General features: G+C 42.1%; 4 protein-coding genes across 5 annotated transcripts; 1 reads left to right on the forward strand and 3 right to left on the reverse strand.

The window, feature by feature from the left end:
• Nucleotides 1-33,691: 33,691 nt before the first annotated feature.
• FOCAD (focadhesin) lies at nt 33,692-139,298 on the forward strand (the record flags this gene model as incomplete). Its single annotated transcript, XM_082012793.1, has 43 exons — nt 33,692-33,748; nt 35,545-35,619; nt 37,170-37,324; nt 43,586-43,690; nt 51,239-51,340; nt 53,295-53,499; nt 54,110-54,316; nt 54,773-54,860; nt 55,551-55,753; nt 57,555-57,812; nt 68,744-68,848; nt 69,255-69,356; nt 69,889-70,019; nt 71,608-71,734; nt 84,715-84,849; nt 85,246-85,296; nt 85,981-86,064; nt 87,536-87,671; nt 91,521-91,709; nt 91,960-92,081; nt 102,572-102,664; nt 104,876-104,964; nt 107,649-107,690; nt 110,139-110,247; nt 110,756-110,872; nt 112,602-112,840; nt 114,250-114,339; nt 119,872-120,019; nt 121,910-122,029; nt 122,963-123,085; nt 123,867-123,944; nt 124,334-124,405; nt 124,576-124,678; nt 125,833-125,913; nt 126,997-127,125; nt 129,909-130,024; nt 131,291-131,551; nt 132,178-132,267; nt 133,280-133,457; nt 134,921-135,018; nt 135,821-136,072; nt 137,106-137,181; nt 138,705-139,298. 43 exons carry the CDS (start codon nt 33,692-33,694, stop codon nt 138,776-138,778), a joined length of 5,415 nt encoding a protein of 1,804 aa, XP_081868919.1. The 3' UTR covers nt 138,779-139,298.
• Nucleotides 139,299-146,919: 7,621 nt separating this feature from the next.
• On the reverse strand, nt 146,920-161,313 carry HACD4 (3-hydroxyacyl-CoA dehydratase 4; the record flags this gene model as incomplete). The annotated part of the gene is made up of 6 exons (XM_082013643.1): nt 146,920-147,002; nt 147,722-147,853; nt 148,559-148,665; nt 153,967-154,079; nt 160,212-160,339; nt 161,217-161,313. 6 exons carry the CDS (start codon nt 161,311-161,313, stop codon nt 146,920-146,922), a joined length of 660 nt encoding a protein of 219 aa, XP_081869769.1.
• A 15,841-nt stretch (nt 161,314-177,154) lies between these two features.
• On the reverse strand, nt 177,155-178,282 carry LOC309415327 (interferon epsilon-like; the record flags this gene model as incomplete). Its single annotated transcript, XM_082012819.1, has 1 exon — nt 177,155-178,282. Exon 1 carries the CDS (start codon nt 177,707-177,709, stop codon nt 177,155-177,157), a length of 555 nt encoding a protein of 184 aa, XP_081868945.1. The 5' UTR covers nt 177,710-178,282.
• Nucleotides 178,283-215,547: 37,265 nt separating this feature from the next.
• On the reverse strand, nt 215,548-242,701 carry TJP2 (tight junction protein 2; the record flags this gene model as incomplete). Of its 2 annotated transcripts, none has more annotated exons than XM_082013545.1 (23): nt 215,548-215,716; nt 217,733-217,818; nt 218,243-218,581; nt 219,041-219,151; nt 219,508-219,720; nt 220,005-220,105; nt 220,544-220,754; nt 221,799-221,878; nt 221,986-222,081; nt 223,148-223,335; nt 224,582-224,792; nt 225,498-225,606; nt 226,376-226,526; nt 228,167-228,233; nt 228,749-228,888; nt 229,003-229,111; nt 230,154-230,307; nt 230,475-230,578; nt 232,041-232,620; nt 233,327-233,429; nt 236,334-236,458; nt 238,111-238,164; nt 242,126-242,701. In XM_082013545.1, the coding sequence occupies 23 exons, from the start codon at nt 242,246-242,248 to the stop codon at nt 215,548-215,550; spliced, it is 3,624 nt and encodes a 1,207-aa protein (XP_081869671.1). The 2 variants fall into 2 exon arrangements, with proteins under 2 accessions (XP_081869671.1, XP_081869672.1); XM_082013546.1 differs by lacking the exon at nt 242,126-242,701 and adding an exon at nt 238,848-238,862.
• Nucleotides 242,702-288,358: the final 45,657 nt, after the last annotated feature.

A 288,358-nucleotide genomic window follows, 5' to 3' on the forward strand; every position in this document is an offset into this window, starting at 1 on the left:
CGATTTCCATATCCCTTCCGTGCTTACGAGGCGACACGCTGATTCATGCCAGAGGAACATGCCAGCGAGGGGCTGGAAGAAACTTACCGCGAATGCCGAAATCGCGGTACTGGCGCTCCCGAGGTGAGCAATTTCCGACAGCCATAAAATTGTCCAAAACTGTCCAGCAGTAACTTTTGCCAGACTGAAAGCTATTCGTGTCTGTTCGACAATTATATTTTTGATAATTTTTTTTCCGGTAACAGTTACAACTCGGAGATTGGACAGTCAACACGGCGGCCCTTTCCCCCACGCCCCCATGGCGGGGGAGGCGTTCGCACACACCCATCCGACACCCTCCCTGGGCGCTCCGAGTTTCGCCAAGAGGTGGCGCCGGGCGTCCTCGCGTTAATGTCCTCGCTTGACCCCTCTAGCAGCCCCCAACTTCCCATGACTCCGATTTTCTCACTTCGGAATGAGAAATGCACCGTCTGTCGGGATTCTAGCACAATTTAACCACTCCTTCTAAACTACAGAGCCTTATCTTACTTTTCTTACAGGTGTTGTAAGCCTTAGTTCATAAAATCAGCACTAACAACGCAAAAGGATGCATACAATTTGTAACAATTCCCCAAGTTACAATATGACTTGAAATTTGTTAACGTTAACCCCTCAAGAATGATGAACATCCACGTTCATAAAATTGCAGTTCATGTATCTTCTACTAACCTTGCACTGGGCTAGCCAGCAAGCCAGCATGCATAAGAACTCCTGCCGAGTCCATAAACCCATCAAAGCTGATTCTGGTAACTTTAAAACTTCATACATGCAAGATGAATAAAAAAAGGTATTGACAGTATTTACTAGAGGAAGGATTATGCATATAAGCAAGGACAACAAGGTTGGACCACTACTGCACTTAATGCAATGGCCTTCCAGGTGTCAGGGCCCATACGAACAGAGCATCTGCAGGCTGAGGACCCCCAGCATTTTTCCTAGAAAGGTTCCATTTTTGCTGTGGCTGAGCTGTGCTTCCCATGTGTTCAGTCATTTAAGGGACTGAGAATAGATATCAAGAGCATTTAGCTGTTTAGATCCCTTTGGTTTCATTGGAAGTCAGCATTTCAAGCATTTTTGAGTCAGTAAGCGGTTTTTCCATCCAGAAGACACTCATTTTTTGGTGCTTAATCACCACATACTCTTCCACATTAGTGCAGAGTTGAGTGTGTAACACATTCCCAATAATAACAATAATATATACGTGAAAAGTATTTTGCCTTTCAATATTGGCACATATTTAATTTCAAACCCCATGTGACCATTCATTATCAAGTAATGTAACTCCTGGAAATACTGTTTGATTCTTGCTCCAACAATAAATTTGAAGTACTGACGATATCACAGTACTAGCTGGGCATGATTATTTAAATCACTACCAAACCACCCCAGTTTCTTTTCTTCCGCACCATCACCTACGTTCCAACTTCACGTTACACAGCTGTCATGGTTTAACCCCAGACAGCAACTAAGCACCACACAGCCACTCGCTCACTGCCCCCACAGCGGGATGGGGGAGAGAATCAGAAGAGTAAAAGTGAGAAAACTTGTGGGTTGAGAGAAAGACAGTTTAAGCCGTGCATGCAAGCAAAGCAAAACAAGGGATTCATTCACGACCTCCCATGGGCGGGCAGGCGTTCAGCCATCTCCAGGAAATCAGGGCTCCATCATGCGTAACAGTTACTTGGGAAGACAAACACCATCACTCCGAACCTTTCCGCCCCCCCTTCCTTCTTCTCCCAGCTTTATATGCTGCGCATGATGTCATATGGTACGGAATACCCCTTTGGTCAGTTGAGGTCAGCTGTCCCAGCTGTGTCGCCTCCCACCTTCCTGTGCACCCCCAGTCTACTTGCTGGTGGGGTGGGGTGAGAAGCAGAAAGGCCTTGACTCTGTGTAAGCACTGCTCAGCAACAGCGAAAACATCCGTGTGACCAAAACGCTGTTTTGGTCACAAATCCAAAACATAATTCCATACCAGCTACTATGAAGAAAACTAACCCTATCCCAGCCAAAACCAGCACAACTGCCAATTTGAGCATAAAAATCACAGTAAAGATAGGGAAGAAGTGCTTCTCTGCTATGAAAATTGTGCTACCACTCCCTTGTGAGAGTGGCAGATATGTACGTTTTATGACAATTACAATGCATATTTCTGCTTTATTATTGCCTTTAAAAAAGTAGACAAATGTACTTAGATTAGTAATAGGCAAACCTTAATTTAATCCATAACGATTGTAACATTTTTAAACATAGGCAGCTAAAATTATCTATCTCACTGGGTATTTGAGCTGGTATATATGTAGTTTCATAGATATTTTGAATGCGTTGAAGATATTATCTTACAGACAGCAATTATACAGAAAGCAGAAAAATGGTCTGTGATACATATTCGCTACTGAAACAGGTCTAGGCAATTACCTCCATACTCAGTGACTGCACTATCAACCCTAAGAGTCTTTTTTTACTCTGTGTACCCACAACTTTAAGACTTGAGGACTACAGAATGCTGCCCTGAAATATTCAGGTACAGACATTATGTTATTAAGGAAATGTATACTGGAGTCACTGCAGTTCAAAATCAGTGACTTCTGTCTTCAATACATCGTGCTAGCTGGAAAGTAAATCTGTTTATAGTACCTCTCTATATTTCTAGACAGCTCTTCAAAGATCTTGACTGCCTGTGTTTTCCTTTCTTATTTACATAATAGTTTGACATCGTGAAGAATATATTTGCTTCCTATTCTGGGGCAGAAGTTGAGGACACCATCTTTCTCTGTAATAAATTATGTTCTGTTACGGGGATACCATATAAGGATACAACATTTTTTTCAACCCAATTTGAATGGAAAGAAAAAAGTATGGACAATTTCTGTGAATGAGTCACCTCATAGTTTTGATTGGCTCAGTAGGAACAAGGCAGACAATCAAAGCAATCAAATGCAAAAATAAAAGCATCACTCTAATTTCAAATATTCCTACTTCCTGTCCACCTCCTTCCAGCTTTTCTTCTTCTGCAAAGATCTGAGTTAGTCTTCCCAAGTTTGTTCTGGAAATCATTATTACTCATAACTTTTCTGCCTGTTTACTTTATTTCTCCCTTTGTATAACAACACAAACGATCCATAACTATAACTAGATGGAAGGGAGTCACAGTGGGCCTGTTCCTGACTGCATGTTTACTTGCCAGGATCCGTGGTAGGCATGGAAGCCTGTGCTTCCATCTTAATGGTTTGCAAAGATGATTACTATCTTGCAAGCTAAGAGCCATGATGACCTATTTTCATACAAGATATACTTGTACACAGATTTATTTATTTGCCCTGCTTTTCTCAGAAGGCTGTAAAGATGGTGTTTGATTCCTTTCTGAGAAAAGAAGGGTTCTTTTACACCTGGCAGCATCAAATGTACATACTGCAAAAGAGAACAAATCAGATGAGTGAAAGAAGAACTGTATGTTGTCTCCATAAAGTCTGTGTCTCTGTGTTCCTGCTAGCTTTTATGCTGAAGTCAAGAAACTAATGTCCATCCTGAATCTCTGGGGATTTTTCCTGAAAGCCATAGAACTATCATCACTTTAATGGTTGTCCTGTCACTTTATGGTATCTTGGGTGTTTTTGTTTTACCAGAATTAGAGTGTAGATAAGCAGAACAGCTTTTATATTCAGGTTACTTCAAAAGAGAAATTTTGGTAACAGCATAGGCAAACAGAGAAGCTACTGGGCTTTTAATAGTAGCTGTACTACAGCTGGTGATATCCAAGCCTGTTTAGCAAGTGAGAAGGTGTCCAAGAAGTAAAGAGTCTCCAGTAGACTGTATGATTAGGGGTGATGGATTTTTAGTTTTAATCCATAGAAGAAACAGGAAAGAAGAGAGGAAAAAAGTGTCTTCCACAGAAGGCAGATGTTTTTTCTTTGATAGCTCTAGCTTGTGTCACAGTTGAGAATAAGATGAAATAAGGTTGTCAGTAACCGGAAGTTCTGTTTTCTAGAATCCCTTAAAGAGGTGAGTTTTCTGGAACAGACTCACACTTCATCTCCCTAACTCAGGATTCTACAGGAAGGAATGGAGCTGGATAGTCCTCTGGAGTCCTTCTATGCTGATTGTTATTTCTTATGTATTTGGACAAAAAATATTTTCCTCTTGACTTAGAACAAAACTGAATCAATACAAGCTGTTTTCCTGTATTGCACATCAGTGTGACAGTAGAAATACTTCTATTTTCTAACTCTATTCACTCTAATAGGTTTTTTTAACTACTTAACTGAGACCACTCAGTTGAATAATGATTACTTAGAAACATTTGCATATTCAGGCTCAAACTTGGAAAAGAGAAAGGAATTGTTTAAGATATGTCAGTTGTGAAGCAATGTTGATTTTTAAACAAAAAAAAAATAGCATTTGCATTAAGCCTGAAGTAAGGCAATTACAGCTCTTTAAAAAACTATCAATTTCACAAACTCCAAATACAGGTGACAAGAGCAGAATCAAAGAACGATCTTGAGCTGGTTAAGTAGCAAACGGGTGCAACTATTTTCTTCATTTAAAATAAACAGTTAAAATAAACATTCTTTGATCTCATTACAGCAGATGGATGCAATTACATGCATATGAAAGCACAAAGACCCTGGCTCAAAGAACTACAGAGTTATCAAGGTGAAGGCAATTTTCTAGTAGTACTATCCAGCACTGCTAGCACAGGGTTTACCACAGAATAAATATATAGCTGCTGAAAAATGAGATATTTGGGCCATGTTCTTAAAGGTATTTAACTACTTAAAGGTTCATGTAATCAGCTACTGCAATGATAAAAATGCTTGCACATTTTATGTCTGCTGCAATAACTGATGTAGCTGTAAGCTTCCCAGTAGGCACCCGTCCCTATGTTCAGACACCTTCAGACATACCTACATCATGCTGTGAAGTATGATGCACAGGTCCGAGATCCCTGACTGAGATGTAACATGAGTCAACATTTCTGCTCAAAATACAGCTAACTCTGGAAGCAGCATAGCTGTGTTAGTGCAGCATTGCATCTGACCTAACAAGGGCCATATTTCAAGCTATACTGTTGGTGATTCCACACAGGGCTGAAAGGAATTGCTGCCTTTCTGTATTACTTTCTTACACAAGGCAGACATGTCTTGTGTCACAAAAAAGGAGACTGTTTCTCAGCTCACTTGGACACAGTGAATTGTCTTCAGTGTTTCAAACACAGCTGTTTTAAATTTCCATTTGAAGTTCAAATTTTGTGACCCAAATATATGGACTGACTTTTACATGACCCTTGTTCTTAAATGTTTCAAAAAAGCAACTAGCTGAAATAGCTAATATTACTGGCTATAAAGGAAACCACAGCACCTTTAAAATATATTATGAGTCTGAATTTCTCTGTATTTAAGATCTTTTAATTTCCTTATGCAGACAATATATAAAATCATAGCCCATTCCTGATCCAAGCCAGATACTTTGATTACAATGTTAAGATGCTGCCTGAACCAGACCCAAAACTTAAAATGTGCCTACAGCTGATCTTACACATGCAAAAAGGAATATGTATAAAATGCTTTGTAATGCCACTCTGGCTGCCAGGAACTAATGGCAAACTGCTCACTCTGGACTGTGTCTTTTTTTTGAGTTAGCTACATGGCTGAACAAATGCTAAGCAGCCTGGGCCAAGTGCGTGCCTGTTTTGAGGTTTTACTGGCTTGTCCATTTCTAATCACAAATCAAACGGAAAATAAGCACTTTAGCTGGTAGCATATTAAACCCCTAGTCAGTAGAAAAGATCTTTAAAAGTGAGGGCTGCATGTGTTAGAAAACAATATAAAATAGTTCATAGCTTACCACCTGCCACCTCAGAGGGGCGTGGTAATGACAAAAAATAAATGCAAAAAGGAGTCTTGGCTATGCATAATATTACAGTATAGAAGGTTTAAAAACCCCACTTGTTTATTGGCTTCTAGGGATATGTAAGGAAATCTGTTCAGAGTGGAAAGTCTTGTTGAGAGACCTACAAGGAAATATTTAGGTTTTTATTTCCTCACAATGGTGTAGCCCCCAGAGGAAATACTCACGTTAGACAAAGAAACAGCCAAACTCTGTACTCAGTTTAGGCCTGTGTAATGGCCAAGTTTCAAAAGAACCTGTTCTGGATTTCCGCAACCATAGCCAGGACAGAGTCTGATCACACGTGCAAGAGAGTTGCTAAGGAGTAACTTCACTGAAATCATTGTTCTTGGTTCTTGGCCTGACAGGAGGAAAGGCCAAGAACCGTCTCCTTCTCCCCGCTGGAAATCAGCCAAAGAGTGTAAAGGAATTATGTGATTGTCTTCACTCTGCACAAGGTTCTTGTGCTGCCACTGTATTAGTTACGTAAGTTGACCATTATCCAGGATATGAGTTTATGCATAAGATGATGACCAGTATGTCTTGGTCATAGACTACTTGTCTTATAGCATAGCTTGGTTACAGAAGTATCAGAAAGGCTGAGCACATTACTTTCACACCTTCTGCTGTGAGAACCGTGAACCAGCCAAACCTTCTTTATTCCCAGTATCACTAGAAAGTGAGTGAGAAGGTGGAATGGCTTAGCACTACCTTGGTGAGAAACTCATGGGGAAAAGTAGAATTCTTTATCAGTGACAAGTACTCTGTCCTGGTTTCAGCCAGGATAGAGCTGGTTTTCTTCACAGAAGCTAGTGTGAAACTGTGTTTTGGATTTGGGATGAGAAACTGTTGATAATGTGCTGATGTATTGGGTTGTTGCTGAGCAGTCAAGGACAGTCCAGCTTCTCGTGCTGGCCTGCCAGCGAGCAGGCTGGGGATGCACGGGGAGCTGGGAGGGGACACAGCCAGGACAGCTGACCCAGACTGGCCGAAGAGACATTCCCTACCATACGATGTCATGCCCAGTACATAAACTGGAGTTGGCCGGGGGGCGGAAATCGCTGCTCGGGGACGGGCTGTCAATTGCCAGGTGGTGAGCAATCGCTGTATTGGGCATCACTTGTTCTTGTACATTCCTTTGTTGGTATTATCATTGTTGTTTCCTTCTTTCTTTCTGTCCTATTAAACCGTGTTTATCTCAACCCACGAGGTTTTTTTTCCTAAGTTCCTAATTCTCTCCCCCGCCTCACTGTGGGAAGGGGAGTGAGTGAGCGGCTGCGTGGTGCTTAGTTGCCGGCTGGGGCTAAACCACAGCAATTCATATAGACATAGCATCTTAGTTGCCTTCATCTTTACTGAACTCACTGTGACTCAGAAAGTAGTTTTAGCCGAACTTTATGGATGGGGAACTGAAACAAAAAGAGTTTAAATGACTTGACCAAGGACAACAAAATAAGACATGAAATGGGGCAAGCAGTTAAACCCGATGAGGACAAAGCTTGGCTCTGGGAAAAAAAAAAGGAAAAAATGAAGAAATAGAAAATAATGAAGAAGTAGAAAAAAAATGCATAAACAAAGGTAGTATGGGAGAACAGAAAGACTGAGATTCACACCCAGCTCAACAATTAATAAGAAATACTTTGACAAATATGGAATTTGAAAAAACATTGCAAAGTTTGAGGAATATATTACGTATGTATTTGGAGAAGTCTGGCCTTAGGGGCTAGATAGGCATATTTCAGGAACGTAAACAGAAATCATATGAATGAGAAATAGCTAGTTTTACACATGCGAAAGTTGTAAAGCAAGACTGCTCAACATATGGATGTTTGGGAGCCAGCTAGTAATCACAGCATTGCAAGGAAGCTGGAGGTAATTTTTATGAAGGCACAGCAGGGAGAAAAGCAGAAGATGGGTGGAAATGCTTTGCCAGCTCCTGGAGGGGGACCAGTGGAGCTGCAGCCTGTATATTCTGACTTGCCATGCACATTTCAGAAGTCCTTCCATATAAGCTCTGTGTGGTCCACTGAATTAAATAGATTTTAGTAGTTGAGCAGCTGCACTCTGTTTACACTCTTCCTAATGGTAGGCACCCCTCAATGAACAATGAATTTCCTATCAGAATACTTTCCATCACCATATAACATTAATTCCAGATACTTTTTCATATATTTACAATTTCAAATAAAACTCCCCAGCTCTCCAAAAGATACAAATGCAAAAAGTATGGTATCCTGATCTAGTGCAATTTCCACCTTTCAATGCTTGACTGCCTTTTTTTACCCATTCCCGATTTATCTGTTCCCCATACAGTACATTTTAAATTGACGAAAACTATCAATTTTATCTGCTTCAAACTGCAAATACATAAAAATATAGCTCTGTACGACATATATATTACATATGTACACACAAATTTAGAGAGAGAGCAACCATTTCCCAGTGCATCATTCTTCAGTGTTCTGCACTTGCATCCCCACCTCAAGGAAATCTTTGAGAGACTAGAGTAAAAAGGGGTACCACTTCCTGCAAGAATAGATGCCAGGAGGCCTACAAGTCTTTTGGAGAGTACCTGGATAATAAATAATTTGCTTTCAGAGTCCAGGCCTTGAGGCAGAGGGTTCAAAATCTGTTTGTTCTAAAAGCTTTTCTTCAGTGAGAGTAAGTTTCACAGATACTTTGTAGGGACAACCGAAGATGGAAAGTTTGGTCTGAAGAAGTGTTTAAACTACTATAATTGATCTTGGTGCTAATACTGGAACTCATTTCAATATAAGTGATTGTGTTAATAATGAGATTAAAAACTTGAGGGTTCCAGAATGCAGTCTCAAACAGAACTGAAGGAAAATTACCTCCAGTGAGCACCGTAAACATAAGCCATTGGAAGAACAGCTCTGAAAGATCCCTGGAGAACGCAACTGGCAGTAAAACAATATAAGATGGAAAGACAGCAAAAAGAAAAAATAAATTACCAGGCAAAAGACAGAAATGCAAAAGCACCTTAAGCAGTAAGAAAAAAACAGTATGTTTCACTGAACATTTTTTCAACAGTGAGTTCACTTATGTTTTTAGTCTTCCCTCATACTGCTGGTCCCTTTCATACCACTAGCATTGCCTATGTGAAAAGAAGTATAAGTACTTGCAAACTTGACAAAAAAGGCTCACAACAGCTCTTAGTTTTAATTTTTTGCATTGATGGTTCAGGTGAAATCCAATGGGCTTCAATGTCAACATTAAAATTAAACCCTTGTCTTGCAAACACACACTGACTAAATCTAATCAAATGAGTAGTCTTATTAACCTCAATGGCAATGATTGGAATAGTCATCTATTTTAAATTACTCCTGAGCAGTTTTCTCACAGGTTTATGACATTAACTAATGTCCATTTAAGTAAAGGTAGAGTCTCATAGGCTTCTGTTTGTTAAAAAAAAAAAAAAAAAAAAAGAGTCCTAAATAGAAAGCTAGTGTGTCAGCAAGGATGAATTAACTGGAAGGACTAAGGAGATCTTAATCCCTGCCATTGATCAATGCTTCTCTATGCCCCACAAGCATCACCCACATTCTAATCTTCTCTATGGTTTCCTAACTCTGACTGGACGAAAGAAGGAAAGTGGTCACACAGCATCCAGGAAGTCTGCATGTGAAGATCTATGTCACTTTTCTGTCTTTGGTATAAAACCTGACCTAGGGGCTTGTCCTCATCATAGGAATTCTGAATATTGTCCTTTACACTAACATGGAAGCTACCTGCAAAACTAATCCAGCTAACAGAGCTTTTCAAGCACACAGGAAAAATGGCTCTTCACATATTTTGTAAAATAAGCTTTTCCCCCTAAATACTCAAATACTGCTTCACCCTTGGCCACAGAAACTTATTAGATCCTGCTGCTCTTGGAGAAGAATCACAGAGCATGATTCTGATAATTGAAATGCCTACGCTCACAGACACAGTAACTGTTCTCCTCTCTGACATATCTGTACAGTTGCAATTGGCAAAATTGTACAGGCGTATTGCTCTGAGATGAGCCATCCAAGAGCTAGAGGTTACCAGGTGACTACCAGACACTAAGCAAGTGGGTCATGAAGACAGTAACTTTAATCTCATACAGGCTGATACGTGCCAAAGTAGAAAAGCATTTTTTTAAAAAAATAAGCACTTTCAGGTTTTGAAAGTGAAGTTGAGGCACAAAACAATCTAAATCAGATCCTTCATTGGACTCCTTAAGTTCTCCTCCAGTTTTGCTGTGCTGCATTGTGTAAGTGAAATTAGAATGCAATTTGTTGTTTTGAAGTCACTTGTATCCCAGTCTCATGGCTTGCTTTGCTGCAGCTAGCCATCTTTTATCTTGAATGCAGAATCTAGAAGATCATTACTGAATTAAAGTGTTGCCATAATACGAAATATAATTTCAAAATAACAGCTTTAGGGGACTTCATAAACTGATGCGAATATAAAAGTAGACAGTGAAGTGGCCTCAAGTATTTGCAGAAATATATTCAAAACACTTGACAGTTTAAAGGTGTAATAAGTTTTTGGTAGTCACTTACCGAGTTTGAACTTCCCACTTGGATTCTGATGCTCAAATAAAGATTTTTCATAATTATTAATCACCACAGAGAACAAATGAGTAGCTGGAAGACATGTTATTTTATTACATTGATCCTCCTGTGTTATGGAAACACCAATGAGATTCTAACTTTATGTTCGAGTAAATATGTGTATGAAATATCTCTTCTTACTTGGAAGTAGAATTCTTGCTCTCTAGAAAGATATTAAATGTTGTTTCTAAAAATCTGATCCAAGAAATCCTCTTTGAGACTGTAAGGAAGGTTTTCTGAATCACTCTTGAAGATGTTAGGCAGTGCCCCTGGTGTACATCACTAGCAACTGGTCTCCAGGTAGGCATCATGCTGCAGATCACAAACCTTTAAGCCTGGCAGTGCAATGCAGTAGATATCAGTTTCTGACACAGTATATACACGGTATATTATGACACATATACACAGTAAATACACATTCATACCTATCAGTTACAACTATGCTAATGGAATACAGTCTAGACAATACTAAGCAGAGGTGGAAACTATTTCTATGTTTGGGAAAAATAAGGAAGAATATCCATTCAACTTTAAAAATTCTTGTTGTCATTGGCAACCACTCAGTCAGTGCTCTCCTGTTCTGAAAATGTACCAGGAACTCTTAGTATAGTTACCAGTCTGCTACTCCATCTTTGCCAGACAGTAAGTGCAAGATTACTCATTAGAGCAGAGCCCATTTTTTGGTTTTGAATGGGAATTTCAGAGAAAATTATGTTGAGTATACATATGTCCTGGTAAAAAATACACACATTTCTGCACCCTCCCCACACCCAAATACCCTAAAAGGAAAATGCTGTTAATCATAGAATCACAGAAACAAAGGGCTAGAAAGAGCCTCAGGAGATCAACTAGTACAACCCTCTGCACATAGGCAGCATCAAACATATGTGGAACTAACCCAAACCTCTGACCTTCACTTTATGTTGCTGTAGTTTCATCATGAAGCTATGGGCACATCTTTTTCTCTCCTTTCTGCAAGTTTCCTACCTATGAAATGGGACAAAAATATTGGAATTATTATCTGAACAGTGCTCTGAAATTTAGCATTAAATATTACTTCCCCATCTCAGTTAAGAATCATGACGGTGCTTCTGATCCTGCATGTTAGAGGGACCCAATATAAACAGAATATAATATATGGGAAGAGTCTCAGCTCTTTTCTGTCAGATTGTAGATCACATTTCTTATGACACAATACACAAATGCATTTCTAAGATTACAGAGAAAGATAAAGAGAACCTTTATTTGCAGCAACTGAAGATTAGTTTGACAGCTTTATTAATCAGCAAGTTTGAGTAACTAAAGACATTTATTAAAATTAACAGCAGAACGACCTGTGCAAGTTTGGTTCAAAAAGCAATTCAGTACTAGCTTATTTAAAATGTGGCCTACAAAATAAGTACATTGCTTTGGGACCAAACATCACAGATGCCACCATGGGCTTCCAAAGCCAATGTGACCTTTACAGATAGGAAAGCTGGAAGCAAATGAGAATTTTTCAAGAATAATGGACTTCAAAATGCAGAGAGGAAATATTTACAATGAACTAGCACACTATTAGAGGCTTCCCCTGACCTCTTTATTTTAACTATTGTCAGGCCTTGACAATCAAATTCTGCTTGCAAATTTCATTTTTATGTGCTCAAAACCAAAATCAGGTTAACAAATTAGCAAATCTATAAACAGCAGGAGGTTGTTCAGACAGATCAATGACTTAACAATGCCCAGGTGCACTCAAATCTAAGGGCAAATCACAGGAATAAAGGAGCAGACATCCCCACAAAACAAGCTGGGTCCTTTCTCCCTTCCCTGGGGTTAGCTTGTCTGTACTCAAGCTCTGCTAAGGGGTCTGGCCCTTGGGAACAGGCTTTGTGAGAAAGGGTGTTGGTGGGAGCCTCAACGCTTTGCTCAGGAGCTGCACTTAAGCACAGCCCTCACCCAGGGCCTTCCTGAGCTACAAAGCAGCCAAGCCTGCGCCTGGTCCAGAACCTGACTCACAGACTCACCTTCCCGGCTGGATCCCAGACACTCCCCATCACTAGGACTGCTGCCAGAGGATCACTGGGCAGTGGCTGACCCTGGCCACCTCACTCGTCTCTTCAGCTCTTCTTGTCCAGGTGCTGTCAGACTGTGCTCTGGCTGCTCCCTGGTCGTACATAAAGCTTTCTTTCATGTGATTTAGCTGTTCCCTCTGAACCACAAAATATCCTCAGCTCCATCCAGGTAACAGTGCTTAGGGTCTCAGGGTCAGACTGTAGGGGATTTGATTTTTTTTTTTTCTTACTGTAAACCTAGTCACAGATACACTGTGACACCATTTAACACTGGATATCTGAATATTCTTTTCAGTTTACATATATTAGTTCCAAAAGGGTCTGGACTTTTACCTTCTCCTATTCAAATCAGTCTATGCAAACCAGAAGCTTCTTTCTCCTGTTGTTAACTAAAGGAGCTGCAGGTGTGGGAGACCCTAAACTGCACAAGAAAGGTGAGGGTCTGCAATAAGTGAAGCAGAACTGTGTTGTACAGAACATCTCAACATCTAGTAAACGGAGATGGGATGTTGTGGCAGGACAGAATGAGTGAGCGCATGACCCAGCCACTAGACACTCTAGAACTGGAGAGGGCTGGACAATGGAAGGTAAACAACCTGCTGCCTCCCACCACCTCCCATCTGGGCACTTGTGTGCGCGAGCCAAGGTGTCAAATACAGCAATGCTTACAAATCCAAAGCCATTTTGCCCCCATGCAAAGTGTTTTTATTTGAAGGTCAGTTTCCCTGTCTTGTCATTCAATCTGGATGTACAACCCAGGAACCCTCAGCCAAATATTTAGCACTATTTCCTCAGTGTAAAATAATAATTATGTTAACATAAGACACAACTACTCAATTGCTTTTACTGAAATCTATGAAGAAATGTACTCAGTCTGAATTTTGCCCCAGATTTCCTTCATTAATGGTCTGAAGTCCACCAACAAGAAGTATTCTACTGGCCCTAGCTGTACTTGATCAGTCAAGCCCTTCGTCAATGCAGCAGCTCCTTACAGCCACCCTTAACAAAACTAGAAAGAAATCAGTACCTCATCCAGGAATGTAGGAGACATCAGGTGTCTGGAAATGCAGCAAGCTCAACATAAAATGTACTAATGGTCCTAAGTAGCTTTCACTTGTATAACCAGTTATTTTGTTTCAGTTATAAAAAATGGATCTTTAATATAGTAAATCCTGGAAAAACTCTGCATTAGTAGTTCGGTGGTAGATGGTCATTTTCAGTCAGCTCCCAAGATCAAATAATGACTCGATGGATGAAGAAAAAACCTTGGTGATCGTGAAAGGGGAATTGGAAACTAAGAAATACCACTTCCTTGCCCACAAGACCATGAAATATGCTCCACTACATAACTATAACTACCTTGGGGGTTTATTAGATTTTGTTGGAGCACCTAGCCAAAAGAAAGGGATGAAATAACATCATTTGGCATTCACTTTATAGGTTTGTCTGAACTAAAAATAAAAATCATAAATGAGCATATTTTAATTCATATGGGTTAAGCCAAGAGAGCTAAATCAGGTGAAATAACAGACAAGAAAAGGCAATTTCAGTTTTATGTCTTGTTTTAGAGAAAAATCGGGCATATTTATGGTTTAACGCCTCAGTGTCTGGGTGTTCTCTGCCACTCACTACAATCAATGGGAAACTGAAATGCTCCAACAGTGAGACCAATTAGTCTTTGCCAGGGATATGGCTCAAACTTTCAACATTACCCTTCAGCAGAGCAAGTAACGTACAGTTACGGGCAGCCTAGCTGTGGGCCTTGCTTGCACTATCACAAAGGGAGTTTTTATATATGAACAGCTGCAGGACAAGGTTCAGTAAGGAATTTCAAGCCTAGTCTTGTGAGTTGCAGAGCACTCCCTGTCAAGTTGTTAAGCAATTTCAACTTCCATTAATCTCAACAGGCTTTGAGGATACAAATCAGGGACTTTTTGCTCAATTCTACTCTCATGCTGAACTTCTGTTGAAGTCCATGGAAGCTCTGCATGTGTGGAGTGATGGCCCTTCACAGCTGACTATTGTTTGCAGTAAAAGCAGCTGCATCTAAAAGCAGTTTTAAACAAGCCTTAATCTTAGTAATAAAGGCTAAAGACATAGCTGACTAGGCCCATTTGCTAAAAGTATATTTTATTATGAGGCTTAAGAGATTCAAAATAAAAATAATTAATAGTTGCAGGCTTTGCTGCTGTTAGTTTCTGCAATGTACTCTAAACTGTGACTTTCCTTATTCCAGTCCTTCATTTTTAAAGCTAGAATTGCTTTCTGGGTTGGATAAAAATCCATATAAGAAACAAGGTATGCAGATCAGGCCATTATCAGTGCTGTTACTGCATGATTTTCATTTGGATAATAACCTTCACTGGGAAACCTCAGATGTGGCACATTACAAAAGCTGCCAAGGTAACCTTCTGGCATTTCTTGGAGAGCATTACCAGTGCATGACCCCTCACAGGATGACTGTCCCCTGATGAAACAACTCAGACTGTCCTAGAAAAAGTGTACCTGGAGCCAAGGACTCCACTCTGGTTTCTTTCCTGGAAGAGAATTCACAGGCCAGTGAACAAGGCAGTTTTCATGGATTTACTGACCTCTCCAAAAACTCTTGCCACAAAAACTGGAGAGTGGTAAGCCTATTTGGCAGCCCAATCCAAGCTAACTGAATTCTACTTCTATTATTTTCTGTATAACAGATAGGCCACATTAAGACCAGCAGGAAATGATGTTGGAGACACTTCCCAGAGGTGTGAAATTTCTTTCAAATTTGACTAGTGAAAGCAGATTTTGCAGCATAATCTGCAGGTGGTATGAACTGCTTTGAATCAAACCAAATTATGACTTTGGCACTGATACTGCCTTCCTAAGTCCCACGTATTTCTTTTACTTTAATGGAAGACCTTGGAAGCTGGGGGCACCACTTCAGGGAACTACAGAAAATATATCTGTTTCACAGCCAGGCTCTAGATGACCTGCAAGTTGAAAGGCAATCAAAAGCAATATCTGTGAGTTTAAGCATGTCCATTAAGAGATATCGTCTGCTTTTTCCCTGCTTCTCAGATCTGGGCATAGAAAAAAATGGTACTAAACCAGATAGAGATGATAGGACAGTAAGTGGTTTCATACAGATGAGATGTATTCCTTTTGTCTCGAGCCAGGACTGAGTCTCTGGAGCTACCAAAAGGCCCTTATGAGAGTGTGTGGGTTATGTACACTCAATGTCCCCATGCATCAATGTCCTTAGACAACCTGCATGAACCTCAGGGTTTTTAAACTGTGCTGGGAATCAGGCACCGGAGTCAATTAATCCAGAGAAAGGATGTGATACCCTGATATCCTGGTGCCAAGCATGAAGCCGCTCTGGTGAGGTGCTTCTCAAAGCAAGATGCTCCACAGTATAAACAGGATCAGAACTGTCAGCATCAAAATATTTCAAAAGGCTACATGCACCTTTCCCTCGACAGATCGATCTTATTACCATTTTCATCTAATTAAAAGCTATTTTGGCTAATGCTTATTTGGGCAATAGCAGACTTGGCACTGTACTCAGAGACCAGGAGTCTCCTCTCTCAGGTGTAACATGGAGCTGACACATGGATAGGGAAGTTTGCTTGGTTAACGTGCTACTGAGACACACTTCATCTGTCTAGGTAAGCTCTGCAACATGGTAGCTTCAAAAAGAAGCTGGTTGGCTAAAAGGCTATGTGGCAACAAACACAAATAGTCCTGTTGTGGTTTAGCCCCAGCCGGCAACTAAGCACCACACAGCCGCTCGCTCACTCTCCCTCCCACAGTGGGACGGGGGAGAGAATTAGGAAAAACCTCGTGGGTTGAGATAAACACGGTTTAATAGGACAGAAAGAAAGAAGGGAACAATAATGATAATACCAACAAAGGAATGTACAAGAACAAGTGAGGCCCAATACAGAAATTGCTCACCACCCCGTGATCGACAGCCCGTCCCCGAGCAGCGATTTCCGCCCCCCGGCCAACTCCAGTTTATGTACTGGGCATGACGTCGGATGGTAGGGAATATTTCTTTGGCCAGTCTGGGTCAGCTGTCCCGGCTGTGTCCCCTCCCAGCTCCCCGTGCACCCCTAGCCTGCTTGCTGGCAGGCCAGCACAAGAAGCTGGACTGTCCTTGACGGCTCAGCAACAACCCAAAACATCAGCACATTATCAACAGTTCCTCATCCCAAATCCAAAACACAGTCTCACACTAGCTTCTGTGAAGAAAACCAGCTCTATCCTGGCTGAAATCAGGACAGTATCCACCTCTTATTCCATACCATTTACGTCATGCCCAGGTCCTATACTTTTCAATACATTCCAATTATTCATTATTACTCTTCCTGTCTTTTAATATATACACACAGATATCACTTTCTTAGTCCATGGGCCATCACTTAAAATGTCTATGGAGTTCAGTCAGTCCATGACTCTGGGCTTCATCCATCATAGCAGTCTCTCAGGGCAGGGGAGATGGTATGTGGTGTTGGATTGTCATCTGGCACGGTCCATGTCCATGATCTGCAGGTCGAAGATGTCGATCTCGAGGGATTTGTTGAGCGCAAGCTGCTGAAGCCAGTTCTGGTTTCATCACTGCTGCATGTTGCTTGGTTTCAGTGAAGCTCATTCTTCATCAGTCTGGGTGATTCTTACTATAATACCATTGATATGGTAGATAGCAACCATAGTAGTAATGTCATACTGAACAATTAACATAATACAATTCAAATCATTGACTGTTTTCACCCAAAATCAAGTCTCCTTGAGGTACACATCGGACTTCCCCATCCTTCCGCATTACTCACCAAGTGCACCCAGGTCCCTGGGCAAAGGCAATCCCACGAACGGGTTTGCCTTTTCCTAATGCAGGAGTAACCCAGACTGTCTTCCCCAGCATGTTTCTCACATGCACCACAGGGACTTTATCCCCTTCTACAGTACGTAGAAGTTTTGATTGGGCAGGGCCGGCTCTATTAGTAGATCCCCTAGTGTTGACCAACCAGGTGGCTTTGGCTAAATGTTTATCCCAGTGTTTGAATGTCCCGTCACCCATTGCTCTCAGTGTAGTCTTTAACAGTCCGTTGTATCGTTCAATTTTTCCGGAAGCTGGTACATGATAGGGGATATGATACACCCACTCAATGCCGTGCTCTTTGGCCCAGGCGTCTATGAGGTTGTTTCGGAAATGAGTCCCATTGTCTGACTCAATTCTTTCGGGGGTGCCATGTCGCCATAAGACTTGCTTTTCAAGGCCCAGGATAGTGTTTCGGGCGGTGGCATGGGGCACAGGGTATGTTTCCAGCCATCCAGTGGTTGCTTCCACCATGGTAAGCACATAGCGCTTGCCTTGGCGAGTTTGTGGAAGTGTGATATAGTCAATCTGCCAGGCCTCCCCATATTTATATTTCAACCATCGTCCTTCATACCAGAGGGGCTTTAACCGCTTGGCTTGTTTGATCGCAGCACACGTCTCACATTCATGGATAACCTGTGCAATAGCATCCATGGTCAGGTCCACCCCTCGATCCCGAGCCCATCTATATGTTGCATCTCTTCCCTGATGGCCTGAGGTGTCATGGGCCCACCGAGCTATAAATAATTCACCCTTATGTTGCCAGTCCAGATCCACCTGAGCCACTTCAATCTTAGCAGCCTGATCCACCTGATGGTTGTTTTGATGTTCTTCGGTGGCCCGACTCTTGGGTACGTGAGCATCTACGTGACGTACTTTTATGACGAGATTCTCTAGTCAGGCAGCAATATCTTGCCACAATTCAGCAGCCCAGATGGGCTTGCCTCTGCGTTGCCAGTTGCTCTGCTTCCATTGCTGCAGCCACCCCCATAGAGCATTTGCCACCATCCATGAGTCAGTATAAAGATAGAGTACTGGCCATTTTTCTCGTTCAGCAATATCTAAAGCCAGCTGGATGGCTTTCACCTCCGCAAACTGACTTGATTCACCTTGTCCTTCAGCCACTTCTGCAACTCGTCGTATAGGGCTCCATACAGCAGCTTTCCACCTTCGATGTTGGCCTACAATACGACAGGACCCATCAGTAAACAGGGCATATTGCCTTTCGTTCTCTGGCAGTTCATTATATGGTGGAGCCTCTTCAGCACGCGCCACCTCCTCTTCTGGTGATATTCCAAAATCTTTGCCTTCTGGCCAGTCCATGATCACTTCCAAGATTCCCGGGCGATTAAGATTTCCTATTCGAGCCCACTGTGTAATAAGCGCGACCCACTTACTCCACGTAGCATCAGTCGCATGATGCGTAGAGGGGACCCTCCCTTTGAACATCCAGCCCAGCACCGGCAGTCGGGGTGCCAGGAGGAGCTGTGCTTCAGTACCAACCACTTCTGAGGCAGCTCGAACTCCTTCATATGCCGCCAATATCTCCTTTTCAGTTGGAGTATAGCGGGACTCAGATCCCCTATATCCTCGACTCCAAAACCCTCGAGGTCGACCTTGAGTCTCTCCTGGTGCCTTCTGCCAGAGACTCCAGGTAGGGCCATTCTCCCCGGCTGCCGTGTAGAACACATTTTTAACATCTTGTCCTGCCCGGACTGGCCCGAGGGCTACGGCATGAACTATCTCCTGTTTGATTTGTTCGAAGGCTTGTCGTTGCTCAGGGCCCCATTTAAAATCGTTCTTCTTCCGGGTCACTTGATAAAGAGGGCTTATAATCAGACTGTAATTTGGAATATGCATTCTCCAGAAACCCACAACACCCAGAAATGCTTGTGTTTCTTTTTTGCTAGTTGGTGGAGACATAGCTGTTATTTTGTTGATCACATCCGTTGGGATCTGTCGACGTCCATCTTGCCATTTTATTCCTAAAAACTGGATCTCTTGTGCAGGTCCCTTGACTTTACTTTGTTTTATAGCAAAACCAGCTTTCAGAAGGACTTGAATTATTTTCTTCCCTTTCTCGAAAACTTCTTCTGCTGTGTTGCCCCATACGATGATGTCATCAATGTATTGCAGATGCTCTGGAGCTTCACCCTGTTCCAGTGCAGTTTGTATCAGCCCATGGCAAATGGTAAGGCTGTGTTTCCACCCCTGGGGAAGTCGATTCCAGGTGTATTGGACACCCCTCCAAGTGAAAGCAAACTGTGGCCTGCACTCTGCCGCCAAAGGGATCGAGAAAAACGCATTAGCAATATCAATGGTGGCGTACCACTTGGCTGCCTTTGACTCCAGTTCATATTGAAGTTCTAGCATGTCCGGTACGGCAGCGCTCAATGGCGGCGTGACTTCATTCAGGCCACGATAGTCTACTGTCAGTCTCCACTCTCCGTTAGACTTTCGCACTGGCCATATGGGGCTGTTAAAGGGTGAGCGAGTCTTGCTGATCACTCCTTGGCTCTCCAGCCGACGAATCAGCTCATGAATGGGGATCAGGGAGTCTCTGTTGGTGCGATATTGCCGCCGGTGCACTGTTGTGGTAGCGATCGGCACCTGTTGTTCTTTGACCCTGAGCAACCCCACCACAGAAGGGTCCTCTGAGAGACCAGGCAAGGTGGACAGCTGTTTAATTTCTTCCGTCTCCAAGGCAGCTATACCAAAAGCCCACCGGTACCCTTTTGGGTCCTTGAAATACCCTCTGCTGAGGTAGTCTATGCCCAGGATGCATGGAGCCTCCGGGCCAGTCACAATGGGGTGCTTCTGCCACTCATTCCCAGTTAGGCTCACTTCGGCCTCCAGCACAGTCAGCTGTTGGGATCCCCCTGTCACTCCGGAAATACAGATGGGTTCTGCCCCTATATGGCTTGATGGCATCAGGGTACATTGTGCACCGGTGTCCACTAAAGCCTTATATTCCTGTGGGTCTGATATGCCAGGCCATCTAATCCACACAGTCCAATAAACTCGGTTGTCCCTCTCCTCCACCTGGCTGGAGGCAGGGCCCCTCTAATCCTGCTCATAGTACTCGTTACCCACTTCTTGTAAATAGGAATCAGAAGTCCCTTCAAGAAGATCAGAGGTGAGATCAGCTCTTCTATTCTTTCTGGGAAGCTGCCCACTGGAAAGTGGAGCGACGATTTTCCTCGAGGAACCTGAACCCCCTTTTGTAATTGTTTTTCCTTGCAGCTCGCGTACTCATGCCTCTAGGGTCGAGGTAAGTTTTCCATCCCACCTCCTCATGTCCTCTCCGTAGTCACGCAATTGAAACCACAGGGTGGCTCGTGGTGTGTATCCTCTGTATCTTCTCTCTTGAACAGAAGAGCGCTTACTCCTAATGGCTGAGACACTGGTCCGTATGGGTGGAGGGTAGGGCATATCCTCTTTGAATTGCCGGAACTCCCGGGACAGTTTCTCTATAGCAGAGACGCAGGCCCGTAGGGACAAAGAGAGACTTTCTTCGTATTGCCGGAGTTGGCCAGCCAATTCATCCACCGTTGGTCTCTCTTCGTCCTTCCAGGCCATTACTGCTAATGAGTTGGCATATGATGATGGTGCACTCCGTACAAACTTCCGCCACATAGGTTGCGTGCAATTGACTTCATCTGGATCTTTGGATGATTGTCCATTGTCCAAGTCACCATAAATCACTTCCAGCACCGCTAGCTCCCTCAGGTACTGGATACCTTTCTCCATGGTGGTCCACTTGCCTGGGTGACATAGAACATCTTCCTTGAAGGGATACCTTTCCTTCACACACGACAGGAGTCGTCTCCAGAGGCTGAGGACTTGTGCACCTTTTCCAATTGCTTTGTCAATGCCCCCTTCCCTAGAAAGGGATCCCAGCTGCTTGGCTTCCCTACCCTCTAATTCCAGGCTACTGGCCCCATTATCCCAGCATCGGAGCAGCCAGGTGACAATGTGCTCACCTGGACGACGGCTGAAATCCTTTCGCATATCTCGCAATTCACTCAGGGATAGAGATCGGGTAGTTACCGTCTCTTTTATAAGTTCTTCCTCTTCCTCCTCTTCAAGTGATGACTCGCTCTCTTCCCTCTTCCGTGCTTGTGATGGCCCTGCTTCAGAGCACTCTGCCTCCTCACTCTCTTCCTCTGGCTCCTTCTTAGAAATATCTTCCTCCTCCCTTACTAAACGAGCTGACTTCCGCTTCCAAGATTTCTTCTTTTGTACAGGGGCAACTGATACCGGGATGGGCTGGTTCTCTGGTTCAGCTGCAACAGTCTGAGTAGCTACAGTGCCCGCCGTGGGGGTTGGAGCAGTCACAGTGCCTGCCACAGGGGTTGGAGTAGTCACAGTGCCTGCCACATTGCCATCAGACCCAGAGAGCCTCTCTCCCCTTTGCATAGTGTTAAATAGGGTTCTGTAGGCATGGGCCAGGCCCCAGCACATGGCAATGATTTGTGTCTCCTTGGAGCTGCCAGGCTGACAGCATACTTCTTCCAAATATTCTGCTAGTTTATCAGGATTCTGCACTTGTTCGGGAGTGAAGCTCCAAAACACCGGAGGTGCCCACCGCCCCAGGCATTTGCCCATGCTGTTCCACACACCCTGCCATTCATAACTATCCAGCCTTGGGGCAGATCTCTGGGTGATATTCTTAAATTGCTTGCCAACCTTAGACAAAACCGAAACAATGTTCCCCAGAAGTAGCAATAGAGGTATTTTAACTACCCAAGGGTGTTCAAAATACTGAAAAATTATTGTGATGAAGGAGGAAATGTTATGATAGAGGGTAGCAAAGGTACCACTCTGCATTTCCTCCATAAAAAACCTTTCAGAGGCAGAAGTATAATTGCTAATCATCTCCACAAGACTGTAGCCAAAATACAGTAACGGCTTTAGTACAGAGCTCAGATGATACCACATTAAGCTCAAGGTCAGTGCTCTAAAAACAAAATTCACAGGCGAGACATTACTAATCATTGCAGAGTGCAGCAGCCCGCAGAAACCAACACCGATCCTTAACATGTACAACAAAGACGAGAGCATGATGCAAATCAAATAAACTGATATTGTGACCTGCAACCGTTATTATCTCAAGCCTCGGGCCCCACGTTGGGCGCCAAAAAGGACTGTCGTGGTTTAGCCCCAGCCGGCAACTAAGCACCACACAGCCGCTCGCTCACTCTCCCTCCCACAGTGGGACGGGGGAGAGAATTAGGAAAAACCTCGTGGGTTGAGATAAACACGGTTTAATAGGACAGAAAGAAAGAAGGGAACAATAATGATAATACCAACAAAGGAATGTACAAGAACAAGTGAGGCCCAATACAGAAATTGCTCACCACCCCGTGATCGACAGCCCGTCCCCGAGCAGCGATTTCCGCCCCCCGGCCAACTCCAGTTTATGTACTGGGCATGACGTCGGATGGTAGGGAATATCTCTTTGGCCAGTCTGGGTCAGCTGTCCCGGCTGTGTCCCCTCCCAGCTCCCCGTGCACCCCCAGCCTGCTTGCTGGCAGGCCAGCACAAGAAGCTGGACTGTCCTTGACGGCTCAGCAACAACCCAAAACATCAGCACATTATCAACAGTTCCTCATCCCAAATCCAAAACACAGTCTCACACTAGCTTCTGTGAAGAAAACCAGCTCTATCCTGGCTGAAATCAGGACAAGTCCCTATCAAGGTGAGGGAAAAAAGCACGACAGAACAAAGCAGCATAGCAAATGCAATCACACTCACCATGTCTACTTCCTGCAGGAGTGGATGTGGCAGCAGCTGGGACTGACTCGACCTCTGCTCCAGCAGCATGCGAGGCAGGGACCTGACAAGCTGTTTTGGGAGTCTTGTAGAAGGCATTGTATCCCAGGAGTCAGTGATCTTGAATGTGCCATGTCTGCTCTATTGGGCCTTGTACTTTGGGCCAGAGGAACCTGTATGGCATTACTGTCGTCTGTAATTTATAGTGTCTTTGGAAAAGGTAATGTGTACGTGGATCAAGTGGTGGAACATACTGATCCTGACCAGGAGACCATTGTAAATTGAGGAGTCGATACCCACATCACAGCTGACCTGAGCAGGTGCAGGACTGTGCTGCGCTGTGCTGCATGTCCAGCGTGGCCTTCAGCTCTGTGTTATGCTACACAGGTCCCTTGGCACAGGACAAAGTCAGCCAGCGCATTGTAACTGAGGAGGCTGCAGGCAGCTCCTACTTGCCACTGGTGATTACATAACCAGCATGGCCTTGCCCTTACCTAAAGTGCTGCATGAAGTTCTCATGCAAACATCTTTATGAATACAGCTGTCTCTTGTAAGACAGTTGTATAGTAGCTCAAGCAACCAAAAAGGAGGAACATCTTATCTCTCCACTTATGGGATCTGGATAGTGTGCCATGGGAAGATCCGTCCGGAGACAGTCCAATGCTACATGAATGGAGGATTCCCACTGTCTGAAAGGACAAGGGATTTATTTGCTATCTACATTCTTCTTCCTGTTCTATCAGCTATTTTATTAAGCCATTCACTGCTGGGCATTGCTTACGGAGATCCAGAAAGAGTCCCATACCACATCTCTCTGCTGCCTTATCCACCACTCCCTGGTACAGAAGGTGGGCACCCCACTCACACCCTCCATTACCGGGAAAATGCTCCGCTGTGCAACTCTTCCACCAAGTCAAACTTGCTCCAACGGGGGAAACCCACTCTAAAACACCCTGTCTTCCCTTAATCTGGTCAGCATGTGAAGACCTCAAAACTCTAATGACAGTGGAGTCCACTAAAAGTCTTTTTTTGTCTGTTTCAAAGTAAAATTAGCAATGGCCAAAATTATTACCTGTATCTATTCTCCCCTCTCCATTCAGCTGTTACTTCTCTAGCCTGACTGAATAATAAATTATAAAGACTTCCTGACTATTCAAATATAAAACATCATCAAAGATTTTTAAACATATTTAAGATTCAGTGATTTCACAGACCAATTCAACACGTTTTGGGTATACCTGTCACTTAAGTTACTGACAGAAAAAAAGAGTACCAAGCAGCATAAATCAGGCCCAAGCCACTTCAGACAGCAGTGTATGTCCTACTGTGTCTCAAGAACTAAATGGACGATATGACGCCTGAAGTATCACACAGCATATCAATAATAAACCAACCTGTCAATAGCAAGATGCTCTTAGATGACGCAGATGGGATGAAATAGGAAGAAGAGACTGAGTGTTGCATTTTGATTCATGCCATTGCCTACAGTCACCTAGAGACAGACTGAAATACATCACTGTGAAAAGTCTTCCAGGTCCTTTTAGCTGATCTTGGGCAGCTCCAGCAGCAAGCAGACTTGTGAGCCCATCTTGGGCTCAATGTACCGAACCGAAAGCCACATCATGAATATTTGTACGTGCCATTTTCAAAATGTCACCGTGGAGAAGTTATATGGAGAAAAAGGGCCATCTACATGATCTGTGGGATCTGACTGATCTTCCCTGCGCATACACATGTAGGCAGCTCAAGAGAATATAGTTTTTGTGACTTTTTCTGAACATACTTTTAGTGAGAGCCACTCTGCTGTAACACATGTCTTATAGAAGTTGCCTGTTGCTTCGATGTTCAGGAACAGAAGTGCTGTTTTGTATTAAAATAACAATCTTAATTTAGAAAACAACCTCTTTAATCCAGGCTGTGTAGAGCTTTCAACCTGTTGATGATACAGCAGTCATCAAAATACATCAGAACTGAGCTTAAAGAAGAGAAGACTCTGGGGACACCTTACTGCAGCCTTCCAGTACTTAAAGGGGGCTTCTAAGAAAGACAGGGACAGACTTTTTAGCAGGGCCTATTGTGGTAAGACAAGGGATAAGAGTTTTAAACAGAAAAAAGGTAGATTTTGACTAGATAGAAGGAAGAACCTTTTGACAATGAGGGTGTTGAACCACTGGCACAGGTTGCCCAGAGAGGTGGTAGATGCCCCATCCCTGGAAACATTCCAAGTCAGGTTGGACGGGGCTCTGAGCAACCTGATCTGGTTGAAGATGTCCCTGCTCATTGCAGGGGCGTTGGACTAGATGACCCTTAAAAGGTCCCTTTCAACCAGAAGATCCTACGATTCTATGATTTGGGTCAAAGGCCTGTCGTCCTGACAGACGACATCGGACGTTCTTCCCTGGGTTTGTAATGAATTACCTTATCCTTTTCAACACAGGTTACATCCCTTCTCTTTAAGTCTTTGGATTGAAGCCTGCATTTCAGTTTGGATGTAGAGAAGCATCCAAACCTGGCCCAGCACTAGAAGATTAATTCATGCCCCGCATCCGGCACAAAAGCCTGGGCCCACCCAGCGGGCCTGGGCAGCGGGGAGCCGTGCTGCCCTCACGGTGCGCTCACAGCAGCCACACCGCGAAGCAGCATCCTAGTGCTTCAGACCCGCCTTTCCCTGATGGCACCGTTTAAAAAACCCGCAAGCCTCACGCGTCCGAGAACAGGGCCGGGCGGTCACCGCCCGCGGCTCCGTTGGCTCCGCCCAGCGCCGTCCGGCCGCCCCAGGCCCGCCGCAGCCGCCCGGCAGCCGGTGCGCGTGCGCCATGCGCCGCGCAGGCGCATGGGCTGGCGGGGGTGGTTGAGTCTCGCGCCGGAGGCCGCGTTAGTGCTCTGGCGAGTCGCGGCCGGGAGGTGCCGTTGGAGCCGGCCGGGTCGCTTTGTGGGGCCAGGTGAGGGGCGCGGAGCGGCGGCTCTGCCGGCCGCGCGGCTGGGCCTGGCGCCCGGGCGGAGGGCGCAGGGCCACGGGACGGCTGGGGTCGAGGCCACTTCTGCCCGGGGGCCGTTCTTCGGCGGCTGCCGGCATCTGGCCGCGCTGGGCCGCGACGCGCCGTGCGCGCGGCAGCGGCACGGCGTCAGGCCAGCAGCCAGATAGCAACGACTGCCTCAGTCGTGTGGGGTTTTTTGGGTTTTTTTTTTGTTTCTTTTTTTTTGTTTTTTTGTTTGTTTGTGGGTTTTTTGTTGTTTTTTTTTTTATTTAAACGTGGTTATTTTGAGGAGTTGTGCTGCAGATGTGACACACAAGCAGTGGGAATGTTTGCAGGTATTCTCACTCGGCTGGTTTGGTAGGAGCGCCGGTTGGAATTTCAGAGTCCTTATACAGTGAGCAAAGCACAATAAATATAGGAAACGTTATCTCGGCGGTCCCAGCGATTATTTTCTGTTATTTAGCTTAGCTTACTCTACTTTTGGTAGAGTGGTATGGACCAAATCTGAAGGTGTAATGCTGCCATGACCACCCCGCTGAGCTTTGGTTGCATTAGCAGTGCTTGTCCTCCTTTGCATTAGGACACTGTATCAAGTTTACGTGGAAAGGTTTTGGTAGTGGGGAAGCTACAAGGGTGGATTCTGTGAGAAGATGTCAGAAGCTTCCCCCATGTTGGATGGAGCCAATGCTAGCTAGCTCCAAGACAAACACATCCCAGGCCAGAGCCAAGCCGGTTGGTGGTGGTGGTAGCACCTCTAGGATAACGGATTTAAGGGGTAGGGGGAACTGCGCAACAGCAATTGCAGCTGGAGAGAGGAGTGAGAATATGTGGGAGAAACAGCCCTGGAGACACCCAGGTCAGAGCAGAAGGAGGGGCAGGAGGTGCTCCAGGTGCCAGAGCAGAGATTGCCCTGCAGCCTGTGGTGAGGACCATGGTGAGGCCAGCTGTCCCTGTGCAGACCATGGAGCTCCATGCTGGAGCAGATATCCACCTGCAGCCTGTGGAGGACCCCAGGCTGGGGCAGGTGGATGCCCAAAGAAGGCTGTCCCCTCATGGGAATCCGGTGCTTGAACAGGCTGCTGGCAGACTTGTGGCCAGGTGGAGAGAGGAACCCATGCTGGAGCAGGCTCATCCCACCACAGATGCTTAACCCACCACAAATGCTTATCATTCACATTGAATATGTTGGAAAAACAAGCAAGTGTCCCTGTCCTATACCTTGGGTTTTTTTGGTTTTTTTTTTTGCTTTTCACGTGTGTGTGTGTGTTTGGGATTTGTTTGGGGTGGGTTCTTTAATCTTTGTGATTGATGGTGTAGAGTGCGTCTTCAGTGATAAGAATAGGAAAAATACAGCTTAGGCCAAAAACCCAAAAAAAGGTGTCAGGAGAAGTGTGATGTAATTAGCTACAACTTAACAAGGTAGGCTGCTGATGTATATGGAATAAGTTTGGGGATGTTTAGTAGCCAGTGTATGCCTGCAGAGACCAGCTATTTTGTCATGGTACTTTGCAGTATGTTAGGACTACTGGAAGAATCTGCAAGATCATTACTCCCTTTCATAGTATTCCTGTTTTATTTTTTATTTCTGGAGGCAGGGAAATAAGAAAGAACTGCTTGCATGGAGCTTGTTTTGGATATGGATGGATTTGTTTCAGGGTGATGCTGCTTCCTTTGCAAGGGTTATATTTTCTATAACACTAATATCTCTGTCAGCTGCAACAAGGGAAGTAATTGTACAATGCTCTAAATTGTTAAAGAAGATTCTGCTAAGTGTTGTTTTGAGACAGAATGCTGTCCCAAATGTTGTAATGGGGTAAAGCTTGTCAGTAGTTTTCAGGGCTGTTGTTGATAGGCTGCAGAGACTCTCACCAGCTCTCATGAGCCTGACCCTCCTTGTTTTTGTGGTAAAAGACAATTGAAAATAGGAAACACTATTCTGCTGTTGCTTTTCCAGTTCTTGGGGTTACTGTGTGGAAATTGTGCCATTCCTAGGTGTCCTGGTTTTGTCTGGGATAGACTTAATTTTCTTCCTGATAGCCTATAGTGCTGTGTTTTGGATTTGGGACGAAGATAATGTGGATGTTCTCAGTTGTTGCTGAGCAGCCAAGGGCTGTCCAGCTTCCCGTGCTCTGCCCTGGCAGCGAGAAGGCTGGGGGTGCACTGGGAGCTGGGAGGGGGCACAGCCAGCACAGCTGACCCCGGCTGGCCAAAGGGATGTTCCCTACCATACGGCGTCACGGTCAGTGTATAAACTGGGGGAGTTGGTCGGGGAGGGGCTGTGGCTTGGGAAGTGGCTGGGCATTGGTCAGTGAGTGGTGAGCAATTGTGCTGTGCATTGCTTGTTTTGTATATCCTTTTGTAATTTTTGTTATTATAATATTTTTCCCTGTCCTGTTAAACAGTGTTTATCTCAATCTACATGTTCTACCTTTTTTCTTTCCCCATTCTCTCCCCCAGCCTGCTGGGGAGGGGCAGTGAAGTGTGCGCAAACGGCTGTGTGGCTGATTTAGCTACCTGCCAGGTTAAACCACAGCACTGGGAAGGGAGAAAGGGGCTGAAGGTAATGCAGATGCTTATATGTATTTATAGAAAGGGCTTGGCATGCTGACAAGTGGGCAGTAATGATGGTTCCTAACGGTGACAAAGCAGTTCAAAAATATTTTTGTTAATTAATAAAAAGTGGTCTCCAAATTAAAGTAGCTACCTAAACTGAAGAAGGGGAAAAAAACCTCGCTTTTTTGTTTTATTTCTTTCTTTTCTCGGCATCTGAGTCTGGACCTAATCTTGATAGATTTCATGTCTTCAGTGCCAAAAGGCAAGACACTGGGTTAAGAAAAGGGTTTGTTTGAGGTTTTTTTACTAACTCCAGATTTAGGTAGTGCTGAGGTTCCATTTTATAAGTCATACTTGGAATTTTCTGCAGTGATTTTGACTATCTTTTGGCTCTGCAGTAACCACCAACAGCAGCAGTATTTCTCCTAAACACATTCTTCTTACTGTCGTGTCATTGTATCAACGTTCTTAGGGTGCGCAAATGATTGTGTGATGTTTCCACGGGGGGTTATTTGCAATTGAGAAGACTGGAAATGGTGCTTTGAGAAGCGAGATATAAATGAATAAATAGTGTCATGGTGACATGTGCCCAGCTCAGGAATGCATGTAGCAATTCCTGACCTTTTTCTGATTGAAGTGTTGGACTGTTAAGTTCAGTTGACCTCCAGATGCCAATGTGAATGTTATGTGAAACCTTGTCTCTTCAAAGTTTTCAAAGAACGGTAGTTACTACCCCTTGGCTGGGTACTACTTCCTTAAAGTTTTCCTTTTGGTGATTTTTAAGTTTGTGAAATGTTGTCTGTGAACTTCTTACCTGTTCTGAGAAGGATGAAATGTTAATGGTACTCTGACAACACTGCCAGTAATCATCTTCCATAATCTGTTTCTTTGAGGGTGCAAAGTCAGGAGAGGTAAAGTAAGTGTTCCAAATAATGTATAGTGAGGAGAAAGACTGATTTTTGCATAGGGGAATAACTATGAAATCATATGCATAGATTAGGAGAACTACAAAATACCATTTAATGTTTGTATTTTACTAGTATGAAGTAGTTGCATTCAACAGCCTAGCTACAATGAAGTATTCTATTAAGTATGTATTTGAGATAAAAAAAAAAACTTTCTGCTCTTTGTACCTGTGCAAAATCTGTATAGGAAATAGCTTACTTTTAATACATTGTTTTGTTGTCTTTATTCTCTTTGTTCTCTTCACAATACTTGAGCATGAAATGTTTTAGCCTACCTGTATTGTATAGCTTCTAATCCTTTTACGTAATTTCTAAAGAATGAGAACTCTTTTTGCTTAGTATTAAGCGTAGGCAAATCTATGCCCACTCAGCAGACTTCTTTAGTATGGCTAAAAGTGCTGCTTTGAATGATGATGTCATTGTGATGCTTGAAGTTCTTCTTCTAGTTAAGGTGATAGCATTGCATTTCTAGCTTGTCAGGTTTCAGATACTATGTGTTTTTAATGTGGTCTTCAAAAAATGCCATTACAGTTGGATGCAGTAGATTCCTGCAAAATGTTTTGCAATTGAATTGCCATCTAAGTTTTGCAGCAATGTGCAGGATGCGATCTTTATTCCTGATTCATCTGGTTTCCTATTCTAAAGTTCAGATTAGGAACTGTGCAAGTATTTGTTCAACTGAGGATGCAGCTTTGTGCGGTAAGATTTTATCTCCTTGTGGTACCTTTGGTTGTAAATGGCAAGAGTTCCTAAGGAGTGGGATGAGGAAGGCCAGTAGCAGAGTACAGACCCTGAACTTCAGATCAGATTTTGACATATTCAGGGCACACTGGTAGGACTCTATGAGAGGTAGCTTTGAAGGGTGAAGGATCTCAGGAAAACTGGCAGAGTTTTAAGCACGGCATAAGGTGCAAGAAAAGACCATTCAAATACTCAGAAAACCGACTGGATGTACTGGGAGATGGAACAGTGTATCCAGTGCAAAATTGGCGGTATACGGGAGGCAGAAGCAGGAGCAGTTTACAGACATGCAGTTTAGAAACGTTGCTTAGGCATACAGAGGTGGTGTTGGAAAAGCTAAAGCTCAGTGCAAATAGAAACTTCACAAGGGTTGTCAAGGGCAACAAGAGGAACTTCTACTGTTACATTAATAGTAAAATGTTCCACAAAGAAAAGCAGGACATTTTCATTGTGCTGGGAGACCTGGCCAGTGCCCTTGTGAGGTTGCTCTCTGTTAATCTTCAAAAGGTTGTGGAGATCAGCAATGGCTGCAGAAAGGCAAACATTGCCTCATTTCCGAAAAAGGCAAAAAAGTCAGTGTGGAGTACAAGAAGCATGTCAACCTCGCTTCAGTCTGTAGGAAGATCATGGAGTGCATCCTCTTGGAGCGCATTTCTGGGTGTGAGAAGGAGGAGGATCCAGATGACTACAAGCCAGTCAGTATCACTTCAGTCCCTGTGCAGGCTGGGGAACATATCCTTATAAAAGCCGTTTTTTAAACACAAGAAGAACGGGGTGTGAGTAGGAGCAGTCAGCATGGATTTACCAAGGGCAAATCATGCCTGTCTGACCAACTTCATTGCTTTCTATGGTGAGGTTACTTATACTGTGAACAAGAGGAGGGGCAGTGGATGTTGTATACTTTAGCAAGACCTTTGATACAGTCTTCCACTGTCTCCCTATCACCAAATCAGTGAAATATGGCTTGGGTAAGTGGACACTATAGTCAGTAGAAAACTGGCTGGATTATTGGGCTCAAAGAGTGGTGATCAGTGGTGCAAAGTCTATCAGATTGGCAAGTAATAGTGTCCCCCAGGCATTGGTAGTGGGCCCAACACTGCACAGAGACTTCATTAATGACTTGGATGATGAGATGGAGTGGACTCAGAAAATTTGTAGCTGATGCCAAATTGCAGAGAGCATTCAAAGCACTTGTAAGTAGAGTCTTCTTCAGGTGGACCTTGACAGTGGAGAAACAGACTGGTGGGAACCTCTTGCAATTCAGCATGGAGTAATGCAGGGTCTTACATCGGAGTGAAATAATCCCATGCACCAATACAGACAGGGGCTGACTATCTAGGAAGCAGGTCTACAGAAAGGCCTTAATGGGTTGTCCTAGTAGACACTGAGATGAACATGACTCAGCAGTGCAGTGTGGCAGCAAGGAAGGCAAGCTGTGTCTTGGGCTGTATTAATAAGAATGTTATCTGTGACCATGATTATTTCCCTTTGTGTGGCTACACACAGAATTTGCGCTCCCCAGTACAAGGACGACACTGGAGCAAGTCCAGTAGGGGCCACCAACAGGGGTCAGGGGTCTGGAGCACAAAATGTACAAGGGAAGGCTAAGAGAGCTGTGCCCGTTCAGCTTAAAGAAAGCAAGACAGAGGATGGATGTTACTGCCATTTGTAACTACCTGGTGAGAGCATGCAGATGGAACCAGACTATTCTCAGCAATAGAGAAGTTTCCACACAGGCTCCAGTGTGTTTATGTCAAAACTACCCAGGAAGGAACCTTCCATCATTTTGCTGCTTGCTAGGTAGAACTGGAGGGGGCTAGTTTTTGTGACTCACTATGTACAAACAGAATCATAGAATAGTTTACGTTGAAAGGGACTTTTTAAAGGCCATCTAGTCGAACCCCTGTGCAACAAGCAGGGACATCTTACAACTAGATCAGGTTGCTCAGAGCCCTGTCCAGCCTGACCTTGAATGTTTCCAGGGATAGGCTGAATGCATCTACATCCACTAGAGTTATTAGACATGCTGGACAGATCTAGGTATGTCTGGACTTATTTTGCTGTAGCAATCATGTGTCTTTAAAGAAAGGAAAAAGCAAGATGTCAACTCTAGTTTAATGTGTGTTCTCTTATTATATGGACACGTATTGTCTCAAAATGCAATTAAATCTATCCTAAAACAGTACAAACCCATATTGACATCATTCTGAGTACAGTTAACCGTTTTTTTTCTTCTAAACTTTCAGAAATGTAATTCACAAGTATGTGGGAATATTTTGCTGTTTCAATGCTAGCAATTTATATTCATTGAGGTGGTAACTATTAATTTTGAGTTTTCTTGCTGTGAATGGTATTTGTTGTGGCACATGCTGCATTAGCGTATTTCCAGAGCTTAATTACATCTTTTTGAAAATAAGTGTCAAGATTCTGAATGCATCACACCAATAGCATGTCTTGAAATTGGGAGTGCATGTATATGTTTTCTCAGTGTGTATTGCAAAGGATTACACTCTAGGTTTTTAGCAAGTGATAGGTTTTTTATTTTTTTGAGGAAGCCATCACAAATGACTGGAGGCGTGTTTACAGTAAGCTGAAATATTTAAATATTTGCTGTTGGCTATCAGTTTCACTGGTATGCAACAATGTAAGCTGAGTTCAGATTTCTCTCCAGTTTAGGTTCCTGTGTGCTTGTGGGTGCCTTCATATTCCAACTTAGAAGTTTTTTTGTCAAGTGTTCCAGCCTCTAACTACAATTACCATTTGCAGTCTCACAGGTGGGTCTTTTGTTGGTTTTACTTCTGTTTTTGCATGAAAAAATTGTGGAGAATTTTGCATTTCAAATCATGTTTTAGAAACTGTGAACACTTGTCTTGAGCTGTCCCATTTTCAAGTCAATGAGACATACCTAAAATGCTCTCAAGGATAAATGCTCTCACAATACACATAGGCTATGCCATATGGAACTGTATATATCTGCTCTATCTTTAAGAAATATTGATCACCCATTCTTTGTCCAAGACCAATGAATATTCAGCATTTCTTGGGTATAAGCCTATAAAGCAAGGTGATGTGGTGGACTTAAGAGGGGGAAGAAAACAATTTAATGTTTACATACGCAACAGTACAACATAAATCTTGTGTATTTTTTTCTGACAAATAGCATGCTTGCTTTCTTAGTCCTAAGTACATTTTTTTGATTTCTCTTGCAGAATGAGAGTTAGTGTCATATAACAGAGTCAAAATGTTGGATGACATCAAGAAGCGGTTTGAATTTCCTAATGCAGTTATTCAGTCTCAGGTAACTTTTTTAAAAAACATTAAAGAAATTGAATTGTCTGTGGAAACCTTTGTTTTAAGGCCTGCTGCCTGACTGTAAAAAGATAAGGAAGACTTTTTTGGGTGTGGGTGTTTTGCTCCAAAGGCAAAAAAATGTAGAAATAGGGTATTCTTAAGTTGCGAACAAGTGCTAATTGCCCTCTCTGTGTGATCCAAGCATTGGGTATAATTGCTCATCTTTGTCAAGTCTTTGCAGGAAAATGAGAAACTTTCCATTAACAGCACTGTTAATTACTAAATCCTTTAGTACATAGGGCGGCAGATGCAAGAGAAGAGGAACACAGCAAATCTAAGAAACTTGCCCAAATTTGTACGTCACAAGTTTTGCTAAACACTGATGGCAAACATACTATCATACCTTAAGCACTTTATACATCCCTTAGCATACGTACTGCCAGAAACATTTAATTTACATTTACAACAAGGCATTTGAAGTTAACAGCACTCCTCATAAAGCTATTCTGTGGCAGAGGTCATAAACAAGATGGAAATTTTCAAGGTCCTTCAAAAAAAATGCTTCAGTTCTAAAGAATGAGAGTTTCAGTTCTGAAGAACAGCATACGTTTGTTCATTTGACGTTTAGGAATAAGCACCTCATTCTATTTTAATAGAAGGAATGTCTGATTTAATCAAACTGCCTTTAAAAATCTAAATGTGGGCTGAAATACCCTCAAAGGCTTCAGGGTGTTTGAATCCAGGCTTTTGTTTTCTGACTCATTTCTAATGCCGTACTCTGTCTTGTTGCATAATCATTGATACTGCTACTGATTTCTGTGAGAGACAGAAAGACATCTCTTCATAGTAAGAGCACAAAAATGTTTCATATTATCAATGTACCTACCTAGAACAGCAGCTGCATCTACTTTTCTGTAATAAGGACAGATCCTTACATTTGGAAAAAGTAAACTAGGAAGCCATCAAGAAAAAAAAATAGTAACATTAATGTTTTTATTAGTGTATAAAGACAGGGACAGATTATTTTAAATGTTTTCAGGTTCATTCTGCTTTCAGGATTTACCCACACTTCATTTAGATAGCGTCTGCTACCCTGACATGGCAAACAGTAGCACGCTGAGGTAACAGTTCACATTTCCAGGAAAGGTGACACTTTAAACCTTCCTAGACTACAAGGATTATGCCTTTCAAAGGTTTGGATATATACTCCAACACATTTGAGACAAAAAGACAGTTTATTATTTGGAAGTCTTATTCCTGTGAAAATGAGAAAATGGGACAAAGTCTGATATTTATCTCTGTTTCTCTACAGCTATCGCACTGCAAGAACAACATGCTCCTCAAGCAATTAGATCTTTAGTGCACTTACCAAGTGAATCTTCTATTTGATTTTTTTTTTTCCCTGCTTAAAGGGAACTTCAGACGCTCATTCACACCCACATCCTTAAAACACTTTGAGACCTGTACAGCAGTGGAGCTCTAAATGTCTTATTACAGTTGATGCATTAGAATATCTGCAATTCCTCAGTATGTACCTGATTATGTACAAAGAGACCCTTGGCTATATGTGGAGCCCGATGGAAGTTCATTTCTCTTGTGCCTCAGGATAACAGTAAAAGGTAGTATGCCAGCATTATGGAGATATTTGGCCCTAAAACATATTTCAGCTTCCATACCAGTAAGTTTGGTATTTCAAATCATGGTAAAATGATGGTATGCAACAGCAGGGTAAATTCTTCCTAATGGAGAATTGAAAAATAATGCTTGATCTGCATGTGTTTTTTATTTCTTTTTCTCTTTTAGGCAGTGGGTCATCTGATTGCTGCAGTACTGAAAGAAAAGTCTTCTTCAGAGAAGATAAGACAAGCGTCTGACCAGGTCTGTGGCATTCTTTCACTTCTGTCTCCTTTCCTGTCCATGTGTGCTTATGTTTTTCTACGGTTTCCCATTCTGTAATTCTAATAAATTGGAGAAGTTAAGTAAGGTAGTTAGCAATATGGATCTGGGTGTACAGGTAGAAACCGTTAAATCACTGGGATCAGAAGAGCCGTTTTAACTTCCATCAGAAGTCTTAATGGCAGAAATCTTAATTCTGCAGAATACCAACATCTAGCTATGCTCAGTTAAAGTGTTTTATTTGAGTTTGTTTATGTTACTGCAAGTAAAGTGCCATATGGTGAGACATTGTCATTTGAGTAGAGAGGTCTTTTACATAATTATAAAAATTTCAAAAAGTATGGCATTTCACATACCTGTATTGGTATAATATTTCATATTAGCTAAGCAGAGTTTAAACTTCTTTAAGAGAAAAGGCATGGTGCAATGGTGTTACTTTGCCTTTTATTTGAGTCAAGCTTGCTTAAGTGCAGGTGTGTCTTGTTAACTGAGAGGCATATGAAATGCTGGTGTTTGCAAGTGTCACAACAATGTAGGAGAGGTGTTAGTTAGGATTTGCTCTTCCATTTTGCGTCCCCAAAAGCTGACTTGTACAGAAATGAGCAGAAAATGATTTGTGGATTTTGTCCTCCTAATCTGAAGTCTTAAAAAATACCCAACAAACAACCCCACACTAGCAAACCTAAACCTGAAAAGTGCTGAGTTCTGATGTGAGGGAATGTTGGAAGTGTGTAGTTTCTCTAACAGGAGCTCCTCCAGCACTCCTGATCATAATCATATTCCCAAATGAGATTGTTTTGAGCTACAAGCTGACACTTCCTATTTGCTGCCCCATGAAGGTATTAAGCTGAAATACAACACTGCCTTTTAAAATGCTAAGCAGCAGAAGATTGTGCCACTTAAACATTACAGGCTCTCTTTTTTTATGCAAAAGCATTTTGCGATACACAGTTGTTTAAAAATACTCCTTGTTTCTCCATTTGGAAGCTACAAAGTCAGCAAACTAACCTGTGAATGCAAATTTAGCATGAAAACAAGCAGCAGTGTTGATGCTTACTGCCAAAGCTTTATGCTTACTAGTAAATGGAGAGAACTGAGGACTTCATATGGTGAGTAAAGACGCCTTACCTCTGGATAGCCCTTTGTATGCCTGCCTTTAGATGTCTGCACTACACCTTCCTGTAGACATAGCAGTTCCTGAGTTGTCTCCAGTTACATCTTCATCTTTTTAAGGAAATTGAAATTGACTATAGCCTACCTGCATAGGCACAGCTGAAAAATTTGTCTGCCTTACCCTTTTCTCAGAGATTCCTGTCTCTGATGAAAGCATAGGCAGTAGGGGGCAGGAAAGTGGGAGTTGTCCTGGGAAGGACCTTTCTTAGGTGTAGAATCTCTACTGCAGCTTCGTGTCTTGTGCTCTCTTAAGACTTCAGGAGAGGCTGTTGGTCTTTATTTAAATGTGTGTTTGAGATGAATGAAGAGAAATCAGTGTCAGCGTTCTCATTGCTTGTGTCTTATGCTTTTGACTTCAGACTCCTGCACTGAACTTGCTTTGGGAGAAGTGCTGCAGTGAGAATGTTGCCTTGCGAACAGCCTGCTCTGAGGGGTTGGTGGCACTTGTTGCAGAGAAACATGCTGAACTCGAGTATGTTCTTCATGGAGCTCTCAACCTAATTCCCTCAGCAAGGTAGTGTTTAATTGCCTGATTTTGTGTCTTTTGTCAGATGGTTATCAGTCATTGCTTTTCCGTTGTAAATACAGGAGAAGAGCAGAGGTTCTGTAAATGACAGTATCTTCAAATAAGCTGTGGCATTAAGGACTGGTGGTGGCCTACCACTCTGCTGAAGGCTGTTGCTTTTGTCTTGCCAGTGTGACAGTGTGGATCTGACTGAAGAACTCATAGAGTTTCCTATGCATGTAAGCTGAAATTGTTAGCATTCAGGCTAATGCTCTGAATTTTGAACTGTGGAACCTCAGAAATCAATGCACTGCCTAGTTTTGTTGCCTCTGTCATGGGGAAGGGGGAAGAAAATGGTAGCAACTTCCGTTATGGGGGAGGGAAATAACTTCCTAATCAGTTTGTCCAAATAACTGGTAGCTCAAATAGCATTCCAGTTAAGACCGTGGGTGGGGATTAGGAATGCTGTTTTGTTTCCTTGTCTGCTGAGGAAGAAATCACTTTACCTAACTCTGCAGCTACTTCCCCTTACAAAATTATGGAGCTGTTGGTCTTGAGAGTGCTCACAGGGCATCTGCAGGACAACCAAGGGATCAGGCCCAGCCAGCATGGGTTCATGAAGGGCAGGTCCTGCTTGACCAACCTGATCTCCTTCTATGACCAGGTGACCTGCCTAGTGGATGAGGGAAAGGCTGTGGATGTTGTCTACCTGGACTTTAGTAAAGCCTTTGACAGCGTCTCCCACAGCATTCTCCTGGAGAAACTGGCAGCTCGTGGCTTAGACAGGTTTACTCTTCACTGAGTAAAGAACTGGCTGGATGGCCGAGCCCAGAGAGTTGCAGTGAATGGCGTTAAATCCAGCGGTGTTCCCCAGGGCTTGGTTCTGGGGCCGGTCTTGTTCAATATCTTTATTGATGATCTAGATGAGGGAATCGAGTGCTCCCTCAGTAAGTTTGCAGATGACACCAAGTTGGGTGGGAGTGTTGATCTGCTGGAGGATAGGAGGGCTCTGCAGAGGGATGGGGACAGGCTGGATCGATGGGCAGAGGTCAACTATATGAGGTTTAATAAGGCCAAGTACAGGGTCCTGCAGTTCGGCCACAACAACCCCATGCAACGCTACAGCCTTGGGGAGGAGTGGCTGGAGAGCTGCCTGGCGGAAAGGGACCTGGGGGTGCTGGTTGACAGCCGGCTGAATATGAGCCGGCAGTGTGCCCAGGTGGCCAAGAAGGCCAACAGTGTCCTTGCCTGTATCAGAAATAGTGTGGCCAGCAGGAGTAGGGAAGTGATTGTGCCCCTGTACTTGGCCCTGGTGAGGCCACACCTTGAATACTGTGTTCAGTTTTGGGCCCCTCACTACAAGAAGGATGCTGAGGTGCTGGAGCGTGTCCAGAGAAGGGCAATGAAGCTGGTGAGGGGTCTGGAGCACAAGTCTTATGAGGAGCAGCTGAGGGAATTGGGGTTGTTTAGTCTGGAGAAGAGGAGGCTGAGGGGAGACCATATCACTCTCTACAACTGCCTGAAAGGGGGTTGTGGCGACGAGGGTGTTGGCCTCTTCTCCCAAGTAACTGGTGATAGGACAAGAGGAAATGGCCTCAAGTTGCACCAGGCGAGGTTTGGATTGGATATTAGGAAAAGTTTCTTCACTGAGAGGGTGGTCAGGCATTGGAACAGGCTGCCCAGGGAGGTTGGTGGAGTCGCCATCCCTGGAAGTGTTCAAAAAACATGTGGATGTGGCACTTCAGGACATGGTTTAGGGGACATGGTGGTGCTGGATTAATGGTTGGACTTGATGATCTTGAAGGTCCTTCCAACCTAGTGATTCTGTGAAAATTCTGCAAATATAATGCCTACATCCCACAATGGTGTTTTGACCTAGACTGCCTGTGCAACATACTGAGAAGACGCAGTTGTGGGGGGAAGAAGACAATGTGCATAAAAACTATGAATGGGAAGGCAAGTGATGATTGGGAAGATGTTTCCATTCAAATTTACCATACCAACCTTATAAAGTTCTTTGGGTTATCTTTTTCTCTTCTGTTTTTTGGCACCTAACTGGATTTCTGCAGTAAGCTGCCTTGTTCTCTTCCTGAAGAATGCTAGAGTTGTTTGTAGCCAAGCCAGCTGACTGGTGCTGTACCTGTGATGTATTATGCTGGTGGGCTCAGCATAAAGGTTGCGAGAACCACGCCATTCAAGATGTGTTTTTCACCCCTTCTAACCTGCACATAATCAGTTCTAGGCTGATTTTTTTTCATGCTCAGTCTGAGGTAAAGGTGAATTTAAGTTTGAGTATACTAGTGAAATGCTTAAGAAGAATCAGATATTTTTAAAAAGACTGTTTCTCTTCTTGTGAATTGTTTGTTTACAGCTAGGTTCTTGCTCTGATGATGCTGATTCTATGCTAAATTTACATTAGGTGGTTATGGATCTCTAGGAAACATTTTGTAAATATATTTTTGTAATATGAATAATTTCTGCAAACCACCGTCCTCCAAATGACAAAATTTTGCTAGTTCAGTTTGGAGAAGGGAAGAATCTGCATTGTTAACAAAGAAGTTGTTTGCACCTGTGCTTAGGCTATGAGAATCTGAGTCCTGTGGGCTAAGGTAGAGGGAAAGTTTCATTAGCTCTGGCTTGCAGACTGAGAAATGTGGCATTCTTGTTCATCTAAGGGTTTGTTACAGTGTCAGTGGTTTATAAGGAAATTAAATGTTAATACAGTTTTGTACTTCAGAAAATACAAAGTGTAAAATGGGATATTTAGGAATGAGTTAACCTTAAAATCAGAGTTATGTATTGAAAGGGCTTGGATCTGCTCCATTTCTACACTGTTCTTAGATTTTTCCATGTGTGAAACAAACACATGTGACTGATTGCTATAGTAAGTGTTGGCAAATTCCCCAGGAACCTTATATGTATTTTTGGCTTCTTTTCCCCCTGCCTCCCCCCACCCCCCCCAGCTGCCACGATTCAAACCACATCCACTGTGGATTGCAAAGCAGGGTTTATATAGCCTAATCACAGTCTGTCTGTAACCTTTAATCAGGAGCTAATTAAACTGGCAATTTCAGATTGGTTCATTTCAGTGCTGATACTTTTTTTTTCCTTTACTCCTTTGGAATTACAGCCTGGTGTTTGTCATCCTGTTCCCTGCCAAATTTTCATCCAGGTTTGCTCTGTGGCTTTGCACTGCTGTGTGCACAGTGTCTCTAAAATAAAGTAAATATGAAATGAGCAGCTGGTGGCAGCCAGCAGAAAGGCACTTGAAACTGCTAAGCACCTTTCAGTGCTGAATGGAGTTAGGTGAATGTTTTATTGGCAAAAACTACTCATGTTGTTCTTGCTTCTCTTCCTTCAGTCACTGAATTTAGCAGTGGCTTAGTACACCTGGTGGTTTTTATTTTATCAGGTGTATCAAATTCTTTTTGCTTTGTCAGAGATGAATATGCAGTGCTTATGAGTTGACTTGTTATGTGGTTCACACTATTTGCTCACTATACAAATGGGAATCTATTCTTATCTCTCCAGTGCATCATTGTACCATAGCTGTCTCTTAGACCCAGTGTTCAGTTTCCTCTGATGCCCCAAGTGTTTAAACATCATATTTATGTGTTTTGTGTGTTTGCGTATGTACAAAATATGTATACATGTATAGATACGCGCATGCACGTTTTTACACATTTTTAACATTGGTCTCCAGCTTTCTGTGTAGAAGATGGTGGGAAAACTGTGGCCTGTATTCAGTAATGAATGAGCATAAAAAATCAAGTCAATCTATTAAAAACCTGTGAAACAGTAGATTATTGTATCTTTAAGAAGTTGTCAGAAGGGTTTTTGTGTATGTATGTTTTCAGAATGTTTTTATCATTTGAGCCTCCATGCCTGTAGGAGGTGGGGAAATCCCTGCTATACCTCACGCCACTGTGCTGCTTGTGTTCAGGAGCTGAGTGCAAAGCCTAAAACAGCCATTCTCCACCCCCTGCCCAGCTCCCCCACCCCTTCATCTCCTGGGAATTAGGACTAGCAATATAGGAGTTTCAGAACAGGGAAGTTCTCAGTTTTCTTTTTGAGTGGTTTATGGACTGTTTTTCCCCTCACTGCAGAGTTACCCAATTGAAGCTGGGGAATATGCTAGCAAATTCCCATTTAACTGACTCTTTCGAGCTATGCAGTGTTTAAAAGGTTATTGTTCTTTCTCCCCTATACACATCCAAAAAGCTCTCCTTCCTCCTCTGTGTGTTACATTGACTGTACTGGGATTTGGAAGCCTGCTACACACTGTCCTGTCGGTTGCTTTGCAGCAGAGCTCTGTTGAAACTGATCTTTTCTTGTATAGCCAGATTTCAATGTTCTGAGAGCCAGGTGTCAGGGCAGCCAGTCATTTGAAAGGTTACAGGCACATCTTACATAATTGGTCCGTTTTTGGAAGAAAGAAAGCAGAGGCATATTCTGTCAGTTTTGATCTGGGTCAGTGTTTTCCAGCACTGCTTGCGAAAGTATGAAAGCCACAGAAGAGAGAATATACTACTTCTCCTGTATCTGGAATATGAAACTAAGCATTTATTGGTCCACTGTGGGCATCTCTAGACATTCCCTGGTGTTCCATACCAGCTTATGGAAGAGAATCTGTTTGCAGGTGGTGATTAAGTATAGTAAAAGTCTGGCAGTGATATTTGCCTGTATGTTCCCATTTTCTTTTATGAACAGTGTGAGGGGTTTTTTGGTTATGATTCTATAATCATATGATCCTTTGCCTTTGCAATTTTTGCATATTCAATGAAGTATATATATCAAGTCATGATATTTCTTTGTGATAACATGTTGTTACCAGAAGTTGTTGTGCTAATGTTGGTCCAGGCTGTGTGTGTAAACACCTGTCTTTTTAATAGTGTTCACTTAAATTGTCCCTGTTCTTTGGTAGAAATTTGTTCAAACTTTTTAGTATAGCTTAAAAGTTTAAAGTTTAAATGTATGTATATCCATTCATAATTTAGCATTACTGTACTCTGTGCCAAACACTTAATATTACTGTATCTCAGTTTGCTCATGTGTTAAATGAGAATGATGGTTTGTTTGTCCTATGAGAGGCTTACATAAATTCTGCATAATTTTCTGTTTCCAGTGTGCCATCTGAGGAGTTCGTGCAGTTTTCCATTCACTGAAGGAGAAGTGGAATAAAATAAGTTTCTCAGATTTTTTTTTTCCTGCTAGGAAGGAAGGAAAGGGGAACAGTTATAAAGAGAAATAAAAAAAAATCAGCACCCAGTTCTCTTTTTCTTCCCTTTTCTTGCCCTGTGTGATCCAAGTAACTTTTTGTCAGGTGATGATCTCTTATAATTGTATTGTGTTAGCTCTTCCTGTTCATTATGTGCATAAAGCGAGGAGTAATCATGGTTTATTAATGTGAGTAGTAAACTAACTAATAGATTTTTAGGGGGTAGCATGTTCTAGATGAAAACTTGGAGAATCAACAATGACTTTTTTTTTCCTCTGTTTCTACATTTTCACCTTGTGAAAGAGAGTTTCATTATAGAATCCTATTGTAGAAGCCTATTTTCTTGTGAAGGGATTGGGTTGGATTTGTCATGGTCTGGTTGGAAAGGTATGGAAAGCATTTAAGTATGAAGAGAGCAGAATTTTGGAAGTTGTCCTTGTAAGCTCAGCCAAGCAGTAGACTTGTTGAGCTCTTTACTCCATGGTCACAGAGCCTTTTTTCACTGCCTTATGGTAGACTTCACTTATTTCATCAGTGTCTCTCCAGAAGATGGGAAATCCTATAAAAATTCCAGAAATACTGTTTCCTGAATTTTCCTGAATGGTAAATTAAACAACATAGGAGGGGGGAGATAAAATAGCTGTATGTGTCTTGTTGTACAGTGGCATAGTTGAAATCTGTGTACCATGATGGATGTTTGCCTATGTATTTGCATTCAGAGAAGAGCTAATTTTCCATTTTTAACATTAAAGGTACCGGTTTCAGTTAAGCTGGGGACAGCAAATGTAAGATATGGTAGAAGCAAACCATCAAAAGTTTTAATTGATGCATTAATTATTCTCTCTGCTGTTTTGCTCATTATGTGACAAGAGAAACAAAGACATGTGGATGCATCACTTGCCCAGAATTGTGTAGGCAGATGTGAGGAGGTCCTTAAGAAGAACTCAAGCCTTCTTGAGCATCAGTTTTGTTCCTGGGTTTCTCCTCTTATGGAAGAAAATCAACTAATGTAACTACATACATGACAGTAATGTATTGATTTTTCTCAACAGGAATGTGCATGGTTTAGTAAAAACTATTTGGAAATTACTACAAATTCAAGCTATTCAACTGGGAAAAGATGGAGATGAGGCTGTTCAGAATCTGTATGGAATCAGGTTAGTTTCATGTTGGTTTATTTAGATACTGTAATAACTTTTTGTTTGATTTCCAGAGAAAACTTAATTTAAGTAGTGTTGATAGTGGCTTTTAGTCTGTCTTTTTTTTTTTTAAATTTAATTTACTGTGCAGGTAGTCAAGCACTGGCACAGGTTTCCCACAGAGGTTGTGGAGTCTCCATCCCTGAGAGATACCAAAATCTGACTCTATGCGATCCTGGGCAGCCTTCACTAGCTGACTGTGCTTGAGCATGTGGGTTGGGCGAGATGATCTGAGAGGTCTTTTCCAACCTAAATGATTGCCTGATTCTGTAATTTTTTTTTTTTTTTGGTTGAAAATTTTAAGGAGTTCTGTAGTACAGGGATAAGATTGCCACCATAAGCCCAAAAGGGGCAATGGCAACATGAAGGCTGTGTGTGAGAGAGAACAAATAAATACTGGGACTTGTTCAAACACAGTAGCTGGATGATTGTGATTGCTAGTCCTTTTAATAGGTCTTTTATTTTAATACTGTGGAGCACTTCCCCTCACTTGTTTTTCCTGCTTTATTCCTGTTATCAAAGTATGAATACTTCTACTGTTGAAGTGGTTGCCATGTAAAAATAAAATTATTTAAAGATCATTTAAGTAGCATCCAGAGCTATTCATATAGCTTGTTATGCAATAGCAACCTTCCTAAGGGTACATCATAGTGACTTCAGCCAGGTCTTGAGAAACCATGAGGCAGTGCTGACATTGACAGCCACTATTGTGTTTTTTTCTGGATAAGGTCCTGGCTTGGTAAATGTCATGAACATTTTCCAACTTGCTTTTTATGAGGTTAGGAGGTTTCATTGTAGCAGGCTGTAACTAATATGCTTTAACTATATAAAAGGCACTATTTGGGAGTCAAGGAGTCATGTCTTCACTTAAGCAAAATGAAATAGGGAAGAAAAGTGAAATGGACTTTGGACTGCTGGATGCACTTATGTTCCTGAAATCCCGTGTGCCTTTGTTTTTCTAGCTGTATCTGTTCTTTCTACAAAGTCCACACTCTTATAGAACAGTTTTAATTGAAAAGGCAGGCAATGAAGGGTAGTAGGATGGAACTCTTCTGGAAACTTTCTCTTTAGTAGTAAGTAAACTTATTTAAAGTCTCCTGCTAGTAGAGGCTAAGTTAGAGCAACTTAATCGAGGCTCCCTGTGAAAGAGAGCGTAGTAGGATGTGGCTGGAATGAAGACACAGGAGAAAGAAGGTAGGATGAAGAAAGATTATTACTTCCCTCCCGCCCCCAAAGAAAAACATGTTATCAACGTCTTTTCATCCCACATCCAAAACATAGCACTATACCAGCTATCAGGAAGAAAAGTAACTGTATCCCTGCTGAAACTAGCACACCTAGACCCTTATTATTTACAGGTGGATAGCTGCTGTCTGATTGTGTGCATTTAGCTTTATTCTGAACCTATCGGCAGTAATTTAGGGTAGTAGCACTGTAATGTCATTTAAAGATGTGCATTTTACAGTGCTGTGCTAGCAATTTTTAAGTTAGTGTTGACAATAAATTGCATCTACAGACATCATTTTTCTTATAGCTAATAGCATTATCAAATGGAGGTTTCTCAGGCTGCACATTTTAGTGTTTCATTATTAATCACTGGTCACTATGGAGCTTAGCAGATTTCTTTCATCATCCAGTTCAGTGCAGTTATATTAGTTTCAAAATCTGTCATAAAAGGCTTGTTTTTTTTCTGGCTAGTAAGCCATTTTAATTTTAGACTTGTGTTACATGTGCTGACTTTATGAAGGTTCCACTGACTTCAGTGTCATAGCAGCACTTAGATGACCGGAGACATTCTTCTCATTAGGAAAGGTAATTAATTCTTATAATATGACAAAGGTACTGAAATAAGCAGCTACTATAACTCTGTATGTCTATACAGGGCAGTGCACTTCCAAGGTCCTAGCATGGTACATGAACAGTATTTCTAGCTTGCTCCCTGATAAATGAACTTCTCTATGATCTTGCTGGATTCAAGTGCTAAACAGCCAATGAATTTTTTGCCTCTCGCATGCTGTTTTCTTGGAAAGTTGTACTAAGGCTTTATAAGACCTTACCCTTTATAGTATTTGTACACAGGTTGTAAAAGACTCTTAACTTCAGTAAAATGTTTGCTACAGCAAGGAAGGTGGACATATGAAGACCATGCATGTAAATTAACCAGTTTTAGAGAAATGAATGTAGGAAGTGGCAAGCTTCTAGCCCCAGATATGAAGGCCAGACCTGTATTTATAGGTAGATCTTGTGATCTTAGTATCTGTTTTCTAAACATGCCAGGTAGTCCATCAAATCAGCCAGCTTTCTGAAAGTCCCTGTGTCTTCAATTTATTTGCCTGAACAGAAACCCACCTCTTTGGAAGATAAATTGTTTGAAGAACAGGAGGAGGACCCAGTGTAAAAAACAAAGAAACAAAACCCTCCAAGAAACCCGCAAAACCCAAACTACAACAAAAAACAAACAAATAACCCAAACCTGTCTTCTGAGCTCAGAAAATTATTCCAGTGACTGATTCTTCCTCAGTGAAAACAGATTCTCTCTTTAGTCTGAATTTGCCTGTTTCAGTTGCCAACCTCTGATTTTTGTATGCTAGCTTGACATTTCTTGCTGTATAAAATTTCTGTTCTCAGAGAGGTACTTCGGCTGCAGTGACACTATCCCTTAATCTAATCCTTGTTAGCTTGTGCTTACACTGTGAGATGTGTTTTTCCAGGCCTTCATGAGACATCCATGAGAATAATTAAACTTCTCCAGATTTTTAATAACTGACTTGAAAGATGGGCACTGGAATAGGAGCACAGCCTGTAGATTAAGGGAAATTATTATGCTTTTTCCTTGGCACTTACCGAACTGTATCTGAAGTACTGTGTCCAGTTTTGGGGCCCCCAGTACAAGAAAGAAGTGATAAACTGGAGCAAGTTCAGTGGAGGGCATCTAGGATGGTCATAGGGCTGGAGCAGATGCTGTTTGCTGAAGGAATTAGGCATATTCAAGCTGCAGAAGAGAGCGCTTGGAGGGCACCTAACAGCAGTCTTCCCAAGGACTGAAGAATGTATAGAATAGACTATTTCAGTTGCAAGATACCTACAACTATCATCTAGTTCAGCTACCTCACCACTCCAGAGCTGACCAGAAATTAAAGCATATTATTAATGGCATTGTCTAAATGCCTCTTAAACACTGACAGCCATGGGGCATTGACCACCTCTCTAGGTAGCCTGTAGCAGTGTTTGACCACTCTCTGGGTCAAGAAATGCTTCCTAACTTCCAGTGTAAACCTCCTCTGGTGCAACTTTGAAATATTCCCACATGTGCAATCACTGGATCCCAGGGAGAAGAGATCAGCACTTCCCTCTCCACTTCCCCTCCTCAGGAAGCTGTAGAGAGCAATGAGGTTGCCCCTCAGTCTCCTTTTTTCCAAACTCGACAAACCCAAAGTCCTTAGCCAGTCCTCACAGGACATGCCTTCCAGCCCTTCCACCAGCTTTGTTGCTCTCCGCTGGATGCATTCAGGTACCTTCACATCCTTCTTAAACGGAGGGGCCTAGAGCTGCACACAGTACTCAAGGTGAGGCCACACAACACTGAATACAGTGGGATAATCGCCTCTGTTGACCGGCTGGTTATGCTGTGTTTGATGCACCCCAGGATGCTGGTTGCCCTTGTGGCTGCCAGGGCACACCGCTGACTTGTATTGACCTTCATGTCAACCAGCACCCTGAGATCCCTTTCTGCTGGGCTGCTCTCCAGCCACTCCTCTGCCAGCTTCTACTTGTACCCAGCATTACTCCACCTGAGGTGCAGAATCTGACATTTATTCTTGTTAAATTTCATCCCATTAGTGATTGCCCGGTGCCCCAGTCTATCTAGTTTCCTTTGCAAGGCCTCTTGTCTCTCAAGAGGGTCAGCAGCACCTCCCAGTTAGTATCATGAGCAAACTTACTAATGGTGCATTCAACTCCTGAATCTAGATCATTGGTAAGTATATTGAACAGAACTGGCCCTTGAACTGAGCCCTGAGGGACACCGCTGGTGCCTGCCCACCAGCCAGATGTAGCCCCATTCACTACAACTCTTGCAGGAAGATTTTTCAGATCCTCAACCTTCAGTTCAACAGTTCTTCACCCAGAGCACTGTGAACCTGCTCATCCCACAGCTGGACAGCTTGTCCAGAAAGATGCTGTGAGGGACAGTGTCAAAAACCTTACTGAAACTACATCTACTATGTTCCTTTCATCTGCTTGGTGGGTGATCTTGTCATAGCAGGGAATCAGATTAGTTAGGATTTTCCCTTTGTGAACCCATGTTAATGGTGCCTGATGATTGCATTATTCTTTAAATGCCTTTCAGTAGCACCCAGTATGATCTTCTCCATAATTTTTCCCAGGTAGCGAGGTTAGACTAACAGATCTGTAGTTCCCTGGGTCCTCCCTCATGACCTTTTTGTAGATTGGAATAATGTTGTCTAGCTTCCAGTCAGCAGGGACCTCCTCAGACTCCCAAGACCTTTGGTAGATGAAGAAGAAGAAAGGCTACCAGGAATGCAGAGCCTGGTTCTTGGCTGAAGATCAATGGGCGGTGAGCATAAGTTTAAACCAGGAGTTTCTGGCTGATTATAAGGAAAAATGTTTCACTGTGAGCACTGGAGCATGTTGTGCAGAGAGCTGAGGTAAATTTTTTTTGCTCTGAATACAACAGTAAAGTAAGACGGCACCTGCAACTCTTGGAATTATCCTAGTCATAGGCTGCAAAAGACTTCAGGGCTGAAAGTGAAATCTACTGTGACCTGCTTACTGCACCCTGCCCCTGTTAATGGTTTTTTTCCCCTATACCCATTAGGCAATGGTACTTCCAGACTGATTTTTGGCAATTCCAAATAGAATCTCATTTAATGTTCTATTTCTTAGAACATGGATCAGTAAGTGTGCAAAACTATATTCTTTCATGCTGCTGTATGGTTTGGAGGCAGTTTGTTTTATTTTTGCTTTTCTCTTCCCTTTTTTGTTCATGTGATTTTTCTAAATGCTAATACAGCAGTAGCTTAAAAGCTGTTCAGCTAAACCAGACAGAAACCTAAATATCTGCTCCTGAAGAGCTTGTCCAGCTATTTTATTTTTAATTCTTTTTCGTGGGTGTGTATATGGTCTCATTATCTTAGCATGAGATCACCTCCAAATTTAACTTGCCTTTTTTAACAGAGTAAGCTAAAAGCTACTAATTGTTTTTTATAAAGATTTAAATACAACATGTTAAATTTCCTTCTCTTTTCAGCTTCATTATAGAGGTGCTAGATATAACATGTTAGGTTCCATTGCTAAATTTCCTTCTGTCTTTAGGTACAATAGCCTTGTAATTGCTCTCAGTTCCATTAGCCCACACGTGTGATCATTTTCCTTGATTTTATTGTTCAAGCAGTATTTTTAGTTGTTCATCTACGTTATTGATTTTGTAATTATTTCCACTATTTAGGTCACCTTACTAAGAATGTTTACTTTCTCATGTTTATGTATTATGACAGTAAATTAGTAGTATTTGCAATGTTGATGGCAAGTAGATTTTGGACATAGATTTGTGGTCATACTTGGAAGTCTTGGTAGCGTACAGGCTCCTGTGTGTCTGTGTATGGAGATGACTTACCAACAGTTTTCTTTATCTGACTTTATTACATTACTCTGGGTTTCTGCTGTTTTCTTAAAGGCACAGTTGTCTTCATATCTGAGTAGAAATTACCTAAATCTGGTTTAACCTTCTTGCTGACAAGTTATACTATAAATATTCTCTTGATTTAGACCAGCTGCTTCTAGGCTTATATCCTTAGCACTGCAATTAAGTATCTCAATAAATAAAAGCCTTTTTGTTGATGCCTAAAAGCATATTAACACCTCTTGTTTTTTGAATATCCTTCCATGGCAAGAAGTGCTTTGTTAGTCTGATCAAATTTCCTACTTACTTCCACCTTAAGATCCAATGTAGTTTGAAGTTTTTGAAGACAAGCGGTTGACCAAAACTTATCTTCTCTTCAAGTATCTCAGATTTCTTTATAGAATTGTTTTGTAGCATGTAAGGACACCACAGTTATGTACTGTTACTGGAGCTACACAGCTGCAGAGTTCAGTGGGTCATATTGTTGTATTTGACTGTTGTCTTCTATTGAAGTAGACATTTGCAGTTCCCTTGGTTGCTAGCTGTATTCTGACCACATTATGAAGAAAACAAGGAAGTATTAGGTATGCAAAATAATCTGTAACCAGCTTTTATAACCTTGTGGGCCTTTCAGCTAATGGCAATGTTTATTACTCTCTGATTATCCTCAAAAGTAGTCAGTTACCCAGAATTCAAACACAGTTAGCATTGAGAATGTAAAAATAACATAGTAAGGAGCACCTCTTCTAGTTTAAGGATATGTCTGCTAGATGATGTTTTTTCGGAAATAGTATCTTAGTAGGCATAGCATGAACCTAAACATTCCTGTTTATAGCAGGTAAGTATTACCTCTAGATTACTTAAGGGATGCCTTAGTGCACCATCACATTATGCAATTCAAATTTGCTATGTAACGGGAAAAAATTAGATACATATTTTTAATTCTTTTATGGGATTCTTGCCATGTCATTCACTTCACCGGGAGCTGGGTTTGTTTGGCACTGCTCAAGGTGAAGCCTGTGTCATAGCACAATGCTGTTGAATGCGAGTGTGTCTCAGTGTATGTTGTCTTCTGTAAGAAAAAGACTGCTTCAGATCTTGGAATTTCTGCTCTTCACAGGTTTTTAAACAATAACAAACACCATTATAAATACTTTCTAAAAGGCTTATTTGGCTATATCACTCACTGTAGTAAAATCAACAGTATAACAAGAAAACTTACAGTTTCTTCACTGCAGTGTTCCATATCTGCTATACTTTAAGTGAGAGGGCTCACATGCATGAGAGTGAATTAGCCTGTAAACACACACAAGGAACCTTGATGTTCTGTTAGAAGTGTGTTTGTGTTGTGAGTAGGTGCTGTCCTTCTCACTCTTTTTTTTTTTAAATTCATTTTTACTGTTCTATTTAAAAGTAATGGTAAGGGTCTGAAACTGAGGCAGCCTCTCTTGAGATCTCAGGTGCTGAAGATTTGTACTTACACTTGAAAGACTGGAGTGGTGTGTGATGTGTGGTTCAAATTTTCCTGTGAGTATTACTTGGAGCCCACTGCTAGAGTCTGGTGCTGCTACCAGTGCCTCAAATCAGGCCACACATTTGAGCAGTGATCCATAGATGTTTATTTAAAGAAAAAAAATCAGACTAAGACTTTTCAAATAGAGATTTTGTTTTAATCTTGTTTCCTGAAGTTCCTGTAAAATGTGCTCTTTTGGCAGTGTAGCAGTCTTGGCAAACCTGGTAAAGGGAGTCGGTAATAACCGGGGGTTAAATTGTCTATTTCTATAGCTGCTTTTATTTTGAAGATAATTATTTTGCACACTTGTTTTCTGCATTATAGTTCCAAATGCGATTTCTTTGTGTTTCAGGAGCACTCCTCATCCATTAATCAGTGTCCTTGAAAACAGACCTGATTGCTGGCCACTTCTATTGCAGCAGGTGACAGTATTTTTCCATCAGTGTCCAGAGAGGTAAATGAATGAATAATTTAAAAATAGCAAATGTAGATAACTGAATTGTATCAGTGTAACTTTTTTCTTGAAGGCAGCTGCAATGAGCAGTAAGAATTCTGTCTTATGAAAAACATAATTATAAAATTTAATGATACCATTTAAAGGTTGAAAATAGAGTATTAACGAAATACTGGGATAATCCAACAGAAATGGATTTTTATAGTTTTTCCTTTTTTATGTTCATAAAATTTTTATGGATGTGGAAAAATTGGTGCAAAATTGATAGCACCTTTGGAATTTTTTTTAAATAGCTTTGATTATTTGCTTTGTCAAGGTTTTGACTGCTTAGTCAGTAAAGATGACTAGCATGCAGGTATAACTGATCTATACAAAACGGTGGGATGATAAAGGGAAAGCACAGATGATTATATTTCACAGTAACGGATGAGATCTTTGAAAATGATGTATGCGTCTTGATTTAAAAAAAAAAACACACCAGAAAAAATGAGTGGCACAGCTGTAATATAAAATACCTTTAACAATGAACAAATATGCAAACTACCAACAATTTCAAGATTTCTTCATGCTTACCTCCAAGGAACTTGTCCAATAAAGCTTCAGTGTAGGATACCAAATGCTGTAGCAGCCTTAAAGACAAATGTTGTCAGTGATTTTACACCTATATGTATGCTTTTCAGATAAAAAGTACCTCTCTTGTCCTGTGTTCTGGAAGACTTAAATCTAACAGAGTATTAATACAGTAAAATTGACTTACGTGTTTTATTGCTCCGAGTAAACAAATAAATTTATTAATCTCTTCAATTTCTAGTAGGCCTAGACTACATAATCAACAGTAAGACTTTCAAGCAAAAGTGTGTTTTCATCAATGTAATTGATCGGAGTATTTTAAAAAATACTGTTTGCAGACTTGTGCTTCGCTTCAGCTGCTAAATCTGGGACCTGTGAAGAGTCCTGTCAGATGTTTGAACAATGGAATGGATAGTGGATTTTTTGCTAGTGGCTTCTTTTGAATTAAAACAGGAGTTGTTCTTGCTGAAATGGAAAATATTTCAAACTTCCTTTGCTGCTTTTTGTGCAAAGGTTTCTGTGGAATAACATTCTAGACTGAGAATACAGAATCATAGAATCATTTTGGTTTGAAAAGACCCTTAAGATCCAGTCCAGTCATTAACTTCATACTACCAAGTTCACCAATAAACCATGCCACTAAGTGTGACATGAACAAGTGCCACGTAAGTTGATGTAGATGTATTGCTGACTTCTTTGCAAAGCTGTGCATCAGGGCTGAGTCTTGTTTAAAACTGACTTTTTATTTTGATTCCCTGTATATTTGTTAATGTATTGATCATTAGCTTTATTTGAATGTTTTAATAATGTCAAGAACAGCTGGTATTCCTAACATGGTTAAGCCAAAATAATTGTTCTACAATAAATTTCTTAGTGGGAAGCCATCTTGGTTAAAGCAAGACCTACTTCATGTAATTGTTTAAGACCATTGGGCAAAAACTGTCAAGGAATGGATAGCTCTTTTTAATTGAAATCAGGTTTTATGTATTTTAAGAAGGTATTTCTGAATGGCCTTGTCCAAATGCTACTTCAGAATGGCACACTAGTCTCATGACATTCAGAATGTCACTTTCTTGAATTGATGAGAAAAAAAAGAATAAAATTGAGTGTCAGAATCTGCACGTGTATATTGAGTAGTATTCATGCTTAAATATTGAGTCTTTTCTCAATTGTACTTCATTGTATCATTGCTATGTGTTGTCTCATGACAGTACTTCATACTAACAAGTAAAAGGTTTTTTGTGGGATTTGGTAATGCCTTTCATAATACCTTTCTGTTAATTGCATCCTGTAAATTGCAGGCAATGTCACATTCTTTGAGGTTTCCTTGTTGTTAAGTTTTCAGTAGAAAGCAGTCTTGGCAAACTTATTTCTTGAACTGCAGGGCACAGCGTTCATGTGTTGGCATCATGGCTCCATTTCTAAGATACCTGTATTGCGAACCATCTCAGTTACGGGAGTACGCTGAACTGCGAATGGGTTTGCTTAAGATCTTACTTCAGCCTCACGGTTCAAAGCACGAAGAAGCACCTTCCGTGCTGGAATGCCAGATTCTGCAGTTTCTGTGTGATTTAATTCCACACCTTCAGGTACAGTTGTTGCCTGACCCCACCTTTTACAAATAATTGCTATCAAAGCACTGATAGTAGTAGTAGTAGTATTACTGTGTTTCAAGTGTGCAAATACAGCGTTCTTTTCCATTTCCTGTAGACCTGATTTGTTGTTACTACAGAAATCTAGCAAACTGGCAAACCAACCAATTTTAAAATTACATTACAGAGGAAATATCCTAAGGTAGGATGTTTCCATTACAAGAATATTTACCTGCTATATGAAATCCCCACACAATTTGTTTTATGTTGCTGAGAGAACTTCAAGGGCTGAATTTGGTATTGCTTTTGAGGAAAAAAGGATTTTTCTCATCAGCTACCAAGAAACCTTTTTTTTTATTCTTTCACATGTTTCTAATTTTACTTCAAAACATCAAAAAACAGTTCATCTATTGGGTTTTTTTTTCCCAGGGAAGTTGGATAAAAGTTTATAAATGTGTATCTTCAAAGTCTTAATAATATTTGCTATGGAAACATTGCAGAGCTAATAGAACTAATTCTAAACTTGGAATTCTGCATAGAGAGGGAAAGGGAACTAAACCAGAATGTGGTGGTGTTCTTGTTTTTGTTTTTAACTATATCTCTACAGCTTAAAGACTTACTGCAAGTTACAGAAGCCTTGTTTTTTCTGCAAGAGCTATTCCTCAGCCTACTGCGCTACCGTGTGTTTTGGAAAGTTCAGTTATCCCAGTTTTGTCTGCAACTGTTATGCTTCTGTGAAGTGTGTTTAAATGTAACGGGAGAATGCTCCTCTTTGATCTCCTTAATAGAGGACAACTTTGAGCTCTTAAAAGAGGTAGGAGTTCATGGGGGGAGGAAAGTAAAATAGTTGTATTAAACTTAAAGAATGTCATGTCTAGACAATATTTAGAGACATTTATACATGGCATTCATCTGCAAGTGACCAGTGTTGTTTCAAAAACTTCTGGGTTTTTTTCTTGGTTGAAGACTTTCAGAAGGCAAAAACTTAACTGGTTCTCTATATATACCAGTTAACCTTTTAGTTGGGAGTTGGTTTAAACTGAACTAAAATGGTTTGAACAAAGTAACAATTTAAAATGTTGTAGTTATTCAGTTAAAATGCTATTTTTACACTATTCATATTCTTCATTGCATGTGCTTTGTCACTGTGTGTGCACTTAGTATGATTCATGAAGAAACTCCTTAGAGATTTTTGTTTGTTGCCAATTTGTACTGTATAATGCCGCTGAAAAACAAAGAAGACTTGAACCTCTTTATTTTTCCCTTGTAGGTATTTCCAGTGGAACAGTATATAATTGGGCTAGCACTTCTACTGCTGCAAACACCAGAAAGTCAGCAAAAGTCTGTCTTGAGTCTAGGTAAAGCTCTTCTTATGGAAGGGGAAGCCACACTCTTAAGACTGTGTCTTTGTTTCTTCATGTTTATGAAAATAAGCACTGCATTCCCCTGAAATTGGATTGGGTGGTAAAATTTTATTTTATAAGCAGGATCCTTCATGAATTTAAAAAGTAACATTTGATCTAATGGCAATAAATTTTCCTGCTACGCTGACTTTTTCCATGGATGTTATTGTGTTCTAAGATCCCTACTGTCTTGGAGCTTATCTGTCTCGTTTTTGAGTTAACAACAGGATATTCTCAGCTGAGATTCATGCATCCTGAATGGTTTCTTTTGAGTGATCTTAAGGGAGCAGGCCTGACAGTCATGGCAATGTTTGGCTAAGCTTTCAACTTAGCAGTTTTTGATAAGTGGAGTGGTTCCAGTAAAACTGATGGACTGTGCTACATTCCATTATGGTGTTTCTTGCTGCCATTGGGTACTTTGCTATAAACAACAGAAATTTATGGGCCTGTAAACAGAATCAGAGTTTTACCAATAAGTCTTCTGCACTTTAACTCTAGTATGCACATACTGTAGTTCTGGGGACTGTTACTTTGCTTGACGAGAGTGTTTCCTAGAAGTGTTTTTGTCGTGCCTAAAAGTATAAATTGTGTTAGGTCTTTTTTCCCTACATGATCTTTGTTTTTTTTCCACCTTGTCTTAAACAGCCTACAAGATCCTTTCCTGTTCAGAAACTCAGAGCATCTCAACCACAGCTCTTACTTTGGTGATGCCTGTGCTACAGATCTTATCTTCTACAACAGTTGGGGACTGTTTATCAGAGGATGATTCTGGAACTACCAGACAGCAGCTAGCAGTAAATCTTTTGGGAATATTACAAGAGGAAGGTGTGAAGGATAAAAAGAAACTGGTAAACTTACAAGATGTTTTTTCATTTGTATAGTCCTCAATGGGTATGTGGCTGCGTTTCCGTAGCTGATATGCTGCTTTTTTGCTTTTAACCACACCCAAAAACTTTATTTTCTCCAGTGGCTTTTTTTTGACAGTGATGGTAATGGGTAGTTGTTCTACTTGTAGTCCCAAGATTTTGAAAAATGGTAGAATGTGGCTAACCTTCCCTTCTACTTTGCCACTGAGGGATTTATATATATTGGCAGACTGAAATTTCTGCTTAAACTGCTTGAATGGGGTGCTGCATAAAGTAAAAATGTGTTGGTAGCTTGTTTTCATGCAGCTGTAATAACAGGAGAAGGGAGTGAGTACAATTGTGTAGCAAACCCTTTTGGGAGGTAATGTGGAATGGGAAATATCAATGTATTACAAGCTCTGCCAATTTTAGCATTTTTTTCCAGGCATTAAAAAAAAAAACCAAAAACCAAAACCCAAAAAACAAAACACAACAAAAAAACTCTTGTAGTCTGACCTTGATTTCAAGTTCTACCATCTTCCAGGGGCAGGGAATGAAACAGTACAGCTCACAGATCCTGAAGCTTTTCTTAGCCTGCTGTATGTCCTTGGATAAACTTTACTTGCATGAATAAATGGCAGTTTCAGAACTGTATCCGGAAGAGATTTTTGGCTCCAAGTGATCTTGCCAGCCAGAGGGATTGCATTATAGATTGCTGAATTTTTCACATACAGTAACTGTAATGCATAAGTAATGGAATAAGCTAATTTTAATGTTATTTTTCAAAGGCCTTCTAAAGTACAGGGCCATTCTACTTTTCACTAGCAAAAATAAAATTTGCATGGCATTCAACAGTGTGATTAAAATGAAATTCTGCAGTTTTATGGAGAACATATTTGCTACTCAAAAACTCTTTTTCCCTGGTAATTTACAGGTGAGTGGGCCCTGTCCTGTTGGAGTCTGAATTCCATTTCTAATATTCATTTGGAGACCTCTTTTCAAATACTTTGACCTGATTTTTTTATAAATGTTCTTCTAATTACTGCCTGATAACTACTGTCTTGATAATGGAAAGACATTTCTGAAAACATTGCATTTTCTAAGGAAACAAAGAATTTGTAGGAAAGAGATGTTTGTCTTGGATTAAGCTTTTTTGTTTTAATTAAAAACTTTGAACTTCGGCATTAATTTGCAGGAGCTTTAAAATATATTTACTTTTACGTATATAAAAACCTGAGTTAGGAAGGTTCCTCATTTGTATTTTACTACTTTCCTGCTTCTAAATGTTATCTTCCGTGACTGCATCTGTAGAACATCTTGTTCTAAGAAGTGAAACAGTTAAACAAAAAACGTAATGTCAAATAACTTAAACTGTGGTGTTTTATTAAGTACTATCAAAAGTTAAGACAATTTCCTTAAAATACTGTAGATGATACTCACACTTCTGTGATGCACTTGTCATTGTCAGGAACGGAAGCTTTTAATGTACTCCAGTTTTGTGGAGTGTCCATTTTAGTGAGGAAGTAGCACTGCAGTTACCCACAGGAATAGGAATGATGGATGCCAAATAAAGGGGGACCTCGTGACTAGAGAATTAGCAACCCATTCAAACATCCTTTGTGCAAGAACTCATATAAAGGATTGTGAAGAAATGTATTGCAATTTATTCTTTATATTTATTGCATTGGGACTCTAAAAAAAAATATTTGTTTTGGATGACAGAATTGGATTAGTTATGTTTCTTCTTTGTTCTTTAATGGTACCTTATTTGTTTGAGGATTTTGTTTATTTTGCTTGTTCTCAGGTGTCCTGCAAACTCCTTTTCCCCATAACCAGCTCTTACACCTCATTATATACAACCTGGAAGATCATAGATCTCCTGAAAGAGAAGTCTGCAGTTATTAACTGGTTATCTTCAGTGAAATCACTGCTACCTGTTACAACTCAAGTCCCTGCCCACGTTTTTCTTCTGCTGGCTTATCTGCTGATCCAAGAAAATGGAGAGAGTCTTTGTAATGTACTCCAGGCTACTGCAGAAATAGCCAAGGCTGATTGTTCTCAGGTAAAAACTTACTGTTAGTGGATTTTGTTACAGGAAGTGAGCTGAATTCTTCAACCCAAGAGAAGAAAGGCTGCCACAACTTTGTGACCCCAGCTCCGACAAGTGGCAAGACTCTGCCTGAGTTCCCTGTAGATACATGCACGTGTATACCACATAGTTGTGCTTAAATGTATATAATGCAGACACACAGAGCACTCAAGAACACAGAACAGCACCAGAGGCCTCATCCTGCTCTGCTTTTTGGCTGAGCAGGGTGGAGGTCTGCTAGTGGGAATATGTGTAAAATGTATGGATATGTACAGTATGGATCCCTCTAGCAATGGGGTGCAGACAGTCAGTGTGCACAGTAGGTGGCTGCTGGATCCCAGTCTTACCAGTTACTGGCAGCTGGGCATACCAGCTCCTGAGGCTGCAGCTCCACTGCAGTTGCTGGTGCAGACTGTCCCCCATCCTGCAGAGGGGTACACGCACATGCACCCCTACACACATGCACATTCCCCCCCCATCTTGGGACTCCCCTGGCTGCCAAGTAGGCAGCCCATCTGTGTTCTCACCCTTAGACACACATATATGCATGCGCACACATATACCCAAAGCTGGCTAGAACTCACCTTTTGCGTGTCACGTAGAGCAAAATATGTATTATGTCTCTGTTTTGGAGTATTTTTTAGTTGTTTAGGCTTAGGGAAAGAAACTGGCTTATTTGTTGATATTATCAAATAAGTATGAAGATACAACATGAGGAAGTTGAAAAAAGTGTACTAAACCATTCCTATTTTTTGGTGACTTCATAAATTAATCTCTGTGTTCTTTTGTGGTTACTGCCAAGTCCCTTGTGACATCTGTATTCTTGCTTCTTAAAAATACGTGCATAGTCTTTGTGTGCTTCAGTACTGAATTCAAGCCAGAATTATGCAGTATGCTTATACTTCCCTACATAACCTGGAAAGATAAATGGGGATATCTAGAAATAGTAATAGGTAATGGAGGAGGCGTTGTGCAGAAACAATCATATCTTAGTTGTAAAATGAAAGAAAAATGTAGGGAAGGTAGAAGCGTTGCTTCAAATTTCAGATGTGCCATAAAGACAAGCTTTATTTGCTTCAGTTTTTTTTTAATTGCTTTATGTCTGAAAGAGTTATCATACTCTGCAGCACAAGAGTTGGAAAAAGCTACAGCTTACAGAATATGCACTTGATGACTTACGGTGCTGAGCACTGTAGTTCTAATCCAGGGAAGCAGTCCAAGGATGTGCTTGCTGTTGAACACATACTGAAATGCTGTGCTAAGCCAGCCCATTATACAGTGCTTTTGGAGATAACTGTATTTCTTAAGCGGGAGAAATTTTTAAACCAGGTGACAGCTTAATCTGTTGCAGGTTTCTTGCTCTTAACCTTTTATGTCTCTTCTCAAATCTCCTTCAGGCTGTCCTTTTGTTCTGTTGTTTTATTGTATCACTGTGTTTCATAATACACTCAGATTGCATTAATTTTTTTTCTCAATTTGACTGATTTTGTTGCAATTTAACTTTATTGTTTTTCTAGCATTGTATTCAGTCATACTTTTGCATTGCAACTAGGTGTTAAGAGGATTAGTTAATTTTTATTTCTAGGCTTAAATTATGCTACTTCCAGGTTTTTTGTTTTCTGTCTTCAGACACTTAAAATTTGTTAACCTCTCTATTGAAGAGAAGGATTTGTTTTTTTTATGGTATATGAAAAAAGTAATTCTGACTCTTGTTCAGACACACAGTTAACAGACCTACAAGTCCAATTTTCAGTCTGGAGAAAATTGCAGGGTTTTGCTGTAGAATTACTGATGAGGACTGTGGGTGTTATGTGGGCATGGAAGAACATGTAGAATCTGTTAATTTACGTGAGCTGTGAGATCACTGTTCTGAAAAAAGTGCAAAAATTATATTCACATCTTAGTCAAACTAACTGTAGCTGGGTTTCCAAAAAGTGTGTAACCTCCAAACACATTTTACTCATTGTGTTTCTCACTAGAGCTTGAGGAAATATACACATACAATGCTTTGGAGGGAGGAATACAAAAGGGAAGGTTTCATTGGTCCTATAAGGATTTTTCATTGTGGCATCTGTAGCACAGCACTGACTTTTATTTTTTGTTTGTTTTTGACTGGAAGAATCACAGAATCGTTTGAGTTGGAAGGAACCTTTAAGACCATCTAGCCCAACCCCTTTGCACTGAGCAGGTACGTCTTCAACCAGATCAGGTTGCTTAGAGCCCCATCTGACCTGACCTTGACCTTCCAGGGATGAGGCATCTACCACCTCTTCAGGCAACCTGTGCCAGTGTTTCACCAGCCATATTGTCAAAAATTTCTTCCTTCTATCTAGTCTAAATCTACCCTCTTTAAGATTAAAAACATTACCCCTTGTCCTATTGCTACAGACCTTACTAAAAAGCTTGTCCCCATCTTTCTTAGAAGCCCCCTTTAAGTACTGGAAGGCTGCAGTAACATCTCCCTGGAACCTTCTCTTCTCCAGGCTGAACAACCCCAGCTCTCTCAGCCTTTCTTCACAGGAGAGGTGTTCCATCCCTCTGATCAGTTTTTGTGGCCCTCCTCTGGACCCACTCCAACAGGTCCATGTGTTTCCTGTGCTGGGGGCTCCAGAGTACCCTTGACAAATAAACTATTTGATATAGTTGTTCAAAGTGCAGTTTGATAGTAATTCAAAAAGCAGTAACTTGCTGAAAAAATTTTACTGAAGTAATTGCAGGGTGATTGGACTAGATGAGCTTTAAAGGTCCCTTCCAACCCAAACTATTCTGTGATTCCATGATGATATAGCACCTGAGCAGGATGGCCTGAACTCTGACTGTCAGGAATGATTCTCTTCTGAATTTCATTGGAGTAATCAGGAATAGCTACTGACTTTAAATGAACAGTTTTAGAGGCAAATTTAAATGCAGATCAGCAGAGTTACAGAAACTTTAGACAGATACAGGGAGAGGAATTTAACCTGAAGTTGATGTTTGGCGTGACATGGATGGGTTTACTTAGTTCTACTTTTTATAAGCCAAAGGTTTTGGTCACCAATACGGTAAGTAAGATTGATGGACACAGCCACTTGAGCTAACTATGGTGATCTGACCATTTCAGAATAAAGAAGCCCTTCAGGCTGGTGAAAAAGGCCCTCCTGGCATTGGGAAAAATAGCTTGTGCCCAAATGCAGTAGGACAATAAAGTTCAAACTGCATCGTATTTTTGGTTTCCCTAATGATCAGCTGAAGTCCATGTGAGTTGGAAACTGTTGTTTAAAATGTGGAACTCAGACCATGATTTGTCAGTATGGTCTAACTGGCTCACATTTCATTCACTAGCAGGAACTGCAAATGGTGAGCTTTTCGTCTTTTACATGTGGACTTTAAAATACTTTTTTCCAAAATATGTAAAGTATTTGGGTGTCTTTTTAGTAGTATCACATGAAGCGGTCAGTATAACTAGTAATACAGCTATTACACATTCTGCTGTGTAATGTTTGGAAATTTGGTGTGAGAAGAATACTGTGCGTAACTGGGGAAATATTTCCCTTCTCAGTCCTTAGTTAAGTGCAACCAAAGACACTCAAGTACTCTCCAGTTAGCAATATGTAATGCATTGCTGTCTTTTAAATTACACTTTTTATTCCAGAAGATCTTAATACTTCAGAACTGGGACTTACTGTTTTTTCTCAGTTGAACTTGGGATCACCTAGCATTTGTCCTGACTATGACAAGTTATTTTAGTTTTAAGTCTGCTTAATGGTTCCACAGAGAATATTACAGTGTGGCACAGCACTGCGCTGGAAGATTATCTCATTGTTTCTTGTAGATGCAGTGCTCTTTACAAGGCGGGAAGAATTACTAGGATGTATCTGGTCTTTCTCTTGCAGTTAAAGTGTGGAAGAAAGCATTGAAGCTCATGGATGGGCGAAATAACCAATTACTTCAGTAAACTCAGTGATCAGTGTGATGGCAACAACCACTAACATATTGGTAGCAAAGTTATACTTCAGGAATTGCTTTATTTGGTTCTGTGGTTTATTCTGTTCACATAAATAAAAGGTGTTTAATAAAAGATGGAGAAAGTGGTAAAACAGTGATTGGAATGTCCTTTAAGTTGAAAGTGGAAAACTCATCACAACAAACTTGTTAAATATTTTGATTCTTCAGTTCCGTAGAGCACTTTCTGAAGGAAGGTGGTGTGCAGCATAGTAATAGAAAGCTGTTCTGAAGAAGAGAAGAAGAAAGTCAGAGATTGGGTGTTGAAGGAAGAGGAAAAAAAAGACTGTTAATGCCAAGCTTATTTTTAAACAGTCACCTATATTAACTTGAGTCTGTTCTTTTGGTGTTAGCAGCACTTGAACACTCAGTTTAAACACAGGTGTTTGTAATGGAAGGAACATCTAACCAAGTAAATACAGGTACATTCTGAATTCTTTGGTTTTGATTCATGTTCAAATCTAAGTAAACTTGGGGCTAGCAGACCTCAGAGCTTAGCCTTGCAAAAGGTAAATAAAATGTCCACAGGACAAAATAAAAAAAGTGTCAATGTTGCAGCCAGACAGTGGACTACCTGTACTATAGCAGAATATATAGAAAAGCTGAGATATGGTGAGGGTCATAGCATGAAAAGAATTGTGTGGTACTTCTCTCTTTTTTTGTGTGTGTTAAGCGATCAAGGCAATCAGTTCTGCTGCTAGTGAAATTCTGTTACTTTGTGGTTCAGATGTGGTTGTAGCTGTGGATATTGAATTGAAAACCCATATTTGATTGCCATGCAAAATCTGAGTTGAAGAATTAGGTTTCAAAATAAAACAGGGTCAGAAAGAGGGAACGTGCACTGTGAATGCTGTCCTTATTGATTTCATGTTTATTACAACTCTGCAAGGGGGCAGGTCACAAACCCAAAGGATCTCTCCCATTTCCACACTGAATATTGTTTTTATAGGGAGGCTATTGTCCGTGTAGTAAATTAATGGAGCATTTAAAAAACCTTGCTATGTTAAAAAATAATTACCATAATTGACTTTGCATGCTTTGCTCTGATGGTGGTTTGTTTTTGTGTTTTCTTACCCTTTCCATGAAGAGACCCTACAGAGCACTTCTGTAGATGGGGAAGGATGACTTCGTTCCCACTGAGTAAAAGCCTTTTTATGATGTAAGATTAGTGATTATATTAGATCTGTTTTAACTGAGGCATTTTGGAGTAGTGGTCTGAAACACTATAGAAGAAAATCCAGGAATCTTTCTGAAAGGCTGACGAATGAAGATTAGTACATGGGCTTTTAGGCTGTCTTAAATCAAATCACTATAGAGGTTGCACTGACACATGCTGTTCATTAAAGACTTCATCTGATTAGAAGCACCGTATTAATTTTCTTGTTGTGCAAAAACTGTTATTACAATATGTGTGAAACCATCTGTGCTGTAAGAGGAAGGAATTAAATCGTGTGGGTGGTCACGGGTGAATAGTAGCACAAGATCTATTACCATTATTAGAGGATTATGGGCTCTAGAGGACACCCGTTGTTTTATGGTCTTTCAACTGCTGGAATGAAATATTTTAGTAGCAAACGACACCCTTCTGGGAAAACTATTTGAAGATGCATTATTTTGTGTTCTTTGAGGGCTGGGAGTGCATTTAAAAAAAAGGTAAAATACATTTTTATTTGGGTAGAAAACATGTTTAAGGATACGTTGAACTGGATTTGGCTTGCTCAGGTGGTGCCTGGTATTGTTCTGTGTCTGATTACATGAACTTCGGAGAGTAGCTGTAGGGAAACAATTGTATTGTAGTCAGATCTTGTAGACAGATTCTTTATGGTTGAAACTGATTGGGTAGGAGCCTGCTGGAGTACATGAAACTTTTGAAAAACCTAGCTTATGTTCTCTAAAAAGTGCTTCTCATACCTTGAGAGCAGTTTATTTTATAGCTTTTATAAACAGAAACCTATCTTCATTTGTACACTTACCTAAAAAACTTGCTTCTTTGTTTGTGTGAATTGTCCAGTATTTCTGTCTTGCTCACTGGAGCAAGAAATGCCAGAGCCCTGAATGCTTTTGCAAACCTGCTCATTTAACTGCCTCATCTACTGGAGAAGTAGATTGATGCTGCCTTTCTTCCAAAATTCAGCCCAACATTTCCAGAAATAAAACCTGGAACTTTGCAGTGACATTTTTCCTGCCTTTTGGCTGGCTATTGGGAAGAGGTGGGGGGGGTGGGGTGGAATGATCTCTTAGTGTTAAAACTGACCCAAAAGAATCCTCCAGGATAGGCATGCAAGCAAATAAATTGTGGTAGGAATAATGTGAAGTGATAGCCTACATTTAGAGTTTAAAATGGGAACAGCATATCTTAATATGTATTTGGATTATATTTTTTTGAAATGGGTTTTTCCTTTTGAACATTACTTTAGTTGGCTTACTGTTTTCTGGCTGTCTCTTACACTTTGTTCTGACAGCAACGGCTGCACAAGGACAATGTCTCTTCAGTAAAACATAAGGATATGTGAAGTAACAGAAGAGTGGGATTGTCTTTCTCCTCTGCTATCCTCCCTTAGGTTGTGCTTTTGAAGAACTGTCCTGTGAGACTCATTTTTCTGTTTTTCAATGTTAATGCAGACATCTTGTTACTGAATTTTGACTGGGACCAGAATTGATGTTAACCAAACTCTGCCATGTACTGGTGAGTTTGGAATGACTTGCTTCCCCCACCTGCTTTTGTACTTTAAAGAATATTACGATAACAAGGAATACTCCTTATGATGCAGTATTTATGAAGTATTGTGGTGATGGTCTTTAAAGTGTGACCAAACATTTTAAAGGTATTTAAGTTAGGAGGAATGTGCTCATGAAGGCACATGATGGGATACATTCAGGGAAGCCCCCAGAGAGTGGAGTGGGGGAGAAGGATCCCAGTTGCTATGTGTCTGAAATAGCAGCTGAGCTGTGATGAGAATAAAGCCAGGTGGGGAGGAGGAAAAAAGAAAAGGGAAAAAAAAAAAAAGACTGACTTTGAGTGGAGAGGAAAAGGTAGTTCAGAGAATTACTGAGTTCCCTTCCCCAAGTTAAATTAAAGCGCTGTTCCAAGGTGATGCTGTGAGGTGGGTTGTATGTGGATTCACACCTTTGACTTCCATGATTTAGACACAAGTGATAGGTCTGAAAGGAGTTCGGGGTTTAAAAGATTCTTGTCATAGGTGAGAAAATCTGAGGGAATCTAAGAACTGTGAGCTATACTGCCTCTTGGGGACTATGTTACTCTCTGAAGTATTTTACTTCTCACTATATTTTAGTCTTTCTTCTATAGGACTGTTTATTCTGGATGAGTTAAGTTTTTGATGAGGTAAAAGCAGACTGATAATTTCAGAGCAACTTGCAAAGAACCACCATTGTTCTAGTGAAAGTCATATTTATGGCCATGTAAACAGGAGCGGTATCCATCTCAACTTACCTTGAATTGTTGCGAAGTTGGTGTGACTTCATACAGTTAATGGTGATTTAGGAATACATAAAAATTATCTCTGCCTACAACTGTCTGGGCTACTTTGCTCTGCTGAGACAAGGTTGTTAGGTTGGCCTGGGAGCGTGTTGGTTAAGAATGCTGGTTGGGAATGTTCACACTGGGGCAAGGCACTGGAGAATATGTTATAAAACCAAATCTTGGTGGGTGACTCTTTCACCTGTTTTACCCTTAGCTTTAAGGTAATAGTAGCGTTATTATTGATTCATCTTTTGTCAGTGAAGAAGCAAAACCAAAAAAACCTGCAAAAAAAACAAAGCCAGGGAAATGCTTGAAATGGAAAGCTAAATTTGTCACAGCTTCACATACTCATATGAGCTATTCTCACCACCACCTTGTATGCTGATCTATGCTATAAGATATGCAGTTAGATAAACAAATAATTAATAACTTAATTATCTCTGAAATCCTGATGATCAATATCTTGTATTACACATTGGCTTTTGAAACCTACAGTTGCAACCTAGATTCCTATAAAAGCACAGGTTTATACAGGTTTGCAGTCTTATGTTTGCATAAATCTAAGTCTTGTGGTAAGTGTGAGGCAGAATGTTTAATTAACTCATTTCTAATTCACATTTTCTGTGTACAAAAATTTTTAATTCATATAATATAGTGGAAGAGGTCTTGCTTCTACAGCTTTTATTTAGAAGACTGGTCATTATGGGTGTATAGTTGGAGGATTGAATGTTCTCTTTGAAATATTTGTACTTCACATGAAGTTTCAGTTTGACAGATCTTGCCTTATCTGTATCTCCGATACCTTATTTCTACTTTGCTCATCTGCCATTCAATTTTTATGTTAAAGGTAACTTAGTTTAATTTGTATATGTTGTGCTTTCACCCTGCTGAGCAGCTGAGCCTCATGCAGCCACTTGCTCACTCCCTTCCCCAGTGGGATTGGGGAGAGAATCGGAAGGGTAAAAGAGAGAAAACCTGGGGGTTGAGGTAAAGATAACTTAATAGGTAAAGCAAAAGCCATGCACACAAGCAAAGCCAAACAATGAATTCATTTACCACTTCCCGTGGGCAGGCAGGTGTTCAGCCATCTCCAGAACAGCAGGGGTCCATCACGTGTAACAGTTACTTGGGAAAACAAATTCCATCACAACTAACGTCCCCCCTTCTTCCTTCTTCCCTCAGTTCTATTGCTGAGCACGACATCATATGGTATGGAATATCCCTTTGGTCAGTTGATGTCAGCTGTCCCAGCTGTTGTTCTCTCTCAGCCTCATGTGTGCCCCCAGCCAACTTGCTGGGCAGTGTGAGAAACGGAGGCCTTGATGCTGTGTGCATGCTGTTTAGCCATAGCTAAAACATCCTTGTGTTACCAACACTGTTCTGGTCACAAAACCAAAATGTAGCCCTGTACAAAGTACTGTGAAGAAGCTTAACTCTATCCTAGCCAAAACCAGCACACAACAAAAGCTGGAAAACAGCCCAACTTCCCTTCAATCCAAAAGTCTGTAAGAAAGAAGGGGGAGGGAGAGTGCTAGCTAAGAAGATGCTTTCAGTTTGGAATAAACAGCTAGGAAAGCAAGGCACTGTTAAACTTGCACTGAAGTGCTCCAGGGTGTGAAAGTCTGATCAAATGAATAGTACTTTAAATTCCCAGTCATTTTACTGATTTTGCTTTGAAAGATTTAAAGTAAAGCCAGTCACCCGTCTAAGCAGGTGATGGGGTAATGAGTGCCTCTACAGATGATAGACAACAACCTGTGCAAATAGAGAGGGGAAGGGACACTAGTCAATTAGTCAAAAATGTGGGGACCCTTTCGTTTATAAAGGGATTTATTCTGTTTAAGAATGTCAAGTAATATTTGGAAAACCAGAAAAAAATGTGTTATAGTCAATCCCTAAGTTATTAAATATAGATTCCAGAAGAAAGTTTTTAAGTTTATGGAAACACGTATTTGGATTATTCAGCTGTACAGATAGTGATGTCATGTCAAAGAAACAGTATTTTTTTTTGGTCTGTAATTTGGAACTAGTGATTAGAGGGAAGTATGCAAAGTCCCAGAGTTCTTGGATTTTTATTCATTATTTTTGCTCTATAGTTTCTGTGGACTGAGTCAGATGTTTGTACAGTAAAAAATTCTACCATCTGAAGACATCTGCTCATGTAAAAATGCATACTGAGAGAATGTTGTAGCAGAATTTCCCATAGGAGTTTTTTGAACCGCTGTATGTATAAACCACCCATATATATATAAAAAGGATCAGCATTACCAGGGTAAATTTTCAGAGGGGTAACATTGCTGAATTATAGATTAAGATTGGATCCAATCTTGTAAACATTGCGTTTCAGAGTTGCTTGGTCTTTGTGTCAGCCCAATATGTGTGGGATTTATGCACACTTGTTCTCCTGCTTTAAGCTTCCAAACTGAATGGGTTTTCTAAAGTTAACAGTAATTTGAGGTTGAAGAGGAAAGAAAGTCTTCCAGGGATTACTCACTCCAGAGGTAAACACTAAAAGCGACATGGAGAACTCTATACTCTGTTTACCATGTTAGGAAGATAATTTTCTGAAAGCCAGAAGACTCAAAAATGGCTGTGTCCATTTACTACTGCCAAATACCAAACTTCCTAATTAGCTTTTCTGTTCTTGGGAGTGACATTATCTTTTGACGCAAGTTTTACCTGTGGAAGACTAACCCATGTGGCTAGTTGAAAATCATTACTACTGCGTAAAGGCAGAATGTAAAGCAGTGCTGTTCATTTAGTTTTTAAGTATCTGTAAAAAGAAGTTGGGGAAAAAAGCAAGGCCATCATGAGTAGGTTTAATTTTACAACATAGTGATATGAATGTGTACAAGGAAAAACTGAAGGACTTGTGGGTATGAAAATACTGAAAATCTGATGTAAGTAAAAGGGGAGTGGAGGTAAATAGTCTCCTTCCCTTCGTTGTCACTTCAGGGGCAGCTCTCTGGAAGTTTTGGACCATATATTAAATAGTGCAGTAAATTGTATTAAGTGACAGGTTTGTAGTATATGATAGTAGCATCATCAGAATTCCTCTGTAATGACAGAACTGAATTGTAATAGTTTCTTCATGGATTTAGTATGTATTTTAATGTACTATTTTCAATTACATGTTCCTTTCAGTGTGCCTGTAATGGAATTTCAAGTAAAAATTACTTTATTGTGGAAATTAGATTATTGCAGTGGTTACAGCTGAATATGTATAACAAGATGCTTTTAAGATAACAACTTAAAAAAAGATAAACTGTAAGTCCTATGAAATTACAGACTTCAGAATTTTCCTTTCTCTTTCCTTTTAGCAGAAAAAATGCAGAAAAAGAGGAGTTCCTAATATGTTCTGATAAGTTCACTGTCTTATGTTAGATACTGTATTGGCAACCTAGTTCCAAGATTATTTCCTGGTTTTGTTTTATTTTAGGTCCCAAATCTGATCCCAGTTCTGATATTTAAATTGGGAAGACCTTTGGAGCCTGCACTTTACAGGGATATATTGTATACATTGCCTACACTGGGCGTACACAAGGTCAGAATGAAAAATTTTTAGTAAAACAAAAACTATATCAATAAGAAATCATTTATTTATACAAAATTGTTTAGACTGAGCAATTCATAGCTTGCCTAAAATAACTAATTTGTAAGCTTCCGCATAACTTTCTAATATTTTGGATGGGATATGACGTTTGTTTTAAAGAGTGACAGGTACATTGTGCTTCATTGTCTGCCCTGTATCATCATTATATTTAAATATATCATAAGAAGATGCTCTCGGACTTGTTATGCACTACAGTTTTTTCAGAAAATTACTTCTAGTTTCTTTCTGATGTTGCGGTTGGGCAGTTACCTCCCCATTGTACTTGATTGTAAAATAATGATTTGTAGATTGGTCTTGGATGTAAAAAATAACAGTTTGGTTAAAAATTTTCTTCCAGGTTTGTGTAACTCAGATTCTACGTGCCATACACATGCTGGGGAGCACGCCAAAGCTTAGAGCAGTTACTTTGCGGCTGTTAACATCCTTATGGGAAAGACAGGTTAGAAAATTCTTGTAGTGTCACTAAGATGACTGTAGTTGAAAAACTTCACTATCTCTAACGAAGGAAGTAAGTTAATTTTGGAACATTGTGTATACTAGTATCTATATACTGTGTATATTAATATAAAGTAAATGGTGGAAGTGGTATCTATTTTGGTTCTGTTCTAGTGAAAATTTTCAATGGTATGTCTTTCATGAAACCTACTTTTCGTTTCATTAGGCCTCAGACTGGAATTAGGAAAAAAAAATGTTTGAAGGACAGCTTTCTGCTTTTCATAATGTACAGTAAGAACAAGACCTTAGTTACATGGCAATAATTTGCTTCTTTGTTTATAACGTAGCAATAGAGATTTGGTCTGCAAAAGCCAGTTAGATCTCAATGCAACATTAGATTCCAGTAATGAAGAAAAGAGAAGTATCGTATGCAGTAAAACTGGTATTTAGAAGCAGTGCAAAGGCACTAGCAATTGAAAATCCTGTCACCAACTTTTGAAGGTATGATGATGATTTTTAAATTAAATCTATTCTAGGATCGAATTTACCCAGAATTGCAGAAGTTCTTAGTGATGTCTGATAAGCCCTCTTTGACTGTTGACAAAGATGCTCAATGGGAAAAGCTGATTGCTAAAGCTGCTTGTATAAGAGATATATGTAGGCAGAGGTAAGTGTGTTACCCACCTTATGTCTTTGTAAGGGAACACAATTTTTTTTTTTCAGAAAAGCTACATAATTATTTTTACCTACTCTTTTATATTAATTGTGGGTAATATTTTTCTAGCTGTATGAGATACAAGCATTGCTAATCTCAGCAGCTAGTAAGTTTGGGGTTTTATATCGTAATTAATAGAAAGCACATATAAATAATGTTAAAATTAAAACATCTTCATCCTGAAACAAAACATGCATCCTGTACTGATCCAGAGTAGAAACTTAAAGCATACCACTTCCAAATTATAAAAAGAGAGTGATGAAACATTAGAAGAAACAACTGATGATCTGTCTGTATTTTGATCTATTCAAAGAAATTTTTGGTGCTTTTCTGAAAAGTATATTTTGTCACACACACATTACTGGTCTTTAGTCAGATGTAATACTGAGCACAGAACAAAGTTGTGTAAGTCTTAACTGGATGCTACAGTGATCCTTTCCAACTCTTAACAATGCATTAATATCAGTACTTGACAGTAATCTACAGTTACTGTAAAGATTATTTTTAAACACGTTATTAACTACTTCCTGGGTTTATGTGCACAATACCACCTTTTCTCTTTCTAACCTATCTTGGGTTCCACTTTTCACTTTCCTTCTTGAAGGTCAGTTCCGAACAACTGAGAACATTCATGTATCTTCCAGTCATCAACTAGAAAAAAATTCTTAAAGAAAATACCCTTTCCTTTACTTCTTCAACCTTCTTTAATTTTGCCAAACAGCATTTTTCAAAAAATATTAAAAAAAACAAAGGAAAAGCAGGAGAGAAATCTCAATGCAGCTGTAATATTCTTTTTGCCTGGTAAGCGGTGTAGTTAGAGCTCAGGTGTATGCACATTCTTAGTGCATTCAGAAATTATTTGGAAGAAAGTAAGAGCAAGTAGAGGAAGCCTGAATGTTCCATGCGTATAAATAACCTAGCCAGGTGCTGTTTACCCCACGTACTTACAGTATGAGCAACTGCTGAATCGGCAGTTGATACCTCCCCCACCATGGCCCAGTAAAACTGAACAGATACTAAAAGACTGGAACGCAAACAAGCAGCCCATGCAGTCATTGAAGGAGAGACAAATGATATTGCAGCAGCAAAAAATTTGGAAAAATGCTCCTATCTGATGTCGCAGGGCCCCATGTCTTTTGCTTCCAGAATCTCCACCAATACACAGTAGTGAGTGTTTATGGAAGACCACAACAAAGACGCAAAGAATAGTGTCTTTAATAGCACACCTGGATTTTCCTTCTCAGTCATTTCTTGAATGACAGAATTTTCTAGTATACACAACATCCTTGGACAAAAACTTCCACAGCTTAACCACTTAGTGATCTTTTATTTGGAACTTGATACCTTCTGAATTAATTTTCCATGTCACTCAGCCTTTAGATCTCTCTATATTATATTGCTCCTTGTATTTTTTTTTTTTCCCAGTTTTAGTCTGTTTTGGTTGTTACTTAAAACCAATACATAATGAATTTTTGTGTATAGAATGGAACTTGTGTGTATGCATGAATATTGCCTTGTGCCTTCATGTGTTTTCCTTTAGGCCATACCAGCATGGAGCAGACATGTTAGCTGCAATTTCCCAGGTATTAAATGAATGCACAAAACCTGATCAAGCTTCACCCGCTGCCATAGTGTTACAGGGTCTTCAGGCACTTTGTGAGGCTGAGGTAAGATTAAATTCGCTTGTCCCTGTGTTTCAAGTTTTGCTTGTGGATCATGGATGTTTTACCTACTTGGCTTTTTATTTTTTAAGAGTACATTGGATCATTGCGGAATTTGGTTTTTTCGGTCTGACAAATTTAATTCCTCTCTGCCAACATCAATTATTTGTTCCTGGGGAGTTGCCTTGTGAACTCATACTACAGCAGGTCAGCCCTTCAGTACATGGGCTGGAATTCTAGGTCAGCTTCTCAGTTTTTCAAAGGCATCCTTTCATGCATTTTTCCTTGAGAGTTGAAAAGAGTGGCTCTTGTGAACATAATTCTTATTAGCTGAGAAGTATGTAAATAATTTAATTTTTGATACCTTCTTATTGCTCTGCTGGTTCTTATTCACATAGTGTACCTGATAGGGAGTGAAATAACTTGTGAAACAATTATTACTTACAGGAGGAGGCTTCTGTTTTCCTCTGAACATATTCATTACTTACTGATGAAGAGGACAGGTAAGGCTTGGAACATGCCATCCAGAGAGGTTGTGCTGTCTCTATCCTTGGAGGTTTTCATGCTCCTCTTGGATACAATCCTGAGCAACTGGGTCTGATCTTATAGTGACCCTGCTTTGTGCAGTAGGTTGGATTAGAAATATCCTGAGGCCTCTTCCAACCCAAATTGGCCTGGGATCCTATGATACCCTGAGTTAGGAGACAAGGCTCTTTGTTTCCACAGTGACATCCCAGACCTGGTCATGCAGGCACAGACATGCTGTGAATCACACTATAGATAAACTTGTGGACTATGCAGGCCATAGATACTAGTATTCAATGTAGTTAAAAAGCTACTAAGAACGAGCTTATTCATGGTAGTTACTGTGTTTGCTTTTGGTATGGAGTTTGGCCCTTCTTAAGGACACATAACTCCATTGAATTCACTCCATTGAATGTTAGTATTTAAGCACCATTTCCCCAGGCTGAATTGTATTTAGACTTTGTTTGCTGTAAAGATGTGACAAATGTCACATCCTACTAAAAAAGCCTCTTTTGAGAACAGACATACTCTACCACTGTTGAGGAGTGGAAGGCTGAGACAACTCCAGGTACTCAGGATGGAAGGAAGAAAAGAATCCCTTTGTAGACATGTACCAATTTTTCCTGTCCCCATTCTTACAAGATCTCCTCAACTTGCTTTCTTTCCTGAGTTTCATGCAAGTGTAATGTTTTGGGAGACCAGATCTGCCACCCAGGCAGGTATACTGAAACTTTATTGAGAATTCTCTTATTTAGTAAACTGAGTAACCATTTGGGTTAAGTAATGCAGTCTGTCCCTTACTTAGTATTTAGACTCCAGTTTGTAGTGCAAAAACCTTAAAGGTTATGATCATAGGGGTTGCTCAGGGGGGTTTGTTCTGGTGCTTTCTCTGTCTTCCACTGTTTCAATAGATAACCACGGGAAAGGCAATTAATCTCTTTGAGCTTTTCCATATGCACCTGCTTAGGTGCAGGATTTTAGTGAGCACTAATTTTCAGTCAACTTCTGCGCCACTATAACAAATGATGTTTTCATATGTAAAATGTTGTCATAGTTGATGATGGAACCCTATATACCATGTGGCTATGTCAAAGCTGAGAGCCTCAGAAAGGCTCCTTTGTAAAAGTAATGCTGTAATAAAACATGCTGTAACATTATTTTTTTTTGGTTGATGGCTGTGGAAGAACAGTTCTACATTTTGTTGACTGCAGTAATTGTTTTGTGTAAATGTAATGGCTTTACCCAAACGATGTACTACATGAATAGCATTAAGAGTATTAGCTTAAGGCTTTTGTGGACTTAGAAGAAGGATTAGCATGCCCCACCCCTTCCTTTTTTTTGATAGGTATAACGTGAAAAATGTAAAATACAGTTCTTGCCAGGCCACCCTTCCTATTTCTGGGCAAATATTTTTTGGGGTTTTTTTCAGTGATTTCACAGTGTACTTCCTATAAGGTCATCTATCTTGGCATTCCTGATTGACTTCATGTATCAAGTACTGTATGCAAGCCAACAGACATTCAAGAATGAAAATGCTAAGCATAGTATATAAAACTCCTTTCCAAGCTTTTTGTGGAAGTGGTTTCTTGCTGTTTATTCCCTCTTTCCACATTAATTTGTTTTCTTGATCAGAAAGAAACCAGCATAGCAGAGTAATACAAATGAACTGAAAAGTTGTGTGAGAACAAATCACGTTGGCTGAGTTTAACATTTAGTAGGAGTTACAAAGCTGGCTGTTGTTTAAACAGCTTACACTTAAAAACTGTACTCTTAAAATGGTGGGTATTGAGATGTTATCAGAGGATCATTATCTTCATCTTGGAATCAAGTTTCTGCCAGTTTCACTTTCTCAGGTCTGATTTACTCCTCATACTCTTTTTGACTGACTTAATATCCTTGGCCTTGTATGTAGTTAACATAATTTCTATCTGAACTCTTTAGCCAGTAGCGTAGATGCAATTCTTTGCCTGTGCAGGTCCAGGTCTGCTGTTGAAGGGAGCTGCCAGGCCCCCAGGATGAACTTTACATAGGTAAGGGGTTTTCCACATATTAAATGAGTGAATAAAAGAAGTTGACTGGGAACCCTATTGGCCTGTGTTCAGTCTGACTAGTCTGGTGAACACCCACTGTCAGAATATTTGCCAGTTTATTTGATTTCTCAATTACCTGCTACTGCTCCTGAAAATGCTGCTGCTTTTTTTTTTTTCATCTGAGCTGTGTGATTTATGCCCTCACTGAATAAAAGTCATGTTACTAGCTCCACTTTCAAGTCAGTTACCAAAATCCATTTCAGTGCATCTTGATCATCAGTGCAATTTCTGATTTTTGAAAGCTGGAAATGTCAAAGATATTGTGGCAATGTAAACTTAATTTTTACTCTTATGGATGCATTATGTTATATCACAGAATCATAAAATAGTTTGTGTTGGAAGGGACCTTTTAAAGGACATCTAGTCACAAATAGTTGTTCCTTCTGCATCTGCCTCTGCACCCAACCTGTTTTCATCTTGGAAACATTCACTACAGTGACAACTTCATTTTCTGTCACTTGATTAGGATGTGTGCATACTACTGTAGTCTAGCTGGTGCTACCATGTTATTTTCATACAATCATAGAATCTTTGGGTTGGAAGGAACCTTTAAAGGTCATCTAGTCCAACCCGTCTGCACTGAGCAGGGACGTCTTCAACTAGAGCAGGTTGCTCAGAGCCCTGTCCAACCTGATCTGGAATGTTGCCAGGGATGGGGCACATAGCACCTCTCTGGGAAACCTGTGCCGGTGTTTCACCACCCTCATTGTCAAAAATTTCTTCCTTCTATCTAGTCTGAATCTTCACTCTTTTAGATTAAAACTGTTACCCCTTGTCCTGTTGCTACAGGCCCTGCTAAAAAGCCCATCCCTATCTTTCTTGTAAGCCCCCTTTAAGTACTGGAAGGCTGCAGTATGGTCTTCCCAGAGCCTTCTCTTCTCCAGGCTGAACAATCCCAACTCTTTCAGCCTCTCTTCACTCTCTTCAGGAGAGGTATTCCATCTTTCTGATCAGTTTGGTGGCCCTCCTCTGGACCCACTCACAACAGGTCCATGTCTTTGCTGTGCTGAGGGCTTCAGAGCTGGATGGAGGACTCCAGGTGATATATTGGTTGTATTATGTTCTATTCTCCCACAAAATAAGGCACATTACTTTGCATGCTTCCTAACGAAAAATAACACATTGCCTTTGCATACTCAGGTAATAGCACAGGAGCTTGCAGGAAGTCACTTTTCTTTCATTTTAAACACTGCTGGGAAGAAAATTTAGGGGGTTTTTTTGTTTGGTCGTTTTTTTATAAGAGGACAACAGAGCCAATATGAGTTCATTCAGATTATTAAACTCTACTTCAATTTTGAATTAGGATGGAAAGAAATTGATTAAAAGCAGACAAGGCCAGGTTTGGAAAGAGAGGGAGAGATTTAAGAAGAGCATGTGTATGTTTTCTTGTCTTAGCTAAAGTAGTAGTGTAGTTTGGAAGATACCACAACTTAAAAACTTTTGCTGTGTTTTGAGAAAAAGGGGAATTTACAGTATTTCTCACCTGTCCAAACACTGATGACAACTAAGTGGATCTCATACGACTTCAGACTGGGTAATAACCCAAATGAACTTGGTGAATTGATTTGAAGAAGGAATATGATCTAACCTGGCTAAACATCATCTGGTACACAATAAACAGAGAAGCTAGAGGATACTAAGACCATCAGTGAGTGTAGCTGTGTATTCTGGCCTGTCATTAGTGGGCTTCAATCCTCAGAAAATTCCTTCTCAAAGGAGCCAAAAGAATTCTACAGTCTTAACCTTTTAAGAGTTAAAAAATATTTTTTTTTAAAGGAAATTTAGTATTACAGCAATTATTGGTTGAAGCTGTCCCTGCTCATTGCAGCGGGCTTGGACTAGATGACCTTTAAAGGTCCCTTGCAACCCAAAGATTCTATGATTGGGTTTTTTTGAGGCATCCAATGAGAAGTGAAACATACACCTGCAGTATTTTGAAGTTACTTTTGATATTTAGAGAACTTTCCCTTTTGCATTCTTGAAGAGCTACAGTTTCCAAAATGCTAGTATTTTATGATTTCTGTATGCAGAAGTGCAATTTTTCAAACATTTCCATGTTAACTGCAAAGGCTGCAAATTAAATGTTCCCTTTAAGAGATCAGAACCATCATACAATAGGAGAGTTTTAATTTTGTCAGAAATTCCAAAGGAACCTTGCTTAGTGGCTCTAAATTGTGATTATCCAATTGAACACCACTGAACTGAAAACATTGTTACTCATACTATGATAATGTCTTTGCAGTTTTGTGGTTTCATTGAATAAAGAGTTTGATACAGGCTGATGCTTATTTTTGTCACTGTGTTGAGTTCAGTGGGAAGTGGGGTTTGAATTCAGAACACTGTGTTGCCAATGTGGTCATGGATCCTGGAAGTGTGAGCAGTTCCTCAATACTGAGCTTTTAAACTAGCTGCCATACTAATATGTGCCTTTCTAATCTGAGGAAACACTGGCTTTGGAGAATTCTACTGATTCTTATCTGTGTTGTTTAGCTTCATGCATAGCTGTTTAATAGGACTGTGGTGAAGATGATCCTGTGTTCAGTAGAGGTCCATGTAAGACCAGATCTGCACACCTTTGGACTTTGGACAACTAACATAATGCATCAAACATTTTGTCTCGGTGCCAGCCAGTACTTCAAAACCTCATCCTTACTGAAGATACTTTCTAATTTTTTTTTTCCCCCCTCCTTTAAGGCTTCAGATAGTGGGAGTGTTACGATGAAGAGTCAAGTCTGAAAGCATTGGCAAAATTTTTTGATGGCTAAAGCACATTCTTTTGTTTGAATCTCCTTTTATTTAAAAACAACCCCCCTAAATACAAATACCAGGAATGCTAATATAATGGTGTTCTTTACCTTTTGCCCCCCCCCCACCAATAAAAGAGAAGGGGTGAGTGGGGAAATGCAAACATTTGATTGTGAAAGGATGAAAAGACCCACAAAAAAGTGTGAATGTAATCTTGGCATTTTTTGTTTAGTATGATCCAGCTTTTTTTCCCCTAAAGAGTTCATCTCTCAAGTAATATAACTTGTCAAACTTGGTGTAATTTGGGACTGTGTGTTATGTTTGGTATGCTGTGATCCTCATTGAGACAGCACGCTGGCAGTTGCAGTCTGGTAAGACATTTCAGTGCATCTTAGGCGTGCTAGAGACTGGCACATCATTGATTACAAAACCAGAATGGTCAAAAGTTGCATACGCTGGCATATGTATATAGCTGTACTGAAGAATCCATTTTTCTGCAAGTAAATGATGCCTATATTCTTCAGCAAAATGTTTAGCATATGGAAACTCATTTGGAAACACCAGCTGTTTCTTTTAGTCAACAGAAAAATTTCATTTCTGCTAGACTTCCACTTCTCAAGGTAGACATATAGATTTCAATCAGTAGTGTTTAATATAATCTTTGCCAGTAGTATGAAAGTTTTGTACATACAGTAAAGAAAATAAATCTTTTCTATTTGTCAAGGGAAAAAAAAAAGAAAATTTATTTTGTAGTGAAAGTATTTTGGTGTTCACAAAACTACTGAAATACTATTCTGAGCAACCTGATCAACCTGATCTAGTTGAATCTGATTCTGAGCAACCTGCTTTAGTTGAAGATGTCCCTGCTTATTGCAGAGGGGTTGGACTAGATAGCTTTTAAAGGTCCTTCCAACCCAAAGATTCTATGAATACTTATTCACTACAGCCTGCTAAGTAATAGATCCTGTATGGCAGTAATAGTACATTTTGTGTGTATTAGACACTTACATGTACGTGAATGCGTGCAAAACAATTCTCAGTGGAATACTGTATAAGGTACCATATGCTTGTTGTAATACTATTGTTGTTTATGTGTGACTTAATGGAATGCTGATATTTTTGACATACCAAATATAAATGGTTCAAAACCACTATGTTGTTTCAGCGTAGCTGATAAAAGGCATGCATTTGATATACGTTGTTCCTGCAGATTTCACTTAGCTCCATCTGCTGTGGGGTTTCACACTGAAAATGCTAATATGGCTAGCTGTTCCAAAAAACTGCCAGAGTCCAATATTATCACACAGTCCAACATTATCACAGAGTCCAATATGCCATTGCTTAGGTGTGGTATGGATATCTGCTAAATCTGAAGCTTCTGTTAGATTGCTGCCTAATTTTTATGGCATTTTTTCACCTGTTAGCTGAAATTGGAGAATGTGTGTGACACTGTAGGAACGAATGAAGTGAAACATTCTTGGCTAGCTATTAATTTTGTAGTCTTCCTAAATGACAATATCAATTCAGATGCTGTGAATACACAACTTTGTTTCTCTGCATATTAATACAAGACACATTTTCTGTTTCCAGATAACTAGTTTATTACAAAGTGTCAGGGTTTTGGCTGGGATAGAGTTAATTTTCTTCCTGATAGCCTGTCTAGTGCTGTGTTTTGGATTTGGGACGAAGATAATGTTGGTAACACACGGATGTTCTCAGTTGTTGCTGAGCAGCCAAGGGCTGTCCAGCTTCCCGTGCTCTGCCCTGGCAGCGAGCAGGCTGGGGGTGCACAGGGAGCTGGGAGGGGGCACAGCCAGCACATCTGACCCCGGCTGGCCAGAGGGATGTTCCCTACCATAAGGTGTCATGCTCAGTGTATAAACTGGGGGAGTTGGCTGGGGAGGGGCTGCAGCTCAGGAACTAACTGGGCATCAGTCAGCAGGTGGTGAGCAATTGTCCTGTGCATTGCTTGTTTTGTATATTATTATTATTATTATCATTATTATTAGCCCTCTTTTTTTTCCCCCCTCTGTCCTATTAAACTGTCTTTATCTCAACCCAAGAGGTCTCCTTTGTTGTTTTTTCAATTCTCTCCTCCATCCTGCTAGGGATGGAGGAGTGTGAGGGAATGGCTGTGTGGTGGTTTAAACTGGGAGGTAGCTAAAACATCAACACAAAGTTAAAATTCCTAGATAGTTTAATTTAGTAAGAACTTAAAAGTGCTAATGGATATCTCTGTCTTTCTGTATACTGGAAGAGATATTTTCCTGTTCTTGCAAATGGTGTGTTTTGAAAGATGGGAAAGAGCAGCATCATTTTCACTTGGAATGTTATCAGATTAGGTATTTCTAGTCATTACCATAGAAACATACTTGTGGATTTGCTACTCCTGAAACAGATTCAACTCAAAAGACATATTCAGTTTTTTAAACTGCACTCTAAAGTATGTTTTACACTCATTGAAGTAGCTGCTTAATTCATCAATTACCTGAATTCAGTGATACCAAGCCTGCTGGGTTTTTTTGGTACAGAATAACATTGTTAACTGTCTTAATGCCTTTGTGGAATATGTTCATAAACATGCCTTCAATTTGATTTCATTACTGTCATGTGTTAACCACAACCAGCAACTAAGGCCCACACAGCCACTCGCTTACTCCCCCCAGTTAAGATGGGGGAGAGAATCAGAAAAAAGTGAGTAAACTCATGGGTTGAGAGAAAGACAGCTTAAAAGGTAAAGCAAAAGCCATGCACACAAGCAAAGCAAAACAAAGAATTCATTCACCGCTCCCCATGGGCAGGCAGGGGTTCAGCCATCTCCAGGGAAGCAGGGCTCCATCACGTGTAACAGTTACTTGGGAAAACAAATGCCATAATGCCTAATGTCCCTCTCTTCCTTCTTGCCCCCTGCTTTGTATGTTCTACATATATGAATATATTTTCCCTCCTTCGGGAATTCCTCCTTCACTGAAGCTGACCCCAAACGCAGCCTACTGTGCCCCCACTCATGCCACAGATTACAGTGAGTCTTGTGCTATTTGCAGAGCTGCACAGCAATATATAATAAAGAAGAAAATTAACTCTATCCCATCCAAAAGCAGCACAATTACATAGATGGATTTGTATTTCTCTTTGACTGAGTCTTCTGTTGCTTTGCTTTAATTTTATAGACTGGAAGCAATTTTCATGACATTTGCTCAGGTTGTTTGAAGAGTTTTGATTTGCTAAAAGGCTGAGTATATATATTTATATCTTACTCTGCCATAGCTATTTCTATTTTTTCATCTAGACTTAGGTTCTAAGCCTGCATTGTTATGGGTTAGTAATTTTTCTTTGTTTGTTTTGTTGTTGTAGTTCTGGCAGAGGGGGAATTGTTGGTTGTTGCGGTGGGGTTGTTTTTGCTGTGTGGCTCTTCTGTTTTGCACTGATTTTGTTGCAGTAGAGCCTGAAATCTGAAAGACAAATGGTAACAACAGATAAATGCCAGGCAATTACGTTAAGTGTTGTGGCAAGATCTGAAAAGTGAAATTTGCCACAGGAAGCAATGTGAGGTTTGACCAAATGCTGCAAGGGAATTACTTAAGTTTTCACTAGAGTACAAAGCTTCTTGTAGAGAGAGAGCATGGGCAACTGGAAGAATCTCACAAAGGGCAATGAGAAAGTTTTAGTACCAATGATACTGTGTATTTAAGCTTCCTGTGGAACTCAATTGCTTTTTGTGACTTCTGTATAAATCTTCAGCTAGAACTGTACCACTGGTTAAGCATCTTACACATGTTTTTCAGTGCCCAGAAATGCAAGATGTTGTACTGACTGCTCATTGAGCTGTCATGTAGATCTTTAAATGTGAAAATAAGCCAGGTGAGGCTTGTTCTTATACAGGAAGGGCTAAGTAGGACCAATTAAGGTCTTTTCCAAACCTAATCATTCCGTGAATTATGTCTCACTGCTGTACTGCTGTCAGAGTTAATAGTGTAAATGTGTAGTCATGATTTGCTGCACTATACTAAGTTGATTAAGTTGTGATGAACAGCTAGATAGTAGTTAGTGCCAGCTAGTCTTTCAACTTCGTGGAAGATAGGATGTATACAGAAGACATAACTGATGGCAGCAGCATCATTTCTAAGCCTTAGAAACATTCTAAATGCCTAACCCCAAATGTTCTGAATGTGACCTGATACAGCGATGTCTTCCTGAGCATGTGGACAATCTGGAACACAGCTTCACTGATATATAGACAACTACTTTTTCATCTCAGTTGTGCATTAGTCCTATAGGTAAATGTTTACATTATTTTGATACACCTAATAAAGATCATAGGTGAATGATTTAAAAAAAAAAAATTTATAAGCCTTGCACTGGAAGGAGTGGATATGGGGCAGGTGCATGCAGTATCCCTGTTTTGCTCAGCAAAGAATCACTACAGCAGCTGGCGAAAAGCTGATCTTTCTACCGGAGATTTTAGGTGATCTAGATGTAGAAGTTGAACGTGAGCATACAGAAAACCTGACTTGCATGATGAACAGATCTGGTGTATCATCAGTGTAGTATATGCCCATTTAGGTCTTATGGCGAAGAGGAATCAGTAAGCAAATAGTGAAATAACTGTGAATTTTTAAGATAAACTCTCATCTAAGAGTACATGGAGGAAAGTCAAGGTGTTTGATTGTCAAACAGGTAGATGAGTTAAACTAGCAGCTTGAGCTGATTTTGCAATGTAAATTGTTCCTACTGAAGGGAGGTGAGAATAATGGGAATAGGGATATTAGCTGTGAATGTATTTAAAGTTGAAGATGAGTATTCCCTTCCCTTTCCAAAAGGAACAGAGTGATGCTTAATGCTTGGACACTTTTCATGAGGTTGGAAGGTGAGAAAGGCCATTTGCTTTGACTGTGTAAGTCATCATAGATTTGTAAAAGCTTCTAGATTGGTGTGAGGAACAGTGCGAAGAACTCTAGTGTGTATAAAATTATTCAGATCACTTTCAGACTTGAAGAAGAACCTACAGAGTAGACCGCAGCTCAGCTTGAAATCTTCCTGTACGGTGCTGCCATTCTTCATAAAATACAGTGGTGAACATAAGCAGTAGACAGAGGGGACTTTTTTAGCATTGCGAAGTGGAAGTGAGGAGATTTTTGTGTGAGCGCTCTGAATAAAGCGGGTTTTGTTGTTGTCTGAAGCTTGAATTGTGTTTTCTTGGAAATAAAACTGAGCATCAGGAACTTCTGGGTCAAGTGGAACAGAGCCAGTTTTTTCATTTGGATGTCATTGCTTGCAGCTTTCAAAAAATCCCTCTATTTATCATATTCATGCTGTGCTGACTTGCAACACCAGGTAAAAGAGAAAAATAAAAGCTTGCATTTCAGCTCTCATACTGCTGCACAGCAGTAATCCCTTTACTTCAGGAGGACCTTCTGTCTGAAGAAATCAAAATACTTTTGTAACAATTAGCCTGTACAACTCTCCTGTGAGTATTCCTTTTTCAGCTAGGAGAAATCAAAGCCTTCACTTTCTACTAAAGGTTCAACAAAATAAAACTCCAGTGTCTGCTTCCTTGTCCTTTCATACGACCCAAAATATTACTCTCTTCTCTCTATACTGTAAAATTTTGTACTAATTATGTGTGACACTGGGTTTCCAGGCAGAATATCTCGACTGCCTTGATGAAAAGTTGCTTAACAATTTCAGAGATTCACAACTTTGAATTAAGGATAGTCATGAACTTAAGCACAAAAAATGATCTTGTATTCAGTGGGACTGTTCATGTATTTAAAGATAGACTAAAAGTGGAGTGCCTTTTTGAACTTAGGTCTAGAGCGAAGAATATCTCCCATCTCCAGAATGTTCTTCCAGACAGCTTGCCGTGGAGTGAACTACCTACCGACTTGATAAATAGTGCCAATATTTTCATGTTCTTTGTGAAACAACACTGTAATACAGAGGTTGCTGTAAATATGTTTCATAATGCACTTGGTTCTTGTTTCTATTCAGTGTAATGTCTTTGAGGCCCAGAAGTCATAGCTGGCTAGGGAAAAGAAACCAAGAGATTTGCTATTGCTTACTGAGCACTGAAAGCCTGTGGCGAGAGGGTTTGTTGTTTGATGCTAATGAAACCAGTTGTGAGAAACAAACTGTGGAACTCACCCCCTCCCCCCCCCTTTTTTTTTCTTAGCCATCTCAACAGATCTGAATAATTAATGCTTTTTACCATACTGTAATGCTTCCCAGTGGATGTTGGATCTGCATGAGAATTCTCTTCTGATAGTCTTTCTGCCACCCAACCATTGGGGTACTCTTATCTAGTACTCCTACATTTTGGAACTTAATTATTCAACTTTCCCTATTATCTATAGGTATTAAGAGCAGTTTAGACTTCTTTCTATACAGAGTGTTACCTTTATGTTGGAGGATTTCAATTTTTCGTTGTTGTTTTTTCCCCAGTGATTTCTAATCTGTGAAAAAACAGCCAACCTTAGAACCATACCTTGCAAGATACTCTGGGTGTTTAATTTTATTATCTGTAATGACAAGTTACTTTGATTTTCAGGGTGTGTTTGTCCTATAACCAAATATTGGCTTCCTGAGCTTAAAAAAAAAAAAAAGGACAGGAAAAAGCATGACTTCTACAGTTTATACTGGATTTTTTTGTAGCATGGAAATCTTTGGATACTCCTGTTTTTACCTGCCATTGTCAATATTTTGTTGTGGTTTCTTCCCCCCGCCCCCCTTCTCTCTTGAGGACATAATAACTGGGATTGCAGAAGTGTATCTAAAGTGATCTCAGCTTCTATTTAATGCACAGTAACTTTATGGTTTCTAGTATAACTGCAAAGGCAGATTTAAAACAGTGAAGTTACTATGTTCTAGGGACTTGGAAAGCAAATGACAAGACTCCAAATTCATTGTTAACAGAATAAAAATAAATTCTATGATTTTCAAACCAGTTTCATAGTTTTTGTAAGTTAACAATTGGAAGCATGATGTTAATATCATCTGTGGTTTCCTGACAGAATTTTTTTAATGTTTTTGGTTCGTAGAAGTGATTTCTCTCACTGTAAATTGTAAGAACTGACCTGCTTAGTATAGGGCTAATGAAGCCATGGTAGTAGTGTTTATTTTAGTTTGACATTTATCCAACTATTTCTGGATTCCTGCAGTTTTACATTCTTTTGTTCCGCAAATTTGGTTGGATTTGGTTGTGTTTAAAGATTAAAGGCATTTTGTTTTGGAGGGCTCCCAGGGAACATAGCTTCCTCTGCTTTCATCCTGTTTAAAGACAGCTTGCTTCTAAGCTAATTGGAACCAGTGAAGTAGAGCACTAGTGTTATATGAAGGTACATCTACACCTTTGTGTGTATTGCTAACAGTGTCCTATCTATTCCTACTGGTAGGTGCTTTGTCTGGTGAAGTGTTGTGCGGTATTATTGCATGATGTCAACTGAGATACTATGAGACTGTTACTACAAGTGAATTTTTAATGTGCTTGCTTTTTTTTTCTTTTTCTTTTCGTGAGCCCTGTACTAATTCCTGTTCCAAAGTATAAAGAAGGAAGGCAAGTGCTGGAAAGCAATGTTTAAATCAAGTTGGGATTGCTGTTAGTAACGGTGCCTTCAACTTTCCCTTCAGGTTGTTTGCATCCGTTCTGTGTGGAAAGCTCTGTCACCAAAGCTGAGTTGTGATACAAGACCCCTCATTTTAAAAGCGCTGAATGAATTGTTTGCCCTGGTTCCCTCATTAACAGTGAATACAAACGAATATGAGGTACGTACTCACAGACTAAGGTGAGACCCTTGTTTTAGTGTGTCTTTGTATATGAATTTTAAATGCGTGTGCTTGTTTTTAGTATCTCTGAATTGCACACACTGCCTAATTCAGGTTAATCATAGTAAACATTTCCATACAGTTTCACAGTTTTAGCTTGCCTTAGTGAATCCTGGGGGATAGGCAAGAAATTCCAGTGCAAGGCTGACCAGAGGTTTCCCTCTCCCAGAATGTGGGGAACATGTGATTGCATCTACAGATCAAACCTGCATCCCATCCACTTTCCTAGCTCACTGCATGTTGATGTGGCAGCAGTTTGTTTCAGGTAACTGCCTCTATTTCAGCTGCTTATTTGGTTAAAGAAAACCTGAATGCCTATTTTGTTTGCCTTTATAGAAATTCAAAGCTCAAGTTATCAGCTTCCTTTGGAATAACACACAAAACAAGGTAGGTGATACAACTGAAAATGTTAATTCATGGTGTCAGCAACTGGATATTTATACCTTTCTGTCAAGACAAGGTTATCTGTGTCAGCAATCTCATTTTCTAATAGGATTTTTTTCTTGTCATTGATGATTTAACACTGTTTTTAAACCAATGTAATGCATGTGAAAGGTAGTAACTAATGGTCCTAACAACTGCCACTCCCAAGAAGAATTGTAACACAACTAGTTTAACTCCTGGTAGACTTCAGCCTTGACATGGTGAAGCATTGTTGGCAAAGCTGCAGCTGTGACAACTAACTCAATTCTTTGGTGGGGTATTGTAACACCATGGGAATGTGAGACAGTCATCACCGTGGGGCTGATGGAACCAAAGTATTTTAGTTTAAATTTTAGTTAGCTTGGATATTTTTACATAAACTGCCCTCCCAGCTGCAATGGAGTGTAGCAATCAGAATGTTTGCTAACAAACCTAGATAACTGGTGTTGCTAGTTTGCCTTGTATATATAAAGTAAGCAATTGAGAGTGCGCCTCAGGAAAACATTGCTATTTTAAAGTCTTTTTCAGCACTCGGTCATTAGTGGATAGGCTTTTTCTATGTGGAGTTTCCAGTAGGTAGCAACACCATATGCTGTGCTTGTAATTTTCTTTTTCTGTGCTTGTAATTTTCTACTGTTAATTTTCTAGGATGCTGTTGTAGCCGTTTCGGCCTATAAGTCACTCTCATCATTTGGCTCTGAAGAGCATACGATTCTTCATCTTCCTGAACAGGTAGCAAAGTTGTATGTTTAACAGTAAAGACATCTGATATTTCCATCTGGCATAGATTGTGGCCCCTTGGAAGTGAAACAAGGCCTTGTGCCATCTGTACCAGACAACCATCAGAGCCTTATAGAAGGAATATAAGCTCCTGCTGGTGAGATGGGATGATATTGTGTATGATTAGCATAAATAACGCTTACAAGATGGGAAAGGCACAAGTGGAGGCTGATTGAAGGCTAAGCAGTCAGAAGGTAGTTTTGCTTCTTTCATTAGTTAAATCAGCAGGTTATTTTTTGGGCACCTGATTCACATTTTATGTTCTTCTGTTAATGCTTGCAGCTGAGTTTTGACATTAAGCAGCTCTTGTGATTTCTGCTTCATCCATTGCAGTCACGCTCATGCTTAGTGCTTTTGTTCCTGAAATGGGAAAGTCAGTTTGAAAAGTAGGTGCTTGTTTTGAAATGAAGATGAAAACTTTTCCTGTGTTTCTGTTCTGAACCCTTATGGCATAATGTTTTGCGCTTTTGTTGATAAAGGCAGACAGAAAGGAATTGACATACTTACTGGAAAGCTTGTTAAACTCTGAAAATTCAGTCTGATCAGTTGACTTAATAACAAAACAAAAGAGCACAAGGAAATGAACATATAAGGTCATCTATGTGGCTTTTTTTTAAGGTAACATTGTAAGAGAGACTAGGCAATAATCAGTAGTCAACTGGTACTTTATGGTGTACTAAATACTTCTGTAAGTTTTTCTTTATTGTTACAACATTGGCTCCATTTGCATGTTTTAAGTGTCTATTATGAAAAGGTCAGAATGAGCAACTTCAAAACTAAAAAACATACTTGCTTTATATAAATTGATGAGAATTGTTCAGCATAAACCTTACAAATGAAAAATGTGTTTTGCATAGAAGAGCCAAGATAGAATGAAGGAAATCTCAAAACACTGCTGCAGTACTAAATCTTTCACAGTAGTACATAACTCTGTATTACTGGTGCTCTTACTTTAGACTCATTAGAAAATAAGCAAATACGTTTTCATTAACTACCTTGGAAATATGTTACAGTTTTTCAAATTCTGAAAACTAGTATGGAGGAATAACATATAGCAGAAATCCTGTGTGTTTATTAAAGTGCCAATATAAGACATGGTTTTACTGTAATTGAAGAAGAATCAGAGTGAAAAGTTTTAGTAATATTAGTTCAGTCTATAAATGTCAAGACTAATTTTACTATTGCAGATCTTGATTTACATACCCGTGTGACTTTTTTATCAACCCATTTTGCCTTTCATTCAGGTAGAAGAAAGGCTATTATTCTTTCAGCTTCAAATTAACGAAATAGAGTAAAATTAATGAGATGGGGAACTTTTTGTATTTAGTTGGTATTTTTGACACTTGGGTGACACTTGGAATCATGAACGGTAATGAGGATTCAGAATTTTTGTGCTAACATTTTCCTTTTTTTAATCTTTCAGGCACGACCAGAAGTTGACTCACTGGAGGAGGCAGACATGAATGAAGATGAGGAAGAGGAGAAGGCGGCAGATCTTTTTGTTCCAGGTTCTTCTTATATCAAGCTGTTGTCTCTAACACCAGCTTCTGTTTTAGGAGGTATAATATACTGCATATTAGAGGTTACTTTGCAAATTTATAATCACACTGACTGTACAAGCATGTGGCTTACTTACAACGCAGTGTCATGTTAAAGTGTAGCCCCCCGCCCCGGGAAGATATCTTACCAAATTACAGGAAAAATTGTAAAGTAGAAGTTCAGAGGAAAACAAAACTCCCTCAGATTTTGAGGGAGACAGTGGGTCAGAGGTCCTGATGGTGGAAAAAATGCTTGTAACTTAAAAATCCTTATCTATCCTATAGGAAAAGCCCGTTGCTTATTACTAACTTCAAGTGCCCATTCATTCATCACAGTGCAACTTCAGTAGGGAGGACTGAGCAGACATTTTTAAAGGCAGCTCTGTATTTTAGCCCAGTACGGACTGAAGGAAAAAAAAAATGCACCCAAAATCATAGTGTCATATAAACAGAGTATTAAAACGATGCTGCATACAAAAATCAACTTAATCAATAATAATATTAGTGCTATGCTTAATGCTTAATTTTAGTGATGCATATTGATGCTGAAGTATGCTTCAATAGGCGGTCTCTGGTTGATACACTTGTTTGGACATCTATGCAGTTGCATCGCCTTTAGAATTTGAGTTTTTTTATGTTCACTTGTTTATTCTCATGAATGCTATCTTTCACTTCCAGTTACAAGATTGTTAGTGCCTGGACACAGGCATTGTTATTTCACTGTTTGTAGAATGACTGGGATCTTGAGGTGTGATTGCAATGTGTAAACGTTGCCATGAGATAGTAGTAGTATTTTGTAGTATTATTCCGCAGTGGGAGTCTCCTAGAAAGATCCATTTATTAAATGCAGTCTGAAGTGTGTGCAACCTCACCTACGGAGTCTATATGTACTAAGGTCTGGAAGCTGTGTGAGGAAGACTGACATAACTCAAGCTGTGTAATGGATGCCGAGATAGGCAATTTACCAGGAAGATGAGAAGTTGACTCTAAATGGACTTTAGAGAGAACAGACTGAGTAAAAAGGTGCAGGTACCACAGACTGGTATAAAAACATATATGCAAATAGCTTTTTTCAACCCAAACATCCACTGAATAGATTCTCCCTCAGAGGAGTCTTCATCTTCTAACACTATTAGTTAACACAGAATACAGAACAGTTGAGCTAAAGCTTTAGTGACTGCTAGGGGTGGTTGATATGAGTTAATTGCTCCACTGGAAGGGTATGAAACTGGATTCATGAGACAGTGTCCAAGATTGGCCAAGAGCCACAAAGTCTTTGTTTCATTGGAGCTGAATCTGTGCCATCTCATCGGCTGGAATCCTGCCTTTACACGTTATTGAGCTTAAGTTACTTCTTCCTTACTGCTTTTTAAGAAGAGAGTCTCTGTTTCTCAGTTTCCCCCAAAGTCCTTGTTAGTGCACACCAAATCAACTGAAACTTCTAAAGGAAATTTAGCTTGCTTCTTGTGACATCTGCATTCTTCTTGCTTTTCCTTGTTGATTCCTTAAACTCTGAATTGCTACTTCTTTTCCTTCCCTCCCTCTTTAATCCTTGCAGGAGGTGGAAAATCTTTATTTTTTTTCAGCCTCCGCATGCTTCTTCCTGAAGAGTTGAACACTCTAATGCTATGGCAGCTGCAGTTAAAAGGTTCCAAACAGAAGGTGGGCTTGCTGCTGGCACTACTATTGAATTCTGGGGTTTTTTTCCAAAAGCCTTCTCCAGCTCTGTGGGAGGAAAATGTCTAAGCTTGCAAACAAATCTATAGGGCCTATTTCTGCAACAGAGCTGAGGAAAAATTAGGAAACAAAGTAAAAGCAGACTTTCTATGGCAGTTGGTTGGAACATGCTGCAATTCCAATTTACCATAGCTGTCTGCTTCTGTGAAGTATTGGAAAGGGAAGTTTTAGGTAGTGTTTTGTCTCAAACTGCTTGAAAACTGACTTGTCATTTCAGTTTCCATATTATTTCAAAGCACTAGAGTCCACAGTGTATCAGAAGAGATATGACAGCCTTAGTATTATTTATTTTAATAGTTTTTCATTCTGGTTGTCTGAGTCTTGTCTGAAACCTGGTAGTCAGAGAATTAAAAATAATCCCATATAACAAACTATAAACTTCAGACAACAGCTATTTATATGTTATTATTGAGAGATATATCTCTGCAGGAAGGATGCTAAGAATTTTGTTCCTGTGATGTTACTTACATCTTCTTTTCCTTCAGACTCATTCCAAGCATTAAAATATGATACTCTAGCATCAGCTGCACATCTAGATATTTCATTAAATTTATCCAAACTTTCCAGTTTTTGTTCTGTCTGGCAGCATAAATTCTTGGGTTTTATCTCTTGCCTGAAGAACTGCTTTTGAATGGCTTATAAGTCCTGTAGCATAACTAGCAAGTGCAGTAATACGATAGCTGTGATACTACCTGTGCTAGGGTGTTTCTGTCATTGTGGGTAGTTACCAGCAGGGAAAGAGCTGTCCTCTTTGAGAGAATTTCATCTCTATTGCTGTAGCTGCCCTAAACAAAAGAGCTTTCATAAAAGTCTAGAGCAGGTAGGTGGATAGTGTTTTCATATCAACAAATTTAGTTTGGTTGGTAAAGTATATAGTGTTGAGGATTGCGGACAAAGATTTATAGTTTCTACCTCAATCACCGTAGTGAAAATAGCTAACTGCATTCTGAGGTTTTTGAAGAATATTGGCATTACAGGTGGAGGAAGGAAAAATCCCCAGATGTAGGTGCCCTTCCTGCCATGCTACAAAAACCTATCAGATTTAGACTGCTACTCCACTATGAAGTTGAATGGGGAAAGAGAAATTGCTGAAAATCACAGGAACTTGCTGAAAATAGGAAATGTGAGGAAGTTCCAGTATAAAACCGTCTTTAGTCCAAGCTGCCATAGGTATTTCTTGGCCCCATAATAAAGGAAGAGTGAATGCCCTTTTGTCTCCTTTGTCCTCTAGTTTCTAATCAAAGCAGGACTGCATGTGATTTGGGAACTTATATGCCAAAGTTTCAAGCCTAGTGTGAAACAGTTGTTATAAATTCCCTTAAAACTAACAGACTTTTAAACATATTAGCTTTGCAGGGTGCTGGTATAATGTTGGCTATCAGCTGTGATGTGGTAACAAACACTATGCAGTCATATATGTACATACATGGTATGTACAGAAACACAATCTTTTCTCTAATGTGTGTCTGTAAAAGCTGCTTCAGATTGACTTCACAAATAAACAATAAATTTATATTAGTTCTGTATAATTTTAAACCTGATGAGACTATAAAAAGCATAGCTTGAGAGCACAGAACGTAATAAACAATTTGTACTGCTGTGGTAACAGAAATCAAGCTAATACTTCTCTCTATCTCTCTCTCTCTCTCCACTGTTTGCATATACATGCTCTCTCTCCATTTACCCTCTTTGCATTGTGCTTCTTCAAAATCTCTTTAACAACAGCCTGTTTTTAGAGACAGTATTTTTTATTGTGTTGGTAGACCAGTTTTATTTCTCATTGTGCTTTTGTCAACGTGTGCCAGTGTTACTGGTGTAGCAGTCAAAGAATGCAGTCAACCGCTCATGGAATAGTTAAGGCTTTTTTTCTTCTCAGCCTTAGTATCTGACATGACTTTCTCGGAGCCTCTTGAAGTTGCCATGGCAGCAAGTATGGTGTCAGAGAGACTTGCTAAGAGTTCTCAATTCTTTGAGTTCGAGATTTCATCTGAATGTGTCATTACTAGTTTATCTAGGCATATCTCCCCTGAAGCACAAGTGTCATTTTGGGTTTTCCAGGCTTTGTTTGGTCTCCCAGTCATCAGGCTCTGACATTCCCTTTCCTCTCTCCTCATTTTCCTGCACTTCATCCAGCATTTGAAGAGTTTGCAGCATCACTTGTGAAACAGGAGATGACCAACATGCCCCGTGGTGTGTATCATTCAGCCTTGAGAGGAGGGACCACTCGCTCTGACCAGGGGAAGACCATGGCAGGTGTTCCCAACTTCTTGCTGAAAATGTATGAGAGGAACAAACAACCAGGCATGACGCCAGGCCTTGCAGGTAACCTCTCCTTGAAGTTAGATAAGTGTACATGCTTTGACCCAAAGACTTCTATGAGTCTGAGTGTGAATCAGTTTAAGAAACAATGTGTTACACCGATTGGATGTGCTTACACATGCTTTTAAATTGTTGGCTTCATTAAGCTAACTTTACTATGCTTCGGGTTCTCCACTGACTTATGCGTGACTTCTGAACTATTAGCATGAGTATTGGTATTGACCTATCTTTTCCCCTTCCCTCCTTCTTTAAGCTGGCATGTTGCTGTGTTATGACCTTCCAGTCCATGTGGGCAAAGATGGCAAGCCTATTAATCGATTTGTGGCCAGCAGGGGACGCAATTTCCAGCAAATGTTGGTAGCCCTCATTCATGAGGTAAGTTGCTGGCATTTCCTCCCTTCTCAGAAGTATTACGCCTCCTTTGCTGCCTTACTACCTCATTTGTTTATGCTAATTAGGAATCGGTATCATAATTAACTAAAGTTGCTGTGGGGGACAACTAACTTAAATTGAACATGTAAATACTTTAAGTGTTCGCTGCTGGAGTACTGCTTCTGAAAATCAGTAGAACAACAGAAGCTGACCTTTGCCTTTCCCTTGCAGACTACAATACCTGCCTTATACCTGTCGTGTGTAACCAGTTGTAGGTGAATAGCAGGTCTAAACAATGATGGGACTCTGGGGAAACAACATCTACACCTTGCTAAGACTTGCTGTTTTATTCTCTCATAAATGTTTCAGCTTCCTAACCTATTAGGCTTACGCCGTCGGAAACATGCAGCTACCTTTGGTGTGGTTTTGAATAAAGGGCATAAAATAATCCCCCGCTTAATCATTACAGAAGATGAAGTACTCGTAGCAAAATCTTTCAGAGAGTTTAGAATAGCAGTACTTTCATTGTTGATATGACAGTTGATCTTTGAAAATTTTGGAGAGCAGTAAAGCAAAATAAGTAGTTAAGCTGGATGTAGGGAAATAAGTGTTCCTTTCCCAATTTTATGCCAATGAGAGCAGTTAATAACACAAGTGGAAGTGTATTAATCTCTTTGGAAGTTCATAAAATAATTATGTTAATATAATCATTTTGTATTGCTGCAGAGGTTAATTGCATGTATCTGAGGGTAAAGTTTCTGCTCACAGGACATACATAAGAAGCTATGAATTATATCAGTGTGATATGAACAAGAGAGCATAGATGATTAAAAAAAAAAATCTATAAAATTTAGGTTGAGTCTTAGGCAGTATATCCAGAAATTAATATATATATTTATATATATGGGCATTTTATATTTATCCCCCCCCAGCAATACCAATTCCTGTTCTACTTTGTAAAGGATAGAAAAGCTAAAACGGTCCCATTACTCTTCCTTTCTCTCTCCCATGTACAGGCGGTTTGGTGCTGTTAAAGATAATTTGATTGTATGCTGTTTTGTACAGAGGAGCCTTTTCAGAGTACAGGATGGATCCTGTGTTGACAGTGAACCAGAGCTGTGTAACAGAAGGAAGTGTTTTATCTCATACTCATATACAGTACTTATTGCAGATGTTGGAAGAGGCAGAATGAATAAGATATGGGTTGCAGGTGGGAGCGTGTCTGGGTCTTGATTTTGCTTTGTGACTGACACCCAACAGACCTGGAGCCTACCTGCTGCAAAACTCCCAATAAAATCACTGACACCAAACACTTTCTGTTACGAAATAAGTATAGTACAGCATTTGAGTGGGAAGGTTGCATGCACAGGGTTTGGAGAGTTTTCTGTTAACAAACTGAAAGCCTGACACAGAACACAGGTGTCCGCAGTGGAGAATGCATGGGGGCTACATTCTGATCCTGTGATGCGTCCGCATGGCTTCCTCCTGGCTTTGCTCTCAGGTCTTGCTCCTTGCTTGTCCACATTGCGTTTGTACTGGTTCGCTCTCTTGGTCTCTTTGGAGCAAATGACCTGTTTCCCTCTCTAGCAAACCTGTCTGCAGCATAGTTTGCCTGAAGTTTCCAGTCCAGAGATGTGAATGTGTACCATACTGAAATGGGCTGCTTCTACCTAGTGCAGTCTTCCAGCTCTGTACCATCTCTCAAACACTTCCATGTCTAGCATACCCATTAAAATCTTTACCTGTCGTACAACATCTTATCATGTCAGTCCTTCTGAATTCAGAAGCCACAGACAGTAATAATCATGTCTTGTAGCCACAGAGACACCACGTGCATCCCAGTAGAAGTTAGGCCAAGTGGTACAAGTACGAAAGCCAGTCTGCACCAGTTGGACTGGGGTATAGCAAACCCTCCCTGGTGCTGTGTTATGAAGGCAGTGTCAACAGTGTTATGAAGTACTTCAGATGGCAAGTTCTTCTCTCAAACTAGTAAAAAAAAAAAAACCAACACCCTTAAACACATATCTCAGGGTACCTAATCATGTATGCAAATTTAATAGATATTTTCCATCTTGACATACTTACTGCTAAAGAATGAAAGCAGAAACTGGAGGTAATACCCCTCATCATCTCAGGAGTGTGCACGTAAATTAATGAATGTTTTGTAAGTATTTGTGTGCTCCAGTGGAGAGCACCAGGGGAAGTCCACAAGTATATTGCAAAATATGTTAGAAGAACATATATAGGGTAACGAGTTATGAATGAAGCATGGGCTTGCATAGCATCCAGAAAGAAAAGCTCTGCCTTCTATCTAGTTACTTCATTCAGTGGGACCTGGGTTCAATGCCAGAGATAAAATGTGCTTAATTATACTATAATAAAAGGCATGTATTGGCGTTATATAGGCTGAATTACAGTGGCATGAAAATCAGTTCTAAACTACTGTGTTGTAAACACTCACCTGTTGCCCTACTAAAGCACCAAATACAATCTCTGGTAGAAAAATTGAATTATTTATTTGTGTGAACCAGCAGTGATTAAAACATCCAATAGCATCTTAAAATTTGACTTTTGTGCTAACAAGCTACCTTCATAGAAACACAACCTTAAAATGGTTTGCTTGACCAAGTGTGGTGTTTTTATTGAATATGGTGAACTAGATGGAGTTAGTGAATACATAACAATGACTGGAGACAGAAATATTTTATTAAGTATCTCAGTATTTTACGAAGTCTATTGGTTCAAGGTGTAGTAAAACTAAAAAATCCGTTAAATGCTTGAAATACAAACCTAAACACAAAATATCTTCAGACAATCCTAAATGCACCCTTTTAGTGAAAATTCACGATAACTAAAATTTTGTTGAAAACATATCAGTATTTCTGTTCTCAGCTTACACTGCTTTCAAAGACAATGTTTTTTCTTGGTTTTTTTCCTTTGTACGTAGAGACAGTTGGAGTTAGGGTTGTCAGGAAAAAGGTGTTGGGGCCTTTGGCTAGAAGACATACGAGTCTCTGGGCTCATCTGACTGAATTTCATTGCTTAGTGTTTTGTTTAGTCCTCAATGTTCTTCTGGGGAGCAGAGTTTAACAGTAAAAACATGGAGCTTAAGCTATAAAACTATCAAATAGCAGTATTGGTCTATGAAATTTGAGTTAGAAGCACCTAGGCTCATCTTTTTCCCACAGTGGCTATAGGAATTAATGTGTTTTTGTGAAGTCATTGCTTCAGAATCCAACACAGCACATTAAGCAGTTTTTTTTAGGGGTTTTAAATTACCAGAATGTCATTTCTTTGCTACTGCTTTGACTCCTTTTTATTTTGGGGTTTTTTTAACCTTTATAATGACTTTTTAAGTAAAGTAAGAAGGGCTTCATTAAAAAGAAGGCTTAAAGTTGCCTTTGAAGCAACTTTTGAGCTCTGAGAAAACTGTGAGGTAGATATAAACACAAAGAAATTACAACTAATTGTGAGAAAGCAAGCATTCATTTATTATATTGGTAAAAATCCCCAGCAGCTGGCATTTCCTAAGTTAGGGATTAGCAGTCATCAATACAATTGCCATACTGGGATAATAATGTTTTTATCTCTTCAGTGATTTGACATATACTCACATTTGTAGAATATGAACCTATAGGTTGCATATCTGTCTGTATCTGTGTAGTTGCCATTATTACATTTAGTTTTTTGAAAACTGGGGCATGGGGAGGGGCTTGAGGCAACCAGTTTCATTTTTGTGAGATTCTTTATGTGTAAGAAGTGTGATGCCTGAGATTCTGCTACCAAAAAAACAAGTTACAGGAGGTTTGTATGCAGAGGAAAGAATTTCTTCCTGTATGTTTAAAAGTCTATAAAGCATACAAATAATAAATACCTGAGTTTGCCTGGCATTCAAATATAACAGTAACAACAATAGTAAAAAGGTAATTTACTGTTAAATCTTAAAGGACCAGATTTACTCTATCTTCTAGGTGGTGTTCTAGCTGAGGGATTGGATGCAACTGTAATACCTTGTCAGCAGGATCAGATTAAGATGCAGAAGGGTTTTTTGATGTTATTTCAACTGTTATCTCATGGGAGGCAGAACGCATATTCAGTAAACAGTGGTGTGTTTGAAACGCTGAATTGCTCTTTACTAGTCACTGGTGGCTTGAAAGGGGAAGATCATCTCTCCCGCAGAAATGGGGATGTGCTGTTTGATTATTAAACAGACCTTGTTAACTTGTCTTTGGGAGGACATGTAAGTTACTCTACTCACAGTGGTCAGGAGTCCCATAGACCATGGGTTTTCTTTTTCTCTATTGCCTGGATCATACTGTCCCTGAGGTTTATCACAGTCACCTGGGCTAGATTAGCTAATAATTCCATGTGACTATTTCAGTTTGGAATGATTTTTCCTAGGAGTTACAGGGAAAACCTCTTACCAGCTTCATTTATCTCTGTTGTGAAAATGAATGAGGATGAGTAGTCACATATGTTCACCTCATGAACCATGTATTTCAGTGGTTCTGTAAATGTGTGTTTTGGGTTAAAGTTACAGGCTTTCAGCTAGCTACCAATCTTTTCTTTCTTTAGTGAATGTGACGGGAACTATTCATGCTACATGCAAAAAGCACAGAGGCAGCCTGCTTTTTGCACAAATCTGGTAAATGATGGCTTTGAGAGTCTAAACCAGTACAATGTTTTTAAAATAAAGGAGGATGGTCTTACCTTTGCATGTTTCTCAATATTCAAGTGCTTTCTTTGTGTTGGAAATAGCACACTTATTTTACTCTAATAATTACTAATATTTTACAGGCACAGTTGCAAAGTTGGGTGCTAGTGGTGAGTTGTGCAATATTAAATACTGCTCTACAAGTAATAATCATGTTAGACATTCTGTATATTCACAGAATGAGCATTCCCTGCTTCTATATTAAATGTATTCATTAGGTGTGCTGTGATGACATGAACCTTTGAACACTAAAGTGGAAAGCTCCTCCTATAGATTTCCTTCCTGGTTTAATTTTGATGTAATGAAGAGATTCAAGGGCGTATTCAAACCTTGGACGTGAAGTACCTGAAGATGGTAATTGGATTTTCTGGAACAGAATTCACTGTAGTGTATTCTTCTGTGCCTAAGTGTGTCAATGGATGTAGTTCAGGTTATGAACTACTTTGTGCTTGTTTCCACTACTGAATTTACTGAATGTGTTTCCTCCAGTGATGAAACAATATTCAGGAAGTAAGTTTGTTGACAGATTTTTGCTTTTCTCCTCCTCCGTTTAATGTGCCTTGGAGAAAGACAGACATGCCTCCCAGATGACTGGAGGCTTGTCAGTGTGACACCCATCTACAAGAAGGGCCGGAAGGAGGATCCCAGGAATTACCGGGCTGTCAGCCTGACCTTGGTATGGGGGAAGATTTCGGAGAGGTTCATCTTGAGGGCACGCACAGGGCACATGCAGGATAACCAAGGGATCAGGCCCAGCCAGCACGGGGTCATGAAAGGCAGGTCCTGCTTGAACAGCCTAATCTCCTTCTATGACCAGGTGACCCGCCTAGTGGATGAGGGAAAGGCTGTGGATGTTGTTTACCTGACTTCAGTAAAGCCTTTGACAGCGTGTCCCACAGCATTCTCCTAGAGAAACTGGTGGCTCGTGGCTTAGGTGTACTCTTTGCTGGGTAAAGAACTGGCTGGACGGCCAAGCCCAGAGAGTCATGGTGAATGGAGTTAAATCCAGTTGGTGGCCGGTTACAAGTGGCGTTCCCCAGGGCTCAGTTCTGGGGCTGGCCTTGTTTAATATCTTTATTGACGATCTGGATGAGGGAATCGAGTGCTCCCTCAGTAAGTTTGCAGATGACACCAAGTTGGGTGGGAGTGTTTATCTGCTGGAGGGCAGGGAGGCTCTGCAGAGGGATCTGGACAGGCTGGGTTGATGGGCTGAAGTCAATTGCATGAGGTTTAACAAGGCCAAGTGCTGGCTCCTGCACTTTGGTGACAATGACCACAAGCAACGCTACAGGCTTGGGGAAAGGGTGGCTGGAGAGCTGCATGTGAGCCGGCAGTGTTCCCAGGTGGCCAAGGCGGCCAACGGCATCCTGGCCTGTATCAGAAATAGTGTGGCCAGCAGGAGTAGGGGAGTCATCGTGCCCCTGCACTCAGCACTGGTGAGGCTGCACCTTGAATACTGTGTTCGGTTTTGGGCCCCTCACTCCAAGAAGGACATCGAGTTGCTGGAGCATGTCCAGAGAAGGGCAATGAAGCTGGTGAAGGGTCTGGAGAACAAGCCTTATGAGGAACGCCTGAGGGAACTGGGGTTATTTAGTCTGGAGATGAAAAGGCTGAGGGGAGATCCTATCGCTCTCTACAACTACCTGAAAGGGGGTTGTGGTGAGGTGGGTGTTGGTCTCTTACCCCAAGTAACTAGCGATAGAACGAGAGGAAATAGCCTCAAGTTACACCAGGGGAGGTTTGGATTGGATATTAGGAAAAGTTTCTGTATGGAGAGAGTGGTCAGACATTGGAAGGCTGCCCAGGGAGATGGTGGAGTCACCATCACTGGAAGTATTCAAAAAATGTGTGGATGTGGCACTTGGGGACATGGTTTAGTGGGCATGGTGGTGTTGGGTTGGTGATTGGACTTGATGATCTTAAAGTTCTTTTCCAACCTTAATGATTCTGTGATTCTGCAATTTTTTTCTCACTAAGGAATGCTGGAAGGAGAATTTGCAAGTGCATACATGCAAGTATGTTAAAAAGAGCCTCTAAGCAAAAAAGAGACTACTTCACTACTTCATTGATACTGTTGTGTAATGATAGCCTCAGTGATTTCATAAATAAAGCTGTAGTTTATATGCCCAATATGTGAGAAGGGTGTTTAAATACATGCCTAAACATTTCACTGACATACTGTTATTGTCTAAAAAAATGTTTTCACAGCCACACATTTGTTAGAGATGAGCTGAATTTAAGGACTGTGTGAGTTGGCAGGGCTATCGAGGTGGAAACCTGTTGTACTTAGTATGGGATTCCCAATTTCCCTGCTTTACAGCATATTTTAAGATGGGCCATAAATATTAATGGTATCATAGTTTCTTTAAACAGTATTATGTCAGTTATCTTCTATCACTTCCCACACCTAGGGAAATGGTAGAAGCATGCCTAATTTCACTCTTCCCTAAATTGGTTTTGTGTGCCCTCTGCTGCCTATGTATCAGTGCAGAACGAGTGAGCAATATACAAAGATCTGTGGCAGCATAAAGGCACCAGTGCTGAAAGAAAGCTCATCCAGATCTTGCCATGGTGTTTTGATTTTTATTGGGAGTGCACTCGAGAGGGGAAATGACCTTCTGATTTCATTTGAAATTACTTTCCAGTCTTGCAGAAGCATGCAAAACTTGTGCCATGTGTAGTCAGAAGCGTTGAGGTAGTATCTCCTGTGGTTTGCCAGCATTTCCTGTCTTGGGTTTTGGCCAACACTGTCTATGCTTGTGTGTCTTTTCGGGGAGACATGTCCTTCTTAAGCATCAGTCAACAGGCTCAGATGACTAGCTCCTAGCTCATGCTGTTTCTTACTGCCTTAGATACCAGTCTGCAGCTCTTCCTTGACAACTGCTTGGTAGCCTGGTCTGGCTATGCTGCCTCCTAAGAACAGCCCAGGACCAGTCTGGCAGTGTTTCACAACCATTCGTCGTGATTCAGAAGTCCCTTGAGCCTCCTTCCCTGTGCCTACCACCCACCTAATATCTTCTTACACGTAAATTGCACGCTCAAAAGAATCTGAACTTCACTCATAGTCAGCTTTGTCTATGCTTGCTACTATTAGTTAATCAACACTTAATGTAGTTGTTGTTGTTATTGTGTATCCAGTGATAGAGGAAGAGTAAAGACTGCTGCTTCCCTGTACTGAAATAGCAAGTATCAGCATGGCTTATGTGACAATCTTCAGCACTATGTCCAGTCACTTTCAGTCGTAGAATTTTGAGTGTTCTTTGTTATGTGAAGATGTTCTGTTCCCTCATGTCTTCCTCTCACTCCACATATCTCCCAGATGTTTACTGCCATGAAGGAAGTTAACTAATCAAAAGCTGCTCAGCAGTTCTGCTGATTGTCAAGCACATCTGGAAATTTTAGATAAGATGTGCAAGGTGCTAATAATACGTTCCTGATTAGATTATGTTGTCTAGTTGCTTTAAATGCCAAAATATACCTAAAGCTTTGCATTTTCTGCGTGAGCACCTGAAGTGTTTTGAAGGCCAGCCTTTGCTCTGGTGCGCAAGTGTGCATTACATTGTGAATTTCATAGGTCATCATGACATGAAGCAAACCTAAGTGCACAAGTCTAAAATAGTTTCAGAGTAGAGGCAAAGGGGAAGACTGGAGTTTCTGCACATGTCTTGGGAACCTAAGGCAAAATTCTGACTGGAGCCTTGACTGCTCATCACCTTCTTGGAGGAATTGATGAACAGAGATGAGGGAGATGTGCAAATAAAAGTTTGGCTATAAAGGAAGGACTCATGTTATTGAGTCATTTAAAGATGAGATTTCTTTTTTTCTGCAGGGTGTATTTGTATAGATGTATGAGTACTTACTCAAAACTGTTTCAAGTTTGCCACTGACAGCGGACATGAAGCTTTAGCATGGTCCTTTGTTTTTTGTTACAAAATCCATGTAAAGAAAGAATATTGTCTGCTTTACATAGATCATGATGGTCATAAAATAGAGGAGATGAAGCAGGAAGAGTTAGCAAGATAATTAACAGACAAGGAGAGTTCAGTTGTTTATCTTAGTTAACCATTCAGTTCAGAGGAGGCCAGCGGAGCACATGATGGAGAAAGGAGGTGTTTGCATACCTTGAGGCATGGTGTGTCTTGCATGTTAACAGTGACTAGGCTCCATAAAAAACAAAATATGAGGAATAAAAAGGAAAGCTAATAACCTTCTGAGGTTAAGCCTGGCAACACTAGTTACTCTAGGTGGGCTTTGCACAATTTTTGATCAGAGCTCACAGGGTTTTCCATAACTCAGGGAGTCTGGCATGTTGTTTTCATTTAGAAATAGAAAGCCTTAAACAGGATACTGAGATACACCTCATCTTACCTCAACCTGACATGTTTGCCTTTCCTTTATTAAAAACTGATTACCCTGGAAACTGTAAACGTATTTCCAGTGGAGTCCAAATGGCTGTGATGACATTTTTTCATCTTTTTGGTAGAGGCAAAGAGTAGAAATAATTGGACAGTTGCAAGAAAAATCAATTCTGTATGCCCACCATGGAATATGATGAGATATAGCAATGCACACCCATCATTTTAATTATGGATTTTATGTTGTTTGTGGATTTGAAAACACAGCAATTTAGAAGGAGAGGATACCTGAACTCCTATCTTTAATAAAATGTTGCTGCAATTAAGACCGTCATGGGGACAGGGAAATAGAGGCTCTTCTAATTAGTTGTGATACACATTTTTTGTGAATTAATATATTTTGATTTATAAATTGCATAACATGCAAATTGCTGGCAAAGAGGTACATATATCATGTAGCACTCTGATGTCTGGAAACATTTTCTTGGTGGCCTTGAGTTTGTGACCCATTCTGTTGAACTTAGCCCTGTAATTACTTCGTTACGCCACCAAGGGCTAGAAAATGGCTTATTCCTGAAATCGGTTGACTTCATTTTTGTTTTTCAATATGCTCTGAAAAAGTCTTTGAGTTAGTTTGCTGTGGTGCTTACTGAAAAGTTCAACCTTGAGGTCCTGAGGAAAGTTTGTGTACATACATCAGATTGTGTAGCTGACTTATTCTTTTGTTGTGAAGTTGAGGCTGTCATACCCCTGTGAGATTTGAAGGCAGGGAGGGAGAGCTGTTGCATATTTTTTTAAACTATCTTTGAGGTAGTGTTGTTTTCTTCCAGTTAGTTCTCTGCTGGTGCTTCCTAGAAAGAAACTTTGTGATTACTTTTTTTTTTAACAACTCCTTTCCTTAAAGGAAGTTTGAATTATGTACTTGAATGTAGTTATATATACCCCAGTCATGGATACTAACTACTTTTGTATAATCTCCCCTGTATTTAGATAGTCATCTACTTTTTATTTATTTTGTGTAACTATTTAAAGCTTCTAGAAGCATCTAAGATTTACAAAAACTATGGCAAACATAAACTGCACTAACATCTTTGTTATGTATGTATATTTGTCTACCCGTGCTACAAGGTGTTGTGCTTATTGCCACATATAATTCCACTGCTCTCTCTGGGATCAATTATGTATTGAATGACCTGAAGCAACCAGTTTTGTCCGGCGTGTGTAATGAAGTTGAAAGTTAACTTGGTGTGGGAAAAAACAGAAAGGATAACAAAGTACCTGATAATTTTAGTCTTCTACAGCTATGTGTGATGTTCTATGGATGTGAGCAAATGATTGTCTGCAAATCGCAGGTTGGAGAATATACATTCTGCATATGTTAGACGTAATGTAACTGCTTCTACTCTTTCTGGTGTATTGCACAGGTTAACATTCAACCTTCTGAATGGCACCGCTCCATACTGCTGCCACAGTCCTGGTTAGGATTTATGAGTCGAGCCTACAGTGCAGTCCTGCAGGTAATTTCGAGGTACATAATGCTGTGCACACTAATGCTTATTCAGGTGGTATGAGTTTTATTTTTACCAGCAAGATTATCCATGCAAATTATAATAATTTGAAAACAAAGCTTGAGGTGTTTAATAATAAAATTTATGAAAAGGAAATAAAAATGAGTCTTCAGTTAATGGCAGCACAATCTGGGATACTTTGTAGAAGTATAACTTCTGCTTGCAGTTCAGGTTCTTGCAGTCTTGTTCCTCTGTCAAGTTGCAGAATGTATCAATTCTTAGATATTTTAGAATACAAAATTTTAGAATATGAAATTTTAGCTACAGCGCTAACATTATTTTGGGTAGGAATTTTGTAATAATAGTATCACAAAGGAGACGGAACCTATCGAGGAATTACTCATTAAAATAAAACTTCTCTTAACCAGCATGTAATGGTGTCACACTGTGAGGGACTCATCTTTTGATTTTTCAACCCTATCTAATGACTAGGAAATATCTTTCAACCTCTTTCTTTAGGTTAGCTGACCTGATATCTACATCAATGTAGTGTCATTTGGTTTTTCAACAGGAAAATTATCTAAAAAACTTTTAACAAATAGTAGCACAAAGAGAAGTAGTAGCCTTCTAGAAAGCTCTCTTTGTGCAACTAGAAGGACTTATTTTTATATTTCCAGGCCATATCAGCTGTTTTCAGCTTGAGCAGCTCAGGTTGCTGAGTGAATTCTAGAAGCTTTGACTGTACCTTGTTTTGCTGTGCAGCAAAACATACGTTTTCTGTAACATTTTCAAAACAAATTTTGTTGGCCATGGAAAATACCAGATTGTAAGTCAAGCCAGCCCACTACAAAACAGGCAGCAGCTATTCAAATTGTAATTTTAGGTAATAACTACAGAGGGGGCCATTGTTGCTCGCATTTAATTACTTTCCTGTTTTGCTTCCCCTCTGAGGCAAGATTTTGTGAGAAGCTGGGGATTTACCAGACTTGTTTCTGAAAGCCTCTCTAGGATTTCATGCCATCTTACAGGGCAATAGAGCCTATTTTTGTTGCTCCTGAAGTCCCTCACTGGAGACCTAGTATCTTTGCTTACTCCTTATGGTTCTATAGTCCATTTCATCTGAGATGGCCAAAAGAGACTACAGTATAAGGTGAGTAGTCTGGATAGTACATAGCACAGTGTTTCTGAACAGTTAGTAATCATTTCTACATTTTGGAGGCAGATGTTCACAGAGGGCAGTTCACCAAATTGCATGTGTGAGGATTTTTTTTTCCCCTTTGGACACCTGAAAGTGCTCTTGATTTTTATTATGTCTATTTACATGCCTAAACACTTCTACCAATTTGTTTATTCACTTTTTTTTTAGACTGAAATCAACCTCATCATGATGATTGTACAGGTCTTGATTTAGTACAGAACTTAATGCCAATTTTTATGTGTTTGGGGAAATTGCAATAGGTTTTTGCATAGTTTTAGTCAGTGTGTTGTGTATGCTCCATTAATCTCTGTGGAGAGTCGCCTTTTGAGTGACACCTGGATTGACAGGATTGACTCTTGTATTCTCAGGTTTTTATGCACACCCAAACTACAAGTGTTCAATACCTGAAAAACACAGCTTACGTGCCTAAGGCTTAATAACCTACTAAGGAGCAGTAACTGACAGAAACGAGGTGGGATGTAGTTGTCTCACTCTTCGAGACTGAACATTAAAGCAAAGCTGCTTAATATGTTTAGATAACAATTGTTAGAGGCCAGAATCCATATCATCTCCTTTAAGGTACAGGAACTGTTGTAGGAGGTCACAGGGAGGTTGGGGTCATAGAAGGGAAAAGGATGAGGAATTCTGCTTTAAGTAGTGAATCAAGAAATTGATGTTTTGCTTTTAGAGTCTATTTTAGCTAGCAGGCTTTTAAATCTCATTCCTTGCTTGTTGTATTCCTTCCCAAGGAAACTTGTCTCTTTGCATGGACTATGAGAGATGTCTCAGCATCTGTGGCCATTTGTGCCATCTGTATCTTGTTTTTCTCACTCAGAATAAAAAATAATGAATTCTTAATATATGGTGTATTACATTGGAATCCATATAAAAAGCAGTCAAGTACACTTATGAAGTAGCCCTCAAGTGAAAGGCTATATCCGTTACCTGTGTGTTCTCTGAAGAAATCTTATGATAATTGGCCATGTAAGATCCACTTCTGATCCAATTCTGTAATTCTGCAGGGGAGGCAGGCAGAGCTGGAGATGCAGTTAAAACATGGAAAAGAGGATCCTGAAGAAGTGCAGTACAAACAATTTACAGCCTGGCTCTGGTAAGGAAGTAACTTTCTGCTCTTGATCACTTGTAATGGCAAATGAGGGTGTAGAGGAGGGTAAGGCTTCAAAGCCTTTAGTTTTGCAAGTTTAAAGACTGTATAGGCACTAATGAAAAAAACCAACTACCAGATAGAATGAGGAAGTTGGGGGGCTGGGAAGGAGACGACTACTGGGTAACTGTAAGAATCCCATATGCACAGGTTCACAGGTACCTTCTCCTCTACAGTGTCTGAAACTTTGTAGAGTGGGCAAATGGAAGGAATGGAAAACTGTATTTTCTGTGATGTTAAAGCAGAAGTCACAGAATCACAGGATCGCTAAGGTTGGAAAAGACCTTCAAGATCATCAGGTCCAACCATTAACCCAACGCCACCATGTCCCCTAAACCATGTCCTGAAGCGCCCCATCCCAAGCGCTTTTTGAATACTTCCAGAGATGGTGACTCCACCACCTGCCTGGGAAGCCTGTTCCAATGCTTGACCAGCCTCGCGGTGAAAAAATTTTTCCTAATATCCAATCTAAACCTCCTCTGGCGCAACTTGAGGCCATTTCCTCTTGTCCTATCACTAGTTACTTGGGAGAAGAGACCAACACCCACGTCGCCACAACCCCTTCCAGGAGGATTAAGGTCTCTCCTCAGCTTCCTCTTCTCCAGACTGAACAAGCCCAGTTCCCTCAGCTGCTCCTCATAAGACTTGTGCTCCAGACCCCTCACCAGCTTTGTTGTCCCTCTTTGGACACACTCGAGCACCTCAGCATCCTTCTTGTAGTGAGGGGCCCAAAACTGAACACATTATTCAAGGTGCGGTCTCACCAGCACCGAGTACAGAAGCATTATGCAAAGAGCAAAACTTACTTGTAGAGACTAAGTGAGCCATATCACTCAGAATGGCTTGATGAAAGAAATGTAAGCCATGGGATGACGTATGTTGTCATGAACTGAGACACACCTCAGTTTGTATGGTAAGTTGGCAATGTTTAGCCTGAGTGTGTTGTTTAAAACCAAGCACATGGTGCACAGTCTGATCCATATCCTCAACTACTGCTGTTTCAGTCAGCTGAGGAGTGTCTCAGTCTGCCAGGATTTAGCCATGTATGTGCATTGCCAGGGGGACAAGGTGGGAAGTAGGAGCCTTCATGGAGAGAAAGAACTACATATCCATGGACAGTATAAAATCTGTGTCTGTGGTTTTTCATAAGTGCTTTGGGAACAAAGTATGTAAGCAAAACCAAAATGCCCTTTGCCCGTTTCAGTCAAAAAGGTGTTACTAAGTCCCACTCAACAGGAATACAAAATTTGTGTCTGTTGTTTTATTCTAGCTAAGTCTAGATTAGAGGGTTTCAGAGTAAGATCCGGAATGATATGGTATTGCAGAAGAGATTCTTCATGTAGTAGTGGCACAATTTTCTGTTGTTCTCTGCCCAATCCCTTTGTTGATAGGGTATAAAGAGAAAACATTTTCCAGGTGAGAAGAATGCCTATAGCAATACTGCTTTTGTAGATCTTTCCTGAACCAATTTCTGCTCTCTATGTCCTAAATAGTGTTAACATAAGCTATGTCAAAAATGCACAGCATTCCCTTTAACAATGGAGACATCAAAACAGTAAGTGAACTGGGAGCCCACTATTCATTTTCAAGCCTTTTCCTGTTCCCCCGTAATTGCTTGGTGCTTCAGGGCTCTAACTTCAGTACCCATTAAGTGTTTTTGTCGCCCACCGGGTTTAACCTAATTGTGGACAGTTTGATACAAACTTCAGTGTTAATGCTTTATTGTGTAAGTACTGTGCAATTTTGCACTGGTATTTGCCAAGTTGATGTGTTTCAACTGTAGGTGGATTTGAAACTGTGTGTAAAAACAGTGTGGTTATGAAGAAAGCCTGAGCAGGTTTCTTTTAAAGCCCAAGTATAACTTGGTCTTATAACCTCTGGCCCTATTTTGAGGCATGCATATGTAGTCTTCTAATCGTGTGTTGTGGGACTGTGATTGGATTCTATCTTTTTCTGTAGGATTTACACTCATGGCCAGGATGGTACTGTATGCTGTAGCATAGAGGATCTCTTTCCTCACCCAAACCTGGCAATTTAGAAAAATCACTGCATCTCTGATTCTGTCTTAATATGAATGCAAAACTATACAAATGCGGACAATTAGCCTATTATAAATCAACTACAGTAATGTGTAAGAAATTGTAACTATTCCTTATGGCTTTCATTTAAATGGATTCAGGTTATTACACTGCCTAATAGCATAACTGCCCATAGTGGTTTCCAGGAGTATAGTAAGTGTTGGATAAAATCTTATGGTTGTCCATTGTAGAACATTCTCATGTTATTATGCTAAGACAGAGCACAGTGATCAGGAAACTTATGCGTAACGGCTCAAAGAACAGATTTATGGCTATTGTATGAACTTGCTTTTTACAAAAAGTGGTGTGAAGTCAGATAAGAGCCCTTCATAAAACTTTGGTAGTGCATATGAGCGTGAAGAAATGTTGGGTGGTACATAAGCATTTTTAGAGTTTTAATGCTTTAATGATTAATTTGTGCTAAGTTTTCTGACAGCTAGATGAGATAATTGCTAACCTAGAATGAGCACGAGTAAGGCATAAGGGAAAACTAGCTGAGTTCATGCTATAGTATAATGAAAGTAGTGTAAATTCTTTCTGTTTCTGTTGCAGGGTCAGAGATATGTTGACAGATGTCATCAAAGGTGCTTCCAAGTAAGAACTGCTAATTTATTACAAATGAGAATGAATTCTCTTTTGTGGCAGAGATGTAAGATGCTATCTTCTGCATGTGGTTATCTGCCAATTTAATGATTTCACATGACTGCTGTTCGGGAAAGGAACTCTTCCCCACCTTGTGCTTTGAGATTTTTATCACGGACTGTGTCTATTGGAAAGGCTGATGCCTAATGTTTTGAGTAAAGCGTGGGTAGTGCTATATGCACCATTAGTCTGTTCTTTTTTTAAACTATCAGAATGTTTGCCTCAAGTAGCTTCATTTAACTAAAAGGTGGCTGGTCTTTAGTGGAGCACAGGCTCTTCAAAACTGCCCCGCTTTCTCTTAAGGTGTTTTTCTTGTGCCCAGATGCCCCCAAAGGCAGGAAATCGGATGTTTTTAGATTGTGACAGACTTGTTCATTTGCTATTAGAATTAGCACTTAGCTTTCAGGCAGCAATAAGTATCTTAACCTTCCTTCACAGGCTGCTAAAAGTGCTTTGACTTCTTCCTTTCACTCTCCACTGGCAGCTAGCTTCCTATTATGCTTTGCCCTTGTTTCACCTGAACTTTGCCACTTGCACCAGGTTAAGAAAAAGTTTCAGAAATAGTGAATCCTCATAAGAACAAGTAGTTAGAAAATCTGAAATCATAAAGATGTAATCAGTGAAAGAATTACAGTGAAATCTCACAGACATTAATATTCTTGTAATGTATAAAAGACTAGTTTGAAATACGCAAGTTGAGAGTTCTGGCGATTTTAATTAAGACTTCCCATAAATGTTTGAACTTTTCCTTTTTTAACATATCATTGTTCAGATATTTAAAATATTCCCAGCTGTTCCATTTCATTGCATGTCGGTCCATCTTGAAGAGGTCAGTTAAAGGGACATGAAATTGGAAGATCTGTTTGATATTTTAGCTACTCAATAAATACTTGTGTTAAGGTAAGGTGGTAGAAAGAGATAAATGAAGCAGGAACAAAATAATAAACTTTCAATATATCCTATTCTGTGTCTCAGAATTAAAATTATCATTTTAGTTATAGAAGTTCGTTAGCAAAACTGGTTGCAGTAGAAGCATTGTGTAGTTTGGAAGGGAGTAGTGAATTTCCTTTAGGTAACAGCAGGTAGATTTCCTGTGCATAGATCACATCTTTAGAACTTGCTGTGTTTACTGGCTTTTAAGAAAATACTGGGGGTTTTCCCTGTATTTTCAATAAAGAGTAAGACACTGGTTTTTTTCCTCCTGTACTGTGAGGTACATCATGAAATGTAACCTTTTAGAAGTTGATAATCAACAACAACAAAGGTTCTACACATAGATTAGGAAATTATTTAAGGCAAGAGATGTGGGGAGATTTCAAATAACTTAATTAAGCACCTAGTTGTAATTATTTGTAGGTATGTCTTGTCTGGAAGGAGATCAGTGTTCCAAACAGGAGATGTCTATGACATTCCACTAAGACCTGTGTGTCTTATTTTAAAAAGCAAACCAGAAATCTAGAAAATATTTTTATTGTGAAAATGAGATACTTAGATCTGGAACAAATGCCTAATTTTGCAGTGTGGGTGTATTTTTACAGCAACAGTTGAGGAAGTTTTTAGAAATGGAAGACTGATGCAAAGAAGTATAGCGCATTGTTTATTGGTCTGGTGTAAGACTGTAAGTGGTGTAGTACAGTTGTATTTTTCAGCTGCTGTTGTAAAACAAGTAACAGAATTTCAACAGGATTATATTGCAATATGTTTTTCTGGGAATGACTGCAATATCGTCATCTATCTTTTTATGAAACTGAACAGTTACATTCTCTCTCTTGTTTGTAAGTGGCAGATTTTTCTTCTTGAGTTCCTTAAAAATAGAAGTTTGTACTGTGGTAGACGTTAGTACTCTTTGAAACCTGTCATATTCCATGATATTAATGTTTTCATAGCATAGGGGAGTAATTCAGAATTTTTTTTTTTTAAACTGAGATACCAGTGATGGCTGCTTTGCTAAATCTCCAGAACAGATGCTGTTGGAATGAAATGGCAGTTGCCTGTCTAGCATTCTCTGTTTGATGAGCTTTTTTTGTTGTCCTCTGTAGAGATGGTGCTACCTAAGACAAACTGGTGCATTTCTATGAGTGCTACTTGCTCTGCAGCGTGGCAGTCCTCATTATAGTGGAAGCAAGCTTTTGTTTTTATACAACTTTGTGTGTGCTATGTTTATATAAAAGACAAACAAGAAAAAAGGCTGAAACTCTTCTCGCCCCCATTCTTTCTCTTAATTCCTGAAGATGAAGTGCGATAGACTTTTGCTGAGCTAGAAGACAGACCAATAAAGTTGCTAGGTTCAAAGGCCTTCCATCCTGGACCACCTGTAGCATAATTTTCCTTCACTGAGATAAATGTTTTGTTGCCTGCATTTCTATTACGCTTCTTAGCTGTTTGCCTTTTTCTGTCCAGAGACAGCCCAGTGGTGAAAGGAAACTCTATTTTTGCCTTAACTGGTCTTGCAGTTGCTGTAGTCAAATATGAAAGCAGCCTTTCCTCAGACACTGAAGGAATGCCTGAGGTGAGTCAATCTGGGAAAGAGATTCTCTACTGGTAGTGGAATATAATGAAGCAATATGACCAGATGTTTGGAGGGGTGGGAAGTGGATGTGAAGTACTTCATATTTTGATGTTCAAATTTCATCCTGGTCAGTGAATGCCGTCTGGGAGCTGCTGTGTGAACTACAAAAGCAGTCAAGAGCATCTAGACACCTTCGTGCAACAGACATAATGACTAACACATTTATTTGCAGGCTTTGGCAGATGAGATAGAGGTCTAGTGGATGCTGAAATCCAGCCAGTCTGTTTTCTCATCATTTTTGCTTTCACTGAATAGTACCTGATCAAAAGTAGTGTCTGAAGGGTCAGCACTGGCAAGTAAATCATGCTACTTACTGTACATAAGAATGACAAAATAACCTCATTCCTGACGGATCATAGCTGGAACATCAGCTGCTGAGCTTCTGTTCAGGTAGGAATTTCTGATTTAAGAAAAAATAACGATGAATATTTGGGTTTGATTTTTGCAGACTGAACCTGATTTTCTTCCCACAAAACACTGGATTTCTATGGTCACAGAGACCCTCTTTAGTATTGTGAATAGCCGCTATCACCCTAAAGGTCAAGTCTTCCCATGGTTCTATCAGGTACGTGTTGTGGTATTAAAGGCAAGAGAATATATCTGTATTCCATACCTGGAGTACTTAGTGTGGAGTTTCCTGGTTCTGTTTGCCCTGTAGTAATTGTAAAACAGGAGAATCAAAACTTTTTTTGCTTTTGTTCTTTTTCTTTCATTGTGTGTTCTGCTTATACTTGGGTTTGCCTTTGAGTCTTTATTACCAAAATGGTAAAAACCACATGTGAGGATAGAGGAATGAAGGCAATCTTAAAAATAAACAACCTTCAAAACCTAGGATATTCAGCATGTATGTACAAAACAAAACCTTCTAACATGAGCAGACTGTCCTGAAACTGCAGTATCAAACTCTTAAGTGATTCTGACCCCATTCCCGAGGGCTCTCAAATGCATACTTTCTCAAAATCTAATAGTTAGGGAGCCAGTGATTCTTACTTTACAGTACCTCTTGAGAGCCAGTAGAAGTTGTCACATGTGCTTGCAGTGTAATAACCAGCCTGAAAGTCTCAAGCCATATAAGTGTCAGGCAGTTCTGAAGTAGGACCTGGAGATGGACTGAAAGCTCAGTATAGATCTGAAGGAATAGGTGTTGCTAACTCTTGACTGTCTGTGGTCAAAATAACCAGGTTGGAGATTCTTTGTGTCATGGATGCAGAAGGTAACTTGGGTCTTACAAAGCCAAATACCAACCTGCTAATGTATTTTAATGTTTTCTAAGCAGAACTTCATTAACTACATTCAGAAACTATGTTTAGTCCAGTAGTGAGACATTAGCATCAAAAAGGTGAAAATTACTGTGTTAAATAAATGCTAGACTGGTTGAATGTAAGGAGATTCAACGACTTGCTTGGCACTAGCAGTTCTTACCTAATTGTTCTGTGACTCCTCCCTTTGAAAATAATGCTGTTTTAAAAAGGTGCTTTTGAGATGTAACTAAGTGACAATGTTTCATTACTAAAATTTGCTCAGTTTAAAAATAAAAAAAATCTTATGCTTATAAAATTCTAGGGCATACAATAGAAATCACTGTCTTGCAGAGTGCCTTGCATCCTGATGGGCTTTTTTTTTCTTTTCAGAGTTGCACATGGAAGTTGATAAATATACATTAGGCTGTTATTTGAGTAATCAATCCTTTGCTTTCCGAGTAGAGGTGGCTGTATGGATTTTACCTTTCAAAATGGAAAGGAATTGAAAACCTTTGTAAGGGATCTTTCTTATAGAAAGCATCTCTACTGTTATCATGCAAGATCTCATGATACTTTGTCACGCTAGGTGTGATGCATTTAAGGTGGTGCTTTTTCCAACTCACTAAATTCTTGGTGGGTTATAATTACAGAAGTACATGAACACCATGGCTGGTTTCTGTTTGCTTTTCTGATCACAGTACTGGATATTTTAACAGGGAAGGTGAAAACTAAAATAGACTAATGTATTTATGTGCAGACTAGCTGTTGAACTCTAGCCACATCCTTTGTTTACAATTTCATACTTCACAACCTTATGTACACTGAATTACCCTGGTCTTAAGGTGCTTAAAAGGTAAAGCAAATAGAAAAGTTACCATAGGCAATTCCATGAAATACGGTTTATTGCCAGATTGCAATACATCTGTGCTGCTGTTTGCTATGTAGGTATTTATATTAAATTCCTAAAGTGCTGAGTGTTACTACCTAGAAAGGAATTTTATTTCCCTCTCCCAAGTGGAAAAGAAAAAAAAATTATTTTTTATGTTTTCCTAGAAATCCTATTCGGGTGAAAACACTGCTAGTATTATAGCTCGTTCTTGTGCGGCCACTGCTTTGTCGCTCCTGGTGCCAGTTTTCATTGTAACATGCAAGGAGAAGGTTGAAGAGGTGCTGAATATGCTGACTGACAGGTTACCTGGGAAACCAAATGCTGATGAGTCTCAAGCTGTTCAAATCCATGTGGGCCTTGGCTTGGGGATGTTTATCTCACGTTTATATGAAGAAAAGGTCAGGTAAGGCTTACCATGTGTAATGCAGGTGTCCAAATAACTTCCTTCTTTTTCCTGCATGTGGCCTTAAGTTTTGAGGAATTAAAGTATTTACAAGTCATATGCAAATGATTCTTGAGGGACTTTGCAACACTTCTTAAAAGATGTCTTTTATTATCAGTCTTCATCACCCATCCCTGCCAGTTGCTACCCTGGGTATTTTGCCATTCTTTCAGGGTGAATGATTAATTTTCATAATATCCTAAGGTATATGTGCAAAGCAGTCAGCTAGAAGAGCCACACTTACGCTTTTAAAGGGGACTATGTTCCCTAGGAGACTTAATTGTAAAATAATTCACAGTTCTCATTGTTTTTTTTCTAAGTAGTGCTCTGGACACTGGATAGTGTCCACTTATATCATGTGGGTTGCCCATTATGGGGATGCAGCTACAACAGAAGTTGTGTAATGGGCTGTCTTTAAGGAGTGCTGTTAGAGTTGTATTGGCAGCAAAGAGATATTCTGAAGTTTGTAGGGTTACAGAAGGGTTGGCCTCAGTTGCAAATTTCTGATGATTCCAGAGAAATTAAGTAGTAGGTTTGGCTTTATACTCCTCCGACTTCTTGACTACTAGGGATTCTGTCTGCCTATACACTCATAAGAAATGTTTAACTGGTGCACAAGCACAGGTATCAAACAGATTTGGCTGTCAGCTGTTTATTTGCTCAGTGAGCTTATGTTTCCAACACACCTGCCTTTGTTAAAACACTGTGCAGCATTGCTCTGTTCTAATCTTCGTTTGTGTCTTGATGCCTTGCTGCCTCTGACTCAGCCACATAATCTGGTGATGAACTGTCTCTGGGTGATTAGTCAGTGGTGACAACCAAGCCACACGCAAGCATTACAAGGCTTTTAAAGACGATGATGTTAGATCAGCTTGGTATTTTGGAGTATGTGAATCTTTATTTTGGGTTTCAGGGATTTGTTGGTTGGTTGGTTTGGTGAGGGGTGTTGAAATTTTTTCTTATGGACAGTTTCGCCTCTTGCACTGCCCTGCATAATTTCAAAGCTTAATCTCATACATTCTTCCAAGCATTGACTTGCAACAACAGCAAAACTTGTAGAGGTGTAGCTATAGTTAATATCAAATCATAGAGTTAGTTTGCATTAAAGATGTCTTGTTCATTAAAAAAAATGTGCACGTTTTCTAAGAGGGGAGTCCCTATGACATCTTCGGAGTGAGATGTAAATGCTTCCTTTTTTAGCAGTAAGTTAGGCAAAGAGATGGAGAGAGGTATTTATGGAGCTAATATCAACAAGAAAAGAACTCTATTTACTGGCATGTTCAGTCTTAGCAGAAGGTTTAATATCCTATTTGAAGAGGCAAGCTGTGTTTTGGATCTTTTTTGGTTTCTGTTTTGGTTTGGTTTTGTAGTGATGTACCCAGTCAACAGATGAACTTACTTCTTATGAAGTCCCTCGATGCATTGGAAGACTGCTGCTTTGACACGAGTCTGGAGTACAAGTGAGTTTCCTTCATTACTGATGATACTTCGTTCTATTTTGAGCTCCACCATTTAATTCATGTTTTTATTCTTTCATTCTACACAGAAGAGCATAAGGATAGGATAGGGAAACAGCCTGTTCTGAGTACTTCCATAGAATCAGCAACTTGTGCAGGCTGGCAAGGACCTTTGGAGGTCCACATCCCTCCCCAAAACAGACTCATCCATGTATTTGGAGTACGTTGCCCAAGGCTTTACAGTTAGGGTTTGAAATCCCCAAGACTGGAGGCGGCAGAACGTCCTGGGTCCTGGCTCCGCTTTTGGGCTGTCCTTATCTCCATGTGAATGTCTGAAGTTTCATCTTGTGCCTGCCGCCTCTCAGCCTCCCACCATGCAAGAGCCCAGCTACATCTCCTCAGTTTGTTCCTGTCGGTGTCAGAGACGCTATTGGGTGCCCCCAAAGCCACCCCTTCTCACAGATCAACCAGCTGTCATCCCCCAGCTTCTGTTCTCAGGGCAAGGTCTCCAGCTTCCCTGGGTTCGTAGCCTCCCATGAACTTGTGCCAGTTTTTCTGCTGTCTTTCCTGTATTCAGAGCAGTATTCCAGGTGTGGTGGTGAGTGCAGAGTAGAGGGATGATGCTTCCCCTGGCTCTCATGGCAGTGTCCTGCTCTCTGCTGGCCCTCATTGCTGCCTGGGTGCATGTCAGGTCCTGGGTCAGCTTGCTGCCCACCACTGCCCAAGGCAGTTCCCAGAAGATAATGTCCAGCCCCTCTGTTGCCAGGTACAGGACTGTGAGTTGGTGCTTGTTGAATTTCAGGATGTTCCTGCTGGTTTAGTCCTCCGTGTAGCATCTCTTCTAAGTGAGTGTGTCCATAAATAAATTTATATATAAAAAATACTTTCTATATGAACATATATAAGCATATGCATATGTGCATATAGCTAACACACACACAGAGTTTTTTCCATACAGTCCCTAGTGCAACGTGAAAAGAAGCAATGACCACCACTGCCAATCCCTGCCAAACCACAAGTAAAATCCTTCGGCATGTGTAGAGAACCACACAGTACTGCTCACAGGCAGTGGGAGGATACCAGCAATTCTAGGAGCAGGGTTGCTCATCTTGCTTGCAGATGTTCGTTAATGAAAGATGTTTTTGTAAGTCCTTTCTTGGTGCTCTTGGGTGGTTGCCAAGGTGTTCAATGAAGTCTAGCTGCTGCTGCATTGGAGCCTGTTGCTGGAATGTGCGCATGTGTAGAATACAGTGTGATCTCTGGGAGCAGCCGCCTCATATGGCTTGTGTATCAGGGAGAGCCGGACGGTTAATTTAGCAGCTGTGGATGGCATGCTGAATACTGCCTAAAGCAAATATATTTCATTTAACCAACTGAGGTTATGCCTCAGGTTTTGAAGAGAGGAGCAGCCCACCAGCAGGGCAAGTTGTTACTGAAAGATACTGCACAACTACTCAGTTATTTCCCTTTTAAATCGTGGAACGAACTGCAGTATCTTGAGTGCTTCTGTGTGCGTGCACAGGGTTTTATTTTATTTTTAACATTATTCTGCCCACCTGTTCCCTGTTCATAGGAAACAGAGCAATAGTTCCTGTTTGCCTTTGCTCTCCCCTTTTCCACCAGACCTTCTGAAAAGCTGCGAGCGGTCACAGTTGCACACCATTGGGCTGTGAACCTGGACAGCTTCATCAGGATTTGGGTTGCCATGGGAGTGGCACAGGACAAGACCCATGGTGCACAGGCAGCTGTATCAGCTGCATCGCTTTGTTACGGCTGTTGCTGCTTGACTCTGCAACCTATTAGCTGGAGATAAATGCCTCCTGGAAAAGCCGAACTAGACTTCTCTGGCAGTGGGAGGTTGCCAGAAGAATAGGAAACAATGGCAAGCAGGAGAGGGAAGATTGAAGGGTGGGCGGTTTTTATATCACGCCCTCTGCTGTGGGAGCTCCGAGGTTACATTTGGCTGGCGGGAGCACAGGGCTTCCCACACCCTGCCAACTTGTGCCAAGTGGCATGCCCTCCTGACTGTTTTAGAAAAATGTGCCTCTCTCTTCAGTAACGTGCTTCTCCAGGGTGTTAAGTGAGACATCTCACAGATTGAAGGATGTTATCAAGAACAAGAGGTTTTTGCTGAATTCTTGTTTCATTTTGTTTTACTGTCTTGAGTGTCTATATGAGAAAGTGGCTTATCAATGCATGTGCTATGCAAACTGGAGCTCACACAATCACGCTTCACTGATCATGTCAGCCTTGATAAGAATGTTGGTTTTATATACAATGTTCTTCATTTAATTAGGAGAATTCTCTTTTCAAAATTGGTGGTGTGGGGCAAGAGGTAAGAGGAATGAAGAAAACGGAGTTGTTTTCAATAAACAGTAAGAATCTTTCCCTGAGCCAGTGCTTTAGCTTAGTGAGAGTCCAGTTATGTTCCATAAGAATCTCTGTGTCTGTGCAAGTTGCATAAAATACTCTAAACCTAAGTTTCCTTTCAGAAAAGATCACTGTGAGAATAATGCTCATAAATCAGTACTCTTATCTGTCATAACCACACAGGGGAAAAAAAAAACCAAAGTGAAACTCCATCTTTTAAAGAGGGAAAAACATTTCAGATGGTTAAGTGTGTTAATGGGATGGTTCTTCAGTTTTTAACTGAGACCGTTTCAGAGATTGCAGAGTCTTAGGAGCTTTGCAGTTATTTCTGATTTTAAATGGTATGCACTCAGACATCGTCAAGAGATCTGTGAGTGGACCTTAAATCTGCTCTTAAGGTAAATATTAGACAGAAACTCAAACATATTTTTAAAATATATTGATACACCACTTTTTGCTATGGAAAATGTGCCGGACAGATGATTTAGACTGTTCTTTATGCTTCTAGGTTTTGTCAGACTTACTGATTTCAGAAGCCATAGGACAGCTTGATTTTTTTTTTTCTCCCAAGCCTAACGTACATAGAGCATAGGTTCAGCAAGTATGTACATTCAGGGCTGTTAACTTTTCAAGTATTACATGCAGATTATATTAAATAGATCTTTTTCAGATCAGACTTAGTGTATTGGGAAAAAAATAATAACTAAATAAATCAAAGGCAGGGTTGCAGTTGTAACAGTACAGCATATGGGTAACAAACAGCAGTACATATGGTGCCTGTGTTGGAAGGTTTTGCTTCCCTCCGCTCCCCTTCCTGCAAAGAAAGGAAAACGTGTTGAAGATTGTGTGAACTCTGACCTTTTGGAAGGTTTGCATATAAAAAGTTTTTGAGAATACTGAGGGGCAGCGGAGTTTTCTGGCTTGCCTTGTTACATTTCCCATATGGAGGATAAAGTCTACACGATATTTGCAAACACCACTTTCTGTGTAAAGTTATTGCGTGGCAGAGCTAGCTTGCATCTGTAAGAATAAATATTGGAGAAATATTGAGGAAATTATAAACACTGATACATGTTGAGTAAAGATGTGGTAAAGAGCAAATTCTTATGAAACTTGAAATACACAGTAGTCCTTTAAACTGTTGTGTGGATCATTAAACTGACTTGCTTTTTATGGAGTTTTTTGCAATGTCAGTAGCTGTTTGGTTTGACTTCAAGGCATTTTTAATCAAAACTTGTCATCAAACTTTTATATTGCTTTTACAGAAACCTGTCAAACTTGACTGACCTCAGGATTATCAGGAAAATACCAGTTTTCCTTTATCCTAAAATACAAAACTTTCATTTTCTTTCATGATTTGTTCATTAAGTCCTTCATTCTGTAATGTGATTGACTGTACTGCCCTATACGCTGCAAAGTTACACTTTGAGATAAATGACAGTAGGTTCAACGATGAGTTATGACAGTAGTACAGTATGTCTGATGCAATGGCAGTAAAACACTGAAAACGTGCTGGGAAATCTGAGATACCATGTGGATGAAGTGCATTTAAATACTAATTTTATGTAGATCACAAACAAGGTGGCCAAGTGAAAACAATTGCTAGTTACAAAAAGGGGAGCAGAGGGGGTGAAGCTTTAGTCTTGCTTCAGTCCTCACTTATGTTTTGAGTCTTTGCTAAAAGTCAACTACATAAAAGATTTTAGCTCTGATTAGTAATTTTGTCTTCCTCCTGTGTATTTTTGTCAACAAGCAATAGTTTAAAATCGTGTATAGAAGTTTTATGTATAAGTTCTGTCCTTATTTTGTTGGCTGTTCATGAACTCAGATATGCCAGTTACTTAATGTTGATTCTAAAGGTTTGTTTCATCTTTGCTGGAAAGAGAAGACACCACTGCCAAGACACCATTCCAAGTCTTCTAGCCATGCTCATCATCTTCATCCCCAGCTGCTGAAAAACACTATCTTATGACTGAAGTTATTCTCGGAAGTTTCTGATTAAAAGCAGTAACTCCTCCCATTTTTAAGTTGTTTAGCAGAAGCTTAGAAGAATACTTAAGATCCTAGCCACATTCTTTTCACTGCTTGCTACATGCAGTGTCTGCCATCGCATTCTCAGGGAGAAGAACGAGGGGAAAAAAAATCTTCATCTTCACTTAAGAGCTGCTTCTTTAAGCCATTGTGTATGTGTGCCAGTGAGAGATCACCTTCAGAGCAGTGAGTATCTGCTGTGTTTTTAGTGTCATGATGGCAGCCAGAACTCTTTGGGAAATTTCTGACAAAACTTTTTAGTATTATGACTGATGTCCTGTGGAAACTGAAACTTCTTGTGGGAACAAAGGTGCTGAATTTAGTAAGAGTTCTCTGGTCCAGAATGGAATTTCTGTTCATATCTGAAACAGAGGCAGAGACCGTGAAGCTTTTCATGCCAGGTACCCTATTGAATTATGTACTTTGAAGCCATGTTCTTCTTTGTATGAAGCAATTTTTTGCAATTTTAAGTATCCTCAGTGTCAAACTGTTAGTTGTGCTCAATATGTCTGCCCTGTTGAAGCTCTTCACTGTTGTATATGCGTATTTTAGTACATATGGTTTAGAATGTATACCTGACAATCATGTTCTGAAATGCAGGTGAATACATTAATCTGTACAGCCATTTTAGGTGCTCTCTGGCTCAATCACTCATTTCATTAATTTTGCAAACTGGAACACCTCTTGCAGGAGTCTGAGAGCAACAGACCCTAATACAGCCAGTGGGCCTGCAGTTAGTATGTTTACCTGGGATATCAGAGTTTGGGATATCAGTATAAATCAGGGGTAGAAGTTTGGATCCATACTTCCTTCATACTAGTTTATGTGGTTGTTGATGGCGCTATTGGTTTTTCAGGAGCAGAAGGAATAATGAGGATGTATGCATAGGATTTATTATTTTAAACACATATTTTCTTCTTTTGCTCTTCTTTCATGCTGTGTCTCACAAAAACCATCACCTATGTGTGAAATAAAAGCCATTTGTAAAATTGACTGTGTTAAGTAATTATCCACAGGGCTAGTTACCAGGCAAGGCCAAGAGGTCTTTTTGCTCAGCAACCTGTGTTGGGGTGAAAAGAGAGTTCAGAGCAGCCAAAGCATACTTAATCCTTTTTCTTTTGTCTTCTCTTTAAGCACTGGATGTATTTTGGGAGTAGGACTTGTTCTTTCACTTATGAGTCACAGTAGCCAAACTGAATCTCGAGTGCATGTTTCCACTTCGTTGCGAAAACTCCTTAAATACCTGGACAGCAGTGAGGATCAAAGCAGATGGGTCCAGGAGGTATGACCTATTTTCTCAAAAATTTTACATCTTCATTTTACTTTGTTGCCTTCCTTTAAGAACTATAGACTTTTTACTGAAGCTTTAGGTGTGTAGTACTGGAATGCTTGGTTCCTATTATTTCTTCACAGTATATGGTTTTATATCTGCTGAAGAAGACAATAAAAATAATAATAGAGTAACTTGTAATGCTGCACAAACATTAAGAAACTGCCTGAAAAGATAACAGGCGTCATTCTTTAAAGTGCTTCTTTAATTCCTTAACTAACATCAAGTTAAATTATTGAAAGTTGGGTCCTGAGTAACTGTGGATATGGGTCTCATACACAGTTGTTTACTGCTCATCTGATCTACTCGAAAGCAGACAGCAGGTTATTCTGAGTCAGTCTTAAGGCTAATACTTCCTTCTTCAACATGCCTTCTGTTTCCTTCTTTGAAAGCTGCTGTCACTAGCTAATGTGAATCTTGCACTTGTAAATGCTGCTATGGCCCCATTTGCTGTTCACTTTATAACTATGTTTTGAAGACTTAAACAGCTCTGTTAACTTTGAGCATGCATTCTAATTTATTTTGCCAAGACACATCCTGTAAGTTTTGACATGGTCCATGCACTAAGCCTATAACCTTGTTGAGGTAAAACTTTAGAAAGAAAACTGATGAAATTAGAGTTTACAACAGCAAATAAGAATCGGAATAAACAGGTGTTTTGCACAAAAAAAAGGCAACCCTATATGTATGTCTGCAGCAGGTGAACAGCCAAGTTGCATTATTCTGTTTTTTCTAAGGAAGTTAGCAGAGATTGGTAGTATTATTCTCTTTCCTCTCTTGGTACTGCTCTGAAAGCTCTTTATTAAAGGTCTTCTTTTATGGAGTTTAATTTTTTTGGCAGTATGTATGTGTCGGGGATTAGCCTTTTGCAGTTTATGGTTCATGCATTAAAATTATTTAGAGTTATGAAATGATTTATCTCTCCCCAGAGATCTCAAAGTGCTTTACTGAATTTAAGTGGGGTTCAATACCGCAACTTCTGAGATGAAAGGCAGCAGCTGTTTAACTTCATGAGATAGTTTGAGATGAAAAGCAAAACCTACCCTTTTCAGTTATAATCTCTGTAAGGAATTGTACAGATAATGACATGAGTAGAATCTGGCCAGCACCCTAGGATGAATACTGCTATGTTTGAGATGCACAAGAGGCTCTTTCAGAGCTATAGATGGCTGGGATATAATGCTGTACAATGAGAGGTAACTTTGGTCTGCTGCAGCAAGAGGTACAATCAGCATTACTTGCTCCAAGTCAAATTGTTGTCAATCCTGCACAGTAGGTAGGTGCTCTCTGCTTCCCTTATAGTCATGTGTTGTTCTGTTGCTTAGCTTTGGTACCAAGGAAGTTAAACAGTGGCCTTGTTGAAAGTTCAGACTTCATTTTCTTCTTCTCCATGTCTAAGGCTGAAGAACAGAAAAACAGCACCGTGTGTGAATCCTTCTGCAAGGTCATGAGGCTAGTGTCATGCACTGTGTGTGGGAGACACTTCTACTACACGCTCCTCTTCTGGCCTTGTGGACCTGCTTGTAGCCCTGATGGGATCACAGCATGCTATGTATGCTCACAAATAGTGATCAGATCCTTGTGTTGAGCAGAGTAACTGCGTTTGTGTGGAAGATCAGGAGTTTGACTGACATAAAACCAGCAGTACTTCAAAGCTTTATTTGTATTTGTTTAATGTTAGCATCAGTGAAGAATGTTTCAGAGAGGGAGTAAACATCTGAAAGTATAAATTGAAAATGTCATGGCTTTTTTATCATGCTGGCACACTGCTCCATGTGCACATTGCTACAGTGAATTTGATGAGACACTGCTTAACAGAATTAAATGATTTTTTTTTTTCAGGTACTTGCCTATTCTGTGGCCTGTTCTTGTGTCTCTGCTTTCAGTGTTGGAATCATAGAAGCAGCTGAGGCGGAGGAAGCCATGAACAAGCTATGGACCTTAGTGGAAAATAGTCAGCAGGTCATAATTCAGTGTTTGGGCTTTGCTTCAGTTCTGTTTTTCTTACCTATTTAATATTAGATACTGCTTTAACCAGATGGTAACTTCAAGAAAATTATGTTGATCTACTTTCAGCATTAACTAACACTAAGCATGTTGTGCATACCATGCAATTACCAAGAGTGCCACTTGATCCATTGATGCATTGTCTGCAGATGTATAGCAATTGCCAGATAGTGAAATAAAACCAGGTTATTTATGTTTTATTGCATTTAGAAGGGAATTTGATACTTCTGAGTTCTTCATGTCTTTAGTCCCTGCATCCTGCCAGTTTTTGTCTCTTTTATAACATGTTTCTTTAGATTCTTTTTCTTGGAAGGAAAGCACATCTACTGTGCTCTTCTGAATTTTTGCTTTCCCTTAGCCTCCAGACAGTGCATCATAACCACAGCCACAGCTTCCTCCAGGTGTCTGTTTCATCCCTAGTGTCCTAGGGTTACCTTCTAAAAATGCCCAAAATAATCTGCATATTTCAGTGCATGTTCTTTTTTGTTAAAATGCTTGCCAGAAAAAAAAAAGAAGGTGGGGGGAAGGCAACCATTTTGAATCAAAGCCTGCTAGTACACTAATCAACTGTTTAAAATGTTTATCTGGAAAATAGGAAGTCAGAACAAACTACCTTTGCTACAGCATTTTATCTTTGTATCAGAAAGTCTGCTCTAAAATAAAGGCTCCAGGCAATCTATGTGCCAAAGAGAATGTTACATCTCAGAAAGTCCTATGTCACTTGACATAAGAAAATACATGAAATAAGAAAGCATCCAGTATTTTAGACAAAGACATTATTTCTAATTATTGGGAAATAATAAATATTTAAGCCGTGTTTCAATAATGCTCAAAAGAATAGACTCCTTTGGAAGGTGTCTCTTTCAATGTGTCTTTTTCACCTTACAGACCCACAGTTTTGCTTTAGCTCTAGGTGCAATAGTACATGGATTGTCAGCTTGTGGCCATGGGAAAGCTGAAGACCTGAGTAACAGGCTAATGCCAGCCTGGCTAAAAACTGTGCTTGCAGAGGTAAAGGAGCTTGAATGCATATCCTGTTTTTTGCAGGGGGTTGATTTTAAATGAACAGTAGGGGCATAATTTTCCTTGTTTCTGCAGGAGCGATGCTAGGAAAAGTTAAGACTATCTGAACATGCTGTTTCACTGATATTTGGAAGCAAAAATACATCTTTGGGCTGTTTGCTAAAGGAAAAAAACAATCTTCTGCTTGGATCATTTAAGGGAAATGCTTATCTCAATGAGATCTTAATTTGGACAACTTTACTAATTTGGAACAATACCCAAGGATAAAATCTAAGTTATTAAATGACTTGCCTTGTGAAATTAGATGCTACTTATTAATAACAGAATGGAGATTATAGTGGCTCAGTTGTTACAATAATTTTAATTTATCTCATTGTAACAAAAATTACATGTTTGAAATCAAACTCTAAACTTAAAAGAGGAAGATTGCAGCTGAACGTAAGTACCAACAAAGAAACAGTGTTTCAGAGTTTAATTGTACTGCCATATTTTGTGGAATACAGACTGCTGGAAAGAAGTGATTTGTCAGGAGGAAATGCATGATGATTTCAGATTGGGGGGGAGGGAGAGCTCCATATAAAGCCTTCATTCACCAAGAGAGGGATGAATAATTATCCAGCATGCTTGAGTCTGACATTAAAAGGTTGTTGGGATGAGAGGTGCACAAGTGATAGCAGTCATGGTTTTTAAGTTGGAAGAAATAAATGTTTTGTCCTACAGTAGTGTTGTGTGACTGCATTGATTCACTGATCTGGAATTACGCTTCCAGGGTTCTCCAACGATGCAGCGTCTGGCTGCTGTCAATGGGCTGGTTGCACTGGTGGGCTCTGAAGGAGGCGTGATACAGGTAAGAACATGCAAGCAAGTGGTACTTTATCTCTTCTAGAAATCTGGCTAGAAGATAAGATAGAGTGACATCCTCTGCATCCTTACAGCAGTGGTTGTGTACTAGGGCATCCCATTTATGCAATAGTGAGTCATATTGGATATGAACCAAGTGGGATAGAATTACAATGTGTAAAATGGTGCTTGTTCCATTTTCTCGTCTTATGGCCCATATACAGTGCCATTGGGGAAAAGTTTAGAGCCATTTAAGCGTTCTCTTTTTTTTCCTCCACTCCCTCACAAAAAGGCATGTGTGCAAATGTAATCTCTTTTCAGCACCTACTCTCTGTTCTGTTGTTTCTTTTTTCCTCCTTATAAAATTCACTTTTTTTTTTCCTTTTTCTCTGGCAGCTGAAATCTGAGAGCATTCAGTCCTCCCAGTTTCAAAGTAAGCTGAATGAGGTCATCAGAACCCTTACACAGGTAAGAAGGTAGCGTCCATTTCCTGCTTTGGATAACACACTAGGGTACTATGACACCTTGCACAAACAGGCCAAATCTGTGTAAAGAAACTGCATAATGTCTGTGTCAATGTCTTTTGAATGAGGCAATATAGGGAAATCTTTCTAACTAGTGGTTTATTATCTTAACAGATAATCAGTTTTTCGGGGCAGATTGGCCTTCAGACAAATGCAGCAGGTCTTTTGGGACGCCTTCATATGTCCTGTTTGTCTTTTACCCAGAACAGGGCATCCGGTAAGATGCTTTATTATTGCTGCCTAAAGAACATACAGAAGTAGCACCTGTCTAAAAAGCAGCAAGGGACACATTAGACCATACAGGCTAGACATTGCAGCCTTATTAAATCACATAACAGCCTTTGAATCAGAGACATCACAGTCCTGCATGCCAGACCTAAAGATTGGAACATGAATCAGGAATCAGTTTGCTCAATGGGATCCCCCGCATCTGCTTTTACTTACAGTAACAAAGGAGGATTCTAAGTTGTTCTGGTCAAACTTGTATATTGCTTCTGTCTTTATTCTTTTACAGAATAAATTGAAAAGAAGTTTTAGGCTGCATATGGCATATGTGTTTGACATTATGTACTACATGCCCTGAGAACTGATTAATCTACTCTTTGTTTTAGCACTTGCCAGTGTATAAAAAAGCCAACACTTAAAAACTGGTCCATAACAAGAGCAAGCTGACTTTTCAGAAGTATTTTTCTAGAAGAGATCTTCTCTTGTTAGCTGAAGTCAAAAACTAGTGTTCTGTTCCCTTTCAGTGTAGCACTTAGCACAGAAACGCATATTCTGATGACACGTCGTTACCTTATGATGTTGTTTCAGTATCCATTGGTAAAATAAAGGTAGGATTACACCATTAATGAAATACCAGTAATAGGGAACTAATGAAGTGAAAGCTGTTCACTTCAGTGTGAACCAAGTTGGGAACCAATAATATCAAGTGCACATAAACTTCCTTATCAGAGAAAAAAGATTCTTGGGGTTTCTCCTTTTGTGTAATCTTGGCACACACCTGTAGTTAGAAAGGTGTGGAATTCTATCTGTTGTATCAAACTTACTCAGCTTTTGAAGCTCTCCCTTTTAAAGACTGACTTGCAGTGGTGGATACCTTTTAAGGAGATTCTTATCCCTGGCTTTTCAGTTGGTCAGTTAATTTATTTTTTCAGGCTGGCACCTCTCACCAACACCAATGTTTAGCTTGCCTTAAAAGTGGAAAGGCCAATGCTTCTATTGATAATCTTGTAGTCTCAATGCTTTGAGTCACTTAGAGAATTAGTTAGCTCAAACATAGCTCAGTCTGGCCTTTGAATTTACATGGGAGCTCAAGGTGATATTTTCTGCTGACATGTCTTAGTATATAAAGTCTTTTTGTCTTCACAGTTCCTCCAGATTTTAGCTACTTGCCTGAAAACAGCTTTATCAGGGCAGCCATTGACTTTGCCATTGAAGGTGGAAAGAAAGGTAAGGAGGGATCAAACTACAGTATCGCTCCGGGAAATTTGTTATGACTATAAAAGGTGACCCTAATAACCCGCTTTTATTTGCTAAGAGAACTTTTCTAAATACTAATTTTAACATCACTAATGTGGGATATTTAATCTCTAAATGAAAAATTGAGTAACACTAGAAAAGATAAGGTAGAATTTTGTAGTTAGGGCTTTAGTTTTCCCCAATGAATTTTTATAACTTTTTAAACCCTTTCCCTTTCCCTCTTTCACTGTGAGATGATGTATCTTCCCTGTGGGAATGAAAGTCAAATCACTTTAAGTGTTAGCAAGTATCCTCAGGAATACTCCATCATCAGGCAGACTTACGCTGGATCCTAGGTTAAGATTCTCTGTAACAGAGTGGTTTTCAAATGAGCTACTGCTATGTGTGATAAATGCAAAGGAACCTGAAGAAAGTACGCTCTTACATGAGTGCTAGTAAGAGAGGTGTGTTGGAATACAGTCTCAAGGGAGATAAAGCAGAGGAGATTATTCCTGTGTGGAGCTAAATGAGCTCGCTGCCATCCTGTGAAGTAGGCTTTGCTTTCAGTGGAGGTAAAAATTGCCCATGCCTTGCCTCCAGGAGGACTTCCACTGAGTTAACTCCGTGTGTTTCAGTAATGCAGTATGTAGCAAAGGTTAGCACCTGCCTGACAATTTTTGTGGCCTGCACCTACAGGATGAGGAAGGAGAACAGTGTCAGAAAACTTTCTCCTACTGTTCTCCTGCTAACAAATACAAAAATACTACGCTACTAGATGAGGAGTATCTCTAATCAATTCATAAATTAGTTCAAGGAGAAGGAACCAGAATGTCTGTCTTTATCAGTAACAAAAAGCCTTTCTTAGCTAGGACATAAATGTTAAAAATACAACTGTTGATTACAAAGAAGAGATAGCTAATTCTCAGATATAGAAAGAAATAACCGTAATTTTATCATGCTTCTAATTTCTTCAATACAGATTGGTCTTCAGTGCAGTTGTTAACTTTTTTTTCCTGAGCTGTTTAGCCAAATATGTGTGTATAAAATTCAGACTGATTCTATCTGCTGTTGTAGGCCCTGAATCTGTCCCAACTGAGCTAGTGAAAGTAGCACTGGCACCCATTGCGTTAGTTGGAGAAAGCCATCAGTATCCACCTGTAAACTGGGCATCCATTCTTTCTCCTTTGATGAGACTAAACTTTGGTAAGATTTATAGTTTTCTATTAAGTTATTTGTACTTGTCATAAGGCTTCTTTACTAACACATCTTTCACAAACTTTGGAGCCCACTTCAGGGCTTGAAATTATTGCAGGTATTGAAGTGTTTACTATGCTTTCAAGACCAATTTTTTAATGTTTGTCAACATATATTTGTGATCACCATGTGGACACAGGTTTCTTTTAACTTAAGAAAAATCAGAGAAGATCAAAGTTGAGAAGTTTGGAGCAGTAAAGTTCCCTAATACACTGGTGAACTTAGACCAAATTTTTAATTTGAACTATTTACAGTAAGAAAAGCCCATCATGAAACTCAACTAATTGTATCTTATTTTTAGTACCCACTAAATGCTGGTCCAGTACCTGTGTCAGAGACTGCAGGCAGCTTTATCACAAGTTGGAACTGTTCTGTAGTTCATCTAGCTATCACCAGTGTGAAATACACTTTCAATTAAATTACACTGGGTGACAGAGAAAACCATATCCCTTTTTCCATCATAATCCTGATTTTGTCAGTGCTTCTAAGAGCATTTTTTCTTTATGCTAGAGAGTAGCTTTGATCCTGAAGCATTGTGTTGGACCGCTTGCATAATGTTTTTCTACTTGGGATATGTCAGTGCCTATTTTGGTTTCAAACTCATTTCCTTAAAAAAAAAAAAAAAAAAACAACAAACTACTGCACAAAGTTCTGTATTCTCTTGTTTGATTCCTCTGAGTTTTGTTTCTCCAGATTTATGTGACTGTTACTACTGGCCTTGCAGATTCTTTTACAAACGGATTGAGCAAATGCTGTTGTGTTTAAATTGATGTGTTGTAGAGCCCAAAATAGGGAAGGTTATTCTTCTTTCGTTCTGGTGTTTATTTTACTTATACAGACCACTAGAAATCATTGAACATTGTCCTGTCATGAACAACTACTTGCTAGATGCAGAAAGATTCAGCTACTTATTAAACATTTTTTCTTATACTTGAGCTGCAACTTCTGTTTTACTTGGTATTCTTGCAATTGATTGTAAAGTCTTTTATAAGAATAAGTGAAAGAATTTCCTATACTGAGCTCTGCAGTCCATGCTGATGCAAATTTGTGTGCAACCTTATGAATAGCTGAAACTTGTTAAATGTATGGGGGATTTTTTTATTCCTGTTTTTCACTTAGGAGTCTTACTTTTGTAAATCAGGGGAATTCCAGAGGAAACAGTATATCGGTTTTGTAGCTATGTTTTTATTGACATCAGACAACATCACAGTCTACATTTTTATACATAATTTCTCCTGACTGTCCCTCTGTAGTGTTGTGGAAGTTGCACACCCTTCTATAGATTATGTATACATCCAGAAATAGGTCTGTGTGCTAATGTGCTAGCTGATGTGCTACAATGTGTCATGCAGAATGGTTGTATTATGACCTAACAGCCCACCTAGAAATGTGGCACTCTTAACACACTTTTGCCGGAACATCTATATCATGAATATTTTTATGAAAATTAAACTATATGCCCAAATCTCTCAGATTCTCTAGGTCACTGTTACTGATGTCTGAGAATTCATGACTTGTTTTTATGAACCTTAAATATTTCACAAATTCTACTGTGAGGATTTGTTCATTTGTAAACATATTGAAGACAACAGAATGCTTTCCCATCTTACAAGGTTTATTGCGGTTGTTGCTGAGCAGAAGCCGTATAATGTGATTGAAGTAGCACCTGTTTGTTATTCAGTAGTGCTCTGAAGTGAACAGTCATAGACAAATCATAATCCATGTCTTAGCAGTCCAAGCTAGTGAGAGAGAATTTTTGAATTGGTTACCAAAGTATCTTGTTACAATTTCACCCTTTCCAAGTTCTGCAGATGACTTGACTTCTTGTATAAGATATTTTCTTTCAAAGAGCCTGATACTAGTGTCTTAAATCTTTGCTTTGTTCATGCACTAGTATTAGTGAGCTTTATAGAAGTTATGCTATATAGATTGCCACTTGCATTACTGAAAGAACATTTTAACTTGCAAAGCACCTAATTAAGTTTTATGCTGACATTTAACAGTAATGTATCTTCTGTCTAACAGATCAAATGCTAGTATAATACTTAAATTGTTTGTCCTAATGTTGCTGTAGCGATCATGAGCTATATGGACACCATGCAATTGCTCAAAGTACCTCTTCAGTATATTTATGACTAGTTATTCTATTAAGAAACAGTCTGTACCAGTCATTAAGGGGTCTTTAAAGAGAAACCAATAAGGATTCCATAACCATCATAACTTCTATGCACAGTAAGGTCTTCTGATGTGTTAACCTGGAGAATGCTGCAGTCGCCACCCACAGCTGTAACAGTGACTAACCACTGTTCTGTGACATATTATATGAACGTGGGGTATATGGAAGAGTGAACAAATGCTAATTACTCTTACATTTAGCAGGAAGGAATATTGACTCATTTCTCCTTCTGTAGATTAACTCTTCTCTTTATTTGGCAAGGATTTTTTTAATTCTTACTTCTCGTGCCATTCCCCTGTGTTTTGTTCTTGAGTGAGTTGAAAAAAACTTGGACAAATCCTGAGATTTCTTGATGAAAGTACATGAATGCGAAGAGGAGATTTCTAACATGTAGGTGTTAAAAGCCTCAAGCAGCATCTGCTTTCATTCAAGCAGAAAAGCAAATTTTAATGTAGTGCTCTAGTAGAACAATAACCCTCCTTTATTTTATGAGTTGAGAACAAATTTGAAGTGAAAATAACTTCTTCATAACTTCTGTTTGTTTTCTTTTGCTTAGGTGATGAGGTAAAACATCTCTGCCTTCAGCTGGCTGCAACACAGGCCCAGTCATCTCAAAATGCAGTGATGCTTTTGGGGATGTGGGTGGCACCTCCCCTTGTCTACAGTCTCAGTGTACGTATGTGAGAAAAATTTGTGGGACCTCAGCACCTCTTTCCTATAAGATTCCTCAGTGATGATGTTTAGGATGTCTCACCAGAAAAGGATTACTGCATTCAGAATTCTGCAGAAATATTGTTTAGCAAATATTTATTGTGAGAGAAAGGCTATTCTTCTGCCTTGAAATTCAAGGCAGACTTAAGGTCTACCGCACTGGTTTTACTTAGACTGCTTAAGACTTTTTTCCCTCTCTCTTATTTCATGCTATAGCTCTGATAACCTAGAGATGTAAGAAGGCATGGCATGTAGGGAGAAAAAGTATCTTTTATTATACCAGCTGATAGTCTTAGAAAAAAGTCCACCCTATCTGTCCAAAAGCTTGCTTGCTTCTTCCAGCAATGTCTCTTGATCTATTAAAACATGTTACTTCTTGAAAACCTTTCTTTAATTCTGTAGTTAGTCAATAGACTAACCTATAGTATAGTCAAATTTGGGGTTATGCTCCACTATAGTGCAATTCCTCTTATGGAGGTACAACATGGACTCCATGATACAGTATGTAAAACTCCCTGAATCCCACAGTGCATTTGACTGTGCAGTTCTGTCAGCTTATACAAGTTGAGGAGCAGGATCATGATGATTCTCAGAAAATCCATTGTGGATTTCTGTGATCTTTTCCAGTTCTTCAAGGGGTATTTTTGTCTTGTAAATTTGAATTCATTAGTCTTCACAAATACACAAATGGCAGCAATTTTAGGATACGTAATTGGTAAGGTACCAAAAAAAGAAAGATTTTATTTCTAAGCACCATTTCTTACTGCAGTGGGGATTTGAGGTCACAAAATTAGCTCAGCCACAGAGTATGTGAACTTTGGATTTCTTCAAGGTAATTATTCATTCTTCCTCACTAACTAGCAATATTAATGGTGCTAGGAATACCATGCTTTGGTCCTTGGCTGTCTAGTCAGTTTGTATGGTTTACGTAGGAATGCAGTGGGCACCATACAGAGAAATTACAATTGTCCTGCCAGGACAGGGCCATGGGTTCATATACATATCTAGAGTTCACTGAAAGGAAGTTATTAAGGAAAACAGTATATTGACATGTTTGAACTCTCTTTAATTCAAGCAATTCAGCAAAGGAGGGAAGAAGAATGGAGAAGTATTTATGACTTGGAGTGCCTTTTTAGGTGGTGTTTGAGACACTTTTTTATAACGTCAATAGTTGAAGGTTAGTGAATAGCTAGAATCTGAAACTAAGCAAAAGTTTTTGCTTTTCAGGTGGAAACCCAGAAATACCTTTTCACGTCCCTGCCCCTGTGGATGAAACACGTTGCAGAAGACAAACTGCAGTCTTTTACAGAAGTGTTTCTGATACAACAATTTGAAGTGAACTACCATGCAAAAAAAACAGAAATTTGCCAGTGTGTTTTACAGGGGCTCCTGCAGGCAATGAAACTTCCAAACCTTGCCCAGTACTGCTGGAGCTTTCTGTGCCAGGCTGTGGAGAAAATATTTGAGCTTCTACCAAATGAGGTTCAGGTAAGGAATAAGTCTGAGGTGTATGAACATTGTAACTGGGTATTTTTACTGATGGTAAGTCCCATCTTTTTACACTGACCTGTCAAATTTGAAACATGAAGTAGATGTAAAATTTTTAGTGTTAATAGTTAAGATGCCTGCATAATTTCAATTTTAGTTACTTTCAGATATTCTTTAGAATACGACTAAGTTGTGAAATGGATTTAATGTACACTTTTCCCTCACAAATTGGTAAGGGAAAAATACAGTATTAGTACTGAAATAGATGTCATTGAAACAGAAGCAGAGAACAATCAGAAGGCTGCTTTTTTTCCCTACAGAGGATTCAGCTTCTCACAGTGGTTTAAAGAAACTCTCTAGCTACAGAAAATAGCTCCAAGGAAGGGCACTCTTCCATTAAAAAGAAAACAACTCTTTGATAGTTCTCAGATACCATTATTCCTTAATAATTAAGTACACTGAAGTCCCCAGCAAATACAGAATATCTAAAATAGAATAAAACGAGGCTAGAGACTAGATTAAGTATTCATCATGATCATTAACAAAGTTCTGGGACTCGCCAATTTTAATGATGGAAGAAATCTGGAAGTATATATCTAAACATGCATTTACTTTTCTGTTTGCAGAGAGGCAAACTGGAGATGTATATTGATGTAGCAAAATGTATCTCAGAAATGGCTGATTCAGAGATTGATCGCATTGTCCAGATCTCTAAGGTAATGATGGTTTACTCTTGGTCTTTTATCACCAAATCATGTGAAACAAGCATGCCTTACCATTTTTCTTGTCACCAAAGTGTTTTAGCTCATTGGGAGCATTGATTGTTTTATCTGCCATGCAAGTAAAAGTGCTCTAATTTGCGCACAGCAGAAGGAGACAAAAGTGATAAGACCCCCATATCCAAAACTTTCTCAAGGCAGCTGAAATACTACTGATTTCACTTGGGAGCTTTGAAGTGGAGAGTCTAAGTAACTTGGTCAAGTCCAGGCAGGGCTCTGTTAGAGAGCATGGATGGTGTTAGATCTTGGAATGTGAACAATCTCTCATTCTTGACTTAATGTGCAATATTTTCATTCACATTCAGAATGTTCCCTGGTGGACAAGATGGCTAAGGATGACAATGGTATAGAAAAGATATCAGCTTCTGGCTCACCAGTGGAATTAATTAATAGCATAATTTTTAGCAGCTGAACTACTGAGGAAGTGACCTGTGTGAAAGGACTTGATGGTTTCAGATCTGGTTGTTAAAAAAACACATCCATGACATAAAACCATGTTGGTCTGTTTACTGGCAGATTCAGTAGGGTGTCAAGCATTTAAATAGGTGAGGGAAGCTTGAACTGTCATTTTCTTATACCTTTGAGTTCTTATTTCCACACTTGAAAATGCCGTTTAAGAAAACCTTTGTTGTCACTGCAGTGAATCTATCTTGCAAGAAGAACTGAGTCTCCAGAATTGTCAAGCTGTCTCATTTCAATTTTTGTAAAATTTAAAGCAGTATGAAAACAGTCAAGCTGTACTGAGGTGCACTTCGTTGGACTATTTAAGAAGCATGTAGAATTAAAGTAATATGTATAGTCTTCTGATTCATAATTTGCATTGAATAAAAATAAGCCTGCTAGATAATCAAAGAATTTCTCCCCTTTTTTTATGATGAGGAATGCAGGATCTACTGTTCCCACAAAAAGGTACATTTTAATTTAACATGTTTTTTAATTTCATTTGCAGAACAATATAGAGAAGGCTACATTCACGAAAGTGTATTTAATTTCTCAAGGCAGACTGCCTCTGATGAACTTGAATGCCGTGATTGATACTGTGGCAGGATATCACCAGAAAGAAAATTTTTTATGGATGCTCTTGCATAGTTTCTATCATGCTCGTATTGTGAGCCATGAAAACACAGGTAAGGTCAGGCTTAAAGAAGAATCAACAACAAAATCAACAGATATCAATGGATCTACACTGATTCTTTTAAAATAATTTTAAGACAGTTAAACCTGAGTTTTTCCAGATTTCTCCATATCAGAAATTACTCAATCTTAGAAATTTTTTGCTTTTCAAATACTTGTTTAAACATTGCTTTTATGTTTTTCTCTAATTCTTTGTTTCTGTTGATCAGCTACAAGCCACTTGTCTGAGCCAGGTGCAGACTTGCAGACCAGAGTTTTGACTAGAACTGTGACTAGAACTGAACCTAGTCTTTTTAGATTTTCAGTGTAAGGTAATGTTAGAAATGTGCATAGCACATCGGAGACCAGCAATAGTGCAACTCTGCTAACCTTCAGATCTACTATCTCACTTACTGGTGTGTGACACTCTAAGTAGGAGTATGTTCGTTTGAGACTGGTTGAACCAAGGAGGTAGCTTGCTTTTCTGCACCATTCCACTGAGTTAACATAGAAAACAAATTGCCCTTCTGCTTCTTCATAACCATACCAGATAGATATCTGGTTGGTTAATGAGTTGGGCTGGCTCAGCTAAGGGTCTCATAAAGCACTGGAGCTGATGCAAGAGAAGTAGCAGAATCACACAGGAAGATAAAGGAGGAAGAAACAAGAGCAGAGGGAGGCAAGAATGAGGTCTCCTCATTTTTGTGGCAAAAGGATCTTTGGCTGCCTGTGTTCACAGAACAACTTCAAAGCATCATATAGCTAGATGCCTTAGCTGCCAGCTGTGGTTGAAGAACTTCAAACAATGTGTTTTGAATGAGCGAAGTGAGGCTTCTTTGGGTGAAAGAGGAGGAAACATGAAAGACGGCCCATGTAAAGAGTACAAGGAAATGGTAGTGTATAAAATGACATGGTCTTGAAGGTGAATATGGTTGTTAGTTTGTAGGAGGTAGAATGGATTTTGGACAGCAGAATCTAAATCAATGAAACATGTTCCCTCCTTGGGTTGAGAGCTGATTTTATTTGCGTGCTTTGACTGTATTTTACTGCTCATCTCTGCACTGTAGGACGATTTTTGCAGCACTCCCCACGTTCTTGTCCAACATATATCAGTGCTAGACTTAGATGAAGTAGTAGGGCAAAAACTTCAGGGAGGCTTTAGGCTTCTGTAGTGGTCATATATGCAGACTAGGTAACAGGGGCCTGCAGGCTGCCATTATGTGAAATAATTGTCACTCAGCATTCCTTTTTTGGTGTGTTCTGTGTGTTGCCTGCGTTATAAGCAAAGTATTTATACTGTTTAAGTGCCCATATGCCTTCTGTCAGTGGCAACCATGAATCAAACGTGATAGTGGTATTGGTGATTGTTGTTCTTCCACAGTCATTGCTTTGTTGATAGTGATTCCCTATGCTTGCTTTTTAATGGAAAATGGTGCATTCTCCATGTTTTATGTAAGTCAATGTTCTTTTCTTCTAGGAGTGCAGAAAAGAATGGACTGGCTGCTAGACCTGATGGGCTACATCAGAAATGTAGCATACCAGTCAACACCCTTACAAAATGTCGATCTTAAAGAGGTACATGCTGTGAAAATAACTTGCAGCTTCCAGGAAAAAAGGAAGTTTTGATGTATTTCACATTCTTCCTCAACAATAAGTATTATTCCCCATGCTTTTTTATATTTTAGAATGTTGTCATCTTACCTCCATAGAGAAATAACCATGACATTTAAATTATGATAGAAGCTAAAAGCAAGTAAAGGAAATCATTGCTTCAAATTCATTGTATTTAGAACAATTAAAGGAAAAATTTGAATTCACCAGTAGAACTGTCTAAGCAGGCCAAAACTGTGCAGCTGCTGTTGCTAAGAGAGTTTGGACAGTTTTAGGGAACCAATATTGTTTAGCTATTTAAGTCTTCTGTTTGAGAACATAAAATAAGCTGCTGCTTAGATCAAAAAGGCATTTGTTATATTGCTGCAATATTTCCCAGTTATTTATAGCACCACAAGGGTGACCATCCCTAATTTCCCTCAACAGTCAGCTTGCTGTAAAGTTTTTCCTGATTTCAAATGACATGTGGATCAGCCTTAATCTAAAGGATGATTTATTTTAGAAGACTGTGGTTTTGCTTTTCTTTCTGTAGACATTTTAGTTTGATTTGGGGTTTAGAAAAAGGCTTATGCCACTTCAAAGTATAGGAGAATATTAAGAACTTTTTAGTTCTTGCATTTTGAATGTTAGCTGAATTCTCAGGTGATTGTTTTGCAGAGCAAACAGCCATCTAGATTTTTGGTTTGGGGCATTTTTATTGGGGGTCTTTTTCCCCCTTCTGTATTATTCGTTTAATAATGTGCATTTTTGCCTTTTTCCTGTTTAGTGCATAGATTTCCTCCTGTGGCTGTTTGCAGCTTCTGTGGTGGCCTGGGCTGACCATGGTGCACCATTACTGCTTGGCCTCAATGCTAGCTGGTCACCATGGAAGGACCAAACAGTATCACCGGCATTATCTGAGGATCACATTGGCAAGCATCCCACTGAAAAGCTTGCTGTGCAGGAGACTCTCACTCTCCTTCCAAGCAGCATATCCCTTTTGCTGGCTAAAGAGCCTTGGAAAGAACAAACACAGAAGGTAAAATTGCATCTAGTGGTAAGCATTTTCCAAGAGTCAGAAAGCACCCCATTTTTAAGTAGTCAGCTCAAGTCTTAGATGGAGCAGTTATTTCCTCTGTATCTATTGCATCTGACTTGAGATCTTGTTTTTCTTTATTTGCAATCAGATATGACTTGTCTCAAAAGACTGAATGTCGTTTTTCAAGTAAATGTGAGAGTAGCAAAGAACAAAAAACATTCCAATGTTGGGAGTCAAACTCTTAAGAGGGTACAGCTGGGAGAGAAGAGTCAGCAGCTGCTGATAGCAAGTCAGTCTTTTAAACACTGAAAGACAGAACCTCTGCACTTGGACATCACCACAGTGGCAATTTAGGGCAATTAAAGATCTTCAGTGCAGCTTGTAGTGTGTGTCATTTTTTTTGAAGTGTAAGTTGAAAATAAGTGTGGAAAATTGTGTCTAGTTTGGCAAGCCTACTGTAGATTACTTGTGGTTAAGGTATGTGGAAATATTGTTATAGACCTATAGATTAATAGCAAGCTGTTTTGTGCAAACCAGAATCCATTAAGGACTGGCTTCTGTACACTCCTGCGCTCAGAGTTACCACTGAAGTTAGAATTCAGAATGTGGGAGGAATGAAGGAGTGGGCTGTTAATATGCAAGTACCTAATTAGGCTTTAGGGAAGAATTTGAGACTGCCCTGAATATCATCCTGATAAGTTTGAAATACCACATTGTCCTCCAGGCACCCTACACTGCCAGAAAAACAGTGAAAAAAAAGAGAGGTCAAAAGAGGGATAAAAGCAGTAACAGTTCTGAAGGATTTGCAGTAAAACGTTTGGACAACAGACTGATAAGAAAGGATTGTATTAATAGGTCAGTCATGAACAGGCAAGATGGAGTTTGGGCAGAAGCTTGATTGGCCACTGTCACTGATTAGATAACTACGAGTTTAGCAGCAATCAGATGTTGCCTGTCAAACTGAAAAGAATTTGTGGTGTTCTGATACAGAGACTCTTTTAATTCAGATTTTCCTTTATATTTCAATCTTTAGTTTATTGACTGGCTGATCAATATGATGGAAAGTCCTAAGGAAGCATTATCAAAATCTTCCACAGACCTGCTGAAAGGTAGGATATTTTTAATGGGGTTCTTAAGTTGCCATAACAAATACAGATCAAAATCCAGTTGTTAAAAGGAGTGAGATGAATCTATACTATTAGCACATGTAGGAGAGCTATATTTTGTCTTTAAGGAAACTTTCACAGGTAAGTTAATATTCCTGTCTGTAACACCTTTTTGTATTTGCTGTCTCATCTGCTAATGCTTATGATGTACCACTGAAGATCTAAAGGACCTAAAGGTACATCTGGTCTTAAAAGTGTATTTCTCGGATAAATCTGTCAATTGTTTTTGAAGTTACCCTTAAAAATAAAATGCAACTTATTGTTTGGAAACCCTCCAGTACCAAATAGAAATCACCTAACAGTTTATTCAGGTGCAGCTGAAAACTGAACTGGGAGGAAGGGGTAGGAGACAGGCAATGACAGACTACCAGAGTGCTCTGCAAGAAAGGATAGGGGAATGAGGGTTGCTGACAAGTTGTATGAAAAGAAAAATGGGAAGTACAAGGTATTTTGAATTACAGTAATGCCCTGTGGCCCTAGCACACACCCCATTGCTCATCTAGAGATGTAGGATTGTGAATACAATCTGTGCAAGTCATTTTAAAAGGACACAACGGATACGCTCAAGTGAAGTGAGTGTGCTTGTGCTTCTTTCCATTAACACAAGGCATCTCCTCTGGATCACCTGATTTGTTGGACCTAAACATGGCTTCTTGAAATCCGGTTATAAGTTCTTTGCATTACTAAGATAATTAGCCTTGTTTTGATGGTCTGCAATCCTTAGTCACTTTCTGATAAATTTCAAAATTCCCCTGTTGTGTCGGCTAATCTCCATCAGAAACAATGCGATAGGTTTGTTGGAGTGTCTCCTCTGTACATCAGAGGATTCTGGTATACGCAGTATATTGTCAGTATGCCATGATTGAGATGAGTCATTGTTTCCCTTGAGCTTTCCATTGTTTTTTTGCTTTTAAGTACTAGAACATGACACTCCCTTCTGGATGGCTAAGAATGTGACTGGTTTGGTTACTTAATTTTTCCTAAGTGCGTGATCCTTTCAGATTGCATTGAGGAACCAGGAAATTGCATTTCCAATCAGTGAACTGCACAGAGGACTTGAGACATTGTACTTCATGCTTCTGTCCTTCCCAGTGCCTCCTATCTCCCCTCTTGTGTTATTGCTCATTGAATTCAAACTTTCTGTAGTGTTGGTTGATCTATGTGCTGCTTCAAAGTGATTGTCTAATTAGCAGATGATGTGATGTGATTTCAGTAGGAGACATGCCATAAAGCAGATGAAATATCACAGTACAATATCACATGTCAGAGGTGTGTAAAGGCTAATGTATCTTGTAAATAGCAGAAGTAGCATCAGAAGCTGTCAGGAAATGAAGAAGTCATGAAAAGAGTCAGTAAAAGGAGAACTGAATCTATACCTGTGTTAGTAAAATAACTAGGGAGAATACTGTCACATCCTTTCTAGTCTGGACTACACAAATTAATGTCATTTGTCCTTGTCTTCACAGTTACACTTCTGGCCTTGAGATCTCTTGCAGAGTTCAAGAAGAAAGCAGTGTGGACCAAAGCTTATGGGTGGTAGCTAATGCCGTATCTTATCCAATGAAGAAAACGCTTCAGACTTGAAAGCATGATATTACTACTCAAGCATCAAGAAGATCAGTTTCGAAGAGATTTCCTTTCAGAAACTTTGGATTTTTTTTTTAATCCTTTTATCTCCTCCCAAAGACTCAGAAGATGAAAAAGAGTTTTGGGGGTGTTTTTTTTTTTTTCAGTGATGGGGTTGTGTTGTTCTACAAACTACCTAGCATGGTTTGAGCTGTGTTGAATCTAAATGAGAAATACACATTCAGTTGTTTCAGTTGAGTTGTTTCAGTTGAGTTGTTTCAGTGACACCTGGGAGCCTTGAAAGCCGTAGTCAAATATTCCTTTAACTCATGGAAGCTTTATAGGAATGGGTGGGAAAAAAACTCTTGAAAAATTTGTTTGGATGTAGCCTATTTACTAAAGTATGTTTTAGTGTAACAGGCTTGTGAATGAGCATTATTTTTTTTAACTGATAACCCTTTTTTAGTAGTAATACGATGCTCTTGCACAGTAGTGACAACACATTGAAGGGATATAATGTGAGCAGCAACAGCTTTATCAAAATCATTGAAATGTCCCCAGCTCCAGGATGGTTGCAGTTTTCTTTCAACTTATAACTGTTCTTGTCCTCTTTACCCTCCTTTGCACATAATGAGAGTTTTTCTCTGCCTCTAGGCAAAATGGACTATACAGCAACTCTTCTCCACCTTTGCCATAGATTAGCCCCTATCACTTTCCTTTATTTAATAGTCTTCTCTTTCTGAAGGAATAGAGAACTTTTCAACTTTGCAATCTTGCTAAGACAGACTTTAAAAGGGGTTTTGTATTTAGTAATCCTCCTCATTAGAGTAGACAAAAATTAACTGAATATAATTGCTTGGGCACTGGGCCCTAATGTCTTCCAAAGCAGTACTAGAGCATTGTTGATTTTGACCAGCTTGCTTGAAATGTGATCGCCCTACATCTAGAAGCCACACCCCATTGCAGGAATTCATTTAATTTCATGACTAATGACATTTCCTCTGCAGAAGAAATTCTTCTCTGACTTCTTTATGGGTTTGTCTCACCTAACAAGGTTACTGTGCAATGGCAGTGAGCTTCCCACAGCGGTTAGAAATTTGTTCAGCAATTAGGTTTGGGGAGGATTAACACAGTACTTGTTTGTATTTCTGAAATAGTGTATAATAATAATTTCCTGCTCTGCATGCAACTGTATACTGAGAAGACAGTCTAAAGGTTAATGTACAGCAGGACTCACTGAAAGCAGTTGTCACCAAGTCAGTATCTCAGTGGATGACATTTCCATTTGTGTGTACTTTTAAGTAACCTCTATACAAAGCCAAATATGTCGCATGTTTTAGTCATGCCATCTTTAGTGCACTGTTTCAAACTAACTTACGTGTTTACTCCTCTGCGTTTAGATGTGTATTGGCATTTTAATTCACATGAAAAGTTTGCCTTTCTTTAAAGGGAATGCGTTTTAGTTTGAATAGTGGAGCAGTATATAAACATCTGAATTAAACTATACTGATCCACAGTAGAAAAGGTAAGCCAAGGGATGGCATAGCACCGCCTGAGGGTGCCAATGCTAATGCAGCTCCAGGGAGCACTGATCGTTTAGGAGCATATCTGAAATGCTTGTACACCAGTGCACACACTATGAGGAAACAAACAATGTGAACTACAAGCATTGGTCAGCTGCCAGAGCTGAGTGAGAATTAGGGGGATGAAAAACAAAGGAGATGTCATTGTGGGTGTCTGCTATTGCTCGCTGAGACAGGATGATAACACTGAATATTTATTCTGTAGGCAATTAGAAGAAATCTATGGCCTGGTAGCCCTTGTCCTTATGGGAGATTTCAGCCTCCCGGACATCAACTGGGCATATCAGACCACTGTGACAGACAGGTCTGGGAAATTCCAGAAGCATGTTGAAGATAATTTCTTGTCACAGTTAATCATTGAGCCAACTAGGAAAGAAGCCCTCATAGACTTGTTTGTGAATAGATAAAGACTCATGGGAGATGTGATGGTAGGTGGCTGTCTTTCTTGACCACAGTGATCATGAAATGGTTGAGCTTAAGATTTTTGTTGTAATGAGAAAAAAGGTCAGCAGAGTTGTTACCCTGGATTTCAAGAGGGAAAACTTTAGGCTGCTTAGGGAGCTAGTCAGCGGTGTCCTCTGGGAATCTGCTTTTGAGGGCTTAGGAGTCCATGAGTGCTGGTCAGTATTTGAGAACCAGCTTTTACAAGCACAGGAGCAAGCAATCCCATTGTACTGAAAGTTGAGCAAGCAGCGCAGAAGACCAGCATGGCTGAACAGGGGAACTCTGCTTGGAACCCAGGTGGAAAAGAAATTGTATGGTTTCTGGAAGCGAGGTGAGGCTTTGCAGGAGGGTTGCAGAGCTGTGGTTTGCATGTGTAGGGAGAAATCACAAAAGGCTAAAGGTCAACTAGAGTTGAAGCTGGCTAGTCTTGAGTCAGGTAACAGAAAATTATTTTTTGAGTATGTTAAGAGCAAGAGGAGATCCCAGGAAAATATTGGGCCAATACTTGATGAAGATAGTCACCTGACAAATAGGGATGAAAAAAAGGCAGAGGCATTTAATGCTTTTTTTTGCCTCAATATTTAATAATACTGATAGACCTTTGGCTGCCCGGTCCTCTGAGTTGGAGGGCATGCAGGAGCAGTGACTTTTGATTTGTGGACTTTTCATTGTAAATGACCAGTTTTATCTGTTGAATCTTTGTAAGTCCATGGGGCCTGGTGGGATTCATCCCAGGGTACAGAAGGAGCTAGCAGATGTTACAACAGGACCCAAAAGGTGTTGGGAGTCTGGGGAGGTCCCTGCTGACTGGAAGCTAGACAACATTATTCCAGTTTACCAGAAGAGCATGAGGGAAGACCCGGGAAACTACAGACCTGTTAGTCTAACCTCATTACCTGGGAAAAATTACAGAGAAGATCATACTGGGTGCTACTGAAAGGCATTTGAAGAATAATGCAATCATCAGGCACCATTAACATGGGTTCACAAAGGGAAAATTCTGTCTAACTAATCTGATTCCCTGCTACAATATCTCCTGCCTAGTGAATGAAGAGAAGGCAGTAGATATAGTTTTTGTGGTTTTTTGTAAGGCTTTTGACACTGTCCCTCACAGCATCCTTCTGGACAAGCTGTCCAGCTGTGGGATGAGCAGGTTCACAGTGCTCTGGGTGAAGAACTGTTGAACTGAAGGTTGAGGATCTGAAAAATCTCACTGCAAGAGTTGTGAATGGGGCTACATCTGGCTGGTGAGCAGGCACCAGCGGTGTTCCTCAGGGCTCAATTCAAGGGCCAGTTCTGTTCAATATCTTTATCAATGATCTGGATTCAGGATTTGAATGCACCGTTAGTAAGTTTGCTCATGATACTAAACTGGGAGGTGCTGCTGACTCTCTTGAGAGACAAGAGGCCTGTCTAGAGGAAACTAGATAGATTGGAGTGTTGGGCAATCATTAATAGGATGAAGTTTAATAGGAACAAATGCCAGATTCTGCACCTCGGATGGAGTAATGCCGGGCACAAGTAGAAGCTGGCAGAGGAGTGGCTGGAGAACAGCCCTGCAGAAAGGGATCTCAGGGTGCTGGTTGGCATGAAGGTCAATACGAGTCAGCGGTGTGCCCTGGCAGCCATGAGGGCAACCAGCATCCTGGGGTGCATCAAACACAGCATAACCAGCCAGTCAACAGAGGCGATTATCCCGCTGTGTTCAGTGTTGTGTGGCCTCACCTTGAGTACTGTGTGCAGCTCTGGGCCCCTCCATTTAAGAAGGATGTGAAGATACCTGAATGCATCCAGCGGAGCACAACAAAGCTGGTGGAAGAGCTGGAAGGCATGTCCTGTGAGGACTGACTAAGGACTTTCGGTTTGTCTGGTTTGGAAAAAAGGAGGCTGAGGTGCAACCTCATTGCTCTCTGCAGCTTCCTGAGGAGGGGAAGTGGAGAGGGAAGTGCTGATCTCTTCTCCTTGGGATCCAGCAACATGATGTGTGGCAGTGGCTCAAAGCTGTGTTAGGTGAGAAACATTCAGAAACATTTTTTGAGGGTGGTCAAACACTGCAGCAGCCTTCCTAGAGAGGTGGTTGATGCCACAAGCCTGTAAGTGTTTAAGAAGCATTTGGACAATGCCATTAATAATATGCTTTAACTTGGTCACCCATGAACTGGTCAGGCAGTTGGATTAGATGATCGTTGTAGGTCCCTTCCAACTGGAACTTTTCTATTCTAAATACTCCAGTTACATAACTCTGTGTGTTCAGCCCACAGGACTAAACTAGAACTGATTTGAAGTAAAGCACTCTGAAAGGCAGATAAGTTGGCTGTTGGGTCCTCATTGTGAATCCTTTCACTCTCTAGTTTCATTCTTATTTGGCTTCTGTACCTGCAAGTGTATACATAGCCTATGATGGAGAGACTATTCCTATTGTTGTGTGTTAGTGATGGAGAAATTAATATGATTTTTATTTCTAGGTGATGTTGCTCTGGAGACAATGAGTTTTAAGGACTTAGGTGGGCAAGTTAGTTGCTGCTGCATTTTAGGTGTGTGGGCAGGCAGCAAAGGAAGCTGGTGATGAAGATTCTTTCAGGAATTTCAGGACAAATTCTTGTAACTCCAGCATAGCTGTTTTGTGCATAAACAAAAGGGATAATTTTTTTTTTTCTATCTTGAGCATAGGTATAATTTCTTTTCCCAAGCTGTATGTGTTTCATATGCATAGTTATTAATTCAGTCTCACAGTACATAAGCTATACTAAAAGTAGTGTTGTTTCAAATGTCAGAAAAGTACAGTAGTCAGATACTCTTCTGTTTAACAACTTTCAATTATATATCACTTTCCTAGTGATACTTCTTCACCCTTGTCTACACAGTACATTTTTTTGCTTGTGTTTATGTAGATATCTAAGAACAGCGCTTATTTTGATTCCATTATCAGATGGTCTAAATAGAGATACAGATGAGCTATGATCTCAAGATTGATATAAGTTTTGAAGAAAGATTTAAGTTCCCAGAGGTGGAAAGACTGAGGCAACTTTTTAAGCACCTTTTAAAGCACGTTTTTGCCTGCCCAATCCTGAGCTTTTCCAGAAACTGAAGTAAGCTGAAGTTACAGTGGCTTACTGTGGTCACACATGGAAGGTGGATTCCCTAGATCTCCCAGTTGCCTGCCTCACGTTGCCTCTGCACCAGAAGGAGGTGGGGAAGTCTTCCATCATTAATTTCATGCCTTTTTCCTGCAGTTTTATGTTTGGGGGTCCTCCCCGTAGTGAATTTTGAAGAATCATCCTCCTATTCCAGCCTTCTGGCTGTAAGAGTCAGTGCAAAAGGAGAGCCATCACATCTTGATTTTATTTTTTTAACATAAAACAATAAACATGGCTTAATATGAATATCTGTGGTAGATTTGACCTTGGCTGGCAGCCATATGCCTATTCAGCTGGTCCTCTCCACCTCCTCAACAGGAGAGAGAGAGAATATGATGAGAAAGCTCGTGGGTCCAGATAAAGGCAGGGAGATCACTTACAATTTACTGTCACAAAAACGGACTGGACTTGGGGAAGAGTAATTTATTGCCAATTAAAGATAGAGTAGGATGGTAAGAAACAAAGACAAAACTAAAAATACCTTTTCTGCATCCCTCCCTTCTTCCTAGGCTCAACTTCACTCCTTCATTCCTGACTTTTCTACCTCAAGCGATGCAGGATGGGTAGGGAATGGGGGTTGCAGTCAGCTCATAAACCTTCATTTCTGCTCCTTATTCCTCTTCACACTGTTCCCCTGCTACACCATGGGGTCCCTCCCATGGGATACAGTCTATGAAGTGCTCCAATATGGTTCCTTCTCAATGGCTGCAGCTCTTCAAGAACTACTGTAGCATGGATCCTTTCCATGGGGTACAGTTCATCTGGAAAAAGCTGCTGCTGTGTGGGCTCTCCATGGGCTGCAGCTTCCTTCAGGGCACATCCACTTGCTGCAATGTGGGGTCCTCCACAGCCTGCAGTATGGATACTTTGCCTGGTATAGTCCTCCAGGGCAATCTGCTCCACCATGGTCTTCTCCATGGGCCACAGGGGAATCTGGTCCAGTGCTTTGCAGCACCTTCTGCTCTCCTTCCCCACCGACCTTGGTGTCTGCAGAGCTGTTTTTCTCACATTTTTCTTGTACTCTCTCACAGCTGCTGTGCAGCGTTTTTTACTGTTTCTTAGATATGTTTTCACAAAGGCTCCGTTAGCTTTGCTGTTTGGCTCAGCAGTGGCCTATGTGGCTCTGTTTCAGAGCTGGCTGAAGCCAGCTGTGTCTGACATGGAGGGAAGCCCCTGGCTGCTTCTCACAGAGGCCGTCCCTGCAGCTTCCCCACTGCCAAAGCCTTGCCACATAGACCCAATACCATATCATATGTCATGTTTCATCCTACAGGGTATGTTAACTCCAGGCAGTTTGATGACAGACACGTTAGAGTGAATTTCCAAGGGGAAAAATGTCCATGTTTAACCTTTAGTATCTTGTATAGTGGTTTGGTGTGAAGTGTTCTTATTCTGGCTCTCCTCTTCAAAGCTGTCATCATATTCAGCTGCTCTGTATGTTTCCTCACACTGTCCACACTTCAAGCAGTTTGGGTCAGACAGAAGTCCCAAGTGGAAGTACTTCTGTTTCTCTGTAAGTTCCAGATTCCTACCTCTCTTTGCAGTGCTTTCAAAAGCCAAAATAATCCAGGGTTGACACTATACTATTACATGCATGACCTTGTTGGTTATGGTTTGCAAATACTCCAGTGCCCACAATAGTCTGCAGGCATTGTCTGCCACATATATTAAATAAGTAAAATGATAGTGAGTTCATCAAGGCCAGCTTCACTCTTCTCTTATATACCTTCTTAGACTTCATGTAGAAGGTCATACAAGCGAAAGCCTGTTCATATTGTGATGGTGTTGATTTTCCCTTTAAATACTGTCTTCCCTCCAACTATTATCATTCCTTCATCCAACTATTATCTTTCCTCCCTCCCCTCAGTTTTCAGTCAAGCTCAAAAAATAGCCTCACTTTTCTCCCCCACATGCTTGAATTCAAATGTAGGTGATAATCAATATGGATGAAACATCAGGAAAGACCCTGCCAGCCTCTGAGCTTATTTGTCCTTTTTTGCCTGTACAGTCCACCAGGTTGCTGTCCATATTATTCATTCCTGACCTTTGAAGAGACTAGGTTCTAGCTGCATTCTCACAGGTAGTCCTACAGAAGTATGATGAGCAACACACTTGACTAAAATGGCTAGAATTTTGCACATGGTTTTTGATAGTCATTCCTTCCCTTTCAAACAGAACAGATATTTGGCCTGACTACATCACACTTCTTTTGCATTTCTGTCTGCTGTTCAGCATGGAAGAAAATCATTGTGGGGGAAGAGTTTTTTAATGTCTGTCAGACACATGATGATAATTGTTTACTTCTGACCCTAAAATATCCCCTTGAATATATAGTAAATGAGTACCTGATCACTTGCCTTTACGGTTTAGCTGTGTTTTCTGGAATCTTGTTTGGAGAAATGAAGGTTGGACTAGAATGTGGGGGATCCTTTCAGAATGCCTGGGGTTAATTAGCATGTGAATCTCATAGGTTGCAAAGTTTCCGGTTTCTGCCTCTTGAGAGGTTCCAGTTCTAGCCAATTTAGCATCTATATATTTGAGGCACATACATGTTGGCCTAATATAAAATAATCTTATAGGCTAAATGGTATTGTCGTTACAGAATATCTGTTGCTAATGAGGCAATAATTAACAACAAAATAAGGGTTGTTAGTGTGATTGTGAGTGGAGGCACTCTTCAACTTTCAGAGTTCTCTGACATACGTTAGAAAAAATATTTCTGAAAATCCTGCCATTTCAAGTCAAAACTTTCAAAAGTAATTAGTTATTTTGAGTTGCTCCATTTTCAAGGTGCATTAAAGAGACCTGCTCTTTCTGACAGTTCTACACAGCCACATATGCACATGTCAATAGGGGTTTTACAGCAAAAATCTTTGTCTAATTTCTTTTTGACCTGTGATATGCAGCAGCCCACTGGGAATATATTTCTTCTTTCCAAATGAAATAACAGCTTAGCTTCTTTTCTTTTTGATGTTAACTGTCCCTAGGTGTGCCTTCCTTTCAGAGAAGAGGTTCTGGATGATAAAGCACATACCTGAATCAAAACACAAAATGGTGTAAGAACAAAGGAGTAGAGTCCAAAGTGTCTTCAGTTCATTTAGAAGGAACAGTATGAGACTTCATCTGGCTAAACCACGACACAACCTTACACAGTTCCTTCCATGAATTTAGGAATGGAACAGTGCATCATGAAGATGAGATCCTTCAAATTAGTGTTAAAGCCAATGACAGAATGAAGACTTGGCTTTAATGCAGCCAAATTCAGTTCAAATTTTTCAAAAGTATTTTGTTGAGAAGGGATCTATTTACATGCAGGTTTTGGGGTGGGCTTTTTTTTCACCACTTTGGCTAATCAACCTGTCGAAGTCTTTATTTAGGTATAACTTCTCACACCAGCTAGGAGGAATGAGTGAAGAGGCGTTGCACAAAATGAGAGTATGATCAAATAGGAATTGATTTAAAAAAAAAAACCAAACTTTGATAAGTAGCTGGAGGGCCAGGATCATTGAAGCAATTTTATATTTTTGGTTTGTATTTTTATGCCTCACACATACACGGTGTCTTTTCCAAATTCAATTATTTGTATTTGAAAGGCATTGGAAATCAAAACAGCTGGTGATGAACTTCCCTACAGTGGTCAGCAGGAGATGTGGCAGAGTTAGTTTGTGAAAGGAGCTATACTGATTTGATTTTTTGTTGCCATATGCATCCGAGTTGTGTTGAGACCAGCTTTCTGGAAGATGAGATACTTACCTATAAAGAGCACTAGCAGGTACATTTTGAGAACATAGGGGAAGTAGATTGAGAAGGCGAATGGCAATGGTAGCTTGATGGAGTATGTGCCAAAGGATTCAAAATAAGGCAGTGACACACAAATTGCAAATGCTGTAAAATAACATGGTAAATCTTTAGTCAAAAAGAGGTAGATCATCAAAAAGCTTCATGTAAAAGTTATCTTTAAGGCACAGATAGCTATATTATATGCTGAATTTAACGTCATTCGCATGCATATGCACGTTTTCTCCTTGAGTTCAGTTCTGTAGGTTTGAGGTTTGAGGTGCTAATTGCTCTTAATACTAGAATTAGCAAGTATTTCCTATTGAATAACAAGTTCTGTCACTCCTGTAGTTGCACTGCTTTCAATGTGAACTCAGGGGGCACATTCCCTCGTGTAAATACAATAAGCTACCAAGTATGGCCTGAGCCAGTAAGGTCAGCCTCAATGGTGGAGAAGGCCCCTTTGGGACTTGCTGTCTAACGTGGCCAATCTGGAATGGGGGCATCCATGTGTCTTTTGTGGGGGTATTTTCCTGCTTTACCTGAAAAATTAATATTTTCCCATACTCTTAAAAAAACAAAAAAAACCCCAGACACACAAACCTCAGAGAACCCCTATTAAGGAAAAAAGTACAGAAAAGAGGAAGATAGGTGAAAGATAGATGATAGATTAATATGAGAGTACATAAACATTTGTGACTACTTTGGCAACACGAAAAGAAGTATCTTAAATGCAAATGACAATTGAACTGATCAAATTTTGTTGAAGATGATTAAGGAAGCAAGTCATTGGTACCTTTCCCTTCTCCTTACCTTTAGCGAGAACTGAAAGGGGATAGAGTGGGATGCAGAGTGAGAAGTTGAGCCATGTCAGTGGTAGGTAGTATATTCCTGTCCTTGCTAACATGTTGTAAGTGTACCTGCAGCAAGAGGAACAGCAGATGAGCTCAGCAGGAATGATCATGTCTTTATTTTAAAGACAGATTATTGAAAAATCCAAAATTGCAGAAGAGCTTGGAGCTTCCTACCTCAGAAAACTTCGGAGCAATAGTGCAACGTTTTACACTCTAATTATGTCTGAAAGTAAATGGTTCATTGTTTTGGAAGGGTTATCTGTGGAGCTACCCTAGAATAGGCAGACAGCAATCAGTCCTCCAGCCCAAAGGTTCTATCAGAAACCAGCATCATTTCATGTGGGTCCATCAGAAAATGGATTTTAGATAGGAGTGTTACAACTGAGAGGGGCAGGCAAAATGGCTGTTGCTTGCAAGTAAGAAAATGCTGATTTGTGACTGCTGAGCTACCTAAACCACTGCGGGAGGAGGCTAAACAGCAAGGTTATTGCAGGTACTTAATCTTCTGTAGTACGGCTGCCCCTCCCCTGGACCTCAGAAGCGATAGTAGGTGCAAAAAAAGCAGTTGCACCCCAACATATTGTAGCATTTTTTTCTTACTGTGGCTGTTAACTGTTGCTCACTGGGAGACCAGAATGTCACAGAATCACAGAATCACAGAATCACTAGGTTGGAAAGGACCTTTAAGATCATCAAGTCCAACCATTAATCCAGAACCACCATGTCCCCTAAACCATGTCCTGAAGCGCCACATCCACACGTTTTTTGAACACTTCCAGGGATGGCGACTCCACCACCTCCCTGGGCAGCCTGTTCCAATGCCTGACCACCCTCTCAGTGAAGAAATTTTTCCTAATATCCAATCTAAACCGCCCCTGGTGCAACTTGAGGCCATTTCCTCTTGTCCTATCACTAGTTACTTGGGAGAAGAGACCAACACCCTCATCGCCACAACCCCCTTTCAGGTAGTTGTAGAGAGCGATAAGGTCTCCCCTCAGCCTCCTCTTCTCCAGACTAAACAACCCCAGTTCCCTCAGCCGCTCCTCATAAGACATGTGCTCCAGACCCCTCACCAGCTTCGTTGCCCTTCTCTGCACACGCTCCAGCACCTCAACATCCTTCTTGTAGTGAGGGGCCCAAAACCGAACACAGTATTCAAGGTGCGGCCTCACCAGTGCCGAGTACAGGGGCACAATCACTTCCCTACTCCTGCTGGCCACACTATTCCTGATACAGGCCAGGACGCTGTTGGCCTTCTTGGCCACCTGGGCACACTGCCGGCTCATATTCAGCCGGCTGTCAACCAGCACCCCCAGGTCCCTTTCCGCCGGGCTGCTCTCCAGCCACTCCTCCCCAAGCCTGTAGCATTGCATGGGGTTGTTGTGGCCAAAGTGCAGGACCCTGCACTTGGCCTTATTAAACCTCATACAGTTGGCCTCTGCCCATCGATCCAGCCTGTCCAGATCCCTCTGCAGAGCCCTCCTACCCTCCAGCAGATCAACACTCCCACTCAGCTTGGTGTCATCTGCAAACTTACTGAGGGAGCACTCGATTCCCTCATCCAGATCATCTATAAAGATATTGAACAAGACTGGTCCCAGAACCGAGCCCTGGGGAACACCACTCGTGACCGGCCGCCAGCTGGATTTAACGCCATTCACCACAACTCTCTGGGCTCGGCCATCCAGCCAGTTCCTCACCCAGCGAAGAGTAAACCCATCTAAGCCATGAGCCGCCAGTTTCTCCAGGAGAATGCTGTGGGAGACGCTGTCAAAGGCTTTCCTAAAGTCCAGGTAGACAACGTCCACTGCCTTTCCCTCATCCACTAGGCGGGTCACCTGGTCATAGAAGGAGATCAGGTTGGTCAAGCAGGACCTGCCTTTCATGAACCCATGCTGGCTGGGCCTGATCCTTTGGCTGTTCTGCAGATGCCCTGTGAGCACTCTCAAAACCAACCGCTCCATAATCTTCCCTGGAACAGAGGTCAGGCTGACAGGCCTGTAGTTCCCAGGATCCTCCTTCCGGCCTTTCTTGTAGACGGGCGTCACATTGGCAAGCCTTCAGTCTTCTGGGACCTCCCCTGTTAACCAGGACTGCTGATAAACGATGGAGAGTGGCTTGGCAAGCTCCTCCGCCAGCTCTCTCAGTACTCTTGGGTGGATCCCATCAGGCCCCATAGACTTGTGGGTGTCCAGGTGGCTTAGCATGTCCTTGACTGCTTCCTCCTGGATTATGAGGAGTACATTGTGCTCTCCATCCCCGTCTTCCAGCTCAGGGGGCTGAATATCCTGTGGATACCTGGAGTGGCTATTAAAGACTGAGGCAAAGAAGGCATTAAGTACCTCAGCCTTGTCCTCGTCCTTGGAGACAATGTTCCCCGCCATATCCAGTAGGGGATGGAGATTCTCCTTGCCTCTCTTTTTGTTGTTAATATATTTGTAAAAACATTTTTTATTATCCTTTACGACTGTGGCCAGACTGAGCTCTAGCTGGGCTTTTGCCTTTCTAATTTTGTCCCTGCTTGACCTAACGAGGTCCTTGTACTCTTCATGAGTTGCCTTCCCCTTCTTCCAGAGGTGATAAACTCTCCTCTTTTCCCTGAGTCCCAGCAAAATCTCCCTGTTCAGCCAGGCTGGTCGCCTTCCCCGCCAGCTCTTCTTACGGCACATGGGGACCGCCTGCTCCTGCGCCTTTAAGATTTCCTTCTTGAAGACTGTCCAGCCTTCCTGGACCCCTTTGTCCTTCAGGACTGTCTCCCAAGGGACTCTGTCATCCAGTGACCTGAACAGGCCGAAGTCTGCCCTCCGGAAGTCCATGATAGCAGTTTTGCTGACGCCTCTCCTTACTTCCCTCACAACTGAGAATTCTATCATGTCGTGGTCGCTAAGCCCAAGACGGCCTCCGACCACCACATCTCTCACCAGTCCTTCTCTGTTTGTAAACAGCAGGTCCAGCAAGGCACCTCCCCTGGTGGGCTCACTCACCAGCTGCATCAGGAAGTTATCCTCCACACACTCCAGGAACCTCCTAGACTGTTTCCTCTCTGCCATGTTATACTTCCAGCAGATGTCCGGTAGGTTGAAGTCCCCCACAAGAACAAGGGCCAGCGAATGCGAGACCTCCGCCAGTCGCTTATAGAATGTCTCATCCGTCTCTTCATCCTGGTTGGGTGGCCTGTAACAGACTCCCAGCAGGATGTCTGCCTCATTGGCCTTCCCCCTCATCCTTACCCACAAGCACTCTACTTGGTCTTCACAATCTTCGATTTCTACGCAATCAAAACACTCCCTAACATACAGAGCCACCCCACCGCCTCTCCTTCCCATTCTATCCCTTCGGAAGAGCTTATAGCCATCCATTGCAGCACTCCAGTCATGAGAAGCATCCCGCCATGTCCAGGACTTCAGTCTCCAAAATTGAGCTAATCCTAGCTAGTCTGATCTAAAAGTGGTACAGCAGCTTTCCAGACTCCAAAGAAACAGGCCTGATGGCATTTTCAGTCATCTGAAAGGCTTTTTGCCTTGTGGTCTTGCTAGAGATACGAAAATAAGGGGGTTTTTTTAAGCCACAGCCAGGACTGTTTCTGACAGAAAAAACAAGCATTAAACAAACTTTCTGTATTCCATTCTTATGAATTCATTTGACTTACTTTGCATCATTCCTGGGCTGTAGAAGAATTTGATAGGCTATAAATGTATCATATTCTTTCAAGTTTGCCCTCTGCAACCTCAGGATTGTCTCAATTCTTATTATTGCTTTTTAGGCATGATCTCAACCCAATTCAAAAAGGAAACAGCTACTCCCTCTCTACACACCTTCTTGGGCTGTTTACGGTATAAGCAGGAAAGATCAGATATAGAAAACCTTGCAGCATTTGCTGTCAGTATATCATTAGCCAGAATGCACAGGATATTTGGGTCCCTGAAGGAATATGGAGGAACTTGTCATTCTTCAAGACTAATTGGCTAAGGGGTGGGATAGATTCCTATATACTTTTAGACATGACCGCTTCTTTGAGATGCTAAGACGTGGCACAGATGCTGTAAATAACAAATCAGGTAAGAATTCTAAATCTGTATGAGTTGTGCTACACATTATTTGAATTGGTCATTTGCTGCTATAGACCGCATTATCTTGCCTATTAAATGTCCCCTGTTATTGCTATGATGCTGGACTGTGTGTTTTAGCAATGATAGAAAATAATAATGTATTGATAGGACTATTATGCACTGACAGGACTTTACAGCCAATATTGTTTACATTTTTGACCTCTTTCCAGCTGCACAGAACCCTTTCATTTGAGATTAGGTTCTACTATCTTAGCTTTACAAAATTCAAAAAGAAATGAGATGGAGCAATAATTCAAATAACTAATGCAAGTAGTAATTTATTAACACGTAGTACAAATACTCTGAAGCTGACTTAAAATCTTTATCAATTGTATGTGACACTTTCCTTTTTCAGATCTCTTTTATAACATACATTTCCTTTACTGCCTAAATCCATGTTCCCTAGTCCACAAAGCAATGTATTTAAAATAGCATAAAGCTATTTTAGCAGAAAGAAAAAAAGATTAAAAAAATTTGCTCCCATACAGAGGCTGCCAGGAGGGCTGTGTCTTGATAAAGTGCTTCTTAATTCCATGTATCTTCTATGCGGTAACTCTATAAACTGAGGTCCATAGAGGCTTAAGTTACATTTGAGAAATGTTACTGACTTCAGATATCGATGCAAAAGTCAGTAATGTGGAATTTTCACCATTATACTTTTACCACAGGGAGGTACTGGTAACCCTCCACCATACAAAATTTTTTAGGTAAAAATCCTGAATTGTGTTCCTGTCCATTTTGCCTCATGTGGGTTGTCCCTGCAGTGTGATATATGCCCTAGTACAGCAAAATTCTCAGTCTCTGCAGTAGGAGCTCTTGGCTTTTTGAAAAGCACAGTGCAGTTAACCCAGAATAGTCTTTCTGTCTTAGTAAGAAGTTCTGTCAGTGCTGCCTTACTGTGCTGTCAATCTTGGATTGAAGCGAGATGTTAAAAACCAAAAAAAAAAAAAAAAGTGACAGGATTGTAAGTGGGAGGTAGTTGTGATTTCCTTCTAAATTTTTGTAAAAAGGTCAATGCTTTTGAACTGCAAATGTTACTGCAACAATTTACTTCTGTAAGTTACTCTGCCTCTCAACTGTGTGGGTTTTTGTAAAAATCAGTAAGTAGCTTATAAGGTCCAAACTCTTATTTAAAAGGGACAATATGCTTCTCTACCAATTTTGAAATAACAAAATGAACCCACAGCACAGTGCAGGTGGGTTTCTACTTGCAAGAATGACCCATTTTCCCCTCATCATTTCACTGTTGACTCCTTACCTGACCACATCTAGTAAATTCCAAAGGAAAAATAAAACACACACAACATATTTCCCTTGAACTTCTTCCTGACTGTTGATCACGACAAATAAAACAATTATTCTCTCAGTGATCTGAAAAGAAAAAAGAATTGTGAATTCAGGTAGTGCCTTCTGTAGCTGTCACGTCTGCCATGTTGGCAAATAGAAGGCCACAGGTGAATCCAGTTTTGCCTTGCATAAATGCTCCAGTGAACGTTCCTTTTCTTGGTCTGCTTTTGTTCAAGACCCCATTGGCCTCCAGCTTGGGGAACTGGAAACTCTTGGCTGCAGCGTCATAGATCTGCTACGATAAGGGTGGAGGTTTGCTTGCCTGCGGGGATGACTTGGGTTTGCAGCCCAGGAAATCTGTGGATGCACCAACTGAGGTCGTGGGAGCAAGGACCTCTCCCCCTGTGCCCTGGAGCAACCTGGTTTGGGGGTTTTGGCACTCCCCCTGGAGCACCGGCAGGGTCAAGCTTCCTTGCTTGTAGGCTGCATGGGAGGCCGTGGGGTGCAGAGGGCCCCTGGGTGGGTGGTGTGCCAGACGGTGCTTAATCTTACGGTCCCAGCTCTGCGTTCTGTAGCTTAGAGATCTGCATCCCAAGGGATCTCTCTCTCTAAGATTTGCAGAAAGGAGGAGGACAAGTATAATTCCTTATTTTTCTTTCCTTCTTATTCCTGGGTAGAAGTGGGTTTAAGCTTGTCATTTATGTGAATTACTGCCATAGTATTTGTGTCATAATATTTTTCTAGTGGTTGAATGTTAACCAACCCACAAGGTATGCCTTTACAAATGAAAAGATATAAAAGCAGATTAAACAGGCTATGTCTCCAGCTTAAAAAAATACTTCGGCAATATTAAAGCTCAAGAAATTAAAAACAAGTATGTCTTCTTGCGCTTTCTTGGACAAGTTTCCTATCAGTATCCATGCTCTGCCCTATAAATAAATATATCTGTAGTATTCAGTACTGCCAACAATTGCATGTGAAATTTTCCCAGAATGGTACCAGTTCACTCTGATTTACACTTTAATGGAAGGTGTTGAAGGAGAAAACATTGATCTATTCAGCTGGTACCAATCAGTATAGCTTCTCTGGGGCTTTATATATACACTGCCCTCTCTTCCATAAGGTACCTTAAGTTTAACGATTTGGGTTAAGATGTCAAGTCGGTGAAACGTCATGAAATGAAAACTGATTAACAAGGTGGTTTTTATAAGTGCAGTCATTCTTCACTGGTTTCCCGCTTCCCCTTGCTCCTACCTTAAACGAAATAAAAACTTGGCCTCAGCAAGTTTGTGCGGTAGTTTTGGTACGTAATGTTTACTGGCTGCTGTGTGGAACATTTTGGCTACAGACCTTTTTTGCAAACCACATCTGTCAGATAAAGCAGCCATCACTTCGCTATTCAGCAGAATTATGCAAGAGCAATTTTTCATACAGAAAGAGCATGTCGATCACCTAGGGATCTGGTTCTGCATCTTGAAAAGCACTGAGCGGCCACAACAGATAAAAAATGGTTTTGCTGCCTCTCGCCCCGCCCTGACTGTCATCTGGCGCTGCCGCTCCCGTTGGTCCCTAAGGAATTGATTTCCAAAATGCTTAGATGTTGACAGGCTTCTGTATAGACAGCCCAGAAAACAGTGTGAGAGGTACGAAGTCCTGTGTTTGTATGCTGATGGTGAGGAACCTGGCAGGAAAATGGAGGAACTGGGAGTATGGGTGTGGGATCTGAAACCAGATACAACAGAGATAGGAGAAGCATGGTGGGACAACCATCACAAGAGGGAAATCAAAACAAAGGGAAAAGCAGTGTGAGCACTGAGTGGGCTTGTGTGCAGGAAAGAGTAAATAAAATGGAACCTGAGTTGAAATCATTTTGGTGAAGGCTGGTGAAGTGCAGCATTTTGTTACCGATCCTAAAAATCAGTTTGGGATGTGAAGCGAGAGTTCTGCGATGTCGCTAATATGAGAGAGATTTCAGGGAATTGTCCCACTTAGAGACCGAAGCTTCATCATGATAATGAAAAGGCGGACATGTTTTTAGATGTGAGAGCGGGCAGATTTTCCGGATGGTCACTTACTCTTCGAGAGGTGGCTGGGTGGAGAAGTGCTAGAAAACAGCACGGGTCAAGTGATCAGGAGTGGGTCCTGTTTCAGTGGGATAAAAGGATAAGCAGCAGCCGGGTAGCTGCCATCCCCAGCTGCAAAAGGGTGAGCACTGGCTGACAACAGAGTGGCTATGGAGACCCACGGTTCACCCTCGTGGTCTGGGAGGGGAAGAGCCTGTGGATTTCCTTCTCTCCCCAGGGCATAAGCAGATGCACCCAGGCAGTGAGTTATTGCCTAGCTCGGGCTCAGCAGATTTCCTCCGGGATTTCCTCCATCGGAGGATCCCTGTTTGGGAAGGGGAGCAGCGGGGCCTTCAGCCTCACTAGTGGCAGATGATGGAAGTCAGTAATTGGACTGTGTAAAGTAGGTGAAGCACCTGTAAGAGCAGGGAACTGTCCCTGACCCAAAGCAGGTCTGTTCCTCTCGGACTGTGGTGTCAGCCAGCAGAAAAATGGGACGCAGAAAGCGGCCGTCAGAGGCCGGAACTGAAAACCGCCCGCGGCCTTGCTCTGGAGCGCGTCCACGGAGCAGGACACAGGCCTGGCTGCTCGGAGCGATGGCGTTGTCCCCTTGAGGACAAGACCTACCGCTTTTCTGTGTGCATCGGGAGGGTGACCGCCTGCTTGCCTTTACTGCCCTTCAAAACATTGTGCTCTTCTCTTTCGCAGCAATCCCGGCCTTGGGTAACCCGCACAAGCCGAAGGTCGGGGCGGGGGTTAGTCAGAGGCTGGGGACCCTTTCGGCCAGTGGCAGGGCAGGCTGCTGCTGGAAGCAGAGGAGAGTCCGGTACACGGCTGTTGATACTGGGTGCCTATACACACGCATCTGTATAGATACATACGTGGAATCATGTACATGTATAAATATGCACACATACATGTATACATATATAAAGCACGTGCTGCTGCTCAGCCACAGCTTGCCTCTGTGGATCATCTGCCCTTGCAGGAATGAAAACACAGTGTTCTTGGTTGCTACTCTCTTGCTCAAAAAAAAAAAAAAAAAACTAGGAAGTCCTACATTTTCATGTTCATAAAAAGGAAGTATGTGCTGACACCTCACAAAGCATAAATACAGCCGTTTCATTTTTCATTCCTTCTTGTTCTTTGTGTTAAACTGGAATTTCCTTCCTCTCCCAGCACTGGTCTCTCACGGGATACAGCAACTTCTGTAGAATGGCATAAATTTCCGCAAGGCAGCCTGGGCATTTGAAGCAAGTATGTGAAAAAGCAAATTAGACTAGCTGAGTTAGGGTGGGAGCAGGCAGCACATTCACTTCCGTTTTTTAATAACTGTGACTGTGCAGTATCATACTTGGTACCTGAAACCCTTACGTAGCTCTTCAATTTAGTGAACATTCAAAAAACAAAAGTAAGAAAAGTGCTACTAAATATTTAGACTAAGTTAAAGAATACTGGTTCTATCACAGAGCCGCAGTACATTTCTTTTGGTCTGGAAAATCCAATCCTGTTTGCACAGGATGAAGAACTAGTGTTTTGTTCACAAAAACACCAGTCTTTTCTTACATCTTTCCTACTCTCTCCCTTGCTAAAGTATCAGTCCCACCAGCCTTTATTAAGTTTCATTATCCTCTGTTCTGGCAACTGCAATGACATGCGACACGTTCTCTTGTCCTCCTCTCAGTCATTCAAGCTGCACATGCCTTGAGAGACATCCCTTTGCACCAACTTTTTGACCCTCTCTTGTCCTCCCTTCCTCTAGACCATCACACAGGACTCATCTTTCTTTCATGGTGTGACTTGGCCTTGGCCTACCTAACCCATCTCAGGGTGGCCTCTCTCTGGTGGCCTGAGAATTTGTCCCTCAGTGAGGCCATCCTGAATGGGTTTTTCCAGAAAGCACCTCTGAGTTTTCTTTTCCACGATCTCAAAGTGTTCCTTGTAAATGCTACTAAACCACGATAAATGGGATACTAGGCAGAAATCCTTCATTCAAACTCTGCTTAAATCTTTTTTCTGCTATAATGCCTACAAAACAACCAACCACCACAGAGGTGCTTTCACAGTGTGTTTTATTCAAGGTGGCATGACCTCCACCCATGTGCTTCCCTAACATTGCCAGAGCCACCTGTTCTCTCACCCAAGAGATCACCTGAGATGAACTTCTCTGTGGATATGCATGTGTGTGCATGGCCTGAGGGATGCATCTAGGGATATGTTTTAAGCTTAAAGTCAGGGCAGGTGGTGGGAACTCAGAACAGGGCAGTCACTATCAAATTCTTGCAGCTTAACCAGTGGAGTAGTCCATTAGGCTGCAGTAAGGTAAGATCTCTAACTGTCCTTCCCCAGTTTACTGTGGAAAGTATTTTTTATTTTCTTTTTTTTTCTTAAGAGGCAGGGAGGAGAGTGTGGCAAGGCACGTGGGAGTACTGTTGGCACACAACTGCTTAACCTGCATTCTCACAGCAAAAGCAGGGCAACCAAAGTGAAAGAAGAGTCGATGCCAAAGAGCTCCTACACCTTGCTTGGACAGCATGAGATGACTGCTAATGTCAAGGCAAGAGAGTTGTGTTTGCAGTGAGAGAACACTTTAAGAAAAAAACAAGTAAGGATCCAAAGCTATCTTTGTTGTGAGGCAAATGTTTGTGGGGTCACAGTGCTGTATCTTTCCCTGACCCACCTTCTCCATGCTGCCCTGGAGAACTCTGCAGTAATTGCACTGCCCAAGAAAGGTCACAGTTTTCTCGCTTAGAATATCCATTTCATATCTGGTGTCTTCTGTGGTGACACGCAGCAGTGTTTGCGCAGGCTCGCCCAATGACTGCTTCTGTAGGGCCGGGTGGGAAAGGAATGGACTATGTCAGGGCTGGGGAATGTGTAAACTCTGCCAGGATTAAGCCTTGCTTTAATGACTATTAGCATTAGCAGGCTGCTCCTCTCTCCAAGAGGTGACGTGAGATTTGTTACAGGACACAGTAGGTAGGATACTTTTTCTTTTTTTCTAGATTAGTGTAAAAGTATGTAGATTTAGACAGGGAAAAACACTTAATTGCATTTTGACGGGTTTGCTACCATACTTAGTGAGCAGCATAAGAAGAGAGATCTGTATTAGTCAATCAATTTATAATGGAGATTTAAAAAGAGGAACATCTTCACCCATGTAATACATCATTTGACAAGAATGGGCTATCCAGAAAACTAAAAACATAACTAACTACTCTTAGTCTTCTACATTCTGACCTCTGAGAGCAATACTAGTTTCACCATTATTCAAATACTAAGGATTGGAAAGGTTTGAAGGTAAACTCAAGTCAACATTTTTATTTTTTCCAGTTAAGAAAAATACCAAAACCTGAGATTAACTCCCAACAGAAAACAAGAGTGTGGTAAGGAAAATGTTAGAGAATCATCTTGTTTTCTGCTATAGCATGTGATCTTTTGGCTGGTTTTCTGCTTACAGCTGAACATATGGCCTGTAAACCCCTTAACAGCGTCAGAACCTTGCTGCAATTGTGTTGTCACAATTTGCCCATGTCTGGGTTTGAAAGACCAGAGACCCTTACAGCAAGAATATGACAATTTTCCTTTCTTTCCCCTCATTAACTCTTCTTCAGTCCCTTAATTTCTCAATCAATTTTTTTCCTTCCACACTGCATGACCACCAGCAAACCCTGCTTCAGAAGGTTTGATGTGCGGGTAGTTTTCTCACTGCCATCCTTTTGCTACCGCACAAAATCTTGTTTTGTGCTTGTCTACAAAATAAATATTCACTTGTCAGTGAGAAAATGGCATGGAAAAGAAACTGAAACTGTGGCTCTGAAATGTTGTCTTCTGTCTGTAAACAAGTTGGCTGGGGAGGTACTATCCTCAGCCACCTGTGGCACCCTAGAAATGGGGTCTGCCTGTTTTCTGCAGATGGCCACTCCTCTGGACATCTTCCAGGTTCCTGCTGTTGTGGGCTGGGTGTGGGGCACTCACTATTCAGTTTCACTCAAAAAGAAAAATATTGAGAGAGCCGCTCTTTTCCAACCCAGTTCCAAGGACTCAGGTCCTGCAGTTAGCAAACCATTAGCAGACCAAGCTCCCTGAGGAAGGGTGCAGGTGGACCATTCAGGGTAGTTCATGGAAGGAGGGTCTTCAGAAATGGACTTACCTGCAGAAACCTGGGGAAGAGACGGGTTTTATCAATGCCAATGAGGATGTGTAGGATCTCCAATATAGATAACAACTGGCAAATGCGCATTACAAGTCCTATGGAGTAAAATGTGTCAGCCAATGAATCTACAGACAAAATGAAGAGGAAAATTAGAGGGTGGTTATATAGTGAAAGTCTGGACCAACTAGTGGGTTTGCTCTTGCACTGTCACCACTGGAGATGACAAGAAATAGAGTTCACACAGTACCAAACTTTTGGGTAGCAGAAGCAAAGCTTCGGGGGGGGAGGAGGCAGTCCTGTGTCTGTGGCTCTGACACAGAGGCAGAAAGTGGAGAATAGAATGGGATCCCCTATACTTGAGGCACTGGCAAATGCTGTGCAGGATGTGTTGGTTTAGAGATATCACTTTAGGATATTTCTAAATATGAGGAATGTCTAAACATGAGGAGATGTTGAAAACCTGCCTGTATCTGTACCCATGGCACTTCCCTAAAACAAGTAGACCATACAGTAGATATTTTATGTGCTTACAACTGTCCATCATTATAAATAATTTTAAATTTCCAGTCACTAGTTTTCTATTTTTGTGCCTTAACCCCATGCAATGGAAAGAGAAATATGTTGTAATGTTTTTGGAGATAGAAAGTCATGTGCAATAACCACAAATATATTCCCTCCTAGTGCCTTCAACAAGATTAACATTCACCATGATGACTGGACCTAGTCACATTTAGGTCTACGTCTAAGTCAAATGTTACTGGCATGCTGCTGAATATTAAAGCTCACTAGCAAAAGAAGAGCTTCATTCCTCATGTGATACAGGCAGAACTTACGTACCAGTAATTTGTTCATCCTTTTTAATGGAAGAAGAAATGTTTTTCTAATCGTAATTACAGCCCCTGGTATTGGACACACACCTATTCAGAATCCTAACTTTAATTTGATGTTTCTGTGTGTCACTGCCTCTTAAAACATTTAAGGGAAATATAAAAAGAATCCTACCTTTTCCAAATGACATGAACCGGATGATCATATTCGTAAATATCCAGGAATGTCCACAAAATTGCATTAAGTCATACACAAAGAGATAGGTGTTCATGGTAAAGCTGTAGAGGTGAAAATGATAAAGCAAACTGTAGGACTTACTACAACATTCAAGCTTTTTGACCTGTAGAAATTGTACCCTCTTTGGACATGTTGGGAAATCAAAGGAAAACAGCTGAAATGTAAACAGATCAGTGAAAATTCAGTCTGTCAGTGGTCACAGAACAGTACTCTCCCTAACGGATCAAAGGCTCCTTTTGTTGGTATACCTAGGATGTGCCCAGAAAGATTTTCTGGGTTTCTACCAGTGGCTAGGGTGATCTGTGGCCATATAGTGAAATTTGTGCCCCCAGAGGAAAAAGTAACTAAACAAAGACACTCTATTGAGTGCTGGATTCAAGACTGAACACTTGGCGTGGCTCTGCCTTGACAGTGGGACCAGACTCGAGGGACTGCTGGGGTCGCACCTACAGCAGCCCTGCTGAGGGCCTTGGACTCCCACAGACACCAGCCTCGGGATTTCTGCATCTGTGAGGTTTATCCTGGTCTTCCCAGAAGACATGCTTCTAGCATGTGTTCAAGACAGCTTAAAGTACAATGCAGATAATTTGCAGTGTCTCCAGCAGACAGCATAGTTGTAGGTATTTACAAAATGTAGGTGAAGAAATGGAAAAGCAAGCCACATTTCAATGTGCTTTTATTTGATGCAGTCTGAGCGATATCTGTCTGACCCTTCTTTAAATCAACTTCCTCTACAGGTTTTCCAGATAAACATTAAATTATCGTCTTTGTCTTTCTGCACAGCCTGTGTTTCAAGTTGCATTTGATAAAGTGAATCTTCTCCTGTTGGAGCAGACTAACTTTTGTATCTATTCTATCCTAATTTCCGTAGGTAATCTGGCTTTTTGCAAAGCTTCATAGGCTCTGGAGATACTTAATTTCCCTTTCCCATAAATGTATTTTCTTCTGACTTTCTCCTGAGAGAGAGGGTTGCCTGTCCTCCAGCTATGAAAAGAGTTGTCTACCTTTTTGGGAAATGAATTTGTTAATTTTGTACTAGAATTTATCTGTCTATCTATCTCCTGTGTTTGATCAATTCATTTCCTGCCCCAATAACTATAAGTTGCCCCTTGATCCAGTGTGTTCATGTGGTATGTATCTGCCATTAAACTTTTTCTCATTTGTATCTGTACATCAACGAACACCATGAATTTCTGTGTTTAGAATTACCTAAATATGATAAATGCCAGCATTGGACCCAGACCATAAATAACAATATACACTTCTGTAAATTGATCTAGCTACAACTACCTGAAAGGGGGTTGTGGCGACGAGGGTGCTGGTCTCTTCTCCCAAGTAACTAGCGATAGGACAAGAGGAAAGGGCCTCAAGTTGTGCCAGGGGAGGTTTAGACTGGATATTAGGAAAAATTTCTTCACCGAGAGGGTGGTCAGGCATTGGAACAGGCTGCCCAGGGAGGTGGTGGAGTCGCCATCTCTGGAAGTGTTCAAAAACGAGTGGATGTGGCGCTTCAAGACATGGTTTAGGAAACATGGTGGTGCTGGATAAATGGTTGGACTTGACGATCTTGAAGGTCCTTTCCAACCTAGTGATTCTGTGATTCTGTGATTCTGTGATAGATAAACTCATCTTCTAAATTTTTGATCTAAGTATATCCTAGGGAGGTAATAGAAAATGCCTTTCTTCCTCTCTTCCTCTCTTCCTGTTATGCAGGATGGCTGCTATTCATATCATCACTTCTATAAGCACAGAAAAATTTGTTGGCATAATTTACCTCCCAAGAGACATCAGTGCCCTTTAATGCTATGAAAATAAGATATATGAGGACCCAGACAAAGGAATGTATTCCATAAACACTCCTTTTGGGAAAAGTGTAATACAACTGAACTGGACTAATCAGACTAAAGTCCAGTGAGCTCTATAAATATTGACCCATCTGCTTTATTACTGAATGACACTTTATTCTCTCTTCTGGTAAGAAAAAAAGGTGGGACTGTAGATTACAAAAAGGCAAAAAATTAAGAACATTGTTCTAACAAACAGCCTTGGACCTGTTGGAGCGGGTCCAGCAGAGGGCCACAAAAATGATCAGAGGGATTGAACATCTCTCCTGTGAGGACAGGCTGAGAGAGTTGGGGTTGTTCAGTCTGGAGAAGAGAAGGCTTCGGGGAGACCTTATTGCAGCTCTACAGTACTTAAAGGGGGCTTCTAAGAAAGATGGGGACAGACTTTTTAGCAGGGCCTGATGCAGAGGACAATGTTTTTAAACTAAAAGAGAGTAGAGTTAGACTAGGTATAAGAAAGAACTTTTTCACAATGACGGTGGTGGAAACTGGCACAAGTTGGCCCGAGGAGGCGGTAGATGCCCCATCCCTGGAAACATTCCAGTTCAGGCTGGACAGGGCTCTGAGCAACCTGACCTAGTTGAAGGTTTCCCTGCTCATTGCAGGTTGGACTAGATGGACTTTAAAGGTCCCTTTCAGCCCAAAGTATTCTATGATTCTGTGATTATTGGATGGATAGGAAATACTGCAATGGGTATGAAAGTTACAGGAATAATTATAAAAATCCTGAGGCTTTCCATTCTGCACCTACACCAGTCTCTTTGGTCTGATACTGCCATGTGGGCTTTGCATGGGATGCAAGCTGAGCATATAGTTTCTCTCCTCTTTTGAAGTTTATTGAAGACATCTGTCTCTCATCCTCAGATCTTGTCTTTCAGTGATTTGGGCTTATTTTCCAAAATCTTCCTCCACTGAATGGCTAGAAAATTGTCTTTACAATTCTTAAGCTGTTTAATCTTGGCTAAACAGGGCATAACTAAAAGGACATTTATAAACACAGCTTCACACTAGTGTTTTGGCAATATGGCAGTCGTTGCATGTTAGAACTCATCATCTTTAAAATGTACTGGAGACTACTGAAATGTATAGAGACTGTTGGCAATTATGGAAGGCCCCATATTCCCAATGAGGTGTAGAGGTGTGCTGGCAGGCAGCATGCTGGTGTTACCTGCAGGACCAATCCTGGCCCCAGAGCTGTGAGCAGCACAGCCTCCTCTCTTGGTGATGCTCTCCACTGTGTGAAGGAACAGCCCTGATCTGAAAATGGGGTTTCATCCCACTGTGTTAATCCCCTCACCAAAGGCACCTAAGAGCAAACAGACGCCTTTGACAGAAGTGAAGAAATCTGCAGAGAATAAAAGGTGATGTCAGTGCAATCAAAGGAAACGGAAATGTAACTCCTCTCTAAAGTCTGTCTCATCCAAGGGATGACGTCTTCACCTAGAGAACCAGAAGCAGACTGAGGATAACCTATTTCACTGTCCTAACAGTGTCACAACACAAAATTCAGCCATCTGTTGCTATTTGAAAAGTTGCTGGCAGAAGAGGAGGACTTTCACTAGATTTCTTGTTCCCCTTGGTTCACAGCAGGCATCATTCCATGTTTGCCTCGCAGAGCCTGCTTCTGCAGCACCTTTGCAGGCAAAACACTGACTAGCAGTCCGCCCGGTAGCTGTTCAGTTCCTGACCCTGCCCCAGGCTTGCTGGCGGACCTTACGAACCTCGCTTAGCTTCCCTGGTGGTGCCTGGTTTGTAACATAGGCTTGCTGCTGCGTTTATTCCTTCTACTGTGATGTGCTTTAACTCTTTCAAGTTGCTTTTGTTTGAAGGCATCAGAGGAGCACCGCGCATCTCAGTATTCTGCCCGCTCTGGTGGCGAGAGAAAGAGACAGACATGGGTCTTGCAGTAGAGACACCCAGAAGGCTGGACTTGCTGTCTGTTGTCAGTTCAACACTATTTAACTGTGGCTGATTTTATACGAAATACATTGAAATGCTAGGGATGCATTTATCATACATAGGATCAACCCTGCTTAGCGGAAAACTTTATCTGCTTTCTCTCCGGGCTCAAAACCTAGGAAACCACATGAAACATAAGACCATTCAGAATAAGTACACATAGCGGCATGGTCCCAAACATCTTCTTTTCCCTTTTATTCACCAGCAGAGATTTTACCAGTGATACAGTTTTAGCTTGCAAAGCCTGACATGTTTCCACAGGCAGAAAAATCACATAATTGTTGCATTTTATTATTTTCAGTGTGAAAGTCTATGATCCGAGCTAAGTACGTGCCTGCAGTGCCTGAAGGGTGGTCAGGAGGGTGTCCCCCCTTGAGCTAAGGTGACAGGCAGCCCTTGCCCCAGCTAGGTGTCCCTTGCAAGGTGCCAGGATGAAGACCACGCTCAGATCCCTCTCGGAGGGGTTCCGCCCAGGCCGGCATGAACTGCGCACTTCCCTGCCTTCAGAGCTATCGCACTCTGCTGCCTTCCCGCGCGCCCGTACGGGCTGGCCGCGCATGAGGAAGCAACCCTCACACTGAAACCAGAGAGCGATGTTCCTTTTTCTCTTTTTTTCCCTGCAGGAAAGGTCTGCTAGAAAAGCCCCTCTGCTGACACCGTTTCCTTTTAAGTCGTATTAGTCTGAACTTCTACCCCTTCCCCCTCCTGCCCCTGTGACAAGCTGAAGCGCTGTGGCTCAGGAAGGAGAAAGCTGCTGAGAACTAGTGCGAAAGATGCACTCTTCTCTCACAGGCACATCCCACTCCACTTTTTTTTCCCCTTCCTTTCCTCATTTGAGCAGTCTAGGTCACCTGCACTCAAGGGATATTACCTGTTCCAGGGGTCGGACTGCTGCTGCTGCTGGTCTTTCTCCTTTTTTCGCTCTACAGATGCAACAGCTGCTTGTTAGGAGATCACCCCTCCTCTTTCCTCTTCCCCCACCCTGCAACGTCACCGTATGTAACACTAAGCAGGAACAACACTCTACTTCCCGAGAAAGGCGTTTCTAACCCCAAATATCTCCACCCCAATTGCCCAGCTCCTCACCCAGCCTAACCTAACCTGAATTGGTTTCTTGCTGTTATACCAGTAAACTAATCTGCAAATCCCACTAACTTTGTCTCTTAACCCAAAGCAGTATTTTGAAGGATTACTAGAGAGAAGAAATGCAAAATTAAAAATTTGTTTTTCTCTTCTGTTTAAATCATCAGCACTACAGCGATGCTAACAACACTATCAAATGCTAAGGAAGACTGGGAGCATAACACAAAAGGAGCACTTTAAATTACTTCAGATAGAGGGAAGAATTTTCCACTTCTTATCTAGAAATGTCTGTTTATTCATGCCCCTGTGAAATATGGGCACTAATGGCAGGGGAAATGTGCATCCTAGTTTACTTCTGCCCTTCAGTGTCTGGGATATCTCAGCATAAATCAAATGAAGAAGAATGTCATAACATGTTTAGAAACTCCCTTCTGCGAGTAAGTTTTCCCACTGGCACTCACGTTGAAAGCACATCCCACCCCGAAGTGAGATTTGAAATTTGATGTTATGACTGAAGAAGTCACCAAGGACATAATGAGCATAGGATGTTATGTGTAAGTACAAAAAGTCTGAGGGAGAAAATGTCTTACTGGGTCTCATCCCTACTGTGAGTGGTACTGAGCTCCTGGCAAGACCATTTCCACTCCCTGTGGTGTCCTGGAGAGGTGAGAAGTGTCTCCCTGGCAAGTGGGTGATTTCATGGCAGACACAGTGGGACACCGTGTTTTTCCTGGTCATGTGTCCCATCTGCGGCCTTAGCAGAAGGGTCATGCAGGTATACCTGGCTTTCCCGCTGGTGTGGCAGCTCGCTTTTACTGCTCAAGAATCGTAATCTTTTTCTAGGCTAGAGAATGTATTTCTTTCTCAGGAGGAAAAAATAAATCAGCTTTAAATAAAGGGTTAAACAAATGGTTATTTAAAGGCTCAGCCCATAGCTCTTGCAAAACAGCTCACACACTGCGTGCCTCTGGGAGGACAACTGGTGTGACTAATACTGCCAGAAGTTGAGGTCATGACTGTAACAGGACCCAGCAGTAGGAAGAACGGCACTTTTCAAACATCAGGCAAATACATAAAAGCAAGAAAAGCTCACCTAGCTTTGTGATGTGCAGAATCCCTCTCGTGGGCATCTGTCAAGTTAAAGCTCCCACAGATGACAAGGGCACCTGCAGGAGCTTGCGAGCCAGATACCAAATCCCTTCCATGGGGCTGGCCACCTCCATCCGGGAGGCCTTGGCAGCCTGCAGCCCAGTGCGCAGTGGGGCTCTGCCCCATGCTGGGGCGCCTGCACCAGTGCTGCCCTGTGCCAGGCAGGGCTTTAGAGTAAAATAGCTGGTGCTGAGGAGGTGGTGCCCACCACCATTTTGAGGGTTTTCCTTTGACAGCAGTTTTGACATTGCTTGCTGGAAAAAAATCTCCTGGTGTGACGGCAGGTGAAAAGGAGTGATGTTGTCCTCTGAAAGGACTGATGTTGGTGCACTCCAAGCCTGCCCTGTGATGAGGAGCAAGGCATTGCAAGGGGCCATGACTAGAAAATTTGTTTCAAAGGTGTACTTCTGACCTGAACTATAATGCTATTATAAGTACACCCATCTGAGTGGCAAAGCACTGCAGCGCTGGAGCCAAGGTATAGGGCTCATATATCCACTATTACATGGATATTCAAATTCTTCTTTGGGAGATGTAGAATACAATTCAGCCACTGGGTTGTAGTAGATGTGGGCAATCAGACCTGATGGTAGCCCTTACGATCTGTTTATCACAAGAAAAATCCTTCTCTGAATTATGAGGTTTTTTCTGTGTTGAAAACGCATGTGAGGTCTTTTTAGCCGTGCAATTCACAGTGGTGTTTTTGTAGTGTGATGGCCTAAGGGTATTGTCCCGATTCAATGTCGGGGGAGGTTTCGGTACAATCCCGATAGCGAGATTAAGGCACAAACGAGGTCAAATGCTGTATACCCAAGACAGCTTTTATTATCAAAAGTAAAGAATTAGTAGCAATAGGACAGAATGGAATAAAAAGACAGAAATCAAGCAAGCATTCGGGATAGAGTTGCAAGGATAGTCACCACCATGGATCCGCGGTCTCCCGGGGTCCAAGTCTCTCGAAGTTTTCGGTGGTGGGTGATGGTGCTCGGAGGCGGCCAGCACACACACGGGCTTGTCTTGGCAGTCCCTTTTACTCTCTTCAAGGCCTGCAATTTAGCATATCTTCACATTCCCGCATACGCACATACGCTTCATGGTGGGTGGCTCCAGCCCCGCTCCTCACATGCAGCCGTTATCTTGGCAGGATGTTTTTCATCCTTGTAGCTATCCTTATCTTGGATAAACAATCTTTGAGATAAATGTTTTATGATTCAGTCTCTCACAGGTATGAGAAAAGAAGATTGATATCAAGAGGTAACAGCTTTTATTAGACTAGACAGAAGTGGGAACGCTCCCAGGTGCACAGGGTATGGAGAAAGCCTTTTATGCTTAAAACATTCAGCAATTTTGTAAGCTGCAAAGACATTCAGATGAAAATAAATATTAAATTACACTATCAGAACACATTAGCTGGATATCAGAAGACTAGAATAAGTCCTGAAAAAATCTAGCTTTCATTTTTGGAAAACAAACTTTCTTCTTCACTCCAGCTACTTCTTTTGTAGGCAAGAGAAGCCTACAGAAAGACTGAAACTTTTTTAGTTTCAGTCTAAAGAAACTACTTAACCATCATCAAGAAATTACTTGTCTATAACTGCTGGCATCTCTTGAAAAAGCTTCATGACTGTTCAGCACGTGTTAAGCCTCAGTCTCCTCAATTTCTCAAAATCTAAACAGATGGTAACCGCGGTTGATTTCCCTGCATCATGAGATGGGAAAAACGTGTTCTGTCTGGGCATGGTGCTTCTGTCAGGAATCATTGCAGGGGGGTGCTTTATGTGTAAAGTTAACAGCAGCCCTGAAATATTTTGTGTGATATGGAAAAAATCTCATTCTCTTCAAATAGGAAACACCATCAGGATAAAAGACCTGCTCCTTTTATGCACAGCTTTTGTTTCCAAATCCTTGCTATAAAAGCAATATGCAGATGTGTTTTAAGAAAAGAAACCATCTGCCTTAAAATTAATTTTCAATGTTCTTAACTGTTAACTTTATGTTGCCTTTCCTCTATGATTAGGTTTTTTGGCTACCTGAATTCAAGCCTATGTTTTGGCCAGTGGGATTACACTAGTTTAAGCACTGGTAAATCATAGCTCTTAAATGCATGCTTAACTGGAAGCACGTACTCCAGTACTATTGACTTTGTTTAAAGTAAAAGAGTAAATCGTGGGCTGTCTGGGGGCCGACAGGTTGATGTGGTGCAGCATGGGACACTCATTTCGCACAAGCAGGCAGAGTATTTGCAGAGTGCCGGTCGGTGTTTATGTCGTGTGACCAAGGCTGCTGGTAAGAGGAAGGCTGTGCAGAGGCAGCAGAGGAAGCAAAGTTATCTCCCCACGGCAAGCAAGTAATGGGGACGAGTGTCAATGTTTGTGTCTATATTCTCAAACTGAGCAAAAGAGGAAGCAGCCGCTGTGCCAGCTTCACGCTTCTCACCCCCTGGCCATTTTGTAAATTCAGCAGAAACCTGGCTTGCAAACAGGTCCTGCCTCTACCAGAGCTGACTGGGTGGCATCATCTAAGGGAGTAAAGTCACACCAGACAAAGTTCCTGGTTGCTTTAGGGTGAGGAAAGGTGTGCTGGGTGAGCAAGCATTGTGCCACAAGGGTCCACCAAACAGGTAACAAAGCTGGCAGGAGTTTTAGCTTTACAGTTTCACCAGGTGAAAAACTGGATGAAGTTTGGAAATGCTTTTGGAGGAAAAAAAAATCCCAGCCAGTCTGTTTGGCTTTGGCCACCTATGAATGACCTTTTGCATTTACCATCTTTTGGGACGGTTCAGCTCCAGTGCAGGGGTATTTCAGACAAAGCAGACCGGTGGTGTTCCCGTGCCATCCAAGAGCAGAGCAAGGGGAAGGATGAGGGAAGCCTTACAAGAGCCTCCTTATACAGACCTCCCAAAATGTCATTTGGAGGAGATGTGACAGCCTAACCCTCTTACTTGTCACTTCCTGGGAGTTTTTGAGGGAGCAGGTCATCTGGCCTCTAGATTGACCTTTGTCCTCACAACCAGACCTACAACTGTGTAGGAATATGTTGATTTTGGGGATTCGTTATTTTCAAGCATTGATCTCCCAGACTACAAGATATTACCTCCAGTCCCCAGGAGGTAATCAACAGAAAACTGCTGACTATGCTCTCAGCACAGGATTAGGATAAAAAATGCAAACATTGTGTTTCTGTAGTACACCTTAATCATGTTTTTCATAAACTGTATCTACGTGAAAGCAGTGTATTTTTATGATGCAAGGGTTGACTTCTTTTTAGGCTGATTATTACAACCAGGTTCTACTCTTCTTAAAGAATCTGAAGCTGCATATTCAGGGACAATATAATCTATTTTTGTAGGGTAACAATTCTTTACAATTTAATTTTCTTACAGGGAGTGTTGTAAATAGCTCACTCATTTTACATTTTTTAAAACATATCCTTTATCCTTTAGTAGAGATTCCTGTCCTTCCTTCTCACTCCCAACCAGCCTCACTTCAGGCAGAGCAGGAAATTCACTGGTTTTGCAAGGGAGACAGTGAAAGGATTAACTAAATAAGAAAAACATATGGTTGTACTTGATGATCTTAGAGGTCTTTTCCAACTTAATGATTCTATATGATTCTGTGATCATACCCAGTTCTGAAATGAGTCACGCTTCTACAGCCTCTGTGCCTCCCCGTTCACCGCACTCAGTTTCATTGCTGGATGAGACCCACGGGCCCATCAGATGTGCCACTACATAATAAGAAGGAATTACTGCTTGATGGTCAGGGATATTTTCCCTTTTTTTACATATTAAGCCATTACCAAATCACTCATAATGGAAGTTGTGATAATAGCTTCTGACATTTTCTTGGAGTTTAATGGTTTGCACAAATAGTGACTGTTACCCTGCTATGGGGAACTGGGAAGGAGGACTGAGATATACCCTATTTTTCTTTTTTTCCTTTCCTTTCCTTTTCCTTTCCTTTCTTTCCTTTCTTTCCTTTCCTTTCCTTTCCTTTCCTTTCCTTTCCTTTCCTTTCCTTTCTTTCCTTTCCTTTCCTTTCCTTTCCTTTCTTTCCTTTCCTTTCCTTTCCTTTCCTTTCCTTTCCTTTCCTTTCCTTTCCTTTCCTTTCCTTTCCTTTCCTTTCCTTTCCTTTCCTTTCTTTCCTTCCTTTCCTTTCCTTTCCTTTCCTTTCCTTTCCTTTTCCTTTCTTTCCTTTCCTTTCCTTTCCTTTCCTTTCCTTTCCTTTCCTTTCCTTTCCTTTCCTTTCCTTTCCTTTCCTTTCCTTTCCTTTCCTTTTCCTTTCCTTTCCTTTCCTTTCTTTTCTCTTTTTCTTTTTCTTTTTCTCTTTTCCTTTTTCTTTTTCTTTTTCTTTTTCTCCTCTCCTCTCTTTTCCCTTCCCTTCCCTTCCCTTCCCTTCCCTTCCCTTCCCTTCCCTTCCCCCTTCCCTTCCCTTCCCTTCCCTTCCCTTCCCTTCCCTTCCCTTCCCTTCCCTTCCCTTCCTTCCTTTTCAAAAGAAAGAAATAAAAGACGACGAAAGAGAGAAAATTAAGGATTTAGCATCTCAAAATATTTCTAGTGACCAGTGATCATATTCAGCACAAATCCTTTTTCAATACATGTGAGAAGCTGTGAAAGGATTTAGTGCTTGTCCTGAGGACAACAGCATGAGTTCTACTACCAGCAGCAGGAGCTTATTTTTAACTATTAAAAAAAACTATAATCACAAGAAAAGATCTGTTACAGCCAATGTGAGCTTTTCCCAAGAAATAGAGGCTATAACTTAGTCCACCTGAAGAGGCTTGAAAAGAAAGTATATTTGCTGCTTAAAGAGACACCAACATTTTAAAAAATATTTGAAGTCAAACAGTCTTTTATTTTGTGGAATAAAAGCTTTCTTTTTTATATAAATATATCTGTCAAGATATTTCCTTTCTGGAAAATGAACTGTAACACACAGTACTCCATCTAAGACCAAAGGAAGTTGTGTAGGTTCTGGCCTACCAAGATAAGAAAAGGGAGTAATACAACCAACTATAAGAGTTACAGTGAGTAGACGTGGTGATAACTGGTGTGCAGGGGGCAGATACACTATTTGAAATCTCCGTATTTGATCTCCTTAATGTGGATTTCACTTTGCAAATGCCTTACCATATTTTAACAGTTATTTTGTAGAGGGGAGTGTTAACTGTGTTTACTTCCACATTTCAGAAAGCCGCTTATGTGCTTAGAAGATTGAATTCTTCATTGCTGAAGGTAACGTGGGTTTAGAATCCTAATTGCAGGCACTTGGGCCTGGTTGGTCAAGTGGTCTTCTTCTGGTCAAGAAGGTTGGTCTTAGAAAATTAATCAACCCTGCAGCCTCCTGTGGAGAGAACTAAGGCAGGACATGAATTTTTCTGTGCTTATCTACTCATCACTTACCATTGCTTCATCCTCAGCCCCCCCTGAAATTAAAACAGAGGGTTGCCAGTCCATGTGAGCTGGGGTTTTCAATTTTAACGATGTACCAAGAGAAGGGGAATTCATCTAGGACACAACTAATGAAAAGCCTAAATTGCGTTTGGAAGCAAGGTGGGCTTGTCGGCCTGCTGCTGCAGTGGGGAGGCCTCACGGCAGCACTGCAGCTGCCCTCCAGTTTGCTGAACGGGCTGTGGCACTGGCACCTCTGCAGGAGGAGAAGAAAGATTGTCCTCACTTTCCCTGTCAGAGGTTGCTCCTCTAGGGACCCTCAGCACTCAGAAAAACCCGTGCACCTTACCAGGCTTTCTTGATGTCAGTAGATGTGGGGGAAACATTGATAAAAGTGGCCCATCTTTGCCTGTATGAGGACTGGTAGGAAGATTTTTTGATTTTAAAAAGCAGAGTCACCCTATTGGAAAATATCAAACACAAATTTACCTGCTTTGTTCACCTTTTTTTGCTTTGCATCAAATTTCTAAAGCAAACTAAATTCATTCTGCCAGTCAAAACTGAGGACTACACTTTCTTTTAAGATTTATTCTGTGTCTTTGTCACCCTCATTCTTGGTCTCCCCTCTGGTCGCTCCCTGGAAGGAATCAGTGTTCCTCCACATCTGGGAGGGGTCAAACAGTTTAGGGTACCCCTGACAAGGGGCAGGCTGGGTGGGAAGGCGTGAGGGCTGGAGGCAGCAGTCCGTGGGGGCTGTCTCCCCATGAGCAGTTCCTGGTCCGCTCTCCAGCCCACACCCTTCAACCTCAGCATCCGTCTGCTTTCTCCACCACAGCCACCACCACAACTTCCCTATGGATGCTCTGAAGGAGTTCACAGCTCTCCTTCCTAGCAACAAGGGCTAATCCTGGACTATTCTTTGAGAGTTATTTCCACAAGCTTTTGTCCTGTTTTGCTTTGGGTTTTTTCTCTGTTTGGGGTTTGCTCCCCACCCCCCCAATTTAAAAATGAAGAATCCAGAGCTGACAGGACAGGCCAAACACTTGGAAAAATTGCTTTAGACAGCTGTAGATGACTGTGACTTGTGAATAATTTTTTCCAGAGTAAAGTCTGGAATAAGCATACTTCAGTTCTGCTGTAGCTGTTCTGAAGTTTCATGTGGGATACAAGGCGTTTGCCTCGATCCCATAAATCCACTCCAGAAAGCAGACTCCCCACAGATGAAACCCTATCACTTTTAGTGCAGTTGCCCAAAAAGTACATCACAGCGTACGTAAACAAGGTGCTGTGAGACTAGCCATGAGAACAGCCACAGCTCTGACCAGGACCTGTGCTGCACAGCACTGCTGCATGAGTCTTATGAGAAAATTTATTAAACTTTTTGGCCTACAAGAAGTCCCATAGTGGAAGGATTTTGTTTTGTCTATGTTAAAATTTTGATGGGGATTTGAGAGTTTTGACGGGAATTTGAAGTTTTGAAAACTTCAACATCATTAAAATTACCTTTTGTATATACAATAGTGGTTTTTATCGTTGTACTGAATTCCTGCAGCTAACAACACATTCACTATTTTATTCCTTTCCACCTGAAAAAAAAATGTTAAAAGAGATTTATGTTATGTATTTTTCTACATTTGTTTAACTGCTAGAAAAATACTAACTGGAAGAAACACCAGAGGGTTTCAGTTAGCCAGGGGCATAATATACAGCTGACCTGGTAACACCATGGTGATAAAATACAGATTGCTCCAAAATGTTACAATGGCAAGGAGTAGAGAGCGGATCTTCTGACTCTTCAGCTTTATTCCTTTCCCTTTCTTTAAAAAGTAAGAATAACACAAAGATATATTGGTTTGCTATTTTCCTTTTCCTTTTTATTTGTTGAGCAACTATGTCTGTTCCAGGGTCCCAATCTTTAAATGGGTCTTGTAGACATTGTCGCTGTACAAAGAATTTCTATTATCCCACAGTGGGCCAAAAACTAACTGAAATCAAATGCTGGTTTATGACCTCCTGTCCATCTTCTCTGGGATCTTCTTCTTTATTTCAAGAATAGTTCATTTTTCTTTCAATTCCCTTCTGTGACCCCAATAGCAATTTATTGATAAGCAGCATGCTCATAAAGAGCTGAAACATTGTCTTGCCAAAATACATGTACATTCACCTACAATCCTTACACTTGTCTATAATCTCACTTTGCCCTCTAGTGCCTATTCTGGTTTTTCCTGCACTGCAAAGTATCCTGTTGACTGAAGTATGTCAAATCATATTTTTATTTTGCAATGAGATTTTTAAGGATAGTTATGAACTAAAAAGAGAGTTTAGTGGTATGAGAATTTCTGAACAATTAGTGGGCCATGAATTACCATATTCCCACTACAGGTAAGCAATGCAGTAAGGACTGGGATCCTTCAGGAGAGAGGCAGCTGAAAGTATTTTATGTAATTCAAAAATTTCAGTGAAAATAAGACCATTTCAATAACAATTTACTTCATCGCAGAAGCCACCGAGGATATGAGAACCAGAACAGTAAGTAGGCTGAATGTCATTTTATTGTACACGCTTGAAGAACTGGAAAAAACAAATAAGCAGAAGAAATAAAATTTGAAACAGTCTGTCAGTGTGCCTATTTCAAGTGCTGTTAGTTACAAAGCCCAAGAAATACACCTTTTTTCTGTAACATTTGTGGCAGCGTGTCACCAGGCAGAAAAATGGCTCTGATATTTTGCTGTTTCTTTGGTCTTTTCTGTTGTTCTGGGTCATGGTGAAGTTGTTAGCTGGTTTTATTTCCGGTATTTCAGCTTCAGACCTGATAACCCATGTCCCTCGTCAGTTCTTTACCTTGCATCCATGAGTGGTAGAGGAGAGTATGTACATCCTGGAAAAGAGACCTGTGTCGTTGATATGGTATCTGAGATCTGGTATACCATTGCTATCGTTCTTAGCAGTCAATTTTTTGTTTTGATGTACCTTTTTGTTATCACCCTTTTGAACTATACTCTTCTGAATAGCCAGAGATCAGGGAAAGCTTTAAAGTGGTTCCTCACCTGATGCTTAAACCAAACACTAGCCATTTCAGCCCTCTGGGACTAACATCACCCTCTCTTGGGAGCCACAGACATGCTCTCTCTCCTCTGCTTCTTGATGCCAGACCCAGAATCCTGTGCCAAATGTACATCAGCCTTGGCCACGAGAAATAGCTTTTTTTAAAAAATGGTTGTTTTTTTAAACATTTTTACCAATATTCATTAGGTAACAGAGCCTGGATATAACCCTGTTTTCCCCCTTACTATCATACAGCAAGTGACTAGGGAAAACACAACCATTTGAAATGGGAGTTACCCAGGGACAATTTCCCAAGGGTAAAATCCAGGCTTGACCTCTCAGAAATTAGTTGATTTTGCCCAGTTTGTCGCAAGTTGTTTTAAAGAATTTGCTTATATTGCAATCATTACTCAAGGCCATGCGGTTTGGTAGGGAAATTCATTGGAATACCAAGGGCTATATGTTTCTATGGGCCAATTTGTGAGCAAAGGGAAAGGGACAAAAAATTTCATGCAGCAGTAAAACAAACACAGGACCAAATGGTGATGTTTGAGATGGTAGTAGCCAGGATGAATACATCCATGAGCAAGCAGGATATGCCACAGGCAGATGTGACTTTAGGGTACTTTTATGCAGAGAAGTTATTTCAAATAAGTTTGTGAAAGAAGTTAAAGTGTTTTGGAAACAGAACAGGAAAGGAAAAAGCCTTTCCCCCAGGTAGTTAGAGGAGGCAAAGATACTTCAGTTAAAAATAACAATATCCACCTGAGAAGGTACTGCAGATGCCATAGCTACTACAAACAATATCCCATGTAGACAAATCCTTCTAGAATTACTTTACCCCTTTCAACAAAGGAAAAGTTAGAATGACTCAAATGTAAAAAAACCCCATATATTCTTGGAAAAGAGCATACAGACTTTGACAGAATAATGAATGGTTTCAACCTAAAACAGGACCACTTAAATAAACAATATACTACTTTATTTTTTATGCAGACTCAATCAGTACAAATCTAGCAATTCCTGTAAGCTGTGGGATGTGTTGTCCATTCACAAATACATGATTCTCTACATGTAGGTGAAATAGAGATGGAAAGTAGCAGCACATCTTCTCAGCAGAAAACAAGATAGGATGACGCTATTTGTCATAAGATTACAATCCTTTCCTATGGAGTAACCCTCACTGAAAATTCACATAGATTAATTTATAGCCAGTGTAGACACCTGGCTTACCAAGGGAAAAATTTACTTATATTGAATAATGCACTACATTTGCAAAAATGCGTTTCAGCAACATAATTATTTAACTACAGTCAAAATGAACTAGAAGCACTGCCACACATAGAACAAGTAATAGATATAAATACTTTTAAAACTAAGTTATGTCAGGTCAAAATCTTTGTACCTTAGTTGTTAAGTTTCCTTATGATTTTATCAATCAATTGAAGACATTTCCTCATTTCTGCACGGCTGATCTCCCAGGAGCACAGGTTGTATTGTTTGTCTTTAAGAAAACAGTCTATTTTTTGGAAGTACTTTTTCAGTTTCAGCCTGTTGACTTCTCTGCTCTGAAAGTAGTGGGTCCGCTTCTTGATTACACATGCCTCCAATTGCTCAATTTGCTGATAAAGTCCATTTTGGAATTGTTCTAAAGATGTCCCATCCCAAGCAGCTAGAGTCAGATTTTTGCTAAAGATATAGAAGATGTGTTGGAAGATCTCGTCAATGGCCACTTTGACAGTCTCTTTCTGTCTGGGTTTTAGAACCTGTTCAGGAAATCTGAAGGACATTTTCTCTCTTAGACATTGTTGAGGAAATTTTTTGCCCATTTTGTCCAAAAGTTGCAGGCTGTTCTCGATCACTTTTCTTTGCTGTAAAGGAAGGTGATTACAGTGAAGACTGGAGATGGTGGTGGTGCACAACACTATGAGGCCAATTTGTATCAAGCCAAACGGGTTCATGGTAAAGACAAGTTCTTACGTTCCTCCTTTCCTGTGTATAAATTCTGAGAGACAGGCTGGGATGCTTTGAAGGTCATTCGTAGGCTCCTCTTTCTTCAAAATCTTGAAATTTAATTATTCTGTAGGAGAAGTTTTCTTTCATCATTTTTTGGTTTTTAAGGTTTTCCCCCTTGTGTATGCTTTTGACACTTAACCACTTTCATTTTCTGCTTTATGACTTCATTGTCTGGTGGGTTTTTTTTTTTTGCTACTTTCTTTTTATTTCAGCTGGATATTAGAAAGTTATATACATATCGTAGATGATCTATTCCCTCTCCCTCAAAAATTCTACAGGAAGTATAAAGAATTTAAAAGAAAAAGTTACAGAAATATAGTTAGTTTCTTAGTATTTTAGCAGTGGAAGAACATGTTGAAAACAAATAACACCCTTGGTGATAGGTCAGCGACCTGCTGAATACTACTGCCATCCTGTCTCCTTAGCATGGTTTATAGTCCCAAAATTCAGTTAAGCTTTCTCTACCTATTTCCTTTCAGATAAAATATTTTCTTTCTCCTCACCTTTATCTCTCTTGACCATTTAGAGTCAAAGGACAGATGCCATATCATTAAAATATATGTGTGTGGGGTGTGCGTGTGTATATATAGAAAAATATGTGTATATGCATTAATATACCCATGCGTATTTTAACACATACACACTGCTAATTAAATGAGGCCTTGATCTCACTTAGAGACTGTAAGTGCCATGCAAATACAAATACTCACATGGGAACAGGTTAGATACGTGGACGAAATACTCCTTTTTTCCCCCATATGAGTAACTGAGCAATAATTAATACCAATGCCAATAGAGCACAGGTCTGCATTCCAACATTAAGTGGGAAGGGAATGAATAGAGAAGACAAAAAATACTCTAAAATTCAGCCATTTGCTTTCCCCAGCTATATACTAGAGGAGGTTCAGACTATCACAGTACATTGGGAAATCTGGCTCCTGTCTTTGAATTTCTTTTGATGAAAGCTAGTCTTAAACTATCATTTTGCTGTCTCCCCAGCCTCCTGTGCAAACGTATGTCATTGCAAAGGCAGTTCTCTGCAGGTGATTATGTCTTGATGAAGAGGTCAGATGAACTGTTTTTTTTAGTCTGAGTCCTGGTGCTGTACTTTTGTTCTGTTGTTGCACCCATTACAATGTGGTTGGATTCATTCCCAGTCTGGTAGTAGTCACTCTGAGCAGATTTATGAGACTATTTTAGGGCTTCCTTTGTGTTCAGCGCATAGCTATTTGGGAGGCTTTAGAAAGTTGTAAATTAAGCTGAGCACAGTTATTCACATAAGCCAACTCCTTGGATGCCCTGATGTTGCTTAAGCGACGCTGGATTGGATGTACTGCCAGTGTGAGGAAAAAATGGATCCCCTATCACCTATGACAGTATTAAATAAAAAAAGTAAGAATAATCAGAGCAGCATATAAAATGCATATTTTCACTCAGTGGGAATGTTCATTAATGTGGAAAAGCTGGCCTGAAACGCATTATTGTATTAGATACAAAATGGCCACAGAGATGTACCACTTTTGCAAAAGTACAGCTGTAGAAGGTAAACACATAACATATTACAATCATCACGAAATAAATAAAAAAATTATTTAACTCAAGACAAATATTTAATACCGCTACAGCTATTTCCATAAACTATACATAAGTATTTTTTCCAAACTATAATCATTATATGAGCTTAATCCTTCTACTGATTTAAACACGAAATTTCTTCACATTCATGGTATCTCCCAGACACACAAGTTCTTTCTTTCCCCTTGCAAAACAGTTTTTTACATGTTTCCCTCCCAGTGAAGAGCTGGAAATGCCATCCTGGGTGTCACAAACATTACAGAGGGGAAACACAGAAGATGGTCTCTTCCAGATTTCTTACAAAGACAGAGCTGGTCCAGGTGTTTGATTCTCTTGTCTGTGTTAACAGATCACATGTCCACTCCTCCTCACAGAACAGCTATACTTGACTTAGTCCATCAGGTTTTCAGGTTTTCTGGGGTTTTTTTTGGTTTGTTGTTTTTTTTTTTTTAATAGCAACAAGTTGTTCTTCCCCACACAGGTAGTTTCTTGATTATTGCACTGAGCAAAGCGTAATAGTAACATTGCATGATTCAGGACACAGTCTCCCCTAAGCAGCTACCTTTACTGCTTAATTCAGAAACAAACAGTTCATTAAAAGTAATGTCTGGAAGCGGTAACTGAGTGATACGAAGCTGCAGCACAGATTATTTCTTTGCCTGTGGTTGAAGCACAGATCAACTCTAACCTTGAATGAAAAGAGGAAATATGTTTACAAAGCACAGCTGTATTTCCAAGTAGACCTAACAGATCATGATTCTAGAAAGATTATATGATTTTCAATTCCATGCAAGAAAGATCTGCCCTTAAAAGGTCATCTAGCTATATATGTATTCATTACAGAAGTGTAACACTAGAGCTAGACATATGCACCATTTTCTGTCTTTCTAACAGCTTTAAAATGCCACAAACTGCTTCCCTAAAGGAAGTTTTAAATTTCATTTTGTAATGCAATAGAGGAATTAAATGAATATTCGCTATCCCTTATGACATGGGTTCTTTTATCTCAGACACCGAGGCAAGTGGTAAGTCTAAGCTTAGCCTACGAATATGCTGGCAAATGGAGCAGTGCGAGGGAACGTTCCTGCAAAATAGTGTGCTTTTGGCCTCTGACAACTATCCCGTGTTAAATCACTTCATATAACCTTACACCAGCTTTCTCAAATCAAAATAACCAGTTCCTCACAACATTTCATCTACTCCAGGTGCCAGTTTTTTTTCTCCTTTAATTCATTCAAAACACACTGATTTTACACAGCAACATGCCACGAAGGAGTCCAAGCAGGTTCAGTTTGTCACTGTACAAGATGGCTTCCTCCCCCGCTAGCTTGACACTTCCCATGTTAAAATAATTTTTCTCCATTATGCTTTCCATCACAGCTATAACTTGCCAGTCCTCTCCCTTAAACATCTAAATTCTTTCTTTGTTACTACTTTTTAAGCAAAAACTTCAAATACAAGCAAGATAGATTGTAATTCTTTCCTCTATCCTAAGACCATGTGGCTGGCCACATGCAGGCCTCATGCTGTGATGGACAAAGGCAGAAGCAGCCAAAAAAGTACATGCACCAGCCAAAAATGGGATAGCACAGGTTTAATACTACAGCTGGAAGAACTCCATATGGATAGATAAAGCTAAGAATTATTTTTTTTTGCTACAAAATCTGCCATGGAGATTAATATTTTATTCAGTTTTAAATTATTAAAGCACAGTTAATTTAGCTCATATGCTACAATTTCCTTCACAATCACTATTACAGTCTGCATAACTTAGCCATGTGACCTTCCCATCTCAGAAGACCATTTCTTGGCACCCTGTTGGCCTGTCCTAATTGAAGTAACTGTCTTATCTTATGCTGAGTAATTCACTGAAACCATTTGTGCCATACATGCTTGCTTTTGCAATGTACTGTTTCAAGAAGTACAATTTTACAAATAAGGGTATTAACAAATAATTTAAAACCCCTACGTGCTACAAATTCTGTTTACCAGAAAAGAAATTTAACAGAGCAGTGCTCAGCAAAGTAGCTGCAAAGGAGTATTATCATAATCTACTTTATAGAAGCACAGAAGTAAAAAAAAATCACTATTTCCATTTCTGTCACTAAAGGTCTGTTGCCTTAATTATAAAAACATATGAAAATGTCATCAGGACCTTTTTTTTCCTGCTTATAAAAGGACCAGGACCTACAGTCCTTTTTGTAAGGAACTAAATTATCTGGGAGTATTTTTACTTCCTTGTATTGACAACTTGGAGATTAGCACACACTGTCTTTTTGCCCTCACCGAGGCTCTCACATTTGGTAATGTGAACTGTCAAAACCATGGGGCATAGATAGGTTCTTTGGATGCTTTGCTGGAAATATCACATTATTTATCACATTGAATGGGCATTTACTCTGAAAAAGTGCTCAGACCTTAAACTCTTGAATACACATGGCATTCATTTTTTAATAAGTGAATTCCTAAAGGATTGTAGTTTGCAGAGACTCTAATAATAAAGTCTATAAAGACTATATAATATAATCTATAAAGACTATAAAAATAAATAAATAGAATAAAGACTATTTTGAGTGGCAACTGCCTTCTTAAAATGGAGGTTCTCTCACATTCATTTTATAATGAGAAAAACCACAGGTGCCCAAGCTAAAATGCTTTTCAAACTCTTCTGTTTATCTCAAAAAGCCAGACATTTTCGAAGACAGATTTGCATGGGAATAGTGATTTTTATGAAATCCGAACAGCATAAAGGCAGCCTTGGAGAATGCCATGACAAAGGTCTTAAAAAATACTTGAGTGTATAAAATAAAAATGGGAAAGATTAAATGTCTATAAATATAGCCCTGAAAATTACTATAAAATATGAGGCAAATACATAAGGAAATGGGCAAATATGTGAGGCAGTCGTAGTTTTACAATTACGGAGGCAAGCAGCAGGAGCCAGCTCAGACCGTTTTGGCCGGTCAGGACAGGCAGGGGTTGGTAGCATGCACCCAAAGGCCAGGGTTGGATATCTCCCCTCTCTGGTATCACAAGGGTGGCCAAGCCAGGACAGTGTCCCCTGAGGAAAAAGGTCCGAGGCAGCCGAGCAGGGTACTCTGCTCCTGGAGGTGGAGGCGAGCGCTGAAGGAGTAAGAAGAGGCCAGCGCAGAGACAGGCTGCGGAGCAGAAACAGCTGGGAGAGGACAGGGAGTGAGCTGCAGCCTAAAGGGGCTGGCCCTAAAGACCCTAAAGGGGCCACGTTCAGGAGACTGGGAGGTGAGCTCCCTTTGGGGGACGCATGTCCCACTCTCCCTCAGCTGCCCCACTGCCCCATGCCCTTCTCTAGCTGGCATGCAGCACCTCAGATGGCCAGGGAGGTCTGGCCCAGGTGGGCGAGAAGCTTCAGGCTGTCCATGTTGACTTTGCTCTGCTGAAAGCAAAGGCAGAATGGTGCCTTGAGGCAGCTGTGGTAGAGAAGGGCGGGGCTGGAGCAAGAGGCCGTGCTGCTGCCTCCAGCAGTTGCAGCGCTGAGCAGGGAGGGTCAGGGCACCAGGGGGGACCTACAGTACTGAGGGTGCTCCTCCTGCCCACTCCAGCAGTTTGGTATGAGGGCATCTTCCTTTTCTAGTTTCTGCGCCCTCCTGTCTGATGCCTTGCAGGATGTGTGCAGATCTGTCAGCTGTGAGTAGAAGTGATGCAGTTTTGCAAACTGGCCCTGGCTTTTGCCCGTATCCTCCTTCCCCTGGCACAGTCATCATGGGAAAGATGTGAGGGAGGAGGAAGAGGAGAAGGAGCATTTTCTTTCTACCAGGAGACAGCAGGAGATTGCCTGCTAGTAGCAATGGGCACAAATGTGTGAGGAAAGATGAAAGAGGGAGTGTGATGGTTCCTCTTTCTTAGTCAAGTCTCGCCTTGGGATGCAATGAATAAAAGAGGTTCAGGAACAAAGGGCCTTGTTAAAGTCTTCATCCCATCTCTGTGTGGGTGATATCTTTCCTCTTTGTGGCATTTCTTGTCATTTTAACTTGCAGCTAACCTGGGGAAAGTCATCTGGCAAGTGTCCAGCACAGTCCCCGTAAGCTGACAGCAGTCTTGTGGAGCCACTGAGGCTGCACAGAAAACTGTTGTTGAGAACCTGGATGAGGGAGGGGAGATCTCCAGGGATAGTCCTCCATGGCCCTTTCACAGCAAGGGCTCTCCAGCTGCATCAGGCATGTTCTTCCTGCTTCTGGTGCTGTGGAGTTGTGCCTTTTGGTGTGGGAATTGCTTGGCCTGTGCTGTGGCTCCTGGCTCCCTCTCCCTGAGGAAGCAGCCCTACAGCTGCTCTGCATGGGGAGAAAGACAGCAGGTCCTGTGTAACGTTGTAGTCATTCTTTCTGTTATCCAACAGGGAAATCATCATCTTGTCAGTATTGAACTAATAACAAACGAACTATATGGGTTATGTTTTGCAGAACATTGCTCCTTCACAATGCCATTGCATTCTTCCACAGGTGGGATAAAAAGGTGAGAAGGTGAGTGGAAACTTCTGGTCAGCTCAGAGAGCTACAAGGAGTGGTGCAAAGTCCAGCTGGCAGAGAGAAACTAGTGGCATCCCTTGGGGTTAGTACAGGAACAAATACTCCTTAATGTCTTCCCCTTTGCAGGCAGTGTGCCACTCCACCTTTTCTGCTTAAACAGAGGTGAACAAAGTGTGGGGTCCTGTTTGCTTCCCTCAACAGCTGGGAGAAATTGGCTGATGGAAACGTCAGGACATTGATTTGACAAAAGCCAATGCAATGTCCTGCCTCTGGGACACACAAAGCTGTGCAGCAGGACAGGCTGGAGCTAACCAGCTGGGAGAAGCTCTGGAGAAAAGGTCCTGTGTCCTGTGGACAATATGGTTGCAAGGCAGCAGTGCACCTGGGCACCAAAGAAGGTTCCTACACACTGGTCTGCATGAGCAAGGGTGCATCAAGAAGCCCAGGGAATGGATCCTGCCCTGTGGTTTGGCACTGGTGAGACCAAGCCTGGCACACCATCTCTTAGTTTGGGCTCTCAGCACAGGACAGACATTGATGCATGGGAGTAAGTCCAGTGGAGAGTCACTGTGGTTGCAGGGGGATGCAGGCCATGTGTGGAGACGCAGAGGGTGTTGAGTACCTGCTACTTGCCTTCCTCACTCCCTGCAGGATCATGAACTCCAGAAGAAAGCCTGGGTGCTACAGCTTCACCCCTCCTGGTCCTTCCTCCAAGCTGAGACTCACAGGTGTTCACCGCCAGCTTCTCATCCCTGCTCCAGAAGATCCCCACATGACTGAGCAGCACCATCTTCAGTGTGCAAGAGGGTTTTTCCTGGGGCCCTGGGGCAGCCCTAACCCCAGTGCCCCACAGCAGGGCACCGTGGGGCCCTTGGGACTTCTTCCCCACCAGTCCACCATCCCTGGCTGCTTGGGGCCTGGTGACCTGCAACCAGGCATCCAGGGCTACATATGGAGGTTAGTGTGGAAGGCTATGGGTGCTTCCCCACAAATCCTGCACATTCCTCCCTCAACTATCCTAAACCTTCTGTAAATCTTCTCTGTCTATTAAGGTAATATGGGTAGTCAGTATTTGGGGCCACAATGGCCTTCTGTGTGCAAGGGGCATGTTGCTGGGGGACGAGGTGATGCCCCAGGCTCACCATCTCCCTGCAGGCTCAAGACATGACACTGACACAGGAGGGGGTGTCCTACATTTTTCCTTACGTCCTTTTGCAAGCCCAGGACAAGACACAGTGACCCCAGGCAGGTCCAGCAGACTCCACATCTCCCTGTGAGCTCAGGGCAGGACAGCTAGCAGGAGATCATCCCAGCTCCAGGTAACTCTGGAGAGGATGGGCAGGGCACTTTCTCCAGTGGTGGACCAGCAGACCAGCAGCAGCTTCGTCTTTATGCAAGATCAGGACAGAAGTCTTTGGGAACAAAGGAGATCCACCAAGCTCAGACCAAGTGGATCGTGGCTCGGGATCTCAGCAACAGCCCAGGATAGTCACCATTTCTGCCTGGCCTAAATCCCCAGTGAGGATCAATCCCCATGAGGATTGTGCCCACAGGTGCAATCATTTGCCACAGTATCAAGGTGTTCTCCCTGGCCTGTAAGATACCTTTGTTTTCATGCTCCAAAGACAGTGTTTGCATTACAACTTAATGAACAGAGGATGCTGAGATAATGTGGATCTTTGGGGAGGCTGGGGGTGCTTATTGAAACCAACTCAAACAACTGAATGCATTACATCCCCTCTCACTGATTGCTTCTCCCCTCTTTTCTCAGAAAGCATTCAAATAAAATTAGCCACTGGACAGAAATTAATTAGCTTCTTCCAACAGGTAAATTGCAGAAATGCATGCTGGGCATATGGGGCAAAGACCAGCAGTACACAGGGAGTATTTCAGTGACGGGCAGTCCAGTTGGCTGCCCTGCTCCCCACGGAGAGCAGAACAGACTTCTGGCAGTGCTGGGGGAAGCTGGGTGCCAGGGACACTGCCCTTTTTCTCCCACAGCTCCCACTGCCTACCCCCTCTCTGTGCTCCGGCCTGCATGCCACAATGTGCCACCGTGGGACCCAGCGTCCACAGGGATGGAACTGTGCAGGCAGAGAGAGGTGCTGGGGAGGCATGGTCTGGCCGACAGGCACTGCCCTGTACCAGGACCGCACCCCTCAGCCTCACGCAGCCCTCCTGGGCCTTGTCCTTGGTGTCAGTGAGTGCTACACCCGGTGACAGTCCTCTTGGCCTTGTTGAGATGGGCCAGCTGAACTGCTGCTGCGGCTCCAGGGCGCTCCCTCTCTGGCTCAGGGACAGGCAGAAAAACAGCCCCAGCTGCACAGCAACAGCTTTCCTCAGGCCAAACACTGTCTGCTTGGCAGAGAGGCCTCTGGTCCTGTGGAGCAGCGCCAGGTCATGTTGGGTTTAACCAGCAGCAAGCCAGAACTAGTCCTGAGTGAATGTGAGCAGGTGATCCAGGCTCTGAAGAGTAAGGAGCGGACACTTTCCTCTTCAGGGATTCCCTTGTCATCGCCAAGTTAAAGTAAGTGTATAAAACCACAGCTACCTTTCCTCCTGGCCACTGGCCCTGAAACCTGAGGAAGTGATACCCTAGTATCTGTCTGAGGCCTCTGTGATATAGATGTTGGATGGAGCCATGCTCATGAAAATGGGATGTTAATGGTCAGCAAGCAGGATAGTACCAGTCAGCATGTACCCCTGAGGGAGCGCTTGTGGCTGGTTTGTGCCACTGGAAACTCTAGGCCTCCATTCTTCAGTCTCTGCCCCAGTAAAACAGCTCTGCTGGGCAGGATTTGCTGGGAAGCCTCTGAGGAGGCAATGTTAAGTCAGCTTTGCTTGTTCCTCTCTGCAGACATGGCACAACCTTCCACCCTCAGCAATGGCTGGGTTTGGGCAAACTGCTGGTGGTGAGCTATGGGAGGGAGGCTGGCTAGGGGTGAAGAGGAGGAGGAACTGAGCATGAAGTGTCTGAACTCCCTCATTCTCACCTGGCCCACCAGCTTCTGTGCTGCCACTTTCCAGTGAGCCTCGGTGCCACATGCCACAGCAGGGTTGGCTGGTACAGTAGGGTGCTCAGCCCCTAGTGCTCTCTGAGGTCTGGCAGGCCCAGGTCAGGGAGTGGGACATGAAAGGAGAGGTTTCTGAACTTGCCCAATGTACAGCCTATGACAGCTGGAACAACAGGGACTGGGTGCACAGAGGTGTATTTCTGTGTCCTCCAACCCCTGGACAAAGCGATGCCTTTTGGTCACCAAAAACTGTGTGTCTGCTTTCACTTGGCAAACTTTGCCACCAGTTAAAAATGTCATCCCATCCCTATTAGCACTTCAGTCCTCCTGAACAGCACACAAGGACAGGTCTGGAAGAGCTGGGCTGTCCACAAAATCCAGAGAATTGTGGTGTTTTCAGCAGTGCTTATCTGTGACTAGGCCTCCCAACAGTTGTAGAAATCCAGGTTTTATTGGCCCTGCCAGAGAAGGCAGCTTCTGCGCTAATGTGCCAAGCAATCTTGCATTAGTCTGTTAAAAGAACGCAGCTCTTCTCTGCCTTCTTTTCACCCCTAAATCTCATATTGCCTCCCCAAGGACACTGGTGGGAAAGAGCATGAAGTGACCTTCCCGTGAGTTTGCAAGAAATCAGGGGCAGAAACAGAGGAACAGAACAGGAGACAAAAGAAAAATGCCAATTTTTTCTAAGCTTGAATGGTGGCATTCTGCTTCACTGTGTATTTAGCCAGGAGTCCCAGCCAGCTCAAACCAAGTCACCAAAGCAGGCTCCTGCAGGTTCACAAGGAGCTCTCATTGCTTAAAGTCAGAAGAACTCACATTCAAGATCACTGCCACCCAGCGCACAGACTGGCCTTCCAGGACAACATCACCTCCTTTGTACAGGGCCTCCTTCAGCTGCTTGCATGTCCCTTTGCTGGAAGGCTAGTCTGAATATCCCTTTTGTTGATTGCCTTTTCATGTATGATATCATAGGGATATTCTGCAGGAAACATGGGCAAGAATGAGAGGATAGTGGCTTTGATGAAGATAGACCCTCTGGCAGATGGACTTTTCCTCAGAGAACAAAGTAGGTTTGGATGGAGAGGAACTCTGCTTTCACTGGGTGGGATCCAGTTGCTGCTCCAAGTAGATTACATTGGGAGGAGCCTGATTTTGCCAATCCACACTTGTGTTGGACTGGTGAACCCCACTCGTTTCCCTGGACTCAATCCTGCTTCCATACAAGCAAAACAAGGTATAGGTCAGGACTTCACCTTCATTCAGTTCAATCTGTCAACAAATGTGAAGAGCAACAAGAAAGATTTCTAGAAGTACATAAACAGCAAAAGGAAGACATTGTAAAACATGGGCCCACTGCTGACTGGTGCAGTGGAGGGGATCTGGTGCCAAATGACAGGGAAAAGGCCAAAGTACTCAATGCCTGCCTTTGTCAGTGTTTACTGGTAAGACCAGCTTTCAGGAATACCAGGTCCCTGAGACCACCCTAAGGAAAGTTTGGAGCAAGGAAGGCTTACCGTCAGTGGATAAGGACTAGGTTAGGGAGTACTTAAAAAAACTGGGCATGCATTAAGTCTGTGGGGACAAGTGCTGAGAGAACTGGATGATGTCATTGCAAGACCACTATGAATTATCTTTGAACCGTCATGGCGACTGGGATAGGTTCCTGAAGACTGGAAGAAAGTAGATGTCACATATCATCAAGAAGGCAAGACCACCTGGGGAACTACAGACTGGTCCAGCCTCACCTCAGTCCCTGGGAAGGTAATGGAGCAACTAACCCTGGAAACCACTTCTAAACACATGAAGGTGATCAGGAGTAGTCAGTATGATTTATGAAGAGGATAATCGTGATTACAAAATGTGGTAGCCTTCTACAACAAGGTGACTTGCTTGGTGGGATGCTTCTCATGACTGGAGTGCTGCAATGGATGGCTATAAGCTCTTCTGAAGGGATAGGCAGGGAAGGAGAGGTGCTGGGGTGGCTCTGTGTGTTAGGGAGTGTTTTGATTGCATAGAAATGGATGATTGTGAAAACCAAGTAGAGTGCTTATGGGTAAGGATGAGGGGGAAGGCCAATGAGGCAGATATCCTGCTGGGAGTCTGTTACAGGCCACCCAACCAGGATGAAGAGACAGATGAGACATTCTATAAGCGACTGGCAGAAGTCTCGCATTCGCTGGCACTTGTTCTTGTGGGGGACTTCAACCTACTGGACATCTGCTGGAAGTATAACACAGCAGAGAGGAAACAGTCTAGGAGGTTCCTGGAGTGGGTGGAAGATAACTTCCTGACAGAGCTGGTGAGTGAGCCCACCAGGGGAGGTGCCTTACTGGACCTGCTGTTTACAAACAGAGAAGGACTGGTGAGAGATGTGGTGGTTGGAGGCTGTCTTGGGCTTAGCGACCATGACATGATAGAATTCTCAATTGTGAGTGAAGTAAGGAGAGGGGTCAGCAAAACTGCTATCACGGACTTCCGGAGGGCAGACTTTGGCCCGTTCAGGTCACTGGTTGAGAGAGTCCCTTGGGAGACAGTCCTGAAGGACAAAGGGGTCCAGGAAGGCTGGACAGCCTTCAGGAAGGAAATCTTAAAGGCGCAGGAGCAGGCGGTCCCCATGTGCCATAAGAAGAGCTGGCGGGGAAGGCGACCAGCCTGGCTGAACAGGGAGATTTTGCTGGGACTCAGGGAAAAGAGGAGAGTTTATGACCACTGGAAGAAGGGGCAGGCAACTCACGAAGAGTACAAGGATCTTGTTAAGTCAAGCAGGGACAAAATCAGAAAGGCAAAAGCCCAGCTAGAGCTCAGTTTGGCTACGGTCGTAAAGGATAATAAAAAATGTTTTTACAAATATGTTAACAACAAGAAGAGAGGCAAGGAGAATCTCCATCCCCTACTGGATATGGCGGGGAACATTGTCTCCAAGGACGAGGACAAGGCTGAGGTACTTAATGCCTTCTTTGCCTCAGTCTTTAATGGCCAGTTCAGGTATCCACAGGGTATTCAGCCCCCTGAGCTGGAAGATGGGGATGGAGAGCAGAATAAACTCCTCATAATCCAGGAGGAAGCAGTCAAGGACATGCTAAACCACCTGGACACCCACAAGTCTATGGGGCCTGATGGGATCCACCCGAGAGTACTGAGAGAGCTGGCAAAGGAGCTTGCCAAGCCACTCTACATCAGTTATCAGCAGTCGTGGTTAACAGGGGAGGTCCCAGAAGACTGAAGGCTTGTCAATGTGACGCCCGTCTACAAGAAAGGCCGGAAGGAGGACCCTGGGAACTACAGGCCTGTCAGCCTGACCTTTGTGCCTGACCAACAAGACAATGGAGCGGTTGGTCTTGAGAGTGCTCACAGGGCATCTGCAGGACAACCAAGGGATCAGGCCCAGCCAGCATGGGTTCATGAAGGGCAGGTCCTGCTTGACCAACCTGATCTCCTTCTATGACCAGGTGACCTGCCTAGTGGATGAGGGGAAGGCTGTGGATGTTGTCTACCTGGACTTTAGTAAAGCCTTTGACACTGTCTCCCACAGCATTCTCCTGGAGAAACTGGCGGCTCGTGGCTTAGACGGGTTTATTCTTCGCTGAGTGAGGAACTGGCTGGATGGCCGAGCCCAGAGAGTTGTGGTGAACGGCGTTAAATCCGGCTGGCGGCTGGTCACAAGTGGTGTTCCCCAGGGCTCGGTTCTGGGGCCGGTTTTGTTCAGTATCTTTATAGATGATCTGGATGAGGGAATCGAGTGCTCCCTCAGTAAGTTTGCAGATGACACCAAGTTGGGTGGGAGTGTTGATCTGCTCGAGGGTAGGAGGGCTCTGCAGAGGGATCTGGACAGGCTGGATCAACGGGCCAAGGTCAACTGTATGAGGTTTAATAAGGCCAAGTGCCGGGTCCTGCAGTTCGGCCACAACAATCCCATGCAACGCTACAGGCTTGGGGAGGAGTGGCTAGAGAGCAGCCTGGCGGAAAGGGACCTGGGGGTGCTGGTTGATAGGCGGCTGAACATGAGCCGGCAGTGTGCCCAGGTGGCCAAGAAGGCCAACAGTGTCCTGGCCTGTATCAGGAATAGTGTGGCCAGCAGGAGTAGGGAAGTGATCGTGCCCCTGTACTTGGCACTGTATTCAACGCAGCTTGAATACTGTGTTCAGTTTTGGGCCCCTCACTACAAAAAGGATGTTGAGGTGCTGGAGCGTGTCCAGAGAAGGGCAACGAAGCTGGTGAGGGAGCTGGAGCACAAGTCTTATGAGAAGCGGCTGAGGGAACTGGGGTTGTTTAGTCTGGAGAAGAGGAGGCTGAGGGGAGACCTTACTGCTCTCTACAACTACCTGAAAGGGGGTTGTGGCAACGAGGGTGTTGGCCTCTTCTCCCAAGTAACTAGCGATAGGACAAGAGGAAATGGCCTCAAGTTGCGCCAGGGGAGGTTTAGATTGGATATTAGGAAAAATTTCTTCACTGAGAGGGTGGTCAGGCATTGGAACAGGCTGCCCAGGGTGGTGGTGGAGTCGCCATCCCTGGAAGTGTTCAAAAAACGTGTGGATGTGGCACTTCAGGACATGGTTTAGGGAACATGGTGGCGCTGGATTAATGGTTGGACTTGATGATCTTAAAGGTCCTTTCCAACCCAGTGATTCTGTGATTCTGTGATTCTGTGTATGAGGGGAGAGTGAATCAAACAATGGATGTTGTTTACCTCAACTTTAGTAAGGCTTTTGATACTGTGTCCCATAACATACTCATAAAGAAGCTGTAAAAGTATGAGTTAGACAAATGAAAAAAAAAAATTTATTGAAAAATGGCTGAAGAGGGCCCAGAAAGTTGTGATCAATGGCGCAAAGTCCAGGTAGAGGATGGTCAATGGTGGTTTATCCCAAGGTTAACTCTGAGACCAATATTGTTCAACAACTTTGTGCACGACCTCAATGGAAACTACACATTCTCTTGTGCTGTTAGAGGCAAAATGGTGTCTCTGTGTAATTCAGAGGATTTTTCCCAGCCATGCTGAACCTGCCTGAGCATTGGGTGACAGGCAGCTTCTTCTGCTCACCCCTCACTGGCTCAATTAACACCAGGCCCCAGTGTACCCATGGGAAGCAGGAGGCAGTGGGAGCATCTCGAGCATCTTTCCCGAGAAAGCTGTCCGCCCTGTGGTCAGGTGCTAGCAGCCTGTGAGGGCTCACCCTCCCCTTTTGATTCTAGCCCCAGCAAAAACTTGTCAGGCAGAGTCATGCCCAGAGCAGCACAGCCTGCAGTCCCCTCTCCTGCACAGTCGTGCCAGCATCACCTCCTCCAGCTCTGCTGCAGAAGCAGCTCTCTGTGGGTGCATCCCAGACAACTTTGCAGAGCAAAGCAACATTGAACTTACTCTCCTTTTCTTGAGAGCTGTCCCTGCAGCATGCAGGCGCTTGCTGGGTCACGCCCGGGGCTGCCTGAAAATCGGTGAACCTGGGGGAGGAAAAAGACAGAGCCCTGCTGTGCACTGTCTCCATGCCACGCGATCCGACGCTGGCAGGAGCTGCCAGGCCACAGGCCCTGGCCGGAAGACAGGCCTTGGGAAGGACCCTGGGAGACGCCCCTGCCATGGTGGGAAACGCAAGAAGCAGCAAGGTGGCACAGCCACTGCCAGCCCATCCTCCTCTGCCCAGAGGGGCCTGCTGGACCAGCCTGCCCTTGGGCTGACATCCCAATGTCATTCAGGGAGGGGGCACAGGCTGCCCTCCTTCAACACCCCCCACCTCCTCCCGAGGCCCCTGCAGCATGAGGGCCAGAGCCCTCCCGAAAACTGCCCTGGGGCTGCTCTTTCATGGCAGGTCCTACGTGGGGCTGCCACACCAGTGCGCAGGGATCGGATGCCTGGCGAAGATGGCCCTGAGCTGGTCTCTGCCGGATCCAGCCGCCTGGACCAGGGACCAAACCGGCCCACCACGCCGGACACAATGATTCCAAGCAGCTGGTTGCACCTCTGAACCAATCGGAGCAGTTTCTCCTGGCTGTGCACGAAATTCCCCACAGGCGATGTGTTGGGACACACACCCCCACCTGGGTCTCCACACACCTCTCAGGCCTGCCCAGGCGCCCTGCCATGTCCAGGCCCCTTGTGGCCTTTGAGAGGGCCTGAGAAACAACATCACTATGCTCCACACTAACAGCCACTTCCCTCTGCTCAGGGCTTTCTCTGGTGTTTTCAATTTTATTTTTATGAGAGAAGGTCTCCTCGTGCCTGGCCGATGGCATTCATTTCCGTTATCTTCCCATGAACCTGCACTCGATAAATGCAGGTGTAGCCTGACTTTCCCCAGTTGCTCTGTATGGCGAGTCTGATAAACTGAAAGGCTCTGGGACACTCATTCTGCAGAGAAAACACAGCAAAAAGACATGTCACTTCTGGAGCGTAAGGAGCGAGGGCACAGCTTCTCTCTCCTGCCCTTCTCCCACCCAGCACCCCTGTGCCTCTGCAGAGCAAATGCCTGGCCTCAGAGAGTGGGCCGGGCCGCTGTACAAGCCTGGGGCTTGCTGGGCCCAAGGGGGAAATGGAGCCTGGGGAAGGTGCTGCTGCTGGGGCAAGGTGCAGCATGTCCTCCCTGCACCGCCCGTCCGGCTGGGGCTCGCTCTCTGTCCCGCCATGCCTGCCCTTTGCTGCAGCCTCTGTGCTGGCAGCGTGGCTGGGCAGCACTCCTGCGCATGGGGTGTGGCAGCACCCAGCAGCTGCTCCACCTGCCTCCCCAGCCCAGCCCAGGCTGGGGTGCCGGCCACCCTGCCACTGGCTGCGGGGCATCCCCATGGTGCTGCCTGTTGCCTCTCGCCACCCGACGCTTGCGTTCCAGGGCAGCGCGCAGCACAGCTGCGGTGGCAAGGCCATGGCTGGCTCTGCCAGAAGCAGCAGGCACAGGCGGGGAACTCTGGGGACCCACAGGGCCGTGGGGCTGACCTGGGTCTCGCTCTACTTTTGTTGCCCTTGCAGGGTGCTGCTCAGCCCTCCAAACCCCACCACGCCTCTCGGCCAGGGTTGGGCCCCTGCCCCATGAGGGACCATCCACACTCCTTCTGCCACTGACTTGCTGGTGTGCCACTGTGCTCCTGCCCTGGCCTCTTGCCCTCATACACTTCCTGTACCTGCAGAGGGAAGGTCTGGCTTGGCTCTTTCTCTGTATCATAGCTGAACATCCCAAGCAGAACTTCTTCTCCTCCTTCCTCATGCACTCCCTTGGAGATAAAGCACAGGGGAGCAGGTCAGACTCAACTCAGCCATGAGAAAACACACACGCCGGATCCAGGCCATGACCCACCCCCTCTCCCGCGGCTCCAGCGCAGTCTGGTGCAGCGTGCGGTGGAGCTGAGCTCTTGGGCCAAAACGCACTGAGCCAGTCTTAAGCTGAGATGGCACCACCCGGCACATTCCCCAAAATGTCCCCACAGGGCACAGCAGTGCTCAGGAGAGCCTAGCATGTGAATCTCAGCAGGCATGCAGAGACTAGCAAGTCCCCCTCACATCTCTTCCCCAGCATGAGGTCCCAGCCCCAGGAGACCAGGCAAAGACTTACAGAGACGGTGAAGTCTCGGGGGGCGCTGCTGATGTCCCCAAGTGCAGAGGATTTCTTCAAGGGGTGCTGCACAGTGATCGCAGTTGGTTGGACTTGTGCGGGCAACCTAATGGCCACCTGGCTCCAAGACTCTTGGAAAGGCCAGCAGTAGCCCGGGGAAATGTCCAGCTGGAAGCAGAGGGCAATGGCAATGGTTGGTGAGGGCGCGCCATGGTCCACACCACTACCACTGCAGCCAGAAGCACTGGCCACACCATGCCTGCAGTCTGTGTCTGTGCTCGAAAGGAGTGGTGTGTTAGGAAATGGACAAAAGCGCCCAGACATCTTCTCGGCCAGGGAAAGAGGACTCACTGAACTCCCCAGTAGAGGAAAATATCCATCACGAAACACCTGGTACCTCACCCCTGAGTCAGGCCTATGAAGAAAGCTCGCTCTCTGCCCAGAAGCTCTGCATCCTCCCCAAGCCCTGCCTTGCCCCATTTAAAAAGGGACTATCAGAGCTGGGCGAGGCAACTGGAGAATCACAGAAGCATTTAGATTGGAAAAGACGCTTAAGGTCATCAAGTCCAACCACTAACCAAGCACTGCCAAGTCCATCACTAAACCATGTCCCTAAGCATCATGTCTACATGTCTTTTAAATACTTCCAGGGACAGCCATGCAATCACTTCCCTGGGCAGCCTGTTCCAATGCTTGACAACCCTTTCGGTGAAGAAATTTTTCCTAATAGCCAATATAAACCTTCCCTGGAGCAACTTGAGGCTGTTTCCTCTTGTTCTATGGCTTGTTACTTGGGAAAAGAGACAAACACCCACCTCGCTACAACCTCCTTTCAGGTACTTGAACAGAGCAAGAAGGTCTCACCTCAGCCTCCCCTCCTCCAGACTGAACAGCCCCAGTTGCCTCAGCTGCTCCTCATAAGACTTGTGCTCTAGACCCTTCACCACCTCCATTACTCTTCTTTGGATATGCTGCCGCACCTCCATGACTTTCTTGGAGTGAAGGGCCCAAAACTGAACATAGTATTCGAGATGCAGCCTCACCAGTGCCTAGCACAGGGGGACAATCACTTTCCTAGTCCTACTGGTCACGCTATTTTGGATACAAGCCAGGATGCTGTTGGCCTTCATGTCCACCTGGGCACACTGCTGGCTCATATTCAGCCAGCTGTTGACCAATACCCTCAGGTCCTTTTCCACCAGGCAGCTCTCCAGCCACTCTTCCCCAAGTCTGTAGGCTTGCATGGGTTGTTGTGACCCAAGTGCAGGACCTGGCACACGGCGTTGCTGAACCTCATACAGTTGGCTGCGGTCCATCGATCCAGCCTGTCCAGATCCCTCTGGAGACCCTTCTTACCCTCAAGCAGATCAACACTTCCACCCAGCTTCGTGTTTTCTGCAAACTTGCTGAGGGCACACTCAGTCCCCACATCCAGGTCACCTCAATCTAAGAAGTTTCTTTACCCAGTGGTGACTAGGGGTGGTGGGCAGGATGCAGCAGCTCAACTCAGCTCAGCTCAGTCCCTTCCTGGAGGAAGCAGCCAAACCCCATGTGAGACTTCCAGTATCTGCCACCTGAGCAGTGCCATGGGCTTCAGCAGTACCATGGGCTTCAGCAGTACCACTTGCCTCAGAAGTGACGGCCTGAGGCTTGCCCTCAACCTTACTGGGGGAACAAACCCAGCAGTGATGATTTCTGCCACCATACCTGTACAAAAGTATCCAGAGGGTTCAGATCACAAAGGAACCAGAACATGCTGCAGGGCCATGTGTAGCTCCTGGGTGATCTCTGCAGGTTGATGGTGGCCCCTGAAAGGGGAAGAGAGCAGCTCATTGTCAGAGGCCCCAGGCTCTGGGCCCGGTGGCTGTAGGTTGTTTCTAAGTCTGCCTACCAGCCCTGTGCCCAGCCCCACGCTCTCAGAGGTGGCACAGGCAAGAAGGTGATCCCCATGCCCAGTGACAGCCTCTCTCTCATAGCCACACAAAGAGAAGGTCTGTGGGTACAGGGAGACTGCAAGCCCCCGTGGGAAGGGCAAGGGGCCAAGCTGATGCCCTGATGCATGGAGAGAAAAGGACAACCCAACCACTGGCTTTGCAGCCCCCAGGAAAGCTCAGCGGAGAGGGAGAGCACAGAAATGCCAGCAGGGGCATGCCAGGGGCACCTGTGAGGGGCCCAAGGGCAGGACTGGGGTGAGCCCAAGGGAGCCGCTCTGCCACAGGCGTGTTGTTGAGCCGTGTGATTTCGTCTCGCCTCCCCCTGCCTTGGAGAGCAGAGTCTGCAGTGCAGCCTCCTTTTGGGATTGCTAAGCAGGAGCCCAGCGCAACGAGACCTGCCTGCCCACGTACGTACCTGCACTTTGCAGAGCCCAGGCAGACATCTGGATGTGCTCTTCCAAAGGCATTGCAGACATTGCCATTCTCATGTCCTGAAGTTCCTGGGAAAGACAGAAATGAACACAGGAGACAACCGTGTCAGCAGGCTGTTCAGTGTGATCATGGAGTCTGGCAGAGAGACAGACTTCCGGAGCCTGTGCTAGAAAGCCCAAGACAAGCCTTATCCAAACAGCTGCCAGGCTTAAAGCCTTCTGATAAGAAGAAGAAGATCTCAGCAAAAGCACTCATGTCCACAGCTATAGTGCAGGCATGGATCTGAGCCCCACAGCCTTGTCTCCACCTCCATGCTGCCCAGGTCAGCCTGGAGACAGGCTGAGCCCTGCCAGGGCCAGATGCTCCTGGGAGGAGCACCATCGTGGGAGGAGCACCTTGTGGCTCACCGCTCCCTGGGGCCAGGCCAGAATGACCAGAGGCCCCAGACACCTGTAGAAGGATGTTGGATGTCCTCCACTGCCAGACGTGGCCCAGTTAAATTTGACCAGAGGAAGGGGCTTTACAGTGGAGAAGCTGAACCAGCAACCCCTGGTAAGGGATGGGAGGGTGGGGTGAGTAGGAAAACCCCACCAGCATCCCCAGGAAAGCACCCTGTGCGGCGCCCTGCTCATCTCAGCCCTCTTTCCCAAAGCACAGGTTCACCTCCTTCATACGGCTTATCTCCACAGCCAGGCACGCCACCTCCTTCTTCAACTGTTGCATCTCCTGGGCTTGTTCCCCCAGCAGAGCGAGTGAGTTCCTGCAGACACCAGGAATGCAGATCTTGTCAGAGAGCTGCCCAGCCCTTCCCAGAGCCTCCAAGCTCGGAGACGAGCAGAGCTGCTGCTCGAGTCCCCTTTTCTTTCCCTGCTGCAAGTGCTTCCCTTCCCCTCCAGCGTTAGCAAAAAGAGAGGGGGAAAGGCATGAGACCTGGGTGCTACACATGGGAGTGCAAACAGCACAAGGCCAGCTACTCCTCTTCCTCAGTTGAGCTGTGGGCCAGGAGAGGGCTCTTACCCCAGGGACTTCAGCTCGCCCACAGACTGCTCCAGTAGCACCTGAAAGGGAGACGGTCTCTGCTTGAGTCCCAGAGCTGACAGGGCTTTCCAGAACCCTAAGAAGCTCTAGGGAGGCATAGCAGAAGCTGCTGCTTTGGGTTACAGCCTGGAGATGGAGGATTCTGCGATTTACCCAGCCGCCACCAGCAGTGCTCCTCTGTGGTCTTTCCCATCCCACAACAATAGTCACTGACCTGTGGCACCTCCTTTGCCCACAGCATCCACACAGGCAGCAAGGTCCCACAGAAGGCACCAGCTGTAATTCACATCACCAAAAGAGTTATTTTACTAGCGTTTCTGATGATCCCCATAGTCATGCTGTCTCCTCCCACACCAGGGTGGCAAGCGGTTCGCCGAGAGGTTCACTCCCTGCTGTGTTGAGCGCCCACACCTGGCTCCAGGAGCTGTGAGAGAGCTGCCTCTCCATCCCCCTCCCTGCAGAGCACCGTTGAGGAGCCCCACATCAGCAGGGCTCTGCTTCCCAAGTGATGCCCAGCTCTGGCTGTGGCTGTCACCATCTCCACTTCCTCCAGCACACATCCAAGCAGGGGGCTACCGGAGCAGCCACAGCACAGCAGCATGGGAGGAGCCCAGCCTGTCCCCGGCACAGGCTTGCAACCTGGCACTCATTTCTGTAAGAAAGACCTTCTCCAAACTCCCCTTCACAGCTGCACAGGCTGTTCTCTTGCACTGCCTCTGCCCGCCTGCATCTCTCACACACACGCCCCCATCATGCCAGCCAGGCTGGAAGTACCTACAGCCTCCCCTCATGGGCTTGCAGGCTAAGCAAGTGATTCCCTTGGGCCACAACAGTTTCTGCACATCCTGTCCACAAAGGAAAGTTGGACAAGAGCAGCAACCTCTGTCCAAAAGGGTCCTACTGGCTGTGCTTCTTAACACTGTGCGTGTCTGCAGTGGCCCTTAGGCCAGCTGGAATCTGCATGTAGGGAGCTCCCTGAGCTGCAGAAGCGGGAGGGTGGAAGGTCCCCACAGGCGTTCCAGTGTCTCTCCCTCACAATGAAGCTTGCACTCCGCATGTCCGTGCTACCGTGAGCTGTGGGTGAATACTCACCAATAGAGGCCATGAAGATGAGGCAGAGGATCATGAAGAGCCCACTCCTCTTCTGGGTGATCTCTTTCCTGAAAAAGACAGTGTCCTGACGTTATCAGTGCTCAGGGACTGGGGCAGATCCCTGCATGGCGGCATTTTCACTTGCAAGCTGACAAGCACCAGTCCTGGAGGTCAGCTGGTCTGGAAAGCTGACAGACCAGCCCCTTTGAAAAGGAGCGCCGTTTCTGCCTGCACCCTTCAACACTGCAGGCAGAAGGTGCCAAAAAAAGCACTCCACGATCACCTTCAGACACAGAATTAAAATGATCCGGGGAAGCAAGCAAGGGAAAGCCGCTCTTTGGCAGTCTCTGCTGTGCGCTCGCCTTCCCTTTCACTAAAGGCGGCAGACTTGGTTGCACTTGAGAGGGAACACCTCTTGTTTTGGAGTGTTTCCACAGTGCTGGGCGGAGCAGCATGCATTTACTGCTCCTCTCCTGACACCCCCATGGATCCGTCCCCTCAGCTGGAGGCTGGTCATAGCCGTGGCGAAGCCTCCTCCAGCAAAGGCTCGGCCCCGACCCTGAGCACTGCGCTGTGCTCAAGTTACCTCCTTGATAACCGAAGTTTTGGCCAGTGATGCACGTGCCGAGCAGAGCTGCCAAGGGATTTTGCTCTCGTTGCTTTCCCTGCAGCTGCCCCAACCCTGGCGGCACCTGACCTGCTGCCAGCAGGAGCCACTCTCATCCTGGTCCAGAGCACGGTAAGCCCCGCCCTGACCGACCGGCACCCATCTCCGTGTCCACATCAGACACGTGCTGTACTCACACTGTGGAGATGCAGGTACTGATATGTCCCTGCAGGGACACCAGGGCCAGCGCCAAACTGCCGGAAACGATCAAAATCAAGCCTGGCAAAAAAAACAGAGAACAGCCTGAGGACCCTTCTGTTGAGATGCACATCAGCCCCTGCAGGGAGGTGGGTGCTGGTCCCATGCACTCCCTCCCCAGGGTAGTGGTACGGGCAGGGCCAGGCTTTTGCCCTGGGGAAGGGTCAGCTGGGTGCACTCCAGGAGCGAAGGACTGAGGGCTGGGCACTGACAGCTTGTCCAGGGAAGGAGGGCAGCACGAGGCTTTGGCCTTTGGCCTCCCACTGTATGGGTGTACCCCATGATTGCAGGAGGATCCCACAAGGACATGGAAGTGGTAGTCAGCTCTGTCACAGCTGCATCGCTGAGACGGCCCCAGGCCTTCCTCAGAGCAGGATAATGCTGGCTTTGCAAGGCTGTTGGGCCCATCCCCAAACAATGGGATGACAGGCAGCCTCTTCTGCTCACCCCTCACTGGCTCAATTAACACCAGGCCCCAGTGTACCCATGGGAAGCAGGAGGCAGTGGGAGCATCTCGAGCATCTTTCCCGAGAAAGCTGTCCGCCCTGTGGTCAGGTGCTAGCAGCCTGTGAGGGCTCACCCTCCCCTTTTGATTCTAGCCCCAGCAAAAACTTGTCAGGCAGAGTCATGCCCAGAGCAGCACAGCCTGCAGTCCCCTCTCCTGCACAGTCGTGCCAGCATCACCTCCTCCAGCTCTGCTGCAGAAGCAGCTCTCTGTGGGTGCATCCCAGACAACTTTGCAGAGCAAAGCAACATTGAACTTACTCTCCTTTTCTTGAGAGCTGTCCCTGCAGCATGCAGGCGCTTGCTGGGTCACGCCCGGGGCTGCCTGAAAATCGGTGAACCTGGGGGAGGAAAAAGACAGAGCCCTGCTGTGCACTGTCTCCATGCCACGCGATCCGACGCTGGCAGGAGCTGCCAGGCCACAGGCCCTGGCCGGAAGACAGGCCTTGGGAAGGACCCTGGGAGACGCCCCTGCCATGGTGGGAAACGCAAGAAGCAGCAAGGTGGCACAGCCACTGCCAGCCCATCCTCCTCTGCCCAGAGGGGCCTGCTGGACCAGCCTGCCCTTGGGCTGACATCCCAGCAGCCCCAGGTCATTCAGGGAGGGGGCACAGGCTGCCCTCCTTCAACACCCCCCACCTCCTCCCGAGGCCCCTGCAGCATGAGGGCCAGAGCCCTTCCCAAAACTGCCCTGGGGCTGCTCTCCCCAGCAGAAACTCAGTGAGGAGAGGGCCGAGCTCTCTCACAGCTCTGCTAGAGGCTGCCCAGACACACCTGCCCTGTGCCGGTGACTGGCACCTGGAGACACTATGTGCAGGAGAGCAGCAGGGATCTCCCGAGGCCCCCAGCCAGGACCCAGGGCTGGTGCCAGCTGCAGTGCTGCAGGGTCTGGCCCTGGGGGGTCAGAAGGGCTTTCAGCGTGTTTTCCAAGCCCCACGGCTGTTCCTGTGCATACAGCCCTTGTCAGCTTCCCCACCATGTCCCCTGCCAGCCCCGCATTAGGCTCTACCCCTGCTACCCCCCAGCCGAGGTCCCCGGGAGGAACAGACTTCCCACATACATACCCGTTCTCCCTGTCACTGCCAGCTCTCCTCCTTGATGGGGCTCTCTGTGCCTGTTGTGTTTTTTGTGGAGCCTTCCTTGGCCTCATGGTCGTGAGAAAGCAAGCTGCCCGGCAATCTTACGGCCCCTCCTTCAGCCCTGGGAATTTTGCCTGCCCGCCCAGGGCACGGCTACTCGGGCAAAAGCTCAGACTGATCGCTGGCAGAAGCGTTCCGGTCCCAGGCACGCAGCCACCAGCTCAGCGTGAGCTGCTTCCAGAGTGGAAGTGGAAGTCGGAAGTGGCCCAGAGTGCCACGTGGCTGAGCAAGGCCATGACCTCACAGACGCCTGGGCCCACATTATGTGAGGTCACAGCTGTGACATCACAGATCACAACGGGATGGGAGATGGGGACACACCCTTCAGTTTTCCTGGTGCAGCCCATCTGCGGCCACCCTGGGCCGTGACCCAGGGAGTCCTGGGGTGCAGCTGAGGGGCAGCACTGGCTCCCCTGCGAGGGAGCTCCCCTGATGCACAAGTTTTCTCCTCTCATCTTCTTGCCATTGGCTCCATGCAGAGCCTCTGGAGACCAGGACAGCCTGGGATGTCCAAGTGACATTTTTTGGTGGAGCAGTGGGCTGCCAAGAGGGACATTAGCCAGTGCTCAGCACAAAAGGGAAGTCCCTTGCTAGAGGTGAGCATCAGGAGCAAAGAGAAGAGCAGCAGCCCCCTCTGCCCCCTGGGGACCCCTGGCACTCCCAGAATGCTCCTGTCCTGACTTCCCTGCCTGCGTCCAGCTGCCATGAGACACCGGGGCCCCATTCTCAGGGATGGCACATTGCACAGGCCATCACATGCCCGCGCCCTTCCGCAGAGGCCCTTGTGGCTGGGCCAGAGCATCCAGAGTGCCGTGTCCCTGGCAGGCCAGAGGGCTGGGAAGCCAGCATGGGCATGGGGGCAGGAGGAGAGCTGAGCCAGGAACCCTCCAGGACTCTGGCTGCTCCGTGTGGCAGGGTCCTACATGCGCAGGGACTGGATGCCTGGCGAAGATGGCCCTGAGCTGGTCTCCGCCAGATCCAGCCGCCTGGGCCAGGGACCAAACCGGCCCACCACGCCGGACACAATGATTCCAAGCAGCTGGTTGCACCTCTGAACCAATCGGAGCAGTTTCTCCTGGCTGTGCACGAAATTCCCCGCAGGCGATGTGTTGGGACACACACCCCCACCTGGGTCTCCACACACCTCTCAGGCCTGCCCAGGCGCCCTGCCATGTCCAGGCCCCTTGTGGCCTTTGAGAGGGCCTGAGAAACAACATCACTATGCTCCACACTAACAGCCACTTCCCTCTGCTCAGGGCTTTCTCTGGTGTTTTCAATTTTATTTTTATGAGAGAAGGTCTCCTCGTGCCTGGCCGATGGCATTCATTTCCGTTATCTTCCCATGAACCTGCACTCGATAATTGCAGGTGTAGCCTGACTTTCCCCAGTTGCTCTGTATGGCGAGTCTGATAAACTGAAAGGCTCTGGGACACTCATTCTGCAGAGAAAACACAGCAAAAAGACATGTCACTTCTGGAGCGTAAGGAGCGAGGGCACAGCTTCTCTCTCCTGCCCTTCTCCCACCCAGCACCCCTGTGCCTCTGCAGAGCAAATGCCTGGCCTCAGAGAGTGGGCCGGGCCGCTGTACAAGCCTGGGGCTTGCTGGGCCCAAGGGGGAAATGGAGCCTGGGGAAGGTGCTGCTGCTGGGGCAAGGTGCAGCATGTCCTCCCTGCACCGCCCGTCCGGCTGGGGCTCGCTCTCTGTCCCGCCATGCCTGCCCTTTGCTGCAGCCTCTGTGCTGGCAGCGTGGCTGGGCAGCACTCCTGCGCATGGGGTGTGGCAGCACCCAGCAGCTGCTCCACCTGCCTCCCCAGCCCAGCCCAGGCTGGGGTGCCGGCCACCCTGCCACTGGCTGCGGGGCATCCCCATGGTGCTGCCTGTTGCCTCTCGCCACCCGACGCTTGCGTTCCAGGGCAGCGCGCAGCACAGCTGCGGTGGCAAGGCCATGGCTGGCTCTGCCAGAAGCAGCAGGCACAGGCGGGGAACTCTGGGGACCCACAGGGCCGTGGGGCTGACCTGGGTCTCGCTCTACTTTTGTTGCCCTTGCAGGGTGCTGCTCAGCCCACCAAACCCCACCACGCCTCTGTCGGCCAGGGTTGGGCCCCTGCCCCATGAGGGACCATCCACACTCCTTCTGCCACTGACTTGCTGGTGTGCCACTGTGCTCCTGCCCTGGCCTCTTGCCCTCATACACTTCCTGTACGTGCAGAGGGAAGGTCTGGCTTGGCTCTTTCTCTGTATCATAGCTGAACATCCCAAGCAGAACTTCTTCTCCTCCTTCCTCATGCACTCCCTTGGAGATAAAGCACAGGGGAGCAGGTCAGACTCAACTCAGCCATGAGAAAACACACACGCCGGATCCAGGCCATGACCCACCCCCTCTCCCGCGACTCCAGCGCAGTCTGGTGCAGGATGCGGTGGAGCTGAGCTCTTGGGCCAAAACCTCCTTTCAGGTACTTGTACAGAGTGAGAAGGTCTCACCTCTTTCCTTCTCCAGCCTGAACAGTCCCAGTTGCCTCAGCTAAAGTCATAAGCCTTTATGAGTGCTCTAGACCCTTCACCACCTTTGTTGCCCTTCTTTGGATGCGGTGCAGCACCTCCATGATTTTCTTGCAGTGAGGGCCCAAAACTGAACACAGCATTTGAGGTATGGCTTCACCAGGGCCGAGTGCAGGGGCACGATCACTTCTCTACTCCTGCTGGTCACACTATTTCTGATACAAGCCAGGGTGCAGTTGGCCTTCGTGTCCACCTGGGCACACTGCTGGCTGATATTCAGCCAGCTGGCAACAAACAACCCTATGTTTTCTTCCATCAGGCAGCTTTTCAGCCACTCTCCCCAAGCCTGTAGCATTGCATGGGGTTGTTGTGACCCACGTGCAGGACCTTGGCCTTGTTGAATCTCATACAGTTGGCCTCAGCCCATCAGTCCAGCCTGTCCAGGTCCCTCTGCAGAGCCTTCCTACCCTCCAGCAGATAATATTCCTGCCCAACTTGGTGTCATCTGCGAACTTTTTGAGGGAGCACTCAATGTCCTTTATCATAGATAAAGATATTAAAGATAACAATATAAACATTGATATAAATATATAGAAATATAAACATATAGAATATTAATATATTGATTGCATCTTTTTTCTTTCTATTCTTTCCCTACAGAGATGGAGTGGTCCACAGGGTTAGTAGTAGAGGGGTGTGTTGACTCCATGTTCATGAGGGGACAGATCAGAAGCAAAGACTGAGCCATTTCTCCCAGCCATTTCCTGAGTCTGTAATCCAGTCTGTAAACAATTCTGGTACTGTGGCTTTATTTTGCTCAATGAAATTTTTAGGGATATATGTTGATTCCCTGACTTCAGAAGACTATCTAAGGTGCCATGTAATGCAGAAAAAGTACTACTGCTTCACAGTCTAACAAAGGATTTTAAAGGTAGAATGTTCAGCTTTCACTCTTATTGCACTATCATCAGGGTGTCTGAACTTTGGAAGAATGTTTCAGTGTTCTGTAGGGTGCTGAAAGTTTATGCAATGTTGCTAATATATCCTCCTTTCCCTGAGGAAAGTCACAAAGGAAATTTAAATCTCAACATCCACCAGAATCAACTTTGGTCTTGGAACAACCAGCTTTCTGTCTTCCCCAATATAATACTGAAGACAAAATAGGTCTTTTTTTATTGTCCTATTTTATTGACTTTTGTACTAGTTAGCATTAGTGTTAACTACTGTAGCTACCAAGTAGTTACAATTTGTGACCTATGTTCAATAGAGTCTAAGTTTTTTTATGAGCATGCCCAATTCTTTGGCTATATGACATGCATAAGTTCACTACTGCTATAAAAAAACAAACAATGGATTTGACCTTCTTTAACCAGCACCAAATTTGCCTTGCAAGTTTCCCTTGAAGATGTTTGTAAGCAGTAATTTTACCAGGGGATTTCGATCTTGTTTAATTCCAGCATACGGGATTTAGTGCAAAAGCATTATAATAAGATGCTACCAAGTTTGTCAGCCTAACTGTGCCCAGCTCAGGAAAAGCAGTAGCATTTTCACAAGTATTGTGGTGCATATTATTATGGGCCTCAGGCTACAGGTCTTGTAACCCAGTATTTAAATTCTGTCTATACTTACTATCCATTGCTGTGTCAAAATCTAACCCAGAAAATCTAAGCCCTTTCAGAGTATACATATGTAATTTTAAGGCTATATTTATCTCAGCAGTTGCTCTAAAATAAATTCATCAAAATAAAGGTGATAAGAAATGTCAGATGATGAACTAGAACATGGTAGATCCTTCAAGATATGAAGTCAGAGACTTTAAAGAAACTTTGTTTTGCTATAGTGCTTGACTCTATCCACCCTTCTACCAGTTACGTTATCAGATTGCTAACACTCTTAAATGTTCCTTCTTTCTACGTGATTTAACATTTGAATATTTGTGCACTCTGCCATTGCTTACCTGCAACTACTGCCTGTAAAAGATTGTGTTGACTACTGAGCTAACTATCATGAAGAATTGTCAGAAGCAGAAATATAAACTGTGTGGATGGAGGGATTTTTCATCCGACAAGTTGTTGGATTGCTTTTGGCTTTGGTGGGTTTTTTTGCTATGAGTCTAACCACACACATTTTTTCTAGGCATATGTCAGCAGCATTTTATCTGTGGTTTGATACTTTTTGTGGCTTCAAAAAATGATCACTTTAAAAAAAAACACAAAAAAACAGTCTAATGCTGATCTAAAAGACTATGCTAGCTGTGTGATGTCCACCAGATCCCAGTAAAGATTCCAGTTATTTCTGGAGCTCAGAATCACAGAATCACTAGGTTGGAAAGGACCTTTAAGATCATCAAGTCCAACCATTAATCCAGAACCACCATGTCCCCTAAACCATGTCCTGAAGTGCCACATCCACACGTTTTTTGAACACTTCCAGGGATGGCGACTCCACCACCTCCCTGGGCAGCCTGTTCCAATGCCTGACCACCCTCTCAGTGAAGAAATTTTTCCTAATATCCAATCTAAACCTCCCCTGGCGCAACTTGAGGCCATTTCCTCTTGTCCTATCACTAGTTACTTGGGAGAAGAGACCAACACCCTCATCGCCACAACTCCCATTCAGGTAGTTGTAGAGAGCAATAAGGTCTCCCCTCAGCCTCCTCTACTCCAGACTAAACAACCCCAGTTCCCTCAGCCGCTCCTCATAAGACTTGTGCTCCAGCTCCCTCACCAGCTTCGTTGCCCTTCTCTGCACACTCTCCAGCATCTCAACATCCTTCTTGTAGTGAGGGGCCCAAAACTGAACACAGTATTCAAGGTGCGGCCTCACCAGTGCCGAGTACAGGGGCACGATCACTTCCCTACTCCTGCTGGCCACACTATTCCTGATACAGGCCAGGACGCTGTTGGCCTTCTTGGCCACCTGGGCACACTGCCGGCTCATATTCAGCCAGCTGTCAACCAGCACCCCCAGGTCCCTTTCCGCCGGGCTGCTCTCCAGCCACTCCTCCCCAAGCCTGTAGCATTGCATGGGGTTGTTGTGGCCAAAGTGCAGGACCCTGCACTTGGCCTTATTAAACCTCATACAGTTGGCCTCTGCCCATCGATCCAGCCTGTCCAGATCCCTCTGCAGAACCCTCCTACCCTCCAGCAGTTGTATGCTCCTAGGCATACAACTCATTTACTTGGGCTAGCCAAACAGATTACAGAATCGTAAATAATCTGAAGTCACTATAGCAGTGGACTTCCAAAAGCCTCTGCTGTCTCAAAGATACTAACACATGTAAGGAAAAACAGAGCTCCACCTACTTTTCAAGACAGTGGCACGTTTATTTAAATTAGGTTTTATTTTAATAACTGCTCATACTATTTTGCAGACAAAATTAAGACACTTAAAACTTCCTAGGGCTTCTTGCATCACTTAAAAAGAGGGATGTGGGGTTTTAGTGTTAAAAAGAAAATAATGCTTATCTGATGTGTCACTATTAGAGGAAAACAAAAACTAAGTTTGCCCTATTTCAATATGGCGTTTGGTATAACTCATCATTAGAAAGCTCAAATAGCTGGTGCAACCACATAGCCACCTGCAAACACTTAACTTCTGATTACCAGCCAGACATCAGAGGCTAGTCATGCAAACAGTATGCTTACGCTGCCTTAAAAGGTTCAGATGCCAAGTTAAAGAGACATCACGGCAGGTAGTGTTGATTTATTTTTCAGGTACAAGGGCTCAGTATGTAACATATTCCCAAGCTCCACAAAACTGTCCAAAGGAAGGAATAAGAAACCTTAGTAGGGAATAAATTCTGCCCTGTATAATTCTTACTTTTGTAAGAGCTTGCTCTATTTTGTAAGCACTTTCTCCCTTCCAAAAGCTTTGTAGTACCTTCCGATATGTATTCTGATGAATTGCATAGAGTCATAGAATCACAGAATCATAGAATCATAGAATAGTTTGGGTTGGAAGGGACCTTCAAAGGTCCTCTAGTCACAAATAGTTCCTCCTTCTGCACCTGCCTCTGCACCCAACCTCTTTTCATCTTGGAAACATTCACTGCAGTGGCTACTTCATTTTCTGTCACTTGATTAGAATGTGTTGCATACTACTGTAGTCTAGCTGGTGTTACCATGTTGTTTTCATAGAATCATAGAATCTTTGGGTTGGAAGGGACCTTTAAAGGCCATCTAGCCCAACCCCCCTGCAATGAGCAGGGACAGCTTCAACTAGAGCATGTTGCTCAGACCCCCGTCCAACCTGACTTGGAATGTTTCGAGGGATGAGGCATCTACCACCTCTCTGGGCAAACTGTGCCAGTGTTTCACCACCCTCATTGTATGCATTGCAGTAACTGAAGAAAACCATGTATAACTCATCTTAACAGTATACAAAGTTTCCCTAGAAATTGCCTTGAAATCATTGTGGATGCCTATAAAACTTCAAGTTATATGTATTGCATGCAGTAAAATAGCTTGTTCTATGCAAAGCAGATTGCAAGATTATGGTCTGCACTTTTTAAAGGGATGTTCAAATAATGAAAATCCGAAAAAGTTATTACTTGACTCAGTTACAACTTTTAATTTAGAGCATTATGGGAGCAGTTATCTTGTCCTTGGTTACTAGATTCAAGACAGTGTCACGTGAAAATGAAGGTCCCTTCTGATACGTGTACAATAGCCAGTAATAAGCTCCAACAGGAAGAGAATCCATATCATGGAAGTAAATAGTGACTGAAACAGCAGATTATGGGGACCTGATGGTACTTGATGCATTTCAGCACCATTTTAATCGTGGACTGTCCCTAGTTTGGCCCCATGAACTGAACGCCTGTTAGCAGTTGTAGCATTATCTTTGTATGATTTAGTTTCATCTGAGAGGAAACCAAGTTCATGCATTCTGAGATGCCTCTGTGACTCCAGTCAGGGACAGGAATCTCAAAAGATGTTTCACTGGGAGCACATCCATTTCTTTTGTCCCCATTGTTGGCATTCCCTGTGATCCAGGAGAATCACTGAGATTCTCATTTGGTTAGTCAGTGAGCTAGACTTTGATGAGCCTGAATACAGTTTCTTAAGACTAAGAGAAGAGGTACATAGTCAAAAAGAGGGTGTTCCAGAGTTACAGAGCATGTATGTATGGAGGACGTAATTTTTGTAAATAGGGGTTTACATTCAGGACACCATTCAGAATATGAGTTTGATAGAATTGCAGAACCTTTCGGATTTAACCCATAGTGCTTATTGCTCCTATTATGAAATAGCAAAAAATTGCATTTTAGTACATGGAATAGCACAGGCAGTGTCATTTGTAAAAGCCTCTGGGATATTTTTGACTTTTTGCAAAGGCTGGATAGTTACCCTGAGAGCTTTAACATAGTTATAATGATAAGCAGTTTTAGTGGTCAGTTGCCTTTGTATGGTTTGGCTGCTCAGTTGTCCAAGCCTGGCTAACTTACTTCAGACAAATGCAAAATCTATGTTATTCAAGGTTGCTCCTGCTGATTCTACTGATCCCAAAACAGTTCCAAGGTCCCTGACCTACTTCAAGGCAGTAGTGAGCTTGAATTTTCCCAAGCCAGTAAAATTGAATTTGCCTACCGAGAGCACCATTGGTGTATTTTAGGTATGTTTGTTTCATGGTTGCATGGTTGTTTAATGGTTACATATGTTGAGGGTAAAAATACAAATGTTTTGGGGGATTGGTTTCCCATTCCTGAAGGAGAGTGTTTATTAATGGTGGGATTTGCAGAAATTTAGAAGGACAAGTGTCCTCAGTTTCTGTACCCTAATCTCTAGCCTTGACTTAGGATAGAATGGGGATTTTATCAAGATCAACAGGGTGACCACACAAAAGATTCCAGGTAGCATAGGATAAGGGGTTATGGCCTGGTAGACAACTAGGCTTCCAGTTATATCATGTATAAATAGGGTGAAAGCTATTTGTAGTCGCTTGGTGATATTATGAATACATATCCCTGGCAAAATGGATTTGGATTTCTTAAAAATTCTGTAAGGTTTCTCATCTCCTACACTTAGACTCCAACTGGTTCAAAGTCAGGCAAAGACTTCATAGTAAAAAATGGTTTCCTGAGTTGTCTGGTGAAAGGACAACATGGTGCTGTTTTCCCCACATAGAGGCTCCAAGACCACCACTTCTTTTATCCAGATACAACAGAGCATGCTATATTGATACTGCCTTGTCTGACACAGCTTTTTCTATCAATCGCATGAATTTTGAGCTACTCCTGGTTCGGGGCTCAGGGTGGTCACAGAGGAGCTGCACCAGGAAAACTGCAGGATCTTTCACCACCTCCTACCCACTTGTGGTCCCAGCTGTGATGTTGCAGTCATGATGTAACACTCTGGTCTACCTAAGGTGGCTGGAACCAGCAGTGACCCCAGGCATTCCATGTGCACCAGTGTGGCAGCCCCATGTAGGACCCTGCCATGAGAAGCAGCCAGACCAAAATAAAGCTACGGTACTGGAATTGTTTATAGACTGGATTACAGACTCCGGAAATGGTTGGGAGAAATGGCTCAGTCTTTGCCTCTGATTTGTTCTGTCATGAACTTGGAGTCAACCCACCTCTTTAACTTACCAACCCTCTGGACCACTCCTCTGTAGGGAAAGAATAAAAAGAAAAAAGATGCAATTATTTTCTCTCACTCCTACAACAAAGAAAGCAAACAGACGAGCTTCACATCAACACTTAGTTTTGTGTGTCACCTACACTGCAAAGTTGCTCTGAAAGTGTATTTCCTGAAGTTTGTAGAGCTACTTGGGAGCAAGCAGATACTAAGGCACAGCAGCCTGATTGGGAACCATTGTATTTAAACAGATGCTTCTCTCTAGATTTCCAGAGATAACCAAGACATTCGAGTGCACTAAGGATTTGTTTGAAATAATTATGAAAATAAACAAATGTATACTTTTTAATACAATTTGTTGACTGGGATAAAGGGTAGGTCATCCATGTACTGAACACCAAGGAGAAAAAGAAACCACCACCACAGAATAATTAACCAGTAAATAAGAACTTTCCATGAAATGAATGAGCCAAGGATCTTGGGTTGTGGTGGGGAAAATCACACTGAAGAACTGATGATCATGGCACTTATTTTAGCTTTCTTATGACACAACCAAACTATAAACTACATAGTAATACAGGCAGTACTTAATCGTTTCAGAGATAAGAGTTGTGGTACTGAAATACAGATGAATCCACATCTTAAAACATTTAGCTGGAACAGAAAAAGTTTTAATGCTAACAAATTCTCTCCAGCTGAATGCAAAAAAGGGTTAATAAAAATCAAATATCTTTATATTGATCCCTATTTTAATATATTTCAATATAGGTATATTCTATATATTTTTATTTTTATATTTTACCTACATTCTGTATATTTATATTTAATGTATTTTATACTGACCTGTCAGCTTCATCTCTGTGCTTGGGAAGATCCTGGAATAGATCCTCCTAGAAGCTCTAGGAAGCTCCTAGAGCTTTTGACCGTGTAGAGCTCAATGATTGTGACGACAAAGTCAAGTGCTTATGGGTAAGGATGAAGGGGAAGGCCAACAAGCCAGATGTCCTGCTGAGTGTCTGTTATAGACCACCCAGTCAGGACGAAGAGGCAGATGAAGCATTCTACAAGCGACTGGCAGAAGTCTTACAATCACTAGCCCTTGTTCTTGTAGGGGACTTCAACTTACTGGACGTCTGCTGGAAGTGTAACGCAGCAGAGAGGAAACAGTCTAGGAGGTTCCTGGAGTGGGTGGAAGGTAACTTCCTGACACAGTTGGTAAGTGAGCCCAACAGGGGAGGTGCCCCACTTGACCTGCTGTTTATAAACAGAGAAGAATTGGTGGGAGGTGTGGTGATTGGAGGCCATCTTGGCCTCAGCGACCATGACATGATAGAATTCTCAATTCCTGGTGCAGTAAGGAGGGGGGTCAGCAAAACCACTACCATGGACTTCCAGAGGGCAGACTTCAGCCTGTTCAGGTCACTGGATGACAGAGTCCCTTGGGAGACCGTCCTGAAGGGCAAAAGGGTCCAGGAAGGCTGGACAGTCTTCAAGGAGCAAGTCTTAAAGGCGCAGGAGCAGGCAGTCCCCATGTGCTGCAAGACAAGCTGATGGGGAAGATGACTGGCCTGGCTGAACAGGGAGATTTTGCTGGGACTCAGGGAAAAGAGAGTTTATCACCTCTGGAAGAAGGGGCAGGCAACTCAAGAAGAGTACAAGGATGTCATTAGGTCAAGCAGAGACAAAATTAGAAAGGCAAAAGCCCAGCTATAATCTGGCCATGGCTGTAAGGCATAACAAAAAATGTTTTTACAAATACATTAACAACAGAAAGAGAGGCAAGGAGAATCTCCATCCTTCATTGGATGTGGGGGGGAACATTGTCACCAAGGATGAGAGAAAGGCTGAGGTACTTACTGCTACTTTTGCTTCAGTCTTTAATAGCCAGACCAGTTATCCTCAGGGTATTCAGCCCCCTGAGCTGGAAGACAGGGACAGAGAGCAGAAGGAACTCCCCATAATCCAGGAGAAAGCAGTTAAGGATGTGCTACGCCACCCAGACACTCACAGCTCTATGGGCCCAGATGGGATACACCCAAGAGTGCTGAGGAAGCTGGCAGAGGAGCTTGCCAAGCCACTCTCCATCATTTATCAGCAGTCTTGGTTAACAGGGGAGGTCCCAGGTGACTGGAGGCTTGCCAATGTGACACCCATCTACAAGAAGGGCTAGAAGGAGGATCCCGGAGACTACAGGCCTGTCAGCCTGACCTCGGTACCAGGGAAGATTATGGAGAGGTTCATCCTGGTGGCGCTCACAGGGCATGTGCAGGACAACCCAGGGATCAGGCCCAGACAGCATGGGTTCAGGAAAGGCAGGTTCTGCTTGACCAACTTGATCTCCTTCTACGACCAGGTGACCCACCTAGTGGATGAGGGAAAAGCTGTGGATATTGTCTACCTGGACTTCAGTAAAGCCTTTGACACTGTCTCCCACACCCTTCTCCTGGAGAAATTGGTGGCTCGTGGCTTAGACAGGTGTACTCTTCACTGGGTAAAGAACTCGCTGGTCGCCCGATCCCAGAGAGTTGTGGTGAACTGAGTTAAATCCAGCTGGCTTGCCGGTCACAAAGTGGTGTTCCCCAGGGCTCAGTTTTGGGGCAAGTCTTGTTTGGTAATTTTATTGATGATGTGGATGGTGGGACCGAGTGCTCCCTCAGTAAGTTGGCAGATGACACCAAGCGGGATGGGAGTATTGATCTGCTTAAGGGCAAGAAAGCTGTACAGAGGGATCAGGACAGGCTGGATCGATGGGCCGAGGTCAACTGTATGAGGTTCAACAAGGCCAAGTGCCGAGTCCTGTGCTTGGGTAATAACAACCCCAACCAATGCTACAGGCTTGGGGAAGAGTGGCTGGAGAGCTGCCCGGTGGAAAAGAACCTGGGGGTGCTGCATGACAGCTGGCTGAATATGAGCCAGCAGTGTGCCCAGGTGGCCAAGAAGGTCCACGGCATCCTGGCCTGTATCAGAAATAGTGTGGCCAGAAGGAGCAGGGAAGTGATTGTGCCCCTGTTCTCAGCACTGGTGAGGCTGCACCTCAAATACTATGTGTAGTTTTGGGCCATCACTCCAAAAAGGACTTTGAGTTGCTGGAGTGTGTCCAAAGAAGGGCAATGAAGCTGGTGAGGGGTCTAGAGCACAAGTCTTATGAGGAGCAGCTGTGGGAACTGGGGCTGTTCAGTCTGGAGAAGAGAAGGCTGAAGGGAGACTTTCTCACTGTGTGCAACTACCTGAAAGGGGGTTGTGGTGAGGTGGGTGTTGGTCTCTTCTCCCAAGTAACTAGCGATAGGATGATAGGAAATGGACTCAAGTTGCACCAGGGAAGGTTTATATTGGCTATTAGGAAAAATTGCTTCACTGAGAGAGTGGTCAAGCATTGGAACAGGCTGCCCAGGGAGGTGGTGGAGTCACCATCACTGGAAGTATTCAAAAAACATGTGGACGTGGCACTTCGGGACATGGCTTAGTGGGCATGTTGGTGTTCGGTTGATGGTTGGATTTGATGATCTTTAAGGTCTTTTCCAACCTTAATGATTCTGTGATTCTGTGAGAGATGCGGTTGACATGCCTGAGGGATGGGATGCCATCAAGCTGTGCTAGGGAAGTTGTGCTAGGCCTCAAGTTGTGCGAGGGAAGGTTTATACTGGCTATTAGGAAAAATTTCTTCACCAAAAGGGTTGTCAAGCTTTGGAACAAGCTGTCCAGGGAAGTGGTTAAGTGACCATCCGTGGAGGTATTTAAATAATGTGTAGATATTGGTGCTTAGGGACATGGTTTAGTGGTGGACTTGGAAGTGCTTGGTTAACGGTTGGACTCAATGACCTTAAGGGTCTTTTCCAATCTAAATAATTCTGTTCTGTGAGTCTCATCTACGGCGAGCAGCATAATCTTCCTCATCTGAGATGCATCTTTTTCTTTGCTTCAACAAGAAAATTCTACCTTTTTTGTTTCAAGAGAGCAGTAGAAAACCATGTTTTCTATCACATGAGCAAAAATAAATTTCTCTCAGGCCCTTTAAAGTATTTTTATTCTATATAGAAGAATTAAGAATGAAGAGCAGGAACAGTGAGGCAGAAGAAGAAGTCTCTAAAAATAAGTCTCTTGAAGGAAGTCCATAGTTCTGCATTAGTCTTCTTTTAAATCACAACACGTTTTTAAAACAATGCTCAGAACACTGGGAAGCAACATCAACAGTGATATTTCCCAGTTCCTTGAACAGCAGGAGATGAGACCCTGAAATAAGCAGTGTACTGCTATAAGTATACTCATGAAAGTCAGAGACTCTAGGAGAGTAATACTGGTCAAAAGAAGACACACAAGGTTTGTCTAGAATATATACTTTATTATTTGCAGCCTGTGTAAATTCTAATACATGATTGAATTTCTACATCGTTTTTTCTCTTTAAGCACATCCTGGTCTTTTCCAACTACCCAGTCAATTGCACCTTTATTATGTACAGTCAGTATTTATGAAACATTGCATTTGCATCTATGAATTTAGAAAAATAACAAGCAAGGGAAATTGTTACCATGAAACGGATAAAAAAAAAAAAGATAGGTAAAACAGTCTATCCCCTTTTAATGTGTTATGGCTTTGCAGCAAGTAACAGATCTCAAAACAAATAGTTTAAGATGCTTCTTGTTAAAAGGCACTTACTGTTCTTCAAATACACTTTCAAATTTAGTTCTATTGCATTAAGAAGTGTATCTCTGGGATTATACTTTCATAACACAGCAGAACAGTCCAAAAAGGCAGCATTAATAAAAGGGAAGAAAGGGTTTTTATGTTAAAATATGAAAATACCAAGAATTAACACAAACTTTCAGGATTTGGTCCTTATAAAACAGGCAACAGCATTCAGGCAATAGTGATTTCTTTTCCTAGATGCTAACAAAATAATATCCCCAAAAATGAACTCTTCCAGTTCCAGCGCATAGATATGTCTAAGTTGAGTAGCGTACCCTCTAACACCACCTCCAATAATAATATAGCTTTTCAAGACTAACTACTGCTCCACCATGGCTATGAAGGAAGGAACCTCAGAAGAGCGTTATATGTGCACATACTAGCAAGCCTACAATTCTGTGTCTCTGTATCTGGACGGCTGTCCATAATACCCCTTCTTAGAGTGGTCTGATAGCTGCCGACGGTACTCCTCCTCCTCCTCTGCATCACTGCCGTAACTGCCACGGTTCTCCAGGTAAGGTCTAATAGGAGGTTTCTGGGGTTCTGGAGGTCTGGAGCTAACACAGCAAGACAGGGAGAGAGAGATCATGTTTACTTCCATTCTGAAAAGCTGAGAAGTCCTTATACTGGGTTATTTGCTTTATGGCCACCTACAACTATAAAAGCACAAAGAGCAAACGAAATCCCTTCTAGCCCATGAAAAATTGCATGGTTGTGGTAAGCCTCATCTGGAGATGCATCTTATTTCCATCAAGCTGGAGCCTGATGTTCAGATTTGACCTACTGAACCTACCTGTAAGAAGTAGGTTCAGCTCTCTACAACTACCTGAAAGGGGGTTGTGGCGACGAGGGTGTTGGTCTCTTCTCCCAAGTAACTAGTGATAGGACAAGAGGAAAGGGCCTCAAGTTGTGCCAGGGGAGGTTTAGACTGGATATTAGGAAAAATTGCTTCGCCGAGAGAGTGGTCAAGCATTGGAACAGGCTGCCCAGGGAGGTGGTGGAGTCACCATCTCTGAAGTATTCAAAAAATGTGTGGATGTGGTGCTTCGGGACATGGTTTAAGGGGCATGGTGGTGTTGGGTTAACGGCTGGACTTGATGATCTCGAAGGTCCTTTCCAACCTTAATGGTTCTGTGACTCTGTCAATCTGTAATGCCAAATTCAAAATTATTTAATACCCCCACACACATATCAAAAGCTTAACAACACTTTATTCCCTGAGCAGAGGTTTTCAGCTATTGCTGCTACCCCAACTGACATTTTCCTTAATTTTTTTTGCACCAGATTCTTCTATGTCTGCTTCTTCTTTTGCATCCCCAGTTTCCCGTCTCAAGGTCTGAAGATATCTTATGTGACATTTCTTAAATTGATAGCCTTCTCTCCTCACTCAAGGCTCTCACTAGGGCTCTTATCCTTACAAATGGGGCAGAAATAACCAACACATTTGCTTTTTATACATTGTGGTGCTACCCATTTAATGTGACACTAAGGAGATATATAGAAATAAAATCTGCCAAGGGAGGGCATTTCTTTAGTTTCAAAAGCCATGAATTTTGCAGTCTCACACTGTACAAAAACAAGGTGTTAGCCTCCTTACACACTGCCCCAGTGCTTACACAGTCCCTCTAGGCCAATCATTAACATTCCTGTAAAAAGGCAACAGCACTGATTTCTGTATGTAAGCAAATGCTCCACGTGTGTGGTTAAAGATTACTTTTCACTACTTCTAAAAAGCTTCCAAGGCTATATAAATAAAGTATGCTTTCCTGTCCTCAAGAAGAAAACCTGAAAATAATCACTTCATGTTTTCCATTTTTGCATTTTAGATTATATACTATGACATCAAAGGATTTGATTCACTAGGAAAAAATGTCCCATTGCTGTTGGCTATTACTAAGACATAAGAAAAACTAAAGTCCTGCAGAGCAGAAAACAAAATCCATCATACAGTGTGTTAGCTCTTGCATAGGTGACTGCTCAAGTCACAGAAATATGCAGCATATAGGGTAAGATGACACAATGGTCAGCCAGTCCAGAAGTCATTGAATTCTAATGAAAGACTCCTACTTTCATGAGACTCGATGGGTGACCTCAAGCAAGTTTCATACTCAGTTTCCCTACCCACACAATACGTCTGTAACTGAATAAACATTTAAATAATTAAGTGTTATTAAGTACAAGTAATTAAAACAGCAAGTATTTGTTAAGATAGTCTAACAGTCATCAAGCATCTAGAACAGGGAGAATGGACATCAAAGCACATGAATGCAGAAAAGCTACTGAGTAATACAGATTGGGGCAAAAACCTGGCTCTGCAAATACTTCAGCAAAAGATAGCACTTCTTCCTAGGTAACTTAAATACTATGAATGAACTAAAGAAAAAAATATTCTGAAAAACAGGAAGAGTTCACTGAAGTTTTGCCCCACCTTTACAGCAATCTTTAAGGCACAAGGATAAAGTGATATACCAAGGCAGGATTATTTGTATGAATAAAAACTGGCAAGATCAGTTTTCCTCCTGCTGCTGAAGTAAACAATCAAGACAGAATGCTTTAAACTGGAGACACCTTACCTCATAGGCTGGGGCCAGGTCTGTTCTGACTTCTGTGTTTTGACAGGGACAGCATAAATATCTGGGTGCTTCTGGGCTATTTCAAGCTTTAAAAGAAAGTAGGAGAAAATGACTGTTCCTTTTAGGTCTATCCATTAGGGATCCTAGACTGTAGATCCTAGAGTCTAGACCTAGCAGTTCACAGCTACATCTGAAACAATTAAAGCACAAAATGATAACTGCTCTTACTCTTACTCCTATAATTATATCATCTTTTGCTACAGTAGTAATTCAAAGTGCACATGAAAACAATGGATAGCCAAAAGTAACAGGATTATTAGAAGACAGCTTTCTATAGTTACAATAGGAAGCCTTAAATCTTAATCCACACAATGTTATGTCTGGATGTGTGGTTTCCCAAGCTTCTCCCTCCAGAACCAATACAATGCAAGGGCATGATTTTCATTTTCAGGATGCAAGCTGTTCCATATGTTGGAAAGCACAGCAGGGGGAGAATGCTTCTTTTCATACCCTGGCATTCTGGGCCTCTTGTAGCTCTTGCATTCTTTGCATCCTCGCCTTATGATCCATCTCTTCGAATATTTTGACTTTCCTCAATACAGATTTTGGAGTATTTTCTTGTTCGCTTCCTTCCTCTTCCAACTTTGCCTCCTCCTCCTCCTCTGCAGGTGGGATTGCTGGCTGAGAGTTTCTTAGGATGGGACGCCCAAAGGCAGGTTTCACAGAAACAGGTGGTGGTGCTGCTTTGGCTGATACAGTTGAAGTCTCACTGCTGACAGCAATGTTACTTGATTTGGAGTCATAGTTCTTCGGGAAGTCGTATAGATCCTCTTTGCTTTGTAACTTTCCCTGTGAGTATAAAACACACAGACCAAGTTTGCAGCATCAACTTCATACTTTTCGTTTCAAATGAAGGCGTTAATCTGAAATTAATCATCTTGTCTATGTATTTAACAGTGTCAGTCTTTACCCAAAGTAACACTTGAAAGTTATCTGCTTTCAAGTAACACTGCTGTGACATTTTGGCCATACGCTTATACACTACACATCCACCTATGGAAGACTAGCACATTTAGACTTGTTTGTCCCATTTGTTAAGGATTACCAGATCACACATATTTGAAAAGAACTGTTATCATTTAAGTATCCTCTCTGCTTGACCCTGCAACATGTTCAGTCACACACTTCTCTCCACACTTATAATGCTTTCTAGTCTCTGATCATTCCTATTGTTCTTTCTAATGTGCCACCCTGGAGAGTTCTCCAGAAAGAGGAACTTTGTATTCAGATTTGTTTCTACAAATTTACCTTAGGTGGTTCAGGCTTGAATGCTGGAGGTGGACTTGGTTCTCTAAGGATCTCCCTGCTACCAGCTTTTCTCAACTGAGCCCTTGGTTCTGGACTAATTTTTTTTAAACTCTGTGAAAGAAAAGAGATAAAATCACTGCAGTATCCAGTAATTCAATAATTTTTTCTCTCTCTCAAGTTTACTATTTTGGGAACAGTAACCAGGAGTCAAATGACTGTCAGCAACCTCACCACAATCACTGCAGATGTAATTGCAAAGTTCAAGGTGATGAGACATCATCAGGAAACTGACAGAGTTAGGCAGAAAAGCAGAGCTATTACTATTTTTGCTCTACACAATGTAGCTCTAAAACACTATCAGAGTTAAGATAAAGCTGCAGTTTAAAAACCTCTCAATTTTTAAGCCATACATACAGGGCTTTAAGACAGTCCAAAGTACAGTCTTCCTGAAAATCCAATGATCTCACCTCCTCAGGATGCACAGGTTCAGAGGACCGGCTAACAGATGAAATCCTTGGTTCATCCAAGGGCTCATCAAGTTCATTGTCAGTGTATGCACCTCCTTCTCCATCTGTATCCTCTAGGTCACTGATTAGCCGACTGTCACAACTCAAATAGTCAGCACCCATTGCAGTAAGGTAAGACATACGATCATCTGCATCATCTTCCATGCTGTCCATCTAGAGGAAAGTCAAGGAAGAATTAAGGAACAAGTATTAAGTATGTAAGAATTAGTTTATTGCCTCCTCACCATTATCCCCTAGCCACAGCATTAGTGATGAAAGGTCCAAGGTATTAACAGAAAGAACAATAATAAGTAATTTTTTTGTTACCAACAAAGACATCAGTGGACTACTTGTCTGATCTATCCAGCATGGGCAAACAAAATTTTGAACACTTTTTACTGGCAAGAGACATCTTGAGACATCTCTATACTTTAGTACAGTATGGACTGACTGCTTACCTTTCCTTCTGATACCCATACGGCTTCTCCTTGCTGTTGCTGAATTGTATCTTTCAGACTACCATACCAGCTATCGTTGGCTGAATTCAAATTGATGGTGGCTGTAAAAATTGAAGGAAAAAGTATATATACACAGCAAATGCAATGTGATCCTTTACCCAGGTTTTGGTGTTTAACACTTTTTGTTTTAGTTAAGTGAGAACGTTAAACAACTATTTCATTTAGATCATTGACAGAAGCATGGTATTTTTATTTTATTGTTTGTCCATTCCCCAAGCTTATTAAATAATTTTTAAATCATTTTATTAAATTTTTTAATGATGATACACCGATTCATAATTTCTTTTGTATTAGAATTTGGCAGAACAAGGAACTTTGAAAAAAGTCAAATAAGGGATTGCTCATGACCGTACCTCCACACTCTTTTAGTTCCAGCCTGCATCAGTTAATATGCATAGTAGTGAGTGGATGTCTCAAGACTCACACAGTCATACCCACTACCCTGTTGGTAAGCAGGTTAGACATACATTCTTCCATACCTGTAAAGAGGTGGGAACAAGTTTTCTTCAGTTTGTTTGCCTGCTCATAAAGTTTTCTTGAGCTCTTGTTAGATGTGGAACATAGCCTTTGTCTCATGGTTTTCACACCTTGCTTACTGTCTGGGTTAAAGAAGACCACAATTGGAAACCACTGGGTATAGTTCAGCAGGTCCACTGCTTTAGGAGTCACATCCAACAGAGCATGTTTATCCTGTTAACAAGAAAGCCCAATCAGTGTGCTGCTTGTGTGGAACAACAGGAGGTGGTTGGAACATAGTATCCTATGAAAACCAGGATATTTTTGCCCAAATAACTTGTTGGATTTTTTTCCCCACAGTTACATCACATTCAGAAGCCACAGCAGGCAGACATTTTCTTTCAGCTCCATTTTTCTAAACAGCTTTTACCTGAACGTCCACATTCTTATGTTAACTCTCATGTTAAGTAAAATGCACATATTCCTTTTTTTTTTTAAATAGGCAGTGAAAGTTAACTAGCTTTTCTCTCTACCTGCCCCTACCACAGTTTCCATTACCACAACTATTCTGGGTGCTATCTGTGAGCTTTTATCTACACTTACTAACTGACCCAAATCTCACTTTTTTCATTTAGTATCTTCCTTCTTAGCTACTTCTAGTGCAAAGGTGAATGGGATTTTCAAACGCATGCTTCAGTGGAGCCTGAGCTCTGAACAGACTTCTGTGTGACATTCAAACCTCTCTGGCATCAATTTTAATGGGCTCAGCGCAATAAGCTGTGGAGTACATTCTTTTTGACTAGGTATTTTAGGCTCCTTCACTACCACCTATTTACTTGATCTCTAAACAGTCTTACAGAAGGATTCAATGCAGTCTCAGCAGATGCCACTTAGCTATCATAGTCACTTCCCATTCAGTTCAATAGCAGTAACTGAAGCAATCTAAAACGTTAAGTTTCTGATGACAATTAAGAGCAAGTAGAGCACTGCATGACAGTACAGCCTCCATAGCAAATTCAGAAAGCATATAGTAAACCACAGATGCCCCTTTGTTCAAATTTAGAAGGGACTAAGGAAGGAGAATTTAATTTCTAATATCAGGTTCACCCTCCCACTTGGAGGACAGCTATCAAAATTATAAAAATTTCAAAAGAGCCCTATCATTAAGCCAAGTCTGCTTATTGCAGAAATAGATGCAGCGAAGTGCAAGTTTTAGGAGCAAACAAATCAAACAACACGTTTTGGAGTGTAAGCGATTTTCACAGATAAATACTCTACCTGCTCAATGATTTGCCTCACTGTGTTCAAGCGCACTACTCCAGTTGACTTCTCTGAACCTGCATCTCTGGGTTCTGTCTCTGCAAAGACAACATTTTAGCTTATCTAGAGCAGCCAGGCAGCTGTGATTATTAAGTTATTCATTCTCTCAGTTCAGGATGATAAGGAAGCTAGGAAGAAACCTTACTTGCTGTCTGGTACAGGTGAGGCAAATCATTTGACAACTTCTCCATAGCAACATCTGCAATAGGGCCAAATATCACCACAGGTCTCTTGAAACCAGCTGAAAGAAAAATATTTGGAGAAAAGATAAGTCCAGTAAGACTGGTTTTATCTGTAAATAAAGTGGCACAGACAAGATCCTCAATTACTATGCAAGGTTATGAATAAGTTGAAGATGTATTTTAAAAAATTTATTTCAGAAAAGTTTCTGCAACAGCATAACTCATATAGAAAGCTATTTTTATCAGCTGAGAAAGCAAAAGAGATTGATTTAATTTAACAGCTTCCTTATTCCTTCTAGTGAAGATGTACTGAGAGGATTCTACATTCTGAAAACAGACAGCAGATCTTCAGTAATCTTTCCATCCAGCAAAACAGTATGAACCTCGACCCAGTGGGTTTTATGTGAATAAAGACACAAATGCTAAACCAGTTGAAGAAGCAAAGAAATGCAAAGTACTGTTATGTTTATGTCAAAACCAGTCCAAACACGGTCCTCAAAAGTTACTGAGGGAATGCCATTCTATTGCTCAGTCTTCATCTTGACATCTGGGAGATCCTTTAAAACAGTTTTTAGTACTTGTTTTATTCCGCAATGCTCTCATGTGCAAATACCCAGAAAATTATCTTGACTTGCTCAACAGCACTAGTAATACAGCTAGTTTAGAGTCACAGAGATGACCACATCAACCTTGATTACATTTGGACAAGCTGTTGAAAATATTTGAGTTTTATTTGTTCTCAAGGTGATGTTAAAGGCTATTCATGAGCAAGCTAGATAGTGATTGATCTCAGGCGTATGGATTGTACTTTCAGAGCTAGCCAAGGGGAAGCTGAGGAAACCATGCTTGTTTCTTCCTTTTTTTCATTTTAAGCCTTCAAATTGGCATGTGTGATTTGGAAGCAAGTGAGAACAGCCAGCAGTTTGAAAACATAAAAAGCTGTTGTCCTAGAGTAGTTAATAGCATCGAGAAATTTGCATTTTGAGAAAAATGGCATCCCTTCCTGTTGCTCAAATTTAACATGGAAGCCAAGTTCTTCAAAATCATTTACTTAGCAGACCAAACCTTTGGACACTAAACCAGCCAGCAATAAACGGGCAGCTGCCTCACAGGAGTCTCACTTACCTTCACGCAACTGAACTCGCTCATAAGCTGGGAATTTTGTGCTCACAGATACAATAGCTGTCAGATCTTCACGACTCTTCCTCAGATTCTTCTTCACTCCAGATCGCTGGCCACGTGTTCTCCAGAAGTCTGCCCTATCACTTGAGCCATCTTTTTGGGCATTTTGAACACTGGCCATCTGCTCAGCTCTGACAGAGAAAGCACAGAGTTCATTTGTACAGAACTAGTCAAAGAGGGCAAAGGTGCTTTCACTGAAGAATAAGGGATTTTGAATTTATAACAGGTAATTTGCTAGACAGACAGCTGTGAGTGGAGGAAAGAATAGAGAAATCCAGGTTCTTTTGCCTTGGAGCAAACACAGAGTCAGAATGATGCTCTGACTCACCACAGCTACAAGATTCCTGGGCCGGAATGAGTCTTTGGGTCTTCAACTGGTAACTCACACAAGCGTAAATGAAAGAATGCAACTGCAAAGAGGTGGTGAGAGAGTGCAGCTCAGAACTGACGGCCTAAGAAATTACTGCCACTATTCTCTTCTCCATTAGCCCTTATAAGTTAAGTCACTTCAGCATAGAAAAAAAGGCTAGTTTGGTGAGATCAATTAACAGTGATGACAGAATCTACTAACTAGGAAAGGGGCAGGGGAGTCACATAAGAAGCACATTTCAGGAACATCTGCACAATGCAATTGTGAGCTTTTTCCCCTCCATCTTAAAATCACATCCACACTCAAGAACGTAAAAGCTACAGTCTAAAAATACAGAGGTTTTTTTTCTGATGAATTTTAATAATTTTACTCGTGGTGCACATTTGAACACTTTACTACCTCATGTGAATTTTGACTAGGAAAGCATATTCAAGTAAAAAACATTGCTGTGGTTTACTCAGTATTTCACACAAAATTAAGGACTACAGCTACCAAGAAGTATTAGCCTTAGCATAAATTCTTGAAACATTTTCTGTAAGGATATAGAGAAGAAATTCGAGCACAGAAGTTCTTTTAAAAGATTAATCATCAGAGTATTCTTGCACACACAGTCATGAGCTCTCTAAGTATAGGGGGGCTTTGTTTGGTTTGTTGGTTTGGTTTGATTATATTTGATTGGGGGGGGAGATGAAGAGGAAGTGAAGCAGCTAAGTGGTCTAAGATTGGTTGATTGCTGAGGCAGGAGCTCTAGGTCTGTGCTGCAAATACCTGGATCAAGTATGTAGGTAACACCATCCCCTCTCCTCCTCTCCTCACACAATGCCACGGTTCTAAAATCTACAGTTTTACAGGCACAATTGTTTGTGAATAAAAACAATCTATTCATTCTTGTAAGGGGGAACAAAAGGGGAAAAAAAAGGAGAAAGGTATGACATAGGAAGCAAAAATAATTTGAAAAAAATAATCTTACTTCTAACAACATGTAGGAAGACAGGATGCCACCTCACCTGCTCTTATTTGGAATGAGGCCCTTTTCCAGTTCATTTCCAATTCTCACGGCCAGCCAGTTTCCCAGTTTGCCATCATACAGTGTATCAACTACTCTAAAGATCTCCCCTCTGGTGAATGATAAGCTCTGTGGTGACTCTTTTTCACACTCAAAGTGGCTCCTGATGAAGAATGAATCTCCTCTGCCACAGGCCATGATATCTCTGTAAACTGAAAGAGGAACTCCCTTTAGTTTATATTTTTTCACACTTCAAAAAAAGATAAAGCTGTCATTCTAGGGAATAGTTTTGAAATTTTTCCCCTCCACTCAAAAAGATGCAAAAAATCAGCCTTCACATCCACTGCCCTACACACACATTACCAAGAGTGTTCTGTACTTGTACACGTACAGACCTCACAGCTCTGAGGGAAGGAGGTACTTGCACCTTCTCAAAGCAAAAGGCAGCTATGGTATTTCAATATGACAGCAGGCTGTGTTTCCCACAGGAAAGCAAGACGCTTTGCTTGCTCTTTAACTGTTCATTAATAAAACCGTCCATTTGTTGCTATCTGAGTCGCTTATGACTGCCAAGGCACAGCAGAAAAGGAATGCTAACAGCACATCTTGGGCCAGCTGCTACAAACAGAAAAGCAAAAGGAACAAGCAGTACCTTGCCTCTCTTTTGGATTAAGAAGAGATGCTATTTGCTAATAATGGAAGAGATGGAGCAGTGCTCTGAAAAACAGAACATACATGTGCATCGACATGACCCTTGTGGTATGCAGTACAGCTGTCTCCTAAACTACTGAAAAGGAGGGTAACTAAAATGCTATCAAGAAAAAGCACGAGAGATTATTTGTGGTTTCACCACCAAAACAAAGCTTTTTAAGCTTTTAGCTTCATGGATACATGCACATTTTGTTCAAAGCACCTACCTTCATATTTGCTTTGAGCCAAAATTGTCACTGTTTCACCTTTGGGAATTTCTAAGAGATATAAAACAGCATCTTCCCGAACAATGCCTCTGAAGTCTTGAGTGTTTACCTATGTACCAAAAAAACCCAAACAAACAGAACAAAATAATCCTCAAAAATCAACAATGAAAGGAATAGCCAAACATTTTGGTTTCATCTTTAAAATCTTAAATATTCTCTTCCCGTATTATACTTCTTTTTTTAAAGTCAGTATGGATGTCTGTTGCCATAAGGAATATTTTATTCCAGTTATTAACATTAATTTTTCTGAAATAACAAGGTCCTGGATGTGCTGCTGGATTGTTTCTTCTATTTTAACAAGCTCCAACAGGCATTGAAAATCAAGGCTATCACAAGAGAAAACAGGCAGAAGAGAAGATTACCGTAGCATCCTGTTTGAATTTTCCGAAAAAAATGAGAATGTAAGAGGACAAAATGGCATAAATGATATAATTCAGAAACTGGAAAAATAAATCACTGTTACCCAAGGAAATTACAGAAAGATGAAAGAAGAAAAATATGCTGGCCTCAATTTTCCCCCACTGCAAGACTAGAAAGAAACATTGCACAGAAAATTTACTCTCCCATCTTGGGGCATTTTTCTTGATTAATACTTCTCCTACTTACCCCTTCCACAGAATCTTAAACAAACTAAAGCTTGACATACAATTCTCCTTCAAAAACTCATTTCAGTAAGATCCCTCCATCATACATGCACACTTCCAAAGCAATAACTTGACTTCCTAAGATCATGATTTCTTCCATATTTCCACAAAGAAGCAAACAAAAAAAAATACAAAAGTAATTTGCATTTCAGGGACACATACTTCTACTCATACCTTAAGAATCTGATCTCCTTCCTGTAGTCCCTCCTGATCAGCTGAGGTGCCTTCCTGAATTCCAGCAATAAATATCCCCACATCATTTCCGCCAGCCAGTCGTAGACCCACGCTGTCCCCTTTCTTGAATCTCACCATTTTTGTATTAGGACTACAAGATTTACAGGCAGAAAAAGTAAGTAAGGCCAGATGTTAGGCATGTGACAGTAACAGGTTGTCAAGAGAAAAAAACTGCAACCTTTTCAACAAAATTGTATTAAGAATATTCTTAGACCCTTTCTTTCACTATATAGGCTGTATTTACCCAGGTAACTCTTCAGTGAGGGAAGGAAGCAGAGAATTTGCAATTTTCAGAGTGGAAACTGAACTAGGAAGAGCGACTAAGTGTCATAGAAAGACTTGACAGAGCAGGAAAGCAACTCCCTGTTCTTAAAGTCCAAAAATAGTTCCCTACCTATTGGATCCTCTCTCAGATAAGGAGCTGGGTTTATTGCGAAAACAGCCTGAGTTTTAAGTAATCATACTCATTGTTTTTTTCTTCTATATGCTTGAGAATGGTCAGATGAATTAAAATTATGCCTATTTTCTTTGCAGTTTAATGTGTTTGTTAGACAGAAGTCTTTGAGTTTTCTTGTAGTGAGAAATATTTCTAAGTATACTCTACTGGTATGTTAACAATCAGTCCTTTCACATTGCAGTGCAAGAGGCTACTGGACTAGGTTCAGCTTTTTTGCTGTCAGAAAAGCTGTATGCCTGAGTGACCTTCCAACACAGAGGACAGTACTTATCTGTCAGCCTTTCTCAGTAATACCCTAAGCCTGTATTATAAATTCCCCTTCATCAAAATAATCACTTGATTAATTTGCACATCAATGACAACATATGCAGGGTCCAACCCAGAAAAGATCTGAGAAGAGAATCCATTTGAGAAAATACTCCAAGCTACAGAATATCTTCAAAACCTTATCTTTAGGCTTTTCCTTACAATCTCAGTCCTCCTCTCCCTTCAGTTTCTGTATTTGAAAACATGTAAGTTGATTTCCTATTAACAGTTTGCAACTTTTAGTATCTTAGTTGTTAAAGAATCAACAGTACCATTTGACCACTTATAAAAATCATTCAAAAAATCCCACAAAAATAAACTTTGGAAGGAATATTTTGTCAATTTCTAAGCAGAGACTAGAACTGCAGTACGGACTGCACAGGCTTGGATTTGAAGAAAAGACGCAAAATTTCAAGTACACAAGTTTCCAGCTTGTAAAGAAACACACATATGTTTGGCCTTGTCTTGCAACAAGCTTGTTTACAAATTAAATAGCGGACATTCAGTTTGTACCTTAATATTGTGGGGAAGGGGAGAGTTGTCTTTTGTGTACATATAAAATAATGGAAGGGGTGTAAAATACACTTCCATAGAACCACACAGGTTGGAATGGCTCTCTGCTCAAAGCACATTGTTCAGGGCCTTAAGCAGTTATGTTTTTTAGTATCTCTGGTGGTGGAGAGCAGAAAAAAAATATAAAAATATACCACTGTGTATGTTCCCATGCAAGCCCAGAAGCACAGGGTGTTCTATACCTTCCAGGAAGAAGCCAGGTCTGTATCTTCCAGGCAGATACTTCTAAAACTAAGTTTAACTCAAATATGGTCAGTTAGAAGCCACGTCATCTCTTCTTGACATTAAGTTATAAAGGGAGTATGACTCCAAACCTGAACCCATACAACCAAGAACCAGGTACTGGTCACTGGAAGAATACTGAGTACAAAAGAACATGGCAAGTGCTGTCTTACCCATATATTGCTTCATCTTCAGGGCTGGGTTTAAGAATCGTTCTTGTAACTGCTTTTGGTTGAGACACTGTATGTAAAAAAAACAACAGAAGTTACTGAGCTATTAAAAAATTATAAATGGCAGCAATTTTTAGCTGTCAGATAGCAATCAAACCCTCCATGCCACAGATTAATACAGATTTAAATGTCAAGCATCTATTTGACTAGAATTTAGTTACTTACCTTTTTTTTTTTTTTAATTAATGAAAAAGAACAAAAGGGTCAGGGAAATGATATACAACTCTTTCAGATAAGCCATATCAAATGTCAGGAATAGCTTCATTTGGCTGCTTAGGGCAACTGGCTACAGTAGATGCTCTAGGAGACTACTTGCTTTTTGAGGTGGTAGTTCTAATAAGTAACTGCCTCCAGATAATCTCAGGTGTTTCTTCTCTCTGCACCACAAAGCAAAGACAGACCGCTTCTCTGTGTGTCAGGATGGGGATGATATGAAGAGTTATACTAGATGTGTCAACGTGATTGGGGAAGTAGACATCCTGTGGCCAGGTGTAAAAAAAGGAACACAAAACTTCAAACTCTGACCTGTTGGGTCGTCTTGGTACTTCAGTTCTTTGTTTGTGGCTACAGCTGTAACAGCAGGAGTAGCAAAGTCACCAGATGATTTGAATGGTGTAGGCATTGCTCCCATCCTGGACATCCTACTAGATGGATCATCTTTTGCACTAAAAGAAAGAAAAATATTAAAAAGTATAGTGAAATCAAGTAAGAATGCTACGTATTTTAAGAATTTCTTTGACAAGCATTAGAAAAATGGACTAGAAAAGACTATTTCTTACTTTGGCTTCTCTTTCAGCTTTTCATTGGATGAATGTGAATCTACATCAGAATGATGTAATCTGTCATCTTGAGGGGAGAATGATCTGTTTGACTCTATTTCAGAAATGTCTGTAAAGAGAGCAGCAAATCAATACATACAGAATTTGTTTAAATAACCTTCATATCTGATCACCACATTTACTTACAAAGCTTTCACATATAAGATGTGCTGAACCTTTAAGCCTACTCCTGTTCCAAGTTGGATTTGACTAGGGTTCAGAAGTTGCTGTATGCTTTTTAAGTGCTTCCATCCCCCATGCCCCTGAAAATATTTCAGGAAGGTTTCACACAACCTTTGCTAACACACATCACACAACTACTTTAAGCATACCATAGACTCATTAATTAGTGTTAGCAGCCTTTTATTCGAGGTGTCATGGAGGTTCCCGAACAGAAGACCACCTTCACATTAACAGTCCTCACACCATTGCTTTTCAGTGACAAAAGAAACAGGGTAGCCCTCAGACTTGAATGGTATCTCAGTCTTCATAGTAAAACCTACAAAAAGTTGCACCCAGTATTCTGACATCAGAGAAGCAAATATCTTGCACTAAATAATGTAACATCCAGCTCACACACAGACCCTGAGCCCTTCCCAAAGCAAGATTATGTTGAGAGATACAGCTTATACACTGTAAGAGATCACTTCTACAGAACAGATACTGGAAATAGAAACCAGTTGTCTAGGGGGACTGAATTTCCTCCTATCCTGACATTTTTCCCTCCCACTGAATGCTGTCATGAATGTTAATGCCCTCAGAAGGAGAGACCAGTCCTATCCACGTGTTTCTAAAATGAAAGTCTTTTATTAAAGCAACTGACTTGCTTGTTCTGAGAAGAAAGATTGATTTTGCCAAACCAACATTGTTTCTTCTATCTCTGCCCCTGCCCAAAATGTAATTACTACAAAACGACTACTACAAAATTCTTCTTTCACCTAAAGGAAGCGGGCTTGATGCTTCATTGGCTGTTACTAGAGTTTGTTTGTGTTTGGTTATTTTTGTTTTTTTTTTAAAAAAGAAACTAGTACCACTCTACCACAGCAAAACACTATAAGCTCTATTTTGTCCCTGCACAAAGGCCAGAACTTTTTATCCACATTAAACCTCACCATCCATTTCCGAGTCACTGTCATTCAATGAAGGAATGTTGAGCAGTGTCTGCTTTCTGTCCCTGAGGACAACCAGCTGGAGCTTCCCCCGTGACTTCTCAATCAATTTTCGGGCATCAGCTAAAGACATGTTCTCTGTCACTGTACCATTGATCTGGACATAAAAAGGCAACAATAACACTACAAGTAAACAAAAAAGTCCATATTGTAGACTCAAGTGTGCTCAAGTTTAATAGTGAACTTGACTATAACATGAGGTACTCGAGGGTAACCACTATAACAAATGCGTGCTAAACTGCTAACAGTATAACCAGAACAGACCTTGAGAATGATATCCCCTTCATGAAGGTTGCCATCTTTGGTTGCTAGGCCAGTATGGGTCATTTCTTTTATGAAGATCTGACTTCCAAGACGGAGACCATATTCTGGAATCATGGAAATAATCCACTGTAGCTTAGAAGATGAGCGAGGATGCATTTTTTTAAAACTACACAGTGTACATGCAGCACACCCCATCACACCATAAGAAAAAAAAGCGGACTTAGCAAACCCACTTAAACCCCTAGGCTAACTCTCCTATTTCTGTGCTGTCACTACAGTAAGAACAAACAGATGGATGGTTACTCTGCACCTTCAACAGCAAAACAATGTCTTCATTCTGGAAATGCTTATTAACACGCTGGACTAGATTCTCTCTGCATCATATTTTGCATGGTGTAGAAAGAGAGGGAAAAGAGTAAAAAAATCACTGTTTTTTTTTACCCATTGCTCCATGCTCACCCTGTCCTATCTGTACCCCAGCAAGTGTCACAGTTGTTTAGGCAAAGGATTCCCCCCCTCTTTTTTCCAAGTTACTTGGATCAGTATATTTGCTACTTAAAAAGAAAGGCAACACTCTTAAAACACGCACACCCTAGAACAACAGAAAAGGACAGAAACAGTTATCTGCTTTAAAAGATCACCACATTTGAGCGAGTATGCAGAGTATCCGGCAGAAATCATTACGGAATTACTAGCTACATATAAAACTTAACAAAGACACCTTAAATTTTTCCTTGTTTGTATACCTATCTGTAATATCTTTACAAGTGGAAACATTATGTGAAGTGGAAGAAGAGGAAGGAGGGAAAGGGATCCTTGCCAGTCAGTGAAAAAAGATGTTGGCTCCTGCATACAAAGCTTACATGAGCAGAAAATTCTTACAGATCACAACAGGGCAATTAGAAAAAAACAACCCGCAAAACTCCCACAAACAAACCACCACACCCCCCAAAAAAACCCAAACAGAAAAGAATGCACAACCTAATCCCAGATACGCTTTATACCACAAAAGTCTTTGTTTCAAAGCACACAAAAGATCAGGCTTTTGGCTTTCATTTACTCAGCAAGGAAAGGCTGTTTCAGCTGTTGCTACTTCAGTATTCTTTAACTACATTCTGAAGTATTCAGGACCAAACAATCCTTGGAACTAATTTAATTATACTGAAGGGAAGAAATAAGTGCGTTATTAAAGGCAGTCTACACTTCACCTTTTGTAGCTGACCCTTTTGCACATGTGCCAAGTGTAACATGAATCACAATCAGATTCATGTTTCCCACCAGAACGAGAAGAATAGAGCAGAGAAAATGGAAAATGAAAGGATACAGTGGCTTGAAAAGACTGAAACGATGTGGGTGAACAGTTCTTTGTTCAAAGGTGAAGTTCAAGGTGCTGGGGGAAAAAGCACCCCAAAACATCCAGGAAGAATGAAAGAACAACTTAGGCGATCAGCTAGAAAACTCAACATTCAACCTGTAAAAGCAGAGAATATGCAGCTCCTCTCCCTCTCCCACCAACATAACAGGCTGTATTAAAAGTCAATTCCACTCCTCCCCTGCCGTACCTACCTTCATTATGTCTGCCTTTTGTTAAGAGAACACTGATTGGTCCACTCTGATCCTGCAGTCCGAAGTACTCGTGTTGATGGTGTACTGCAGGCGAAGGACTCCGGGAACGAAGCCTGTCCTGACTTCGGCTCCTCACTTCCCTCCCATATCTAGGATCAGGTTGAGATCCATGACTATAACTGGGTGGGCTGTAGTCTCCTCTGTAGTCCCGTTCATAGCCACCTTCCCTGTCAATGCTCCTTCCCCTGCTCCTATCTCTTCTATAGTCTCGATCCAAGCTCCTGTCAACACTCCTTCCACGACTTCGATCACGGCTGTAGCTGCATTCCCTAACACGGTCTCTGCTTCGGTTACGTCCTCTGTCTTGTTCATCTCTATAGCTCTGATCCAGGCTGTTTCCCCAGCTTTGGCTGCGCCCTCCATTACCACTGTGCCAGCTTCTGTCGCTATAGCCACTTCGAGCACTTTTGCCATCAAATTCTGCACGGTCATCCATTACATCTAAAGTTCTGTCCTCATAGTCAAGGGAGGGGCTTCTCCTCAATGCAGCAGCCTGCACTTTCCTTGGTCTTTTCACTACCTGTTCAGTGCAATAAGAAAGAAAAAAACCCACAACCCTCCAATGGTCAGAATGTGAAATTCCATAGATTAATATTCTTCACACTTCAAATAGAGTCTCGGGGAAAAAACCCACTAATGTTCTACTTATAGAACAGCCAATAAATCACATTATTTAGATGGGCAAAAGAAATATTACTAATTGGGAGGATAAAGAACAGCGGGAAGATTAAAAAAAAAAAAATCAGATCAGCAATCACATTCTTTTACCCCTGCAAGAGTATGAGTAATGAATACTTTTTCTCTTTTTCCAGATTACTTCTAAAAAACACGATAAGCCCCCAAAAGAGAGATTTGTGGATGCCTTTCTCAAAGCTAATCTGGGCAGCAAATTCTTGGGCAAGGTCTGTGTATGCAGGACATACACATTCGCTTCATATGACTTTGATTTTTGCCAACTACCACTCATTATTCAGTAAAATTAAAGATTGAAGTCATGTTCCCAGTTTTTCAACAGGATAACTTTGTGACACTGTTGTTCAATTTCCATTTGTGTCACCTGTAGAAAATATGTCTTTGCTTTGTTTTATTTACTTTGTACATTCTACTGGGCAAAGGCTTACTTTGCTTTATGCATTTATAGTACACTTCACAGAAGAAAATCAAAATCTTAACTGGTTACACAGGTACATACCACTATAAAGTGAATACATTTGTAATTTACTTACAATGGTGGCCACTTTTCCACTTTTCCTAAGCTGTTGGACTGCAAAAGAATGTGGAACATTTTCCATTGGGGTCCCGTTAACTATGACCACCCGGTCATTTTCTCTGGAACAGGTGGGAGGGGGAAAAAAAAAAAAAAAAGGATTTAAGAGGCGTCTTCATGAAAACAGCAGAACAAAATTTCCTATTTTTTTCAGGAGGAATCTATGGATTTCATTCACTTTAACAAGGAGTTCTGCTTAAAAACTGTGTTTGTTACACAAACACTATAATAGAAGCTTTCAGTATATTTAAAAATTAGACCTTGGGTAGTGGAGCGTATCTTTGTTCATGTACTATGTCCAGCTTAAGTACCTTGCAATGTCAAAGAGATTTTGTTTTTTAAAGAATATTTGTGATGACCATTAAAGCTTTTATTCTTTTTTTTTTTAAAGTTCTTTCAGAACTCCTAGTCTTTCACATCTAGTGCTAGACTTCTTTCACACCAACATAAGACTTTCATGAAAGCTTCAAACTGCTGCAGCCATAGCAGTATTCAGACAAATCCTGACAAGTACCACTCCAGTACACTTTTCTGAAAGACTGGTGTTCAGATCCCATCGACTCTGAAGAAACATGACTGGGGTGGGAACAATCAAACTATAATACACAAAAAGCCCTCCCTACCCTAAAACACAGGCCAAAAGAGATTTATTAACTTGTCTATTCAGACCTTCTGCATGTGAAATAGACCTTTAAGACTTAACTCAGTCACCCCTGGGAGACAGATTGATAACACATGATTAATTAAAAACCATATGTTCCAGAAAGGCATTTCAGTGCAAAAAAGTGCAGGAGATTAAAAAAAAAAAAATCTACCTCTCCTCATATCATTCTGGTGACTATACAGTTACTAGCTTTACAGTCAGAGTGTTAGCTCAACCAATTACTGGTTACTGTGCCATTTTCTGCTAGATAAAAGAGATCTTTAGTACCCATTATTTTCCCTTCACTGTAATCAAGTCACATCACAATCTTCTTTTTAAATAAGAAGATTACATATTTTAAGCCTCTCTTTGTAAGGCACTTTCTCTACCTCCTGAACGATTTTTGTGCCTTTCTTCATACTCTTCCAATTCCTTTTACTGAATGAGTATGCCAGAACAGCACACTATATTCCAGTATCTGTTTCACCTGGGCTTTAGGTGAGAGTTAGAATAGCTCTCTTCACAGCCCACACACTGAAAGACTTGAAGTCAATGTTGTAATATTACATCAAAAGCTCACACCTATTTATGCTCACACTACCCTAAAATGGATTGTAATTCCCACACACACTGAAGGTTAGGCCTACATTCCTTGGTTTGTTGGAGGAACAGCTTTGCATTCAGTGTTATTCAGAACGTGTTTTGTCTGAATGTGCCCAAACTGTTTGATGTTGCCTTGTCATCAGCAATTTACCTAGGATCTTGCATGATTTGTGGACATGATTTTATTCCCAAGATCTTACATAATTTGTGGACATGATTTCATTCACAAATCACAGGTGATTATGCAACAGGATGAATGATAGTGGTGTTGTGCAGGGATCACTGCTACAAAATGAAGGTTTTTCATGTTTATGTTGAGAATGGTTTCTTACCTGTTTCACAATAATCCTTTTATCCAGTCCTTTAATAACTACTCTCATGTCAGCCTTTTCATTACCTCACCAAAAATTAATGTTTGGCAAAATGGCCAGAACCTACTCCTTTGAATTACTATTACTGCACAACTTGGGCATTCTTCCAAACAGTCTAGTCCTCATCAGGTATTCCAGGTCAAAGGATGAAAAACTGATCAGAAGTGGGCTAGAAACTCTTAATCTCAGCCTGGAGACTTAAAATTACTTGTCCATGATAGATGTTGCCTTATCAAGAATGATGTTACCAGGAAGAATACAGAAACACTTAATTTCTTTTTTTTTTTTTTTTTGTTCAAATATAAAATAAATATTTAGCAAACACTTTTGTTTCTCTTCCCCCATTATTGCTTCTGACACCTTAGGAATAAAGACCCTTCTCTCGGCTGACTTAAGCCATTCTCTTGAAAACTAATGATTGATCACTAAATGTGCTTCCTGGAGGAAGAATGGGGAGAATGTTTTAAGATACTAAGTATTTCTAATGTTTCTTTAAAAGAAATGCAATCTTAAGAGAAACATACTTAACTACAAGAGTTTTTCAATACCTGTGCTGGTTTTGGCTGGGATAGAGTTAATTTTCTTCATAGAAGCTAGTATGGGGCTACATTTTGGATTTGTGCTGGAAACAGTGTTTATAATATAGAGATGTTTTAGCTGTTGCTGAGCAGAGCTTACACAGAGTCAAGGTCTTTTCTGCTTCTCACCCCACATTGAGTAGGCTGGGAGTGCACAAGAAGATGGGAGGGGACACAGCTGGGACAGCTGACCCTGGACGACCAAAGGGATATTCCATACCACACGATGTCATGCGACAAGAAAAAGGAAGAGAGGGGACATTTAGAGGGGTGGCGTTTGTCTCCCCAAGTAACTGTTACACATGATGGAGCCCTGCTTTCCTGGAGATGGCTGAACCCTTGCCTGATGGGAAGTAGAAAATGAATCCCTTGTTTTGCTTTGCTTTGTGTGCATGGCTCTTGCTTTACCTATTAAACTGTCTTTATCTCAACCCATGAGTTTTCTCACTTTTACTCTTCCAATTCTCTCCCCCACCCCGCCATGGGGGGGGTGAGCAAGCAGCTGCATGGTGTTTAGTTGACAGCTGACACTGTCACTTAATTTCTCACAGAACAGCAAATAAAAACACCTCTGGGTACAGTTTTTTGTTTTGTTGGTTTTTTTGGGCTTTTTTTTTATTATTTGAAAGAGACATGTAAGTTTTCAAGAGGGCATCAAACCTTGAGTGAATTGAATCAACAGGATTTCAACCAAGCCCGTCTGAAGGTTTTACGTATTCTATAGCCATGACCCTCAAAATATGCCAGACAGAGAAATAAGAAATTGCTTACTGAAGTAATCCATCTGCTGGACCACCTGGGAGAACATCTGAAATGACTATCGATGTTTCACCATTTTCAAAATGAGGGTTATCTCTGCCGCCAGAAACTGCAATCCCAAATCCTCGTTTTGAATCCTTTACAACAAAAACAAATACAAAAAACCTCAATTCCATCCATAGGAATTTTGATAGGCAGAAAGAAGAGTAACAGGAATGTTCCTGTGATGGCAGTCTACCTAGATATTACTTAAAACGTGATAGTTCCATGCAGAAAGCTGCAGAAATACACAGCACCTCTAGATTTAAAAAAGAATGGGTTTTCAAATCCATGTAACAAGACAACATGTTCCCCTGTTCCAAAACCTCAGTCTATGGCCTTGTGATGGTTAGTAATTAAGCAAAGGACTCACTAACTTAGCCTGCATTTTGCTCCATCATCCCACTGGTTATTCATACCAAATTTATTGTTAAATAAATCTATTTTTTAGTGATGCCTGGAAAACTGGAGCAGCTTTTCCAGGATGTCATCTTCATTATGATGGCTATCTAGTTTGTAATAACTACTTACTCCTCAATGAGACTAAACAAGGTCATGCCTGATTACAAAAAGCAAGCAGTGAACTTGTCAATTCTTTATAGTTATCCTCTCTCACAATCAACTATTTTAAGTATGTAATTCATTACAAACCTGTTGTCATAGAAATATTGCATCCATAAAAGCCCTGAGATGGGATTCATAAAATCAGGGAAATACCTTAGTTTTATGGGAAGTACTTTCATGCTTCAAGCCAAAATATGGAATTCAAAATAATGGTAAAATTCATTGGTAGTGGCTGATGCAGCAAGTCCAATAGTCCAATAGCCCTTTTGCCACTTCAGTAGTATAAGCCTGTCTCTGAGGTAAAGAAGCAATGCTCATTTACAAGATATCAAGATCTGGAAAGTTGGAAGTTACAGGAACTAAAGTCTGCTTCTGCAATATTTCTCTTGACTACCTCTGTAACCTGAAAAATAATCCTTTCTCAACAATTCAGCACATATAGCAGGCTGTGTACGAAAGATCGCCATTTTACCTTGGGTCATCAAGTTGAGTTCACTACAGAACATGTAAAAAAAAAATGTAAGCAGTGCAGTACAGGCTGCTTACCAAACCCAGATCATAAGAACCGCTGGGAAGACCACCACCACTGCCAAAGCGCACATCCTGTACCATGGTGTGGCAGCCCAGCCATTAGAGAACTCAGAAACAAAAGGTCTACTTTCTTTAACTCAAAAGTACTCATGAGATACTTCCTCTTTTCTTAGAAGAACTGTTAAAAGTCACATCCGTAGTCCATTATTTTAGAAATTTTGATACGTCATTTTCCACTAGATTCTACACTAGTAGGTATTAAAGTATATATTTAAGAAACCCCAAACAACAGTGGAATAATGTTCAGTGATTATTGTAAAGCTTGGACATTAACTACAACTGCTTGATATGACCATCTGCTTTGTTTTTGTTATGCAGTGATGAATTTAGCTATGTGGCTGGCATGTGGTATATTACACTGCCATTACAAAGACCAAACAGTACCAAATATAGCACTTAAAGTGTTAATTTAATTTACTCTTAACATTAAAGAGTCACGCTGCTGTATAAGTAACTAGCAATTAAGTTTTAAAATGAAAAACAATTAATCCTACTCTAGACTCAGATATGCTAATAACATCTGTCATAAAACATATTTAGACTAAACCAGTGCTTGAATATTTGAAAACTAAAAATATAACAGGCGCTCACTCACCTTTTGTAAGGTCACAGTGTACTGTTCCCATATCAGCTCTTCCATGCCTGGGGCCTGTTGCACACAGAAACCAATTAGCAAAACACAAAGCATACAACTATCTAAATTAAAATGTGAAATACCCATTAAAACACAGGTATAAAAATAATCCACATATTCTAATAATTTGGTAGGGTTAGTATAAAATGCATGTATTTCGACTGATGATGATTTTTGTTCAAAAAGGAAAAAAATATTAATAGGTCCCAGATGATAGAAAACCTTCACAATTCACTGATTTAACAGCTCGTTCTGATTCTCTGGAGAAGTCTCATTCAGCAAAAGCATTTAGTTCAGATCACACGAGCATTATATAGCTCCAATTCAAGTAACATCCAAAATACTTAAGGAAGACCTCTCCATTCCACTATGCAATAACATTATCAGTTGAGACTGAGGTTTTCAAAACAAACTAGCCCTCAGATCTTTTGCTTCTTGTTCATGTGGATTTAACAAAATGTTTCATCCACTGTAAATAACGTAACTGAGTATTTAGGTTCCCCTCAAACTAAATTTTACAGGGAAACACAGTGTATCACTATATAGCACTCATACAACCATTTCTGCGACACTCCTCAGAAATATTTTTTTTCCGCATTTCCAGCTAAAGCTGATCCTGAAGTGACCAATTTATCTTACACAATATAACCTGAAATCTTTCCAACATTACAGCTTAAAATATAATACAGAATAATCACCCAGCTGTGATGCATTGTATAGTACACAGCCAGCTTGTTCAAGTGTACGTCCTGTAAAATGAGGAAAAAATGAGCCACAAAATTTGACGCACTGCAAACATTTCAAAATGCAAAGTGTCCATTGCAGAAGAAAAATCCAGGCATTGCATGAGTATGTGCAGGCACATACTCGAGCCAAAGGTTTATTTGGTTTTACTGCTAAAAGTCTTCTTTCTTGGGAAGCTAAGAGTCTGCTCAGAAAACTGAAGTTCAGAGAGAAGCTCAGGTTTGACTTAACAGTCTTTTTAAAGGCATTGAAGGGACTACTGGCAACTACACTCCAAAACAACAGACAGAGAAGTGACACAAGACGGGTATGTCTGTACTTATAAAGCATCCCCTGTATTTCCAGAGCAAAAGCCTTCTGGCAGTACACAACTGTTTAGCAAGTTATGGATGCTGTTTCTCAAATGCAAAGAACCCCATGGTATATTCTTCCAGTGGATTCTGGGCACCCTGAAGAGGAACTACATTTACATTTACACATTCACTGTACTGAAAACCAAATCTAAAATCTAAGTCCTGCTCAGAGTTCATGAGGGAATACACAAAACATTCAGTATTCTTACCAGGAATTTTATAACACTGAACAGTGTTAAATTTCCACTGTTCTCCCAGAAAATGAACAACGCTCTCCAGTTCCCACTTCCAGGTCCAATCAAAAAAAACAAAACAAAACAAAACCCCAAAAAACTGGAGGGGAGGATGGTTTATATTAAAAATAATACAAGTAAGTATTTTAAAATCTCTACTCATCTAGATCAGACAAGAGTGGCATTCATAACTGTTAGAATGAAAACATATGTGTCTCGGGTCAGTGAATTACTCTGCTGAAGCACATGGTGAAATTATTTTATCTGGTATTCCCATTTAACCAGCTGACATGTCTAACCCTTCAGTTAGCTGACACTGAACTGTCTCACTACATATATTGTCTTACACAGAGAATCTTCCATAAGTAAAAAATTTCTCCTTAATTAAGCACTTTTTCTAAGCTGCTGTGATGCTGTGGTCAACAGAAGCAACTAGCCTTGCTTGTCTGCCATGCATGAAAACGTGTAAACAGTTTACCAACTACTGACCCTTGGCCACACAATCACTGTACCACTTTCCTATGTGGTATTTTTAAGGTCTGCAGAAAACCAGTCTGTGCTAAAGAAGGGCTTCACTGTCACTTAAATTCCAGCTGATTTCTCAGAAGCAAGTTTTAGAAATGAAAGACAGCATCAAACGATGGGTAAAATTTAAAGGACAAGCAGGTGGGTTCAAATTTTGTAGAAGGAGAGATGGAAAATCTTTTCCATCCTTCTTACTATATAAAAGACTCAACAACTTACACATGCAACAAGGACATCGCTTAAATTCAGTTTGCACTGTATGCAGTTCTTACCAACGCTACCTCCCAGCCCAGAATACCAAGTCCAGCTCTGCACCCGCAAAACAGCAGGGCAGGCGGGAGGCAATCGACAGCAGCTTACAACCCGTGGGGACGAAGAGCGGCACAGGTGCCTTACTCTCCCAGAAACTCCAACACCAGGTCTTCCAATACACTACCAACTAACGGAAGGCCTGAGAAATGACTGCTTATTCAGTACAACACGACAGAAAAAGGACTAAGGAAAGCACAGTATCTGAAAGCATAGAACTATATTGAGAATTGATTCATTGGTATGAAACAGGTAAGCTCACAGGAATTTCCTTCCAGAAAACTATGCCTCCCATGAGCAGTGGCACAAGTAAAACCTGGTGCCCAACTGGAGAGACGCGTTATGTAGTAAATCAAAGTATCGTAAACTAACAGGGCTAAGTTCATTTTGCTCTGACAAGTAAGCCTCATGGTAGCTGGTCACAAAAATAGCAAGAATGGAAGAGAAACTACTGCCTACAGACACTACAGTTAGAGTCTTGCAAGATGTTGAACCTACAGTATCATCTCATCTGTGCCTAGAAAAAGTTCCTCATACTGCCAGTGACTGTCTCAGGTACTTTCTATGTAAATTTCTGGAGTTTATTTTTAGCTTGAAACTGTTACTGAATATTAAACAAAAACTAATTAATTCATTCACTTTTAAACTCATAAGTATTTGTTAAAGTAATGTATTTTTAGAAGCTGCTCCTTGCGAAACTGTCTCCCATTTGCTGTATGCTATATTAGTGAATGAAAGTACACTATGTACTTGCAAAGCTGATTTTGTGCAACGTAATGACCAAGACAACAGGACTAGTTCTGCCATAATGATAAAGCTATGCAGGCTCTGTAAAACAGTCCAGAGAGCTGAATGGTCACCTTGGAAGCCCACAAGGCATGAAACGCATCTGTACTCCTCAAATCTCTCGGCAATAATCTCTTCAACATTATAAAACATACTACTGCTTGCCGTTGCCACGATGCTGACCCATACTGACAGATTAATGGAGAATAGAAGATTGAGAGGGAGGGAGAGATAGACTACAAATGTTATAAACCATCAGCCAAGGACCTGATCAAAACTAAGATTGAAGTCTCCACCACAATCACAAAATTCCTGTATTCCATGTCTAATAATATAACTCTCCTCTGAATGCACCAAGTGATGGGTTACAAAAAGCCTCCACCAGCTTGCCAGTTTCTTCATACTTCATCTGTAAGGAAACACAAAGGAATCCTCAGTGGTGTGTGGATGGCCATTTCACTGCCAGATTGCATACCAAAAAGCTGGAGAGAGAAAGGCTGGCAAAATGGTTAAGAACCCCACCTCCAGTCACTAATAGTAACTGTTTTACAAGTCCACCCAGGTTTCACACAGATAGCAGGCTACCTGCAGTAAATGCAAATTACTGTAATTAGCTAGTCTAAATTCATTAGTGACTAAAGTCAGTCCATTTCTAATTAGAACACTATAGTCAGGATTTGCTTAAATCTCCCTAATGCTCATATACCAAAATGACAGGTGCTTTCTACATACCCAAAATAGACTGCTTAACAGAATCTTTGGCAGGCAACTAGTCAGGGTGCTAAAATCGTCTGTGCGCTCGAACAGGCAGCTGTTGGCAACTCTCACCAGAGATTTATGCAATTACTTGCTACTGAGAGATCACGAAAGACAACTTCATTCAGACTGGAGGAAAAACAAAACCAGCAGACCTGCCACAACAGTTATCTGGCTACAAAAGTCAGCTGGAGAGGGGTGGGATATATGGGGGGGGGGGGGGGGGGGGAAGAAAAGACTTGGAGCAAGATGCAACAAAAAACAACTCACGTGCCCTTTCAAAATCCCCAACTTTTTGACTGCATGTGACCACATTCTCTGCAGAGCTTGAGCTGTCTTCATTGTTGCAGGATATAATCTGTGAGGGGACAGCGTACATCCCCGTCTTTTCATCAACCACTCAACATGGTTATGTAATTCTAATACAATAGTGGCCTACATACTAGAACAAATCCTGCCGTCAGTTTCACACAGAAACACATCAAAACCACAGCAGGGAAATCTACCAGGAGTTTAACTAATTCTCACTTTAACAGACCTCAGGAAAAAGCAGTACTGTAAGCTTATGGTCTTTTTTTTTTTTTTTTTAATTAAGTGGCAGAAACAGATTGATACATAGCAAGTTATTCTTCTTTCAAGCACATATGGGTTCACCCCACCAGGAACCTATGTGAAACTTTACAAGAAAAAAGGCTTAAGAAGCACAGTGCAGATAATTTGAAAATTCATATTCTGACTATAATATTTTCTAGTAAAAATTACCACTTGACTCCATTGTTGTGCGTAACGCTGTGGTTTAGCAGCCTCTATCAAGTCTTAACAATTTAACTGCTGAATCCAGGAAGTCCTTATGCAGAAATAACTGTACACATGTGAGTAAACCCTTCAACTGCACATGTAAAATTGCATACAAACACTTGCAGAACTGTGGACTTGGCTCCAGCAAGCAAAAAGGGAATGAGAAACAAAATTATAATAGCCGCAAATAATAGACATTCCCTCTGCCTTCAAACATTTAGTATGATATTTGTAAGAATGATAAGCTAATCATACAGCCACACAGATGACTTTATTGGAATATAGGTCAAGCTATCGGTTCCATCTATGCTGCATGAATGCCATGAAACTTAAGCCTTAAGCGAACTTTTCCCCTAGACTTTATGTAAGTTTGTTTCACGGGCAGTGAACAGATAGGAACACATGCCAAGCTCAGTACACAATGCTAACCAAAACCTCCATCCACAGATTTCATTTTTCATTAGTGGAACAATTTTAACGCTGAAGAGTTAAGAATTCAGACAGCAGCAGAAAATGGGAAGGGTTTTTTTTTTGTTTTGCTGGTTTTGTGGGTTTTATTTAGGTTTTTGCATTTAAAATCGAGACTAAATTCAATATCCTGTGTTTTGACTTTGACCCCGCCTCTGCACTACCCAGCAGAACCAGGATGAACACAGGCTTGCACTTTCAGCACTGAGTTGCAGAGCGTGAACACCGTTCAGCCTGCTCACAGGGGTCTGGGATAAACGCACTGACACCAGGCTCTGACTGGGGCTTCCCGCTTCCAGAGCACACGTGTGGATGGCAGTAGGTTAAGACTGTCATTAGAGTCTGGTCAGAACAGTAGGGTAAAGGAAACTAAAGCCTGACTTCATCCCCAGCACAAGATTACAGATGCAATTACAAGTCCTTCACATTTCATGCCTATTTGACATCTATTATCCACAGACATTTAAATTAAACATCTGCATCAAGATGTCTCAAAAGACTAGATACATTACCACAGGATGCAGAAACCGTCCTCACATGTCACCTGCCTCCATAAAGGCAATTATGACAGACAAAATTGGATGGCCCTAGATTTACAGGCATTCAAAGATGCTGATCCACTTCAATTTCTGGAGGATCCCCAAGAGATCCCCTCAATAGACAGTGGAGGCTGAGGGAAATGACAAGCAATCTGTACATCAGTGCATATCAGACTTTGTGCAAGAAACATTTTTTTTTTAAATGCATTTAGAACAGTAATCTTAAGACAAGGTTTGGCTAAAAACCCTATTTGAAGAAAATATAAACTGAGCATAATGTTTCTAATCACTCAGTCTTCATAGATTTGGTAAGTTGAATGTCACTACACAGAAACACACACAGAACTGTTTTTAATGCAAAAGAAGTGGCAATGTAAAAAACTCTTCTTAATCATATTTCACTTAATAGTTGGACTATTCACTTGCTATAATTTGTAAATTCTATCTACAACAGCATGCCTATTCCAGATATTCAAAGATCAATCTTTACTTCTGGATGGAGTGGGAGCACAGGTAGTGTTTTCATCAATCCCTTCAGTAGCGGGGAGGAACACTGAAAGGAACAAGAAAACACAGCTGGATAACACGTGGCTCAGAGGCTGGTGCCACTGAGTTGAATGTTGGGGTGTTTGACCACGGGGTGGTTTACACAGCACTGGGCCTGCTGGCAGAAGATGGAGTTCAGCTATCTCCAAGGGAGAAAAGGATTCTCACTTATGAGCTGGCAGGCCTCATCGAGAAGGCTTTAAACTAGATTTGAAGGGGGAAGGGGATAAAGCCAGGCTCACTAGAGATGAGCCGACGGGCAACATGATGATGTTGGGGGTGAAATCAATAGCCCAGCTCAAGTGCATCTACACCAATGCACACAGCAAACAGGAGGACCTGGAAGCCATTGTGCAGTGGGACACAGCTATGACTTAGTCGCCATCACAAAAACACGGTGGGATGACTCTCATGACTGGAGTGCTGCAATGGAAGGCTATAAGCTCTTCTAAAGGGATACGCATGGAAGGAGAGGCGGTGGGGTGGCTCTGTATGTTAGGGAGTGTTTTGACTGTATAGAGCTCAATGATTGTGACGACAAAGTCAAGTGCTTATGGGTAAGGATGAAGGGGAAGGCCAACAAGCCAGATGTCCTGCTGAGTGTCTGTTATAGACCACCCAATCAGGACGAAGAGGCAGATGAAGCATTCTACAAGCGACTGGCAGAAGTCTTACAATCACTAGCCCTTGTTCTTGTAGGGGACTTCAACTTACTGGACGTCTGCTGGAAGTGTAACGCAGCAGAGAGGAAACAGTCTAGGAGGTTCCTGGAGTGGGTGGAAGGTAACTTCCTGACACAGTTGGTAAGTGAGCCCACCAGGGGAGGTGCCTCACTTGACCTGCTGTTTATAAACAGAGAAGAATTGGTGGGAGGTGTGGTGATTGGAGGCCATCTTGGCCTCAGCGACCATGACATGATAGAATTCTCAATTCCTGGTGCAGTAAGGAGGGGGGTCAGCAAAACCACTACCATGGACTTCCAGAGGGCAGACTTCAGCCTGTTCAGGTCACTGGATGACAGAGTCCCTTGGGAGACCGTCCTGAAGGGCAAAAGGGTCCAGGAAGGCTGGACATCCTCCAAGAAGGTAATATTAAAGGCACAGGAGCAGGCGGTCCCCACGTGCTGCAAGACAAGCTGAGGGGAAGACGACCGGCCTGGCTGAACAGGGAGATTTTGCTGGGACTCGGGGAAAAAAAGAAAGTTTATCACCTTTGGAAGAAGAGGCAGGCAACTCAAGAAGAGTACAAGCATGTTGTTAGGTCAAGCAGAGACAAATTTAGAAAGGCAAAAGCCCAGCTAGAACTCAATCTGGCCATGGCTTTAAGGGACAACAAAAAATGTTTTTACAAATACATTAACAACAGAAAGAGAGGCAAGGAGAATCTCCATCCTTCATTGGATGTGGGGGGGAATATTGTCACCAAGAATAAGGAAAAGGCTGAGGTACTTACTGCTACCTTTGCTTCAGTCTTTAATAGCCAGACCAGTTATCCTCAGGGTATTCAGCCCCCTGAGCTGGAAGACAGGGATGGAGAGCAGAATAAACTCCCCATAATACAGGAGGAAGCAGTTAAGGACCTGCTAAGCCACCCAGAGAAGAGGAGCTTGCTAAGCCACTCTCCATCATTTATCAGCAGTCTTGGTTAACAGGGGAGGTCCCAGGTGACTGGAGGCTTGCCAGTGTGACATCCATCTACAAGAAGGGCTGGAAGGAGGATCCCAGGAACTAAGGCCTGTCAGCCTAACCTCGGTACCAGCGAAGATTATGGAGAGGTTCATCTTGGCAGCGCTCACAGGGCATGTGCAGGACAACCCAGGGATCAGGCCCAGACAGCATGGGTTCAGGAAAGGCAGGTTCTGCTTGACCAACTTGATCTCCGTCTATGACCAGGTGACCTGCCTAGTGGATGAGGGAAAGGCTGTGGATATTGTCTACCTGGACTTCAGTAAAGCCTTTGACACTGTCTCCCACACCATTCTCCTGGAGAAACTGGTGGTTTGTGGCTTAGACAGGTGTACTCTTCGCTGAGTAAAGAACTGGCTGGTCGGCCAAGCTCAGAGTTGTGGTGAATGGAGTTAAATCCAGTTGGTGGCCAGTCACAAGCAGTGTTCCCCAGGGCTCAATTTTGGGGCCAGTCTTGTTTGATATCTTTATCAATGATCTGGATGAGGGGATCGAGTGCGCCCTCAGTAAGTTGGCAGATGACACCAAGCTAGGCAGGAGTGTTGATCTGCTCAAGGGCAGGAAGGCTCTGCAGAGGGATCTGGACAGGCTGGATCGATGGGCCAAGGTCAGCTGTATGAGGTTTAACAAGGCCAAGTGCCAGGTCCTGCACTTGGGTCACAACAACACAATGCAACGCTACAGGCTTAGTGAAGAGTGGCTGGAGAGCTGCCCAGTAGAAAAGGATGTGGGGGTGCTGGTTGACAGCTGGCTGAACATGACCATCCTGGCCTGTATCAGTGTGGCCAGGAGGAGTGGGGAAGCGACCGTGCTCCTGTACTCGGCACTGGTGAGGCTGCACCTTGAAAGCTCTGTTCAGCTTTGGGCCCCTTACTACAAGAAAGATACTGAGCTGCTGGAGCATGTCTAGAGAAGGGCAATAAAGCTGGTGAGGGGTCTAGAGCACAAAGTCTTATGAGGAGCACCTGAGGGAACTGAGGTTGTTTAGCCTGGAGAAGGAGGCTGAGGAGAGACCTCACTCTGTACAGCTATCTCAAAGGGGTTTGTGGCGAGGTGGGTGTTGGTCTCTTCTCCCAAGTAACTAGCGATAGAACGAGAGGAAATGGCCTCAAGTTGTGCCAGGGGAGGTTTAGACTAGATAATAGGAAAAATTTATTTACTGAGAGAGTGGTCAAACATTGGAACAGGCTGCCCAGGGAGGTGGTGGAGTCACCATCACTGGAAGTACTCCAAAAACATGTGGATGTGGCACTTCGGGACATGGTTTAGTGGACACAGTGGTGTTGGATTGATGGTTGACTTGATCTTAAAGGTCTCTTTTCCAACCTTAATGATTCTGTGATTCTCAAGTTGCATGAAAACTTATAAAACCATCAAATGAGAACTGTTTAGTGGACAATAATAAAGAGGATTTTGTTTTACTTCTTTCAGGAACTGTTTGTGTCCAGCATGACGACAACGGCCACAGTCATTACTCGACACTGTGCTCAGTACTATTTCACCATGAATTTTGCTTCCAGTAAGCAACACTACTCCTTCTTAAAAAAATACCCAGTGCCAAAGATGTCAGGTGCAGAGCCAGGAGCGTAATTCAGGCATCTTGACTTCAAGTCAAGTAGCCTATCCACTGAAACGTGTTGTACAAGGAAGCAGACGCACAGATTTCCTCCATTTCTGACAAACTGAAGTCTCACACCAAAACAGCCTCTGTGATAGGAAAACAGGGGTTAACCTTCTCCTATTGAGTGAGTTTTAGCCAGCTAACAGATAGGAAAAAATTCCAGGGTGGCAGAATTTGCATTCATTTCTACCTCTTGTTGCACTGTGGCACTCCAGCTGCCTTCCAGACTGCAAACTGAACTAGAATCCAGCCCTATGCAGAACTGAGGCAACGTAGGGCAACAGCGCTGTTCACCAGACTATTGAGAATATTAATCAACAAACACATCTAGGTCTCATTTGTATTGTAGCCCTGTTACTAACATTCTGAGCATAATGCCCCAGATTTTCTACTGCACAAATTTTGTTTAAAAAATATGCCAAGGGAAATGGAAAAAAAGTTGCACGCACACAGAAGATCTCTGTTCATCTGGAGCTCTGACACGTTGTGTGCTTTTTAATTCAAAATGTATCACTTAATCCAGCTCACAGCATGCCAGTGACAAACGATGTTTGAATGTAATGAAACATATCACACAATATGCCTGTAATAACAGTCCACGCACTAGCATTCTTTGAACTGTTCACAGTCATGAAATAGCATACCCGGTTGAAAGAACTTTTGCAGAAATTTGCCTGAGCACAGGAAGAAAACAAAATAGAAGCATGGGATTGAGTTTTGCAAATATTTAGTGATTCTGCAATTCCAAACAATAAAGGGAATCACAAGTAACCAGGACACTGAAAAGATGCCAGTAAAGAATGTGGCATGAGGCATCCTTTTGCTGGATTACTGAGTAAAGCATATAATCTCTGAATAATTGTATTTGTATCAACTCTGTATTAAAGCAGCACCTAAATAAATCTGGGAAGGCTGTATGTACAGATATCTGAGTAATGCATACACTAGTCTCCTTTGGAAGGAAAAAAAAAAAAATCAACTGTTTTTCAGGGAAATTTTTACCTGTCCATGTCAGGGAAAATGTGTTTCTTTTATATTTAAAGCCAAATATTTACCAATTGAAGAGTTTCAGAAAGCAGGACAAGCACTCTGAAAGGAAGAAATGGAAGAATCAGGATTTTCTTACAACATTGAGTTCAAGTCACAATTCAGCTTAGAAACAGCTAATAAAAATACAAGGTGGATTTTTTTGTTTGTTTGTTTGCTTGCTTTCTAGATGCTTTCTTCTCAGACTCGTTAAGGTTTCTTTGCCTCCAGAAATGAGCACCTTTGGAAGGTTGCTCAAAAGACCAACACCCCTTTTTGTCTTTGCCAATGCAGGTTTCTCCTTCCCGAACACTTCATAGTATGGTTTCACAAGACATGAACTAAACAACAACTTCCTTTTGACCATAATAATTTCCACCGTTCTTGTGCTCATTTTACAGGCTGCCTCCTGACTCACTCCATGGATTCTGCTGTTTGACTCTTCAAAGTCAGACAAAACAGCTTCCTAAAGCATCAAAAAGGTGCTCATCTCTTCCCACTGGATTACTCTTATTGCCATTTTTGTGAGCTGAACTGACTTGCCAAGGAACAGCTGAATACCAGGAGATTAATTTGGTGGGTGGACTGTTGGGTAGATGAGGAATTGATTGGATGGTCACATCCAGAGGATAGTGGTCAATGGCTCAACGTCCAGATGAAGACAGGTGACAAGCAGTGTCCCTAAGGGGTCCATATTGGGACCAGTACTCTTTAATATCTTCATCCGTGACATTGTGGGATTGAGTACACCCTCAGCAAGCTTGCAGACGACACCAAGCTGCATAGTGTTGACACACCTGAGGGATGGGATGCCAGACAAGCTCAAGAAGTGGGCCTGTGTGAACATCACGAGGTTCAACAAGGCCAAGTGCAGGGTCCTACACCTCGGTGAGGGCAGCCCCCGGCATCAGTACAGGCTGGGGGATGAAGGTATTGAGAGTAGCCCTGCCAAGAAGGACTTGGGCATACTGGTGCATGAAAAGCTGGACACGAGCCACCAATGTGCACTCGCAGCCCAGGAGGCCAACAGTATCCTGGGCTGCATCCAAAGCAGCGTGGCCAGCAGGTCGAGGGAGGGAATTCTGCCCCTCTACTATGCTCTGGTGAGACTCCACCTGCAGTCCTGCATCCAGCTCTAGAGTCCTCAGCACAGGAAAGACGCGGACCTGTTGTAGTAGGTCCAGAGGAGGGCCACCAAAATGATCAGAGGGATGGAACACCTCTCCTGTGAGGACACACTGAGAGAGCTGGGGTTGTTCACCCTGGAGAAGAGAAGGCTCTGGGGAGACCTTATTGCAGCCTTCCAGTACTTAAAGGGGACTTAGAAAAAAGGTGGGGACAGACATTTTAGCAGCAACAGGACAAGGGGTAATGGTTTTAAACTAATAGAGGGTGGATCTAGACTAGATAGAAGGAAGAACTTTTTCACAATGAGGGTGGTGAACCACTGGCACAGGTTGCCCCGAGAGGTGGTAGATGCCCCATCCCTGGAAACATTCAAGGTCAGATTGTACGGGGCTCTGAGCAGCCTGATATAGGTGAAGATGTCCCTGCTTATTGCAGGGTGGTTGGACTAGGTGACCTTTAAAGGTCCCTTCCAACCCAAACTATTCTATGATGCTATGAAGCAGAGGGAATGTTAGCACTCTGCACTGAAGATCAATTCATCCATGAGATGAACCTTCATCTTCAAGGACGTAATGGGGTAGGAAAGCTGTATTTTACTAAAGGGACAGATTAAATATATAATCATAGAATCTTAGAAGCATTTAGGTTGGAAGAGACCCTTAAGGTCATCAGGTCCACCCATTAACCTAACACTACCAAGTCCACCACTGAATCATGTCCCTAAGCACCAAACTCTATACGTCTTTTAAATACTTCCACGGATGTTCACACAACCATTTTCCTGGGCAGCCTGCTCCAATGTTTGACAACCCTTTTGGTGAATAAATCTTTCCTAATATCCAACCTAAAACTCCTCTGGCGCAACTTGAAGCCATTTCCTCTCATCCTATCACTTGTTACTTGGGAAAATGAGACCAACACCCACCTCACTACAACCTCCTTCAAGGTACTTGTACAGAGCAAGAAAGTCTCCCCTCAGACTCCTTCCCCAGGCTGAACAACCCCAGTTCCCTACAACCCCGGTTCCCTCAGTTGCTCCTCATAAGACTTGTGCTCCAGACCCTTCACCACCTTTGTTGCCCTTCTTTGGACATGCTCCATCACCTCCATGGTTTTCTTGTAGTGAGGGGTTCAAAACTGAACACAACATTCAAGGTGCAGCCTCACCAGTGCTGAGTACAGGGGCATGGTCACTTCCCCACTCCTGCTGGCCACACTATTTCAGATAAAAGCCAGGATGCCATTAGCCTTCTTGGCCATCTGGGCACACTGCAGGCTCACGTTCAGCTGGTTGTCGATCAACACCCCCAGGTTTTCTTCTGTCAGGCAGCCCTCCAGCCACTCTTCCCCAAGCCTGTAGCATTGCATGGGGTTGTTGTGACCTAAGTGCAGGACCTGGTACTTGGCCTTGTTAAACCTCATACAGCTGACCTCAGCCCATCGATCCAGCCTGTCCAGATCCCTCTGCAGAGCCTTCCTACCCTTGAGCAGATCAACACTTCCGCCCAGCTTGGTGTCACCTGCAAACTTCCTGAGAGTGCACTCGATCCCCTCATGCAGATCATTGATAAAGATACTAAACAGAACTGGCTCCAATTCTGAGCCCCAGGAACACCTCTTGTGACCGGCTGCCAGCTGGATTTAACTCCTTTCACCACAACTCTTCGGGCCTGGCCATCCAGCCTGTTTTTTACTCCATGAAGGGTACACTCATCCAAGCCATGAGCAGCCAGTTTCTCCAGTGGAATGTTGTGGATAGTTTTTTTACACACACACACACTGAATATATCTGTCCCTGTAGCATAGTTGAATAGAAAGAAAGTCTGCCTCTTTTTCCCCTTTATGCTGCATATTAAAAAGGGATACAAGCACCAGGAGATGCATTTCCATATCCCACTGCATTTTCTGGACTCAGTATTCTAGAGCAGACCATCAAAACAAGTATTCCAGAAGAAACCCAGTAAGTTTTTGGCAAATTATTTTTGTACAATGTATACAATCCATGCAAGCCAGCAAAACTCACAGCTGAGATTCAAGGTGTCCAAGTCACAACTAACCCAGAGGGACACTAGGTGGTGCAATGATTCTGCAACTGAGGCACACACTGCTTCTCCGCCCCAGAAAAAGATGTTGTACATTTCTTTCGAGTTTTAGGAAAACAACTTCAGGTTATTGCTTTGGCATACAGCATGGTATTACCACTCTGAAGAACTAGACTCGATATTGCACAATATCTCTATTTATTTATTTCCCTAACAGGTTGACATCTAAGTGATTCTCATAAATTCTGAGAAAGGCCTAACACTTTTCTAGGCCAAAATCCTACTTCAAAACTTGCCTTTCAGACTAAAAATGACAGCAAATATGATGTTAATAAAAGGTGCTAGGTGTTTTTTGTTTTCCTTCTTTAATCTCAAGCACATATCCTATCATCAGTCAAACAGGCTGGTTTTGTTTTGTTAATTCCAACTTTATTAAGTTTAAGTGCCTTTCCACCACAATTATTTCAAGAATTAATTGTACTGTTTATACAAAGGAAATAAACATATTCCCCAAGCAGTTTTATGTCCTGAAAAGAGAGGAACATCTGGTACTCCGAAGATAAACCATGCATGTTACTCATCAGTCACACTAAGACACCATGGAAATGGGTAGCTGAAAAATTCTAAATGAGATTTTGAACCAAAACTACATGACAATTGCACCTAAAGTTAGAAAGGCTGTATTTTAGCACAAACAATAAAAAAGAGAATTATAGTTACATTTTTGGAATGAAGTTTTTTCTTCCAGGCTACTTTTAACCTGAATGTAGGAAGTTTACACTTGCAAGATATACCACGAGGTCCTTTAAGGTCACAATTCTGCTGACGTAAAGACATAATTTCTCAGCAACACACACATACTGGAATTTCCTAAAATTCATTCACTTGTGTTTCACAGTACTTGTGATCTCTGCCAGTGAGAACAAGAGTAAATAATTTCAACTCAGTTGAAATTACTTAGGATTGTGTGATGCCTTTTTAAAACTATGATGCTTACTGAAGAACTATCTTACTAGATAGTTCCCTCTCTTACTATTGGAAGGGGATAACTGCAAAAGCAGACACATGAACTGCTTTGATGGTATGCTACCAGGAGTAGGTCCTCATTTACCATTACCAGGGGCAGAGGGAGGGCATGGTAAGAAGGGCCCTTACGCAGAGTGCAACAAATTCAGAACCTGAAACTCTACATCAATTTACAAGCTTCACATACTATACAAATAAATAAAAAAAAAAAACCCACACTCAAAACTTCTAAACTTTTCTGGGATGGGGTGGAAGACACAAGCAGAGTAGCTTATACTTGTTACAGCTGAATTCTACTGAGCTTAGATGCATACATATGCATCATCAAAAACGAATACAATATCCCATTACAAACTAAACAAAAGCCTATTCAAGACGGGGAGAAAAAAACCCAAATGGATTGTATCCAAAACACAGCTGCAAGATACACAGGTCTTACCTACTGAAAACCTAAAACTCAGGAAAAATATAGCTTAGATCTGTTTCAGGAGAAGTTCCCACCAACTATCTTTTGCCCAACAACAGTTCTGTCATTAACCTGGTGAAATTAGGCTGCAATTGTTCCAGTGCTTCCCCCAACAGGAAGCAACCAATTGTTCACAATTTGTGAGGGAACAGCTTCAAGTGAAATATAAAATTGCCATATTGGAGAAGAAAACAGATCCCGTTCCTGCCCCGCCGCCAAATAAAAAAAAGCAAACATGATTTATTTTATTCTTCTTTAGAAAACAATTTCTACCTGTTGAGAAATAACGCTCTGGGAACTAATCTTTTTTTAATCAAAGTTTTCTTCTTTTTCACACATTGCTTCACAGAGGAAAGCCAGAAGCTGTTTTTCCCAAGTGTTCTGGGACGTGCGCACCAGTCCAGCAGAGAAGCCTTGGAAACACTAATTTACTCTCCCATAGGTGTTGACGAGCTTCTAAAGAAAAGAACAAACCTCACCTCCTGGGGCACGGCATGTGCTCAATCTTGCAACAAAGTGAATCTTCCCACCACCCCTTTTTCAGAAACACAGCAAGGCTTCAGGAGATAAAAACCTGGAAGCCAGGCAATTTCAATTGAAGATCAAAATTAATCTAGGTAAAAGGCTGACAGATCAATTTTACTTCTGTATGTAGCATAGGTATACACACAGGAAAGTGAAGAGAGTTTATCTGCTGTTTCCTTTTCTGAACTGTTTTCCTAGACTTTCACCTTGTCACACAGACTAAGGTGCAGGTAAGTTTTTTTGTATACACTACAAGAAGGTAATGCTACTGAAGGGACACTAACCTTTCAGTTCACCTAATCAACAACAGCTTTAAAGGCTATCTCTGACTTAACCACCCCCAATTCACTTTAACTGTAGGTAAAACCCAATGCATTTCTTTCCAGTCACACAGTTTCTGTACCTTCTGCTCTTTAAGATGCTTTTGCAAACGAAGTCTAAGAATCAAAGTGCTCAAGCAGTTTCTGCAGAAGCTAAGTTCAAGAGGACCACTTTTTGCTTGGCATCGCAAAAAGATGTTTGTTCTGAAGTACTTGCAGAATCAGGATTTGATGGGGAGGTAAATGAAACTCACTAGGTATGCATAATCAATTTCATTATGCTAGATAAACTAACAAAAAAATTAACTGAAACATGTAAGTGCAGCCGCCATTCCTTAAGTGTCTCATTTCAGAATCAATTATTCCCTGCAGCCAAAGCATAGCTTTCACTCTTGTAGCATCTTAAAATAAAAATTTGAAAGAACAAACCAAAGCACCATAAGTATTACATGATCCAAAGCACTGATTACAATTTTATCCAACTTTAGTGATACACCTTCTACTGCTACTGTTTTTGAATGCTTCGGCTTCCTGCACTCATATTCAAATAGCAAACCAAGAAGCAGAAGTGACCAAGTGTAGCATTAAGCAATTACTGGTGAGAAACTGCATTTCTGCCATTCCATGGTCCTTACAGTCTCTGTGATGGTGTAAACTTTGTTATTCACCAACTACAGCTCCCAAATCTGAGAAAAACAAGCTGGATACCTGTATACTGCTTCATGTAACTGGTTTTTAAAAGGCAATTTCATTGCTGGGATACAATCCAATCAGGTCAGCATTTATATTTAATCACCCAGTCATAATGCAAGACAATTCAAACAATGGTACAATTGTTAGTTTCTGAGCTTAGTCCCAAATCAAGCTAGATTTTCTTTCCCTGTTAAGGTTTCTAGTATCCTTTGTTCTAACTCTATTAATAGAAGAATGGTATGCTGTATTCTTGGAAGCATTTTGCTTTTGTTTGAGCATTCCTGTGGCAGTAAGATTACATATTGTCACATTAGTTTTCTTTTCTTGGCTGGCAGAAATAAACCTCAATACAGTTCTGTTTAATGCACAAAGTTTAGTGGTACATTTGACCACATCTAAGACTAAGACCCCATAAAATTCACACGATGCAATGCACTTTATACAGCTATGAATGCTATATCACAAACCTCACAAAAACATAAACAAAGGTCATTGATGCACAAGGTAGATAAATAAAAGTTTCAAATTCATTTAAATGTCCGTAACAGTAAGAGCCTAACTGAAATTCCTTTTTAAAAAACAAGTTAAAAATTGAAATTCAAAAGATATCAAAACTCTACAAAATTAAGCAGTTTTCAGCTTAACATATGTTCAACATTGTTCAGATACATGCCCATGCCACAACAAACAGCTTAATTTGTTAGCCAACTCTTACAGAGATACTAATTTCACTAGTCAGCACACTGAAACTACTGACTGCTCTGCTATCCTTGTTTTAAAGCAGATTCGCCCTTTTCAGATACTCCAGGTCTCAAAAAGATTTTACAGCTGTTTCCTCTCCACCTTCTTTTCCTCCTGCCACCATACTCCTGCCCTCCAAGTCTTAGGCAACTCACCTCTCCCTCTCAAGATGCCTCAACAGCCTACTCAGTCATGCCAGAAAGCATTGCCGTAATTCACCCCTAAATGTGAATGTTAAACATGTCTTGTGCATATCTAAAATGACAGCAAAATCTGTTGAAAAAGGGAGTTCAATAATATTTCTGTCACCCATACAGTGGGACGCATGGATGCAAATGCAAATCTGGGGACTGCATTTGAAAGACTTGGATCTGTTAAGTCTTATACTGATACTCCCTCACAGTACATTTAGAAGAGGAGGAAGCAAGCAAGCAAACAAACCCTGTCATCCAGTATGAAGTTGTGTTACACTGAGACTCACCACGTACCTGATGACACTGATAAAAACACTCTGAGGTAAGAAAACAATAGAGGGCCAGATAAGAGTGGCAAAATTCAAGTATCTTCCATTCCTTCTCCTCAATCCTTTTGCGAGGTTGGATGTGAAGCTGAAGTATGCCATGCAGCTATGTAGTAATGCATGACTTCGCTGACATCCAAAATGCTGTTGTAAAGAACATTTCAAACACCCTCCAATTTATGCAGAAACTATTCCTTTTGCTTCGTATCAAGACAGTAACTTTCACTTGGCTGATTCATTCCCAAAGTGCTAATCAGAGTTTACTTGCAGCCATTCTTGCTTCACTTGAAAGTATGCCATCAGAACAATTTGAAATTAGAACCCTTGATGCAATCTTTTGACCAAACCAACACTTCATATGCATGTAACACCAATGTAAGGAACTTCAGGCTTTGCTCCAACCATTAAATGAAACCAAACTGACACATCCCTATAAAACAGTGAAATTTCCACTGAACTGCAAACTGAAGTACACAAAGGATAAGTTGACCAGAACAAGATCAGCGAGTGACAGAACGAAGTTTATTTGTCCTTTTGCGACTATTAGTCACTTTCATAAACCACCATAAAAGAATTGGGAAAGCAAAATAAGAGAATCCTTCTGCATATGTGGCTAAAAGGAAATTAAACATGTCAATCATTTCGGTTTAGAAAAGCTTCCATTAAGTTACCACCCTTAGCACAGCTCACTCGGGTAGCAAGCAAAAGTTCACTCTCAACTAAGATTCTGAGCCACATAAAAGAGCATTATACGCTTCAAGGACCTTCTGACACATAAAGCAGAAGCAAACCAGGATGAAGTGCTCTTTCCCCATCTGAAAGAAAAAGAAGTTATGTACCTGCCTATAGACAAACAAGCCTTACAAAAAGGTAAGAAAAATGTAATCCCTTTTCAAATCATTGTGATCCAAGAGTTTCAGTCCATCCTAATTGCTGCAGAAGATGTTAGGAACATATCTAATGGCTTCTACAACGTAAAGCAGAAAAAGAAAGCTTGGAAAATTAATGGAAAATTAAGTCACATTATTACAACAGGAAGAGAAGTCAAAGGATTAAATTTTATTAATTATATTCTCTAACACCATAGCAACGTTAAAATTAAGAAGGCATCATAATAACCTGTCAAACAAAAAGCCTCAGAGAAAATGACAAAACACACTTAAGGCATTCCCGTATGTCAAACTAGATTACAACCATTTCACATACACCAAAGGGACAGCAAAGACTGATGCACCGACAGTACTCTGGTACAGGGCTTTTCACATTTAACCAATAGCTTGACAAGTGTCTGAGACACGTGAACAAAGATGTCCCCACCTTCTTCCCCCTCTTGACCTATCCTCAAACCTTTTAAGTGCACTGAGCACTGCGCACAAATAGCTAGGGAAACCTAATTGCCAAGGGGGAACCGAATGCATAGCAGCTATTGGAAATGCCAAGTAGGCATCCATCTGCAATCAACATTAGGTGTTCAGTAGTCTGACCCTAGGGGTTTTGCAATCAGAACTACTGTAATACATCGTAAGAAGGTAAAGCACATGCAAGTATTTGACAACTCCGTCAGCAACTGGAGTTGCTGCCAAAGTACAGGGTCAGGAAAAACATCCCTACTTTAATGCTAACTGCAAGACTTTCAGGAACCTTTAAGTGCTGGAAAATAAAAATTTACAGCCAAACTGTAGCCATTATGTAGTCCACAGACAAAAGAATGCAAATACAATTCTACACAGAACCAGGTGTTGTGATGGTATTGCCTAAGGGGCATGCACACATATGCTACCCATCAGCTATCCTACTGTCACTTCAATTGCTTTAAAAATGTATCCACTTGTCTCTATGAACAGAACAACCAAAACCACTGACCACTTTTTATTTCTGGAATAGAGATTACTTAAGGAAAACAAAGTAATCAAAAAAAGTAAATTGTTTCTCATTCTGTTCTGCAACTCTTCCAAAAGCCTCTGAAACACTGGACCTAAGAATCCTCAGCCCTGGGCACTACAAGAAACCCATATTATCCAGATTTCTGCAGTGCTGGAACATAAAAAGAAGAGCAATCTGTGCCAAGCACTGACCCTGGCAGCAAGCTGCTCAGTTCAGTCAAAGGCCAACAACTTGTCTCTCACAGCTTTGTTTGTGGAGCCTGGAATGACAGTCTAGCAGGACATCCTGTATTCTCTCTGAAAAGCTCATACTAAGAATTGTAAGGGGTGAGCACCCAAAATGCTTTCACATCACAGAGTAGGCATGCATATACAACAGAAAGACATGGCAGGCCGAGTACATACATTATTAACTAATAAATAAATAATGGAGAGGTGTATAATTTATCATAGCTGTATAAGGAAGTAGTTAGAACACATCTGGGTTTTTGCAAGATTTTTTTTATACCATGTTTTAACAAGAACCATTTATCCAAAGTTCAGCTGCGAAACACTAATGGAGAACTGTTAATCAGATTTAGAGACTCCAGCAGCAGAATATGTAAAAAGATACTGCTCTGATTAATAGAGCAAAACACAGGGCACAAACACCTGGAAAGTTTCTGACAATCACAGAATCTTTAGGTTGGAAGGGACCTTTAAAGGCCATCTAGCCCACGCCCCTGCAATGAGCAGGGACATCTTCACCTAGACCAGGTTGCTCAGAGCCCTGTCCTGGAATGATTCCAGGGATGGGGCATCCATCAGCTTTCTGGGTAACCTGTGTCAATGTTTCACCACCCTCGTTGTCAAAAATTTCTTCCTTCTATCTAGTCTGCATCTACCCTCTTTTAGTTTAAAACCATTACCCCTTGTCTTATTCCTACAGGCCCTGCTAAAAAGTCTGTCCCCATCTTTCTTAGAAGCCCCCTTTAAGTACTGGAAGGCTGCAATAAGGTCTCTCTGGAGCCTTCTCTTCTCCAGGATGAACTCTTCTCCAGCTCTCTCAGTGTGTCCTCACAGGAGAAGTGTTCCATCCCTCTGATCATTTTGGTGGCCCTCCTCTGGACCTGCTTAGTTAACTGCTACCATCGTAGGCATTGAAGGACCATTTTCACCTTGTATTTTTAAGTTACTGGATAGAGATGCCTGGAATGATGGCATCTCTCCTGCTGTTTGGTAAGTTAGATGATTTTATCCTTACATAGCATCAAGAGTAATTGCATGTATATATTAGTTTCCACTGTACAGTCCACCTAAGATGCATTCAGGAACATAATTCTGCCTTAAGGCTGGTATCTGCACTACACGTCTGTCTTATCGGCACAGATCACACAACATTCTTGGCAAGTTCTTGATTTTGATGGTAAGAAATGCATTCCAAATACAGTTTTAAAATACAAAGTGATTTTAAGTTCATTTGCAATTTTAACACAGCCATGAATTCTACTAGTCTACTTTGCCCATAAACCATATACAGTTCAGGCCATTCTAAAAAGAGGTTCCTGCAGCAACCCATGATGATATCAGCTTCCTAAGAAAATACCACAACTTACAATTTGCACAAGTCCCTACACAAGGGATTCAAAAAATGTTTCTAACGTCAGTTGAATCCTCATTTGTTTTGTATTTCTAATAATCACAAGCTGTGAAAAACAGAATTCCTAAAACTATAGTCATAAATCGTGTTTGCATAGCTTCATTAAGAAAAATAGAGGAAACTAGAGAGCACAGCTGTAGTATGTGCCCAGATTATTTTTCCATCTTTTTCTACAAAATAATAAACAAACTGTTGTCTTCATGAAAGAAACAGAATTGTGGTCTTTAATAACTGTAATATAAGGAATACAACCACTGCAGGAGCCACAGTGACAACTTCTTCCTACTTAAGGTCAGTACTTGTAAGACACATGAGCTTTCTCACACTCTCAAACAATAGGCAGGAGAAAAGATCAGCCAAAGCTCCCTCTTTGCTGACAGAGATGCTGCCACTGAGTTCATAGCCAACACAGCCTACTCCATACTGCATGGACTCACAGCTGTGAAACAAAACGAAGCTGCATCCAGACCATTTAAATCCTATTTCTTTACATGAAAGGCAGGCAGACCCAAAGACAGTTTGAAGAAACCCCATATGCTCAGTAGAGACCTGACAACCCCTACTATTTCTTTTTTTTAAATGTCTTCTCCAAAGAAAAGAGAAAGTCTGTGGTATAAGCAGGGAAATACAATAAAGGGCAAAATCTCAGATCAAATCTAGCCCACAAAAGCATCATCATTAACTTCAAAAGGGCAAGGATTCCACCAATATTGATAAAAGCAGGTCCAAAAAAATTTGCCTAAGACAAATGGGAGGAGACTGACAGCAGGGTCTATCAGTACACCATTTGCTGAAATACACTGCAAGGTCTCTTACTTCAGGAACCACACCATACTCACTATGATTTTGTTTAAATGAAGTATTTAAGCAAGAGCCATGTGAAGTGTGCATATAAAGTGTAGCTCTGTAAATACAAGCTCTATAACTACTATAGGTCACACGTGCAGAGTCAGGCTTTCCATCCATCTCAGGTCAACATATATTTAAACCTCATCCTCAGGAGACCCCTGCAAGGCAAGTCACCAACACATTTGTCATGGATATTTATGTTTCTCTCACCAGAACCATCAGCAAATGATTACACCTTCCTACTAAATATATTGCAGCAACAGAAGTGTCAAATACAATGGGATCTGTGCCAAAGAGCTTACAAGATGGATTCAGTAGAGGTGAAACAGACAAGTACAGGAGGTGATAAAGGTAACAGAACAGGAAGAGGTGGACTTAAGAGTGCAACAGTTACCCAGATCAACTGCACTGTCTTTGTGAATTATTAAAAAAAACAAAAAATACACTCAAACAAAAAACCCCCAAAAAACACCAACCCAAAAACAAACACTCTGGAAATAAGAACATAAGAGAAAGTACCAACTGGTTGTTCACTGACAGCCTGTAAATACCCGTAATGTGTGCAATACGGGATACTGGCTAACACACACACACACACAGACTCCATACATAAAAAGGATACTTCCAGCATTAATTATTCTACAAGCCACAAAACAAACTGTGAGGCATAAACAACTTCTATTTATGGCTTCCACCCACGTTTTGGGGGGGTGAGGGAGATGACCACAGATAAATTCTGCTTCCTGCACGCTGGCACGCACAGCACGTTGCCTCTCCAGTCCCGACGGGTGCTGCTTGCTACTCCTAGGTGCTTCGCAGCTATATGGATTACCGCAGTTCAGCAACAGGTGTAGAACACGCTTTCCCATAAAAACTGAGCAGTCTTTTTTTTAAAACAAAGCAAAACAAAAAAAAAAAGAACGCAGGGGCCAGGAAGAGGGAGGTTTTTCTTCAAACTTGGGAGTTTGTTTCTCCACAGAAACAGGGGTATTTTTGGCTAAAACACCGAGCTGCATCCTGAGCACAACCAGTATTTACAACATAAAATCTAGTTTTGCCTTCCGGCGCTCCAGACGTAAGGAACCGGCCGGTATTACGGAGAGGCAAGCCCACGCACCGACGTGCACCCGGGCGCTGAACGCCCCTTTGCTCCTGCCCGCCGGCCTGAAGGCCCCCGCTCCCATTTAACCGAGAACCCCAGGGGATTTCCACCCTCCTTCGGCTCCAGCAGCGCCGCTGGCCAGTCTGTGGCAGCGGGGACGAACCCAGCAAACCTGAAGCCCGCAATAACCCGGTCCTCCCCCTCACACGAGCGGCTTCTCCGCCTGAAGGGCGGGTGGTCCCAGCCTGGCTGGGAGGCGGAGCCGTCGCATCGGCCACAGGTACGTTAAGCGGGTTTGAAAGGGTTTGAAATACACGTCAAACACCTGTAAGTAAGCGTTACGTACACGCACACGCTCCCCACGCGGTGCCACCGAGGCACCTCCGCACGCGGCCCACCTCACAGCCCCGGCCCCGCCGCGGGGCCCCTCCTCCCTGCCGCGGCGGGGTCCCGGACAGGGGGGACACTACCACGGCCGGGGCGGGGGGTGCCGGCGGGCGAGCCCGGCAGGAGGAGGAGCGCGGTGGGCGAGGGGGAGGCTACCGACCTGCTCCGCCCCCCCTGCGGGCTCCCGTGGTTCGCTCCCGGCGGAGCCCTGCGTCGCTCCCATAGTAACATCGCCGGCCCTGCCGTGCCGCCAGCTGCGGCCCCGAGCGCCGGCGGTCAAATCCGCCAGCCCCGGGCGAGCTTCTCCCCGGCCTGGGCCCCGCTGCCCGGAAAAGGCCGGGGGAAACCGGCCGAGCCGCTGGCCGGCGGGAGCGGCGCGGGCGAGGGGCTGCGCCAGAGGCCGGAGCGGAGCGGCGGGGGGGCGGCCGGAGCCCGGCAGGGACAAAGCCGGCACTGAGGAGCCCGCCACAGAGCGACTTTGTACTGCCGGGGCCCTGCCGCCCTCAGCCGCCAGCCAATCCAGGCTGCAAACGCCCTCGGGAGGCGAAGAAACATTTTCATTCTCCCTCGGAAGAAAAGAATTGTTATTCTCCATCTACAAAAATATGTCTTGTATTCTTGCCCTTGGCAGCAGCCAGTAGCTGCTGCCTGTCACCGGTAAAGATGTGCCCCGTGGTCCAAGCCCAGGGCAGCATTTCTGACGTGAGGATTTTGGACACTACCCGCAGCCCTGTTTTGTCAAACAGAAACTCATCAGTCACTTCTACCTTTTCTGTTTGTGTGTTTTCAGGAGGACATGGATTTGAAATCCCCTCCCCACACCTGATGGCTCCCCCAAATCCATAGCCTCAGTTGGGTTTCCTTCCCCCCAGCTAACAGCCCTTCCACATCAGTCTCAAAATCAACACTGCTGCTATTAATTCAGAGGCTGAACTGCTTGGTTTTGAGGCCATAATTACATATGTTTAAAAACTGTGTTCCTGAGGTTACAGTATTGTCAAGAGCTTGCAGAAATGACGGGGCACTAAGAGCAGTAAGGAGAAGTATTCAGAAATGAAGTTCTTTCCTAGTGCTACTGTCTTCCTAGAGTTGTATTATTTTGGGTGGATGAGTCAATACTTGAATCAATTCTTGGCAGAAAGAAATTAACAATGAGGACAAACTGTAAGGTTTTAAAAAAAGAATGCAAACAGCATGTTACTTTGTATGGCCTATCCTCAAATTTGGAGGGAAAAAGGCAGAAAAATGCCAACAGGGATGGAACACCTCTCCTGTGAGGACAGGCTGGGAGAGCTGGGGTTGTTCAGCCTGGAGAAGAGAAGGCTCCAGGGAGACCTTATTGCAGCCCTTCAGTACCTAAAGGGGGCTTCTAAGATGGGGACAGACTTTTTAGCAAGGCCTGTTGCGACAGGACAAGGGGTAATGGTTTTAAACTGAAAGAAGGTAGATTTACAGCAGACATAAGGAAGAAATTTTTGACTAGGGTGGTGAAACACTGGCACAGGTTGCCCAAAGAGGTGGTAGATGCCCCATCCCCTGGAATCATTCCAGGTCAGGTTGGACGGGGCTCTGAGCAACCTCATCTGGTTGAAGATGTCCCTGCCCACTGCAGGGGGGTTGGACTAGGACTAGATGGCCTTTAAAGGTCCCTTCCAACCCAAACTATTCTATGCTTGTATGATCTCTGCAATCTGGAGACAACTTTCCAAAGACCTAGCACTGGCTGGCAACATCAGCACAGGATATTATACCATGGCATCTGCAGAAAAAGTCACTGCCCAATATTTACCTCCTTGAAATGACAAGACACAATGAAAACAACAGGAAACGACTGCTGCAGATGACTGCATAGTTTCAGACGCAAGATCAATTTTTGTTTCTAGCCATATTGCAATATACTTTTTCAAAGGGAGCAGTTGTCAGACGTAAGGTGGGACAGGGAGAGGAGAGGCCACTAGATTCCTGCAACTGCAGCCTCTTAACACACATCTCAAGTTCATGGCAGCATAGTAAAAAGCGCCAGCCTCTTGCAGCCGTCCCCCTCCACACAGGCTCTGGCAAAAGATGAAGGGCTGGCACTTCCAATTCCCTCGCTAGACACAGCCTGTTGCAGAGTGCAGGCACTGGCAGCCACAGCAATGTAAGGGTCTGCCTATCCTGTCCAAGGCGGATTACTTCTTGTTCCAGACAAAAGCTGTGGCTTGGCATAAAGCCTCCATCAAAGCCATGCAGTGTTATTGCTAACAGTGGGGTTATCAGGCTATACTTCCCTGAGCTGTAGGGCACCAACAAAGGTTAACACACTTAGCTAGCTTGAGGTAAGTGCAACACAGATGCAGGAACTGACCACAGTTATACAAGCAAAATAGTCTTGTTTTCAATCCCTTACCACAAATCATCACCGGGGAAGGACCTATCAGTTTGTCTCAATTCAGTTTCTTGCAGTAACAGATGGAAAATCTAACTGGATGGAAGACATCTACCTGGACTTTTGTAAGTTCTTTGACATGGTCCCCCACAACATCCTTCTCTCTAAATTTGAGAGATAGGGATTTGATGGGTGGACTGTTCGGTAGATGAGGAATTGGTTGAATGGTCAATGAGGATAGTGGTCAATGGCTCAATGTCCAAATGAAGACAGGTGACAAGCAGTGTCCCTAAGGGGTCCATATTGGGACCAGTACTCTTTAATGTCTTCATCCATGACATCGTGGGATTGAGTACACCCTCAGCAAGCTTGCAGACGACACCAAGCCGCATAGTGCCGTTGACATGCCTGAGGGACGGGATGCCATCCAGGGGGACCTGGACAAGCTCAAGAAGTGGGCCTGTGTGAACCTCACGAGGTTCAACAAGGCCAAGTGCAGGGTCCTGCACCTGGGTAGGGGCAGCCCCCGTTATCAATACAGGCTGGCAACGAAGGGATTGAGATCAGCCCTGCTGAGAAAGACTTGGGCATACTGGTGGATGAAAAGCTGGACATGAGCTGGCAGTGTGCGCCCGCAGCCCAGAAGGCCAACTGTGTCCTGGGCTGCATCCAAAGAAGTGTGGCCAGCAGGTCAAGGGAGGAGATTCTTCCCCTCTACTCTACTCTACTTGGGTGACAACCCACCTGGAGTCCTGCATCCAGCTCTGGAGCCCTCAGCACAGGAAACACATAGACCTGTTGGAGCGGGTTCAGAGGAGGGCCACCAAAATGATCAGGGGGGTGGAACATCTCTCATAGGAGGACAGGCTGAGAGAGTTGGGGTTGTGCATCCTGGAAAAGAAAAGGCTCCGGGGAGACCTTATTGCAGCCTTCCAGTACTTAAAGGGGGCTTCTAAGAAAAATGGGGACAGATTTTTTATCAGGGCCTGTAGCGGTAGGACAGGGGTTTTTAAACTGAAAGAGGGTAGATGCAGACTAGATAGAAAGAAGAACTTCTTCACAATGAGGGTGGTAAAACACTGGCACAGGTTGCCCAGAGATGTGGTAGATGCCTTATCCCTGGAAACATTCAAGGTCAAGTTGAAGGGGACTCTGAGCAACCTGATATAGGTGAAGATGTCCCTGCTCATTGCAGATGGTTGGACTAGGTGACCTTTAAAGGTCCCTTCCAACCCAAAGTATTCTGTGATTCTCTGAAAACAATCCATTTTGTCTTATCAAAATGTTTCCCATGTTTGTGCATGAAACTTCTCACTTGTAAGAGTACAGAGGACACATATCTTTTTCTGCTTTCTTGCTTTTCTCAAACCAACCACTCCGCTACACTGGGCAGATACATCATCCCATGCCAGCCTGAAAAATGTGAACAATAAGTGACCTCTAGCGCTCATGCTCAAAGTAGAGCTTGGCCAAGTGCCCAGGTGCCTACACGGATGGCATAACTATCAACGTAATCACAATTTACAAGTTACTTATTTTGCAGTTCAACTGCAGAGAACAGACTTTCAGGCTTTCCTGAGTACTTGCTGCCCTTTGACCAATCTATCCTCCCAAGCTGGATACATAGGTAGGCCTTCTGAGGGGAAGATGATGCCACCTAAACCAAAAATGGGAGGTTGAAAGATAGCAGTGTAATTAGTGACAAGAGCTGCAGGAACTCCTCTGGCACCAAAAGTTCCTGCCTCCTGTGGCAGGTCCTCAAAGCAGCCGATTCATCTAACAGTTATTCCACTGGAGGACAGCATCCCCATTCTACTCCCTTGTAAGCTGAAGAAAAACAAAACCAAACCCCTGAACAGCAGCTCAAAGAAGCACAGCTTTAAGCGTATAATTAGGTATAACTTCTCCTCCTGACTCAGCTTCTCTTAAATGCCACAAGACCTTGCATGGCAGATCACAAGTGACTATACAGAATACCTACAAACTAGCAAAAGCTGACCTGGAACTGCAGCACAAGCAGAAGAGGGGCAGGAGACCCAGCAAAATGGTCTATTCTGATTGTTTCTGCATGCACTTTTCACTCACTGTCTCCCTTTGAAAAGGGAGGTGCGGTGCAATTGTAGTAGTAGGGATACTGCATCATGAAGAATAAAGGCTAGGTATCAACACCATGTGAAAATTACATGAATTGGGCTATAAATGGGCAGCTCTGTCCTCTCCAGTGTTTAGGACCAGGTATTTTACATATTACTGTATAAAGCAGTATGATGTGCAGGGGATTTCATTAAATGTTATGTAGTTGTGTAGAGATTTTAAAATTAACTTCCATGGAAAGATTAATTGGCATTAACTCTATGAGAAACATGCAAATAACTTCTAGTGACCACATTTCCCATTGAGATTTTCAGTTTAAGTAATCAAGGCAGTCATTGTTTGCCTACAATCAGATTGAATCTATGGCCTGCGTAGCACTAATTTAGACAGATCACTTGCTGTAGCTTGAGTCATGCAAAACCTAGGACGTATTCCATAAATTATCTAATGTTCCTGTGAATGAAGCAGTTGTGCTGCTTCCAGCATCAGCAGAGGGAACACCCATTTCACACTACACTACAGCCTGCAAATTTAGAACAAGCAGCTGCCTTTCACAGTTAGTCCTGTCAACCAAGCAAGGCTATTCAGCAACATGCCTGCAGCAACCAAGATTAGCTACCACGTTGTGATCTGGGTTCTTTGCCTCATCCCCACCACCAAGCCTTTTAACTAGCCCCTCTGACAATCAGCTCTTTTCCTTTTTTTCAAATGTTACGAGTTCAACACTTAGTAGTCCTGCGAGACAGCATGGCAAACAGGCAACCAGAACTTCGAACTGATGTCAGCAAGAGATATTGGGAAAGCAGGCTGCTAGTCCAGTTGTTGAACTGTCAGAACAGAGATGTCAGTTTTGCTTTTGTTTTTAAGCAAGTGTTCATGATCCTCTGATAAAAGGCACTGTGGAAGTTTCTAAAAATACCATGTTGCCAAACAGCCTTTCCCTCTTCCCTTCCAGGCAATCTCTTTAGACTGCTGTTTGTCATCAGCCTACAAAGTCACACAAATCAGTCAGCCCAGTCCTACTTAAATGATTCATAAATCCAGTTACGTCCACTTCTTTATATAGTAAGCTGGGCCCCAACAGATTCAACATTCAGGATTAGAGGATGTGTAGGTAGCTAACCTGACTTTCGAATTGCTCAGGAGATGCAATACGGTTCAAACACACAGCTCTATACTGGGGTTAAGTCACATGTATGGCACAGTAATCTTAATCTCTATCTTGAGGGGACTGGAGAAGAGAAGCCATGAGTACTATCTTGGCACTTGTTACCACATGTAGAAGTAAATCCAGTGGGGGGCCACCAAGATGGTGGGGGCTGCAAGATGAGGCTGTGGCAGCTAGGCTTGTTTACCCTGGAGGAAGGATGGCTTCAGGACACCTAACAGCAGTCCATTGGTGCTGACGGATGGAGATTGAGGAGATGCAGTGTTGTGGTTAAACCTGGCCGGTAACTAAAACAACCAGACAGCCTTTTGCTCACCGCCCCCTGCAGTGGGATGAGGAAAAGAACAACAACAAAAAAAAAAGTAGATAAAGGTGAGATAAAGAGAGTTTAATAGGATGGGGGAAAAAAAAAGAGAATAATAATAATGGTAAAAGAATGGACAAAACAAGCGATGCACATTACAATCGCTCACCACCTGCTGACTGATTCCCAGTTAGTTCCCGAGCTGTGGTGCCTCCCCAGCCAACTCCCCCAGTTTATACACTGAGCGTGACGCCGTATGGTAGGGAACATCCCTTTGGCCAGCCGGGGTCAGCTGTGCTGGCTGTGCCCCCTCCCAGCTCCCCGTGCACCCCCAGCCTGCTCGCTGCCAGGGCAGAACACGGGAAGCTGGACAGCCCTTGGCTGCTTAGCAACAAGTGAAAATATTAGTATCTTATCAACATTATTTTCATCCCAAATTCAAAACACAGCACTTAACACCAGCTATCACGAAGAAAACTGACTCTGGGATAGAGTCAAATAGTTTTGGATAGCCAAAACTAGGACATGCAGCCAGGTTCTTAACAGTGGTGCGTGGTGGGAGGGCAGCAGATGATGGGCAAAAGTTGAAACAAGAGAGGTTCAGGTGGATCTAAGGAGAAAATATTTCCCCGTGAGGGCAGCCAAGCATGGACCCAGGGTGCAGAGAGGTTGTACTGTGCCTGTCCTTGGAGGTTTTCAAACTCCAACTGGGTAAAGCCCCAAGCAACCTGTTCTGATCACACAGCTGACCCTGCTTTGGGCAAGAGGTTGGGCTGGAAACCTCCTGAGATCCCCTTCCACCAGAATTAGCCTATCATTCCTGGGTTACTGCATGACTCAAGTCCCAGCTTCAAGCAGAGTGACATGTTAATTAACTTGATCCCTGTCCCCACTTCCAAAGTACAGCTTGTGATCATCAGCATAAAGATTTTGGCATGCACCTTGCAGGGTGCGGTACATTGGCCATCTCTGATCTAGTGTAAGGATGCACAACATACTCTCCATGTTTCAAAGCAGCAGTTCTAAGGCTGTTATTTTAGAAAGCACAGATGTCCCTGGAAGAAACACAGGGCCCAACACAAAAAGCATCAACAGCAGCCACAGTTCATACATACTTTTTTCTGGGGTAATCAACAGTACAAAATCCTGTGTGTCTTACCTGGACACCTATTTGACATTCTCATGGCAAAGGTTGTTTGGTTTTTTTTGTTGGTTTTTTTTTAACCTAGACATACAGATTTACCTAGATGCTTCAAGCAAACAAAATTTAAAACACACAGATAACGCTTTAAAGCAAGAAGCAGCACTGTTCTAAGCCAATTATAAACTCAGTTTCAAGTACACAAAAATTAAGAAAAAATTACTGTGACAAAAACTGCTACATGCTGAACAACTACAAACAGCACTAGAAATATTAACAGTATGAAACAGTAACAGAGTATATTTTTCTCAACAGCTTTGAAATACTGTTCATCAGTTCTACTAGATCTCACACATCACAGGTTTATTCTGCTAAAAACAGCACAAGACTGCTTGTTTTGTTTTTACATCTTTGCAAAGAATATGCAAATTAGAAAATAAAGAGGTATAGCATGTTTCACAGGATAGATAAAAAGCAGTAAGAGACAATGCAAAGGTGTTTGACAACAGTCAGTAAAAATGATAGTGAGGAGAATGAAGAAATGCAGCCTATTTGTTCTAAACACATTTTCACCTGTGCAATGTTGTGAACTGCGCTGCCGTCTCCTGAAAATCATACTGGTAACTAACGGAAGCAAATGAAATCGTGTGACCTATTGCTAGAGGGTGAAACAGGGACTTAGCAGTGACCCTGCCCCAACATCCCCTACACACCACCTCTACGGACTACGCAAATTGGAGCGACTTCCTTTGGCATAAGCACTCACCCCTATTAATTTAAGAAACTACAAAAGCTTGTACTGTTATTCTAAAGAATGAAATAACAAGGCAGTTTAAGCAGATTCAAACCACACAAGCGTGTACCATTTTTCTCCTCAAACACCATACAAAAGCGCGTATCAACATTTGAAAGGAAATCTCTTCCCCACCCCCAGCTTGTCAATTTTAAAAAGAAGGCACCACATCGAGCACATTCTGTTTGAACATTCATTTTGCTTACATCTTATCTTCTTCCTCTCTTCTCCATGCTTCTGGACTACTCCTTGCGAGGCTGTGAAACAATCCTCTGCTTTTAGCAATTTATCTGCCTTCCCTCACTAGAAGTCAAGCCCTACAACATCAAAAACTTTACCATGGTAATCAACTCTCATGGCTCAAATTAATTAAGACAACACAGTAAAGAAAACAAAGATCCCATTCTCATGGAGATCATTATAGTTATTAAGAACAAGCAAAAGAATACGCAGAATGCACAAAACGTAACATACACAAAACCTTGTTAATGTTTTTTCTGATACAGAGGTTAATTTAAAAAACAAAGCTCCAGACAGCCGTTCTTCAGCCAAGTTAGTCCTTTAGAGAACTAAAATTATGCTTCAAAGCTCTGCCTCTCCCCATCCTATTTATACTGGCAAACCTCCTGCTGATGAGCTCATTAAGAAACAAAGCAGTTCCACAGACCTATTCAGTAACAGCAGGGCTCCAGCTAGGGTACTGTGCTCAATTTTGGGTGCTGCCCTTCAGGAAGGACTGAAAGGAGCTGGTGAGAGCCCAAGGGAGAAGAGTGAGAACAATCATCACGGGGAACGCAGATGGACACAGCCACTGCAGTCATTCACTTGCCAGTTTCACAGCTCCTGGGAGCCCACAGGCAAGGTGGCTGGATGCAGCTTCTGAGGCGTCTTTCTCTAGTGAGATACATGGTTCTGTGAGTTTCTCTTGCTGTGAGCTGGGCCTACAAGTACCCACATTCCCTGGTGTAAGGTTTGCATACCATACCATACTCTTGAAAGTTTTTTACTTTGAGGAAAATGCTAGAGCCTGCTTGAGACCTCAACTGGGACATTCCTGCCTAGCTACGCTTCACTGATGTTCTCGTATCACATTTTCCCCCACACAGTGCCTGAAGTCAACAAGGCTTGCTTGTTTGTTATTTTATACGATGCCAACTTTTCTTTTTTTGTTGTTGTTTTTCTATCATGTCTTTAGACTCTTATTAACTAGCATCCTCTCCCTTTACTCCCAGAACATTAAAGTAATAGATTAATAGCTTTGGTTTAGGTATATAACAAATTAGAAATACAGGATAACTGATACCCACATTTCCAAGTAAATTACTAAAGCAGTAATAGCTATTCATCTCTCAAGAATGAAAGATAATTAAATTACAGTTTTGCGACACACTGGCATAAAAAACCATTTGCCCTCTTAAAATTGTCACCTGTTAATGACTTTCAAACATGCTTGGCTTGTTTTTGTTTGACACATAAAACTAAGGACACATTTTATATTCTCTCTGGGAGCACTTGAGAAAAGGTTTCAAAAGCAAGGTTAAGACGCCAAAAGGATTATATTTACCTTAATGATGTACTAGAAGAAAATATGCAGCAAAACAACTCTCCCTGTGTTTCCCAGGACTCCACTGAGTGACTAAGCAATTCCCATTAATATTACCCTCCATGCGTAAAGTAATTTATTTAGCCCCAAACCCATGCTACATATTTATATTTGCTAAGACATCACCATAGATTAAACCCATTCTTTACCAACGTTTAGCTAAGAGATGAGCTAGTACAGGCCTGTGCATCACCATTTGCATAACTTTAGCAGAATATTGAGTTCACTGCAGAAGTCCCTCCTCTTCTGGAAGCCTGTTGTACATGATCAAGCTTTCGGCAAATGCGTGTGTGCTCATTCTAAGTTGCTTCGGGAATCCAAAAGAATTAGTTCCAATGTCAACGAACTACTCTATTAAGTACAGTTTCTCAAAACCTTCTAAAAACATAGCTAAAAGAATGAACATTATAGCTAGCACGTGGCAAGAATCCATCATTTTAAACTCATGGCCAGTTCTCACTGTTGCAACTTGACCAGTACCTTGCAAGGAACGACGATTTTTGCGTGTCTCTGCCTACTTGCTGTGAGATGCTCTGGGCCTGATGTGCAGCTGTGCTCCCAGTCCCACTCGCAAGGAGATGGCAGTGCAGTAGTTTGCTCCCTGAAAAACAAAGCTTCATTTAAGTCGCGTATAATCACACCAGAGCAACTGTAAAGCCTGGAGCACTCAAGTCCTAGAGATAGAGAAGACATAAAATATATTTCCCTGGTCAGTTTGGTAGGCTTTAGCTTCCCTGGCAATCAAGTGGAACCAAGTGCTTAAATAAAGGAGATACTCGGCAATATTTATACTTGCAGCAACACTGCAAACTTCAATGCAAACACTGTTCCCCGTCAGGCACCCACACAAGCCGGTACACAAGGCAACAATACATTTTTGCAAACTAGACAGGGCATAGACAGGAAGTGTGCTTATATTCCCTTTGTTGCACTGGTCCTCTCCACAAGGCGTTTGGGCTTTCTGTTTTAATTTAGTCTTAGTCTGACAGCTTAGTTTGCACAAGATAATTCTTACTGAGGTATGCTCAAGGCAAGAGCTCTTATTAGCTTAACTTTGTACAATCAGATACATGCACACCAGCGATTTCAGTTGCCAAATGATAGAAAAGAAACAATTCCCAACTTCATTTTCTACTCCTTCCCCTGCTCACCAGGCTTCAGCTACCCCCTCTTCTGAAGAAGCTTCCATTCAGCATGCCTGTCAAAGGCCTCCTCCTCTCCCCCACCCCTTGTCCCAGCCCTTGATTAGCCTGTGTAGGAAAACAGAAAATGAATGGTTTAACTAAGATGAAGGAGGAACTTCTGACAGAAATAGAAACAAAGCCAGTGGTTAGGATTTGTTGGTTTGGTTTTTAAAAGAAAACCAACACACATCTTGATCATCTTAATTCGTCTCAAAGAGCATCTTTCTCAAAGTGTTCCATCTTCAAATACAGATATAGCCAGACTTCCCTAGAAGACTATTTTACCCATACTTGTAACAGGTTTAGGGATTTTTTTTTTTTTTCTTTCTCCAACGTACCTTTTTTTTTTTTTTCATTTATTCTGGTTAATACTCCATTAGCCATTTCTAAGTAGCAGGAAAGCCATAAGAAAGAGACACTGAAAGAATTCTGCAGAACTTCCCCAACTACCTACAAGTCTACCCCATATTTTATTAATGGGCCTTGTGCCTGGCACCCACTTTTTCCTGAACACAATCATAATGAGTCCCAGGTTCAAAGAAACCACTTAAAACTTCTAAGATATTTTAAAAATAATATGGTCGCAGATTAACTTCTTTAAAGCTACAAAAATGCAAGCACCTGCCAGACATGACATTGTGAAAACAGAAGGTCCTTTTTTCCCCTCTCTGTTGATGCTTCCAGCATAAAAGCGTCTTACTAAAAGTAATAAACTACTCTTTAGATCAAGGCATGATTTCTGAAGTCACAGAATAAAAGAAGATGCTTCATATGAGTTTCCATGATCCCCAAGGATCTACACTTGTGCGTTACGAACAAACATCAGTGTCATTGTTCCAGGCTGCGCACGGACTGCTATTCTGGAAGCTGCAGGAAAGCTACACAAGCAAGCTAAACCCAAACTACCACTGCTGTCATTATTTCGCCTCTGCGTGAGGATGCCAAGAGTTATAAAAATCGATCTGTCACAGAAATCACATCACTATTCCAAGCAAAAATGGAGGTAAAACCCCTTACTTTATACTGCCTTTGATATGGAAACGTAAATGATTGCCTTAGCAAAATAACGTTTGCCTTTCCCTACTTTTTTTTGCGCCTTAGGGTGGGTTTTTAATCAGGTTTTTTCCAACTTTAAAGTGATGGCACTGGAGCTGGCATCACACTCTAATGCTATTTTTTATTTTAGGAGATGATTAAGAGAAATAAAGGAAGTACTTGACTTAAGCATGCACCTGAATTTGTGTAGTGAGGAGATGACAGATGAGGATCTCTATATCCTACATTTAGTATTAGGTTTTGGAAACCGCCTCATTATGGGTTTTGGTTTTTTGTTTGTTTTTTCAAATACACACACACTTTTAAAGGGCCTTTTTTATATGAACATGACAGGGTACCTCTAGAAGTTGAGAGATAAACTGATGTTTACAAAATGAGTTATTGATTTGCTTATTCCAGTTGTACAGAATAAGCAGCCTGCAGCTACAAAAAGGACAGTGCTTTTTTCTTCATCTCACTGTTCACTTTTCTGCAATGGCTGGTTACCAACCTTTAGTTCCCTGAAAGTTCTAATGAAAACAGAAAAGGGATCCCTATTACAGTCCAAAAATGACAAGAGCTTTCCTGCTTTTGTGAAACTGTTGGAATGGCAAATCCAAACATAATCCAAATCTTAACCAGTCGGGAATTCCAAGTGTGTACAACAATCGCATCAACTAAACCTCTCCCTGAAAGGAGGGAGACGACCAAGTATGCTGGACATAAAAACAAGTATTAAAGGGGTAGCATCTTTTGCACTTTGATACTGACTGACAGTAGTAGAGGCAATGGGATGCAGCAGTAGATGCAGATGGGACAGCCAAGCAGTCCTGGTTACAAAAGAAAAAATAATGGATACTGAAGTTAGCGAGTCTCCTTTTTAGATGGGCTTGTTTCAAGCTGTGACTCTGACCAAACAAACCTACTTGAAAACAAAGGGGAATTCTGCAAGAATGTACCATTACTCTCCAATGCAGCTCCTCAACTATCAAGAGCAATCATGTACTGTTTTATCAACATGTAAAAAGTGGCTGCAGAATTCAAAGAGATTGGCATGTAGATAAATTACATGAAACAATCAAAGGAAGTCACAGTCGGGGACACTCCACTGTCCTGTGTCCAATACATTGTACTAAGAGCCCCTTTTAATAGGCAGATTTTTAAACAAAAAGCTCTACAAGTACTCATTAACATGATACCAGAAACTTAGGACCAACTTCAAGAATACTGGTGTTACTAAGAGGCTGGAAACTGTTGGCATCAGCGTATTTTCTAGACTAGTTTTTGTGGTTTTAGTGATGCAACTGAAAAAAAAAAATCGTATGGTGCACTGTATTTTAATTGCCTTTACTGTTGCTACCACCATTAGAGGAAGTGCTCTTGTGGAAAAATTACAGAATAAATCTGAGTTCAGTTATAGCCAAACAGTTACAGTTTTACTCCAATCTTTTCTTTGAAGTCTTGCTTACACAAAACTATTCCAAACCAGTACGAACATATTTATTGCTCTTGAACAAAAGCCTCTCGCATTTGGCACTCTTCTGCAATGTCTGAAACAGGGTGACAGCATTCTTATAAACAGCAAAAATAGGAGAGACTAGGAGGGCTGAAGACACCCATCCATTGATGCTAATCATATAGGGGAAGGCGAGAGAGAACAACCACCCCTTTCACATGCACCATAAGTTTTTGAGGGAAACGGTTATGAACAGAAAGAATTTTCTGAAGCCAAGTTGTGAGGTACAAGAAAGCACTCCGGATTGTTTTTAACAAAACCAGAATGCTCAGTTATTTCACATTTTGAACATTAACAGCCTTAATTTGACTTCTCTTTCAGTAACTAAAACTTTCCTTCAGAGAAACACTATTCCTACGTGTGATGAACTCTAACTTCCTAGCAGAGAAGGAAAGTTGCACACACAGAGAAAAGTGTTTTTCTTTTCCTCTTTATAGTGGAACTGCTAGATCTCTCATGGATAAAACTAAAATACGTATATTTTTAAGCGTGGGGGTGGGGAACGCAAAGATACACACATCAGCTTAGCAGTAAGCAATAAACACAAACAACCATTTAACTTTCATTCTGATGAGTATACACTTGTTCATCCTTTCTATTTTTCAGCAAACTCCTGATTTAGAAATAAAACGTTCTCCTACCTATTCTACTAGCCAAGGACAAGGAAGTACACAGAAATCTCTAATGAAACCACAAAGTTTAACTACAACTGCAGAAGATACACCACTTGGAAGCTACAAAAAAAGATTACCTGTTTTTACGAATGGCTCTCCTCTTTTCTCATAACAAGTTTTAAAATTGCATGATTCAACGTGAGCACAGGTTTTCCCATAGTTACTCACTGATTGCTTTTTAACACTTACCCTGGATGTTGCCACAGATTTGCATGTCTACCCTCAGGAAGCAGTTCCCGCTTGTTAAGGGGAGTAATACCTATCGCTGCTTCTAAAATAGTTATGTATTTCTTGTACCGCATCCTGCCTCTCTCAAGAGTTCCACCACACTAAGTTATCATCCAAACGCAGATGCTGCAACTGAAGTCATGCCTCTTCACTTATCTGAACTGCTGCTGTTCAAAACATGCTGCGAGTTTGAAGCACAAAAATAATGTTTTTTCCCCTCTCCCAGGCTTGAAGAGTTAGCAGGAGAGAGAAACCAAAGAAACACTCCTACCAGATTCCCCTGAAACGTCACTGTTACATAATTCGATCTTTGAATGCGACACTAATAAAAATGATTGAAGAGACAATCACGGTTCTAAGCCCGGCCGGATAATGCACACTCTCCAATTGACTAATCCTTTGCTAAATCTCTGCTGTCTATAATCTTTCAAGTACTAATGGAGCACTAGGTAACTTCTCTGTCAAATCTATCCAGCGAGTCAGAGAGATCTGCACAAAAGTCTTGAGGCTGTTTTAGACACTGTGACAGACAAAAATAGCTTTTGCTGCAACTTTTCTTCTCAGCACCAGAAAGCTCTGTACGTTGGAAGTGTTATAAGGGCTTTATCCACCCTCTTCAGAAAAGGCATGGAGAAGCATTTGCTTACGTGGCCTGTACGTAATTAAGAAAGCTAAAGACTCCCATAATGATACCTACCAGTCATTCAAACATGCCTCACGGACTGCCAGGAGCCACTCTCCATCTCAAGCTGCTGCCTCACGTTATTGTAGCCATGAGGTAAGTAATTGTGCATGCCAAAGACCTCAGGTACTAACTACAGAGGTGGAGACAGATGTACCCGTTGAAGTAGCATCTGCATTTTGGAAATGCTGCAGCACCGTCAAATTGCAGTATTAAAAGAGAGGTACTTGACTGCAAAAAGACTCACCAAGGAAATCCTGTTGTAACACTACTCAGACACTAATGAGTATGTTTTCTATATAATTATATGTAATATATAAATATTATGTATTACGCAGTAATATAGATAAAAACGTAAAAAGAACAGGTGGGATGGGAAGACTGAAGACTTCAGCTACAACTCCCTCTGTAAACCGCACATTTTAGTTATTCCTCAATATTATTAAACGTGTCTATATTTCTGCTGGGGTTACTTTGTAATACATGTTACTTATTTAGAAACTGCTAAGATGAAAACCACAAGTTTTCATTACTTATTCTGTAAAATATTCAGCTCTTAACAACAAGACTTGTATAACCATTGCCAGGTCCTATATTACTTACAATCCTCTGTTACCCATATTTGGTGTTTAATATTCAGCCAAATTCGTAGGTTATGTTAACACATGCACACACTGAACTCCCTCAAGTTATTACTAAACAGTAATCCATAGGACTGATCTTAGAAGAGCAAAATAAAATTAAGCATTTTTTATATTCAGGGAGTACTGCTACAAACAACTGTTGAAGGAAAAAAAATTAATTTTCACCTACCTAGCTGCATGCTGATATGTAAGGAATATGCAGTCTGAAAATGTGTGTTGTATTAAGAAAATTAATTAATATATTAAAAATACAGAAATTAAATTAAGCAAAGAATTACTTCTCCACATCTTAACTACCACTTCAAACATCTGTATACAAAGTATTAAGAAGCTTAGGAAAGCAAAGTACTACTAGAAGGCTGCAAGCACAGCTAACATCATTAAGTCTGCATGGATCCTGACTTCTGACAGCTTTGGCAGCTCTATTGCAAAGGCAGTACTGACTAGGAAAAGACAAGATAAGAATTGGGCAGTTTTTTTGACTATTCCAGTTTTTAAGAACCTTCTGACGGTAGTAGTCCATGACAATATTAAATTTTACTTAAATGCAGAAATGTTTTGATAAAATCCGGTCGTCCCTCAAAATCAGTTTTGTTAGCAACAACAGTATTACCACAATCTCTCCTATGAAGTTTTGGTACTTCTTTCTGCCCTCCGCCCCCTTTAACACTAAATTTTCCCCTTACTGATCTAAGAAACCATCCTTAGAAAAACTTTCCGAAAGTAGTTTTCAAAGCCAAAGTCCTATGCAAAGTCTAACAAACATTTTGTGCAGCTCTGGTCCATCTTTTGTCTCTTTGGGCAAAGCCAATTAACGCTGACTAGAATAGGTGCTCCACAACTAGCCGCGTACAGAGAGAAGCCAAGCTCACACAACAGGCACAAGTTACTCCCATGTACTGCTTCTGGCTAAACGGTTCATGAAATCTCCGGATATCTAGAGGGAGTAAGACTGACTCACAGTTTATCAACTTCCTTCAACTTTATTTGAAAACAGAAATTCAAAGCTGCTAGTACATCCATTGTTAGTGAAGGATGGCTTTTGCAGAGCAAACAAAAGGTCTAAAACATACCTTCATCCATTGTTTCCTGTTGGGGAGTTATCACCCACTCCCCTTCTTCTGGCTTTGTATTTTTTTTCAGGAAGAACAAACATCAAGTTTTATTGGAACGAATGCAGCACACTTTTCCCAACTGAGAACACACAAGCGAACAAACATAATCTAAGAATTCAGCCGTCAAGAAAAATATTTGTGTCAACTTCAGGAACTCATGTTCCTCAGCCATATACAAAAAAGAGACCAGCAAGAAACCGCCTCACAGCTCAGCTTAAAGAGGTTCTTTGCTTATTCACCATACTTGCATTCTCTGCTAACCACCTCCCTGTGGATCTCTCACATTATTACTAATCAATTCACAAACCACAGAAAATCCAGTAACACACACTTCTATCAAACTGATGTAGTGCATTGTGACAATGTACCAAAAGGCTTGGAGCACTTGTCAGAGCCATACCAAGCTACACTGGCTATAAGGAAAGAGGACTCCATGGAAACTGTCGGCTTTTCTTTATATGATCCAAAGCTCCCTACTCTTTTCTGTGCTTCCTTAGTTAAAACAGAAGGAGGGGGAGAGGAAATTCAGTCTTGAGGCAGTGATTTCAACCTGTCTGAAATTCTACAGATGACTTTTACAAAAACAGTTCTCAAGTTTGCTTGTTTGCATTCACTCTGGAAAAATCATAGACTCAATTACAGTGGATGGTTTGGAAAGTAACACATATTTCAGGGAATGGGGAAAGAATGACCGAAGCTCTTTCTGCATTAAAGAAACATTTATGAGATCAAAGCAAAAGTTTCCTTTTGCTCTAATCCTTGACAGATGAAAACAGAGTCACACTCCCTTAATTAGATGTAGAGCATACTTCATGTAAAAATTGATGACAGAAGCATGATCACATCTTCAGCCACTTCAGACTCAACTACAAAGGAGACAACCATTGCCCAATGTAGCCACAAATTACTTTCCATCTTTGGTAGGAGACAAAATTCTTTTCTTTCTTGTCTCTCAACAAAAATCTCTGTTAACACCTACAGACCAAAGAATTCTCTCATGAAGAGGGCAAAGAAACAAAGGTCTCTGCCTACATGTTTTTTCTCGGGTGACAAGAATAACTCCAACAGACAATTGTTAACTTCCAGAACATACATCTGTTTTGTGTGGGCCATATAGCTAAGAAACAGCTTGAAAAACAATCAGCGCACATGATCTGTTGAAACAAGCTTGAGGCAAAGGAGCACCAAGGATCAGACTGAGGAGGGGAATGGTTTCATCGAAAGAGAAGAGGAGGACCTGGAAACATCTTTCACACAGCTTCACGGATTGCAGTTGCTTTTGGCCCCTCCTCAGCAATCGTCCCTTGCCTGAACAGTCCATATGTTCCTGGAGATTCTCAGAATCAGCTTATACAAAGTTGTGCTAAGGAGGCTAGAGACACCAGCAGTCAAATCTGCAGGCTATTAAGCACAGCTAGATGATGAAGCAGATGTTAGAATAGGGAGAGCAAGCCGGACTACTGACAGCCTTGCTGTTAGCAGTGACGTGCAGGAGAGATTTGTGGGTTTTCTCTAATGTCTCTTAAATAAATAAGTATTTTTTTTTAAAAAAGCCTAATGGGGCAAAGCAAATAGCTTGAACAAACATGTGAAACCTTAGTTTAGATGAAGCCGAACATAGCTGAATTCAGGCTCAGTTCATCCATACAACGCAGACTGATGTTAAAGACTTCGTTTGGTATGACAGAGTAGTGACAACAAAATGCTTTTGGGAAAGTTATTATTGAGCCAATCTGAGGAAAAATTCAAAGCAGCCCAAATTATCTGAACTGATGCCTAGCTTAAAGAAAACACACACACCTACCCGGACATCCTAAATCTGACATTTCACATGTATATAGACCACACCTGAGATAATCTGCATACCTTTAAAAAATGAAAAGAAATTTCTCAAAAGCAGTTCTAGATTGCTGGTGCAAAAGAGAAGCAAAGGCACCAGCATGAAAAGGGAGAAGGCACCGGCAAAAATCAGAACAAAGGGGGATTTGTATTTTTCCTTGCACACTTCTTATTGACCCTACTATTGCATCACACAGTATTTTTGTCTGCCATTTTCACGCTATACATGTGAAAATACAGCACTAATGACTTTCATTTTCTTCCTAGATTAGTGTCCTGGTTTCAGCCAGGGTAGAGTTGATTTTCTTCACAGAAGCTTGTGTGAGGCTATGTTTTGGATTTGGGATGAGAAAATGTTGATAACGTGCTGATGTTTTCAGTTGTTGCTGAGCAGTCAAGGACAGTCCAGCTCCTTGTGCTGGCCTGCCAGCGAGCAGGCTGGGGGTGCACGGGAAGCTGGGAGGGGACACAGCCGGGACAGCTGACCCAGGCTGGCCAAAGAGATATTCCATACCTTACAATGTCATGCTCGGTATATAAAGTTGGGCCCAAGAAGGAAGGGGTGGAGGGACATTCGGAGTGATGGCGTCTGTCTTGCCAAGAAACCATTACACATGATGGAGCCCTGCTTCCCTGGAGATGGCTGAACACCTGCCTGCCCATGAGGACAAATGAATTCCTTGTTTTGCTTTGCTTGCATGTGCAGCTTTTGCTTTACCTCTTAAACTGTCTTTATCTCAAACCATGACTTTCCTCACTTTTACTCTTCCGATTATCTCCTCTGTCCCACTGCGGGGGAGTGAGTGAGCGGCTGCGTGGGGCTTAGTTGCCAGCTGGGGCTAAACCATGGCAATTAGGAACCATGGTTATCTGAGATTCCAACATTCAGATACGCATTGGCAATGCTGACCTAAACTCAGGAAGACTTGGGTAGCTCATGTTTCCTAAAAACAAAGCCTGCAGCTGATGAATACACACCAGGGTAGATGCCGTACAAGATACCAGACCAGAGCTCCCACAGCTCAGCTCACTCCGCCATTACTAGGCTTGGATAATAAACATCCCAAATATGTTCACAACTGCAAGGGTTATCTAATGCTGGGCAAAACGGAGTTGCCACAGATTGCATTCGCATTTGAAACAGGAATCTACAACACTCCCTAGCAACACGCACCTTCCAAAAGCAATCATCTGATTTAAAAGGAAACTAAAAACAACAATAACAAAACAACTAAAAAACAACCTGAAAGAAAAATTGCACCAAGTCCTAAATCACCATTTACCTATTCAGAAAAAGAAAAAAAAAAAATTACTTTCTGAAGTAGGAGTAGGCTAACCCTAGTACTGGTAAAAGACCATTAAAAGGCAACAAAAGGCTCCAAAGACTGGGACAAGAAGTAAGGAGACTTTACAAGGGAGCAGATTGACAGAGTGCTTCGAAAGAAGAGGATAGGTTCAGATAATTGAGAAAAGCACCCCAAGGTTGAACAGCTCTATTTTGACAGAGGCAGCTGGGAGAGATATCTGTGCAGAAATTAAACCCGAGTACTTCTCTGGGGATTCCCAAATAACTTAAGAGTACTTGGTCATGGGACTGAAACCAAAGCTTTGACTGTGGAAGACGATGTGCACTGGTGCGCATATGTCCGCATGGCCATGCAAAACCGGTCATACCCACTTTGGTGCTGCAATCTTTGTAGGTAGTTCACCATTTGCAAACATTCTTCACTATGGCAGGATCCAGATATTAGGAGCCAGGCCTAAAAATTATGCCCTATATCCTTATTGCCGTAAATTTTTGTTTTACAAATTGATTGTCTCATTTTTGAGAAGTCTTCTGAAGTTCACAAAAATTCACTGCGATTTGGGATTGATTCACAGGCCTCATGCAGCTGATCTCAAGCATCAATTGTCAGACTTAAGTAAACTCTTTTTTTTTTTCCCAGCAATGAGCATTTTCATACCTGTCTGAAAATAAACCAGACTTGAAAACCTCTAACCTCAACAAGCTGTAGCTGTTACACCATGTCAGTGCTTTCTTTCCCCTGTTACTAGAATGACTGGTTCCAGAATTACTACAATAGGATGAAACTGATGCAGCCAAGGCATGACAAGAGTTATGCTGTCCTTGGGAATGTAAATACTGTTATTTCAGCAATTAAAAGAGAACAGTCTTGTAACAAGAGATTTCCTTTACCCTACAAGGAAGTTCTGGAGACAGAAATCGTTGGTAATTGTTAAAACACATGCACAAATGCTATAATCTAAATTTGCTCTAAGTTAAATGCAGCTTTGAAGTAGTCCTGGAATATTAGGCTATTCCCCAGTTGAGGATTACTGTGATCCAGGAACTTTACGATGCTTTTAGGGATCTAGGTTTTATAAAGGTACAACACATCTAATTTTGAGAACCAGGTCAGTGCCTAAACGTTGTTTTAATCACCAAGAAAGATTTCCTGTTTGTCCTTAGAAGACATTGAACCAGGAAAGGGGGGATTAAGCAATCAAAAAAGTATCAGATGCTTAATTACTTTGATGCTTCATTCTGAAGAGCTCTGTTGTGATTATAGTTCATGCAAAGTACTGGGATCACCCTAACACCACTGCATAATTCCCAATACTCCTCTTTAGTCTCACAAAACCCCAGTATCGTAGCACTGAGCACAGCAGCAGTTACTGATACGGTGATACAGGGCAGTGCAGAGCGCAGTTAAAGTTAGACGCAGTTTCTCCAACCCGTAGCAGTTTCCTTTCACAGAGGGAAGAGGAGTCACTACCGCTACTTGAATGCAACGTTTAGGGCATAACAAGATGTTTGCATATAACAGTTTGGAAGCAATTATAACAGTAAACTCACCTAAAAGTCAAATACATGCAGAAAGCTTCCTCAGAAGCCTGATGAAAGCCCGCTTAAGCACGAGGTTATACCACGTACAAATCTTACTGACCATGCCTGAATGGCACACGCACGCTAAGTACATGCAAAGCATTTCAAAGTCTCTTCAACCTGCCTGATGATTTATCAATGAAGATCAATTTAGACAAGCAGACTTCCCAGGCTTTCCAGTACCTGATCCTTGCCACGCAGATCTCAAGGACCCCGACACGGGTCATTGCTTGGAAGAGCTTGCAGATGGATCCTTAGACTATGAATGTTTCAGAAACAAAAGAAGCAATTCTATCAATCATAGCACGTGTTTGTTTTTCTTTTCATTTCATTGGACCAGAGCTGAATCACAGTCCTTAAACCTTTAAAATAAAACTCTCCCGAGCAAAAGATAAGTCATTTTAACTTGTTTCAAACCTTCCCACCTTGACAATTACATCTACAGGTTAAAACAAAGCAGACATTTGGTGGCCTCTGCTGGAGCATAGCTGTGGGGCCGAGAGCTTTCAACTACCGTCCTAGCTGTTGGATTCGACACATAAACCGAAGTTAGGGAGCAGATTATTCACAGGCTGCAACAGTTTCAAGTGAGCAGCCATTAGAATGCAACATTGGAGGTACGGAAGTTCCCAGCTAAACAATCTGAAAGATGAGTATGCGACTCTTACAGGAGAACGTTCAGACAAGCATGTACTTTTTCATACTGGAAAAATAATCAGAGGAAACAGGTTTCAAGCAGGGAGAAAGTAAAGGCAGAGTCGTCTAAGAAAGCAAGCGCATGCCGCTGGTAGATCAACCTGGACACCCCACGGCGCAAATCTCACGTACCCGGGCTCCGGCACCGCAAGCAAGGCCGATGCCGAGGCACTTAACAGGGCGATCAAGCATTTAGCCGCGGGAACCGCCTGTTCCTTTGTCTCGCAGCTCCCTTTTAACTTGAAACTTCCCCTGACCCAGTTAGCCAAAGCCCGAGGCACGGCTGGAATCCACTCAAGATGTGCCAACATAAAGATTTCAGGAATTCTGTGTATAACAAAGGCAGCCCAAAGCCCGGCCGTCGCGGGGGGAGGTGTGGGGGGTGCGCCGGTCGGGGGACCCGCCCCTCCCAAGGGAAAAAAAAAACCCGGGTAAACAAAACCCTGATTCATCGGTGACATCTCTCCCACTTCCCACGTCGTATCGCACTCTCCCGGAAAGTACTTAGCACGGAAAAAGTCACCGAGAGCCGCTTAATCCCGTTAGGGGAAAGCCGAGCCCCGACCCAAGCCCGGCTGCTCGCGGCCCCAGGTGCGCGGCGCCGGGAGCGGGGCCGGGCCCCCCGGCGGCAGCGCCGCCCCCGCCGGAGCCGGGGGGGTGCAAGACCCGGCGCGCACCGAGGAGGGGGAGGGAGCAGGCCGCCCGCCGCGGCGGCGGAGCGCCGCACCTGCCCGAGAGAGGAGCGGCGCGGAGCCCAGCCCGCCCCCCGCGGAGATACTCGCCTGCTCGCGGAGGTCGCCCCGGTGTGGCGGCGGCGGCGGCGGGAGCTCAGCTCCCGGGGAGTCGGCCCGGCACTGGGACTGCGCGCCCTGCCCCGCCGCCCCGGAGCGGGCTGCGATGGCGGCGCCGAGGCCGGGTCCGGGTCCGCTGCGGCCGCTCCCGCCGAGTCGGGCGAGCTCCTGCCGGCGCGCGGGCGGGGGCGGTGCGGCCGCGCCGGGGCGGGCTCCCGCCGCAGGTGCCGGCCTCGCCCCCAGGTGGGGAGGCGGCGGCGGCCGGACAGGGCGGGCGGCGCGTCCCCTCCGCAGGCGCGGCCCCACCTGCGGCCGCCGCCGCCTCCCCCTCCCCCCCGGTTCGGGGGTGACTTCGCCCGGCTGCCGCCGGGCCAGGCCCTCGCACGCGCGGCGGCGGGCAGGGGAACAGGAAATACCGGTTGCAGCCCGGTGCTCCACGCCGCTGAGTCACCGCGGCGGGGCCGCCCCGGCCGCCTCACCCCCCGGCTTTGCTCAGCCCGTCCCGTCTCCCGGGGGGGGGGGGCGGCTCTGCCCCCCCCCGGCCTACCTTTCCGCCTGGCATCGCCCGGGGCGCCCCCGCGGCGAGGCGGCCTGCAGCGGCCGCAGCAGCTCCTCGGCCGGTGCCAGTTGCGGGGGGCCGGGGCGGCGCCGGCCGAGCCCGGTGCACCGTGGCCCAGCCCGGCATCTGCGGGCTTTTTCCGCTTACATCAACGTTTTGCTGGGAACTTTGGATCATCGTCTGTCTAAACTTTTCTGACGGGAAGACCTCTGAAACAGCTTTTTTAAAAAAAAGAAAACCAAACGACGGTGCGGCGTTCCACGCACGCTTCTGAGTCTGCTTCCCCCCACCTCGCCTTTTATCACAGAAGAGCGACGGCCAAGCGCTCTGCGCCGTACGGGTGTGCTCTGGCAGCTCCCAGAAGCCGGATGCTCCTCACCTCATGGGTGCCAAGGCCGACCCCGAAACCGCCACTTACCGCGGGGGAAGCGCGCGTCCGGCTGGCGTCCCGCAGGTACCGGCTTCGCGGAACCGCCGATGTCCGGCGGCCGAAAGGCGAGGGCCGAGCGGCCCTCCAGGGTGCTTCGCAGCCGCCTTTCTCCTGCACTGTAAAGTGCTCGGTGCCGCCGGGAATTCCTTATCTGCTCTCGCAGGCGGGTAAGCCCCACGCAAGCCTCTCTAAAATTAAACTTGCGCGCTCCCCCCTCCCCCGGTTATCAGGCCTGCGAAACAAAACCTACTCACACGCTTCCCGGTTGGTGGTTAGAGCTGCCGGTGAGAAAGGACAGACGCCGATTTTTTTTTTTTCTTCAACAGATGCTAAACATTCTCGTCTCCCGCAGCATTCCTCACTCAGGTTGGTTTCTGCCTCATTAGTTGATGTTGCGCAGTATTGCCTCACGCAGAAATTAAGATAAAGAAGGCAAACAGTGTTCCTCACGAAGGTGCTGGACTTTGGAAGGAGGCACCGAAAGAGCCTGTTTTATGGACAGCGAATACGAAACCGCATTCGAACGCTGCATTGAAAAAGCCTGCTTGTAGCTCTAGTTAATTATTAACATGCATGTGCATACAGTTGTCTTCAAGTGACCGTCGCGGTCTAAGAGCTCCAAACAGCAAAACCGAGGGGAGAAAGAAAAAAAAAAAAGAGACTAATTCAGGAACTTGACGTTTTCCCTCTGCTGTAGACAGATTCAGCGACGATATTGCGCTCGGGCAGGATCAAGGCATGGGGAGTGGAAATTTAGTCTCACTTCCAGGTATGTGTCAGATTATTTGGTTTACACTGTAAACTGGTTTCTGTTTCCTTAAAGGATGTTTAAAAACTTCATCTGTTCTCGAAATGTTTTCCTTTTTCTGAAGCTGCTTTTGTAATAGTGGCTTTAACGATACTAGTTTAATGGTTCTAAAGTGCTTTGAAGACGAGTAATAATATCGACTTATTTAATGTATTCCCAGGGGTTTTTTTAGCAGAACGGTAGGGAACATTGATGGCTAGCAGAAGAGCCTACATCTGGAAACTAACAATGCTCACAAAATTACTCATTGTAATACTGATCGCTTGGCATAATTACCATGACACAAACAATTATTAGAACAATTCAGCAAATTGGAGAGGCAGCAACAACATTATACGGCTTGTTTTAAACATCTTTTGTTTCCTTACCCAAGCTTGTCTGTCTTTCCTTAACCTGAACTTCAAAAATATTTGTAATTAGTAACTGTTTAAGAAACTTTCTTATTTGTTCATAGGTCTGTTTATTCTACACCCAGTGAAACAGCCTCCGCTAGCAATCTCCTTTGGTAGAGGTCGTCAATCTCGTCCTTCTTCTACGACTGCCAGCAGTACAATTTACATTAAAGACAATTTGTGACAGAGGGGGACGAAACTGCGAAGAACTTTCTCTTATCTTTAAACCGGAGCTTAAAAAAAAAAAATCTCTATTAGCAAAATGGACTGGAAGATGTTTGGTTACAGTTATAAATAGTGGTGCGCAGTAAATGTAAAATACTGTCCCCTACGGGGCCACAACATGATGCAGCTTGCCCCTAGCCTTTCCTTGCCCTGCCAACGACACCAGCCGTTGGGCAAAGTTAAATCTCTTCCTGATAGCCTTTGCTTCTGCCCCTCCCACGCTTCCTTTTCTATTTTGAATGCTCTTCCAGGTATTTTGGCAAGCCTCCGCCTTCCTTCCCAGGACTCCCACACATTCCACAGCTCGTTAGCACAATCACGGCGTTCAACCATTAACCAGAAGCTGTAAGTAATCAAACACAAACCTCCCTGCAAATCCCCCTTCCCGCGTTCGGCTACCACCTCTTCAGGACAGGTCTTTATCACATTTACTGAAGCCGCTAAAAGACTTTGGGAACTTTAAGGAAACAGTTGGGGATGATCTTATCCCACGGAACAGCCTTGCAGGGAAGAGGTAACGTTTCTCAAGGAAAATGAACCGACAAACACCAGACAAGCATTTAGGCACTTGACTCCTGTCAGACGAAGGTAGTATTTTGTGACCAATACGAACTGCGAGCAGTTGCTTGCGTGTGTAACTTGACCACATGGATCAATCCAGGCTTCCAAAGAACACACCAGCACACAGGAAACAATGAGTTTTAGCAAGGTTAGACGTGCTAGGACTTTCGGACTATAGGCCAGAAGCAGAAAAATAACAATTGTCAGGAAAAGCGATTAGTTGTGAAAACTCCCAATACAGCAAAAAAACCTCAACACACCCTGCGCTCTCTGCTGAGCTCGAGCATCCAGTACAGATACAAATGCCAACACTTATCTTTTAAAAGTACCTCTGTTTTCCTCCACTCCTCCACTAAAGATTGAGCAATTGGCTTGTTGGAAAAAGGCTGCCAGCAACACGATGGTTCCTATCAACACTGTCCGTAGGGTCTATCAAAGGATTTTCCTTCAGCTATTTCTTTTGTGAGCAAGACAATTGTTGGGGTTTTTTTGAAGTAAGAAATGATTGACGTGATGTCAGGTGTGTAACCATAGAACTATCTGCTTATTTGAGTAAGTTACAGAAATAAAAAAACTGTACAGAAGAGTTATTTGTCTTGGGGCAATATGCAAAGTTTGACATTGGGATCAGGGCTCGTCTGGTGCCTCCTCTGCACGAGATGGCTGAGAGTCCTTGCCTTTGCTCACAATTTGATGCAAGCATTAGAGCACAAAAATGAGTCACGTCCTATGATTCATTTTGTACACCCAGATAAAACTCAT

Source organism: Phaethon aethereus (genome assembly GCF_964289735.1).
Source record: "Phaethon aethereus genome assembly, chromosome: Z".
Classification (NCBI taxonomy): Eukaryota; Metazoa; Chordata; class Aves; order Phaethontiformes; family Phaethontidae; genus Phaethon; species Phaethon aethereus.